Here is a 228,793-nt window from a genome sequence, read left to right as displayed (position 1 = left end):
TTACCTAATGATGCCCTTGAAATTTAGTTTTAAGCCCATATGATCACATTTGACTGCCTTCTGAAAGTACCATCTTATCTTACTATTGGCTGTGAGATTTCTTAATACTTTGTTGTCCATTGAAATATGTGTCTATAGCTGTGGAGATTTGAACTTAGCCCTAGTTGTTGCCGGATAAGAAAAAAATTAGGATCCGTATAAAGTGATGGTTTGTTTCAAGATAAAATTTTGTTCATACTAATTTCTCTTTAGATGTTTAGTTCGAAAAAGATGGTTAAGTGTAGTATAAAAAATATTGGATAAAATAGTGTTTGATTATGATAGTCGGGATAAGAAATGCAAATAATCAAATTAACTTTATTGTCATTTTTCTAGTCTAATATAAATAGATATTATGATTAATATAACTTTATTGTACTATCATATTACGATTATTATAAATTTCTGTCCAAAAACTAGAGTTACTTTATTGGATAGTTTGTTTTTTAGTCACATTTCCCTCGGATAAAATAGCAACTGGTGGGATTTCTTAATGCTTGTTATCCATAGAAATACGTGTTTATAGCTGTGGAGTTTTGAACTTAGTTTAATCATATGAGCAGCAGCTAATATTTGCAGTATAAATAATTAATATTATGTTGTATATAGTGCCTTCTTGGACAGATGTTAATTTGTTTATATAGTCGCACTGTAACACAAAGATTCCAATCTTTTTACTAGCCGTTAGGACAGTTACAATAGCCGTTAACTAAACCTTCCCCTCCTCTTCTCCATGTTCCAGAAGAAACCTTTTTAAAAAAAAGTTAGCTCTTTTATATAATATAGCCATTGAGACCTCCCTATCTCCCTCATCGCTTACCTTTTCTTCATCCAAACACCATCCCTTGCATCAACCATGACGGTTGAAACCCAATCCAACGAAACCCAAATGGCGAACTCCCCCGCGGAGCCGGCTGAGGTCGTCAAGGATGTCGCGGCCGTCGACGTGGTCGAGTCGAAGAATGCAGAGCAGAGCACACCGGAAGAGCAAGAGGAGAAAGTTATGGTGACCAAGGAAGAGGTCATCACTCTAGGCTCCATAATGGAGAAGAACTCCTCCTTCAAGGAGGAGAGCAACTTCCTCACCGACCTTAAAGAGCACGAGAAGAAGGCCTTAATGGAGCTGAGGTCAAAGGTGGAAGACGCCATCCTCAATAACAAGTTCTTCAAGAAGGAGGAGGAAGAGGAGAACAAAGAAAAGGAGAAGGAGACCACCCAAGTCATTGATAAAGATATCAACTTGTGGGGAGTCCCCCTTCTTCCAAGCAAGTGCCCCGAGAGGAACAATGTAATCCTTTTAAAGTTCCTCAGGGCCCGGGAATTCAAAGTTAAAGATGCATACAAGATGCTCGAGAAAACGCTCGAGTGGAGGAAGGAGTCAAAAATTGATTCGATCCTCGAGGAGAAGTCACTCGGGGAGGGGTTTGAAGCGGTGTGCTACATGGATGGCGTCGACCGCGAAGGGCGGCCGGTGTGTTACAATGTGCATGGTGTGTTTCAAGATGATAAGATGTACGAGAAGGCATTCGGAACTGAGGAGAAGAGAGATCAATTTTTGAGGTGGAGAGTTCAGTTCATGGAGAAGGGGATTCAGGAGCTGGAATTTAAGCCTGGTAGCCCTGCTTCGCTTGTTCAGGTTATTGATCTGAAGAACTCGCCAGGGCTTTCAAGGAAGGAGCTCAGAGTTGCAATGAAGCAGGCCGTGGAGGTACTTCAGAATAACTATCCAGAGTTCGTGACAAAGAATGTGAGTATTGTTCAAACAAGACATTAATTTTATCTTACAGTGCAAAACTTGAATTATTTTTCTCTTCATGGCGAATATTTTCATATAACATCATGAAAGTATATCTACTCGTTAGTTGAAATGAGGAAAATGATCATTATGTTTTGTTTTATGAAGAGCATAGTTTTTCTTTTTTTGCAACTAGTCTTTGTAAGATGATTTCTGAGAGAAGATAATTAGCCTTCTGCTGATGAGCTCATAAGTGATAAAGAAAGATCTCTATCCTGGGAAACATTAATCACTATCTATTTTGAGTTTTGATCTTTGTACATAATTAGGCGTCTTAGTTGCTACTTAAGTCATACGTCCATTATTTCTTATGTTGTAGTTAATCTTATCTTTCTCTATGCAACACTAGCATAGATTGTCTATATACTAAAGTTTTGCTAATCCCTAAATTCTAATTACAGATCTTCATCAACGTTCCCTTCTGGTACTACGCGTTCAGTGCTCTTATTTCACCTTTCTTAACCCAAAGAACCAGGAGCAAGTTTGTCTTTGCTCACCCTTGGAAGGTCCCAGAAACTCTTCTCAAGTAAGTGATTTACCTCATCCTACAATCTATGAATTCCATGATAGAAAATTAAGGTCAGCTTAACAATGTAGTTCTTCTGTTCACAGATATATTCCTGCAGAAAACATCCCTGTTTCCTATGGTGGTCTGAAACGTGAGGGCGACATCGAGTTCTCTGGAGAAGATGGTGGTGTTTCAGAACTAACAATTAAATCTGGATCAATTGAAAATGTCGAAATTCCTGTACCGCAGGTATAAAGCACGTAACGATGTTGAATTAGTTTTGTCGGAACAAAAGTCTAGCATGGTTTTGATTTGTAGGTTTTTTTTACTATCATTTACACAGGTTGCAACTATGGTTGTTTGGGATTTGACTGTGTTTGGCTGGGAGGTCAATTACAAAGAAGAATTTGTTCCTTCTGATGAAGGATCATATACAATTGTCATTCAGAAAGAAAGAAAAATGGGTCATCAGGAAGAAACAACTAGGAACTCTTTTAAGAATAAGGAGCCTGGAAAGGTGGTTCTGACAATTGAGAACAACACATACAAGAAGAAGAAAGTCTTGTTCAGATACAAGACAAAACATTGTTGATAATTTTGGATGGACTTTACCTTTTTCAAAGGCCCTTATATCGTGTGTTAATATTTGCCTCATTTTTTGGACAGGGTTGGCGTCTTTCTTGTGGATTACTTTCATTTATATTGTGAATGGCTTTTTTCTATATATGTAAATTAGAATTGGTGTTTTCTTTCATATGTATCTCTGATGCTTTTAGTGAAGAATTATTAGTTCACAGGGTTTGGAGTGTGTCACCAGATGTGAAGCTATGTGCTTTTTATCCATTCCTTATATCATCAACATTTATCCATATGACTATACTCATCTATTGAGTTTCACTGTTGGATGTGCCATGACCATGTTCTACAATACTAGTTTGGAATAGCCTGTAGTCCATGATGCTCAAAACTTGTATTGTTAGGATGGATGAATGTGATCGCCGGCACGTCTCAAATGTTGTTGATGACTAAGATTTGTTAAGTGGCCTGATAGAAAACGGTCCTTCTCAAAGAAGCATTCCCTAATGACCTCAACCCACCTCCTCCAGGCGTCTCCTCTCCCAGTTGGTCGTCCTCTTGAGATAGTAGGAAGCCATAACCTCCTTCTCCTCGCGTGGTTTCGGAACTACCCGACTTTCGTGATCTAAGCATTCCATTTGCATTGGAGTCAAGTGGTGCTTGGGATTGGGAAGGAACTGGACCCTCGATCCAACCACTGATGGCCACCTTGACTATGTGAAGTGGCAGAAACCATCGACGGAGATGACATCAACCTGCTCTAGTGTTGCCTTAAGATCCTCACAGGATATGATGTCCTAGAACTCAGTGAGGTCGCAGAGCCACATGCAATCGGAGTCCAAGATATCTCTGGCACCATGAAGGACCCAATAATCCTGTTGATCGCCCTCTCATTCCAGTAGTCGATGGGGAGGTCAACTAGATATCCAAATACAGAAGCGAAGGAAACCTAGAAGCACCCAAGAGATGCTCTAAGGTTGATGATGAACTTGCTTCACTCACATGCAACGATTAGTGCTGCCTCCACATATCCGGGAAGCAAGCGAAGAAGAGAATAATGCTCATCCTCCTTGCTTGGAGCATTCAGTTAGGGGGTGTAAACGAGCCGAGCTCTCAAGCCTTTGATGTTTAGGTTCGGGTCTGCTTAATTTGAGTAGAGCTTGAGCTGAGCCAGACTGAGCCCGAGTAAAACCCAAGCCGAGCCAAACCGAACTTGATAATAGAAAGAGGAGAAGGCAGGCGGTGGCGGAAACGAGGATGGCGGCTTGCTGAAGGAGGAGGTTGAAGGTATTGTGCAAAATACTCAAATGGGTGAGGGAAGCAGAAACAAAATCCTTCACCCTCAAACAAATCTAAATAAAATAACAATAATTTGGGGCAAACCAAATATTAGCAAAACTAATATCAATATCAATGTGAGAACTCCAAATACAAGATGCTAGTTGTAGAGAACTTCAAATACCTAAGGTAATCACAAACATAAACACTAAATATATGCAAACCATGAAGAGAAAAGAGGAAGAGACACGATTTATGTGGTTCGGCGATATGCTTACGTCCATGAGCGGAGCAATCTTTAATCCACTATGCAAATCTTTAAATACAAAGAATTTACAACTCTAATCTCTCTCTAAACAATAGTGGCTCTTCTCTACAAACTTTTCTTTTTTATAAAATGCCCACTCAAAACCCTAAAACCCAACATTTCTATTTATAGGGCCGGTTCAGATTGAGTTTTTCTGTGTCGCATTCGAACACCCTCGGGGGCGCGTTCGAACGCGCCCAGTGCAAATGCAGACTGGCGTTCGAACACCAAAACCCCGTTCGAACGCCTGTAGAAACAGCTGTTCTCAGGTTGGCTCGCGTTCGAACGCGGCTGGGGCCGTTCGAACGCCTGCATCACAAACTGCTCTTTGTCTGGAGCTCGCGTTTAAACGCCCCTAGGGCCCGTTCGAACGTGCGACACAAAAATGCTGCTACTTGCTGAATTTTTTTGTTGAAACTGAATTTAAACCAATTATTGACAGAAGGAAGAGAGGATGCGGTAGCTTGTCGATGAAGGAGGAGGAGAAGGCGGCGGTAAATTGTCAATGGAGGAGAACGAACCCGACGGAGGAGGCCGGAGAAGGAGGAGGAGTTCGACGAAGGAGGTCAACGGAGGAGGAGGTGGCGATGGTTTGTCGATGGAGGAGAAGACGGCGGCAGCTTGTCGACGGAGAAGGCGGCGACAGCTTGTCGATGGAGGAGAAGAAGGCGGCAACGACGGCTTACCGATGGAGGAGGAGGAGGCCAACGGAGGAGCCGATCGACAAAGGAGGAAGAGGACGATCGGTCACCGCTCACCATTCACCTAGAGAAAGAAGAACCAATTGGTTTTTTTAACCGTTGGTTACTTGGTTATTTGAAGAGAATAATAGACTAATTGATGTAAGAGGGTTAAGTGCATCTATCAATTAATGCTTGATAAAATGGTAGGAGATAAGGCTAATTAGTCTCTCTTTGATCATTTCAATAGGAATAGTCTTACATATGTCGTCAGTAAATAGATAGGTAGCGAATAAACACTTGGATTTTAGTTCATTTTTGCTGAAATTTGCTTCCACTTATGCATGTCTGGTCAAAAATCTAACCACCAGCACTGCATCAATTCAATGCATTAAATTATAATACCTTATCTGTATTGAAGGTTAAGTATAGAGGGGGTGACTTGGTCCGAGCGTGTTGCAGAATACGCGCCACCAACGCATTAATTCTGTAGATCTAATGCTCCTGAGATGATTCGCCAAAACGAATACACAAAGCAATCAAATTAAAGAGAGCAGGGTTAGAGTTATCAGACGTGCACGGTTGATACACTGACGCAAGTTGTGTCTATACGAACGTTACTTTATATTCAACATTATCAAATCGGTTCAAAGATTTTATAAATTTTACTTCAATTCTGGACGTCTATGTATATATATGAGCAGTAATCTCTCCCAATAAATAAAAAAAATGGACTAAACACTGTAGGAGAAGTTGATCCAGTCGTTGCCGCATATATCCATGTGTACGATGCCATATGATCATTCATCCTAGAGTAAATATTTCCATGTTAAAAAAAAAAGTAAATATGAGAAAGGTTTATATGAAATATTAGATAGATTTTAATTAACATAACTGGCATAAGTTCTTAAATTGAATTGAGTTCTACTATTCGTATCTATGTATATTGGTTAAACAAGTAGGGAAACATTTTTATTAAGACGGATCATAAGAGGCCAACTTGGGTCATTTGCCTCATTGAACCATCAGAGAGGCAATCTCCTTTAAAAAAAGGACTTCTCTCCATGTGTCACCTGGGATTCAGAACCTTGAAGACCAAAATCTCCTCGTGCTCACCTATAACTATAATTAAACTCTCCCTCTTCCTCCTCCAAACACCGCAAAATTAATTCACAATGGCCTCCCCAATTCTACTACCTCTCTTCCTCTTCCCTTTACTCCTCCTCGTCTCTCTCTCCACCGCCGTCACCTTCACCGTCACCAATCAGTGCTCCTACACCGTCTGGGCCGCCGCCGTCCCGGGCGGCGGCCGCCAACTCAATCCGGGACAGTCCTGGGTCGTCAACGTGAACCCCGGCACGACTGGCGGCCGCATCTGGGCCCGCACCGGCTGTTCCTTCGACAGAAACGGCAACGGCCACTGCCAGACCGGAGACTGCGGCGGCAAGCTCGCCTGCACGGGCTACGGCGTGCCGCCCAACACCCTCGCCGAGTTCGCCCTCAAGCAGTTCAGCAACCTCGACTTCTTTGACATCTCCCTAGTCGATGGGTTCAACGTGCCGATGAACTTCCTCCCGACATCCGGGGGATGCAGCAAGGGGCCCCACTGCAGCGCCGACGTGACGTCACAGTGCCCCAGCCAGCTCAAAGCGCCCGGAGGGTGTAACAATCCTTGCACGGTTTTCATGACCGATGAGTACTGCTGCAACTCGGGAAGCTGTAGGCCCACCAACTACTCCAAGTTCTTCAAGAAACTTTGCCCGGAGGCTTATAGCTACCCCAAGGATGACCCAACGAGCACCTTCACTTGTCCGGCAGGGGCGAACTATGAAGTGGTCTTCTGCCCGCGCGGCGGAGTCACCCATGCATCTGCATAGTATGTTTTTAATAAGGTTGATGTAATCACGCAATTGAAGTCGCGACGACTTATCCATTTGAGTGATTACGTGTAATAAACTTGATGTATGAAATGGTATTATCCATGGTTACGACTCTAGACTCTATGGTGGATGAATCACTTCTGGGTTGGGTTTGGGTTTTGGATAAGGAATGTACATAGCTTTTTACATGCAACTGTGGCAGGTAAAAGATAGATCTATAAAACTAAATCACACACACACACACACACACACACACACACACACACATATATATATAATATTACAATTGTCTGGTTAATGAATAATGAATAAGGTTTATTCCATTGAATTTAATATATAGATAAGCAGAGAGGAATTAGAAATCACACGCGAAGACTACCCAAATGCTGATGCTGGACAACTTTTTTTTCTTTTTTCTGAAGAGTGGACTTTGACCGGTTACAGATAGCCGCCTAGCCGTATGTATGCTTTATAATAAAATTAATTGCAAACTTGACAATTGGAGTGTATGATTGCATTTCTTGCTTCATTGTAATTATAATGCTTGATGCGGATTATAAAAGAGTGTTCAAACAAAAAATTAAAACAATACCTTTATCCGGTAGAGCTCGAATCCAAGAGGTTTGTAGCTTAATCGCACAAACAACATAAAACAAACAAATCGGTTAGACACTTAGATCAGAATATCTAACCCCGTTTAGATATAAACACATTAAGAGAGGCGGCCTCCATGAATGCTACAGTGCGGTGCTTGAAAGAAATATGCTTGCGTGGGTGTTTGGACTTCTTCCCCTTCTTGTATGTGTGCGGTCTACTATTTTCGTCATCTAAGAAATCTTCCACCTCAAAGAAACTTCTGGGGAACTTAGGATCTGAAACGAGGGGAGGGAGAGAAGAGTGCATGACGCAAGGGGGAGGGGAGGAGGTGAAGAATCCAGATCCGACTAACTTATATTAAACAGTATACGAATCCGGATATGAATTCAGAACAAAAAGAAAGTTTGCACTCGTAACGAATCTAGTTTAGATCGAGTAGTGGGTGAGACCGTAGTTAATAATCCAACCCATTCTCACTCCTATCTGAAGAACATGCGGAACTTTCAAGGAAGGAATTCAGGATTGTAATTAAGCACGTGAAAGAAGTAATATAGAACGACAAGACCTTGTTCGGAATCATCTCAGTGGCGGCATATAATACGTAGATCTTAAGAAGAAAAAGAGACAATTCATGAAAGTTATAATATTTGGAACTTTTTTAAGAGATGTAGGGTCTAGAGAATGGAAGTGGCTATTTCCTAATCATCTAGCTGCTGAGCCATGACTCGTTGATAAGTTGGAACTTTCTATGTCCAGAAAGTAATCAAGACTAAGGATTGAAAAATATGGCAATCTTTCTCCATCCTTGAAAGTTTCCAAGGCGTGAAGAGAAAAATAGAACAAGGTCTTCATGCGTGCATCTATCAACTCGGTAGGAGATAAGGCTACTTAGTCAGTCTCTCATCATTTCAACAGAAATAGTCTATATATATAGATAGATAGCGAATAAACTTAATTATCTTTACGAGAATATACATGGATTCAAGGTAGCTTTTAGATTGAATTGAATTATACTATTTTAGATCGGTTAAACAACAAAGAAAAATATTTCCATTAAAACAGGTCATAATAGGCCAACTTCGATCATAGCACATTTTCATTCTAGACAGCAATTTACTCTCCCTTTTTTTCTTTTTCTTTTTGCTGAAGTTTTCGATTGAGGCAATGTCCCAACATGATAATGTAATAAATGCTAATAAATAATTATTACATAATTTTATTACCATTATAGAGTTTGTTTAAATAATAATATATAAGTATATTGAATAAATAAAGAGAAATGTGGTTGAAAGTAATTAAAATATCTCATTCAGGCTTCTTTTTTTCTTTATCTCGAATCCCATGAATACATTACTCAATGTTCTACGATGTCAAAGTAGTTGAAAAAGTGGAGAACTTCTGCGTATCTTCGAGATGGTGGCATGGCCATGAGTTGCTTGTCACCAATGACTATTGATTTCTATACCTGACCACCAACACAGGAAAAGAATACTTTTGATTCCATTCATACGTGGACCATCATCAGCTAAAATCTTTGATTTTTATCGTGGAATTTGTACAGGCGTATATACCTAATGGTCATCCCCTTTCGACCCTAACAAATTAGAATTTAAAGCTATGTTTGGTTGAAACTAGCAGCTAAAAGTTGTTTTAAATAGCTTTTAAGTTAATTCTAGAAAAATTGAGTGTTTAACTATGAACTAAGCTGGACAGTTCTTTTTCTCAATTTACTATAAGAAATAGAGATGAGGTACAAATTGTTGAGTACCATGAGTAAATAATCTCATATTTAAAAAAGAAAAGATATGGAAGTAGGAATAGGTTATATTGGAATATTATGTTATAATAGTTTAAGCTTCTAAATTGAATTGAGTTATATGATCTATGGTAACTCTCTGCTATAAGAGTTTGGCAGAAGCAATCGATCATTACCCTACCCAACTTATATCAAAAAAGAATAAACAGACATACTCTCTACATTAGGATCAATTTCAGGACCATACACGTACTGTTTCTAAACAGAAATCTGTAAAGAAAAAAAATATCTAAGAGCATCTCCGAGCTATGCTCTATATTTATTAAAATATAAATAATACAATATATTTATTTATTTATTCTATTTTAAATTATTTAATAGTAAATATATGGTTAAACTATTGAGATCTTTAAAATAAAACTAATATCCAATAGTTTCAAAAGTAATTTTAAATTACTAATTTTTTAATTAAATGCATCGAAATTATATTACACGATAAATTTTGAAATACACTTATTGAACATTTACGGCAAAACTATGGGAATGAAGAAATATAATTTTTATTTGATGTATTTAATGTTTGATATATTTTATGTCCGATATATTTCATATTTGATATATTCTATATTTGATGTATTTCATATCTGATGTACTTTATATTTGATGTATTTTAGTATTTACATTAGAAAATAATTTTGAGTCTGGATAATTTTAAGACACATCGATTTTAAATAATAAGAAAATATTTATTTTATAAATAATAAAAAGATTTAAATTTAAATTAATTTATAAATAATTTAATATTAGACTCGTTTTAAATGTCTCTATAAGACATTTCCAATGGTACTATTTTTATTAAAACTCTATTAGTAAAACTAATTATATATTTAGTTTAACTAATTAAATTATTTAATAAAGAATATATATGAAATTAAAATTATTAGATTAAATATTTATAGAACAAAATAAGAATTTTTAAAAAGTCTAAAAATAAATAAAGACGGGCTCCAAATTTAGAGCCCCACTATAACTAGCTGTGGAGCCCCCTTGGAGTCCGTCGGTCTTAAAATTTAGAGTTTTGAAACCCAGTTGTCGATAGACTCCATCCGTAAGCAACATAAAGAATTATTTTTATGATCTAAAATCTCGTAGATTACAGCAGGCTAGTCTGTCTTTCTTAATAATTTAGTTAGACAAGTAGGGACCCTACCATGGAAAACATATCACAATAGGCCAACCTTCAATTATAATGCACTCGGTGACTCAACGCAATTGCTCGTAACAAAATTAAACGACTCGGATTTGGTAGAATAAATCTCGAAACTTAAACGACTGGTAGCTTTGTTGTAGGATTACATATACTAGTCGATCGATCCCAAAATTTTTCTCCGCTTCCCACATCTTTTTCCACACTGATATTGACCAAAACCTCCTCCTCCTATCCCTCCATACGCACTTATAAATAGACCTCCAATTCTTCTCCTTCCTTCAAACACCACAAGATCAATTCACAATGGCCTCCCAAATTCTTCTACCTCTCTTCCTCTTCCCTTTATTCCTCCTCGTCTCTCTCTCCACCGCCGCCACCTTCACCGTCATCAACCAGTGCTCCTACACCGTCTGGGCCGCCGCCGTCCCTGGCGGTGGTCGCCAGCTCAACTCGGGCGAGACCTGGGTCCTCAACGTCAACGCCGGCACGACCGGCGGCCGCATCTGGGCCCGAACCGGATGCTCCTTCGACGGAAACGGCAACGGCCAATGTCAGACGGGCGACTGCGGCGGCAAGCTAGCCTGCACCGCCTACGGCGTGCCGCCCAACACCCTCGCGGAGTTCGGCCTCAACCAGTTCGATAACCTCGACTTCTTCGACATCTCCCAAGTCGACGGGTTCAACGTGCCGATGAACTTCCTCCCGACCTCCGGGAGCTGCAGCAAGGGGCCCCACTGCAGCGCCGACGTGACGTCACAGTGCCCCAGCGCTCTCAAAGCACCCGGGGGGTGCAACAACCCTTGCACGGTTTTCAAGACAGATGAGTACTGCTGCAACTCGGGAACCTGTGGCCCCACCGAGTACTCCAAGTTCTTCAAGAACCTTTGCCCGGAGGCTTACAGCTACCCGAAGGATGACCCAACGAGCACCTTCACTTGCCCGGGGGGTACGAACTATCAAGTGGTCTTCTGCCCGTAATAAGCTGGATAAAGATTGGATTATCTTAATAATAAACTTGCTTTCGAATAAGGTGGACGTAATCATGCAATTAGACATATAATCAGTACTTTATTAATTCATTGGGTGATTACGTGTAATAAATTGATAAAATTGATGCTTGAAATAATAGTATTAATTATTCGTGGTTATAACTGTGGACTCTATGATCGATGGATGAATGGATGGATGGATGGGTTACTTCTGGATTCTACTTTTGGATTTAAGGAAGGTAAGATAAGGAATTATTTGTGTTCGGCTGTGGTCCAGTAGAATAAGAATAAATTTATTTACTATGTATACATAGCGAGGGTTATACTGCTTTAATATTTAAACATTGTTCATCTTAAAACTAGTTTACTATACTTATTATTGTCTCTCCTCTTTTTTCATCTAATATTTTAAATTTACTACCAAATTTTAATTACAATTTTATTTTTAAAAATATATTATTTTTAATCAACTATCATTCAATCATTCTCTCTCACCCATTCACTCTCCTCTCATCTTATCTTCTCATCTCATCCATCCACTCTAAAATATCTCTTAAATTTATTACCCTTTCGTGTCACATGCGTTAAATATAATTATTATATCATCATACTGGTTTATATCCCAACACAGTATTAGTTTAAACTGACTTAAGCTGGCTTATTTATATTTAAAAAATAAATACGATTTAGGAAACATCAGATATGTTTTCTTTCGTTTCTACAACTAGCTTAGTTTTGACGTAGGACAGTTCATTGGCGAAGCCCATCATATTAGGGGATATGTTTCTTGCACTTGTTTTAACCTTTCCATCTTCTCCTTCTCATCGATCTACGTAGTTTTCCGTGCATTTATGCGGTGTGTAAAAAGATATCTTGTTATTAATCAACCAATAAAACGTGCAGGCAGTTTGTTAGATAAGCACGCATGGAAAGAAAGAAAACATTGAATAAGTTTCCATCGAAGTTAATGGCGGAATTCAATACCATATATATATATATATAGACTAGAAGTCAATCTGTCTTTTTTAATTTGAGTATGCTTGCAATGTGGTCATTCTTTCAAGTGGTTGTTTGGTTATAGGTAGAGAGTGCTACGTATTTCCGATACTAGTAGTGTATTTCTTTTGTTTATTTTTTGAGAGATTATAGATGGAAATTAGTACATCTTTTGCTGAAATTTGTCAAGATATTAGCCAATTGATGAGTTCATAGGCCAAGATTCAGCTCTTCAAATTATGCACGTTGTTGGCTAGTACTTCTAATATCAAATAAGGGGTCGCCATCCGCGGTAGTCTTTGGATTAAACTTGGAATATTAATTTTATATACTTTGAAGCTAGACCCTAGTGGTCATGGATTTTGTTGACCATACCTAACAGGGCCACTAGAAGCTGCTGATGAACCTTGACCAATTGCAGCCATTATATATATTCACGCAAGAAATAAAAGGACTCGTAACAAACTTGACAACTGATCGAAATGTGTGATTGCAGCTACTCGTCTCTTGCTTTATTGTAATTATAATATATATATATATATATATATTTATTTATTTATTTATTTATTTATTCTCGCCGAGTTTGCCCCGGGGATCTCTCCGTCATCTCCCTCCTCGACGGATTCAACGTACCGATGAACCTCCTCCCGGACCCCGGGAACTGCAATACCTCCGGCGGGGGTCCACTACGCTGGCACTGAGCTTAAGAAGTACGAGTCACCCTTGCATGCATTAAGATAGCGCAATTACCTCCCTCGAAATAATTAAAGATTGTTTTAGATTTGTATGAATTAAGCTAGCTTAACATATAGTATGTTTGGAATAAGATTGATGTAATCAAACTCATGAACTTAAGCATTTGAGCGATTACTTCTAATAAAAGATATTACCATGCACCTCCAAATAAGGCATGAGTTCTGGACGTAGTGGCTGTAAGATTAACCAGATCCGGAACTGAAAAGATGATCCATGAAGAGTCAGTAGGCTTTCGAAAGATCTAAACCTTTTACATTCCTCTGCAGTCAATGTATATGAATGTTACGATGAAAATATGGTGATAATACTAAACAAAGAATGTTATAAATATGATTTTGATTTCTTGTTTCATTTTGATTCTCTACTAGTGGCATAAGCTAATATGAAAAGGGTTCTATAGATCTCTTTATCGTTTTAAATTGATGACACCAAGTTAAGGATAGGTTTCACTGAGGAATCCAAATGTTAGGAGAAAATTTAAGTTATATATAAAAAGACTATAAATTGAGACTAATTTGATCTTGATAGAATACAACCAAAGAAAGGTTTCTTTTTTCCTAAATATAATTACTTCTCAAGACTCGTGATATTCTCCTTAACCTGATGCGATATATTATCATGTTGTGTAAAACCTTCCTAATGGGTGAAGGAAGCGGAAGCAAGTCCTTCACCCCCAAATAGCTCAAATGGGAATAGTGAAAGAAACACAATGCAAAGCTTTCAAATACTCCAATAAGGATGTTAATGGTGTTAGAAAAGCCCTAAGCAAGTTCTAATCACGGATTAACACCCTAATATATGCAAGCACCAACAAAACCAAGTAATGGAGACAATAGAGAGAGAGAGATAAGATTTACGTGGTTCAGCGATGTACCTACGTCCACGGGCGGAGCAATCTTCCTTTACTATGCAAATCCCTCACTTACAAAGAGTTTAGCAACTCTAATCACTCTCAATACAATGGTGGCTCAACCCTCATTAATGTTCTTCCAACCCCTAACCCTAGAAAACCCATTTTAGTATTTATAGTCAGGTTCAGAAATGGGGGTTTTCAGAGTCGCGTTCGAACGCCCTCGGGGCGCGTTTGAACGCACCCAATGTTAATACAGCAAAACTCAAGGGGCGTTCGAACGCGGGAGGGGCCCGTTCGAACGCCTGCAGAAACAGCTGCTCTCGGGTTGGCTTGCGTTCGAACGCGGCTAGGGCCGTTCGAACGCTTGCAGAAAGTCTGCTCTCGGGTTGGCTCGCGTTCAAACACGGCTGGGGCCGTTCGAACGCCTGCTTCACAGACTGCTCTCTGTCTGAGCCCGCGTTCGAACGCCCTCAGGGCGCGTTCGAACGCCCGGCACAAAAATGCTGAACATGCTGAATTTTTGCTGAAAACTGAATTTGAGCCAATTTTTAACAATTCTCCACCTTGGCGAAGAACTCAAACTTCAGCAAATCACTCTCCACCATTCCAAAGTGACTTAATCTTCCAAAAAATGCTCCGCCTGCAAATTTGCGTCCTAAGACGCCAAACCAAACTTGGTCAATAGTGAGTGACATTAATCAAATCCAAACAATGTTGGAATTTGATCTTGGTCACTACTTTTGTCAACATATCAGCCGGATTATCAGCAGTTCCAATCTTGCAAAGTGAAATATCATTTTCTTCCAAAATTTCTCTCACAAAGTGGAAACGAACATCAATATGCTTTGTCCTTGTGTGATGAACTTGATTTTTGGCCAAGCAAATTGCACTTTGGCTATCACAATGTACCTCCACCTTCTCTTGATATACACCCAAGTCATCCGTCAGACCAAGCAACCAAATAGCCTCCTTCACTGCCTCTGTCACTGCCATATACTCAGTCTCTGTGATAGATAGAGCAACAGTCGACTGTAAGGTAGACCTCCAACTCACTGGCCCTCTAGCAAGTGTGAAAACATATCCCGTAGTGGATCTACGCTTATCCAAATCACCTGCATAGTCCGAATCCACATATCCAGTAAGCTGTAGATCAAGTCTATCATATTTTACAAATTTTAGTCCAACACCCACTGTACCACGAATATATCTCAGAATCCATTTCACAGCCTGCCAATGCCCTTTTCCTGGAGCATGCATATATCTACTAACAATGCTAATAGCTTGTGAAATATCTAGCCTAGTGCACACCATAGCATACATTAAGCTTCCAACAGCACTTGCATATGGTACCTTGGACATAGACTCTCTCTCGGCATCCGAACTGGGTGACATAGCTGCACTGAGCCTAAAATGAGGTGCCAACGGTGTACTCACTGATTTTGTGTTGCTATCAACTCCAAACCGCTGCAATACCTTCTTCAAATACTGCTCCTGAGTTAAGCATATTGTCCCCAATTTTCTATCTCTCCTAATCTCCATGCCAAGTATTTTCCTTGCTTCTCCTAGATCCTTCATTTCAAACTCCTTATTCAACTGGAGCTTCAATTTATCAATCTCCACCTTGCTCTTAGATGCTATCAACATATCATCAACATATAAGAGCAAATAGATAAAGGATCCATCTTGAAGCTTCCTAAAGTACACGCAATGATCATAGTGGCTTCGCTTGTACTTGTGCCTTCGTATAAACTGATCAAATCGTTTATACCACTGCCTAGAAGACTGCTTCAAGCCATACAAGGATTTCTTCAATTTGCAAACCAAGTCTTCTTTTCCACTGATTTTGAACCCTTCCGGCTGTGTCATATAGATGTCCTCCTCCAAATCACCATGCAAGAAAGCGGTCTTCACATCCATCTGGGCTAGCTCAAGATCAAATTGAGCTACCAAGGCTAGCAAAATTCGAATAGAGGAGTGTTTCACCACCGGGGAAAACACTTCATTATAGTCAATCCCCTCCTTTTGAGCATATCCTTTTGCCACCAATCTAGCCTTGAATCTAACTCCGTCTTTTGATTGAGGATCATCCTTCTTGGCATATATCCATTTGCACCCAATGGCCTTCTTCCCCTTAGGGAGCTCCACCAAATCCCAAGTTTTATTTTTCTCAAGGGCCTTCATTTCATCATCCATCGCCCCTTTCCAATTTGCTCTTTCGGTGTTTTTCATAGTTTCTTTGAAGGAAGCGGGAAAGTCTTCATCAATTACCGGAAGAGCATAGGCCAACATATCAGAGTAGCGTGCCGGTTTTCTGACTTCTCTTCTTGGCCTTCTAACTGCTATGGAATCTTGATCATCAGTTTCTGGCTCCACACTGTCATCCTCTTGCAAATTAGAATCTTCCTCTTCATTTGCCCCTTCTGAAGATGTGTCTTGTGTTAGACTTGAATCCGCCTCAAACTCCACCTGCCGTGGAACATCTTCAGCACTGTCATCAGCTGAGCTATCTTCTGCTTGACTTTGCTTCAACATGGATGATTCATCAAATGTAATATCCCTGCTGATTACCAGTTTCCTCAATTCTGGCCTCCAAACCCGGAATCCTTTCACTCCAGTGCTAAAGCCCAAGAAGATGCCCTTCTTGGCTCTAAGATCCAACTTGCTTTCCCTGACATGATAGTATGCAGGACAACCAAAAATGTGTAAGGAATTATAATCTAAAACGGGTTTGCCAGACCATACCTCTAATGGGCTCTTCCCATTGTTTACAGATGAAGGTAGCCGGTTGATGAGATGACATGCATAGTTGACTGCCTCAGCCCAAAACTCCTTGCCCAATCCAGCATTGGACAACATACACTGAACCTTCTCCAATAAGGTCCGGTTTAGACGCTTCGCCACGCCATTTTGCTGTGGTGTCTCTCTAACGGTGAAATGTCTTTCAATCCCTTCTTCTTTGCATAACCTCATGAACGGATCTGAAGTGTACTCTCCACCGTTATTTGATCTGAGCTTCTTGATTTTCTTGCCAGTCTGATTCTCTATCATCTTCTTCCAATTCTGAAAAATTTCAAGCACTTGGTTCTTATGGTGCATGGTGTACACCCAAGACCTTCTAGAATAGTCATCAACAAAGGTGACAAACCAGTGCTTTCCGCCCAATGAGGCCTTCCAGGTAGGCCCCCAAACATCTGTGTGAATGTAATCCAAGATCCCCTTGGTCCGGTGTACCGCAGTAGCAAATTTAACTCTAGTTTGTTTGCCTAAAACACAGTGTTTGCAAAATTCCAACTTGAGTCTCTTTACACCCTTTAGCAAACCACGACTTGATAGACTTTGCAAAGCTTTATGTCCTGGGTGCCCCAACCTCATGTGCCATAATCTAGAAGAGTCAGCCTCACTAACAGTGTTACTTGAGGCGGCCGCTACTCTTCCCAAATCAGTGGAGCCTTGTAAGAAGTACAAATTGCTTCTTCTTACGCCCTTTATCACCACTAGTGCTCCCAAAGTCACCTTCAATGCTCCACCCTTCAAAGTAACGGTGAAGCCCTTTGATTCCAAAACCCCAAGAGAGATGAGGTTCTTCTTCAAATCCGGTATGTACCGAACTTTTGTTAGCTCTTTGACTGATCCATCGTGGAGCTTCAAGCGAATGGTGCCAATGCCTTCAGCTCTACAAGGGCTATCATTGCCCATAAACACAACTCCACCTGAGATCTTCTCAAAAGTGGAGAACCAACTCCTGTTTGGACACATATGGTATGTGCAACCGGAGTCCAAGATCCACTCATCCGTGCTACATGCAAGAGCCGAGCCTACCAAGGCGCTTTCCGAGTCCTCATCATCTGACTGTGCCACATTTGCCTTTTGGGGTTTCTTGTCTTTGTTCTTCAAAATAGAACAATCCTTCTTCCAATGCCCTTTATTGCGGCAATAGGAACATTGGTCTTTAGCAATTGACTTCCTATCTGAGGAAGCACCCCTTGACTTTGAGAAAGATTTGCCTCTCTTCCCAAATTTTCTATTTTCAGATCTACCCCTCACCATCAATGCATCTGAAGATGACTCGTGAGTAGCTTGCTTGTCCAATTTCCGGTATTCATTGTTAATCAATGCATTTGCAACATCTTCATAATGGATTGAATCCTTTCCATACAGTAGAGTAGTAGTGAGGTGGTCATAAGTGTCCGGCAAAGAATTCAACAATACCAATGCCTTGTCCTCATCTGAAATTTCAACATCCAAGTTTTGCAAGTCCGCCAGCAACTTGTTGAAGGCATTCAAATGCTCCGCCATCGGCGTTCCCATCTTGTATTGAAATCTGAAAAACTTCTTCTTCAAGTAGAGCCGGTTCTCAATGCTCTTGGTCATGTATTTGTCCTCCAGTTTCTTCCACAAGCCTTTTGCCAAATTTTCCCTCATCACAAAATACTTTTGGTCCTTTGCTAGACAAAGCCGAATGGAACTACAAGCTTGCCGGTTCATTTTCTCCCAATCCTTTTCGGAGATGTCTTCGGGCTTCTCCTCCAAGGTGATGTCTAATTCTTGTTGGAACAACACATCCATAACTTCACATTGCCACATTCCAAAATTGTTGGTGCCATCAAACTTCTCAACTTCAAACTTTGCATTTGAGATAAGTTTGCCCGATCTTGATGATTCCCCCATTTTGCTAAAATTTCTTCAAATCCTCACTATTCCCAACTTCAATAGCCTAGATTTGAAACCAATGGCTCTGATACCAATTTGTTGTGCAAAACCTTTCTAATGGGTGAAGGAAGCGGAAGCAAGTCCTTCACCCCAAATAGCTCAAATGGGAATAGTGGAAGAAACACAATGCAAAGCTTTCAAATACTCCAATAAGGATGTTAATGGTGTTAGAAAAGCCCTAAGTAAGTTCTAATCATGGATTAACACCCTAATATATGCAAGCACCAACAAAGCCAAGTAATGGAGACAATAGAGAGAGAGAGATAAGATTTACGTGGTTCAGCGATGTGCCTACGTCCACGGGCGGAGCAATCTTCCTTTACTATGCAAATCCCTCACTTACAAAGAGTTTAGCAACTCTAATCACTCTCAATACAATGGTGGCTCAACCCTCATTAATGTTCTTCCAACCCCTAACCCTAGAAAACCCACTTTAGTATTTATAGTCAGGTTCAGAAATGTTAATACAGCAAAACTCAAGGGGCGTTCGAACGCGGGAGTGGCCCGTTTGAACGCCTGCAGAAACAGCTGTTCTCGGGTTGGCTTGCGTTCGAACGCGGCTGGGGCCGTTCGAACGCCTGGTTCACAGACTGCTCTCTATCTGAGCCCGCGTTCGAACGCCCTCAGGGCGCGTTCGAACGCCCGGCACAGAAATGCTGAACATCCTGAATTTTTGTTGAAAACTGAATTTGAGCCAATTTTTAACATATCATAGCTATACTACTATACGATATCAAATCAGTCATAGATATAATAGTATTTTACGATATCAAATCAGTCATAGCTATAATACTACTCTACGATATCAAATCAGTTAGAAGATTTTTGAAATTTTACTTCAACTCATGTATGATCTCCCAGTAAAGATTAATGAACTGGTGGTAGCGGTAGGAGGAGTTTTTTCTTGCATTGCGTCGATGTGGTGGCATGCATGACTATGACTTGTTTGTCACCAATGAGTTTTGATTTCTGGAAATCGTTGGATGAAGCGTGGAATTCCTACACTTTAGCATAGCTAATGGTCATGGCTTTTTCTACCCTATTGGATTTCATTCCTGTATATATTCACGTGGAAAATGTCATACTCATCCATCCTAGGCGATTAATCTTTCTTTTCTTCTGTTTTATTTTAATTATAATAAGTAGAGATAAAATATAGATAGTTGAGTATCACATAGTGACTAAATAATCTCATATTGATAAGAAATTAATTAAAGTAAAGAATTGTTTACATATTGTTGAGTTCTACGGTTGATTTACAGTAACTCTGTACCATTGGGATCAATTTCATTGGCTACTGTTTCTAAAGAGATACATCAACCTCTCTAAGAATAAATAAGTGGAGATATATGTGACAATTTTTGACCTCATACGATAAATTCGACACATATCCGAACTCAAATATTTTAAATGGATTTGAATTTGGATTTGAATTTAAGACGATTGTTTGGATGGAGATAATAGGATGGAAGAGGAGAGAGTCAGGGGCGAAAATAATTGTCTCTTTTTTATTGAATATTTAGGAAAGAGAGGGAGAGAAAAATATAGCCTCTAATGATCATTTTTTTTCTTTTCAAAAGTGGAGAGAAAGGGAGAGAAAGAAAGAGAAAAAGAAAAGAAAAAATATATATAAACTCTTTTATATTTTAATATTCTAAATATGTGTCTATTCTGTTATACTATTAATTTAAATCTTACAGCTTCTATTAACAAAATTAAAAGAGAATAATTAAATATTAAATATTATAGTTTATTCCTGGATATTAAAGCTTGTAGATAATATAACTCTTATATGTTACCTTTACTTTTATTTATTTTTATCAAAACTTTACCATTAGATCTTACTTCTTGCCGTGATTATAATTAATTAAATATTAGATGAAGACTACAATAATAAACATATTATTTTTTCTCCTTTTCTCTCCTTATATTAAACATAGTAACTTTTTTTATCTCTCAGTTACATCTAAACAAAATGAGAGAAAATTATTTAATCTTTCATTTCTCTTCTCTTCTCATCTTATGCTGCTCTTAAAAACAAAACAAAAAACTATTTATGCTGGACGTGAGATAAAACGACGCATAACTAATAGTATATACGATTATATCTACTAGTCAATCCAAGTCGTACTCCAATTATTTTCTCCGCCTCCCACGGTCCCACCCCCTTTTCCGGCGTCAGTCTAGACCAAAACATCCTACATGTACACCTAGAAATACCTCCCATCCTCCAATTAAACGCCACAAAATTAACTCAATCACAATGGTCATGATCTCCCCAACTCTTCTACCTCTCTTCCTCTTCCCTTTACTCCTCCTCATTTCTTTCTCCACCGCTGCCACCTTCACCGTCATCAACCAGTGCTCCTACACCGTCTGGGCCGCCGCCGTCCCTGGAGGTGGTCGCCAGCTCAACTCGGGCGAGACCTGGGATGTCAACGTCAACGCCGGCACGACCGGAGGCCGCATCTGGGCCCGAACCGGATGCTCCTTCGACGGAAACGGCAACGGCCAATGTCAGACCGGCGACTGCGGCGGCAAGCTCGCCTGCACCGCCTACGGCGTGCCGCCCAACACCCTCGCTGAGTTCGGCCTCAACCAGTTCAACAACCTCGACTTCTTCGACATCTCCCAAGTCGACGGGTTCAACGTGCCGATGAACTTCCTCCCGACCTCCGGGGGCTGCAGCAAGGGGCCCCACTGCAGCGCCGACGTGACGTCGCAGTGCCCCAGCGAGCTCAAAGCACCCGGGGGGTGCAACAACCCTTGCACGGTTTTCAAGACAGATGAATACTGCTGCAACTCGGGAAGCTGTGGGCCCACCAACTACTCCATGTTCTTCAAGAATCTTTGCCCGGAGGCTTACAGCTACCCCAAGGACGACGCCACGAGCACCTTCACTTGCCCGGGGGGGACGAACTATCAAGTGGTCTTCTGCCCGTAATAACCTGGATAAAGATTGGATTATATTAATAATATACTTGCTTTCGAATAAGGTGGACGTAATCATGCAATTAGACATATCATCAGTACTTTATTAATTCGTTGGTGATTACGTGTAATAAATTGATAAAATTGATGCTTGAAATAATAGTATTAAGTATTCGTAGTTATAACTGTGGACTCTATGATCCATGGATGGATGAATGGATGGATGGATGGATGGGTTACTTCTGGATTTTACTTTTGAATTTAAGGAAGGTAAGATAAGGAATTATTTGTGTTTGGTTGTGGAATAAGAATAAATTTATTTAGTATATATATATAGCCAGGGTTATAATGGCTTATTTACATATCAATTTAACTTAACTAGTTTAGTAATACTTATTAGTATCTTTCTCCTCCTTTTTCATCTAATATTTTAAATTTACGAACAAATATAATTATTCTTTGAAATATATTATTCTAATTAATTATCATTTTAAATATTCTCTCTCTTTTCTCTCCTCTCTGCTCTTCTCATTGATCCGCTCTAAAGAGTATCTTTATTATTTGCTTATCATTACAATTATTCTTTCTCTCTTCTCTTATCTTCTCACCTCATTCATCCGCTCTAAAAAATATTTTAATTATTTACTAAAATATCTCTTAAATTTCTTACTCTCATGTCATATTAAGTCTAGTTATTATAGTCGCATACTTGTTTATATCCAACAAAATATTAGCTCAAACTAATTTAAGCTAGCTTATATAAATTCAAAAAAGAAATACGATTTAGGAAACATTACATGATGTTTCGTATCTAAAACCAATTTAATTTTGACATAGGACCCTTCATTGATGAAGCCCATCATGCCACGGGATATGTTTCTTCCACATGTTTTAACCTTTCCATCTTCTCCATCTGATCGATCTACGTAGTTTTCCGGGCAATTATGTCGCGAACTACCCTACGAAGCCGGTTGAGGTCAAGGATGTCGCGGCCGTCGACGTGGTCGAATCGAAGAATGCAGAGCAGAGCATACCAGAAGAGCAAGAGGAGAAAGTTAAGGCGTCCAAGGAAAAGATCACCACTGTAGGCTCCATAACGGAGAAGGAACTCCTCCTTCAAGGAGGAGAGTAACTTCCTGTCCGACCTTAAAGAGCACGAGAAGAAGGCCTTAATGGAGCTGAGGTCAAAGGTCAAAGACGCCGTCCTCAATAACAGGAGGAGAACAAAGAAAAGGAGAATGTGGTCTATTTTTAAATTTCCTCAGGGCCCGGGAATTCATAGTTAAGGTTGCATACAAGATGCTCGAGAGAACGCTCGACTGGTTGGAGTAGTCGAAAGTTGATTCGACCCTCGAGGAGAAGAGATCACACGGTGTGTTACAATGCGTATGGTGTGTTTCACGATGATAAGACGTACAAGAAGTCCTTCGGAAGATATCAATTCTTGAGGTGGACATTTCAACTGGTGCCGAAGGGGACTCAGAAGCTAGAATTTAAGCCTTCTAGTTCTGCTTCGCATGTTCAGGATGACGTCGTTGAATTGGGCAACATTAATTATACTTTATTTTGGATGGAAAGATTGTACTGAGTAAAATTTAAAATTACCTTATTTTTTTGCCCAAATTATTTCATTTAGGCCTCGAAAATCATAATTTTACTATTCTAAGAAAGTTTAATCTTAATAACTTCGAGTAGAGATTTCAGATTTAGATTATTCTTTTATATTATGGATCTCTAGGATGAGCTTTTTTTTTTCTTATAGTTATTAATTTGGGTTCAGTAAAGATTGAATAAAATTATTGGAGTTTCGTTTCCTATTGTCCTTTGAGGTTTTTTTTTTTTTTGAATCAATAAGACTTTGATGTCCTAATTCTTAATATTTCATTAGAAAATCAATAAAATTGGTGAAGGTGTTTTCGCTCCGGCATCAAACACCCCTAGGATGTATATATATATAACACATAGCTATCGACAGTACCTTTATCAGGTACAGCCTGAGTCTAGGGGTTCGCAGCTTAATCTCACAAACAATATAGTTCATATACTTAGATCACACCACCTAACCCCGTTGGAAACAAACCTTCAGATATGAACACATCAAGCAAGGAGGCCTCCATGAATGCTATAGTTCAAGAAATATGCTTGTGTTGGTTTTTGGATTTCTTCTCCTTCTTGTATGTGTATGGTCTACTGTTTTTATCCTCCAAGAAATCTTCCACCGCAAAGAAACTTCTGGGGAACTTAGGATCTGAAACAAATGGAAGAGAGATGCAGTGATGCAAGGGGAGGGGAGGAGGTGAAGACGCGAAGGGAGCGAGATGGTAAAGAGGGAAGTTGGAGGAGGTAATTAGGTTTAATTATTTATATATAAGCAGGTTAACAGATATCCAATATTTGAATTTTCTTAATCCGACTAATTTGTATTAAACTGTATGTGAATCCAAACATGAATATAGAACGGAATGAAAATCTGCACTCGTATCAAATCTAATTGAGATCGAATCATGGGTCGAGCCATACTTAAAAATTCAACCCATTTTCAACCCTATCCGAAGAAACACGTCGAGATCATCTATGTGGCATATAATAAGTAGATCTTAAGGGGAAAAAGAAGACAGATCATGAAAGTTCTAATTTTTGGATCTTTTATTAGAGATATAGGGTATAGAGCCCACAGAAGACCCATCCTAATCATCTGGCTGTGGAGCCATGACTTTTTGATAACGTAAGAACCTTCTATGTCCAGAAAGGAATGACTAAGGATTGAAAAACATGGCAATCTTTGTCCATCCTTACAAGTTTCCAAGGTGTGAAGAGAAAAATCGAACAAGATTTTTACGCGTGCATCTGTCAACATGATAGGAGATAAGGCTAATTAGTCTGTCTTTGATCATTTCAATAGAAATAGTCTACATATATATAGTTGTATATTTAGTAGGTAAATAGATAGATAGCGAATAAACTTAATTTGTATGAGAATATATGTGGATTCAGGTCATCTTTAGATTGAATTGAATCCTACTATTTAGATTGGTTAAACAACTAAGAAAATATCTTCAATGAAACGGGTCATAATAGCCAAATTCGATCATAGCACGTTTTCTTTTCAGATAGTAATCAACTTCTTTTTGGTTTTTTTGTTGTTGTTGCTGAGGTTTTCGATTGAGGCAATGTCCCAATGGTGATGTACCAACTGAATATAATTATAATGCTAATAAATAATTATTACATAACAATTTTTTTTGTAAATAATATATATAATAAAATAATAAAAATATGATTAAAAATAATTAAATATTTCGTTTCCGCTCTTCTTCTTCTTCTTCTTCTTCTTCCTTCCCGAAACCTTGGATAAGTTACTCAATGTTCTATAATATCATGCCAAACTAGTTGAATTTTGTTGTTACACAATGTTCTTCGACGTCAAATTAGTTGAATTTTGTTGTTACTCAATGTTCTACGATGTCAAATAAGTTGAATTTTGTTTTTAGAAATTTTACTTCAGAGCTAGCTGCCAATTTAAAAGAACTGATGGTAGACAGCTAAGCAGAGAACTTCTCATTTCTCAAGAAGAAAAAACACGGAAAAAGAATAGAGAACTGAAGAACTTCTCCGTTGCTTCGAGGTGGTGGCATGACCATGACCATGACCATGACTTGTTTGTCTCCAATGGCTCTTGATTTCTATACCTGACCAGCATCGTAGGAATTATAATTTATAAATACGAATATAATTTTACCATTATCCTATATACATTCGCATCCGATCCGTATTCACCCTCAATGACTTTTGATTCCATTCGTATGTGACCACCATCAGCCGAAATCTGTGGATTTTAGCGAGGAATTTGTACAAGCGTATATAGCTAATGGCCGTCGCCTTTCGACCCTATAAGTGCCAACACCGCAAAATTAATTCACAATGGCCTCCCCAATTCTTCTACCTCTCTTCCTCTTCCCTTTACTCCTCCTCGTCTCTCTCTCCACAGCCGCCAACTTCACCGTCACCAACCAGTGCTCCTACACCGTCTGGGCCGCCGCCGTCCCTGGCGGTGGTCGCCAGCTCAACTCGGGCGAGTCCTGGGTCCTCAACGTCAAGGCCGGCACGACCGGAGGCCGCATCTGGGCCCGCACTGGCTGCTCCTTCAACGGAAACGGCACTGGCCAATGTCAGACCGGGGACTGCGGCGGCAAGCTCGCCTGCACCACCTACGGCATGCCGCCCAACACCCTCGCCGAGTACGCCCTCAACCAGTTCGACAACCAAGACTTCTTCGACATCTCCCTAGTCGACGGGTTCAACGTGCCGATGAACTTCCTCCCGACCTCCGGGGGATGCAGCAGCAAGGGGGTCCACTGCAGCCCCGGCGTGACGTCGCAGTGCCCCAGCGCGCTCAAAGCACCCGGGGGGTGCAACAACCCTTGCACGGTTTTCAAGACAGATGAATACTGCTGCAACTCGGGAAGCTGTGGGCCCACCAACTACTCCAAGTTCTTCAAGAATCTTTGCCCGGAGGCTTACAGCTACCCCGAGGACGACGCCACGAGCACCTTCACTTGCCCGGGGGGGACGAACTATCAAGTGGTCTTCTGCCCGTAATAACCTGGATAAAGTTTGGATTATATTAATAATATACATGCTTTCGAATAAGGTGGACGTAATCATGCAATTAGACATATATATCGTGAGTACTTTATTCATTGGGTGATTACGTGTAATAAATTGATAAACTTGATGCTTGAAATAACAGTATTTTTATTATTCGTGTTTATAACTGTGGACTCTGTCTTCCAATGGATGGATACTTTTGGATTCAAGGAAGGTAAGATAAGGAATTATTTGTGTTTGGCTTTGGAATAACAATAAATTTATTTAGTATATATATATATATATAGCGAGGGTTATACTAGTTTAGTATTTAAAGATCAGTTTATCTTAAAACTAGTTTAGTAATACTTATTATTGTCTCTCTTCTCCTTTTCCAACTAATATTTTAAATTTACCAATAAAATGTAATTACCATTTTATTATTTAAAATATATTATTTCAATTATTATTTCTATACTTTCTCTTCATCCCTAAAATGTATTTTAGTTATTTATTAAAATATCTAATAAATTTATTACTCTTTTATATCATATTAAGTATAATTATTATAGTATTATACTGGTTTATATCCTAACCCAGTATTAGTTTAAACTGATTTAGGCTGACTTATTTAAATTTTAAAATATAATACGATTTAGGAAACATTACATGATGTTTTGTTTCGTTTCTAAAACCACTTAAAGTTTTGACAAAGGGCTTTGTCAAAAACTTAAGATCCCTATCTCCCGCGACACCTATCATTCCTTCATCCAAAGACCATCCTTTGCATCAACATGACAGTTGAAGTTCATTCCAACTGTCACCCAAATGGTGCACTGCTCTATGGAGCCTGCTGAGGTTAAGGATGTCGTGGCCGTCGACGTGGTGGAGTCGAAGAATGCAGAGCAGAGCACACCGGAAGAGCGAGAAGAAAAAGTTAAGGTGACCAAGGAAGAGATCATCACTGTAGGATCCTCACCGACCTCAAAGACCACACTGTTGTGCTGAATAGGGCAGCTAAGGGAATCCCCAATCAAGCACAAACAAATCCTAATAGAATAATAAAGGATAAATGCAATCCAAATAGGAAAAATAATAAATATGATTCAAATAGTAGAGAAATCTGAAAGATTAATCTAATCACGAATAAGTAACTCTAAATACAAGTAATCACAGAGAAAAGAAAGAGAGATGTAAGATTTTATGTGATTCGACGATGTGCTTACGTCTATTAACGGTGCAAATCTCTAATTCACTATTTGAATCCAAGTACAAAGAATTATCATAACTTTAAACACTCAAGAGTACGATGATAGGTTTTTTTTTCTTCTCTCAAATATTTTCAATGGTTATTTAATTCGTAAAACTCCAATTAGGTATTTATAAGGAATGACTTGAAGGAGAAGAAAATCGCGTGCCGTTCGAACGGATGAATGGCGTTTGAACACCCATGCACAGCTAGTAACTCGTTCCACAGGCCGTTCAAAAGGGTGGACAGTGTTCGGATGATCGTGTTAGAAGTTTTGTTTATATATATTAAAAGGTTTGAGTTGACCCAGTCTGTTACTTAAATGGTTTAAAACGGGTCACCAATATAAACCCAAACATAACTTGATTATTAATTGGGTTAGACAGGTTGACCCATTTACTAAACACAAATTCAATTAGATTAAATAAAACCCTGATTAAGAGCTGAGTTATCGTGTCGAGTTAATATTTACCATCTCTATTACATTTGCTAGGCTAAAACATTACGTACGCAATCTAGGGAGATAAATACACAATGCTAGTGAGATAAATATGGAACGCTTGAAAATTAGTTTATTAATATTTGTCTTTTTTTTCATTTAATTCTACATATTTATTGCTTATAACAAAACTAAATTTTAAATATTATTATATTTTATAAAATTTATTTTACATGGATCATATATTTTTTAATTTGCAAAATGAGATTATTTATAATATTAAAATATTCACACTTTCATATTTTTATTTTAGCTTTAAAATGAGATTATTAATAATATTATATTAAAATTTCCCAAATTTCTTTAAATATATTATTTTAATGGTATATATATATATTATAAAATTCTTAATAATATAGTATTTAATTAATATAATACTTAATTACTTGATTATTAAAATAATTTTTATATGTATTAAGTACCATCAAAAATATACTATTAATAAACTAATATCTATTAAGAAACGGACTGATCTGATCTGCAAGGGTTCTGAACTCAATAAAGCTCATAACTTTCGAAAAGATCTATGAACAATCTAATTGACGGATTTTACTGAATTTTGGATATATAGTCGCTTTTGGAAAGAGCTCTAACGAATCCAAGATCACAGAATTTGGACAATTAGATTCAAGATATCGACCAAACAGTGGCTGAAGGTTAATTTGGACGATTAAATGCTAGATTTACTCCTTAGTGTGAAGGGGGAGAAATTATGATAAGAAGTTTAGGAGATAGGAGAGAGAAGTAATGAGTTATAATAAGATTTTTGCAAGAGATAAGAAATGAGTATAAATGATAATACATTTTAAGAGAAATTATAGTCAAATCAAGGGTAAATCAGTAATTGGATTACTGCGTGGTATAAAATACAATTTTGATAAATAGTCTTTATATAGTTATTTTAATATTTATTGATATTCTAAAATAAGCGGTTATATTTAAGAATAATTTTTATTATTATTCTGAAGTGAAAGAAGGTACATATCACGAAGATATCATTTTTGGATCTTTTATTAGAGATCTAAGGTTTAGACAATGGAAGTGTATGGCTATTTCCAATTGAAGATCCTACATGTAGCTGTTGAGCCATGACTTTTTTTACAACCTAAGAACTTTCTATGTCCAGAAATTAATGGTTAGGATTGAAAAACAAGGCAATCTTTCTCCATCGTTACAAATTTCCACAGCAGATTCGATAGATGATGTAAGAGCGGATCCGTCATGCTCTCATCACGCATCTATCAACATGGTAGGAGATAAGGCTAATTTGTCTCTGATCACTTCAATAGAAATAGTCACACACACACACACACACACACACAGATGGAGATAAGGCGAATATACGTGGATTTATGGTAAATTTTAGATTGAATTGAATTTACTATTTAGATTGGTTAAACAACTAAGAAAATATTTTCATTAAAATAGGTCGTAGAGGCCAACTTCGATCTAGCACATTTTATTTTTTGACGGTAATCAACTTCTTCTTCTTTCTCTCGTGCTGTTATAGATATTTTTGTTTGAGGCAATATCTCTACGTGCAATATAATTGTAATGCTAATAAATTATTATTACATAACGAAACTTAATTTATTATTATTATAGAGTTTATTTAGTTTACAAATTTATTTATAAACAATAATATATAAAGTGCATTGAATCAATTAAGAGAAATGTGGTTGAAACCCTTTATCCCGAAACCTTTGAATTTTGTGTTGTGGAGAACTTGGGGTTAATTAGAGGTGGTGTGGAATGACCTTGACTAGTTTGTCAGTTGTCACCAATGACTCTTGATATCTATACCTGACAACCATCATAGGAATTATAATTTATAGATACTTTTACTATTATCCTATATGCATTCGAATCCGATCCGTTTTCACCGTCAAATGACTGTTGATTACATTCGTATGCAACCACCATGAGCCGAAATCCGTGCATAATATAGCAAGCTAGCCTGCCTTAATAATTTAGTTAGACAAGTGCATGGGCCCTATCATTGGAAAACGTACCACAATAGGCCAAACTTCAAATTGCAATGCACTCGGGGACTAAGAAAATTCCTCCATGCACACTTATAAATAGACCCCCAATTCTTCCCCTTCCTTCGAACACTACAAGATTAATTAATTCACAATGGCCTCCCAAATTCTTCTACCTCTCTTCCTCTTCCCTTTACTCCTCCTCGTCTCTCTCTCCACCGCCGCCACTTTCACCGTCATCAACCAGTGCTCCTACACCGTCTGGGCCGCCGCCGTCCCTGGCGGTGGTCGCCAGCTCAACTCGGGCGAGACCTGGGATGTCAACGTCAACGCCGGCACGACCGGCGCCCGCATCTGGGCCCGAACCGGCTGCTCCTTCGACGGAAACGGCAACGGCCAATGTCAGACCGGCGACTGCGGCGGCAAGCTCGCCTGCACCGCCTACGGCGTGCCGCCCAACACCCTCGCCGAGTTCTCCCTCAACCAGTTCAACAACCTCGACTTCTTCGACATATCCCAAGTCGACGGGTTCAACGTGCCGATGAACTTCCTCCCGACCTCCGGGAGCTGCAGCAAGGGGCCCCACTGCAGCGCCGACGTGACGTCACAGTGCCCCAGCCAGCTCAAAGCTCCCGGGGGGTGCAACAACCCTTGCACGGTTTTCAAGACAAATGAGTACTGCTGCAACTCGGGAAGCTGTGGGCCCACCAACTACTCGATGTTCTTCAAGAATCTTTGCCCGGAGGCTTACAGCTACCCCAAGGACGACACGAGCCTCTTCACTTGCCCGGCGGGGACGAACTATCAAGTGGTCTTCTGCCCGTAATAAGCTGGATAAAGATTGGATAATATTAATTATATACTTGCTTTCGAATAAGGTGGACGTAATCATGCAATTAGACATATAATCAGTACTTTATTAATCCATTGGGTGATTACGTGTAATAAATTGATAAACTTGATGCTTGAAATATAGTATTAATTATTCGTGGTTATAACTGTGGACTCTATGATCGATGGATGAACGGATGGGATGGATGGGCTACTTCTGGATTTTACTTTTGGATTTAAGGAAGGTAAGATAAGGAATTATTTGTGTTTGGCTGTGGAATAAGAATAAATTTATTTAGTATATATACATAGCGACGGTTATATTGGTTTAATATTTAAACATTGTTCATCTTAAAACTAGTTTAGTAGTACTCATTGTCTCTCCTCTTTTTTCATCTAATATTTTAGATTTACTAACAAAACCTAATTATTATTTTATTCTTAAAAATATATTACTTCAATCATTTTCACTCTCCCTTCTCTCTTCTTCTGTTCTCATCTAATTCCTCCCTCAAATGAGTATTTTAATTATTTACTAAAAGATCTCATAACTTTATTACTTTTTTTTTGACATATTGAGTATAATTATTATAGTTTTATATCCCAACACAGTATTAGCTTAAATGGATTTAAGCTAACTTATTTAAATTTTAAAAATAAAAAAGTTTTACCGATCACACTCTATATTTTACATATTTTATAAAATCACGTATCGTCTTTAAAAATTTTATAATGTGACTCATTATTTTTTTTCTATAATTATCATTTAATACCCAACGTTATTTTGAGGGACTAACGTCGTCCAAGTTACTAAAATAACCCAATTATTTTTTTTTCATTTTTAATATCCATCCACTATCTTTCTCATCTACTTCTTCCACCATCATTGTCACCGCCAACTAGGGATGAAAACGGGTCGAATGAACTCCGAACCGACCCAACTCGGATCAGATTTGAATAAAAAAAATTTATTCGATTTGGAGAGGGATTCGAATACGGATAGAATTTTTGAAAAAAATTCAGATACGGATATCGGATATCCTTTTACCCGCATATTTTTCTAAATAATTTATCGTTTTTCTTTGCTTATTTAAATAGTAAATATTAATACTGTTACTAATAATATGTTATATATTATTTATAGAGATGAATATCTATAATTTTATATATTTGACATACAAAAAAATTATTTGTTAAAAACTCTTAATAATTTTGTATTAATTATATCTAAATAAAATATTATAATTATTTTAAATTCAATCAATATCCATTTAAGATCATTATTTATCCGAAAATAATCCGTATCTGTTTAGTTAGGATATGGTTTTAAATTTTGATATCCGTCTAATATCCGTATCGGAACTAAAAATACGAATTCGGATATGAGTTGACTACTATCCGATCCGTTTTCACCCCTACCGCCAACATATTTCCTCGTCCTCCTCCCTCCTCTTGGGAAGAGAAAAAGATAATGAAGAAGACGGATAATTTAGATATTTATAAATTATTTTATATATTATAATAGAATAGTTTTTTTTAGTACCGTCTAACTAATTGTGTTAAATGAGAATTATAAAAAAAAAAGAGTGATCGAGTTATACAATTCTTAAAAATTAAATCATAAAATAGATAAATAAAGGATGTGATTTAAAAGTCATAAAAAATAAATACTGTTTACTAAACATTACATATGTTTCGTTTCTACAACCACTTTAATTTGAACAAAGGACCTTCATTGACGAAGCCCATTTTGCACATCTATTAACCTTTCCATCTTCTCCGTCTCATCGATTACATAATTTTTGCTGCAATTATGTGGCTCTCGTTCCAGAGAGTTCGTTAAATAAGCACGCATTAGAAAGAAGAAATTACGGTTAATTTACAGAAAAAGTCTTTTAGTTTTTTAATTAACAGAAATAGGTCATTTTATTATGAAATTGTAATTTTAAGTTTTTTTTATTGATTTAGCCCTAACAAATCACAAAAAAATTATTGTGTACTAAAAAAATATCATGCATCATATATATGCATCGTCTGTATAAAATATATGTCCTAATTTTATCAATATGCATATCAAGAGTTTTTTTAAAAAAATCAAGTATCGCTCATGCAAAAGGAACACTATAATTTTTTCCTAAAAAAATGACACGCATTACATATGTAATTTATACGTATCATCTATGCAAAAAATATATATTATAATTTTAAACGACGTGCGCATCGAGATTTTAAAAAAAAAGCCACACATTACTATGTAATTTATATGCATTGTTTATAAAATTAAAAACGTTTTAATTCTTAACAATGTGCGCATTAAGATTAAACGGTTTGATTGGATTAAAGAAAAAATAAATTAGTTTAAATCAGTAAAAAACATATCTAAATTTATAAGTTCATAAAAAGAAAAGGTTTATTTTTGCAAATTGAAAAGCTAAAGTGCGTTTTTCCTGCAAATCGCCCAAGAAAAGGGCTACCTACTCATGTGTGAAAGCCATCATTGCACCTATTTTTTTTTAAAAAAAAATACAGGAAAAATTCCTGTTATGTTATGGAGAATAAGTCGAAAAGTGCAAAATTTCAATACTAAGTCGGTTTGACTACTGTGTTGCATCATTGTTTATATAGGAAAGTTTGTTTAAGAAGATTTGTTCATGTTATCTATGCTCATCTTGCATATGCGTATCGTTATGATCAATCAAGATTAATTTAATTTTGAGTGATGCATTAGAATTGATTATAATATGCTTTTGATGACTTGATTGATCTGTGTATGATTTATTTCATTTTATTGTCATATTCTATGTCTTGAATGTATTTTGAATTTCTAGAAGTGCATCTCCAAAGTCTATTGATCTTGATTGATTTCGTGTAGTTTCAAGTTTTGATCATGTTAAAGTTAATATCTTGATGTTTTTTGTGCGATTGAACGTGATAACTTGCATTTTTAAGTGGAAGATGGATTTCACTTAGGGTCTTTATGGTTTCTAGAATTTTTGGATTTTTTTTGTATTCTTTGGCCATATGTTGAATCTTGCGACTTTTTTCCTTCTCTAGAATGCCTAAAAAAGCTACAGTTACCAAGAAACCAAGGTCGCCTTCTTCACCTACCTCGACTCTGTGTTGACGATTCTTCATCGTCAGTTTCCTCCGAGTTCCTAGTCTTTGGCATTTGTGTCAAAAAGGGGGAGAGTGTCTTAGTGTCTAGGTGTCTAGGTGTGTAGTGGGAGTATGTGCATAGGGGGAGTTTATGAGAGTCTTAAGTACTTTTGAACTTTGCTTGAAGTAACTGTGAACTTTGTCTGCTTAAGTACTTTTGAATTTATGCTACATTGATAACTTATGTTTAGATTGTTTATTCATTTCAAGTTATTTTCACTTGATCTTGGATTGGTATATGTTTATTTGCAGGGCTTGATGTGCAAAATATTCTAGACTTGTTGATTGCTCAATTTGAAGTCTTTGTAATATCTTGTAACCTAGGTGTTTTTGTCACAAATTGCCAAAGGGGGAGATTGTTAGGTTTTTATTTGTTGGCAATTATGTACAAAATATTCTAAGTGTATTTTTTACATGTATATGAGCTTTACACAAGTCTAGAATATCTCTGGTCTAAAGAATTGCAAGGTTATTGGAGAAAAGCCACTGCGTTCACACAGACAGAGAGTTGCGTTCACAAACGAGTTCGAACGCGAAATCTGCGTTCACACAGACAGAGAGCCGCGTTCACAAACGCGTTCGAACACGGGCACTGCGTTTACACAGACAGAGAGCCGTGTTCACAAACGCATTCGAACGCAACCTGAAGAATTCAAGCTGTCGCGTTCGAACGCACTCGAGCCCGTTCGAACGCACCAACAAAGTTTAAAAATATTGGACTTTCATGAGTACGGATAAGATTCAGATTTGGCTCTATCTTGAAGATCATGAGTACGGATAAGATTCGGATTTGGCTCTATCTTGAAGAACATGAGTACGGATAAGACTCGGAGTTGGCTCTATCTTGAAGATCATGAGTACGGATAAGACTCGGATTTGGCTCTATCTTGAATATCATATATAAGGATTATGAAACCCTAACTCTAGGGTGGTGGAAAAAAAACATTATTGAGGGTGACTTCTTGAAGCTACATCGGTTCTTCTACCAACAAGGTTCCACTCATCTACAAGAATTTAATCTTTCGTCTTAAGGGTGATCTAGACGAAAGATCAATCTCGAGGGCTACTGAGATTGGACTTCAATCACAAGAAGCAGTGAATCGTGGGTTCTAGCGATCAAGACTGAGAGAAACAAAGTCGTTTGGATCGACGGGGTGTTTTGTGAGTCAGTCTTGTAACTGCTACTATTATAGTGATTGGTTTTGATTCGAGTTTGGATCCGTGGTTTTTTTTCCCGTTTTGGGTTTTTCCACGTTAAAATCTTGGCGTTCATCTCTACTTTCGTTTTTAATATTTCTTTCGACTTCTACTTAAGCGAACGAGAAATATCATTGCCTAGAGGTTAGATACATACGTGTGTCTAGGGATTTATTTTTTTTTAGTATTACTAATTTCTTTAGTCCCTGGTTCACTTCATATGCCAAAAGTCTTTATTTTAAAATATAATCTCTTACGTCAGAATTACAACTACACAATCAAAATAATAATATTATAAAATATAAATACTACTTATTAAAATTACATCTTATATCACACACTAACTTAATTATTTATTTACTCTTAATTTGACTACAACTTCTCTTAAATATCTTATTATAATTTATTACTCATCTCTTATCCATTTCAAAATTTTTATCATAATACTCAGCATAAATGTTAATAATTTAATATTTTAGAAAAATAATTTTAAAAAGTATTATTATTATTAAATATTATTTTAATAAATATTGATTTTATAAAATTCTTAATAATATAGTATTTAATTGATATGATATTTTTTTAGAAATTATTTTTTATATGTACTAATTACATCAAAAATATAATATTAATAAAGTAATATTTTATCAAATTAAATATTTATTCATAGATAAAATAATATATTTACTATTTAAACTATATATTAACCTAATTAAATCTTTCTTTCTTTAAACAATAAAATAACAAATTTGAAAATAAATTAATATAATATTATTAATACGTACAATTATTATGTAAAAAATATTATTTCAACTATAAAATATGTAGAATTAAATGTTAAAAAAAAAGGCAAATATTAATAAACTGATATTCTATATAATTAAAATATATTTAAATTATACAACAAATTTAATTAAGGATTGTGTATCTACTTTTCAAACATTAAATACGTAACTTTCAAGCATTGCATATCTATATTCATAAAATTGTATTATATATTTATCATCCTAGCATTGTATTATATATCTATCTTCCTATATTACATATGTGATCTCTTTGCCTTGTAATAATATATTAATTTATTTACTACTTATTCCATCAATATACTTTCAATCAAATCGAATGGTACGTTAATAATTTCTTTTTCTTTACCTTCATATTACATCACATCAAATATAATTATTATACTTTTATTCTAAATACAAATAAAAATAAAATTAGTTCTTCGTAAGATAAATTCATCATTTTGATAATAACAATTCATATTTGTCATTACTATTTCAACTCTATTTGAATAAGGCCCACCACCCGCGGTATTCATTGGATAAAGCTTAGAATATTAGTTTTGTATACTTAGAGGCTAGACCCAAAATGGTCGTAGCATTTCTTTTTACCAGACCCAAAAAGGCTACTCTAGAAGCTGAGGATGAACTTTGACCAGCTGCAGCCATTATATATATTCACCAAGAAACAAATTAAATAAGAAATAAAAGGTCTCATAACATACTTGACAATTGATCGAATTGTGTGATCGCAGCTACTAGTCTATCCCGTTTCTTGCTTTATTATAATTATAATATATATTTTCTCGCCGAGTCTGCCCTGAGGATTTCTCCGACGTCTCCCTCGTCGATGGATTCAACGTGCCGATGAACCTCCTCCCGGACACCGGGAACCGCAATACCTCCGGCGGGGATCCACTGCGCTAGCACTGAGCTAAGTAGTACGAGTCATCCTTGCATGCGTTAAGCTGGTGCACTACCTCCCTCGAAATAATTGAAGATTGTTTTAGATTTGTATGGTGACTCGATCCTTTAGCTATCTTAACATATAGTATGTTTGGAATAAGATTGATGTAATCAAACTCATGAACTTTAAGCCATTTGAGTGATTACTTCTAATAAAAGATATGATCACCTCCAAATAAGATATGGGTTGTGGACGTAGTGGTTGTAAGTTTAATAAGATTCTGGAACTGAAACGATGATCCATGAAGAGCCAGTACGCTTTCGAAAAGAGATCGATCGAAACCTTTTACATTTCCCCGGTACTCCATATATATGAATGTTACAATGGAAATATGGTGATAATGCTAAACATAGAATTCTAAAAATATGATTTTGGTTTCTTATTTGATTCTCTATTAGTGGCATAAGCTAATATTGAAAGAGTTTTGTGGATCTCTTTATCGTTATATATTGATTACACCAAGTTAAGGATAGGTTTCACTGAGGAATCCGAATGTTAGAGAAAATTTCAGTTACATAAGTTGAGACTAATTTGAACTTAATAGAAAACAACCACAGAAAATATTTTTTTATACTAACTAGTATAACTTCTCAAGACCCATGATACTCTACGATATCAATTCAGTTAGAAGATTTTTTAAATTGTACTTCAACTCTGTGCACACATGCCTGATCTCCCAGTAAAGATGAATGAAGTGGTGGTAGCAGTAGGAGAAGTTTATTGAAGTTTGGCTCAATCAAGTGTTATTAGCTTGCTATGCTAGATGCATTCAAACGGGCTCAGGAGGCATTTGAACTTGAAGACCCATGAGGATTTGCACTTAATAAGAGTTTGAATGCCCTTCAGTGTTTCGGATTTGAATTCTGTGGGTGTTCGAACGTTCTTCCGCATTCTGAATTTGAATTCGGGCCTACAAACGGGCCTAAGAATGTTCAAATGCCCTGTATGATTTTTCTGTTTAAGTTAACCCTATAAATACTGAAGTTAAGATTTTAGATCTTTTATACTTAAAAGAAAATTTAAAAGAGCTAGCCACCATTATATTGAGGGAGATTAAAATTAAAAAACTCTTTGTAACGGAGATTCGCATAGTAAAAAAAGATTACTCCGCTCATGGATATAAGCACATCTCTCTCTATTGTCTCTATTGCTTCTATTCTTGAGATTACTTATATTAAAGTGCCTAACATATGATTAAGAGTTATTTATTATTTATTTTTTTACTATTAGTATCATATTAGAGTTTTCTTCAACTTGATTGATTTTTGTTATTACTATTCCATTAGCTATATGTAGGGTGAAAATTTTGCTTCCGTTTCTATCACTCATTTGACATTTAGCACATCGCAGACATATCTTGAGATGGTGGCATGCATGACCATGACTTGTTTGTCACCAATGAGTTCTGATTTCTACGCATGACACCATCGTTTGGAAATCTTTGGATGAAGTGTGGAATTCCTACACTTTAGCATTACTAATGGTCATGGCTTTTTCTACCCTAATAAGTATAAGTTAGGCGTCAAGGCCACTAGAAGTTGTGTGGCCATTGTGGACCTTTTTCACTCAGCGTGTCATCCCCATCTATACCTCATCCATCCTAGGTGATTAATCTTTCTTTTCTTCTGTTTCCTCCTTTTTATATAATTATAATAAGAGGAGATAAAGTATCACATGTGACTAAATAATCTGATATTGATTAAGAAATTAATGAAAGTAAAGAAACGTCTACATAGAATATTACGTTCTCATATATTATCTTAGGCCTGTAGATTGTCGAGTTCTAGGGTTTACAGTAACTCTCTACCATTAAGATCAATTTCAGGGGTTATACTGTTTCTATAGAGAAATATCAACCTCTCTAAGAATAAGTGGAGATAGAAGTGATAAGTTTTGTCTTCATACGATAAATCGAGACGTATCCAAACTTGAAGACTTTAATTATTTTCTCGGCCTCCCACTCCCTTTTTCCGCGCTCAGTTCAGACCAAACCGTCCTACATGTATGATATATGATATATGAACACCTATAAATACCTCTCCTCCTTCCATTAGACGCCACAAAATTAACTCGATCACAATGGTCATGATCTCCCCAACTCTTCTACCTCTCTTCCTCTTCCCTTTACTCCTCCTCATCTCTCTCTCTACCGCTGCCACCTTCACCGTCATCAACCAGTGCTCCTACACCGTCTGGGCCGCCGCCGTCCCGGGCGGCGGCCGCCAGCTCAATGCGGGCCAGTCCTGGGTCCTCAACGTGAACGCCGGCACAACCGGCGGCCGCATCTGGGCCCGTACCGGCTGCTCCTTCGACGGAAACGGCAACGGCAAATGTCAGACCGGCGACTGCGGCGGCAAGCTCGCCTGCACCGCCTATGGTGTGCCGCCCAACACCCTCGCCGAGTACGCCCTCAACCAGTACGGCAAACAAGACTTCTTCGACATCTCCCTAGTCGACGGGTTCAACGTGCCGATGAACTTCCTCCCGACCTCCGGGGGATGCAGCAAGGGGCCCCACTGCAGCGCCGACGTGACGTCACAGTGCCCCAGCCAGCTCAAAGCTCCCGGGGGTTGCAACAATCCTTGCACGGTTTTCAAGACAAACGAGTACTGCTGCAATTCGGGAAGCTGCGGGGCCACCGACTACTCCAAGTTCTTCAAGAAACTTTGCCCGCAGGCTTATAGCTACCCCAAGGACGATGCCACGAGCATCTTCACTTGCCCGGAGGGGACGAACTATCAAGTGGTCTTCTGCCCGCACTGAGATGATCATGAAGTAGTACGCCGTAACTCATCACCGATGCATGCATTGAGCGGAATAAAGGTTGGCTAGCTTATATAATATATATATATATATATATATATATATATAGTACGTTTGGAATAAGGCCGACGTAATCATGAAATCAAACTCGTTAATACTTGTTCATTTGGTGATTACGTACGTGTAATAAGCTTGATGCATGAAAGGTATTATATAAATATATCCTTGTTTATTACAACTCTAGACTCTATGGTGGATAAATCTGGAATATTTGGGTTTGATACAAGGGACGCACGTAGTTTCCCATGCAGCTGTAGCATGCATGTAAAAGATAAGTGAAAGATCCATAAAATTAAATCTCATACATATGAGGCTAAACTCCAATAATTCCCATCTCTATAGTTATACTGGTCGATGAATCAACCGACAAACGCAGTTAATTTGTGAACACTAATTGCGCTTGGAAAGCAAAATAGTGAACAGGGGTTCCATGCATCAAATGAAGCCAATGAGTGAAATCAATAAACATATATACCGACTCATTTTTTATTCTTTTTTCTTAGGCGTATACCAACTCTAAACTCTCTTTTGATCATCTCTAATGGAGACTTGAGTAGTCATATGATAATAGTCTGTACACAGATAGATATATAGGGAGTGAAATGTCTTCTATATATTGAGTAGGCCATTGTTTCAAAGTATGTTTTCCTGCGTTTATTTGTGAAAAGCTATACATGGTAATTAGTCAAACTTTACCTAAATTGCGTCCAATTTATTACCGGCCGGTCCAAATACATTAAATTAATTAACATGGGTTTTTTTAATCATTTGAACAAAATTTCATCGGGCATTAGAGCATCTCCAACCGAGCTCCAAAACTCTAAATTTGAAACTCGGTAGAGCTCCAACCGGACTTCAAATGGGGCTCCAAATTTGGAGCCAGCTATAGTGGAGCTCTAAATTTGGAGCTCATCTAAAAATTTGGAGCCCAGCTCTAATACTATTTAATCTTTTTAAATGCCAATTTTACCTTATAAAAGTTTAATCCAAAAATTTTAATTCTGTCTGTATCATTTATTAATTAAACTGAATATATAATTAATTTTTAACAAAAATAGTACTATTGGAAAGATTTATTGAGATCCTTAAATGAGTCTAATATTAAATTTTTTTATTTTTTTTATTTTTTTTATTTTTATTTTTATTTTGTGTAATATAATTTTGATGTGTTTAATTAAAAAATTAGTAATTTAAAACTATTTCTAAAACTATTGAATATTAATCTTATTATAAAGATATTGATGAGAGTTTTCTAACCATATATTTTTTATTAAAAAATAATAATACTAAGAAGACTTATTAAATAATTTAGTATAAATATATATATATTAAATAATAAATATTGAGCCTTGGCTCTATATTTGGAGCCTCCCTACCTTAGAGATGCTCTTATCGGCTCGCAAAAATGAACCGATGGTAGAACTTTTGGCATTACATTGAGGTGACACAATGACTATGCAATATGCATGACTAACATCAAAGCAATCAACGGCCCAACTCGGGCGAGCAAACCCTGGCGCGACCATGGGCCGTATTTGGGCCACTACCAGCTAGGTAAGCTACTCATTCGATAGTAATGGCATTGGCCACTGCCTGACCGGCGACTGCAATGGCAAGCTTGCCTGCACTGCACTACCTATGGAGACCAGTTTGCCCTAGACTAATGCAATGTTCTCATTTCTTCCACATCTCCCTCATTGGCAGATTCAACGTGCCGATGAACTTCCTACCAGACTCCGGGAATTGACAAATGAGTAACGCTGCAACTTAGGAAATGAGTGTACCCAAGTTTAAATTCCGACGACACTGGTTTAACTAGAACACTATTAAGTATACACTTTTCTCTCCCAGAAAAAAATAAAACAGGGAGGCGGTGGCCCTATCAATTACGCTAACTTCTTAATAAAGAATCTTCGCCCTCAGGCATATAGCTACACTAAGGATGGCCCATTTGCACCTTCATTTGCCCCACTGCGACTTTCAAGTATCAAGTGGTCTTCTGCCCCGAGTTTGATGTGAAGTGGTGCATACAACAAGTCAATCAGGCTTGGATTCTTTCACTATTATATACTATGTACATGTGGAATAAGGTTGATGTAATCATGCAAACTGATGACCTTATTAGTTTGAGTAATTACTAATAATAAAAGTGATGCATGAAATAATATTACTGTAGATTCTACAGTGGATGGGTTATTGTTAGGATCCAATGCACCCTTAGCTTTTTTTTTTTATCACATGTTGTACAATCGAACGTCAATCGATCGTCAGAAGCAATAAAATGACGCGTAAAGATAAAGTGATTCATGCAACTAAATCACCTCGTCCTTATCTGTAAATTAACCACACCAAGAAGCAAAATGAATTGAGTTGGATGTTATGACCCATCATCGGCAACAAGAACATAAGCTCATGTAGTTGCTATTTGTTACTCCTTTCTACTTCTTATTCTTAATTCCACATGAGTAAACATCAAAATAAGAACCTTTGAATAGAGGAAAATCCAAAGAAACAGAGCCCAAGTTTGACCTGCAAGAACCCGACCATTAGATTAGGATGGAGTTGATTACAGAAGGCATCAGCCTCCAATTAAAATTTTGACGATTGACACAGCTAGAGATGCTCAAGATTTGAAGCACCAGTTTATGATCCATAGGAAGAATTGGATCATGAGATCCTGAAGATGACAACCAGCAAAACCCTAGGGAAAATCTGCGAGGCAGTAAATATAGCAGGAAAAGAAAAGGTTAAGGACAAAAGGAAAAAAGAGCTGAAACTGAAAACTTTTTACCACTATGAAGATTAGTATAGCTGTAAATCCAAATGAATTTTGCCTACACTCAGGGAACGAGATAACCGGGACTAACCTCAATGAGTAACAATCTTCTTACATTACCGTACAGGAAGACATCAAGTGCTTTTCCCTGATGTTTTTGATGGGGGCAATGTCCCAAATATGATGTCCCAAAATGACGATGTTATCCCAAAACCTTTGTTTTGAATTCTAAAGTGATGGTTCAGATGATACTTCTGAGGTACATAAAACATTAAGTTGTCAGAAGCATATATAAAATGCACGAGTCAATGATGCTAATAGGAATTTGTACCTTAAGATTTTTAGCTGGGTCATTTGATGGTTGTCCATGGTGCAGGTAGTAATGAGTGCAGTCATACATTACATAGCCCAATAGGCCACCTCCAAATAAGGCGGGAGTTGTGGAAGGAGTGGATAGAAGTCTAACCAGATTCCAGAACTGAAATGATGATCCATGAAGAGTCAGTAGGCTTTTGAAAAATCAAAACCCTTAAGATTTCCAATCATCCAAAAGAAAAGATAAAACCTGTTACTTTTCAGAAAAGGATTTATGTAGTACAGTAGCTTCTCATTCTAAATTCTAATAAGTAAAAGTTGTAGATCAGGAAGAACATTCAACATTGTATAAAACTAGTGCTCATCTTATTTAAGAAGATTTACTACCAAACATATTATATTCATTTCATGACAAGTAACAATGACAACTTAATTTTGATTCATAACAACTGTAAAATGAAGCTTACCGGCATACACAAAATGGCTGTGGCTGTTGGAGGAAAAACAAGACGGAGTCCATCCATCGGATGCTTGTGATGGCATCCATGAAGAAGATAATGTGTTGTGTTTGCCCTGCCAAATGATATTTGAAATCTTCTGAGTTAAATCTATTAGTTGAACTTTCCTGGCTCGAAAGAAATCAATTTCATGGGATCAATTGAAGATTGAGAGCAAAATTAACTTACCAATAACTTTCAGTTTTAATGTGGAAAAGAAAGCGATGCAAAGTATACTCAATCAATGTCCAAATAGATATTCCAGACAGAACCATTAGAGCTACTTCAGGAAGTGTATGGCCCATCTGGATTGACATAATCAAGCACCAACACACAAATGGCAACCATATGACTGGTATCGCCCACCATTTAGTACGTGTTAACATCTGACATTCAAAATGAAATGAATTAGGAATTTATTATTCCTACTCTATGTTGAGCGGTCTATGTTGATAACCCAGGCAGAGTAACATTACCTCCAATAAGTCATTTGCAAAAAAACGTGGACTTTCCTTGCTAACAATAGGCTGGTGAACCCATTCCTGGTAATGCTTTCCAAGATGGCCAACCTAGATGGTTTCACAAAATGGAAATTTAACAGATCAGTTAAGCAGCTTAAATTGATGGAAAGAAACAGTCTTACACAAAAATTTCAGTACTAAAATAAGTCTTTGACGCATCAATATATCATAGTCCAAAATAATTATTTAATCATTGCAATATGAATTAAATGACACAAAAAAGTAAATCATATTTAAGAAAAGGCAAGAGATCAAGTATCCCAAATTAACAGGAAATAGGATCTAGCAGAAATTTCCAGCCTTCCAGGTGTACATCTCCAACTAAGCTCTGTGCATGACATTATGGCAAAGCAAATGAGTGCACAGACCTAAAAGCTTAATTTCGCCCTCCCAAATATAATAACTTAAACAGAAAAAGTGCAAGAACAAAAGCTTATAATTTCTCCTGCTGAAATATGCAATGCTGGTTTCATGTCTAAACTTCAATACCACATGGTATCTACAGGTAGAATATTACCAAAGGAAAATTAATTTTACCTGAAAGACTAGAGGCTTATTCAAATCCACACTGAATTCCTGAACAACCATCTTTGCACTCTTCAAGCTGCTGGAAATAGGCAAAAAGAAAAAATCGTCATGCTATGCACAAGCAACACAAATATTCAAATGCAATAGTTTCACCAGAAAAAGAACCAAAATAGACAAGTAAAAAAATATGAAATAATTATTATTATAAATTACACTAGCTTCTAGATCATGCTTCCTCTCTAAAATTTCCTTGTTCTTATGTTATTATATCATGTCCTTCCACAAACAAATAAGAGACACTTAATGCTGATAACATGCAGTCAATAGCTTAAACTTTTCGATGGCATCATCAATTGCAACAGTCAATTACAATATGAATACACTTCCGAATAAGCATCTAGTGACATTAGAGAGGCACCATCCAAGAACAAAGAATCAATACAATCACCAAAATCTAACAGAAAATAATCTGTAGGGGTTCGCCTAGAGGATTGTAGACCAGAAAGAGACTATCTATAGATTTCAAGGTAAAGTAAAGAGTTATACGCTACTTTCCCCCCATCCATTTCATAAACCAAAATGGCACAAGATGGTACGGCTCTAGACCAACAAAATTCACTCGCTAATTCACATGGTCAATGATATATTAATCCTGCAACCCTGAAGAGCTCAGCAAATAACGAAGAGAAACCAAAAGCAATCCATTTCTCTACAGCAAATAAAACCTCCGGTAACTTCAATATCCAAACTTTCCGTAGGAAGCAACCAATGCAGCCATCAAAACCCATCTCGATTTCAAATCAATAAACCAAATCCGCAAACAGAACTGGATCTTGAACCAAATGCAGAAAGAAAAGGTATTGTAAAAATCCAACGATCCGGAAGTCGCGGTGCAACGAGAGAGCAAAACAAAGGCGAATCCCAACGCACCTGAGCAATGCCGCTGCTATCTCAGAAGAAAAAGCCACGGGTACCGATCCTTCTCCTCCGGAGCAAAGCGACCTCGAAGGAGAGGAGAAGGAAAAGGAGGAGGAGAGGGAAGGGAAGGAGTTATATTTCGGTAGTATTCCTATATCTTTCCGCCAATTTCTCTCGCTCTCATGGTCCAACCAGGGGGATCATTTTCCGGAATCGAATCCCCGCCGTGGAATCTCGAAGGGAATGTCCGGGTGACAGCGAAGTTATCGAATTGCCCACTAACGCCGTTACGATTAACGCTGTCATAGTAAGGAAACTTTGCACATTACACCCTGCAATTCAAGTAAGTAAATTTACGATTCTAAACCCTCTACTTTTATTATATATAAGTTTCAGGCCAATATTTCATACTAAGAAAACAGCTTAGCGAGATTAGACTAAACACCATTTGAATAGATGTCATAAAGAAGAAGGATATATTATCACTTTTGCTTAGTAACTTCATTAATGTATTTGCTAATGACATCGCGGTTGGATAATAAATAAAGGGACACTTATTTAATTGGGATATTATTAAGTTTTTATTTTTTTTTTAGCAACGACAACTATAGTCTAAGAATTAAAAATAGAAAAACCTTCTTCTCCATGTTCCTCAGGAGACTGCTTGTTTAAGATATCTTATATATATATATATTATAGAGGATAATAAGTTATTACAGATCAATTGGTACAAGTAAATTGATTGGGACTTTGGACAATTCGTTTATAATTCTCATGAATGTATTGGCATGACTTAGATTTAGGGTTCAAGTATTCAGAAATCCAACGGTCCAAAAGAAAGAAATAGAAGTACAAGAGGGACATAATTAAGAGACAAACCAAATGTAAACTAATGGCATCTCTCATGTGGTAGCTACTGATCACGCTACAAAGAGTCAGATTGATAAATGATAAGAAAATCGTACCTACTAGCTATTATTATTTACAAAAAAACTAAGTTCAAATAAGAGCATCCAATGGAAAGTCCAATCCATTCAGAGAGTGGCATGTTTCACATGTTAGACAAATAGGTACACCAAGTTTGAGATTTATTTTCACAAGGTTAATGAGGGAGATGTGGAAGATGATGCATGGCAAGCTATTTGAGATTGCATGTTGTAGTGAGAAGAGCTAAATACATTCTGGTAAGCAGAAGACCTCATTTTATCTGAACCAGTTACAGATAATTGCATAAAATTGCAACATATTCAAGTCAAGAGAGAACCACACTTTTCTTTTTTTTGCACGTAAGAAATTGCACACGAGTGCTGATTTGAGACTATAATATCTTCAAGTTGAGAAAAATCTTTATAAGAGAGGAAGCAGAGGCCAAGGAGATTCAAGTCTTCAACAAGAATACCATATCATCCTTGGTAGTAAAATCAAGGAAACTTGTATACAGAAAAAGGAAGCATTTATATCATCCTTCTTGGAAAAAAAATAAAAGAGAGGTCAGCTCATGAGATACATACTAATACAAAAGAGGCCCTTGTAAAAGAAGGGGGGGCATGCTACATTAACAATATTGAGTTCATAATACAGATGTCTCAGGCTTAATCTTAAATTAACTGGAGTATGCAATTACGCATGCATCATATAAAGTAACTACTGAGTCTAGATCAGAGTATCTGGAACCTTGTTCTTGTCACCAGGCTATCTCAATCATCTAATCTGAAGGAACCTTTTGGTATCGAGCATTTCCAATCGCCTCACCTTATACATCTTGTACAATCAAAGACTTCAACTCAAGTACACTAACTCATGGTTATGGAAGAATATGAATCATGACCATATACCCTAAATTCTTCCAAAGTGAAATACCAGATATCTTCCTGTTACAACTAATTACGCTAGTGTATGATTTGTGCTTACTGCTCTGGTGGATGGCACGATAAGTCATAAGAACAAATCATAAACATGGACTTTAAATGCATAGTGAAATTTATCCACTTAAAAGTTATCATTGCATAACAGGGAATTTTCTATGTAAAAACACCTTGAATTTGAACAGTTATTTATCATATATCTTGGTCAGAAAGTCTCAAGATGTAATAACATTCAGTAATATGTCCACGGAACAACATTATTAATACGTGAATCATCATCAGTTTGAGGTTTGAATGCGCGCTAACCAGGACCAAAGACAAACAGAAATGCATCATAAAAGATGTCAAAAGTACACTTGAATTATATTAAGAAGTAGTTGGTTCTAATTTGTCAACGGAACTGTTCATATGGGGATTGATGGGGATCAACTAGCAGCTTTTGATCCTAAATATTCGAACTTTAACTCGATTGACATTGTTGGAATAAAAAGGACAATTATAAAAGGTAGATTCTCAATGTTGTAGGAAGTTCAGAATCAACTGATACGAAGTTAGGGGAGATCAAGATTACACCTAGAAGTCGTAAGAAAAATAGTCTAACGTACTTTACCAATGCAGTTTATAAGCATATATTCCAGCAGTGGCCTATAATCTGTGGTTTATATGCCATTTGTCTTAGATCATAAGAAGACACTATAAAGACAGATAAAGTGTATAAAAATTTCCACTAGATGCAAAGATAAGAAGAAACAATATTAGTAAATTTGCTTTCACCTTTTCTTTACAAAACCTTATACATCTTCGTGGCTTGAATCACCGTCCAGGTTTGGGAACACATCAGAGCTGATGATCCAAAGGAAAAGAAAAAGAAAAGCCTCCATGACATGCAAGACTCAAAAAGCTTCAGGCAATCTATGACACCTCAAAGAGCCGAATTGAATCTCTTCATATTCCATTTCTTCCATGCAGTTTCAACCGGTTTCACAGTTATACAACTTAACATGGTAAGAGCAAGTGCCATTGCCTTCCCTCCCATGAGCCCTACAAGTATCACAACAAAGAAAAGTAACAGCCGAGATGCTCCTGTTGTGATCTCAGCTTCATGAGCATTTTCTCGATTCAATTCCACTTCCTGTTCCTCTATGTTTATCGCCACCTTGGTGGAGGCATCCAAGCTTAGCGTACCTCCATCACCACCATCTTGTACATCATCTTCTTCTCCCGTAAATGCTTCAATCTCCTCCTCTCCTTCAGCCACGGAATTACTTGAATGTAAAGAAGCCTGCTTCCCATCCTTCCCTTTTCTACTTCTGTGAAACTTCTTCGAGAAAATTTTTCTCAAAAAGTTCTTCGTCTTTGAATTATTCACATTAACCCCATCAAGGTTCCGCCTTTCCATCAGACCCTCCATCCCCTGATCAGAATCCATCGATTCTTTGACGCATTTCGCCAAACATATCGAATTCATACCGTCCGATCCCACCGAATCAACCCGGATCTCCATACCAACTTCCCTGATAGGAGAAACCCATCCCCTCCCATCTAAATTCAATACTCCAATCACTGGATTGAAGTTCCTTGTCGCTTCGGGGCACAGCTTCAGGAATCGAAGCAACGAAAGCTTCACCGAGTCGAGCAGCAAAAGGGCGAAGGCTGATAACGTGATCCCAACCACCAGCTTCTTCCTGTCAATCGCCAAGAGGACCAACGCGAAGACCTTTGCAAGCAAAATAAACTCAAATTTCAACCTAAAGTTATCTCCTTTATCCTTTTTGTCGCTAAAATTGGGAACTATAAAGCCACCATTAGCGCCGTCGCCCTCGGAAGCCGCAACGAGAGCATCCCCACCGACCGACGGAGATCGCACGGGCGCGGCGGGGCCGCCATCAGGAATCGCAGGGGAAGAAGCGGACTTCTTCTTGGTTCGGGAAGGCTTCTTGAGGCGGGCACGATTCTTGACGACGATGTCGGCGAGGGAGGTGGGGAAGCCGGTCTGAACGACGAGCGAACCAGCGCCGTCGGACCGGAGTCCAGAGACGAACCGGGTCAGTCCGGCGCCGGATCCAGCCGTCGCCTTCTTCCACGGGGTCGGCATGGTGCTGGGCCGGAGACCATAGAAAGGGATACGACCACGAAGGAAGGGAGTTAGCGTCGCTTTATTAGGGGGAGAGGCCAAACAACGCAAGGGCACTTTCGTAAATTTCTAGTTAACAGGACCGAGACCGAAGGGTCTTTCTGCAACTGGACAACTTACTTCTACTTATTCTCGTGCCAAATAAAAATGAGGTGGCAACTTTGCAAATATACTAAAACCTAGGCAGTCATATATAAAAAGCCCACGATAGTGAAGAGACCGCGAACTAAGTTCTATCGTCAATCATGTCACATAAGTTGAATCGTTGAATTAAATCGTCAAACTATTAAATAACTTTTTTTATAATAATTATTTTAAATTAGAGTTAATTTTAGAATCTCTTTGATCATAGGAAATGATACCTAAATGGACGGTGCTGATCTACTTTGATTTTTCAACTGTAGGGGTTCCGCCAAGTCTGACTGGATTTGAGCAATTGGGTTGAGTTTTGACTTGAGGATGGCATCGAATCCTCTCACGTGTAGTCTAAGTGTACGGTTTTAGAAGGAAGAGTTGTTTTTTATATGCAAGTGGATAGAATATTTATTCATGCAATATAATTTGAGTATATAGTAATAGAATTGCTTCGTGCTCAGTAGTTGGTTACAATCAGATTAAGTTTTTCCTTTTTCCCCAAAGAGAAGTAGATAATTATTAATCAGTGTGAAAAATATATTCGCAATATGATATTCTTTTTTTAAGTATTTAATTGATTAAGTTTTATAAATTAAAGTTGAAGGAGGCCCTTTAGATTTTTGGCTCAATCATTCCTTTATTATAATAATATTATGTAGTATTATAACTATATAATAGATACATATAACACACTATATAATTTACTCTATTAATAATTACCATTTTCTCTATTATATTATACTGTTGCATCTGCCACAAAAAACATTTTAGTAATCAACATCATTGTTGTAAAGTATGGCATGGAAGGGCCAATTAGCACAAGCAAATGATAGCATTGGCTAGCATAATTAACTTTTCCTGGTGCACTTAATTAGAAGAAAGTAGCTGTCTCTAATCAAAATGATTGCTTGTGGGAAAGAAATATAAAGGCAATGCCAATTCCTCATGCGATTGATATGCCCCTTAGCATGCGGAACACACTTATGTTACCTTTTCTTCTTCTTCTTTTTCCCAGTGCCTATTATCCCATCAAACTTGATTTCTTTTGCACTCCATGCCTTTGGATGCTAACTATTGAGGAGAAACTTGGAGCTAATATTTTTGACCCAATGAGTCTATTGTTTGTCTCTCTTCATTAAGAGACAAAAGATAGTCATGCGTGTGGGCCCTAATAGGATGCAGATTTGAGCAAAACCCACTTGCCAACTATTCCAGGAGGCTTATTTCTAGACCTGTTGTTTTACTTCTTTTACTTGCTTAAAAGAAATAAAAACCTATTCGGACCGAGTTATGGTTGTATATATAATAAGTGCTGTTGTATGTTTTAAAATATTATAATTAGCACTGATAGGTTTAAAAAACCTCATTGATTATCTATGAAGAATATTATAATTATTGTATTATTTTTAAAATTTTCAGTGGCAAAGATAATATTAAAAAAAAGACAGAAAAATTTAACGCCGTTGCCGGGGATCGAACCCGGGTCACCCGCGTGACAGGCGGGAATACTCACCACTATACTACAACGACTTGTTGCTATATGCAAATAAAACAAATATAACATTAAAATATTTCTTTCTTTTTTTTTTTTTTCTTCTTATGGGCTTTATAAAAAGGTGATACGTAGATGCGCATGAAATGAATGTAGGAGAGAGAATATTTATTAGAAGTAATGGGGGCATTAGGGAAAATATTGGCATTGTTGAAAGTGAAAGATTAGACATCTCGATGCTAATATTAAATACCTCATCATGCACAAAGGCAACACAAATACGCAGATGATTGGATAAGCTTGAGGTGTTGGGACCCGACATTGCGTGAATGCTTTGACCAGTCAAAAATCAAAATGAGAAAAGTTGTCTAAAATCCTCCTAGTTTTTGACTAAATTATATATATATATATATATTATATATATGAGTCTAGTACGCTGCATTTTGAAATCGCTCTCCTAGTAAGATATAATCAGCAATTTATAAATATTTTAAAATTACTTAAAAATTTTGTCAATTTTGAAATAAAAAATTGTATAAATCACTGAACCAGAAAATATTTTTATATGAAAAAAATATTCCCTAAACTTAGGTAATTTTTTGAATAGTTTTAAAATTTTTGAAATTTTTATATAAGCCCTTAACCCAGTTAGACACTTTGATAATTAAGGCAGTATGGCTTTCAACCCTAATCAATTCTAGAGGAGTCAAAATAACCGACTCGCTCTTGTTCCACTTGGCTTGGCTTGGCTTGAGCTAAGCCGAACTTAAATAAATTTATGGGGTTTGCTTAGGCTCGACTCAATAAGCTTAGCTCAAAATATTATTTATTGATATAATATATATTATATCTAAATATATCTATAACTTTGATCCAAAGATAACCACGACTTAAAAATAGGTTAGTTTTAGACTCGGGCTCGGCTTGAGTATAATATGCTCAATTCAAGCTCAGGCTTAGCTTAGACTCGATTTGACTTTGGCTCAAGCAGCCTTGAACTAGAGCTGGCTAACTCTAATTAACTCTTTTATACCTCTAATCAATAGGAATAACTATAAGAAGGCATCGTAGTAGGCTCAAGCCTTAATTTGTTAAGGAGAAACTTCGACCACACCGACCGAATTTATTATCTTGATGTGGCCCTTTTGAGAATGTGGTTAGAAATCCACAATAGAGTCCTAGAAGGACTAAAGAATATTTCACTAGTTATGATAAAAATTTAACTTGATAGCAATCAGGCGAGAGATATTCATACAAGTGTCGATCATAAAGTCTTCCAAATTTTCTCTACGGAAATGGGTTTGGTGAGATCATCATCGAAGAGGATCTCAAGTGACGATAAGAGAAATAGGTAGATATAATATTTGATAGTTTTTAAATAATTTTTTAAAATTTATATAAGGGTATAATAGTTTATTTTAATAGATTTAAGTTATATATTAATTATGATTAGTTTGATTTAATAGATGGAATGGTATTTTGAAACACCGCAGAATAATTTCGGCGACTATTACGATATGAATAATAATATGTTATAGTTTAGGGGTCAAAATGAAATTAACCTAAAATAATTCTCGCCACTAGATCGGGGAATCTTCTTCCTCCTTTTGGTGTAGGCTCACACCACTCCCATCTGCTTCCTCTTCACTTCTCTTTCCTTCTCCTCTCCTCTCCCAGCAGGCCAGCATAAAGGATTTGAATGTGAGCTCGCCCTCCGAACTGTTTTCGGTTCAATTGGCGCTTCCGATCTCGACGCTCGCATGGCTTTTCTCCGATCCTACGTAAGTTTTCTTTAATTCCACGACGCTTGACCAAATTGTGGCCGGCGATCCTTGTACTGTTATACATTTAAGATCTCTTGTGGCCAGATCTACGAACACCATTTGGTTGCGTCTCTTTAAATCTCAGGATCTTATTGCATGTTGGTCGTTTTCTTAGGGTTGTGAATTCTCCTATTATTTATTCTGTTTCCAGTGGATTAAGTTCTTATTTTGGCCTCATATTTGTGCAAAGAATTTTGAGGTGCTTCAGGATGTAGCTAACACAGTAGGATTAGATTATCCTACTATGTATGATGAGTGTGATTAATAAATTACTAATATACATGCTATCTTGTATATATTTGTCGATTTTTCTTGGAAATTATAAATAAAGTCAAAGGTAGTTGAGCGCGCATATTATTAAGTTCTAGATGACAATGCCATCAAAATAGGTTCTTGACTTTGTCACGTAAGTTCTAAGATTTCGATTTACACGTTCCCTATTATTTAGTAGGTATATTAACTGGCTGGGTATTGGTCATGCATATCCAGAGCTGTTGTCAATTGTCATTCCAACAAGACAGAGTACTTTATATCAAAAAGGGGTAATATGGCAGCCATTGCATCAAGATTTTCAGAGTAATGTAGGAATAAAATCTCTGAAAGCCTTATTAACTTTTTTAACTGAGACATTGCACAATCACCTATTACTTTGAAGCTGGATCATTAAATTGTGCATTATATTGCCTTACTGCTTAGAGAGAAGAGAAATGCTAAGTTTTTCAGAATGTTGGATTTGTTCTTACTCTCTTAAAGAAAATTCATTTGTCCCAGCAGTCTCTTATTGTTTAAAAATTAGCTCTTGAAACTGTCTCTACTGATAGTTGCCTGTATCTTCTCTTCCTCCTTTCATGGAACTGTTTCTACGAATAATTGTCACTTGTCCTCTCGCCCTTTGGTACAGATATTAGGGTTATCCATACTAAAGTATGGGAAATTGTTTCTCATGGAGCTCCTTACGTTCAATGAAGTTCCTCCAGTTTTCATTATTTTAGAACCTACTGGTTAACATAAAAGCAAGTAGAAGGTCACCATCGTACACAGAATAACTGGTCTGAGGTCTCTATTTTGCTTATTCTTAAACATGTTGATCATATGTCTTTGAACGGGATGAATTCAAGAAAATTTTACACGTTTTCTAAAGTCCTCCCAGAAAAAAATTAGAAATGCTTGTGCATGTATATTTAGTCATTTACATGTTGCCCATGCCTCAGATACTCATGTCTGCATCTGTGTAACAATCATTCTAGAATTTTGGTGTTATCTTTAATGAACCTAGTGCTCCTATGAAGATAAGATATTTATTTCTTCGAGTTACTTTATCACTAGTGTTTATATCAAATATGTTTGTATTGGAACTGAAGGGTTAGTGAATCAGGTGCCTTTTGGCCCATTTCTTACTTTTTTTATTTCTAGATGGATTAGGGAACAGGGACCCTAGTGCTTGCTTCAGAAAGGAGCTCAGCTATTTACCTTTCTTGCATGGCAACCAAGAATTCTCTAAAACAAAGAATCTGCTGGGTGCTGTCTCATTTTTTTTTATCGATGTCTTTTGTTGCACGCAACATGAATTTTATGAATGAGCTTTGTAGTCTTGAGATGAACGTAACACCTGAAAAGCGCTCACCAATCTAGTTTATTGAGTAAAATCTCAAGATTTTGATAGTCAAATGTCTCTACAACAGATGTATCTTTATACGCTGCTGGAGCTTTTTTTTGGGGGGGGGGGGGGGGGGAATTGATGACATTTTCTCAGCATTGTTTTTCAACTTGACTTTTTCAATATGGCTCCTATTGAATAGCGTAACTACTTTGTACTTATTGGTTGTCTTTTATGACCTTGTCAATTTATATCTTAGATTGGATGATGCAACTTATAAGTTCTTAGAAACTCATGTAATGGATATATGATTGTCTCTTAAATGGAATCAGATTTGCTACATATCTCGACCTCTGGCATCTTATGGTGGTCCAGTCATATCATTCCATGAGAAAATATTTCTCATTGCGAAATCACTTTATCTGTTAATTTCCATAAGAGCAATCTTTCAGAATGTTAATGGTTTTCCCTTTCTTTCAGTCAACTGCATCCTCAGGGATGGGTGTTGCTGAGGATTGTAAAGAAATATTCTTGGAACTTCAGAGGAAGAAGACACACCGTTATGTAATTTTCAAAATTGATGAAAAGCGAAAGCAGGTTATTGTGGAGAAGACTGGTGGTGCGGCTGAGAGCTATGATGATTTTATGACTTCTCTCCCTGAGAATGATTGCCGATATGCCATCTATGATTTTGATTTTGTTACTGAGGAGAACTGTCAGAAAAGCAAGATTTTTTTCATTGCCTGGTGAGTTTCGTTGGTATCTTTCTCTTTAACAAGTTGTGTCATTGTACCTGCAGAGTTTGGCCAGGCTAATTTTGATGACATATTTAAACCTTAGTATATGCTATCAGTCAGCAAGCTTTTCCCTGAGACCCTATGGCCAGTTGGGATAGGCCGCAGGACATGAAAAACTTTCCGTCAGACTCTTGGCTTTCGTTATTGAGGAAGACCTGCTTTTAGCACTCCTTTTTTGTTTTGATCCGTACTGTCAGACCTTGCTCCAGTGCATTAGAAAAGCAGTCCAAACTTATCATTTGTAAGATGATAACCCTTTCTTGGAGTCCTTTTCAGGCAGTGCTCTTGTATTTCCTTGCAACGACCTAGCAAATTTATGATTTCTGCTTTGAAATGCTTTTTACTGTTGTCTTTCTCCTTTTCTTTAGTACATAATATTTTACATTTTCACTGCATATGTCGAATATGTTATGCATCAGGTCACCTTCTGTCTCACGTATCCGAGCTAAGATGTTGTATGCTACTTCCAAGGATCGATTCAGGCGAGAACTGGATGGTGTTCACTATGAGATTCAGGCAACCGACCCCTCAGAGCTGGACCTTGAGGTTCTCAGAGACCGTGCACACTAAATTCGGTTTTCCAAAGGGGCGCACAATCTACCTTGGGACTGAACTTATCAGTGGTGCCCTCTACAAAATAGTGGTCATGAAAAGACCATCAGATCTTAATAGCTATATGCAACTTGGTTATGCTGCTTGAATATATTGATAAAGTGCTGTTGGAAGTTGTCATATACACTTGGTTATGCTGCTTGAGTATATATATATATATATATATATATATGTAAGGTTCTGCTTGGATGCAGCACTATGACAATCGATTAACTTACTACTATTGTGTTGTGGTTACTCCTTTGCTACATTGTGCATATTCTGAATTGCAGCACTGGTAATAGATGTTAAACCTATGATAATGGGAGTTTTACATCTCCAGGAAAGGTTGTTCATTCTCTTAATCAACCCACTTCTGTTTGTTCTCCAGGAAACACTGTAAATCTTTTAGTTATCGACATAAATTTTGGCACTTGATCAAGGGCTTGCAACCAGGAGATCGCCGGTAAATGCATTGTCAATAATAAAGATGCAGTTTGTGAGGATTGGAATCTCCACAGGATTTATTATGAACATGCAGAAATGCTTCATCTTTTAAACGCAAATATGTTATTCATGTGGGGAATAAGTAGATGATCACATTCTTTATGTCTTATTGTGAGCTTTGCATTCAACTGCTCAAATGTCTTAGCATGCAAACGGTTTGTTTCGTTCGTCAAACAGGAATTTAAAATTGGAGCTTATCCAGCTCTCCTTCACAAAGTACTCCTACTTTGAATTGACTTGGGAAAAACACACCAACTCTTTGTACCCTGCATTTCGCTGTTATCCTTGTCAACACGTTTAGCCTTCCGGATTTCATCAAATAAAAGAATAGTTTAATTACATCTAGACTTCTAAATTATACCACATTTTTATTTCTAAATTATTAGCATATTTTCAGCAACTATCTAATATCAAGAAAAACTCCAGCATTGTTAGGTTGACCAAATTTTCATCCACGCAGTGTGCTATTAGAACACGAAGTCAATTAGTCATGCCGCATATACTCTTTTCATCTCTATCCATGTATGAAGTCGAATATATCTGCATTTGACTATCTTACATTTGGGTTAAGTCTAATAAATATTAATGGTGAGACAGTGATCTTAATCCGTCGTTATAATCATTTATTCAAATTGGAAGAGAAGCGCCTCACTTTATAATTCCTGGCCCACGCTACTTAATTGATCTTTGAGGTTTAAATGCCATGCATGCATTCGTTGAAATTTCTCTTTCATCCACAGCTAGTGTTAAGACTGCCCAGAAATATAATTAAAGAGCACAGCAATATTTGTCTAATAATATTTCAGTAATCCCCATTTTAGGACTAATTAAGGTGGTTCAAGTTAAGCTTGCGAGCATTTTCTCCTCTCTAAAACTTAGCTCGGTTCGGATTCATCTTAACTTAACTTGGATTTGATTCAAACCCGACTCGAAAATAAACTTGATGAGGCTGGATAGCTAAGCTGATTTTGAAATTAGCACAATTCTAGCTCATTTAGAACTAGACATAATGCTCAATTTAAGTTATGTATTTAATATATTATATACTAAATATAGTTTGGGATCATTCGATTTTTAATATTTAACGCAAATATATTAATAAAATCTATCTCGTAGTTCTATCTTCCTAATATTTACAAAGTCATCCATTTTAAACTAATTAGGAAATTAGATGTCTACCTTTGTGGAATTCGTACACCCAATTATGCCTGAATCTAACATCTTAATATCTCGGACATAAATTGGTGTACAAACTGCATATTTTCTACATATTTTTTTATTATTATAAAATATAAATAATATACATTAAAGATACGCCCACGAGACCAATCTTATTATCACTAAGAATATTTTGCTTGGATAATTTCTTCTGTGGCTTTTGCAATTTAATTGTATTTAGTTTTTTAATTTATAATAACAAATTTTAATGTGTATTGTAAATATAAATATAATAAAAAAAATATGCAACGATTATAAAAAATATATGCACATAATTGTATATGCTAAATTAAAAAATTAAATACAGTTTAATTACAAAAGGCCCCCAGGTTCGACTCTAATAATTATATGACTCTAATAATTATAGATAAAGGTGTTAACTATTATAATAATCCAAAACAAATACTCCACCTCTTTTATATTTTTGCTAAATATAGTTTTTGGGGAGTTTTTTTTTATCAAACTAGTCCTCTTTTATATATTTTATTTAGCTAAATAGATTTCACTTCAAACTTAATACCAAAATGGGTACGAGACGTTATAGCCCTAGGTTAACGTTTTACCTTTTTAAGTAAAAATACTAAAAAAAATATTTTATAAAATACCAACCCTTCAGCGTTTTATATTTAAAAAACACTACAGAGTTGAGTATTTTATTTTAAAAAAATAATATAAATTATAAAATAATTTTGTGTCTTCGCGATAATATATTTTATGACGAAAATAGACAACGGAGCACAAAATTATATCATTATAAAAAATAATATTTTCATTATATTTTTAATAATAAAATACTTAATTTTTCAGCAATCATATGTATCATTATTTTATAGTAAATCGTGAAAATATTTAATATTTTTTAAACAACAAATGTTGATTAGATCAGCGTTTTACTGTTTGCCTGGTATTTTATTTAGTGCTGCAGTGAAACAGAACACTTTTAATATTAAGCATGGGTCATTAATCATTTGCGTAAAGAAAAATAAATAATAATAATAAATAATAGGTATAGTTTGGTCAAAAACTAAAGTGACACCAAGTGATCCAAACTTCGTACCAAATATATATACAATAAATGGGTTTGAATGATTTAAAAAGAGACGTGTAAGGGTGGGGGCTTGGAGTGAAGACAAGCTTTGCATTAATGGGGGAGTTGTTAGGATGTTGAAACTAGGGAGGAGTGGAAGTCCCACTTGACTGGGTCTCAATTTAATGCCTCACTAGGTGTTCATGGAATTATGGAATTATGTACAAGATTAGTGCTAGGCATGATGCACGCTGTGACGTAATATCTTGCATGGTACGACTAAGAATCTAAGAATATATTTTATTAAACATAATTCAATCTTAATAATAAAATAAAATTATATTTTACCCCCTTCTAACTAATAAGAAACCGTTAATTATTTTTTTTACTGCGAAAAAAGTTGTAGAGGATTAGATATTAGTACAATAAAGATACGGAAAATATACTCTTTTACATCGGGAATTTGACCGAATTATTTTAAATGTATTGAAAATTTTATATAATACCTTATAATTTTATTTCTAATGAGTATTTTCTTTTAAATTGGACTTTTGGCGTACCTAAATAAAATAGAAAAAGTAACAATTTTAATTTGAATATAATTGTAACTTGATGGGAGAAGAAGGTGTATATCACGAGAGAATTATAGGGGCCGACGACGGAGGCGACAAGAGACAGGGGTTTTAACTCCGCCAAATTCAGCAACGAGGGCTTTTTCTATCTGGCGGTGTAGCTGGGAGAAGACGCTATTCTTACAGATTTCGTTAAACGAAAGGTAAAGTTAGACTGAGGTAAAGTCAATTTAGACACAATCATAAAATAATGAAATATATTTTTTTCTCAATAATAATATAATATATTAAAGATAGTAGGTTGTAATAAAGCTATATTTATCTACTAAAACGTGGATATAGTATCATATTAAGTCAATCACTTTGCTTATGGATCTAATTTATGAGTTCAATTCCTCGTAGTCTTTTATGTTGACATTCATTAATTTTTCAATCTAATACTATATGCGTACGGTTTAAACTCATTGTGATCCATTTTTTAAAAATATTGACTCGCTCCTCTAAGGACTCATAATTTATTAAAATAAATATTCAAAATATCACAATATCTATCTTTACAAAAGCATAGAGAATGTTATATTTTTGATAATATAAAGATTAAAATATACATAAATGCCCCCCTTTGGTTATAAATACCTCTCCTATGTACGAACCAATATTCACCTCGGAGATTACTGCAGTATTTTAGAGAGAAGGATTAAAGAAAAAGAAGAAGATTAGAAGATGGATTAGAAATTTGTATAGAGAAAGGGAAGGTAGGTGAGACCACTATTTAAGATTTGCATTTATGATGGATGTTTTGCTTAGCTTTGGGGAAAGATAGAAACACCGAGAGTGACAATTTAATGCACAAAGAGAAACTAGACTTTAATTAAGTCAACATAAATTAGGTGTAGGTGTATTAAAATCCAACTTGGAACTTATTGCCTTTGGACTTTTGATCTTACATACATACATACATATATATATCATGTACGTGTACTCATAAATAGTTCATAATGTTGGCCCATGCATTATCCTCTACATTTTATAACTCTATTTTACTTTTATGATATCATAAATGCAAATTGGACCAAAGAGCTTTCACAGTGATGCACACGAACTCGATCCAATTAATACTAGTCGCCCAACTGCTGCTTACTTATAATATTATCTTCTTCTCCCACTAGTTTTATGAAGAAAATAAAGTTATTAAATTAATTTTATTTTAGATAATAAATGCTATTCAAATTGTTATGCATATAAAGTCCAATTGTAATTCTAATATTTAGTTTATATCATATTAAAGATAGTTATTACGTTACTATTTTAGATTACAGTTAATCATTAAAGCCTACAATCTCATAATATATTATGAAATAAATACTATAACAATTTAGCAAAGAAGGTACTTAGCGTCAAAATATCCCCGTAGTACTATGATGTCTGCCTTTAGAGTATATTTGACATCACCAACGTCTTGAGATTGCTTAGTTTACTCCCACTTACGCATGTCCAGACTCTATCGAACATAAATAATTTAATCACATATTAATGACTGAAGAGAGGAGGAGATGAATAATCCAACTTGATCTCTAATTAAACACTTTATTTTCCCCCCTTCAACTTCGTCTTAAATGAGGAGATGGTGGATGCAGCTATCTATACGAGAGTAATGGAGGAAGATAACTAGGCAATGGTTAGGGGGGTAATTAAGAGTCCATAATTGCCGTGATTAAAGTTGTCTCGTCAATGGAGTTGCACTAATTATTAATTATCCCACCACCACTCGTTAATTAATCAGTCCTCTTTCACATTTCTTCAAGTGGACCAAAAATATCAAATGGTGTGCATTAATTTCACACGCTCAAAGGAGTTATGGAGACAATTATAATATTGGAATATTTAAATTCAAAGTCTAAATTTCTTTTTTAATTTCATAGATTTAGGTAGAATTAAGGTTAGGTAGTTATTTCAAACCTAGCAACTATATATATATATATATATATGATGACAAGAAGTATAACCAAAGAATTTGTAATGAAGCATTAATTGGTGGCTCGATTAGTCAACACAAAGAAACATTCTATATGGATACTTTCACTCTAGGTTTCGAACTAAGAAGGTGAGAATTACGAGGGACTTGTTAAAAGGCACGATATATAATATTATTATTATAATAAACTCGTTTTTTATAATTAATTAATCATACATAAGTAATTTAAAACAAAGTTTAGAAAAAACATATATATATATATATATATATATATATATATATATAGTGGGTGTATTATAGAAAATATAAATATTGGAATAGATGACTATGACTTTTTAATTTCACATGAACATCTCGTTTATGAGATAGTGATTTCACTTGACAAGAATTGGTAACAAGTAACCCTTAACGATTAGAACGAAATCGTTTAACCATTCAACTAACTCATATATATATTTAATGTTATTCTATCGAAAATTGCTGACTCAGCATTGTTTCTTTTATACGACACGTCGACATCCATGAGAAAATAAGTTTTTAAGGAATAATTACATCTAAATCTTTCTAAGCTATCATCTTTTAATTCTTTTTAAAAATAAGGGTAATTTATTTAGTCTTTATCTTATTTCTTATTATGAGCATATCAGATATAAAATTAACTGCAAATTAACCCAATAAAATTACTAATTTACTGAAGCCCCCCTCCCCCGGAGATGATCGATCCGTTGTGGAGTTCCGGGGACCACCAAATCCAGAGGACGTAGGGCGACCGCAGAAACGTACCAGATGCTGTGCACCAGCGTTATATGTAACACTCACAGGAGTAAGGGTCAAGTTGGGGAGGGTGGGGTCCCCTTCATCCCCCGCCCCACCCCCACCCCCCAACCAAAGAAAATAATAATAATAATAATAATAATAATAATAATAATAAAGGGAAAAGAGAGAGGAGCATTTAATGCTGTCCTTGGCCGTCTCCTCCCAATCCCTTTCCCTCTCCTTCTCCCCCTCCTAACGGATTCCAATTCAATCATTTAATACGCTTTGTCTCGTGCCATCGAAATCTTTTACTCCCATCTTTATCAACTCCACCCTCCATTAATTAACTCGTAGCTACAAAACCCATCTTGCCACTTGACACATCTTATTTATATATATCTCTACTTCTCTTCTCCTTTTCCAAACCCACCTACTACTCTTTTCTTTTAGATTGCCATTGCCTTACTCTTTCTTTCTTCGTTGTTTATGACCACAGAAGTGGTGAGTTTTATGGCACGAATTATGAGTGGGTATATAGAGGAAGGGGAAGAAGGGGAAGAAGGGAAAGGGGAGAGGAGAGATCTCGTGACCCGAGACCTCCTCGGGGGATGCACGGTCTTGGATACTAAACACTTGGATCTCGAGTTGGGCGTCTCCTCGTCGGGCTTGGAGAAGAGACGTAATTTAATGGTAAATTCTCTTCTCTTCTCTTGTGTTTTCTCCTTAAAACCTTCTCAAATCTCCCCATTACCACTCAAGTTTAAGAACGGAAATGGGTTTCAAACTTTTTTAGGTGGTGTCGAATTGTTTTTGATAAAATATATGAGTAAATACTCTTTTTTTTTTTTTTTTAATAATAATATTTCGAAGACGAGTATATATAATATATTATGCACTGCTCTCTTGCGTGCTTTGCTCCACAGTCCGGTAAGATGTACCTCCAGAAGCACGACCTTAACCCGTCTCCTGCGTCCGAGGCCGCTCATCTACCCCAACACTGCCCAATCTCAAAGCCCACGTGTCCGTCGGCGCCTGCGCCCTCGTACTACCAGAGCGTGTGCACCATCGAGAAGGTCAAGTCCGCGCTGGCGCGGGTGGAGCGCGAATCGCAAAGCAAGCAGGCCGAGCGATCGGAGGGCTCCCTCTCCCCCTCCCCCTCCCCCTCCCCCTCGCCCTCCTCGTCGTCCGTCACGTGCTCGTCCACCAAGCGGCGTGGATCGCAAGACGGGGTGGAGATGGGGGACGCCTGCGATTCCTGCGGCAGCCTGATGGCCGCCGCGTGTCCCAGTTGCCTCCTCTACGTGCTGATACCGAAGGAGAACCCCCGCTGCCCGCGGTGTGACTCGCACGTGCCGACTCTGGTGCTGAAGAAGAAGAAGAAGAAGCAGCCTCGAATTGACCTAAATGCGACCAGAGATTTCTTTTGAGGAGATGGTGTGAATATAGAAAGTAATGGGCTTAATTCGATAAGACCCAATACTCACACAGTTTCATGATTATGATCATCATTTGTACACTAATTTAATTTGGTTTAAGTTATAGATGGCATCGCTTTTGGTGATGTTTTTGTTACTTTGTATTCAAAACAGTTCATGTAATTTATTATTGTTCTCATTTTTGTTGGATTTCACTTAATTAAGTTAGTTTAGATTAACCTCCATGATGTGTTGTGTGACTTACTTAGCTAATAAATTATTTATGAGTATTTTTACTTATATCACTTAGTGAAAGGATTTTCTTTTTCATATTTACAAGAGTGTTCTTGTTTAAAAAAGGTTTGAATTTCGGTGTTCTTTAAACTTTAAAATTTAAAGCTATGATTATTGATTTTCTTGAGGATGACATTATTGTGGTGTTCTTTGTACAAATTCTCTTGATAGTGAATTTCGTTTCATGCCCCGTGATTTTTTCCTTTAAGAACGGTTTTACACATAAATCTTGTGTTTTAGCTTTCTGTGATGCTGTTAATTACATATCTATCTTAATTAACATCATTGTTTAGCTTTTATTGTTATAGATCTCTTGAGTGGGAAAGAAAGCTCCTTTCCAATAATTTTACACTCCACACGACTCTTTCCAGAATTTTAATTTTAGTAAAATGATTACTCTTTTTTTCATGTATTACTATATATTGATAAAATATATGAGTAAAATAGTTGGTAAATATCAAAACGAAGGTCTTTAAAAAAAATAATTAGAATACTAAATATAAAAACTAACTATAGATCGTTTAATAATTTAAAGATTTGAAAGTAGTTGATGAGCTAACAAAAATAGGTCCTAGATTTAACTCCAATTTTTGGGGCTTTCATCTATTCATGTTCACTCGATGGGGTTAATGTACAGTATTAAGAATTGTCATCATGTAAACAGATGGCATGTGGTCCATCAGGCCACCTGCATGCAGTCTATATATTATCACGGATGCTACTGTAACCAACGTAATATACGTGTGATGGCCTCATTCATGCGACAATAATGTCATACATCATACATGCATGGCTTAAACCATTCATATCCAAAGGACACCTGCCATCTAGATTCTATCTCACTCCATCCTCCTAAACACTGAAGAAAATCTAAACTTTAAGATTTTTATATGACCTTTTAGTGTGTGGGAAATTGATAGAAATGGAGCCAGATTGAGTTTGATCGAGTTGTGTCGGTAAAAATAAATTTAATTTAGAAAAAAAATAAAGTTTTTTGTCGTGGGGCATTCAAACGCAATGGACCGTGTTTGAACACACTATGCGAACGCCTGTAGGCGTTCACAAATACAGAGAACGGAAAATTCACGTTCGAACGGTCTCAAACGCGTCCGAACGTACCACAGCGAAAACACTTTATTTTTAGAGTTTTATTTGTATTGTTTGAGTCCAAGGGATAGCCTCTAAGTATTAGAGTGCACACTAGTTAAGTTATATTATAAAATTATAATTTCTTCTCTCTCTATCTCTCCTTCTTCTTGCCCTAATTTCTCATCGTCCCCTAACCTTCATTGATTAGATTTTTTTTCTTGTCTGTCGAGGCCCTACTTCTTCTATGAGCAACCTCTTCTTCCTTTTCATCCTATTCCCATTTCTCATCGCAATTATCCCCATCCACATATCTTCTCCTCTCATTCCATCACTATCAAGATCTCCCTTCAATCCAAATAGCGAACTCATATCCGTATCGGTCTGCAGAATTACTCTCTTTTTCAACTTGTTTTGGATAGAATAATCGTTGTTTTCGCACAGTAAAGAAGATTTAATAGCTTATGTGTTCTTCTTCTCCTTCAACGATTGTCATATGATGTAGTACTGACAGTAGACATGAAAGACGTACATTTTGATCAGAAACAAATCAGATTGGATTTCGCCAAAGTTTGCACAGCATGGTATTATTCACTCCTGTGATCAATAGTCTAGACATTGTCTGCTCTTATTCAGACAAAGATTAGCCTGCAACTAAAAGTCATTCGGGTTTTGGTTGTCGAAAATTGGACATGGCTACTTAATATTGTAACTGATATCCTTATCTGTTACTCATAGATTGCCCATCTATCGATCGATTTGGCAACTAGATAATGAAAACAGACAGTTGGACAAAGCTGTATGTAGTTTCTTGGATCATGTCAGAGAAGTCCCTTGTAATTGCTCTGAAATAAGTTGAGAGGAAATCAATCTCAAAACCCTGCAAGATGGCTGATGAATTAATTAGATGTCACCATTCCATTTCTACTGATAGATTTCAATAGCAGAATCATTACAGTTTGTCAAATCTTTGATCACATAAATAAAGGTTTCTACTTCTTCTTTTTTTCCTTTTCATCATCCTTTTCAGAAATTCTGAAAAATAACTGAACAAAAAAAACAAGTGCAAATCCTGGAAAAATTCACTTGCCAAGTAAAAGATCGACAAATTGGATGCCAAAATAAGCCAGTATACAACATCCAAAGACTAAGGTACATACTCTATTGTAACCATGAACATAGTTAGTTCCCAAGCATAGGAGCAAGACTTAATAGTACAAAATAGCAGAGATTGTTACTAATACAAACCTCTCCAAACGGCGAAAAAAATCTCTCTCCCCATCTCGCTCTCGTATCATCTTCCATGCCTCCAATGCTAGCTTGGTCAGCTTAGTACATCAAGATAGGCAGTAAGAGGAGTAGGGAACATCACATATCTACACTTGGTCCTTGTTATCATATGAACAACCACGCGGAAATGTTCAACAGTACATGGAATCCTCAAGATCCCTTGCTGATCATATCCAAACTCCAGCGCCGCCAGCTCCAAGAACACGAAGAAATACGGGTGTTGGAGCACCTTGGTGTGCACTAAAATCCTCTCAGTGTTCTTCCCCTTGCCAACAAGCATAGGAACGTGCCCTCGAGGAACGGAATGCTTCTTTCCCATCCTTACTTGATAATTCTATCTTCTAGATGGATGAAATTAAAGTCTGATGCTGTATTTATATTATATCTATATGTGTGACCTCCCTCATATAATAGCGCAAACGCAGATGAAGACGGATACACGCATTATTTGACAGCGAAAGATAAAGAAGAACAAAGAGAAGCAGTTTAACCAAAACAAGGGGTGGTTTAGCTTAAATAATATACGTGAGCAGCTATATTATTAGTCACAAAATTGCAAGATTCTAGCATAATTCTCTGAGCTATTGATCATATACTAATTATTCATTCATTTACTCTTCGAGAATAGAATTAGTGTTGCCAACCATGCTAATTCTATTATTATGTCAAGGGTTCGCGGAAGGGATATGCTTTTCGAGATCTCTTCCTTGCTATAGAAATATTAAGCTGGATGACATTGTTGATAAAGACCTATGTGTATTATATAACTATAAAAACTATCACAAATGCATCCAAATTTTCTTGCATTAGTTGATCTCGGAAGCATTACAATGGGCTTAAAACCAGCTTGAATGTCTTTTTTTATTGCATGTTATAGCTATCATATAAGCTAGCTCTTGAATTTCTTGCTGCTGTATCAACTGTAATTACCAACTCTTTCTCTGTTACTATCTGAACATATCTCCTCTAGTACAATTCAACTTTGTTTTCCATCCAACCATACTCGTACTACTCTAATCTACCACAGGGGGAGTATCTTATTAATCACTAGCTAGTTTGTTTGGACTGCAAGATAGATGCTTACATGGGCAATGATGGTGCTTAAGATTTTATACTGTCAAGTAGTATGGCATAAATTATTGTCGGCGCCTAGTTTCTTTTAGATCCAATTGTTAGCTTTTTTTTTTTGTATAATAGTAGATGATTATAATTCTACATCATGTCATTTTCCCAATTCTTTTCTAGAACATAATAATACCACATAATCTCCACAATTGGATGCAATGATTCCAACTTGATCATCACTGATTAAAAGTTGCTATTTTTCTGTCACTTTTGTTGTGATTTAATTGGTTGGCTTACTATCCCCTAACTATCTTATCTATAGATGATATGCTACAAACGGCTTATATTGTTTGTTGTTAGAGTTGCTTTTGAGTATGTGGAGATAAGAAGAAGACCGTTTATGGAATGATTTCCTTGTTCACTTGTATTAAAAATAGTGATGAGCTAATCAAAAGATATTAGATCATAGGAATAGTAATTTAACACTTGGCATCTATTACTTCCTAGAAACAAGGGTTATATAGGGAATTTATCCCCTAAACATAGAGATTATCTCAGACTTATCCATAATACATTGCTTGTTTTTATAATTCATTTTTTTTGTATTTTTAATTCCTACTTTTCTTGAGATATAGCTTATGTCTAAGGGTTTAATCTAGCTGAGCTTCAGATCCAGCTAAGCTTGAAAATTAATCTTCGAGCCTAAAACCAAAACATCAAACTTAGATTAATTTCTAACTTGAGATAAGCAGATTCAAGCTTATTTTTCAAGTCTGAATTAGGCTTGCATTGAATCTTAGATAGTCTAGAGTTTTAAATCAAACATATAACCACATTAAAATATTCTATATATTTATATATATTATTGGGTCGAATTTGATCGAGTCTATTTGTGCTTAGGCTTAATTTAAAATTAAATTCAAGCATGATCTAATAATAATAATAATAATAATAATAAACCCAATAACAGAAGTAGAATTAAAAAAAATTCTAAAGTTGCGTCTCCAACTTTGATGTCTCAGGTGAACCCAAATCTACCACCACGTCTATAAATGAGCTAATTAATTAATAGTTAGCCTATCTTTGTATACCAAGGGAAGTATTGGTAATTTCAAAATATGTAATTAATTCGATATTTTATTTAAAAAAATATTGTATTTTTATTTTCTCCCGTGGGCGTAAACAAATTGTCTCTATGTGCCCTTGTCTTTCTTTTAGATATCATATCACTAAGGTTTAATACTATTTTTTGTCATCAATTCTTATGGTTATCAGTATACATGGGATGCCTATTAATATGGGGTAAAGAACTAGGGGTGTATATGAGAGCCTGAGTGAGCATACTCTGGCTGCCTTAGCTCGAAATTAATTTTGGAGCTTAAAATATTATTTAGACTCTCTGTCGGACTAAGCTTAAGATAAGTCTATTTTCAAGCTAAGCTAAATCGAATCGAATCTGAGTTGTAGTCGAATCTAAACCTAAAATAAGCATATTTTCAAGCAATTCTAAATTACATCGGAGCCTAAGCGAAACCTATAGAACCCTATCGATATATTTATATATAAAGTCGAGCCAGATAAAATTGGGCTCGAAATTAATGTCAAGCCCAACATATTACTTTAGGTTCGGCTCAATAAGTCTTTTTTATGTTGCTTAAGCCGCTGTGTATTTTTTTTTTAAAGAAAATATGTAGATTGATTGTATTACAAACTAAACAATAATTAAAGTAGTTATCTAAACAAGCACTCAGGCATAATAATACAGAGGAGATAGAACAAATGTTCTAGAAGCAAGCTTCCTACTTGGCCAGCTGGCAGCACTACGTGAAGAATAACATGAGTCTTGACAAATTGAGTACTCTAGAAAGAGTAAACTAAGATAGGAATTCAGGCTCATGACGGAGTTCAATGACATTAACAAAAATCATTTGAAAATTCCTGAGAAACCATATCTAGAACTAAAAGCAAAGAAAAAGAAAGGGTGGCCGAATCTACCTAATACATCTTTCATACAACCTCGTAGGGCAATTAACCTTAGAAAAGGAAACAACCCTACAAATAACATCTAAATCTTGGATGACATGAAATGGTATTTCCCTTCCCTTTCATTATTCCACTGTGAACAATGATATGCCAAAAGATGTACATCCACCCATAGTCATTAAAAAAAGAGAGGAAAAGCTAAGGGATTACATGAAAGCTACTAAATTTAGCCTTAGATATAACACTGACCACCTGCCTGAAATGATCAGTGTCACAAGGGATTCGAAGAATACCTTCAGACCTGTGCCCTAACTCATCTGCAGCCATGTCAAGCAACACCGCCATGCATGGATCACTAAAGACCTTAACATGTATGAGGAATCTCTCCCTGGCCGTCGCATCTTTTCCGACGAGTATCGGCACGTAGCCTCTCGGGACATGGTCGCCGGAGGAGTTCATGATCAGTCTCTTGTAGTTGTAGGGCATGGCTTCCTTCCCCTTCTTACACATTACTCCCTTTCCTTTTGCATGGAATTAATAAAGGTGGCCATTCATATTGGAAGGTGTAATTTTTTTTATGGCTTTGTCTACATATATATCTATATATATAGCAAACGTAGGGCTTCATTTCTATGGATAGTCTTCGTAAGGAATAGGAATTGTGTGAATAAACTACTGGGAATTTTGGACCCCAAGAGTTACAATATACCTCCAGACTAGTAGGTGCTTGGATTACATGTAGGTTTCCAATGGTCTGGAAATAAAAATGTCTAGTATTTGAACAAGTTTTATAAGGATTATACGAAGAATCTCAAAAAGAAAAACAAGTTGTTAACTTATGATTCTGGGGCGAGAGGGAGAAATCTTCTTCCCCTTTCATTTTATTTTATTATTTTATTTCTTTCCTTTCCCATCATTAAAAAATCTTAGCTCCGTCTTAACCATCCAAAAGTGATTCAAACTAGGAGATTTAGACTTTTTGGGTGACGAGTATTAAGAAGATAGTTAACCAGGTTAAGAATGGAATTGATTAATTCATGACCAATTCATTGATGACCATGTCAAGCATTGGTTCTGACTTCAAATCTGAATACTTTTTTTTGTTTGTAGTGATTGGATCTTCAACCTCACAGGTTAGGGACATTGAGTCACAATCACATGAAGTAATACATTGCAGGTTACAACTGAGTAAAATCTTACAGCTATAGTCATTGGTAAAGACAAACAGTCTGTAAGTCTATCTTGCTACTGTCATAGTAATTTTCGTGATTGGTTTAATCCTGAATAAGTTTCGTGCTTTTTAACCTAACATGTAGGACTTGTTCTATGTAAAATTCATTGTATTTATGATTGTTTATTTTTTTTTTTTTTTTTACTATTATGCATTAATTTATTATTTTAGAGAAACATCAATCATCAAATTAAATTTTAATTCACACGCTAATTTATGTGCCAATTCTTCCATGATATCTATCTCATCAATTTATTTTATATTAAATTAAAATATTTTAAAATATTTTTTATTTTAATTTTAACTTTAAATCACATTAAAGATAATTATTACTTTTTTTTTTCTAAAATACTAGTGAACATAGGAATAATTATTATTAGAATAAATATCTTATATTAGTAATAATTAATAAGGATTGCTATTTATATTTCAACTATATTTCATATGCGAACGAGACCTGCAATTTTTGTTGTTCTTCTCCGCTAGAGCATAATACTAACAAGGCTCTTCAGTACCTAAATATTAAATAACGGACCAATAATCTATATATTAAAATATATTTAAAATTGTATCATTCAAAATTTCACAATTTTTCAGTAAGCTAATATATCTATCATTCACAGTCTGCTAAATTGATAACTGGAATCTCGATGCGAAGTTATGATAGAATTTCAAGGAGCAATTGGTCGCCAGAGAAAATTAATGTGCTGTATTATATTACAGTATTTTCTTTTTCCTGCATTAAAGGTTGCTACTGAGGACCTGTTATTGCCATCCATGACTCAGTCTTAAGCTAAATCCCTTTCAGTCAGAAAACTTTATTACTCCTTGAATGTTCGTAAGAAACTTTCAGGCTCTCTCAGCCGGAAAAATGGACAAAGAGATCGAATTCATTTATTGTTGTTCTAATCAGGCATCATATATCAACATTCAACAGTCATCGTCACTCACAGTTGCTGACGATTACTGTGTCTAATAATTTCTTTATCAGTAACAGTTACTAGTCCTCGTAAACGCATGAAGTGGGCCAGAATAAAGTTGCAGGCGGCTGGAAAATAATAAGATGATGAACTACCTCTATATGTCCATTGATTGCTATACTATAGAGTTCCTGAACAAGAACGCCACTCATAAAGTACTTCAAACGTTTGAGTGTAAGTTATAGGCTGGACAACGAGTGGCGTACGTAGACCGTAATGCGTCCTCGAAATAATTTCCTTGTTTTTATCCTAAAAACAGAAGACAGACAGATAGATTGATTGATAGATAAATAGATAGATGATATCTTATCGAGCTGAGAGTTTGACGTCTTACTGACGTTCATAGTTAGAATCACTCTAAATTGAGATCTCTCGTCTCAAATATCTCCTGGCTCTCCTAGAATCACAATACGTGGAAGGAAATTAATTTTATTCGATAAGAATAGCATTGCTCTTATAGGTTATCTACTATGAATGAAAAACAAGCTTTGAAAATAAAACGCATACTATAAATAAAAGTAAATTTCTGCAGCTATGGTGAAGATTCAAACGATGAAACTTGCAAATGAATATAATATACACATGTAAGAAAATTTCTGCAGCAATCCAAGTATTTTTCAATTGAGAGATGAACACAAAATTAACTAGGCTTAAAATCCTTATATTGAATAGTAGAGTTGTTTCTATCCTCCATGTGCAAAATTAAACTAATGTTTCTTTCTTTAATTAGATCTCTTCTTCGGCTTTAATTTCTTGTACTCATAATATCTTTAATCTTTAATAAACTTTAATTAGATTCGATCGAATCCCCTATCTTTTCTATGGGAAAATACTATTTCTAGTTGTATGTTAAGTGTATTAAAAGTTGACCATTTTAAACAGTGTTAGTGCCTTGACTCTAGTTGAAAGTTTTTTATAGGCGCCAACCCAAGCGCTATGCTAGGGCTCAATCACCATCTTCTCCCGTTCACATGAGGGGTTCTTCTTGTCGACCTTCTCCCCTCCTCTAGCTGGTGTGCTAGGGAGGGGAGAGGCTTTCTCCCGCAAGGTTTTCTCCCTCCGATCACTCTTTATGGCAGTTCTTGGCTCCTGCTATAGTTTCTTCGGCCCTTGCTCCATCTCCGACACCGCCCTAGTGCCGTGGTGGTCGCTCCCGCCTCTAGCTAGTCGAAACTCCAGACTGCAACCTAATCGGTCTCCCTCTCTCGATGTCGCCATCCCCTGCCTCGCCCTTTGCAAGGCCTCCTTTGCTCTAACTGTTGTCGGTGGTGGATTGGCCATGATAGTCGTTTGGTGGTTGTCTCACTGTCGTGCTAGGGTCCTACTAATGTGCTAGTCGTTGTCAAGTAAGATGCCATTAGGGGCCAAATCTAGTTTGATGCTTTAATCGAAGTTTGTTCAGATGGTTCAGCCAGTCTAAGTGTATGTTGGGTCTATTTTGGCCTGAGAAGAGTGATAGCACGTCGACCCTTTGTTGAGAAGCGCTCTGAGACCAAGTCTTTTGCAATGGTTTCTTCTTTGCAGGGCAATCTTGATAAGCCAAGAGGATAACTTGTTCTAGGGCCGATGTCATATCCCCTCCGTTTTATTTTCTGCATGAGTACTTATATGTTACATATTGAAAACTCTAGATTAATTGTTGATCAGTCTGTATTTCAGCCAACAGGGGGGCTTGTTACAGGATGTTATCCTATCTCCCCTTCTTATTGTATATATCATATTATAACTACTATTTGAAGCTTAATAAATTATCTGTTTACAAATATTTTTTAAAAAAAAGTTCTGAGTCTAATCATATCTCATACTATGCTTCATTTCTTTTGATTGCTAGCTACCTTGGGGAGTCCGCGGCACCCCTATTAAGATTTGGATCGAATTCTAATCCACAATCAAAGTGCGTTTATTTTGAGACTCTACACCCGTTTTGGACCATTTTGCCACAAAACAAGTCCTAAACCTTCAAGAATAACTACTCATCCTTGATTCAAATTAAATCTATATAACATTGGATGTTTGAGCTAGGCTACTTCTCAAATCAATTAGGCCCAATCAACCTTTCTATGAAAAGACCCAGCCCAAAACATTGAATGAGTGATATATATACATAGAGAGAGGGAGAGTGAGTGAGAAAGAATTTGGAACTCTATAGCTACTCAAGATTGTAACCCTATAGCTTGGACTGATCCACCGACATAGAATGCAAACTAAAAGTCTGAAGACATTTCTTAAAAAAAAGAGTGATAAAAAAAAGAGAGAAAGGTTACTCACTACAATCATTTATCCAAAGTTGCACTATTATTTTATAAATTGTTAGATTGGAATTAGGTGTGCATTGACTCTACAGGTCGATCCAAATTCATTGTCAAATGTACGTCAACACATCAATAACTCTGATGCTGTTTATGACACGCACTCAAATCTTACACCTCTCTACATATAATTTTTATTCAGGTCATTTTTTATTTGAATAATGCACTAGTATAGGTTATGATACTTGTAGATCACATTAATAATCAGCAAAAAAGATTATTCACATATGGAATTGCTTCTGCACCAAACAAACAAAAAAAAAAAAGGCAAGCCCCAGTTCATGTCAGGTCTCCTGATCAGTATAACATTTACTCACTATTTGTCAAGAATTTTACACACAAGAAAAGGATTGAAGAGTAAATGTGAGACAATGTAAAAGAAATGACACAATGAACAAAGATCCAAAGCCCAAAAGGTGGAAGTAGTGCTATCTAGACTTGGAGATCACATCTAGCATCCTCCTAAATTGCTGAGCATCACACAGCACTCTTAGCATCCCTTGTTGCCTATACCCAAACTCCTGAGCAGCCAACTCCAGCAAAGTAGCTATGCATGGGTCTTTTAATATCTTCACACGCACAAGAACTCTCTCCACCTCTCCGACCTCGCCGCCGACCATCATTGGAACGTAACCTTTCGGGATTTTCTCATCGACGCAGCCGCCTTCGCCGTCGATCAACCGGTCGTAGTAGTACGACGGCTCGATCTCCTTTCTTCTCCAACCCATTAGTGCTTAACTCTCTACAGTTAGGTTAAGGGATAGGATATGTTATATATGTGTGTGTGTATGTGTATGTGATCTCTTGATCACTTGGTGCTGTCTATATGAAGGAGAAGGTGAAGAAGAAGAGATTATATATATAGTCTCATGGATCGCACTAAGATATGATATCCTACTCATTTAAAAGGTTGGTATTAATTTGACTTTGCTGGTACCTTGTAGCTTCCGGCTTTCTCCGAAGAAGGTAACGGTCAAAATTTCCAAGCATGGGGCGATTGTTTCCAGTGTTCCGCGGAACGGGTTAACGATGGTTTATAGACTCGTTGCGTCCACTAAGAAGACGCATCAAGAAATTAGCACGAATTTTGAAGCGGTGATTTTTGTGGACCATCAGGATAATTTATTCCGGTCCACGGTCAACCGGACAAAAGAGGACGAAAGAATGAAGAAGATGGCCATGGGTGGATGGAGAAGTCTTCAGCACGTGTGGCTGATTACGTATGAATTCATGACCAATTGATCAATGAATATGTCAAGCAAATCTAGATGGAATTTAATTAATTTATTTATTTATTTGAAACTCAATTTTGTAAATATAAAAATATAAAAACCATCACCTCCTTGACTAATCACTATTATTAAAGTATGGAATAAGGTTCAAATAAGAATAATAATTTTTATTTTATTATTAACCATATGAAAATTACTGAAATATACTTTAATTTAATGTTAAGTAGATTGATGGAATAAATTAAGTACAGAACACTATATTTTATGTATGTAATGCTAGGACGTGGATGCTTAGTTATTTGTATTCTATAATAAAAAATTATATTTTAAAAATAGAAAAAAAGATAACTTCAAATCTATCCAAATCTACTAAAGTTCCCATGATTTGTGGATTCCAAATAGCGTGTTAATGCTCAAATAAGTTAAGAATTATATGGATTAAAAGATACCTTGGGGTGTAACCCTACCATTAGCAAATTAATTATTGAGGAATAAAACAATTTTTAAAAAAAATTATTTCTAAACTATTTTCTTGTGTCACTAAACGCAACTGTTACAAATCGACCTAATTCGATCAATAGTTAGTTCTTGGTATGTAAGGGGAGAAGTTGTTGTGGAAGAGGGGGGATAGATATTGGAAGAAGCCGATCAAAGACTTGAAAGGTGGAAGAAGGGAGGTAGGAGAAGGCGAAAATAGTTACAGACAAGAGAGAAGGAGATCATCCTCATACAATTTTAATTAGAGTTTTCTCAACATATAATCCTAGGGACTCATCAACTAAATTAAACAACTCTAACAAATCCTAATAAATCAACTAATCCAGTTTTCATTTTTTTGTAGATAGATTTTGAATCTGAAGAAGTTAAGAATATCAAAGTTGTAGATCTAGAGGTTGGCGACCTTATGGAACTGGTTTGATATTATTCGGATATCCGTAGAATATTCTTAGAATATTTTCTCAAAACTGTACAGAGTTGGATTTAGCTAATTAAATAAAATTCTAACCTGCTAGGACTTTAACTAAACCAAATAAAATAATTAGACTCAATCCATTGAGTCTAATCTCCCTTTGATGTGATCCGATCTAACCCGATTCACATCAGCAACCCTATGTGAGTATCGAGATTCTGTACAAATTCACCCGGTGTTGGTCGATTTCATCAGTTATATGTGTCTAAAGCTCGGATCATATTAACCTAAATTCTATAATTCATTTATATTATATTTCGTATGCAATTGAAGTCGATAGGTGATCATAATCAATGCATCCAACGATCAATTCAGATCACCCAGACTAATCCATCCTAAATCCACACTCCTCACATAACCTTGTGACAATAATCAAAATATCCTCAAAGATGCCTCCCCATCCATATCAAAAGAGAGGTCAAACTCCTAGAGGAAAATTTTATATAACCCTAATATTAATACTGACGTAGACTTGGTCATGCTTAAGGATTAATTCTACAGACGTATAACACTTGGGTCAGGCCAATGCTAATCAATGAGTGGTCCCTAACATGATTGATGACGAACGATGGATTGACTATCAAGTCAACACTTTGCTAAAGAATTTAGCTTTGGTGGGATATTGGCATTAAAAAGGACTGATACCAACCATAACTTTGACCACCTTAATTGGCTTCAATTTTGAATAAGATGATTTCAAACAAGAAAATTAGATCCTCTATGGCCATTAACTTTTTCAAAATTACCACTGTAGTATGTTTTTCATACAATATTCATATATTTAGACTGTCAAATTACCACTTTGACCACCTTATAATTTTCTTTTCTTGCAAAAGATAAAGATCCTTTTTCTATACTATGAAATAGAGGAATATTATATAGTTTTCAAATGATTTTAAGCAATTTATATAAGAGTATAATAATTTTTTTAACCTAAATTTAATTTTAATTATGATTAGTTAGATTTAATCGACAAACTAGGAGAAAAAAAAGAAAGGAGAGAGTATTGGGCGGGCCAAGCTAATGCAATTGGGCCCTCTATAAGTTTTACATTGCTTCCATTCATTTCTATTATGATTCTGTTAGTAAAAGATCATCCTAATTATATATATTTATACTTAATTAGGCTAATAGGTCTGTACTAATTAACTATCAGGTATCAAATTTCAGATGAATGCTGGTATATATTTTTTTTTTCAGTAGAGAGCTTATAGGCATAAATTTCATTCAATTTTATACATGGTATGATGCAATAATAAACATTACGACTTAGGAAAATAAGACATTAAGCAATAGTAATTTGATTAAGATCCATCCTTCAAGTCAAGCCAAAATGGTAGGCCAAGATTAGTAGAAAATCAACGACATTAGTTTGCAAGTTCTTCCAAACTAGATGACCTTTTTGGTATGCTTTGTATCATGTTGGACAAAAACAATTATCTCAGGTTTGACCAAAAGCCATGGTTTTTAGTTTTGGTTTTCTCTTCTATTTGAAAGAAGTTTGGTAGAGTTGTTCATTATCATGAGATTAACATCTACAACATGAAGTACAGAGTAGCTTGTTAATTGCGAGATTAATGATGATAATTATGAGCTTAATTGATCTAGGTTATCTTGTCAAATAGCGATAATTATTTATTTTCATCAAACTTTAGTAAGGCGTTTTAGAATACAAAATGAATGTTTGGCTACAATTTTTTAATAAGAGAAAATAAAGTAATTCCCTATTTTCCTCGGTCATTAATATTTTATCAATGTTGGATAGATACTGCTCATTTATTCAGTACCTAAAAGATCTTAAAATGCATCTAATATTAATGGCAAAATAGCTCTTCATGAATAGAAAGTTATATTTTATTCTCTCTTACTTATGCTTTTTTTTCTTATATATAATTTTTTATATTGAGCTAGTCTTGTATTTATGACCGCCGCTCTCACTAGTTATATTACCACAGTAATAATAAAAAGGCAAAGATAAAAAAAAAAAAAAAAAAAGGGGGAGATGTTGAGAGCAGAGATGGAGGCAATCACCCTGATAATTTTGCCTAACAAATATAATAAGATATTTAAGTAATTGATAAGTGGTCCGATGTATCTCGTCTCACTTTAATCATAAGCATAAATATCACCAATCATTTATATTGAAAGTACCATCAACTTAGATTGATGCAATGCAAACCATATACTTTTACTTTTAGAAATTTAGTGCATGGAAGCGTCACAATCCTTTTAACTTACTTTTAGAAATTTAGTGCATGGAAGCATCACGATCGTCAAAACTTTCTCTCTCTACTTTCTCATTGCCATTAAAGTTCATGAAATCGTCACAAAGCATTTGTTGGCACCGCTTTCCTAGTTATCATATTACTCTCTTAAACTGACCTTCACTATCACCTAATGTATGTACCACACTATTAATTTATGTCTTAGAAAAAAAGGAATTGCCCTTTACGTGGCACGCATTGCGATTGGGATTGGGAATTAATTTGTGGCGAAATGTCTCTTTTGAACAAGTATAAACACCATTTATATTTGAATTAAAACCGATCACTAATAACTGTAGTACGTAGTTATAAGATAGTCTTACAAATTATCGGTCAATCCCCATGACTATATATATAAAGCCTTTCTCGATTGAATCTAGTGATTGGTTCTTTGATCTTAATAACCTTTTAAGTTGATCGTTCCGTCTTAATGACTTTTGAGACGTAATCTTTTTAGATACGATATAGATATTGTGAGTTGGAGATCAATTTAGTAATTTCGTCTGAAGCTGTCAATGATTCTCTATAAATCTCTGGAAGGATAATCAAAATACAACATTGAGTTGGCATGAGCCATCATCTGTTGAATTTTACTGTAACTTGGTTTCTAGGAAAGAAGAAATGGTTAGCCCAACTCATGAAAGCAAAGTCAACTATGTAAGAGTAATTTAAATTTTTGATTATATGGACAACATATTACATGCTAAATGTATTAAGCAATCTCTAATTTTCTTATCTCAATCCAAATTTAAAACAAAAATATGTCTGGTTGCTAAATTAGCAGATTAGAAGCCAAAACCTTCGACTAAAAGTGTTGTTAATTCTATGTCAAGTTGCATGAAATCAAGCATGGCCAAAGGTGGGTCTATTTTTTTCTTTCCATGCCTACTCATCTCTCTTTTCCCAATGAGACAAGTAACTTAATCGACTAACAACCAAGAAGGCCAATCTCCAAATTAGAAGGTTCTAATTTTAAAGAATATCATTAAGTTATCTAGAATCCTTTTTTTTTTCATCACTCTCTCTCTCTCTCTAAAAGTAAAAAAAAAAGAAAAGAAAAGAGAGAGAGAGAGAGAAAAGTAAGATAACTAATTCTTATCTTATCTTCTTCTTTCCTCCATGCTCATCCTCTCAATCTCAAAGAACGCATTAGTCCTAAGTAGCGTCATGCATGCACTTTAAGTGCAATGTTCAAACCTCAAAAGGTTAATTGTTAATCCTTAGAGATAGAATAAAGTAGTCAATTATTTCCTTGGCCACTCGGTCACGTTCCTTCTCGCTCCATCTCTCTCACAATTTGATTTAGAGATCATTATAAACTTTAACCATTACCATTATATATACCTAAGTACTATACAAATAAAGGTGGTCTTTTTCAGCAAAGGCATCGTCGACTTTTCCTCGTCACCTCTCACAAACATTAGTCCCACCCATACGACCATATATATATAAAGAATGTACTAGAAGCAATGGGGCTATGACACGTGGATCGCACTTGTAAATAAAATACGTACACGCCACAAAAGCTCTGATCAAAGGAGAAAGAGACCGAACTGATACGCCCTGGATCCGGAACGTACGGCCATCAAACAATCCTTCTTTAGATCCTCTTCTAATATGATGAATTAATAAGAGCGACTAGCATTAGAGTGTAAGTATTAAATAACTAAAATATATGGTGTTAACTGCTTAAAGGTTATTTATCTGTGCAGAACCGACTGTTAAATTACTTAAATATAAGGTGTTAAACTGCAAAGTGAGAGCACTGCCTTGCTTTGGGCGAAAGCCACGAGTCACGAGAGAGAGAGAGAGAGAGACCACTGCAAGTTGCTCCACCTACAATAGTCATTTTTTGTTTAAAAATTAAAAAATAAAAAAAAGGTGGTGGTGGGACGCGCGTGGTTCCGGTCTATTACTCCGCGAGCCGTTTCACTTACCTAGATCTCCTCCACGTGGCAGTTAACCAGCTCGCCCGGAGGAGGAGGACGAGGACGGGTGGGGGGCGGGATTATACCATGCAGCGCAACGTACGGGGAGCGTCACGTGCGAGCACGGGCGCCCAGGCTCGTGCGGGCCGACGAGGCGTGGCGCGTGCGGTCGGTACCGGTTGGGATTCCACGTCACGGTCGGAGATCCGCCGTACGGCGACCTGACGTGGTCGTGGATCCCATAACGTTAGAATTACTGAAACGCCCTTCTCCCAACTGCCTTCCAGGAGGATATCAATCAAACATTTATATGGTTTTAGAAACATCAGTTAGGTTTTAGGTTGTTCTATCAACTTCTTTCTGCGTTAATATACGTTGAAGAATTGGTCAAGTCGCCGATAAACTTCATCCTTTTCGAAGGATAAGACATTATAATCATAAAATATTCCAGCGGCTTTATCTCGATCTCGTCGGATCATAATAAATTTTTTACCCTTAAAGTAACGGGCATTATGGTCATTTGCAGCAGGCGTGGGTAAGCTCGCAATCCGCGAATAGTGCAGAGGGCGAATAAAGTTATCGTACCGGAGGAGGGACAACCGCATCCTCCTCGTTTCCCTCTTCCCGCTTTTTGTCGGGATTACGCCGTGAAGTGGTAACGCCTCTAAGTGGTGGGTCCGGCTTCTGGAGTCACGGAAACCGTACCGAATTAAAATACGGAACACAGGAGGGACTATGGAGTGATGAACAACTGTCCCCCCCTATTCTCCTTTTTTTTATTATTATACCTTTCCACCCGGATAAAGTTGGCCTAATTCCTCCTTTATTCCCAGATCTACAAATTTTGCCAAATAAATAGAAAAAAAATATATAATAATATTTATTCAAAGTGAATTTCTGGGGATATACGCTATTTAAATTCTTTTTAGTAATGTTTTTCCCCTTGTACCTTAACCCCACTGAGTTAAATCGTGAAGTAGTGGATGCTATAGATATGATATTCTAGACAACCTACTTAGTGCCCCTATCTAATTAGAATAAGGAATTATTAAGTTCTAGAACACGATTTAATAATACAAGACGTGACCCAAACTACACGACCATTTCCATACCACTACAGTCTACGCGGTTGTCGTCCGGCCGAGGCACTACACGTCACCTCTAGTTAAATAAGGAGGAGCTCTACATCGACGCAAACGAACAAGATATGGTGCTAAGTTTGGGCCCCAAAGCCACGGGGGGGGCATGTACGGAATTAATTTGGGGGAGGGGTCGGAAGTTGAGATGGCTTCAGATGACGGCAAAAATGGCCACCAAACTCCACTGTTTGTTTTGTTTGTTGGTGCACATCGGGCTGGATTGGATCCGAATCACATGGCGTACTGGGGACGTTGTGAAGTGTGACAAAAGAGGGGAGAGAAGTGACTGGCCTTGCTGAATTATAATTGACGCTCTTCGTTGCGCCAGGTGTCGGAGCTCGGAGAGCTAGGCCAAATGTACCCAGATGCTTGTTTGGTTGCTTGGAAGACAGGGGTGCACCACCAACATAGTACTACTAACACCAACTGTACATCTTTTTTTAGGTTATCTCTGTAGCTCAATGGTATGTGCATATTTGAGATTAACACACTTTATGTGCATGCTTTAAAATGGTTCACAAATCTAAGTTAAATTGTACTCATGTCAGAGGATAATTAATTAATTTTCATACCAGGTAACGCTGGACAAAGGAGATGTTTACTTTTTAAATGTTATAATTTGGTATGAACCTTATAATGCGGGACTTGAGAGACCCTTGTTGTGGTATTTTTCCGATAACAAACCAAACTCACCTACAATAGACAAACAAACTTTATCTAACAAGACCTTTACACGTGGGTCATTGCCATTGGATAGACGTCCTGATGGATGTTCTATTTCGTCCAGCTAAACCATTATCTAACTATATAAATAAATAAATATATATATATATATATATATATATTTAAATCTCCATTTAAATTCGTACCTGCCATGTACTCCCACTTGTACCAGCCTCTCCACTTCCCTTTCCCTTTTCCTTTTCCTTTTCCTTTTCCACTTCCTCTTTCCCCCAAATTCTATAAATCCCTTCGCTACCCCCATCCAGTTCCCAACTATAAATACCCCCCTAAGACCTCCCAATAAATACCCACTACCACTCCTCTATTTTCCCCCCTCCCCTTCCCGGCCGTTCGATTCAAATGAGGCAGATGATCCGACGCCTCTCCCGCGTCGCCGACTCCTCCTCCCAGTACCAGCCGCTCCGCGCGCCGAAGGACCGGCGGCGGCGCGGCGAGGTGGCCCCGGAGGGCCATGTCCCCGTCTACGTTGGGGAGGAGATGGAGCGGTTCGTCGTCCGGGCCGAGCTATTGGGCCGGCCCGCCTTCGCCGAGCTGCTGCGCCAGTCAGCCCAGGAGTACGGCTACGAGCAGCGCGGCGTGCTCCGGATCCCGTGTCCCGTACCGGTCTTCCGCCGAGTTCTCGACTCCCTCGCCGACTCCGCCTTCGACGACGGTTAGGACTCGGCTTGTTCTCCTTTTCTTTTCCCCCTTTTATTTTGGGCCCTTTTTCCCCACTCGCGCGAGCAGACTTGTTGACTCGACTCGGTTTTGCCCCTGTCCGTGTTATATATTAAAAGAAGCACAGTGACTCGGTGGTTGGTCGAGCAAGGGTAATTTCGGGATTTTGACGTTTCACCCTCTATTTTTCTCTCCTTTTTTATTGTTTTTTGCTTTTTAATGGGCTGATGTAGAAAAATGCCGATTGCGCTGTGAAGTGGTAAAAATTGCTGGGTTTTACACTTACTCCTCGTTTTCGTGCTTATTATAACCCAAAGTTTTGAATATTCATAAATAACCCCCCCTCTAGGAATTCAGGGTGTTATTTGTAAACCCCTCTAAAATATTAAATGATCAAATGACGTAAACGCCCTTGACTCTTGTATTGGAACTCGGAAGAGAGCACTTATAGACAACTAACTGTTCATTCCCGTGATGGACGGCGTACGATCTCGACCGTCGATCCGGGGAGGAGTCCCACTAACGTTGAAATCTTGGTAACACGTGAGAGTTGTGTCGTAACTTATAACCGTCGTTAAAACGGGGATAGTCGTTCGGCCACCAGACTTTATTCGAAGAAGAGAGGAGAGAATAACGTTATTTATCCAGGTCCGATCCCAGCCGTTGGATAATTTGACGGGCGAGGAGTTTAAGGCACCGCATCCCGAGGCAATAAATGAGAGGGGTTGGGTTAGGTATTCGTTTAAGTCGTTGTCCGTTAACTCGAGAACAGGGAGTTAACGGACGGGTAGAACGTTATAAAAATAACGTCACGTCACGTCACGTCTGGGAATAATAAGTTTCGTCGTTTGACCGGTGGATAACTAGTCGTTATCTCTCACCAGAGGAAGCGAGGTTTTGACGTCTATTTATCCAACTTTTGGGATAAACTGCTGGGGTATATCACATGACATGGTGGTTGGAATTCTTATTCGCGTTTCCGTGTAACTTACTTATTCATATATTTGAATTTTAAACTTAAAAATTTAAACGACTATCGATTTTAATTTGTTTTAATCCCCTCCTATATGATAATATGACTCGCTTTTAATACCTGCCCATTATATCAAGGCCAGCCCAAAAAAATAAAGGGCCCAAAGGAGAGAAAAGATTAAAGGAAATATTATCAAATAAACTCTACATTATATTTATATTAAATTAAGGTAATTATGGATACAAAAATGAATTTAATACCCTTAAAGTAGGAGTACACGTCATAAGCTTTTCCATTGCAAAATAGGTAACCATCTCGATAAACAAGTCGACGTGTTAACAACGCAATGGTACAGGGAATGGTAACTGTTAGGTCTATAAGTATAATCCCATCCTTCTATATACTAAATTAAAATAAAGTCTAATCCCCTCATAAGAACCACACGAATGGCTCTCTATGTCTTCGAAAAGAGCGCGTGGGGCATCTTCTTTTAAGATTTCATTGTGTTCATCTTTGACCAGCCCTTGTCTCTACGCACATAACTGAGGATCTTTAAAGTAGGATCACATCGGTCTTAATTTGACATCTAAATATTTGACTTCCTATGTGGACTTATATAGGTAACGGCTTATAATTAATTCAACTATATCCTTGTTCGTGGAGCTTCTTACTAATGACTACCTTTATATTATTAATAAATAATGGTGCGCTGCACGAAAACATTAGATTTTGCGGCCAGTCCAAAGTGTGTTTAATTGACTCATACTACCGTGGTGAAGTGTTTTTTATTGACTTGGTAATACTGTAAACTTAATCAATCTACAGCAATAAATGAATTGGAAATCTTGAAAAAAGAATATATATATATATATATAATAATGCAAGAGAGGGTGATTGGAGAATTGAATATTGGAAAATTCGTCGAGCCCATTACCCAGGCACTATTCCGATGAACTGGGTATTGGCCTTTCCAGGTTGCAAACGGAATAATGCCAGAGTCTATCTTTTGGTTGCATGATCATGAATCGAGAATAGATTGCTTTTAGCTTGCACCCGTTGCTAAGTTCCTAACGTGTGTTCTTTTGTTTACATGATAGAATAATTTAGAGCATCGGACAACGGTTCATATTAGAACCGGGCAACCAAAGAAACTTTGGCTGATCTGGTCATTCCTCATATTTGAAACAAAACAATCCGACAACCTTCAATTCTCCAGATTCTTTACCGGTTGCTTCCAGCTTGGTCTAGTGACTTTAAGAATCCTTTCTCTCTTCTGTTCTAAGTTTCTTTTGATATCTCATATATGTCGTCGATTCTTTTCACTTTGCCAGAATCCTCGTTCCAATCTGTCTCCCTTCTTTTCCTACCTATAAAGCATCAGCCCTCCTTCCTTAGTTTTCCTCATTCCAATTTAGAAGTTTGTATAGACATGGGGTTAGTTGTAGTAATTTCCCTTCCTCTCATACTCTTTGCCATCTTGCTCGGTTTCGGATGTTACTTTCTCGGGAGGGCGAAGGGGAGGCAGGACTTGCGCACCGGCGTCGGCGTGCAAGCCTACAGTGCTCCGCAGCCCCCACCGGGCGTCGTCGACTGCTCAACTCCAACTCATGTGAAGAAGGAAGAAGCAGAGAATGTTTGAGAGCTTGAGAAGGAGACAGGGAAAACTTTCTTTTTATTTGTTCGAATGGAGGTCTATGTGAATTATGATGTTCCTTGGTTTCCTGGGTGATGTTTGTCGATTTCATTGTTTTGTTGGTAATGGTGGAGAATAGTGTCAACTTGAGGTTGAAAGTCGAGTAATCCATTTCGTTTTTTTTTTTTTTTGGAGAGAGAGAGAGAGAGAGAGAGAGAACTTAATTTGAATTAAAAGAAAAAACTCATACGAAGCACAATCCAATTGACGGGAATATATAATGTTGTTTGCTTGTTCCTTTTATAATTTATTCAGATGCGGAAAGCTAAAGAGAGTTTAAAGAGATATCCTGATAACTCGTCATCACTTTTAGACGACGAAAGAGTCGCCTAATGTTTACTTTGCATCTGTTGAAAAGAAAAGGAAAAGCAGATCACTTAATTTCCAACAGTAATTCCAGTAAGTAATCTTAAAAGCACAGGTAATCTTTCCTGAAAAAATAATAATAAAGCAGCTTTTGCCCGAGAGTCAAAAGAAGATGCCATCTAGAAACACTGAGCTTTTTCACGGGAGAATGTGAAGTACAGCGTTAGACTAAATAGCATCAACATCAAGCTACAAACCTGCAGCAATTAACTTCATCAGTCGGCTAACTACAAAAAAGTGGTTGTATCTTGCAGGTGTAATTAGATATCTTGCCCCTCAAATGCAAATATCCATTTCCTTGAGCTATATAACATGCCATTGTTGGTTGTATTTGAAATGAGATAGTTGGAGAAGCAACCTCTTCACTCCAATGGCGTCCTCCAATCACTGAGAAGTTTGGCAAACGAGCATTTGAGTATACACACCTTAATAGCAAAAAAGAAGCCAAGCCGACGTCTCTGTTTCAGGCATCTCTTCCATGCATCAACAGGATCACTCTGTTTTCCACATTGGTTGATCAAAGAAATTTGCAAAGATCAGATGTTGTTTTTAAAATGACAAGTAAAATAAGAATTGTTCATTTTCATCTACCACAACCTTCAAATGAATAGTCATAACAGATAGAAACCATTTCTTAGTTTCAGAAGTAGTTGGACATGGAGTCCAAATTCCATTTATGTCATCATACATGAAGGCACCCTGTTATAAGGAAATACACCAAAGAAAAGAACAAACACAAAAAGAAAACTTAATTTGACTACTTACATGTTTGCAATGAACACACAAGGATAACGACATCAACGAAGAGAAAATTTGCAAGATAAACAGTTAGGGCCTAGCAAGGTGACTAGAAAGGGAAGAAGGCGACACTTTGAAAGTACACAGTGAAAACAGTCTCATACTAGCATTAAAGATAATCGCAAAACCTAGAAGAAAACTGTCAATTTAAAAGTATACAGGCTCAAAGGAAAAACAAAATTGTAACTAATACAGTGGCACTTGCCACAAACAAACGATACACTCCCAAAAAATTCAGTTATAAACCTAGTTCACGATACAAATATAATGGTATGGAAAGGGGTCAAAAGTAATATACCTTGGTAAGGGCCGTTAATGGTTACTGAACTTTGAAACTAAGACTATAAGCAATGAGAGCCATTGAAATACTACATGCCGAACAAATTCATAATTATTTCACACCCCACAAGTAAGTGGGTTCTCTTCATCCTGCGGATTTTCAAGAGCAATCGCATGCTTTCTGAAAGAAGCTGCAGCTTCCTCCCTTTCCTCAAACATTCCCAGATTATTGTAGACCAGAGCCATTAGATAGAATGCTTCTGCAGCCATCTCATGGTACTAGAAACAGAATCTTCAGTTAGTGTTCAGAATGTGAGAACTATGGGTTTCCAAGATTAGAAATTACAATTTGATGGCGGTCATGGCAGTCAAAATGCAGTAGCATGAAAAATCACAACAGAGGTCAAGTGGCTTACTTCTAAAATTTGCAACTCTTCAGCAGCTTGACTCAGAGGATCCAGCACAACATAAGGATCTTCAGAAACTGAGTAAAAAAAAACGATCATTCTTCAGAACAAGTAATGATAAGAAATTCAGTAGATATGGCCAATCATAAATCATAAAACTACTCCAGTCTATCGGGGAAGCAAGATGCAAGAAGAGAATTTATTTAGCAAATTCCATTAAAGTATAAATATGTCTTGCAAATACACTTCCTAGAAATATTTGTGTCATGTAATGCTACTTCGGATGAACTAGGAAGATTAAACTACTTCCTTGAATAAACTAAAAACGGATAACAAACTTGTAACTTAACAAGACAGAAAAACATCAAAAATGGGAAAATTCATTTATTAAGTTCAGAATCTATTGAATAGGAAAGCAATGGTGAGAACCAAATAAGAAAGTGCTAAAGAGATGTACTTGAAAAGTTTGGATCAGATAAATAGCATTTTGCTACAACAATGTTGGCTCGGGCACGCAGCTCTAATCCACCATGACCAAGAATCATTGGAAGACTTCGATGTACGAGGCTTGAAGCTCTCTTTGCATGGTTTGATCCAAGAGAAAGCCATAATTCAGCAAGTGTCAGTGTGGCAGATGCTTCGAGTAGATCTAAGTTAAACGACTTGCAGAAAGATAGGCTTGCTAATGCATAAGGGAGCCCAAGAACAGCATTGCCTGATTTCTGACATAATAAAAAAAAGAACTAATATCACAACCACGTTTTTTTTTTTGCAAAGCAGCAATAATAGTGAGTAACCATATTTTACCTTGTGTATTTCAGCAAGTAATAGAAGAACAGTGGCATTCTCAATCTGCATGTTATACTTGTAGCAAGTGCAGAAAAGAGAATTAGCCACAGCTGCTGCCTGGACAAAAAGATTTCTTATGACTTCATAGTTATAGAGGATAAGAATTTAACAGGAAAAAAAAGATACAGTAGAGATCTCATTTCTATGCATTGCAAGTCCCTAGTAGTTGAGACTTTCACGAGTTTATACACCTTAAGAAGAAAAGTGTACTACCAAAAAGGAAAATGGTGAAGAAATGATATCAGAAAGTTTCACATCAGGAAAAAAAAACAATGAATAATGAAATCTAACATGCCATTTTGTCAAATTCTCCATAAAAACACTAAAGATCAACTTTCGAAATGAGTCATCCACTATCTACATATTCAGAAGTGATCCAGATAAGGGTTCATATTTAGCAATAGACAAGATTGTGATGATCCAAGTCATCATTATACAATTTGCAATTTTTCTTTGTTGAATTATAAGTTGGAAAATAGGACCTTCTAAAAAGTATTTGTAATCAACTGTAATTAAACTTCTCTATCTTGGGAGTCGAGACATCTAAACAAGCACAAATCATCAAAGATTCAAACCAAACAAAAAAAGATGAGTATTCCACAAGCACCAGTCAACTTTACTTAAGAAAAAGTAGTAGTCCTCACTCATCAGTCTTACACTCACTATAGATAACTAAGAAAGTCCTTCTCCAGGTCTGACAGTAAAAACAAACAATAGTAAAAGAGAACCATGTCTAAAGATGCTTTTGTGATCCTCATTGTAAATTCCCCCAAATATAAATAATGAAAGGGTGATATAATATGCGAAATAGCAGTTCAATGTGCAAATACTGTGCTTCATGTTCTAATAATTTTATCCATGGTTCGAAGTTTAGGTTGACCCCTAAAAAAATGAATATTTTAGGCAGAAATAGAATGGTTTTAGCCTATTGTGGTCCAAAATAAATGTCAAAATCAGAAATTTTGATAGTTTCGGCTTAACCAATGAGTTTCGACTTTAATTTCATTAAATTTCGGCCATTACTGTTCCGTCTTAGGTGAAACTTACCTAATGTTTTACATGCATTCTAAAACAGTGGTACAACTAAATGCTTTCTATTCTGCAAAGATATAGGTATGATATAGCAAACAGGTCATTAGATGCCAAAAAGATCAAATACAAAGAGGAGGTGTTCAAGTGCACAAGATATCAAATGCGTATTAGCAATGTTGGCGGTAAGCATTCTTCTTGGTTTTGTAGAAAATGGGTAAAAACAAACGGAATACTAGTATATGCTACTTGGAAGAAAACTTAGGAAACAAAAAGTAGTCAAACCTCACTAAACTGGTTGGATGCAAGTAGCGTGCGTGCATGCCGAAGACTAGCCTCAGTTTTTAGATCCATGTCAACCCCACTAACAGATGATGCCAGTGCCCCAAACTCATCACAAACTTGTCCAGCAATTTGCAAATGCCCTCTGGAATAGACATTTTGTGTAAAGCAGCAACAGAACGCTGATTTCTGCAGTTTCCAGTGAATAACCCAGAGCGAAAACATTAATAAACATACCTATGTAAAGCACGCTCATGAAGCAACTGCAGCCTAAGTAGCTGGATGCGCGATCTTGATACAGATTGGAACTTCTCTTCTGCCAGCTTCAGGGCAATGAAAGCTTCTGAAGGGGAAGTTGTATTGTTTAATATACACTTAAGGCTAAACAAATCTGAAAATTATTTAAACACAAAAGTAGAGCACCAAGTATTTCTAACATGTTCTTAACATGATAATGGCGCACAAGGATAGTGTGACATAATATAAATAAGTTACAAAGATTCTATATGGCTAAAAGGGAATTCCTTGTGGTAAGCTATAATATGAAAGCATGGCTGAAAGAAAAGGAGAATCAACTTATCAAAAGAAACAGACTTCAAGTACTTTGATGATAGCAGAACCAAATATACAACTGTACATAGGATGATGACTAACAAATGATTGTAAAAACTCATTTGTGTTACAAAATAGAAACAGTCATCATTGTCGATATTAAATGGACTTCTGATTTAACATATGCTAAAACTTAACACCAGATGTGCTTGTATTTAACAATTTAAGATGCATATATAACTATATAAGCATATTTGACCATTGATATAATACAGACATTAACTCTAGCTTTTTTTCTTTAATATCCCTGTATAACACTGCAATGTCAGTCTGGACAAACACAAAAGGTCTGTAATTGGGCCCAATTGACAGATGTCTACAGCCCTTCCTACTCCTATATATCGTTCTTGAATCTTGGACACCTCAGGATCCAGTCAGATTATATATCACTAACCACAGTTCAAAAACAAACTATTCTAGCAAAACAATACTAAAGAAAGTTCAGAAAAGGGACACAGTAAATAGTCATTTTTGCAAGCATAGGAGTCGATTTACTAACTGACCTGAATATCCTTTGAACACAGCTAATTGTTGAATAAGTTTGGCATATGCTAGCGATAACTCCGATGAACTGTTACATTAAAACAATGTCATGCGCATCCTAATTGTCCAAAGCATTCAGGTTATATGAGAATAAGCAGAAAAATAGAAATAGGAAGAGAGTAAAACTAAGCAAGAAAATCTGATGCATGATAGCGTCTTGATACCTTGCAGCATCTGCAAAGCACGTCACATAAACCAACGCGTTCATTCGAACCAATGGCGCACTGGGAAAATAAGAAAACTAAACCAAATGAAAAATTGTAAAAGTAAAGTCCCGAAGGCCCTATAAATACTGGTCCTTGAATGACAATAAGAATAAGAGGTTCTTGTGGACATGCACTAGATATATATAATGAGAAAGAATGATCCAGTAGAAAGTTCCAAACATGAGTGGAAGCAAAAGGAGTATAGAGATGCAACTGGATAAAACTACTGGAATGATGCAGATATCCCATTATGGAAAAAACACAGTTAGATCTGCACGTCATATCAGTATATTAAATGATTCACAGATATGGTCTTTATTATCATACTTCCATCATTTTCCTTGAGTTTGTTAGAAGATCTATAGTCCATACTTATGCCGAGGGATAAATGATAATCAATTAATAACTTGTACACCATGATTTCCATAATCAACCACTAAAGATACCCCTCCAAAATGTCCACATTCACAAATAAAGATTATTCACAATCCCTTAGCCACCCTATGAACTACCCTCCATAACCCCCACCACATTCTGGACTCCATTAGAGATCTACAACTCCACCTTTAAGCCCTCTAATCCAAAATCACCTCCACCTGGCTCTAACACCACCACCGGACCTAGCAATGGTCCGACTCTGGGAAGGGTGTGAATATCAAAATCATATTTAGAAGGTTACAAAATGAACCCATCTAGTTTACTGTAAATTTTGAAGTATCATATATGCATAGAAGTTTACTGTAAATTTGAATATCTATGTTCAAAACACTCATTATCACACAGCATCTCTAAAATCAACTAAGTACTTCTAAGTTTTAACCACTAGATAAGCCAGTCTGCATGGCTGTCAATTTTATTTACATTGATTTCATGGACCTCAAAAATAATGTGAAATTGAAACCCACCATCTTTGAATGCAAGGAGATGATGTCACCGACCAACTTCAGATTTACCAGAAAAAGACATAATAGTACAAATCCCCATGTTGATAATTTAATAGAACTTGGTGAATATTTAACATGTTTGTCAAACCATGAAATTATCACTTTAAGAAGGTTCAAAGAAGAAAACAGATGAATCTACCTTCCATAATGCTCCCAAGCAGTAGCTCTCAGCAAGTATGATGCACCAGTTAATTGCAAAACAGATCCAGGTACGGGACTTGGCTGTGCATGAAACTGAAACACATCAAAATCATTTATCAGAGAGTGTCTTGATTTCTGCGAGTTCTTAAGCCATGGACTAGTGGCATTTGCAAGATTCTTAAGCCATGAGGTGCTAAAAGCACCATTATCATTTGATAATGATAAGCCATCTGATCCGAATTCAGTTAGCACATTGGAACTTAGCCTCAGTTCCTGCAAGAGGACCATAGTCAAAATGGTAAATAGTTTGAAACTAGAGTCGTCCATCTTTGTCAGCAAGCATTACTGTATAAACCATGTACCTTGCAAACATCAACAGGACATGTTCTAAGCCTGGTGGAAGATTTAGGGCCAAAGGACAGTAATGGTCTTTTAACATGCTGAGAAGTCAAATATTCAAAAAGGAGGCATAGTCAAACCACAATGTAATAAATAAATAAATCACTCGAAAGTATATTCCCATATTATACCAATAAACACTACAACACTTAGTTTTTCAATCAGGCAGATTTCAGTATTCAACTTTAAAGTAGAAAACTTTAGAAAGTTTAACCATATTATCTTTTGGTAGTTGTGTCTCAAAATACAAGCTATAGATATAGTATCCTGAATTACAGGGTTCCAACGTCCAACTAATATATGTGCTCATAATGAGAAATTTTCACAAAACTCAAGATGAATTGTACTAGGGCTAGAGGATCCATTTGCATGTGCAAATCCTGCAAATGTTTGCTTAAATGGGGTTGTCCACAAAAACACTAAGAGATACAAAGAAGATAAGAATATTCTCAGAAAGCGATCTTGTCAGATATAGAGTTATGTACAAATGCAATATCGTAGCCAGTGATATTACAGTATGCCTCTTTTAACATGTTTTCATGTCTGCTCGATGATGTGATTGCTGATTATTGTACACTACATATATTTTAAAAGCAGGGGCATCAGGGCATCTAACACTAGCTGAACCATAACAGGTCAACTCGTATCATATGGTCTTAAAAACCTACTCACTGATACATTGGAAAGTCAGAAATCAGTAATAGACGAGATAAGTAAAATAGAAATATATCATTAAAAAGGCCATATCTTGTGAAAGTATAGAGAAAACAGCTTACGTAAGTTTACCTTAAGATCGAACTTTGCAAGAGCAAGATGATTGAAGGCCAACAAACTTATGAGCTTCAAGCTATCAGCTCTCCTAAGTGACCTTTTCAAGAGTACAAGTAATTGCTGCTGGGTAGACAATGGCGTACCTAGACCAGTACTAGTCCCAAATGAATATGGGGAACCAATTATCCCAACTGTGCTTGAAATGCCTATCTCTGATAAAAGATTGGAAATTGCTGCTAACGTATAGGCAAGACATGAGTCATCATTATTCTGCATAGTAAGATCAGCAATAATTATAATAATAGCTTATGAGAGGCCATAAAATGGATTTTTACATAAAGTATAACAATGTTCTAATTTGTCTAGTTATTTTCTTCCAAATCCAACTATGACACCAAAGTATGGTTTAATAGTTGTTTGTGAAAATATGATAACCCTAATTTTGTCATAGCAGACAAGGTTTACATATTGCCAACAAGTCTAAGATTTTTTTTTATACATTACCCGATAAATCAAACTGTAATTTCAAAACCAAATACACCAGGCATTGATAGATCACCTGTTGCGAAACACGTACAGCTTCAGTTAGAGCCTGGAGGACAGCAAAAGAAAAGAAATTATTAAGCCATATCATATATATGAACATTCTATAAAGAATAAAATAAAAGCTCAACACTAAATTACTTCTAAGGCTTTCTTAGAATGTCCAAAATGACAGTGCATGGTGCCTAAGCACAGTAAAGCAGTCTCGTATCTTCCAAGGAGAATATCAGAGGGAGGAGAAGATGAACGGCTAAAAAGCCCTTCCATCCCTGCACTACAAGAATTCAAGTAAAAATATAAGAAATAAGAAATATTCACTGGTTGGAAAGAGATTTCAGAAGTTTCACATTTTCAATTAAATGCATGGTGAGTCAAAATGTTTACTCACATATTGGCTGTGCTACTTTGCAAATCTCAAAGACAGAGAAAATTCACAAATAGAAATATATGCATTTATAACTGCAAGTTGGTCTAAGAAAAAAACAGTTACAAGCCATACCAAGGAGAAAGATAGTTGGCAGGTACTTCTCAAATTGTATTATGATTGCCTCTGTACGTATAACTGTTATGGCAAGACAAATCAACAATCTCTTATAAGTTATAACTATGTTAATAGTGATGAGTCCATCATATATTCACTGGTAAACCATGAATACAATTATTAGTAATCTCATCAAAATCCTCTGCTTGATCCATAAATAATCAGAATCAATCAGTTTAACGAGCAATACGATGAACTCTTTTCTAGTGTATGTGCCTTATCTAAGAATTCTCCTGAAGCAAGGAGTAAAAGTGTAAAACATGGTTGATTTCAATAAAAAGGAAATGCATCTTTTTCCTGTAGAATAAGTGAACTTTCTGTTCGCAGTAGGATGACGGAAGGTATGCAGGTTATGTTTAATCCTTCCATCGTCAGGGTTGGTTTCGATAAAAAGGAACTACATCACTTTCCTGTAGAGTAAGTGAAATTGATGTTCGCAATAGCACAAGGGAAGGTACACAGTTTATGTTTAATCCTTCACTTGGCTGATTAGTTGTCAATGTTGCCCTTCATCAAGTAGATTTAAAGTTTGCATTCTTGTTCAAGTAGTAAGTTCCCCTTAAAAGATCAGCTTCCAGATTATGTTAGTTTTACATATAGTGTCACCATGATTAATTGAATTTTAAAGCCTAACTTTTCTCCAGATGAGAAGACTTCTTAAGTCTCAACATTTATCCTCACCATCAAACACTATATGTGTCACTGATGAGAAAACTTGTCATGCTTGGCCATAGTCCATATGAGACTCCTTAGAAAACAAAGTAACTTTGGAAATTACATTTAAATCCCCAAAATATTTATCTACTCGAGTATTTGTTGAAGAGCATAATCACCAATGACTGACCTTAAATCAGCTCCACAAATCAATTGCGCTACTGCAGATGGGACTAAGATTTAGTATGAGGTAGCATTTTACAAAACCATGTCTTGCTAATAGTACAACTCTGATTGTTGTCGTTGAGCATTTTATATTACTATTTTAGTATCTTGCTGCTAGATATTACCATCTTTGATATTGCCTCAGGTCCTCAACATCATTATTAGTGCTCTAATAAATGTACTACCAAACTTAGTGGTTTTCTAGTAGAATGTTGTCAGTGAGTATAACACATGAATTGCAGGAACAGGATGCACAGGATTTGAGACATGGATAGCACGCAAGTAGTGGATCACGTAGTTTCCCATTTGTTCCTTTTATCTGGAAGGCTTGGCCTCATATTTTCCAGTGCATGAGCTCCAATAAATCAATCAATTAAAATAAAAGGAAAAAACTACCTCCAACTTTTTGTTGGACTTTGACAAGCGTACTCCTATTTTCAGATCTATGTAAAGCCATATTCTGGAGTCACGAAGCGTAATACTTAGCAAAGAGGTGCAATCATCATCATCCAGAGAGGACAGGAACAATAATGCAACTCTAACAGTCCTTTACAAGGATGAAGAGTAAACCAATCTTAGCAATCAACTTCATAAGTTGACCATCCTTACATGCTCATAGTACACAAGCTAATGCATGTTCAAAGCTTGAGAATGAACCTGTAATCGAAGTAGCAATGAAGACTGTCGGAAGCAGATATATAATCATCATGGTGAAGAGCATTCAAGTACTGCAAGTATTGGACCTGCCGGGGAAAAAAAGACTTGATTGAAGCTAACAAAAGATAAGTGAGGTGAAATTGATGTGTAAGATGTGAGAGAATAAGGAAGCGCCCTCTAATCAACTGTACAACTTACACGATGAAAGTCTGGAGCTATTTTCTGAAGCTGCATTAGAATTGCATTAAATGAATTCAAGGGAAATGAGTTGGCATCCCTGTGGAGAAAAACACATCGTTATAGGGCCAAGAACATGATCTCAGTAGCTAAGTGAACATGAAAGATAGTTACTTCTCAAGAAAATCAGCTTGCGCATTGAGGTATCCTTCTACTTGCCACCTCGATCGAAGGATTCCCAGATTATCTTCTGTGAAATTATTGTCTAGCAGGAAAAGAAAAACAACAAAATAATCACCATTTTGAAGTATCAAACCTGATAATGTACACAATTTTTCTCATACACAGACCCTTCTATGCCCTATTGTTTAATAATCTTTTACAACAGATGTACAGAAAACTAAAACCTACTTTTCTCATGAATTTTGGACCACTATTCCATAAGAAGAAAACACAAATGAAAATAGTAACGTCACCAGGAACAGTTACAGGTATAAAATTAACTAATTTATTTACTTAATAAGGAAACTCAGTTCAGCTATCAATTGTGACTTGGAAGATGATCATGATTACAATAAGCACTATATGTTTCAGCAATAGCATGCTTTAAAGGGTCGGGGCAAATGACAATTCAACATGTATATACAGGGTAAAAAAAAGGAAAGACCCAGGTAGCATTAATGCCAGACTATTGCATACTGGATCAAATACATTGCAAGTCAAAATCTCCAAGATAATAGTGATTACACTTCAACTATATAACAGGCAGGCAGGTCCTGTTTGGTCAATTGCTTATGAAATTTCCACTTATTTGTAAGACATAATAGTAATATGACATGTCAAGCATGAGAGGATGATGGAACACACGGTTATAATTTTTCTGCTTGGCAGCTTAACTATTCTTCATTGATAGATCAAAGTATTGGACTCGAACAGTTATTCTCAATTGGATAAAATATCAACAGAAAAGGAGGCAGCTTCTCTGAAGGCAGATTTTTCTTTACTGTCTCTCGGTAAATGATAGTGCTTATACTAAAGAGTTCAAAGTCATATCTCAGGGTGCAAATGACCACATTTGATGTTATAGTTTTGTGAACTTAATAAACAATCACTTTTGCACCTAAAATGACTATACCTTCATCAAAGTTACAAGCTGACTTAGGTGCATGAAGATGTAATGAAGAGCTTTCTCCAAGACGTGACTCTGATCCATACTCATGCCCATACTTGTCAAAAACATCTAGCAAGCCATGCATTTCTGATTCATTATTAAAATCATCATCTTCAGCCAACTCATAAGTAGAATCAGTTGAATTACAGTATGGCCCAAGATTAGTCAGAAGATGGCAAACACCCTACATGTAATCCCAAGAAACAAGATGTAAGACCCTGAATAATAAAATGTCCAAACAAGTAAATGCAGAGGCAAATAAAATGATTGAAGTACTCAACAGAGGAAAGAAAGTTCTAATCAATTTTACCTCAAATAGACTATAAGACAAGTTTTTAACTTTTAAAAGACTGTAGATAGTAGACAGGTGAAAATGGGTCATGTAATGTCTAAGCGCCAGGCGGGTGCCTAGGCAGGGGCTCAGAATTTACAATGGTTTAAAAATAAACATATAAAAGAAGTGATAGTTAGAGAAAAATTTTAAATTAGTGCCTACAACCTAACAAGAATTAATGCATTGCTGTTAAGCACAACACTACACCATTAAAATCCACATGTTTACCAACCTACAACAATTTTCAATTTTAAGTTCAACCTTCATATTAAACATCATACAAGATACTAAGGTGGTCGCTAGGCGGGACCTAAGGGTACGATGGCATCTTCCGTCCAAGGCAGGTGCCTAGGCAGTAAAGCAGAAGTTGTTTAAAACAATGCTATAAGATTTTGTGAACTAAATTGATGTGGCAAAGTTGCATGATTTGAACATTAAATGAGTGACACATGACTTATAACTGATCAGACTAACAAAGCTGTGGCCTAGTTATTGGTTCTCTTATTTGCAAGAGGTTTTCTGTTTAAAACTTCTGAAATTAGTTTGCAAGAATTCAACACAGGAAACAATTCATGGATACAGAACATTTCTCTCAAAAAGGTCAAAATCGATAACATGACATAAGAGCATGTGATTGGATAATCATCAAAGAGTATGAAATTAATTACTATTTTTCAAGCTTAGGTTGGCTGTCTCAAGCATTTGAATTCTTAATTAGCAAAATCATATGCAAATCTGAAGAAGAATAAAAAGATTGATCAGAGCATAGATAGGCCAACTGGTATAGCTACATTTTCATTTCTAAATCAACAAAGGCAGTGCCTCAGGATACCACTAATAAGAAGTAAGATATCTGAGTCATCTGCTAGCATGGAACAGCTGGGTTTGTCTAAAAACATTTATCAGATACTAATAGGTCAGTCATTAAAACACTTTTGGAGGTATGAGTAGTGGTTACTAGTTAGTTCTCTATCTAAATCCAATAGGTAGCCAATACTTTCTCCAGCCCTTATCAAATTTGAACTTCAGTTATCATGTAGGGCTTCAGTATTTACACTATAGAGGTCCAATAATTCAAGCTAGAAGATAGTTGGACTACTTTTTTCCAGATCCAAACCTAACAAATTGGGTGAGATGTTGATCTTTACTGGTTGGTCAAAGAGGCATTGCCACCTTAAAATCAAGCAAACAAATAAATAAATAACTTAAGCAGGTTTGAATTCATGGTATTAGGAAATGTGTAATCGATCACCTCAAATGTTAATAAATTAAAGGCTAGTATACAACAGCGCAGAAAAATGCCCAGGTGACTATTAGGATCCAGAAAAATTTGATCATCTTCCACATTTGCAACTTCAGGGGCTGCAAGCACAACTGATCGATATCACAGTCAGTTCTTTCAAATTCAAGGTTGGAGCAAAAAAAAATTTGATATCTATTCTGAGTGTGGGGAAGAGTGAGTATAATATGTACCTCGTAGTTTATCAAAGAAGTTGAACAAATCATCTGGTGAAGAAAGCGCCAAAAGGCTGCTTCTCAAATGCTCGCTGAGCCAATTTGTAACTAAGCCGCCAACAGCCTTCAACTGGTTTATAAGTTCTTCCAGAGGAGGTTCCAAAAAATCTTCACATGACTATGAAAGAAGCAAAAGCAAAATCTCACAAAGGGATTGAAGTAGCAATGCACCACCATGATGAATCTCAAAAACAAAAACAAAAGGCACAAAAATACAGCTTGATGGTTGCACAGAGCTAAGTATTTCCTATGTCTTTAGTGATGCTTAAATGTTTTTGTTGTAAGCTGAAACATACAAGAACGAATTATCAAGCAAGAACTCTATTAGACAACCAGTTCTCATACCAAACCAGTGGAAGCATAGAAAATCCTGTATGATTCTGGTATAATTAAAAATAAATAAACGTAATTCATGTATGTGCATAAGTAGTTACTTCTCAAATGACAAATGTTGGAGGATACATTGTTCTGCGAAGCAAATAGGAATGCCTAGGAAACAAGAATCCCAATAGCACGCATATAGCTGTCGTATCAAAACCAATAAAACCAAACAAAGTTCTCTGCTCCTCTCATACAAAGAAAACCACAAAAGTTCGAAACTGGAGCAAAATCGCCAAGAACCAGAAGCAAAAACAATGCCTGGGGGAAAAAATACTCGGATCTCTAAATAGAATTCAAGAGCCATGGCAAAAGTTTAATGCTAGGACATAAACCGAAGGTAAATGCCAGGAAATAAGAACTACACGCGCACTTATCTCTCGTATCAAACCAACAAAAGAGAGAGCAATAAAACAACAGCAATCGAGATCACCAAGAACCAGAACCGAAACAGCAGCACCAAGAGAAACTCGAAACCCCAAAGTAAATTATCAAATTGGGGGAGAGAGGGAAACGAATCAAACCCTGGTGAGGGAGAAGAGGAAGAGGCCGAGGCGGTTGTGCTGGGCGATGGACTGGAAGGGGAAAGGAACGGCCTGCTGAGCCGGCGGCGCAAAGACCTGGATGAGGTGGCAGACGGCGATCTTGTGCGGAGTGATGTCGAAGACGCCAACACCACCGCCGCCACCGTCCTTAGAGGTCGAGCCACCACCTCCTCCTCCTCCTCCTCCTCCCAGAGCCAAGCGGCTCATGGCGACGAGGGGATGGTGATCGATCGATCGATCGACCTGAGAGGGACTTCTTGGCTCTTGAAGGAGGAGGAGAGAGGAAGGAGAGGTCTTATAAATGGAGATGGAAGAGTGAGGGAAAAGGGCGCGCGTAGGGATTTCAACAGGAGAGGGTTTAAGAGAGAGAGAACACGGTGGAGAGTGGAGATGGGAGTGGCTGTGGGGCAGTGGACTGAACGCCTGCCGGTTTAATTTGTACGACGCGGTATTTGGACCGGTGCTTAACCGGTTTAATTTTATTGATCAACTAAACTAAAGGAAGCTAACTCGAGTTTATTGGGACCGGCGCTTAACCGGCTCGCCTGGCCTAATTCTCATCCCGAGCTCATTTAAAATTGGGACCGTGCTATCTTGTACCGACTCAGCCCAAGATCCAAGCTTTGGATTGAAATTAGTTTTGAGTCCAATCTAAATTATCAACTTGAATTGATTAGATTCATTTCTAGTCTATTTCTGGCTTAAGTTAAACGCTTATTTTGAGCTGCTTGATGAGTAGATTCATGTCTATTTTAATTTAAGCGTAATTTAAACTTGACTTATCGAGCTCAAGCTCAATTTAAAATTAATTAAGCTTGACTCATTTTAAATAGAGTTTGATCTTACCTTATAAGTTGAGCTTGAATTGGTTCGATTATTTTGACATCCCTCTATGACCTAAAGGAGGAGCTTAATCTTCTTATTTCTATGAGTCATTATTTTCTATGACCTAAAGGAGGAGCTTAATCTTCTTATTTCTATGAGTCATTATTTTTTATCCCAAGTTCATTCAATTGCTCTCCTCATCATCTACTTCTAGACATGATCATCGGGCGGGCCAAGCCAGATTCGGGCCAGGCTTTTCGGGCCAATCGGGCTTAAGCATTTGTTTACGGCCCGACCCACCAATCACTCGGGGCGGGCCAAGTTCGGGCCGGGCTAGAATAGTCTAGCCCGTTACCGCCCGTCGGCCCGTGAGAGATCGGGCTAGCCGGTCGGGCCGGGCCAGCCCGACCCACCAATCACTCGGTCCAACCCATATTTTAGCTATTTTTAGAATTTTTTTAACTATTAGTTCATTTAAAAAAAAATATTTATATTCCTCCATCTAAAATAAATTAAAATTTTTTAAAGGTGTGCTTAAAATAATGTAAAACGGTATAATACCAAAAAAATTTACTGTAGCAGTGGTAAATTACTGTAGCAGTGGTAAATTACTGTAGCAGAACGCAAAGTACTGTAGCAAATGGGCGGGCCACTGTAGCATAACGGGCAGGCCTAGTTGCAGACCAAATGGGCGGGCTTGCGGACCAAATGGGTGGGCTTTCGGGCCGGGTTGGGCGGGCAAAGGGCTGGCCCGTGCTGCCCATGGGTAGTTCGGGCTCGGACTGGGCCGGGCCTTAACCGGGTACGGGTCGGGTCGAGCTGGGCCATTTGATCATGTCTATCTACTTCTCCTTGCTTACACTTCGGTGTTCTTTATCACTCTTGTCGCCTCTCACCTCAGATATGTTTTTTCTATTATAAAGCATGACTCAAATGCTTTTCAGTTTTCAGTGCAAGCTAGACCTAAGCACAAAGTCGGGCTGATTTTCTCCACTAAACTTAAACTATCGAAGAAGTTTAATAGAGCAGCTAATAATGGAGGAGCAAAGTATGGTCAATCGGATTAGTAACAATAATGTGCAATGTGTAAAGAAATAAAGAAAAGGATAAAGTTGTTTGGCGGTCCGAGAGGAATGTCATTTATTAGGTGAAGTTTCTTTATTGTTTTTCTTTTAATAATAGTGGGATTATCTCAAAAGGACTTGTTAAGATTTGCTAAATGCAAATTTCTTTAAAGATCAGGCTTTCCTATAGCTAGCCTATAATAATTGGCTTTTGATTAGATATAACTTGAGGAGGAAAGGTTGATCAAGAGTAGTGATATGACTCGATTCATATTGGTTCTATTCGTGGCATTGAGTTCACTTGGATAAGCCTATTTATCTAGTTTAGTTTTATTAAAAGCAATAAAAATAATTTTGCCAAGACTGCGTTCGAACGGGAATATGAACGCCTGCATACGTTCGCAGAACACAAATTGTGCGTCTGAACGGAATCGGGCAGTTTGAACGCAGTCGTTCAAATGTCTACATACGTTCACATCAATAGAAAACTGAAATTTTGCGTTCGAATGCATCGCAACAAGAGTTATGGATTTGACCCTAGGGGATAGCCACGGATAATCGACCACCCCAACCACGGACAGGCCTTGACCCTAGGGGATAGCCACGAATGATAGGATGATGCCTCACACCAGCGGAAATCGGTGCTCGAAGGGCTTACGTTTCTATTGCGATGAGTACTTCACACCGGGCCACAAATGCTTTTATTGCTTCTAACAAAACTCAATTAGATAAATATGCTCATCCCAATGAATCTAATACCACGAGTTGAGCAAATATGGATCGAGTCTTAATTAGTGTATCATATAATTCTCATATGTAGCTATGTGAGGCAAATAGTTGATAGAAAATAGAAAGCTTAATTAGTGATTGATTTGGTCGGGTGTCTTATTTTGGTCTATTTAGTTGGAAAAGAGTAATAGAATTTTCAACAACTATTCTAAATTCTGTGAAATTTTATTTCACAAAGTAACAACCCTCCTCTTATGCAGGGTAGGGATCCAAGGTACTGAGACTAAAGAGCTTGTTGACTAATGCAAAAAGATGAGACGGAGGACCCTATCACTTTGGGTTGAATGTTTGGAGTTGCTAATGCTACCTTTTGTTATTAGTGCTTTAAACTCATATTTGCAATTTATGTAGGAAGTTGGATAAATGTTAATGGAACTGAGTTGATGATTGGTGGTTGACTAACTTTTTTCGCTCCAGTATAGGGGCTTTTTAGTTTTTGTGGTGATAGTTGGCTTAGTTTAGGTCTGTTGTGATAGCAAGGTTTGTTTGATATTGTTTGCGGATGGTGGTAGGACTCCTCATATTTTGTTAATCTGTTTACTTAGTTATTGTGGGAGTTCCCATGTTTTTTGGGTTATTGTATTTGGGATTAATGATTTGTTACGTTTCAAAGAAACGAACGCTACAACTTATTTGTAAAAAAGAAGTTGTAAATAAGCGTTTAAGAGCAACCCCTATTTTGTGATAAATAAGTTGAGCTTAGCTTGCCTAATCTAGCACAAGTTTAGCTCAAATGAGCTAAATTAGTTATTCACATGAAATGAAAAGGGCAAATACCTCAATGCCCCTATAAAAATAATATATAGATCCGACATCTGTTATATCTGATTTTATCCATCGGTATCGATTTTTCGGTACCGGTTCCAACCCGTGTAAAATGGATATATTGGTTATTTTAGCCCTTATCTCTTCGTATCTCCATCTCTACTGCTCACCTTTGAGCCCTCATCCATCTCCTCTCCATCTCCGTCGCTCACCTTTTAGCTCTCATCCATCTCCATCTCGGTCTCTTGGCACTCTACTCTTACCTTTTGCTGCTCAACCTTTGGCATCTTATTGCCTCGAACCTTTTTGATCGACATTCGATCTCTTCTCGGTTTCTCATTTTCTTCTCTTTTTAATCTCGATCCATGACTTTGATCATCAATTCAGTGATCTCTATCTCGGCTCCGACAAGGAAGCCGGTCTAGGTATCGCATGGGAATAGATGATTTTTCTTCTTCTTTTGATCAGTTTAAGGTTGCGAAAGCGGAAAGAGAGAAAGCGAAAGGAGGAGAAAAAGTGGAAAGAGATAAAAGCGGAAAGAAAAGAAAACCCATTTCGTAAAGAGATGATAAATATTAAAATTATAATTTAAGAATAATTAATTATCTATTGAATTAATTATACTTTTTTTTACATTCCTATTATACCATTAAGAATCTTAACTGTTGGATCTACGTTAGCGCTAATTGATAAATACTTACCCCTGGGGCACAGAAGAACCGCTCAATAAAAATGTAACAATGACGCCGTTAGGTGAATGTAATTACACATGTGAGAGATTGTTAAGTGCGAGGCTATAAGCTAACCCGTGTTAAAGCATAATTATATGATTAGCGTTGTCGCGTAGCATCTTAGGTTATCAACCTCTTTCGGTATGTTTAAGTCAAACTGAATTTTTAGTTACAAAAAGTTATATATATCTAAATTAGACTATGCTGTAAATAAATATCGCCTCCTCTATCCCGTAGAAAATTATACTCATCAAAGGCTCCTTAAAGTTGCGATTAAAAGTAACGCTAGCAACAATAATTAAGGCGTTGAGTACAGTGCTACAGACATGCACGAGCCAAATCAACATAAGAAAAAAATAGTGGCTTAGCTTATAATATTGTAACATAATCACATCTTAGACAAAATTAAAAAGCATTACTGTTGCTTATTAATTAATCACTTCTTCTATTGGCTGGCCCACGAGCCCGCATACGCAATCCAAAGTTTTCACCTTCTCGCGAATAACTTATCCACCAAGGCGAAGAAATTGCGGAAAGAGGAATAAATCGAACACGTTACCCAACTCTCCGTTATTCCGCTTCTAATTCGCCTTATCCCGTCGTATCTCTTATTCGTCCCTCTTATCGAGGGTTTCATCTCGTCGCAATCAAAGCCGTGAAGCTGGAAGGAAACGTAGAAATCTAGGGTTTTGAATAGGTGGAGAGGGGGGAAATGGATCCAGAGCAGACGTTCCTCCGGGTCCATGCCCGGCTCTCTGGGATGCTCTCCCAGCTCCTGACGCCGAGGATCCGGTTGGCTTTGGAGTACATGTACCTCGCCGTCGCTATCGCGCTCTTCTTCTTGCTCGTCGTCATGCACACCAATTTCGTGCAGCAGGTGAGGAGAGGGGAATTCTGCTATGTTTGTCGCTCGTATCGTTTCCTTGCTGTTAGATTCATTGGAGGGGGTTTGTTTTCTTGAGGAAAGGGACAAATTCTGGTTTAGATATGGTATATTGTCATAATTCGCAGCAAATTCAAGTAGAAAAGTCTGTTTTAAAAAAAAAAAAAAAATCTCGGTATGGTCATAGAGTTATTCAAATACCTGGAGGCTAACATGATCATAAAGTAGTTCTCTGGAAAATGAGATCTTTTTTCTTCCTGTTCTTTGATCAATATCTTCTCTATCTAAATTATTCAATGGGAGCCTTTTGTACGGAAGAGTGGACGAGTAGTTAGAAATTGATGATGTTAACGCCTGTACTATGTAAATGGTGTTCTCTAGTATGTTGGGTATCTGACGATAAGAAAGTCTGCAATTGAATTGCTGAACCTCATTGTAGTTGGCAAAGCATGGTAAGATGAAGGAAAATAATCAAATACAACATTAGAAGATGTGTTTTGCATCACTTCCTGTCGGAGATAGGCTATGAAAGCCACTTTCTAATCAAGAAATAGTAACTAGTGTGGTTGGTGTACTATTAGCAGTATGTCCAGTTACTCTCACTTAAAATGTCAACGAGCTAGTAAAGCGGAGAAACCCTTTTACCCCTAAAACAATGCAAAGACTGGGCGACTGGCCAACTTATCAATTTTTGTGAGACAATATATAAACAATGGATGGTAGCATATTTGTGGATCACGTGTACAATTCTTACCAGAACCATTTTGGTCATAATTTCATTTTGGTTAATTCTACATGGTCAATTATGTTCAACCTTATCTACTCATCTAATGAATTATGTTTTCCAACTGTGATCTGCTAAACTCAGCACGCCTAATCAGCTCGACGCTTTTGCATTCTCATATTCACTTGATATCTTCTAACTTGAAACAAGTGCATTGTTCCTTTGACATGTTCAGCCAGGCTGTTCAAGCGAGTTTTCGGGAATTGAATTTACTGAAGCTCAACTTGTCCAGATCAAGGTACACACTAATGGCCCCTCATCTTGTTAGCAATTCGTTTTGGAGTCAGATTCTTAGTAACATTTTTTACTTGTCAGACTATGATATTTGTGGGAAACTTGAAATGTACCTACGTAATCCTATTATTATGGCTAATAGATAGTCGTTCTCTTAATGTACTTACTATCATGTCTCTGCAAGAATAGTTATGTATATTTTTCATTAGTCTACCTCTATTTTGTAAGATCAAGTGCTCCATAGAAAAATGTTCTTCACCGTTCTAGTGTGTTGGCTGAAGTTATAGGTTGTTTGATGGTATTAATATTGTTTAAGGCTATTTCATGGTTATGTAGATTATCAGTGGTGGCCTATGGGATGCGGGTGCTGCTGACCGGAGCATGATTGGTTTCCAGGATAAGAAAAATTCAATCGGTAACTCTAAAACTGCAGAGGTGAACAGTGACGAGTTCACTATCTTGACAACAAAGTTTTGGTCAAACTGGATTGGCTCAGGTGCTAGAAGGGGTAAATTGATATATAGATCTTGGAAGGGTGATAAAGAATTTCTTGAACCTCAGCCAGAAAATACAGCTGATACAGCCATTATCAAGACTTCCCCAGGCGGAGCAAATATGAAAGCTAATGTAGAAGGTTCAGTACACCACCCTTTATCTGCAAAGGAGTCATTTAAAGCGGTAGTTTATCATTTCTTCAATAGGTGGAGCATGCGTATTATTTCATTCTGGAAGCATGCAAAGAAAGTCGTGGAGAATGCTGGGCAGTTAATGGTAAGAAGGCTGAACGATAAAACTTTTCTGAATGAGTGCAGATCCTGTCCAAATTCTGCCACTTTATTCTCATCTTCAATAAATTCTCTCACTTTATGTGAAGCTCTTTATATTGAGCTATGAACAAACTAAGTTATAGAAGCATGCCTGATGCCAGCTTCTTCAGGTGTAGGACTGCAAAACTAGCTGACCAATAAAAGCATTTGCAACCTTAAGGTCAATGAACTGCACCTGGAAAAAGATTGAGATATTGGAAGAACTGTATTTTCTAATCTATTAATGATTGATTTTAGACCACAAAAGTGCAATATAAAATAACCTCGTGAATACAAAGAGAGATGTCCTGGTACTCCAGAAAAGTTTATTCTGTACATGGAAGTCCTATTATCTCATGCTTATGCAACAAGGGCATAGTTGGTCTAAGGGTAAATTAACTGTTCTGGATATGGTTCCATGCAGCTGCTAGAGTGGGTGCATATGCTCTCTTTGGGAGTTAAGACATATTTCTAAAGGGTTGGGTAGTGTATGCTTGCTAGTTTTTCTTGCAAACCTGTTTATAGTATTACATGCATGTGCGTGCATCTGCAACTATGCATTGTTTTGTGCTAATATCTGGATTTCCATTTCATGAACATGACCATGAGCCTGGAACTATGAAATGGTAAAAAGTGTCCTAATGTATGAAAATTGACAAGCTAACAGGTTATTATCACTCCACTTTATTTTCCATTGTATTGTCTGCTGCTTTGTCAAAGCTGTTGCTAGTCATTTTTTTTTTCATGTAAAATCAGATGGGTATTTCACTTTTTCTCCTTTTCGAAGTGCATATATTGTCTCTTTGAAGATTCAAATATCTGTTGTTCTTATAAATTCTGTATTTATTTTTTTATATGAAATGACTTGGTTGCTGCTGGTTTACTTTGAACAGCAGAACAGTTCAACATGGAACAGATATCTTGATATGTCGACATGCCTACACATGCTTAGCATGGAACATCTTAACTCATTGATAGGTACAATTAATCACTAATTCATTGGTAATTACCTCTTCCCTAGAACATGTAGCTGGTTTCAAAAGATGCAAAGTGTTATAGAAATAGCTTCTGTCTTCCTGTCAATCATCTTTGTTCTTTCAATGATGAGCAGATAATCTGAAGCTAATTTACTTTACCATATTGGTTGTTGTCAGCCAATTTGTTTAACAGATTTATATGGTTTACTGATCGAGCTTCTTGTTTTTCTTTAATTCTAGTGTGCATTTTCTTTAACTTCTTCTTAGCATATGGTGTTTATTACAGTGCAATGGCTTGAGAAGAGAAGCAAAGCATTTGAACCAACATATCTGTACACTGTTGATAAGGTAATCTATCTACCCTGTTTACATTCTTTTAATCTGTATGCACCTTAGATATCAGTAAATTCTGTTAAGCTAGTGTGGAACCAGAGTAAATTGCATAACCTGATTGCTCCAATTTATCCGCCCAGACATCGACTAAAGTAGCTTGGGGTAGCTATTCTGGTCGAAGGTTGATGAAGGTAGTTACCACAAGACGTGCAATCTCATCTCGTTCTTAGAACTGTAATATATTAATATTCTGATACATTTTACCTTGTTCAAAATCTTATGGTTTGGAGAAAATTTCTCTTGTTTTATTACGATCAAATAAATAAGACGTTCATTTTATTCTACCCATCTGACATAGTTAAAACAAACAACATTTCTTTAATGTATGTCTTCTATTTATGATGAGCCTATAAACAATAGGATTTAACTGTAAATTAAATTTATGCAATCCACAGAATTCTTGAGTAATAGAAATATATTACTTTGTTATCGTATATATTCAGGCAACTCATACATGATAAATTAATAGGTGTACATTGTTTCATTTTGGTAATATCTTAAGTGGTTTTTGCTTAAAAATAATTATGATGTAAGATGACCTTTGTACTTAGTCATTTTCTTCCATTTCTATGAAAACAACTGAATTTTGACAAACTATCTGTATAATCATTTTGTAATTACTTTCAAGGAACAAATCCAGCAGCCAAACAGAACATAGCCTTATTTCTGCAATGTGGGGGTAGAAATATATGCCTATGCTATTAGAAAATCTGAGTATCCATACTAAAATTATGCTTCCAGATTGACCCTCCTGAATTTTCCATGCTAGTTTGTCTCTCTTATAGGAAAAGTATTTTCTAATCTGTGAGACAAGTAATAAAGGTTTATAGTGGTGCTTCTTGCATAGTTTCACCCATATTTATGTGGCTCTGCCTTATCCAAGTGTTCCCTTTAACAGCCTCATGATTGTTTCTTCCAGGGATATTTCTTGCTTTCTGAAGGAGCCAAATCTCGGCATGGTATCCGAACTATCAATATTACAATTTCTGCTCAAAATTCCTGCTTTGGAAACAGGTTCTTGTCAATTTCCTACCTGATGATTTAAATTAACAGATGTCTTTCCTGGGGAGTTTTGCATCCCACTACCTATTCATAGGTTTAACCATTTATGTCCTCATGCTTTGTGATTCATTATTTGCCTCTCCTTCTACACTGAATCTACAAATAATTGTTGCTTGTGCAATAAACTTTGACACCCTTGGTTTGACATTCTTTTTATTATCCTATTTTTAGATTGAGAATGATCTTGAAGCAAGAATTTTGTCGACGTTTCTGTCCTATGCCACAATAAGCATTGGCCTTTAGTATTAAGAACTTGGACAGCATAATATCAATCTTTTTTTGCTTTTCAGGTGGCAACAACTTCTGATAAACAGTATTGTTGGTTATGATACTATTCTTACAAATAGTTTACTGAGCTCTCCTGGTCAAGGTCCGCTTTTGTTCTTCATATTTCAATTGCTGTTGCTGTGGTGTTCATGCAGTGATTTACCGTTGAATTTGTTTAATGAATTTAAAAGTTTTCAGTTTCTGTTCCTGTCAAGTTGCTGTGTATACAAGTGTATGATTGCAGTGTAGCACAATCTTCAAAATATTCAAAATTATCTTATGTATAGGTGTATTTGGAGTAGGCTTATCCATGAAGTTACATAGTTTTTAGTGGGTGCTTTTAGGTGTACCTTTCTACAAATTTATTCATTTTCTTATGTGATGCATCATAGTTTGATGATATGATATGCTTACTCTATGCAGGTTATCTTTATAACTTTCAGACAAAGGACTTTTATGATCTCAGTTATGGACATGAACCAGTAGCAGGCCCCACAAGATTTGGAGGTTTGCCAATTAAGAATATTATCCTTTTAGTACATATGAGATCCCAAAATGCAGTTCTTCCCTGGTGCTTTAAGTTGCTCTTATTTATCTTATAAGTTATAGCTAGTCTTCAAATCAAGACAAACAAATCCTTGCACTGAGCTAGAAATGATTCTTTATTTGATCATATTTTATGAGTTCTTTGATTGTTATTACTATCATAATTTTGAGTATATATGGAACTCCTAATGATATTTTTTTTTCATCTTGCTTAGGATTAGAGGCTATTTTGTTTTAAAAATGAGAGATTCCTTGCATCATTATGTCTAATACACATCATTCCTTGGCTTATGCAGACTATTTTGTGACCAAATGCGGTGTGCTTATTATGTCACTCTTTGTTTTCTTCACAACCACCATGTCTGTTTCTTTTACCCTGAGAGAAACACAGTCTCGCATGCTTAAATTCACAGGTTTGTTTTTTGCTGTATGCTGAGGGTTAATGCAAGACAGCTTATAATTTCATATTGGTTTGGTTTACCATTTTGATGCATTATTTTTCTCTTAAACAATTTCAGTGCAGCTCCAACACCATGCACGCCATCAGCTTCCCACATTTCAATTGATTTTTGTGCATGTAATTGAATCTTTGGTTTTTGTACCGGTGAGGGAATATTCTTTTTTGAAATAAAAAAGATTTAGCGTGTCATTATGATTTCTACATGCAAAAACTTCTGCATATATGATTTCTGTTATTTGATTCATATTTTCCTTTTTTTGTGCCTTGCAGATTATGATAGGAATCCTGTTTTTCCTATTTGAGTTCTATGACGACCAGTTACTCGCATTTCTCGTTTTAACTCTTGTATGGTTGTGTGAGCTATTTACAATGATCAGGTACTTACATTCCTTCTTTTTTTGTTGACAGTGATAACCATGCCATCTTTCATGAATACTTGTGTTGGATTTGTGCAGATAGTGCTCTTCTTATATTCTGTTCTTAAAAGAAAAGTTTGATGGAATTCTTTGAGGAAATTGTATGTCCTTAAAATAGTGTAGCCACCACTAAAGAAGTATTGCAGCCATGTTGATGGTATCAAAATTTTAAGCTACCATCCTTTCAGTGTAGAGAAAAATTAGCTGACATGCAACTAATAAAGTCAAATCAGTGGTACCACTTAACCTCTTTGACATTAGAAGCAAAATTTTAGAATTTAGACTGACTGAATTTAGCTGAGTAAACTATAATTTACACTGGAAATAATCTTATTTTGCTGAGGTTGGTTTTGCAGTGTTCGGACATCGATATCAATGCAGTTCTTCCCTCGCTTCTTCCTACTGTATTTTCTGGTTTTCCACATCTACTTCTTTTCTTATTCTTATGGTATGTAATCTTTAGTTCTTTCATTGAAGCTTTCTGCTAATTCATGTTGTAAACCTGTTTTACTTCATCTTTGAGTTGCGTTGATAATACATGATATATATTTAAGGGTTAGAAATAATTCTACTTTCCTTTGCAACCTAAATAATATCTTTCCTAAACTTAACCAGGATTTTCATATCTGGCTTTCTCTGCAACTGCTGCATTCATGCAGCACTTGATTTTATATTTCTGGAACCGTTTTGAGGTAATTTTCTTTTCTCCAAATAAAATAGTATACAGTCATGTTGTATATTTGCTATATTTATTGGACTACCATATTCCAATCATTTTGGATCCAGTAATTCTTGGTGAACTGCCATCATTTCTTTTCACCATTTTGTGTTATGATCTCAAGGTTGAAAAGAATGACATAAGCCTAACTTGGGAATCAGAATTTTGGCTTCAATTTTATGGATAAAAGCCACCGAATCTTTTTGACTGATGATTTTTTAAGAAATAGGATTCATTTGAGACACTGTATGTGTCTATTATGATTTATGAATTTGCTCATGATGAGAATCTATACATTCCAAGAATTTGCTACTATTTTTGAGCCCTTTATCAGTCATTCTGGATCACTATCTTAGGTTCCAGCTCTTCAAAGGTTCATTAGGAGCCGAGGCCTGCTGCAGCAACAGACTGGTGTCCAGATCACATCGTCGACAATCTACACCTCTACCCTGCATATTGCAAGAGTAAATGTTAGGGACACTGTTGCAGCAAACAATGACCTCAGAACTGCACAGGAACTCCAAACAGGTTCTGATCATGCTAGAACTGGTCTCCTGGGGCCTGGTGAAACAACAAGAACAGAAGAGGTGGCAAGCTTGAACCCAGAAGACAACACACTTCAGTTTCCAGATCCAAGTCCTCAACAAGCAGGAAATGCTCCCGGTGGCTCCAGCTTACTCAATCCATTTGGTTCATTCTTGCTTTGGTTATTAGGAGGTGCTTCTTCGGAGGGGATAATCTCCTTTTTTTCAATGTTCAGAGATGTGCGAGATCAGGGTGAAGTTCCCACAGATTTTCCCCAGAATGTAAATGAACAAGTGACATAGACTAAATAAGCTCTCATATTCCAGAAATTTTGCTGCTTGAAAGTTGAAAGTGGAAAGGCAATGTCCAACGATGTAGCCCAATGAAGTAGCCACAGAGCCTAAAAACTGAAAAGCATTATGATCCTCATAGGGTGACAACAATTTTTTGCACCTTATACAGATGAAATTAAGTTGTATGTGTTATATGTCATATCTATCATCAATCCTTTATTTCCGTCTGTTCCTGTAATTTGCGTATATAAGTGATTTGTATTGTCTGTAATATATGTGATTAATTTGCACATATAAGTGTATAACAGCTCACTGAATAGTGATCATTTGCAAATCCATGGTTTATAGAAGACATCTCGAAAACCCAGAATCAAAATCTTGGTGGATTTCTTTCTTTTATACCTGCTTTTGTTTGTTGTCTTCTGGTAAAACCTGCAGAAGATGAGAGATTGTTCTGTTGTTAGAACTGTAAGCATGTTGTTAAGCTTGTACATGGCTGAGAATGGTTACTGAATCTAGTTTCCATTATCCCTCTGTTTTTTTTAAATAATATTTTATGTTATTTTATATGTAACTCATGCATCAATTATATTAGGCAGGAGCTTGGTGTGAATGGTAAACATATTTTATTGTGATAACAAGCTGTTAGAGATGCCTTTCTCAGCTGTCCAGTGCCATTGCAATTCTGTGATTGCCATGAAACAGTGAGCAAATGAGTTCAACACTCTTACTGTCATTAAATTTTACCCTTAAGACTATCTGAACAATGGAGATGCAAACCTGCAAACGACATTGCCCTATTCCTAATCAGGAGCCATAATTTCAACTTAGGCCATTAAAAGGGTTATTTAGGCACATATTAATTAAAACAATATGTCATATTTAATTGTTAGATAGAGGAGTTTAATGTAGAGCGACTCTCTTTTGAGGAAAGGAGTCCAAAAGAATAAGTAAAGTTTTTGCTAGATAAATAATCATTTCTTTATATCAAACATAGAGAGGTTTTATAAGAGGAGTATTTTTTATTTTCACTTTCTAACCGCTAAACACTCCCTAACAATGAAGAATTTGAGAATTGTATTTTCTTACACAAATTCTCATGTACAAAAGCTATCGTATTATACACAATACAATGGTGGTATAATAGTTTTGGTATTATTTTCTATATATACTATGATTGGAATTAGTTCGTCTATGTAGCTAGATAATCGAGACTCATTTTTATATAGAGATATATACGATGCATATATAGTTAATAACTAATGTTAGCATCACGTCATGTATCAATCCATGCTTCCAATTGTGTGCTTGTCATTTTCCTTGTCTTTCATAGTTGATTTGCCAGATAAACAAGCAGAAACTGTGAAAATTTATAGTAAACTCAATTATAGTAAGCAATTATAACATATTATTTTACTAAATCCGGAAGGATTTATTGAAAATAAGTAATTATTGTAATCAATAATAATATACTGTATATAGAAGTAAAAATGCAACTCTCTCTTTATAGAATGAAAAGAAAATCAAAAAATCTTACTTCCCACTCTACTTTATTTACTTAAATACTATAAAGTGGTGAACTTAGGGAAAATTGTCATTGTTTCGGCCATCAACCAAAACCCAGGCTAAAATGCGCTCATTAACTTCTTTAGCTTACTTTCTCCTTGGAAGAAGCTTGGATAAAACTATTCTAAGAGAGAGTAGGCGCCAAGTATCACTCGTTTGAAAATTTCTTTTTGGGGAAGGGAGAGGATACAATTTGAAATCGCTGTTGTGTGTTCCAACCAGCACAGCAACCAAAAGAGCGAAGGGAAAAGCCACCTCATTCGAGAGCAAACAAGATGCGCGAGAAAACCAAAGCAAGGTCCGCTCCCACCAATTCTACCCCAATTCAAACCCTCGATAACCAAAACCCCTTCGTCCTCGTTTCCTCACCTCGCGAGGGTTTCGATCTCGATCCGGAGATGAGCGCGGAGTTCCACCTCCCCGACGAGATCTTGGCGGTGATGCCGACGGATCCATACGAGCAGCTGGATCTGGCGAGGAAGATCACGTCCATGGCGATCGCGTCCAGGGTTTCGAAGCTGGAGCTCGAGGCCGGTAGATTGAAGCAGAAGCTCGCGGAGAGGGATCGTGTCGTTGTCGAGCTCCAGGAGAGGTTCTCGCAGCTCGATCGGAAGTACCAAGACGCAGATGCCAAGCTCCGGGTCGCGCTTGAGGATAACGTTAGGCCCGATTCACTGTAATTGAAGTATTTCTTTTCTTTGATATTATATATACTTTTCTGGTTTCTTTTTTTCTTTGGCGAAGATTAAGTTGACTAAGGAGCGGGATACGCTGGCTCTGACGTCGAAGAAATTAGCTCGGGATTTGACAAAGGCATGAGATTCTTATTTTTATATATCTTGATTTTTGGTTTGTTCAGCATTCTTGAATTGCAGAAAATGAAAATCTGAGGGGCTAATTGTTGAAGTTGTAAAATGGTATCAATCAATAATAAATAGTTCATCTGTATATGAATTGATGAAGCTCTACTCACCATATGTGAGTAGGCAGTCATGGTTTTCTGATCTTGCCAGCCTGAGAATTTCTTTATCGATTCACATATTTCATCATTGCTTAAAGTTTGATCCTCCTATGAAGTTAATGTTACCTCAAATATGGTTACAGAGGTCAGGATGCCCACCCACTGGGACATTAGGAACGCTTCCATGTTAACAGCTTACCGAAATCAATACAGCTTCTTTCCTGTGTTCATTTTAGCAGATTGTTATTCTTTCTCTGGACAACCTTAGATGCGGTTTTTTTCTTTTCTTTTCTTGTTGCAGTTGGAAACATTCAAGAGGCACTTGATGCAGTCGATTAACGATGATAATCCAGCTGTAAGTTTATTTAATCATTCTCACTACATAGTCTTCCCTCTTCTTCCCATACCATGGTTGCTACTGTAACTCTTAAATCATGTTAAAATCTAAGAGAAAGTGGTTTTTCTCTGTATCCATTTTTTTTTTCTGAACCTTTTCTTTCTCAGCAGCAACAGGAAACAATTGATATTAGGACCTGTGATCAGTCAGTAACGGAAGTATCTTCCTGGAAAGGTTTTTGTTTCTGAGAATACTCTCTTACATGTGTTCTTTGGCATTCAATAGCCTTATATTATACTGACTATTATCATATTTATGATGCAGAAAAAGGAGACTCCATTGGTAACTCTGTGCCAAATCTAGTCAGTGGATCTGCAGAAATAGGAAACAAAGCTCAAGAAGGAGGTATTAGTCCAACCTTGTATTTTCTTGTTCACTCTTTTTTTCTTTTTCAGTTTTAAAAGTTTGATATGTTTTAGTTGATCTGTTTGTTACAGCAATGAGGAATGCTGCACAGAAGTTTTCCATAGCTCCACGTGTCACCCCACGCATCACACCAAAAGCTACACCAAAAGTAATATCTACTGCTGGTTCTCCTAGAGGATTCTCCACTGCAGGATCACCTAAATTGACATCTGGTGCAACTTCACCAACAAAACCCCGGTATGAGGGGCAGTTTACAATGTCACCATGGTATCCATCGAGCAAGCAGTCGTCTGCAGCTAGCTCACCTCCTCGTGGGCGTCCTATTCCAGGTTCTGTCCATACAAATTCATTGCCTTTTAGCTGTAGTTGCTACCAAGTATGCACTTTCATAAATTCATCTTTTGGACGCATTTTACATGCTTGATATGAGGAAATGTACTAGTAGGTGTACTATATCTCATTATTGAATGATTTGTACTCGTTTTTGTCTTCATTGTGGTCTTCCTCAATATCTTATCTAATCATGAGTTATCTTTACTATCTAATATTTGTTCTCTACTTTTTTAATATTATTGTATACATTTAATAAGAAACTAATTATATTGAAAGTTAAAACAAATAATAATAAAATTGTTTAATTGAATCCTAACTTATTTATTTTTCACAGATGATTTGTTTACAAATGTCGGGCTTAAGCCGGTTGATTACCTTGCTAATTTTCAATAAGACTTTAGAATTTTATATTGATATTTGTAGAGAACTAAAACCTTGAATTATAAAAATATTATGTAGAAGTTTAAAATTTATAAGCATTCAAAATTTTAAATATTCATATATAAAAGTAAATTAATTAATTAAAAGCATATCTACTAGCAGTGTGTATATCTTTATGTAATTTGTTTCATCTAAAATTCATCATTTTCTACCACTTATAATTTTTACTCACATTTTTTTTGACCGATTCTTTTACTATTTTCATTGCTTTATATAAGAATCCTACATCAAACTTGTTATTACTATCTATAAGTTGTAAAATTTTGATAAGAGGCTCAAATACTGCAGTGATAATTGTAATATCATTCCAAAATATATTTTCAAGAGTTTTGTTCTTCAAAGTATCATTTAAAGTTTTATCTTTAGGTTTTATATTTTTATTTTTATAGACTATTACTATGATGTAAATATTTGCATAATATTATCTTTGTAGTGTGTTTTCTAATGCTAAAAAATGAGTGGCAAATTTATTGATACCGGGTCTAATGATCTTTTTATCATTGGTTATCAGTCTAAATAAATTAAGAATCCAACTATGGTTGTATATAAAATTTATTAACCTTCGACTTTTTTGTATGACCATGTTAATTTCAGGCTCTTTTGTAATATTCTCTAATATAAGATTAATACAATGTGTAGTATATGATGTTCAATATAATTGAGGTCTTTTTATCATAAGTAAATTTTTAGTAACTTTATAATTGACCTCATTATTAATAATTATTTGGATCCATCAACTGAGAAATATAATCTGCACTTTTGAGATGAGCAGTAGCATTCACAGACTTCAAAAGTATTATTTTTATGCCCGAGTACACTAAGAAATTAATTATATTTATTCTATTATATACTTCACCCATCACACATCAATTATAATTAAATTCATTTCACTATCGTTTAAATATTTCAACGTAATTGTAAAGCTCATCTATTTCTGAGTCAAGATATTTAGTAGGAGACGTAATATTATGTCCTACTGATTATATAGTATCTATTATAGTGTGATAATAATAATTATTAGTTATATTGAAAATAATATGGTTGTAGAAAAAAAAAAATTTAGAGATAGCTCTACCAATATGCTATATATTTTTAATTTTTTAAGAGCTGTCTTAAGAAAAATTTGTCTACGACTTCTTTTTTTTGAAGATATATATTTATTGATTCAATATTTTCATAGTCTGCTGTAACATTAGGAGTTCTATGGGTAGAATTGCTGTTCTCGAATTTTTTTTTCTTTCTGTATATGAATTGATCTGAATCTTTGAAAATTATCACTACAACTCAAGATCAGCCGAAATTGAAAACCATGGGTAAAATAGTTACATTGAATTCAAGTAAGGATAGTATTTAGTGCTTAAATATGTAGAACTTAACCGGTAAGAAAGGATGATATATGGAAATGCTAAGTAAAGGTTATGCAAAAACATGAACTATTTTTCTATCCAGTTAGATTATGTAACATAGACTACATGATGATCCTTAACATGAATCAGAAGGCAAAGTTCTGATACTATTAAGAAGTATTAGTGTATCCTTCACTTTTGTTTAAGTTAATTTTTGGTCTAACCTGTGAAATAAGTTAATAGCTAGAAGGTACCAATAAATCAAGAAAATATCTGCATAAGATTTTTTTTGGCCAAATAAAGAGGAATTATTGCCTTTCTGTTATGTTCTAGATGAACAAGTATATTTTGTCAAAAGTCAAGCCAAACCACGTGAAAGTTATTCCACCCAATAAACATTTTTGTAGGTTGCAAGGACACAAACTTCCTGTTTCATTACACATGAATGGAAATCCTTGGAGTGTCTTATTTCAGAGATAAAATCTTATACCATCTGGTCTTTATTATTTATATAATGGGCCATCGTGTATATTTGTTATTATTATTATTTTTTATTTTCTCATTTCAGGACTCACTCCCCGTATGGATGGAAAGGAATTCTTCCGTCAAGCCAGGTCTGTTAGTCCCTCTTGATGGGGATGCTAATCTATGCTATATAGTTGATAGACTGTTACTTTTCTTGTGATTGTCAGGAGCCGTCTCTCATACGAGCAGTTTGGAGCATTTCTAGCCAACATTAAAGAGCTCAATGCTCATAGGCAGTCACGTGAGGTTAGTTTTTGCATCTTAGCTAAGATATCACATAGATTTTAAAAATCTGATTATTTGCTGTTGAAAACCTTGAGTTAGAGCTAGACAATTCTTGTATGAGCTTCTACTTTCATGCAGGAAACCCTCAAGAAGGCTGAAGAGATTTTTGGTTCAGATAACAAGGATCTCTATTTATCTTTTCAGCGGTTACTTAATCGTAATCTGCCTTAGACTTCAAATAGGAAATTGTTTCCGGTAACACCTCTCTCTCTCTCTATATATATATCTATATAACACTTGCCTCTTGTGGTTTTTGCCTATAGTATTAACTTTCATTTATATCATTTTCCCTCTTGTTGTTTAGACTAATGTGAAATTGTTAACTTTTCCAACCAAAGTCGTTCGAAATAATATAAACAAAATTATCAGAGGGAGTTTTCTCATCATAAATAATATTAAAATGTTAGCATTGTCCACCTATTAAATTTACTCACTGTATCCTATTTTTCAAATTAAAAAAAATGAGTGTTTCAATATCTTCTATTTTTTCCAAGGATTTCAAATCTTAGTTATTATTTAATTGTCACAATATACTTTTTCTTAAATATATGATCATGGAATAAAAATTTCAATCACCTTGAAAATATGAGTAGTAGATCCATATATTCTCAAATAGTAAGATTATTAATATTATAAGGGTATTATGATAATTTATGCCTTTTTTTGTTAAGTTTGGATGAAACAGTTAAGAATTCATATTAATTTAAATCACAGGGGGCAAAGTGATATAAATAAAAGTTTAAAATGTAGTTTGATTTTAGGCATACATAGAGATAATTTGTAATTTACCCTATTTTTTGGTTGTATTTGTATTACCTGCCTATGCTTAATGACATAGACTTGAACTGAAAAGAAACATTGGCAGCAGGATCTTGCTTTTCTTGACCTTTTGCTTAATGCTGTAGCCCTGAGTTACAAGATATTTGAATTTGAAACCAATGTTTTTACCTATTGAAGCTACTGGTTTCCTAACAGCAGTTCAACTTTCAGGTCATGTCGAGAAAGTTTGGTGCAAAAACGTAGCCTTTTTTTTATCAACTACTGCAGTTATGCGAATATTTTGGCTCCACTGAAAGATCTGAACAGAAGTGCAGTCTGGTGGCAATATCTGGTTTTCGTGGCATTGCGGGGTTGCAGAGTTTAACGTGCAATTTCATTGAGCATCTCCAATCTTGATTATTATTCTCCAGCCAATTTTCGTACTCATTTAACTCAATGAGTGGCTATTCATCCAAATCATTCTGCAATTTTGGAACTTTTGACAATCGCTACAGTTCTCAAGTCTCAACTCTTTTCTGATAATAAATTTATCTCAGTGAAGTACTTCTCAAGAACTGAGCATCTCTGTCAAGGTTAATCAAAATCTACAAAGTTGTATTCCTGAAGCAATTATGTCCATTAAACCTAGAGCTGCTAATCTTATCCAAAAACAACGCCCATTTTTTTTCATATATTACACATTTACCATTCTTAGAATCTCAGGCATCTTTAAGCCTATAGAGTTTCTCTTAATGCATTTGGTGCAAAAACACTATGTTTTCTTCTCTTTTTTAAGTCATTTTGCAGTTGATTTATGTGTTACTGTGATTTACACGGTACCTGGGATGTTTTTTGACAAACAAATGACATGTTTGAGGAAAGCTCATGGTGTTCCTCTCTAATCTAGTAATGCAAGGGTTGATTTAAAAAAAACCAAATGGAAGGATGGGAATAAACTGCAATAAGCACAAGTATAGGGCTCAATTAATAAATAAATAAATTACAAAGTATAAAATCTTCCATTGTTTTCTTTAATTAAATCAAATAAAAAACAACGAGGCTACAAAATCTTCTCTGGGCTCACCATAGCCATGAGTTGTGAACAAAATCTCCCTTACTCACCCAACCGCCAATCCGTTCCCTCCACCTGTCCCTTTCCTCCCTCCCACCTTATCCCCCCACCCAAATTCCCTCCCCTCCCCTCCCACCTTATCCCCCTCCCTCCTCCTACAAACACTGCCAAACCAAAACCAAATCAGGAGTTCTTCTCAACTCACGGCAAAAGGGCAGAAGAGAAAGGAGTAGGAGTAGAAGGAAATCCATCGATGGCCAGCCTCAGCTCCATCCCCACCCTCTCCAAATCCCTCTCCCCCAAACCCCGCCTCCCCCACCTCTCCAAGCCCCGCCTCTCCATCTCCTGCTCCCAGAGCCCAGATTCCCAAGACCCTTCCCTCTCCTCCTCCCTCAAGACCTTCTCCGCCGCCCTCGCCCTCTCCTCCGTCCTTCTCTCCTCCGCCGCCGCCCCGCCCCCCGCCGCCGCCGACATCGCCGGCCTCACCCCATGCAAAGAGTCCAAGGCCTTCGCCAAGCGCGAGAAGCAATCCCTGAAGAAGCTCAGTGCCTCCCTCAAGAAGTACGCCCCCGACTCTGCCCCGGCGCTCGCCATCCAGGCCACGATGGAGAAGACAAAGCGGCGGTTCGAGAACTACGGCAAGTTCGGGCTCCTCTGCGGATCCGACGGCTTGCCGCACCTGATCGTGAGCGGCGATCAGAGGCACTGGGGTGAGTTCATCACGCCCGGGCTGCTGTTCCTGTACATCGCCGGGTGGATCGGGTGGGTCGGGAGGAGTTACCTGATCGCGATCCGGGATGAGAAGAAGCCCACGCAGAAGGAGATCATCATCGACGTGCCTCTTGCCACGAGGCTCCTCGGGAGGGGCTTCATCTGGCCCGTCGCCGCCTACAGAGAGCTCATCAACGGGGATCTCGTTGTTGACGATGCTGACGTAGCTGTCTGATCTCGCTTCGACACACAGGTAAAAACTTCAAACTAAAAAGTAAAATCGCCTTTTTTTTTTTTTTTGTGCGCATGAATACCTTTAAATCACCTTTTTAACATTCATAAGTTTAAAAAAAAAATCTATAGTAAACAGAATAAGAGTATTAACGGCTGGCTAATTAAATGTTCTCGTGCAAAGCCTAACGTGTTTCGTACACAAATAAGAAATTTTAGAAGGTTATAAATGCACAACATATAGTTTATATATGCTCTGTTCTTATGGTTTTGGGCAAAACAAATTTAAGAAAATGCTCAGTGTCCTTTGTAGATTGTGGTGGACCTAAGTCCTTGCTTAAAATCTGAAACGCTATCTATGAGGCACCATTTAAACCAAAATAATAATAACATGTAAATATAGGTTTGAAATATAAATGAGAGTGATGACTTGGTTTGGTCTTTTTTGCAGTTGGTTGATGATAGGGAGGGGTTAGGCTGGAGGAGCGAAAGGAGTACCGTCGAGAAACCTCTGTTGTATTTAAGATTCACGTCTGTACCTCTTACTACTTCTTTGTATTCGTAATTTCGTATATTTTGTGGAGCCAAATTGTTATATTTTCCGCCTCCCAAGTGTGTGTGTGTTGTTTTTTTCTTCACTAGTTTGCAAATCCAAACTGTGTGCCAAAATAACTTTTCAAATTTATTAGAGAAGAGAAATGAGTAGTTTACATTCACCTTTTTCATTTAGTTGGCAGATGAATTAAATCACTCACTACATATCCTTCTCCAAAATATTAAACATAGCGTATACATGTCGTCATTCATGTCATAACAACAGCCTTGCAAAATATAGAGTATAATCCAAAACACTTTTAAAACATACCATAATTTGTACCTAAATTAGCCTAATCAGAATCTTCCCCAAAACTTGAAGAGGAGTGAGAGAAGGCAATGCTGTCAAACTAGCCTAGCCTCGCCTCTCATCTAGCCTAACACGACCAAATTGGCGGATCATCTAAGCCACTCTGGTCGACCATCACGTCCAGCGCGAAGACCGGCTTGGCGTGGTCGTGGTCGGCTATCTTCGGCGACGACGAGGCGGTGCTGGTGCTGCCGGTGGAGCCGACGACGAGATGGGTGGGCCTTCTTAGGTGGTGATGGTGGGCCAAGTAGGCGGCCCGGCCCATTCTCAAGTGCACCATCTCGGCCTGGGCCAGGGCTAATTGGGCCTGGAGGGCTTCGATTTGCTGCTGGAGAGAGGAGATGGCACCCACGCAGCCGTATATGGGATCCCTCACACGTGCGTTCGCCTCGTACACCAGACTGCTCACTGCATCGCCCCGGTGCAGCACCGGTATCTCCTGTAATCATTGATCTCATCTAGTTAGAATAATACTTCTGTCACATTAAATATCAGTCATATCACCTTAAGAAGAATAAAATTTTATGCTCTTACTGTAATGGGAATGGACGATCATTTAGATGTCCACCCATTGAGTTTGTCTTCATTCTTACTCAATGCTTACACAATTAGATATAGTGAAAAACAAGAAGGGTAGCTCATGTTACCTACCATCAGTGGTAATTCAATCATGTGATCAAAAAATTAGCTAGGGAAATAATGCTAGTAAGTATATTATAATTAATGCTTAGTTTTTCTTCACCTCATGTGAGGGGCCATAATAAACCTTGATCATCTGTCACTTCTCATGTTTATTATAAGTCCCTATGGGTAGACAGATGACATTTTGAATTGACTTAACAAGTCATTTCACCTATTTGCTACCAATCATAAACCCATAAGCAACTTTATTCACTACTACCTCACTGCTCTAATTCCCTCCTCACCAAGACCTTGGAATTGCCTATTAAGTTAATTGGCAAGAGAGAGAGAGAGAGAAAGAGAGAGAGAGAGACCTGCAAGAGTTTGCTAACATTGCTTGCTCCAAAGACCTTGTGCACATTGGCAAACCTCTGTGGCTCATCTGCCGGGAAATAGGGTGCAAAGATGCAATCTTGGGCGCACCTCCTCCTCAAAAGCTTGCAAGCTGCACAGGGTGACACAGTCCCTTGCTTCCTCCCCACCTCCCTCATCTCTCTCAACCAAAAGCTTTTAACCCAATTCCGCCAAAATTGGGCGAAGTTAGGTAGTGAAGGGGAAGATCAATGAGAAAGGTTAGAGAGCTAAAAAATAAAAGAAAAGAAAAGAAGAGAAGAGAAAAATTATTAAAGAGAAAGGAGAGAGATTGAGTGAGAGGACTAGAAGGTTAAAAAAGGAGAGAAAGGTAGTTGAGGAGAGGGAGGGAAGAGGTGAGGAGGAGGGTAGTGGGTATTTGAAGAGTGTGGGGATGGTCCAAGAGGAGGAGGAGGAGGGAGGGAGGGAAGGAGGGCGGGCCCCATGAGGTGTGGATTTGGCTAGACAGGAACATCTTTGGTGACAAGATGGTGTGGAAGAAGCCCTTTTGTGTAAAATCTAATTCTCTCTCTGTAGCAATACTACCTCTACTCCTCCTATGTGTATGTGAGAGTACATACGTTGGATATGGCAGGGGGAAGGGGAAGAACTGGGTAGGGGAAGGGGAATGAGATTGGACTTGGGAAGGTATCTCCCTTCATGTTGCCTTGTCATCCACGTATCTTCCTTTCTTTTTCATATATATAATAATATATATAAAGAATTACTACCCCCAATAATTAATACCATTTTTAAAATATCACTCTGGTAGTTAGATTTAACTTAGTTATAATTATATATAGCTCAGATCTTAAAAAAAAAATACTAACTATTTACTCCTTACATAACTTGTCTAATATTGTACTCAATACTATACTACAATTGTTTGATATAATTTGTTAGAAATTAACTACAATGGCAACTCTGAAACTATAAAAATGGTTTAATTTAGTGACAATTTTAAAGAACGCAGTTATTCTATTAGGATGAAGGTTTAAGAAATTTTAACATTCGGTTTAAAAAACCGTGAGAGATGAACGTTCAGATTCGCAATGTCTCATAAAGAGTTGAATAGATAAGACAGAAGGCCCGATAATGATGATGGGTTAGACTAATGTTAACAAGTCTCACTTATCAAGCTTATCTAAACTAATTAGCATACTAACTCCACCTTAATTAAAATTAAAAAAATACCACCCTGCCGAAAGTTCTAACTCACTACTCCAACATATTATCTAAAAGAATAAAGAATAAAAAAAAAGCACGTAAAAAAAAGAAGAAGAAGAAGAAGGAGGAGGTAAAAAGATCTCGGGAGGCACGTTGTTATGATGCGTGAGGGTTGATGAGGAGTGAGGAGTGAGGAGTAGTAGGGTTTCAGGTAGGGGGATGGGAGGAGGTCAGTTAAGACACCTCCTTTAAACAGTTAAACCACTGTTCCAATCGTACACCCAAACATTAAAACTTTACGAAATCTGAGCCAGCAGCGATTAGGTTTTATATTATATATATATATATATATGATCGTGCTCCTCACATGCAATCAATCACACAAACACCTTCTCCCATTTACCATTACTACAATCCCATCCACTCACAATAAAGAAATAAATAATAATAAACATGAGTACGTACAGTGATCGATCGTTACTCTGTTTCCTCTGTCGTTTGCCCTAAATCATCCGCAGGAAGTATTAGTCTACGAAGCAAGCATACTGTGTCCTATATAAATGCTCCCATCTTGATTGAGTTACCTAATCTCAAAATAGTACAGTAGTCCGATACTGCCAAATTCGAATTCTTTTTGTTTGCATGTACGACCGGGATGACAATATTGCAAAGGCAAGCAAGCAAAAGGGGGTTTTTTTTTTAATTTTAATTTGAAGAGGGGTTGGTGTAGGGTGTATTGATTGCGGCCGTCGTTGTCGCATAACAAACGAGGGAGGAGGCAAAGAATCTGGGTGAGGATCATAGGGAGCCACCACAGCCGTCGGATTAGAATTCATATCCACATCACGTGCATGCCCACCGACCATTTGGGGAAAAGGGCCGCCACTAGATTGATGCCAATTAACGTTTCTCCTATATATTGTTGGAAAGTCTTTGTAACATCTAAACTAACTGCCATGATGTGTGTGGATTTACTACATCCAATCAAATCTTGGGTTGGTTTTAGTTGAATCAGTTGATTCCTCATGTATTCGACTGTGATAGAAGAATATAAAAAGAGATGTGGCTCCTTTTCCACCCTTCTCCAAGCCTAAGGTAGGTAAGTAAGTAAGTAAGTGTGTTCACTCTCTCCTCTCTCTCTCTCTCTCCCTGTATCCTTTTAGAGGAATTAATGCTTGTATTCTGAGGCCCAGTGTTCACCAGGTCATCTCCTGAGAAAGAAGTTACAAAGTATGGCTACTGTCTTTTGAAGGTTGGCCTATTGCAACTTATTATGTGGAAAGGCAATTGTGGCCTCACTGTGCTACAAGCTAAAGAAAAATTAGCTGAAAAGGATAGTTACTGTTGAGATGGAGGAATAAGTTGTGCAAGCCAATCTTAGAAGGAGGAATTGGCCTTTGATGTCCCTAGCTAGTATGTGATCATATGGACTCAATGCTAGATCCGGGGCCTTCTCAACCAATTCATTGTGTGGAGCTCTAATGATGAACTATGATGAGTTGTAGAGTATTATTAAGCTCAGGATAAGACAACGTTTGGAAAATTACTTAAAAGAATGCAACAATTTAGATGGGAATCAAGGTTTTCTTATGCAAGTGATCTACCTATTAGAAGTGTGTCCTTAATAAGCATACTACTTCGGCGGGCTAAATCACCTATTCATGGACATAGATTATATCTGAATTAACCTTTTAGAGTCTATATAAGGTTTATTTTTCAGAATCTTAAGTCAAAGTTATGTTTAGAGTTGTTTTAAAATTAGAGTTTTATATTTTGGTGTTGTCTTAGAATTTGGGTCTTGTCTTTTAGAGTTGTTTTAGATTAGGAGTTTGTTTTGGATTGGTAAATATGGAGAGAAACTATAAATATATAACAACTAATTGTATTTAGATAGGATACTTTTCCTATTCAATAAAGTTATCTTTTCACATGTTGTGGGAGCTTTGAAGTGAAATATCTTGGCTTAAAGAGATTCTAAATGTGAGTCCTGGGGAGATGACAAACTCTTGAGTTAGTGAGACATCATCTATTTATCTATCAATTATAAGTCTTGATAAAATATTAAATTCTTAGATTGGTGATACATCATACTTATATCCTATTTTATGTCGTCCTTAAAAAAATATTTAATTGACGATCCCCATTCCAAGCATGGCTCTTGGTTTATTAGTTAGTTTGGTTTTAGGTTTGAAGGAAGATCCAAACACCATGAAGATTAGATCACTGCACTGAGATTGAGCCTTTCTCACATCGAAATGGAGCACTGTTTCAATATTATCCTGTGGGAAATATGAAAGACACTCTGCAGAAAGAGTGTTCAGAGGCTCTTTATCATACCTAACCTAAGTGGTTTAATTGGGAGGTCAATTTATTCGAAAAAACTATGGCAATGCGTTATATGGAAATATATGGGTCATTCATATATTCATGGTATCAAGTTTTGGTGAATAACATTAAATTTGTAATCATGTTTACCGCTGAATATATACAATGGAATATTAAAGAACGAAATATTTGACCCCCAACTTTCGAGGAAGATTACCAATATATAAATATTATGCAAAGCTCCTATTTCGATCTTCTCTCCTTTTGGTCTTACTAGAGAGAGCAAAGTCAACCTGGAACTTCCTTCCTCAGGAGCTTGAGATTCTTTATGTTGTAACCCAATTAACTTAATACCTGATCTAGCTAGGGTTAGGGCAACATGTATAGGAGGCTTTACAGAGGGTCTAGGTAGCTGAGTGTTCTTAATTAGAATTAAGAAAACTAAAAGATGCTTAAAAGCTTGTCTCTAGTTAACTAGAGTTGAAAGGCGAGTGGAGTTAACTAACTAACTAATTACCACGATGGAAGCCATGCCATGAGTTAACTATTCTCAGAAAACTTCCAAATGGTTGCCGTTGTTTGATGCTTTACCAACTTTCACCCAAGGAGAGTTGGTCTTCTACTTTCGATCACACCCCTCTTCATGTGCCAAAGCTTGTCACCTTTTTCCTAGCAACAAGATATGGTTGTCTTTTCTCTCTCTCTCTCTCTCTCTCTCTCTCTCTCTCTCTCTCTGGGTTCATTGTTGATGTCTTAATAAATGATGGATTAGATAGACATAGGAAAGCAATGACTATGGACAGGTGAAGCATAGTCAAAGTTGTCGCAAACAAGAAGGACTAGTGGATCCATTCCACTGTTGATGATTTAACCACCCCATAGTGCTCATGAGTTCCTTGAGTTGTGTCCAAGAATCTTCTTTTGTAAAGTTAAAAAAAAAGAAAAGAAAGAAAGAAAGAAAAAGAAAATATTTGGTTTGGAGGGCCATCAGCCCATCAACCATCACAAAGGACGTACCCTTTTCTAATTTATTATTTATCTATTAGTGCATGAGGCTTAACAATGGAGATCCAATTCTCTTTCGGAAAGAGTAGTAGGCCCCTCTTTCTTCCATTCTTGCCCATGTACTTAATACTACTACCCACTCACACACACACACACACACACACACACACACACACATACACACACACACACGAGCAGCAGGAAGAAAAATAAAGAAGAAGCCCATGGCATGAATATGGAATGAAAATCATCCTTTTGCCAGGGCAAAGAGACATGGCTACAAGGAAAAGGAGGCATGGCATGGCACGCAACCTCATACGCATGCAATAGGGGGCTTGTCGTGCAAAACTAGGCATGCGGAGTTGATGGGATAGACATGGGTATGAGATGATGATATATGTAATGTAAATGTAATGCTCTTCAGTCTCCAAGCTAAGTATTAATTGTGGTGAGTGGAAAGTATTTGTTAGAGATTTACGTTAAGGATTTAAAGCCCCTTTTTCTCTAAAGAGGAGGCAAGCATGCTGCCATATAATCAAAGACACTTTCGATTTGCTCCCCATATTATGCAGTAACAAGTGTTGTTTTAATTTCTCCTTATCCTCATCCATCCCATTCATAAAGCTAGCTTTGAAGCCCCTTTTTTCAAGTCTAGTAATGGTGGATGATTCAATTATGGCATCTCCTGTGGAGGCCCATGCTTGCCAATTCCTGAGCCGACCTCATCCAGTCTCAAAGATCTACACAAAATGATAGCTAGCTCATAAAATTGTTAACTACTGTTAGAATATAAACGATAAAATAAAATAAAAATCTCTGTTCTCTAAATATATATCTTTAGATTTTGAGCAAAATGTCTTGAGATTGAGCTAATTTTTTATCCAAAGATCTACAGGATATATAGGGCCAAATTTAAATTAAGGCCTCCCTTGGAGAGGCCCAAGCATTCTTCCATGCTTAAACTTAAGCTTTTGTTAATTAGCTTGGAAAATTCTAGTTTTTAAATAGATTTATCCTAATAATTCAGGAATAAGAATCCATTTTATCTGTTCATTTGTATATATATATATATTCAGAGCTAATTAATATTCTTCTACATATATATATTACAATATATACATTCGTATTGTAATATACAGCGGATATGATACGATACGACATTAACATAAACATTACAAAAAAGGCTACAGTCTACATATAAAATAATAAATCTAACATAAAATATCATCTCTATACCACATACGAGACATGGGCATATCTTGAGAATATTAATACTGATATTTGATAAATTTAAGAAGTAATATTGCATTAAGATCGGTGACGAACGTGATCAAACTATAGTAGTTTATTTAAGATAGATGATAGATCCCATTAGAATATTAGGGGTCTATAAAACTAGCCCAAGACAACGTATTAGATAACGAAACGTAAACGTTAGTTAAAAACTAATAATATATATAATTATATTGTTTATAATTCAATCTATATATTAACTACCCTGTGATTAATAGTCTCGGATCTATATAATAATCATTTGATCAAACTTTTAAATAATATAATAAATAATGAGCTAAACATAACCATACAAGTTGACCGACAGGATCAGCTTAGGCTATGTACGTTTGTCATGGGCCAGAGTCCCAAATTAGACATCAGAGTCAGAGTCAAGTGGGAAGTCTTTTCAATCATTAAAAGAAAAAATATATATTTATATATATATCTTTTGCAAAGATCAATAAGAATACCTATCCAACATGCCAAATCTCTTCTTCTATATCATGACAAGCCTTTCCAACTACTTGATAATAGTGACAAGAACTCTATTTTTTACCACTAAATTGGCTAAGTTAACGGTATAAGTAAAAGTGTTTTATTTTCTTTTATTTGATATTCGTATAAAATCCATTAATGGAGTGGATTTTCAGTGCAATTTACTATTACGAAGGAAGAAAAACTATTGGACTCTTTTTGCAATTAATGAGAATACCCGGTTCGAACCACTAATTTTATCAAGCTTAGGGTGTTATATGCAAATGTACCTCGTCTAGATCGCCGTACATACACTATTATACCAAAAGAAACAAACCAGAGAGAGAGAGAGAGAGAGAGAGAGAGAGAGAGAGAGAGAGAGAAAGAAGAGCTCCGAAGCCGACATTAATGGCGAGTTCTTCGTCGCTTGGGTTTTTAAACCCTAGCTTGGTGAGAGCTATACTGGTGGCGATGGGCCTGGGCATTGCGGGGTACATAGTTGGGCCCCCACTCTACTGGCACGTCGCCGAAGCCCTCGGCCGCTCCTCCTCTTGCCCTCCTTGCTCCTGCGATTGCACATCGCAGGCAATTCTCGCCCTCCCCGAAGGTATGGTTTTAAGATCTGAGTTCGGATCTCTCTTTGCCCCGAGATCCGATTTGGTAAAAAAGATGGATCTTTGATATTCTCTTTTAGGGAGTTGAATTGACTCTAGATCTCCTCTTGTCTGTGTTTGCAGAGTTGAGGAATGTCTCACTTACAGGTCAGTGGCTTTAATTGCTATCATTTTTTCCCTACTTGTTTATATATTTTAAGGGTCGTTTGGAGTAGTTTGGCTTCAGATTCGTTGGACTAATGTTTGCTGTTAAGGTGTTCATGAAAAGAACGGCCAATTTCTTTGTCTTTCACTAAGAAATTGTTTTCCCCCATTTGTTGTGTTCGGTTTTGACTGTCAAAGAATGTCTTAATTTGATAGAAGGGTATCCTTTTATGATGATAATAAAGGCATTTGGTTGTACTGTTTAATGACTGCCTAATAATTACTCTCATGTGTTTGGAAATCCTGAGCTTAAACTTTACTTGACAAGTTGTTCGCTATTAGGAAATTTTGTTTGCACAACTGTTTGTAGATCTTGGAAACTATCGCTTGGTAATAGATCGCCAACCATAGAAGTGTTGTAGTTGTGACAAGCCACCGACGCTATTCTCTGGAAAATACCATGCCTTGACTAATTCTGGCAATTATCCATCATAACCACTAGTGTATGTCTAACAAAATTTTAATGCCTGAAAATCTGGTCAAATAATTTTAAAGCTACTTTTACAAAAGTTGGGATACTGCCTATTTGGCAGTCTTATACCTAAGGGTTCAAGTCTAGTTAACAATATGAGGCTGAAATAGACCCAAATAATTCAAACTTGTTTTCTTGCAGTAGGATCCTTATGTGATTAGTACCTCCATATTGGTCCCTCTAATGAACTTAATTTTGTCTTGCAAGCATTTGCTATTTTGTCGCTTTACTTACTTGAGAGTGCTGGAGCTCATTTTCTTGGCTACAGATTGCGTGAAACGTGATCCTGAAGTTAGTGAAGAAATGGATAAGACTTTTACAGACCTTCTAGCTGAAGAACTAAAGCTGAAAGAAGAAGAGGCAATGGAAGCTCAGCAACATGCTGATGTGACATTGCTCGAGGCAAAAAAATTAGCATCACAGTATCAAAAGGAAGCTGACAAGTGCAATTCAGGCATGGATACCTGCGAAGAAGCAAGGGAAAGAGCTGAAGCCGCATTGGTAGCACAAAAAAAATTGACCGCACTGTGGGAACTAAGGGCTCGGCAACGAGGATGGAAGATATCAACCGTTAAATCTCAATGAATGCTGTTTTTCAACGATCCGCTGCAAGGCATTCTTGATTCATTGAATGAAAAGCGGCCTTGTTTTACCGTGAAATCATGTTGAGTTCCCATACAATCATTCCTCAAAGAGGATGGGAATGGAGAAAGAGCTAGTTAGTTATCAGTGGCAAAGCTGGTTCTACATTTTCTGCAATGGTATTATCCTATGTAAAAGTAGCAGGGTCCTAGGTTCGGAATTCAAGCTTGCTTGTCCATAATTTGTTTCCCTCTGAATTTGTAGCTTACGAATTTTATCTCTTGGTTTGTAATGTATTTAAGTGGGTAACCATCGAACTGAAAGAATGAATTGATTTATGATCAATTGTCTTAGATGGACACTAATAAGTTCAGGTGCTAAACTTTCATGTCTGGCATTATGGTAAGCAGTTTGATGTTTATTGTATATCATTCTGGTTTTGTGACAAGCATATGGGTGTTAAAAGAGGCTAGTGAATTTTATTGACCTACAGAATTAACATGCCCCAAAACCTTCAGATTTCTCTAATCTGATCTAAGATGTGATATGAATTCTGTTCAGAATGCTTACAAAGGTTACCAGGGGACAAAATTGTCTGCCTGACTCCTTTTCTTTGTTTTGCAACAAGAAACAAGTGCTAAAGCCTTCGAGCTTGGTGAGTGGTTGCTGCACCACCCTAGTGTTTACTTTTTCATAAATCAATTAGTTTTCTTTACCTTTCCGTGTCGTGAACTCTAGTAGAGTTAGTAGCACTTTCCCAATGACCAATAAGGTCATGAGTTTGACTTTAATCTTAAATAATATTGTGGAGAAATTATTCGGTGGTTTGATTCGATTTTGTTGATGACTCATTAGTGTAGTTAGCTTAGAAGAACAGTTTGGCAGCACAGTGACTTAAAGCAGGTTTCAGCGGCATTTGGTTCGGAGCTGTAGAAGGGTTGACGCTTTGTCTAACTAATATCTAGCATTCGAGCTTATGAATGACAAAAAAAAAAAATCTTTGCAAGAAGTTTAACAACTAAAAGGGACGTAGAAAATCATTTTGTGTTCTTAAGTATAATTAAAAACTACTGATTGTCTAGATTCTCTTATAAGGCCTGTTTATCTGTAGAATAAAGCTAATTAAAAAAATTCTAACTTTTAATATTAAAATAAGAGAGCTACTACCCGAATAAGCTATTATATTATTTAGTCGAATAATAGTACATTTAATGTGATATAAAATTAATATTAAAGTAGCGAAGAATAATAAATTTGTATTGAGAATTTATTATATTTTAAACTAAATAATAAAATTTTGGGGAAAAATAATACTTTTAGATTCTTATTAAATTGATTTTAAAGGTTGCATGGAATAAAATAAGAAAGTTAAATTATTATTTAGTTTTTTTAGAAAAAAGAGATTTTATAGATTAACTTTTGTATTTATACAAAATGGAAACCCTCGTCCCAGATACAACCACAATCGTAGTTCTATCTCAATTAGCAAGCCAATCCGTCGCTTGATTTGCCTCTCTAAACACATGGGTAATTTAACAATTTTAAAAAATTGCTAATTAAAAAATTGATGTGGTTGGTTAAGCCGCCAATCTATCAAGTAGGTTTTGAGATCCCTTTTAAACAGTTAACGAGGATAAGAGAATCAAATTCCACGAGAATGTTCTAGGCATCCTTTTCTTTTAAGAAAAAAAGTATTTTTTGGACCACAATAGCCTCAGCAATCAAGAATAACTTGTACCAACCACGTTGAGCATCTGCACAAAGAGGAGCACAATTAGACTGTCGAACCATGAAGTCCACCCCCTTCGACTTCATCCCGGCTTAAAAAACAAAAGTTCAATTACTTAGTTACTATACAGAAATAAGGAAAGGCAAGCAAACGAGAGCTTAGACTTGATTTATATGGAATTAAATTTCAAGAATACTCCTTACCGATTTTTCTTTTTTCTACACTTTAGTTAGTTGCTGTCATCTATAATAACTTTTCTGGATGGCGAATTGAGAGTATAAGTTCCCGAACTGAAAAGCAACTTATGCGAAAAAATTATCTTCGGGACTCAAAAATTTTCAAATTTCAACATAAATCATTTTCAGTTCATTTCAGCAACCATATTTTAAAAATCACTGTTTGGCTCAACGATTCTTCTGAAATAGTATAAATTTGTGTTGAAAACCAAATTTCCATGCAAGTCATTTTCAAGTCCCACGATTTACATTTAGAAGTTATTGCCCAACTCATCGAGTTTTACTGATTTGGATCATGGCAAAATCCATCTTAATTATTATTATTTAAGTTTTGAATTGTACTACTCGCTTAAACAAACAAACAAAACAAAAGAAAGTTTGGGAGTGCTAGTTTGATTAAAAGACAAAACTCTGATTTGGCTGTGAAAGCTACAAATACAGCTTTAGATTGGGACTTGAACTAAATCCCATCAAGTAAAAACAATCAATATACTACTTACATGCCACTTTGGTCAAAGCAAGGCTACAAATGGTGCGAGTATAACAATGGCAAAAAGAATATATAAATCACGCTCTTGCCATGCGAGCAAACTTCGAAGGCCCTACCAGTGCTCTTGCATATGCTATTGGTAACGAGACAAGCTTCTTCGCCTTCCCTACGTAAGCCCGCTTAGTGAAGTTGTTATAATCATTTGCTTCGATAGCATCTAAGATCTGTCGATAGAGCACTAGTGACGCTAAAACCTGTAATACATATATACATATATATATTCCAGAAAATGGTCAGAGACAGAACTTAAGAAGGCAAATCAAATAGCTAGGTAGGAATTTCTTTTATCCTAAATGGAAGAAGTGCATAGAACTGAAGTAAAATAAACACCATGCATACCGGCCATCTGCTAGCTGAATCTAGCTCAGGAATACCCTTCTCAGCCTCGTCAAAGAACATCCTTGCGCGCTTAATCTGGCCCTTCATAAAATGTCTCCATTTATCAGTCACTTTTCCTCTGAAGATGTCGTTCTCCGTTAGACCTGCTTGCGCCAATTCATCTTGTGGAAGGTATATTCTTCCCCTCCTCGCGCTGAAGAAAAAAAAAGACAAATTAAACACTGGAGTGCATGAGCACCAAGATCAGCGAAACGATAATATTGTTGGTTTATAACTAAAAGATGATGTTAGAGTTACCAAGATAAAAGAAAGGTTTTTGGCTATTTTTATGTAATGAAGCTTCTATTCCTGCATGGAGTGGAACTTACTCTTCTCCGACATCTCTGAGTATGTTGGTTAGCTGATTAGCAATCCCAAGTGCCAAAGCTGCATTATAAACACTTTGTATTGAGGCCTTTGAATCTGGTGCAATGCCCATCACTGGAACACTCATTAGCCCCACTGTACCAGCAACATAATAGCAGTAGAGGTAGAGCTCGTCGAAGCTTTTGTACCTTGATTTCTTCAGGTCTAGCCTCATTCCTTCAATCATATCCTTGAAGGGCTGTAAGAAAACACCTTAACATATGAGCTTCCCAGAGCTGCAAAATGACACAATTATGTACAGAGTGGTGTGCTTGTGTCAAATTTAAGGATTTTTACTGCTACATACTAAAGATTTTACCTGAATATCTACAGGATATTTCGAAACGGTGTCTGATAGAGCTGCATCATACATATCATATGGACGGCCTTCAAATAGATCATCCAATCTTTTCTCCCATCTTTCCAGAGCAGTTGGTGTTATGTGCGAGGCATTAGGCCCGTCGACAAGTTCATCAGTTCTCCTGCACCATACTAAAGTATAGAATGGAGAGATGTCACGACACTACACTTATCATCCTGGAAGTGATTACTGTCATATGATTAAATGATAAGTCATGCATGCTTTTCATGTGTTCTGGCACATGGACATAGAATTCCAATTAGAATAAGAATATTAACAATTGCACTAATTCATTAGTTCTTTGTCCTTTTCATCTTTTTGTGTTTAGGGTGGGGGGTGATTCGACTTTCTCACCCAGATATCACAGAAAGTCAAAAGAAACTTAGAAAAGCTTGCTCCATAGTAATTTTCCTCTTTTCTTGTACCACTTTATGTGAGATTCAGATAAAAACAGAAGTAAAAACAGAACGTCCTAAGAATATTCCTTATGAATGAACAGTATTCCTTTTTAAAATTAAAATAGGATGACTTTCTTGGCAACTACATCAAAAGGAGAAGACCTATCATAATAATGCTAAAATAGAGGCAGCGGTTAATATGATACAAGACAAACTCCAGATGTTAGTATATTTAGGTGTAACCTAATGCCATATTTCCACGAAGGGATAAAGATCCAGTAATTGGTTTGTGTCTAGAAAATAAATTGCCATATGATACCTAACATAATACATCCAAATTGTTTCAGAATATTAGCATGAACAAGAAAGAATTGTACCATAGATTGCCCAAACAGCTTTTCGCCTCTCTGGAGTCATCAGCAATGTTCCTGAAAATCATCATAAACAATCAAGTAAATAAGTAACTCTGTACAAATCTCAAGTAAAGGTAGCATATAGTAACTCTGTACCAAATCAAATCACAAAAGTTGAACATAATCAGATCTTTAATCTGAAGGACAAGAAACAAATTGAAGATTACTTACCCAAATAGAAAGTCTTGGCGTACTCGGCGCACACCTCTCCACACCTAGCATACGCCTCGTTCAGTAGATCCCAATATATGGGAGCCGAGTCATCCACCACCGCTGACGCCTTCCTCGTTCTCATCTCCCCGACGAGCGCCGCCTGCTTGAGAACCACATCATAGACCACCTCCGACGACGACCTCGCCGGAACGGCGACCAAGCTTGAGGACACCGAGAGCCTATTTGGGGAAACGGACCAGCAACTCCATTCTCCACCGTTTCTCCCCCAACTCCTTTTCCTCCTTCCACAAACTTGGTGAAGGAGGCAGCTCCGAGTAGTCTCCGTGGGTGAAGCCACCCCAAGAACAGAGCCAGACATCTTGGTCTAGTACTCTACTCGGTATAGTTTGCACTCTTTTTTCGACGGAATGGGATCGAAGGAAGGAGAGCCAATTAAGGAGAGAAGGTGAGGAGATGGTGGGAAGTAGAAAGTAGGGAGCTTGGTGTGGTTCCTCTGGGCTTCTGGACAGATCTCCTCTGGTAACGCCGCTGTTGTTCTTTTTAAACCCTTTTCTAGCCGTTGGTTTGGTGCCGACGTGGACATGGCCTAGCCTTTCGAAGTCAGCCTTAAAGCGATAGGTTATTAATCTACGGATTGTGTGCAGCACCAACCGCAGGAATTTCTTGCAATCCAACTCAATTGGCTGCCAACTACTGGCTGTCAAATAATTCCAAGTTACGTAGAGAAGATTGCCCACTAACGGACAACCTTGACAAAGGATTAACCACGATGTCCGCGGATCTGCTACAGCTCTAGCTGTACGAAAGAGTTGTTGTTTTCATAACCAAGGAGCTTGTTCCATGTATCTTTGTTGTAGCAACTTCTTACATGCTGTTTTTTGGATTAGCAAAGGATGGTGGAAGACTCACTATATTACAAGGACTTAAGACCAGACTAATGTTTAGTTACAAGTCTTGGAATCCTTGCTTCTGAAGATTCTCTGAGAGGTCTCATGATTAGGTTGATCAACAATGCAATTAATAACTCAATATATCTCTTAATTAGGTGGGGACATCTCTACATGAATTCTTAAGTGTACGTGGCATGTGCAGTTCATGGCCCATGACATCCATAACATGCTTTTGTTGGTCAGTTCTTACACATTCAGATGAGCAATTTATGGCCCATGGCATCCATAAACATGCTTTTCTTGGTCAGATCTCACACATTCAGATCAGCACGCACATTGGTCTCTCTCTTTATGTGTATGAGAAGATGGCAGAATGCCATGTGAGATTTTGTCCCTCAGGCATTAATTATCCAACCTTTACCGGCTTAAGCTTTTGGATTAGACCAACCCTTTTACGAAATGAAATATAGCGTATGATGCTACTGTAGAAAATCTATTAGGTATCAGCTTTAATATTTAGGAAAGGACTTTAACCTATCACTTCTCTGCCATGCATGATTTGATAGGACTTGACTGCCAGGGTACAGCAGTCAATCTCAAGTTTTAACTAAGATTAATGGAGTTTTCCAACCAACCAGTAACCTGGGCCAGAGAGAGTCCACGCCATGGTTGTCAAGAAGAAAGTTTGGCTGAAAGGGAAACACATCAGCTCGGTTGCTGTCCGCAAAGTGTGGTACCAGTATCCATGGGAGAAGATGCTCAGTTATGGTGGTGCTTTGTCCTTGTCCCAGGTCTCCAAACAATCGTTTCCATTGGTGTCTATGTCATTAGCTCCCTTCTTGCTCTTTTGGAAAAGTTGTGTGCTTTTCTCTTTCCTTTCTTGCAAGTTTACTTCTACTACTACTGCCTCATTAATTTACTTGCAATCGTAATTGCCGGCCATTTTTGTTTTCTTGTTTTCATTTTTCTATTTCAAAAGAATCACGAGTCTTGGGTTAATCGTAGCCTAGGCAATAAGTATTAACCCTTCTCAATATATAATTTAGATAATTAGATTAACTCTTTCATGCTCATATCATATAGCATTCCAGTGTACGTTCTGGAAATTAGCAATAATGCTTGGATACCACAAAAAGTGAACAATACTAATCTTTGTATTGAGAACAACAAGCTGCCACATCATCAAGTTTATAGAAAAACTACAAAAGAAATATATATATATATATATAAATGTACTAATCGAACAACGAGTTTTCTGGAGTTTATTTTTTTTTGCAAGACCCAGTCATTATTCTCTGGAAAGCTCTGTTGGATCTTTTTTTAGTCTTTTCTGATGTTTCTTTTTTCCTGGAAAGCTCTTTGGAGGGGAGAGACCCAATTCTTGTGGCAGATGGAGGTGCAACTTGGTGTGTGCATACAACCACCACCACTAAGTATGGATGCATGCAAGGATTGCTGTGTTAGTGGCTAAGACTTGAGCGGAGAAAGTGGAGATGCAAGTTGAGACAGTACTGCAAACGTCTGTGGGTCGAGATCTTTTCTGTTTGTCTTCGGTTAATTTCTTGGCTTCTTGTTTCATGTGAAGCTCTAGTTTGTGTGAACCTCTCGTTGATCATTTTTATATTACAGAAGAATTATCATCACAAGACAGATGAGAGGCTGGAATAGAAGATGGCGAGGAATGAGATGGTTCGCACAAAATTTACAACTACTGCCACCTCTGTTGCATTGTTTTAACCGATAGTTAAATCTAGGATCTTTGGAAGTTACAAAGCTGGGATTATATTTTTGGGTTTTTTTTTCAGCAGTTCATAGGTTTATAGACATTTTGACCCTCGTATGCAGGGCAATAGATAGAACTAGAGGAAGGCATATAAGCAATTTTATGTACTGGAGAAATATATAACTACAAAAGAATATATACCCTATATTTTTATTCTTTTTCACATGACAAAGTATATAACTAGGAAGAGTCGAAAGCATGTTAGCCAGAAAATGTCACACCAACTATGAATCTAATAGAGTTATGAGAATATATATGTATATGATACTGAGAAAATATAAGGTATATATTATAATTATGAAGATTTTCCTTCTATCCATCTGACAGACAGATTGCGATCATTTGTATAAAAAAAAATCTTTAGTTTTAAAAATAGTAAAAATAGATCCTTATACATATCTCTTATATAAATTAAATACATTTTATTATAAAAGTATATACATTTAGTATAAAAAAATGAATACATTTAGTTTTAAGAACTCAATTTTACGATTACTGAAACTCAAAAGAGTTATTTTTTCCTGCAAATAACCCGTCAGATAGATTTATAGAACCTGAATCTGGTGACAATTGGGCAAGGTGAAAGAAACAAACATAAAATAAAATAAACTCATAGTGCAACAATACTGTTCACATTGTAAATTTTGAAGAAATGATAAAACGATAATTCATTAGTACACTCGTCGAAAAGATAAGAGATACTGTCTCTGTTAGTTGTTCCAGGGAATCATACCTCAGTTCCTTAAAAATAGGATGACATTTTATAATTTAGACAGGCCATGCTGTAGTACAAATAATTTAGTGACAAAAATATTAACCACAGATTTATCCGTGATTAGGACGATATTTTGTTGCGTAACTTTGAGATTGTCAGATCTGCCCCACCAAATCCATCCATGACAGCCTTAGCAGAAGGGAACTCAGCTCTAGCTGTGAGGCTGAATGAATAAGAATGAACAGATGGCAAGTCGATTAGTTTACAAAACTCCAGTCACAACTAAATGACTAATTAGTAATTACATAACACACTGAGAAGTGTGACAATTTAAAGTTGAGTCTACATAAGTACTAACTGCAGCTTGACAAGCAAAGAATATAAATCAATTTTAAAAAAAACTACTAAAAGACTAATTAGTAATTACATAACACACTGAGAAGTGTGACAATTTAAACTTGAATCTACATAAGTACTAACTGCAGCTTGACAAGCAAAGAATATAAATCAATTTAAAAAAAAAACTAATACAGCTTATAGAACAAGCACGATTTATTGTAATTGAAATTTAAAGACTTTCTTGAATCATGTTGAGTGATTAATGAGATAATAACCTAGAGAGATCTTGTAGAATAGGCTATCTTGAATATGTGAACAAGAAATCATAGGCCAACACAAATCAGGAGCAAGATGATCAATTCTAGATCAAATTCGTATTAGGTCAGGTTCAAACTCCTAGATAGGACCAAAGTTCACCAAAGTTCACCAGAATTCACCAAGGGCCCAAAGATAATTCCCAACTTATAAATATCAAAGTCCACTGTAATTTAATTCGATCTGATCTTCTTAAATTTGGTATCTTACATACTTCAAGTGGAAATAACCTTCTTTAACTTAATTTTAGCCTATAATTCTCCAAATTTAGCTTAATTTACTTCAAGTGCAACCCTTGAATTGACTTTGACCCTCCTATATTACAATCGGTTGCAAGCTTATTAGAGAGGAAATTAATTATTTTTATAATTATTAATACAACAAAATAAGCCAGAATAAATTATGAAGGCAAATGTTCAACAGATCATGAATTTCATATATATGAAAGGAAAGGTTTAACTTTCACAATATCATGGAATATGAACACCAACAAGTTCATTACCTGTTCCGCAGAACCACGCAAGGCATGCCTATGTGTTCAGCCCCAAGAACACCAAATTGGTTTCCTGCAATGAGCACACAATTTTGCACAGGCAACCCTGCATATTCAGCCCCTGCTCGGAGTGTTGCCACAATCATTTCAAAGCTGCAAAATGAACCAATGAGTATTGCACTGACAGTGCAAACTTTATGTTGGACACTGTGAATCATGTCAAGGGTAGAGAAGACCAATTGCAACCACAAGATCATTACAGATGACAATTGAAAGTTTGCTCCTAAGATTCATCCATCTTTCACATAAATTTACTGCATTGATTCAAATTTGGATGGAGCTGATGCAAGAGCTGCCCCAAACCTGACAAATTCTCTTTATCAGAGTTCCCCTAGCAACAGAAATCCACGCCTTTTGGGCGAAACATCTGCTTCTGAAATTTTAAGATGAATGTATGCAATTTGATGCCCTAAATATCTATGTATAATTTCCTATTTAAAAGTATGTCACTTTATTCCCTTCGCACAGAACACATGTGGTACACATGGGTACATGTAAATGCAGTCTTTAACATTATCTCTTGTTCCTAATGGAAGTATATATTTTGCAGTCATGCATCAAGAGATCACCAGTTGGATCATTATGGACAAGGAGATGACTGCTGAAGCTACAAATCACTGATTTATAACTCGACATAGTGGTATTGCATGGGAAGGAATTCAGACTCAAACTCAACAGCACACCTAGTAGCACAACCTGGTGGTATTCTCTGATGCCAATAAAAAGGAATGGCGAAAACACATCCTATATAAATTTCTTGGTAAAACTCCAAGCTCATATTACAGAAGAAGAATACTGTTATGGTTCCAAATGATTTAAGGTTGAGCACATGGAGTATGATTTAAGTAAACTAGGTAATAAGAGAAGCTCATTAAAAGTAGCACAACCTCGTGGTGACTACATGAAGGTGATCACTTCGATTACCTCAATTAATTGTTTAGCGAGCAAAATACAAAGAAAATAGAAGCTCATTAAAAGTGAAGAAGCATGCATTATCCAAGACTGTATATCAATGATGGAATTCTGTCAGTCAGATAGCACCATAAGCTTCTGATGCAAAGTAAATCATCTATATGCAAGTGCTGTTAAATAGACTATATAATAAAGAACAAATGGTATCTGACCTACCAACAATACTTGCATAGTGGGCCTACAAGTGCAAAACCATGTTGGAAAGGTATTTCTCGAAATCATACTAATGAAAAGAAAGGGGTCGTTTTTTCTTAAGATGTATAAAAGCAAGATAGCTTGAGCTCGGATTGTAATATTTATTTAGCACAAGAAAGTTCAGATACGCAAGCAAGAAGGAAATGCAAAGACCTTCCAGACTGGCTGGCGTTGATATCAACACTTAGTTTTAGAATCGAAGCAACCTCTTCTGCAATCCTTTGCTTCTCCAGAGAAGCTGTCATTATGTATCAATTACAGTATTTCTTAAATCATAGCAGAAAACAAATGTTAACTGTTGAGTATGGAGACAGAGCTACAGTGAAGATCAAGCTTAAAATATCACCTGCTTTCCGAGCTTCTCTAACAAGTTGCTCATCCAAACTGGAGGACACTCCTTTACCTAGTGCAAGTTGTCCGTAGAAACTTCCTTCAACCTCCTCCTTCCCAATTACTTTTGTTTTCAATGTTCGATCATATCCAAGCTTTTCAATGAGAGACCTACATGGTTAAACAAAAGGCAAATGAAGAATTTTTAAATATCTAATGCAAGGTAAGGCAAATGAACTTCGGAGCTATCTTAGGAATTGGGGAATTATTATGTCTTCTTCACATAAGAGTGGTCAGGCATAAAAGGAATAATACTTCCAACTTTTACCGTATTCCATGTTTAACAGAGATCTCATTTTTTTATTGCAGTTATATCAAAATTAATGCTTCAATAACATGCTAATTGCTTGCATACAAAATCGATCCAAACTTAAGTCTTCCACACCAGAATACTCACTTTCCATCTCAAACAACCATTCTGGAATATCATTTAGCATAAATTAAATATGCAGTTGAATCAGTTCTGCCTGATATATGTCCAGAAAGGACGTTTCATACACAGTAATGGGGACAAATAGGGCATTTTGAACTTGGTACCTGCACCAGTATCCATAATTCCCTATGCTAATCAGCAATTATGCACACAATAAACTACCTGCAACTCTTTAGAACACAACTTAGGCATCAAACTGTCATAAAATTTCCTAGCAACCAGAAATACGGATTATGCAGCATGCTGCCCATTAACCAAGCAATTTATCTTGGTACCTTTGCAAGTATCAACAATTGATTACCAAGACGACAACACAATGTCCCTACAGAATAGATAATATAACAAGGATCTTATAACTTCTTCACGGCCAGAACATGCTAGGCAGTATAGCACTCACTATCCTAGACAATAGTTTCACAAACATCTCACATTAAAAAGAAGCATCAAGATTGTAATTTTTTTGACATATCATTTAGTACATTCCAATATTCCATACAAAAAAAGTTCAGAAAAACAGAAAGAAGAGTGCAGGACACCCACATAAAATTATTCTCTAGTTGCTAGTAAAGTACAAGAAGGGTAGAGCTTAAAATTTAGCAAGATAGAAATGATACTCTACAGGACTAACCTAGTACACAGCATATGGTTTATTAATTAGAAAATAATGACCAAAGAAGGTAAGATATCTACCAGCTGATTATATATAGAGGTAGTAGCAGAAGCAAGGTAGCATTAAGCAAATTCAACTATAGAGTTGTTTTTTTCATGAGTTTAAAACAATTAACTGTTATCAGACGAATATTTCTAGTCACCTATGAGTAAATGACCATTTATTATCAGAAAGAAAAAATATGTCTCTAGGTACTTCATACTAAAAGTTGATGGTGGTGTTACACAGACCTGGACATCTTCTCTCCATTTCTGCCATAAGTTGTCAGCATGACTACTGGTATACCTTCATTAAGTGCATCATCAATAAATCTAACATTTCAGAAATAGTAAACACAAGTTAGAAAATTAAATTAGAGTCAAAGAAACTATGCTGAGAAAGAAAGAAGAGAAGTAAGATAAATAAATAAGATTGTATGCAGAGAAACACACTGAACACGTGGAGACAATAAGACAGTCAAATTTCCCAATTAGTGTTAGGCGGTGATCCCCTTAAAGATAAAGGTGAAACAACAATTGGCTGCTAGTCAAATGCCTATATAGATATGAACAAGAAATTATTTACTTACAATATGAGGAAGGAATAACTGTGAGATGAAAATGAAAATGTAGAAATATGTATTAGTCAAAACTTTGAGGACTTGAATGCCTCATCCTCAGAATTGTGTATTAACATTGCATGATTGGTATGGCAGACCACCAAATCACTTAATTACTGGTCACTAGCCATTTTATCTATTGCAGAGCATGTTTAACTGCCTGGATTGCGAATTGGCTCTCTGTTTTTGTAGTCATTGGATTAGAGGCCATACTCTAAGATACTTATTCAAACCTTCTACCATTTCAAGTAAAGAAATAAAAGTGTGAACCTAAACTAACATCTTCATTGCTACACCTATATGACTGTAGGAATATGTGACACAAAGATTTTGTGAAAGAGTATATATACATCTGCATTTCTCCCTGCTATTAGCTCCCTGAAGGAGGACACTTGGGACTGATCTATTCAGTAGGGTTAGCATAATATTATCTAAAGTGATGCTTTGGATAACATAAGTACACATGAATAACCAGGACTTACTTTTCAACCCCAGGTCGTAAAGGTAGGTTGCTGGTTGTGACGAACTCTTCCAAAGCTTTCCTCTGCAACAAAAAAAAAAAAAAAAAAAAAAGTAAAGTAAAGAAAAGAAGAAAACTATTATGCCAATATTAAAGCTTAAAGTAGAGTGACAATCTCACAAGAGTTAAGAGAGTGACAATGCAAGAAACTATTAACTTCATTTGTCGAGAAATTATAAAAAAAAAAGGGATTTTTTACAGAATTGCCATAAAAAACTTTCAAAATATCACAATAACCACTACATTATTCAAAATATTATAATTACCACCGAAATTATTGAACCCTTTCAAAATACCACCCCTTTAGTTAAACATTTAAAACTTAAAACTGAACTTAGATTAACAAAAGACTATTTTGCCCTTGTATGATTACTTAAATGGTAATAAAACTATATAATGATACTAATATCATAGTAGAAGATAAGAATATTTTTTGTAAGACAAAAGGCAGCGATAAATATTTTATGGTTTAAACTTCAAGAAAGAGGGTCTTTTGGTCATTTACAAATATCTGTTCACTTAACAACTATTTATTAGGAACATTCTATGAATATTCCATCAAAGAATAGCATTTACGGAAGAGTTAAAGATTTTAATGTCAATTATGATATTTTAAAGAATATGGTGGTGATTATGATATTTTAAAAGTTTTTGATGGCAATTATGTTAAAAGCCCACAAACAAAATAACCAAAGAAACAGCTTGGAACATTAGAGTGCAAAAGCAAACTTCAAAAATATCAATGGTGAAATCTTAAGCAGCATATGAGCAATGAATGTTTAAGGCATTTCATAATCACAAATACATTATCTCTTTTAAAATGCCCTCTCATGATGCAATAGGACAGATGTAGAGCACTATTAATCTGAATTTTTACTCAACGAAATTCACTTGATAAAAAAAATGTAGGTGTAAGCGGTGCCCATTTAAAGAGCTTAATGAGAAGATACAACTGAGATCACAAAGAAGATTAGGATTCAAATTTTAAGATCTCAGTATCTTAAAGAACAACTTATGTACACATAAAAATCATTTCTATCCCTCTTGAGGGAATCTTATCTAGCCATATCTCCAACTTCATTAAACTTATCATGATAGCAAAGTTAGTTAAATAGGGCCATATAAATAGTTGGATGAATGGAACTAATCAGCAAATATTCAGTAATAAATAACCTTCTCCTGCAGTACACTTTTCATAAACGTTTCTTTCTCATTAGTAGGCAAGGAGGTAGGCCAGCCAATCTGCAAAAACAGAAAAATGAAGAAAGTGACAAATTAGTAGAGAGAGAGAGAGAGAGAGAGAGAGAGAGAGAGGATTCAACACAAAAGGCATGCAAATTTATGATGGAAAGACAACTATACCCTGTTAAAGAATAAGATCAGCATCCTTTCTTCATCTCCACCAGCTTTCCTGAAATATTTTGGATGCCTCAGAAATATGAAAGGTTATATATGTTATCAAGAAAGGACATGATGGAGACTCATATTTTTGTACCATTAACATAAGAAAATTCAAAAGAGAAGAACTAGTAAAAAGCAAGAAGTAAAAGGCACAATAGTTAACAAAGAGCTTTCTAGTATAGTAAAATGGAGTAGAACTGTAGAAGAGACAGCAACACTGAAAAAATCTCCAAAACTAACTGCTGAATTTATTAGTAAAAAAATGAAAGACACTTAGCTCACCTCATCAAGTCTGCATATATTGGTTCTGTCCAATTGGCACAATCCAATCCAAGTTTTTGAAATGCTGACAACATCATAAGAGATAAGCAGATATTAGTTAATATGTGAGGATATCATAATATCATACTTTTGGAGGTGCAAAATAATGAGAATTATGTGAATTAATGACTTCAAGTAGATAAGACTTCAAGTGGATAATCTTTTGTTTCAAATATAAAGATATCACTGGATTGCCTAACACAAGGTGAATGAATAAGGACGAACAAAAGTCAGCAAGAAGGGGAGATAACCTATGAAGAAAAAGAATGCCTTATTACATTGCCGCACCTACATTGAAAGCTTGCCGATTGCCGAAACGATGTATGTCCGCAATAACCCTGAAGAAATTGAAGCATATACAGTAAATTTATAGGTAAATTATAAAGTAGTCTCAAGACATGAAACTATGAGCTATAATTGTTTTCACATTGGTCGATAAGACATTCCAGAAGAAAAATTGCAAGCAACATAAATAATACATCAGAAACTAAAAGCGCTTAAATTATTTTCTCTGAAGTATTTTTAACTTCACCTTCCCGTTGCATTAACCAACTAACATTTGTCTAACTTTCCTTACCATAATCTTCAACAGCCTTAAAAGTTCAAAGTCCACAAATGAAAAGAGATGTGATCATACATTACTTCATGTCATATACTTTTCACCAATGTGGTCTTTAACTTTCCAATATAAGCGCAATTAAAAGAGATAGACGAAAAGCATTGGCTTCATCCGATGAAACACTTCTATACATTATAATCGCTAAAGCAGAACAACCGAGAAAAAAAAAAGAAAAAAAAGAAAAAGAAAAAAAAAAACAAGCAAACAAACAAACAAACAAACAAACAAACAAACAGACAAAAAAAAGAAGAAGGGAAATTTGAATTCATATCGACCTATCAGAGCTTATCAACAGATTTATTATCCGCAACTTTATCTTCTCTGATTCTACCTTCAACCTAATGATAAATACATAATACCCTACCAGGAATCCAGATTAATCCGATAACTTCCTACAAAATGAATCCAAATAACAACAATTACTCTCTTCTCTTTTTCTCGACAGATCAACAACCCAATGTTACAAGATAACAATTGCATCAATAAAAGCCATGAACAATAGAACTAACGAAACTAGTAGAATCTAACCCCTCGACTTCGAAAAGAAGCGCGAGATCTTTCGACGGACCGGAATCCTGCGAATCGCCCGAAGAGCACTGACGCGGAGGTAAAAACCGAGGTGATCTGTTCGTATTCTTGGGGGTGCTCGAATACGAAGGATGAAAGGAAACGGTGACGGAGGAGGAGAGGGGAGTAGGGGAAACGTTTCTTGCGATCTCGGGCTTGACGGCGGCGGCGGGAAAGGAAAACGAGGGGGGTAGGAGAAGACACCGAGCAGCAGCGGCGGCGGTGGCGGTGGCTTCCATGGCAGCGCGTGGAGAAGCAACGCCGTGCCCCCCTTAGTCGGATAGGATCGTCTGAAATTAATATGGGAGAGATTAGCGGCGACGTGACGCTAACGTCCTTCCTTGATAGATAAAATAACTAGCCTAGTAGCCTGCTTGGGTTTATCTCAAAATAGGGATAAAACGAAGATTTATCTCCGAATAAAGATAAAGGTCATTTTTATCCTAACTTTTCTTTTTCCGGATATTTGATGAAAAAAATTGGAATAAGTGTTGATAAAAATATGGAACAAAACTTGTGTTTAGTCATGATAATTAAGATAAGAGATAAACATAATTAAACAGGTCTTATTACACTTCTCTACTTTAATACAAATAGCTTTTTATTTAAATTTTACTTCAATAAGTTTGAGACTCCTTCCAACACTAACATTTTGTAAACCATAACTAATAGTTTATAGGAAGATAATGATCAGTGACAAGTAGTGCTACACCCACTCTAATATACTGAGTCACTTATATCTCATTTCAAGCTTAGATTATAAATATCTGTGATCAATATATCAGCTTATTTTCTTTATCTCCTTTGTCGTGGCCGCTTTCTTATTTTGCTATGCCTCCACAACTAGTACTTTTCAAACCAGAAAAATCATGTTTGGGCTTTCCAATCTAAAGCCTAGCCCAAAATGCCTTTGGGGGTTCGCCTAGCCCTAAAGTGAACATAATTTTTGATTTCAAAAGGGACAGATTACAATAGAAGTCAATAGATGGGTTGAGCCATCTTATTAGAGCAAACTTAGCTAGACTATGAACAGCTAGGTTTTTATTTGTACTAGTGTAACAAACCCTTAAGAAAGAAATATTAGTATCCACAAGAGACATTCCGCAATAAGAGGCGCTAAAGTCCAATAAGAGTTTTCAGGAGATGGATTGTTGATGGCCATAATCAGAGATTGGTCGTCACTAAAGATCCAGATTTTCCTCCCCTTTGCCAACTTGCAAGCTTCTTTAATAATTGAGAGGAGAGCGATAGTTTCCCCATATAAAGTATTCCAACGCTGGTTGAGATAGATAGCTTTCACAACTTATGGGTTTAGGGTGTTCTGCTAGGATAAAGCCCACTCCACCAGTGTTTGAGCTACCTCATGAGGCGTATCTTACATAATGTCATTCTAGAATAAGGTAGTCAAGGAAAGAGGTATAGCTAATAGCAGGTGACGTCGATGAGACTTCAAGAAATGGGTCATATTGAATTTCTCAAAAGATGTGTTCCCCATGCGAAGCACATGTAATGTAAGGGACAAGGCTTTTCATCCTTAAAAGAAAATTTTGTTTCTACACCTCCAAATAAACCTAAGAACCACAAAGTTGTAGGAGAACAGAACCTTATTTAGGATATTCTTGTGTAGAAGAATTAATCGTTCATCCAACCTAAGGGAGTTAGACTCCAGTTTTAGGCCGAACTTGCTTTGGAATCAGATGACTCTGACAAAAGTACAATGAAGGAGGACATGATTAGCCATTTCTATCTCTTGAGACAGAACATGCAGAATGACTCTACAGAGCTTGATCTTTTACAGAGCGCAGAATGACTCATTATTCATCACTTAATAAGAGAGAATATTAGTCCTTTGTTTGTTTCCTCTGTATATATAGCCCCAAATCTATCTTTTATCTCCATGGTTTAGTAAATGATATTTACACCCTTTGTTTGGAGAAAGTTTTTTCTTTTTCTTTTTGCTGACAAAGCTTTGTCAGACTTCTCACACTGGCTACCTAACGCATTTCTATCTTTTCCTCTCTTTTAGTGTCCAAGGCTTTGTTTGGTTTAAAGTTAAATCCTGAACTTGATTAGTTAATTTTATTTTTTAGTCTTAATGTTTTTTAAGAGTAAATTTAATTAGATATAAAAAGGATAAAATTATGTTTGATTTCTTAACCAAGTTAGGGGTCACTGAACCAGTTCAGAAGAAGTTTATAAACTTTTGCTTTAGGCTCGAGCTATTATTATAGAGATTTTTGTGTTGTTTTTGACTTTTATGTGCCCCGTTAGCTTGTTATTTATATGAGAATGGCCGGGGTGATAGGTTTATAATAGGTGTAATGCCTACTTTCCTTTCTTTAAATGTATCACTTAAGCTTTGTAATATTTTAAATCTGAATAAAACATTGGCCTCTGAGCATTGCTCTAAAATAAAAGAAATTATAAATATAAGGTGTAAAAAGTAATAAACTCTCAAGACATGATGCTTTCCCTTTGGGATTTGTGTATAGTATATTTTGATCTCAACTCAAAATTCCTGATCCCCTCCAAAGTCCATACCTTGTCGTGGCAAATAGTGTGGACACGTGGGAAATCTCCTAGTGTGGCACGAGGAACTCGCGTTGATATTAATAACCCAGTTGACTGGTCTCGTACAAACTTGCATGTTAAGAGAGAGAGAGAGAGAGAGAGACAGCATGGATTTTCAAGTCAATATTTCCGAGTTAGAGAACGTAAGAGATTCATCTTATGACCCAAATCGATCCTTTTACTAATATTTCAACATAGCACATATAGGGAAAGATATTAGTTAGTAAGTATATGATGAGATGCTGCCGTGTAAATATGATATATGATGGTAGAAATATAATAAAGAATTAAAGGCCACATCTATATGGTATCAATCTAAATTAATTGTCAAGTCTATTGACTAACATAACTAGCCATTGTACTGTGTCTAGCTACCAAATTCTCATACTTCTGTGATCGTTATGTTTACTTTTGGCTACCAACCATCACGTTTTCTTGCTCTTATCCAAAATGACTCCTTTTTTAGTTTTGAACTTGTTATATATTCTTCTTGAATAACTTTATGTTCTGAATTAAGAACTATGATAAAACATAAATAAAACATTTACATTGACTAGAGTCTTCGTAAAATATTATGCACTATTATTTAAATTTGCAAAAGATTTCTTCAACCCAAGGTAATGTGATCAAACTTATAGTTTTCTTGATAAGAATAATAATTAAAAAAATATATAATCTTATTAGAGAATCAAGGATTTAGAATTTATGATGGTAAAAAGTAATACAAATACTACTTATATGAAGAATTCAGTGCATGAGTTAAGGATGGAGGCTAATAAGAATAAGAACAATGTAGATCTCCCAACAGATAAGGAAAGATAGTAGATAAGAAAATATTGTTTCAGATTACTTCAGATTTGTCAGAGAAAGATTAAGGAAAGATTCTTAATATCTCTTTATAGATACAATGAACTATTTTACCCTTTCCTTGAAAAGAAAAAAAGAAGTAAAGTTGATAATAAAATGATCATTAATTCGATGTTCGTAACATATATGTTGTGAGAGATTTTTTTACAGATTACCGAGTCAAAGTATATCAAACAAAATAGAATAATCGCATGTACAAATTCGGAAGTAGGAGTTCAAAATTTAACAGAGTGTTAAATGCAAATTTTTCTATGACAATCGTCGAAACAAAGACCACCAAACCAGTGATAGGATTCGACAAAGCTATGCCGTCCTATCTGATAATATTAAAAAAAAAAACTCAGGAGAATATAACACCCCTTTACGAATAAAGAAATCTTGGAGTTTTATCATCACAGTTTAGTATTCAAGACCAACCATTTTATTATTCAAGACCAACCAAGTAGTTGGCTCCTTTGACCCAAAAAAATAAACAAAATGCCACGTCAAAGCATTCTATATTCTCGTCCAGAGAAACAATGACGCGAGTAGTCTTACATGGAAAATCCATGCACGTGGTCTACGCATCTTATCTTCTCAGCTGTGTTCTAATTTCTAAATCAACTGATAATGAGGTCAATACTGAATCAGATAGAGACGTACATTAATTGCTCGATGAGTCTACCAAACTTGAATGGTGTTCTTATGCTTGTTCTTTTTAGAGTTTAGAGAACTCAACGTCCACACCACGCGAATCCTGACCTTGTTCACATTTAATTGAACGAGGACATTTTTATTATAGTCAAACCGAAGTTGATCTGAAATATTTTATTACAAACTCAAGCCAATACTCCCACGTACGTGATCATTTTACCACTGTGCAGATAATTCGATTTTTATTGGAACAACTACTATCTCAATTTGCTGCATCTCAGTACTTATTTACAGACAGGAATTAGCTAGGAAAGAAGATGTTTTCAGTTAAGAACCTAGCTAGCCTTCAGATCATATTACAGCAGGAGTTTCCTGCAGTAGGTTAATTAATTTACTTGGCAGCTTTTGTTTGGCTAGCTGCAAATCCAACCATTAGTGGATGATGCTTACTACTTCCGAAAAGTAATCCTGCAGTCTGGGGTGGAGACAATCAGCTGGCATAAGCTACACCGGTATCCATCATGAACTCCATTATCCTATCAAGCTCATCCCAGTTGCCATCTTTGAAGAACTCAATGTTCATGGCTGGATTACTCCCAACATTTTGAGGCAACGTAGCTGAGGGAGTTTGGGGTATAGAGTTCCAGTACTGGACTGGAAATGTTTGGCACCTGTCATCAAAATAGATCAAGCTGCGTTGATGATCATTTCCGGCATCGGATTCCAAACTGCTCGTCTTAGGGCTCGAGACTCTGCTACCTTGAACTGGTTGCACATACTTCCTTTTTGACAGGTTCCTCTTAAAGATTCGACATACCGTCCAGATTTCCTACGTGACCGTCATTAACAAAGAGAAGCTTTTTTAATAAATTAATCACACAGAAAAAATAAAAAGAGAAGATCTTTTATTGATGAACTACTAGTACTCACTGCTTCTTGCATGCTAGGGCTATTGCTCTCGTCTTTGAGACCCGAGGGAAGGCGGAATTCGTGCATCATCCAGTCAGTCTTAGAACCCTTTCCTGCACTCCCTCTGTAATAGACCAAGGACTTCTTTAGGCCAACACAGTCACCAGTATCAGATGAGTAGATCGGCCGATCGATACCGGTTGCCTTCCAAAACCCGGATCCGGTAACCCGGTTAGGCCTGATACTATTCTTATACTTCCTTCCCCTCAGACAAAAGAAGTATAATTCCTTCTCTCCTGTAACCGTGCTAGCTTCTGCATGCATCGCAAGGTAGAAATCAATAATAATAATAATAATAATAAATCCATTACTTCTTTGGCATCCTTCAAGGCAAGCAATGGTGTATAGATGTCAACTTACTTGAGAGATCCCATGGATCATACTTGTAGATATCTAATTGTTTGATGATCTCCATGTTAATCCTCTTCTTCTCCACCTTTCGCCGGAGATAGAACGCGACGAGCTCTTCGTCGGTGGGATGAAATCGAAACCCGGGAAGCATGAAGTCCTCTTCTTCTATCATTAATAATTCTTCTCCTCTTGCACCAGTCTGAGTACTTCTCATGTCTTCTTCCATCTTTTTTGTTCTAGTACTAAGTTGATGCTCTGCTTAGGATGCAGCATGTATATATACTTGTAGCAGTAGCAAATAACTCAGGTAAAATAATTTTGGCCCTGGTCTAAGTCATGGGTTACGTTTGAAATTTTCAAACATCTCACTGTTATATATCCATGTAGGATGATGACTTCTTCCAATTTCCAGCCTTAAGAGTGGAGTTAGTAATGACATCCTAATAGCACGCTTAGGTCACGTGAATTGGAACTTTCTAAATATGGTAATGGTTATCAAAAATTTGGGCTAAAAGTCAAAGCATATCAAGTTGTTGTGACCTTTTGATTGGGGAAGAGTCGAAGAGAGCACGGCACCCGTCTGATCTCTCTCATCATAAAAGTACAAAAGTCAAACGGACTTGGAGACAATTTTAGATGGATTTTATTTTATTAAAATAAAACTCATTGATTTCATTTTGCAATAATAATCTTATTGTTTAGAACGAAGTAGGAATAATTCTGGCCACCAAATAAATTCAAGATTTTCAGGAATAAACGCATGCCCATTGGCTACAGTGTGCTGCATCAGTCAATATATATATATAAAAGAATGTAACTTAACAAGGGAGTATTGGGATTAATTTAGAGAAAAATAATTTAAGTGGAAAAGTTATAATCATCTTTAACCATCATCCAGCAAGTGGCTCTCTTGATGTAAAATGTGAGGGCTATTAAATTGGGAATTGATAATGTTCTAAACTAAATGACAGAGATACTCTTCAGTATATGCTAAATAGTAGTAGTAAATAATATTTTTTTTTAAATAATATTATTTTTTATTAGAACTGTGGACTTAACGAACTTCATAAACCCACATTATACTGTATTTAATACATACTTCCCTGTATTGTCGATGAGAAAAGAAAAGTTGATATTTGCAAGTTTTTCCACATTATGCGGGTATGTAGGGTTATAGCTTTACACTCGAGTATGTAGGGTAATATCTCGCACTACAGATATATGGGAAAACGCAGAGTTTGTGCGGCGTTATAACTCTACACTATGCGGGTATTTTAGATTATAACCTCACGTTCGGATATGTAGGGTAATATCCCGTACAATGCGGGTATGTGTGGTAATACCCATTGCTCGGGTATATAGGAAGATGTAGAATTTGTGCAGGGTTATAGCTTAATACTTAGGTATGTGGAGTAATACCTTGCACTGTGCAAATACACAGAGTTGTCTTTAAAGAGAATAGAGTGAGCAGAAAGAGAGTATAGTAACTGTAGTTGATATGACCGATAATTATATGATGTCATTTCGAAGAGTAAAACTGTTAACTTATGTTATTAATAAATTAATTTTTTAAAAGTTATATATAATAAGATGAAAAAGAATGTTGAATTAGTATATTAGAATAATGTAAATTGTTGCTTAGTTACTATGCTTATTCTAGAATAAGTTATTCATATTCCATTTGCGACCTTGTTTGCTATGAGTTTAGAAACCCCCTTTGAACTGGTTTAATAATTAAACATCTTTTTATTTTTGTTATATCTAAATAAGATTACTCTTCAAAAAATTAAGACTAAGAATTAAGATTAACTAATTTGAGTTCGAGCTTAGTTTCAAACATCTTTCTAGCTTTTTTATATCTAATCAAATTTATTTACTTTTAAAAAAAAATTAAGATTAAAATATAAAACTAACTAATCAAATTCTCAGTCTAAAACCAAACAGTTCAGAAACGAGGCAAAAATAAAAAGAGGCAGTGGGTTGGACTTTTCTTATGCTATAATAGTCATTTGGTTTACTGGAAATTTCCTGTGACATTCATTTTTTTGGCAAATTATAACAAGTACTTGATAGCTTAATATATGTCTGCTCGAAAAGAAAAGAAGACTTATCCCTCACTCTGGTCAAACAAAGGAGGTGTTATATGTAAGAGATGAAGTAGAAACTTTTCATAGAAAACTTTCAGCATTTCTGAATCACTAGTTGCGGCCTTTTGGAGAAGTTGATAGATAAAGAAAAAGAAGATAGAACAGTCCTACTTTACTTCATGTAATGTGGAATTAGACTTTTCCGAGTTTAAAAGTATACCATTCGACGACTACAACTCTACAGAAATACCACATATTTGAGAAAGATATAAGATTTATAATCACAGACTCAATATATATATACATGGTTATTTTTTTCAAACTAGGACTGTTTCAAATTTATTGGACAATATAGATCAGAAATAGATAGAATTGCTTTCGATGAAAGCAATTTGCTATTGAAATCAACAATCGTTCACTCGGCTATTTTTTAGGTGTTGTTATTAGTTATTATTAGGTTATAATTATACATTAAAATTATTATTGTTAGCAATAATGATCTAGTTCAAATAGCGAAAGTGACATTCAAATTGTTATTGTCTGTGAACATGACATATTTGAGAAAGAATATTCATAAGGATTACAATCACTAACTTAATATATATGAAGTTTCATTTTCAAACTAGGACTGTTTCAAATTTATTGGACAACATAGGTTAGAAATATGTCAAAATCACTTTCAGTGAATATAATTTAATATTAAAATCAATAATTAATTCTTTACTCAACTACTTTTTAGCTGTTGTTATCTGTGTGTGTGTATATATATATATATATATGTATGGGAAAATATATTTCACTCTGACCAAAATCCAAAGTTTAAACATTTTTTTGTAATCAAAATTATTTGTAAAAGAATTTTCAGTCAAAATTTTAAACTTTGGACTCTTTTGCGTATTATATCATTTCTCTTTATAATTTTTGCAATGTCTAAAAGGTAAGGGTGAGAAAGAGATGAAAGCATAAGACATAATATTTTCAACCCCCCAAAAGAAAACTTTTATGATTAGTTGATGTAAAACAAAATGAGTATGCTGATCTTTTATATTAAGATCAACCTCTGTCGATCAATTGCATATAAGTTAGGACGATAAGAAAGTTAAATGGTACAAATGAAGGAAGGTACTTCGAATTTGAGAGAGAGATAGAGAGAGATGGCATTGCCAAAGCTACAAACTTAATCAAATTACACTTGGTTTAATTTAAGGTTGCCGGTCCTGAGAGCAAAGACATGCATGCATCGACCTTGTGTTTTGCCTCGGTGCTGGGGGTCTAATATGAGCAGGTCTGAGTTCACGGAAGTTTAATGCAGAAACATCCAAACACGATTTTGTTTTTTTAAGCTAGGAATGTCTGTAGACTGTATTCAGTTAGAGAGCTTTGTTATATATTTTGTCCAAACAAGAGCCTGTCCAGATCACTATCTCACAATGTTGGATGGTGCAACGGGCTAATTGGAGCGCATACAAGTTGTTTGAATGACTAGTGAAACCTATGTTAATGGAGGGGGATAGCAAGATGTCCACTGCCTACTTTCACTGAGAAGGTGATAGAAAGAATAGCTAGTTGGCTATTGTTGAACAGCCACTTGTTGACATCCTCCCGAGCCTTTGAGAGGAACTTGATTCCATCAAGAATGCCCAGAGCATACTAGGGCATGCAATTAGGAAGAAAGTCTGGCCAATTTTTGCCTTGGCTTTTTTGGCTGAACACGAACAACACCGCACCGCCCCTGATTTCACCATCCTATGCAGCGCCCGTCCAGCAAATAAGAGCAGAATCTGATGGGCATGTGTAGTGCAGTTTGTCGAGAGAGCTCAGTTGCTGAGAATTGTCCTTTTTTATGCATGTCGGTGTATCGTTAATACAAGCTTTTGCCATTACCACCACGAGGTCCATTTGATCACCTTTGAAGACCTTTCAGTAGTAAGCTTTCCACACTTCACTAACCAACTATAGTAGAGTTGGTAGGTATCTTTCTCATGACCAAGGAGGTCACGGATTCAACTTTAACTTCAACCTCAAATAATATTGTCGAGAAATTATTTAGTGGTTGATGGTTTGGTGGCTTGGCTCGATTCGGTTGATAGCTTGATGGTGCAATTATATTGGAAGAACAGCTTGACAACATAACGGCTTGGAGCAAGTCTCGACAACGTTTAGTTCAGAGTAATTGCTCAGCGACGCATATGGTTTCAAACCTAGACTGGCAGTTAAAAGCTCGGTAGGGCCTAAGTGCCTTTGAATCTAGGAAGGGTTAGCCCTTTGTTCAGTCCATATCTAGCTTTTGAGCTCATGAATGATAAAAAAAAGCTTTCCACACTTTCCAAAGGATCCTAAAGCATATCGTCATATCAGATTTAGATGAAAGGCCATCCATCCTAAATCAGTGGCTACAAAACCACACGACTCTGACAAAGCTGCATTCTAAGAAGAGGTGCTCAAGGGTTTCAGTCTCGCTAGAACAGAACGGGCATTCCTTCGCGAGACCCACTAGTCTTTTCCTTAGGATGCTTCTTAGGGGAAGTGCACTATCTAAACATTCCGTAGAGAGATTTTGACCTTAGGAGCAATGAGCGTGTTCTTCCAAATGTTGGTCAAAAGGTAGTTGGAGGAGTTGCCCTCCCATAGGTTGCACGAGACTGATATGTATGCTGATTTTTAGGAGAAGACCCCTGTTTTGCCCAAGGTCCAAACTAAAGGAAAGATGGACTTGATCAGTGACTCATTCCAAGTGTTTTGCTAAGATGAGATCCTTTACGAGGGAGACGTTTGAAGGTAAGTTAACCGGTCTAGTAAGCATAGGAGGACATTCTCAATTGTTGTGGTCATGCCATTGTCGATCACCACCCTGCTTGTTAGCAAAGAAGTCTTTCAGGCTCGACATTGCACCCTAGGTCCGAGTGCCTTTGGTCTTAGCTGCAGCTTGCTAGAAAGAGCTAGTAGAGAATTTGGCTTTCAAAACCGATACCCAGTTAGAGCATGGTTAACCAGTCTCCATATGAGTTTAAGAATTAGGGCTTCATTTATGAATTTGGGGTGCTTGATGTTAAGGCCACCTAGGAGGATTGGTTTGCAAAGGATCATCTCGCTGTAGAGTTGCATTTTATGTTCGTCGTCCTTTGCTCCCCACCAGAAGTTACTCAAGATAGAGGTGATGGTATTGAGCATTGGTGGGGAAGGAGAGACGTTGCCATGAACTAGATGGGGATAGAGCTGCATGCTGCCTTAATCTCTAAGCAACCCGCTTGCGATAAGAATTTTCCTTTCCACGGGAATTAAAATTTCGACGGTTTCCTCTCGGAAGTGAGAAGGGGATTGCCCAGATAGAGGTTGCCTTCGTCGAGATTCTTTGCATGGAGGACGGATCTAACAACATTGACGTTGGCCGGCACTACGAGTTTACTAAAGTGAATAGTAGATATATTAAGGTTAATCTCTTGCCTTGAAATCGTGCAGTATGCCTTTAGAAAAGTAGCTATGCTGTCGACCTCCTTTGTAGTAGCTAAACCAAAAATTAGGAGGTCATCCGCGAAGAGGAGGTGTGTGAAGGCTGGGCTTCCTCTTGCCGGTTAATACCTTGTAGGTTTCAACCAAGAGCTGCGCTTTTGAAGAGCTAGGCTAGGATGTTGGCGTCGAGAATGAAGAGGTAGGGAGAGAAGGCACAACCCTATATGAGACCCCTAGTAGGCTTGAAGAAGCCGTTAGCTTTTTTTTAACCTCGACAATAAGGTAAAAGGTGGTGATACCTTCCTTTGTCCGTTGCAAAAAAGCTTGAGGGAAACCACGAAGGCAAAGAGCATCAAGGACGAAAGGCCACTCCATCCCATTGAAGGCCTCAAAGAAATCTACTTTCAGAAGAATGTAATCTTTGAGGCTTTTGGAGGTCTTGAGATAAAGGATGATTTGCTTTGCTATAATTTGGTGGTCCATGATATTTCTACCTGGCAAAAAAGCACTTTATTCTTGTACTATAATGCTCGGGATGAGGGGTTTCATTCTTACTTCCAGGAGCTTTGAGATGATCTTGTAGTAGGTATTACGTAAGCTGATGGTCTATAGTCATTCTCACTGTTAGGGGTAGCACACTTGGGGATTAGAACAATGGAGGTTTTGTTTGCACCAGTATCCATGACTTTGGAGGAGAAGAACTTTTGCATGGACAAACATAAGTCCTATTTCATATCAGTCGAAAAGAATTGGTAGAAATTTGCAGTCAGATTGTCCGAATCTGGAGCTTTGTCAGGGTGCAAGCTCTTGGCTACACTATGACTTTCCTCTTCATTAGAGATGAAGTAGAGGGCATCAGTCGTATCGACAGGTATCTGTGCGATCTCCTACACGATCTCATGGTGGAGAGCCAAAGTTGGAGGGGGCTCGGACGACCTTAAGACAATTTTGAAGTGGGACACAAATGCAGCTATGAATGGAAGAACTTATTATTTTTGTCGCCCTAGCGAAACAAATTGATTCTGGATTGTTGCTTCCAGTCAATGGTCGCATGCATCTTTTTCTCTCTTTTTTTTAAAAAAAATTTAATTTAATTTTGTTTTTTTTTTGTTTGGTTTTGCAAGTCTGTGTGTAAAGGGTCTTCTAGTGGTCTAGTCCTAGCGACTAATTTCACTCCATGTGAGTTTGCATTCTTGCCTTAGCTAGCTCTGCTTGTAGAGCACCGTCTTCTAAGATTTTTGCCACTTTGATCTATCGTGATGTCACAGTTGGCCAAGTGAGATGCTTATTTTAGGGTTACCGCCATACTCCTCTTTTTTCCTATAGTGCTCGGGTCTTATACTTGACATATTTCCTCATTATTAGTCTGTTTCTCATCCAAATTTAAGCCTTGTGCCAAGGGTTGTGAGTTGTGACCCTATTTCTTTTTTTTTTCTTTTTTTATATATCAAGTCGTAATCAATAATTTTAAGCTAATCATATTATCGTTTTACAGACTTTTATGAAAAAAAAAAAATTTATTGTTCCGGTCAAAATAATCTTCCTCCACATTGGAACGATTTGCTTTTCAAAGCTATGCTTTTAGATCTTTAATAATTATAAACGCATGTGTTAGTTAAAAGAGACGCTCATATATATATATATATATATATATATATATATATATATATATATATATAAAGGTGAAGGTTTTCACTAATCCAAACATTCAAGTCTCTTCACCCAATTGCAAGTTTTCCAACATGCTGACAAATATTTTGACAAAAGCCACCACTAAGTTGATGGCGTTATTGCACTAATAACACTGCTTATCTATTGTCGTTCTAAATCATAAAACTTTCCTTTTCGGGAGATACAGCTGACGTGGGGGAGTTGGTCTTGTTTTATTCGACCATTTTGTGGGTTGCTGGGTCTATATCGATGGCCTTAATTGAATTAATTCTTTATCTCTCCCTCCACTTGTTTGATTTTTTTTTTTTCATCTTGTATTAGATTAATTAGTCTTCTAATTAAAACTCAGTCAAAGCAACTTTTCCAAGAGGTTCCAGAAAGATTACTTTGTCTTACTAACTAATATATAGTTTATGGTTTGGTTTGGTTTGTTTGAATGGGATAATTGGTTGTTATATTTGATTGCTTCTTTGTGAATGGAATACATACTGAATATATTATCTTGGGATAAATTACAGTTTATTCTCTTACTATTTGACCCGATCTTAACTTACTTAATCAGCCATTAATAAGGATATTAAATTACTAAATTACTTTATTACAAATACAGTATGACTTGAGAATGGTAGAGTAGTCCGGTCAAATTTAGCAATTTACTTGTAGCGTAGAATATTGACTTCATGAAAGTCTAGTTATTTTTACTTTGTTTGCATCACAGGATGGTTTACTTAAATTTATTACATTCTTTAGAATATCAAAATTATGACTTTTTGAGAATTTATTTATGGTTAAACTTTTAATAGAATATTCCGAACGGATTATTATTAAAGTTAATAAGTACATATAAATAACAACACACCATCCTTTTCTTATATTTAGAGTGTAAAATATTTATCACATTATGGTATTGGATATAATATTATAATCTAAATTGCTTCTTAATCATGATTGATATGATTTTAAAAGCGCAATGATTTCAGTGAGAATTAAAAATATTTTTAAAAAATACAGTGCCCATTATGATATTTGAAAGGTTTCAAATGGTAATTATACAAAAATTATAAATTTAAAACACAAGGGTAAAATAATTTTCCCTATTCATTTTATTAGTATAGCATTAAGCAAGTAAATTCTTGGTAAGCATTACTAGTTGATCCTTGTGTTTGAACTCTGACTGTCAAAAGGAGGAGAAAACAAAAATCTTTTAAAAGTTCTGATTTGTCTTGACTGATGTGCTCAATTTCCTGGAAGTGTGTATCAGTGTATACCTTTCTTAATCTCATGCATCTTTAAAAATGTGCTCAATCTAGAGATGCCCAATTCCACATTAAAGGAACACTTTATATAAGTCACACCCTATGTTATATTAATGTTAGAGATTTGAACTCTTGCCATTTTTATTTTTTATTTTCTTGTGCTTCTGCTTATTTTCGAGGAAGGAGCGGACGAAATTTAAAAAAGAAAATTTAGATTATAACTCAAAGCATAACCTAATTATGCGAAGATATATAAGAAATAAATAAGTCTTTGATGAGGTCTAACCTTCTAGTCCTTCCATATCACAATCAATAGGATCAAGAAAGTCTTTAAGAGAGAGAGGTCACCCTCTGCATTCATTTGACTATTACTCTCTCATTTTGTTCAGCAAAAGAAGACAGCAGTTTTGTCTGAAGTTATATTTCTAGTCCTTCCATATCACAATCAATAGGATCAAGAGAATTTTTTTACTCCAGAATTAACCTCAAATGCAAGAGCGAGTAAAACAAGGATAATTAAATGTACAGTGGACTAATGAGATGGTCCTCTGGCTTCATGTTGATTTTTCTTATAGGACATTGATTTCAACTTTGTCCATCCTATTAGAACAATCAGACCATTGTATGGGTTATATGGATAGGTGCATTCAACAATGAGCCAATATTGCATTAATTAATCGGTCATCGGTTGTTGTTTTCGATAAGATTATTCGTCAGTAGGTTGATATTTTCTACCTAGTGATTAGAGTGAATTTTTTTTCTTTCTTTCTTTTTCTTGACTAAACTTTCATCTGACCACGCTCGAATAAATATTTTGGTGGATGATATAAGAACTGCTACTTGATTTCCGAGAATCTCTTTTATGTAAATTTGAAGATACATCTTGAAATTTATGTTGCTATGAAAATTACATCCTTACTTTCTTGAGGTAAAGGTCTCAATGAAGAAAATTGGCCCAATCTGCCAGTAAAGTACCAAAGCAACGAGAAAATAACTAGTCTTATCTCAAAAGAAGAACATTAATTGGAAGGAAAGCAAACTAGAAAAGGGAAGTGCAGAAAAGGATGTGAATTGAAGTCAGGGATTGTGAGTGAAATGATGTGAAAGATTAAGCACTCTCTTTTACTTCAGCTAATCTTACTATTAACTAGTTCTTTCTCTAATTAGATGAACATTATAGTAGGGTGTTGTGAAGTATGGGCTTGGGCCAGACATGGAGTTGGCCAATAGAGCAAAAATTAGTATGAATAAATTAGAAAGGGGGTTGGTTTTACAAGTAGACCATGTATTTATTTCTTTTAGAGAAATTGATCAAAAATAACATGAGCTTTGTTTTTGTTGTCATATTTATAATTCGACTCCTGTCTTAAAGGTTTATCTCTTAAAAATAATCTTAGTTCAACTTAACCGATAGAATTAAAAATATTTGATTAATTTCAAAAATAAAAAACTTAAATATTTAAATTTCTCTGTCATTTTATACTAAAACCAGTAGCACAGGAAGAATAGAGGGCATGATAAGTTATTCAAGGGCCTTTTTTAATTTATTTTTATTGAAGAAGACTACTCCTTAAATTTATTATCAAATATGATCTAATTTACTGGTAGCCATAATAAAAACACTGAATTAATCAGTATTTATCTCTAAATAAAAACGCTTAATCAGTTCAGCGTTTTTGTCTGATTTTAAAATACTGAACTGATCAGCGTTTTATATATATATAAATTCCTTTTAACTTACCTTTCAGCAGTAAATTACTTAGCAATAAAAATACTAAAATGATTAGTATTTTTAAAATACTAATTAGTTTAGTATTTTTGTTAGGCTCCAGGGAATTAGACTTATTTGATAATAAGTTGAAGAGATTATTTATTTTGATTAAGAAAAAAAAATAAGAAAGAGTTGGAGTTTGGCCAAAAAAACTCCACTTATTCACGGCTAAGCGTGATATGCTTCAATAAATAAGTCGGTCCAATCCAATGACTTTGATCGTACCTAATAACATAAACGGCCGTCTCGACCGACCAGCCGGAGGTCGATTTCTAATTCGCTCTTCGTCCTCCAACAAAATTCTCCAAAAACCCCATGCAAACCCACAACGTCCCAAAACTCCTGAAGCCTTTCGTCTTCCTCAAACCTTTCTCCACTCTACTACGGCCCAACCAAAACCCTAGACCTAGAACTCTCCCCCTCCTTGAATCCCTCTCCCAACCGCACGCGGCCACCAACCCCTTCCCCCTCCTCGCCTACGCCATCACCTCCGGCCACCTCCACGACCCCTTCGCCGCGAGCCGCGTCGTCCAGTTCCTCCTCAGCACTGGACACCTTCAGTGCGCCACCTCCCTCTTCTCCTCCTTGGCGCAGCCCGATGCCTACACGTGGAACGCCATGGTCGCCTTCCACGCCGACCGCCGCATGCCTGACTCCGCCGTCGCCTTCTACTTCCGCATGCGGGCGTCCGCGTCGCCGCCCAGTGTGTACACGTTCGCCCTCGTCGTCAAAGCCTGCGTCTTGGGCGGTGGCGTCCGAGGAGAAGAAGTCCACGGCCAAGTAATCAAATGTGGGGCGGAGGAATTCCTCGTCGTCAAGAACTCGCTTTTGAGCATGTACTCCATCTTGGGTCTTTTGGAGGATGCCCGTTCGCTGTTTGATAAAAGTTCGAACTTGGATACTATCTCTTGGAACACTTTGATATCCGCGTATGGGAAAAATGGAGATCTGGGTACGGCAAGGGAACTGTTTGATGAAATGCCCGAGAGAAATTTGGTTTCTTGGAGTGCCATGATTGACGGGTATGTGAAAAATGGGGATTTCGTGAAAGCATTGCGGCTTTTTGGTGAGATGCAAGGGGAGAGACTTAGGCCGGATGTGGTGACTCTGGTGAGCATCCTCAAGGCATGCGCACAGCTGGGCGCACTCGATCAAGGAAAGTGGGTTCATCTTTACGTTCGTAGGAATGGCATCGGAAGGGAAGGCAATGTGGTCCTCGAGACGGCTCTTGTTGATATGTACTGTAAATGTGGTTGTATACATGAGGCTCTAGAAGTATTTGATGGCGTCAGCAGTGAGGATGTTGTCTTGTGGAATGCGATGATAGGTGGGCTCGCTATGCATGGACATGGGGAGCGCGCACTAGAGCTCTTTCAGAGGATGCAGGAGAAGGGGTTAGTGCCAAACGAGGCGACTTTTGTCGGAGTCTTGTGTGCTTGTAGTCATGCCGGTCGGGTTGATGACGGTAAGGAGATATTTGAGTCGATGAAGGGCTACGGTGTTACGCCTCAAAGAGAGCACTATGGATGTTTGGCAGATCTTTTGGGCCGGGCGGGACAGGTGGAGGAGGCGGAGGAACTGTTGCTTGACATGCCAATGGAGCCTCATGCAGCACAATGGGGTGCATTGATGTCGGCCTGCCGTACATACAACAAGATTGAGGTGGGAGAGCGCGTAGGGAAGCGTCTCATTGCATTGGAACCTGACGATGGAGGGCGATACGTTTTGTTAGCTAACCTGTATGCGGCTAATGGTAGATGGGAGGATGTGAGGGATGTAAGAAGGGCAATGGAGGAGAAAGGGGTTAGCAAGGAGACTGGTTGCAGTTACATAGAGTGGAATGGAACTGTCTATGAGTTCATTGTGGGGGACAAGAGTCATCCTCAGAGCAGAGAGATCTATGCACTGTTGGGTGAGATAGAGAAGAAGTTGGAGGGAATTGGGTATATCAAGGACACATCTCAGGTGTTAGTAGATATGGATAATGAGGAAGAGAAGGGTAATGTGCTATCCTACCACAGTGAGAAGCTTGCAATGGCTTTTGGGATCATCAACATAAGCCATGAGCTGCCAATTAGGATTGTGAAGAACCTTAGGGTGTGTAGAGACTGCCACACCCATGCCAAGCTAGTCTCAAAGGTCTATGGCAGAGAAATCATTGTAAGAGATCGACACCGTTTTCATAAGTTCAGAGAAGGGTTATGCTCCTGCAATGACTACTGGTGAAGGTGGTCTCACTTTTCTCATTCAGATTTAGTGAATTATTTATGTTGATTGTATTTGTAGAATTATTTATAGGCAAGAATAATGACTTGCTAAGTCTTGCTTCTTTATTATAGTTGCTGTTCTTTGTTCATAAATCCATTGTCGTCTAGTCCGGTTAGGATACCTGGCTTTCACCCAGGCGACCCGGGTTCAAATCCCGGCAATGGAAAGTCTATTTTTTCTTTTGTACTTTTTCATCACATTTGATGTGGTTCGGATGTACTGTTTAAATTTAAAACAGCATCACCATAAATAAAGTCGACCTACGAGCTGCAGCAATGAGATTGAAATTGTGAGTTTTTCTATTTTATTTTCTACTGCTTGATTGAGAAAAATGATAAATAAAATTTAGTACTTCAAAACAATGATAAAATGATGTATTTATAATTATATTCCTTCAAAGTTCTTTATTCGTAAGCATATTTATGTATATATCTTTTAAAAGTTAAAGGTTTTGCACGGATATAGTTCATATTACATTATATTATCCTTAGTAGTTAAAATAGATAACACAAAAAAAAAACTGAAAAAATGTGTAAAAACAATAATAAAGGTATTTTTATCAATTTTCAATTAAATTGATAAAATATGAGTGGTTAGTTAATCTGACGTAAACTTAGAAAAAGATTTAGAAATGTATCCATATAAACACCTAGTTTTTTAAGAAAATAAATGTGAATATAATTTAGAGGTTTAGACATATTATTGTTGTAATAAGCATGGTTAGTGAGGTTCTTTTTTATATTGCTGAACTTAAATTTATTTAAAGTTTATATTTATAAATTTGGATTTATTTAATTTTTAAGTGGATTTCACTCACTGAGCTATAATTAGCTCATGGAATCCCTTTTTTATTATTCTGGTCAACGTGGCAACCGAGCGAGATACACCAAGACTCTACCTCCACTTAGGATTTTTTTTTTTTAATCTTTCAGCTCTGTTAGTATTTATATTTTAAACTATCTACTAATTTAGTTTAATTGGAAACACATTAATAATAATATTAGTCATTTTTTCACTTATTGTTAGATTATATTTATTGAAATAAGATATTCATATTAAATTTAAATTGTTATCATTGTGGTCTTAGAAAAATTATTTTTAAGATTTTATGTATCTCGAATATAGTGAGGTATATGATCGGTCATAATTCTAATTTTAAATCTTACATATGACTAGAGATTTTAATTAGGAAATGTACCTTCTTGGGGAAGTGAATTTGGCAAAATTAGAAAAGTCTGCAAATCATTTTCTGCAACAAAATAATAAAATGTGAGATATTTTTTAAAAACTACTCGCTTAACTTGCTCACTCTTTAGCAACCAAACAACAATGATTAGCAACTACCCTCCAACTTATTTTTCTTTCTTAGAATATACTTTCCCAAAACTAAAACCATATGCAAGTCGATGAAGATTTTTTTTTTAATACTTAAATAACTTCACAAGACTAACTTGAGCTGCTAAACTTACTGTGCATCAGAAAGCAAAAGAGTCATCACCTAGAAGTCGCTCAATCACCACAAACCAAGTCTATAATATGTTTTTATTCAGCTGTATAGTTTAATACAATGAATACAAACAGGCATCAGTAGCACTAGGTACTAGTACTTTGCCAAATGACCTCTCAAGACTATTTCACAGCAGGACTCAACTTTCAAATGTCTTTCGAATACTCAAAATTTTCATCAGCAATTGAATCAACCTCTAATCATCTTACTGTGTAACAGTAGAAGACTTCTATTTACAATTCTGTCTCCAACATTAACAAATCTCAACGCCACTTCTCACAGAACATCATGCTGGGAAGAACCTCCATGTGGATAGTCACTAACCGGTGGACTTACAACAGGAATATCCAAGCTGCCTCCCTCTGCTTCAGGGGAGATTTCTCTCACATCAGCTATCCTTGCATCTGATAGCCGCATATCACCCCACTCAGTGTCACCAATTGAACGGATATCGACTCCATCACCTGCTGACGGAACTACGCTATCCCCAGAAACTGGAACCAATCTTGTATCACTTAAGCAAGCTTTATCAACATCATCCTTCAAGTCCACATGCTTTGTTAGTGGAGTGCCATAAGCATGAGAACATGACTCTGGTCTCTCTTCACAGACCTCTTTATTGCTGCTTTCTTGTCTGTTGATGAAATGTATTTATTTCAGACTTCATTCGCCAAATTTAAACTCTTGACAAGAAACAGTAGAACAGTTCGATGAATTCATTTTATGCCAGCAATAAACATCGATGTTTTAGTATAGGATCTAGGGTTTTAGAGAAATTTTATGCCATTTCATGAGGTTGTAAAACAAGAATTTCAACATGGCTAAATAGTGTACTCAATAAACATGCAACTTATTGCTCAGGATCAGATTTTTAGAATCAGAAAGTGTAAATGGCTAAATTGTTAATCATTTTCAGAGATTTAATCTAAGTTTAACATATACATTTCAAACAGTGAGGATGGAACTTGGCAACTCCCTTCTTTGAAAAATAAATCACATAAAAATAAATAAACAAATAAACCATATAGCTGACATGCTGTCTCTGTGGCCATTTCTTGAATAAACAAATAAAAATAAATAAACAAATAAAACAACTCATGTTTCTTAGTGAGGTGTCTGGGTCTTATGCATGTGAAGTGTATGCTTCTAATTACTGGACCTGTTTCATTCCAACTCCAATAGTTACCTACAAATTTACTACAGATGTCAATTTTTTTTTTAAAGGTTATTTGGCCATGTTCTGGGTTAGTCGAAACCTAGTTACCAACATATCCTGCCCATGAAAATATATAAAGGATTAGATGGCTCATGAACCAAACCTCTGAACTTGTGATTGGAACATGTTGACAAGAGCTAGGAGTTCTTCTTTCCCCTTTTCCGCAGCTTGTACATTTTCAATAGCTTCCTTTATCCGGGCCTCAGAAACTGATTCTGAAACTCTAGCCTTTTCTTCTGCTCGGATGACAGCTCCTTCCAGTACTACTGCACGTTCTCTAGCTTTTGCAAGCTCAGAACGCCATAGTTGTGCCTCTTGAAAGGCAGAGTCTCTCTGCTTCAGTAGTAGCTCTTTCTCTTTACTAAGGACTATCACTTTTTCTTCAGACTCTTGGAACTGTCAAACCAACATAAAATACATTAGCACTGAGTTTATCTCCAGCACCGAGATTTCATTGAAGGGCATCATTTGATGGAGCTGACTGAAAGCTAGCATACATATTATATGCATAAAAATAAAGCTTAAACTTCCATTGTCAGAAATCATCTAATCTTAGAATCATTTAACTTCATGTCCAGCAAGGTTCCCTATTTCTATAAATGCTGCACAGTCAAGTAACTGAAAAAAGCCTTGCGAGTGCAAATTCCTGGCTGACAGCTGGTTCTTTCTTTTCTATGACAAATCTAGACAGAACTATATTGATCTTGGCTAATGCTAACTAGAAAGATAGTTATATTCATCTTGGTTATTGCTATCTAATAGTCATGGGTTTCTCAATGATGATATACTAAGCCATTTGTCATTATAGTCAGTATTAACACCTTTAAAAGGTAGTGACCAAATGCAAAGAGAACGCCACTCGACATAAAGTTGTAAGTTGCATAGTTCCAGGTCACAAAATTAGGGGCTTCCCAGAGCAAAAAAAGTTTTTGGCATGTCAAATATTAAACTTAGAAATGGTGAAAGGAATCATTAGCATTTATTGTCATTATCCTATCATACTATTGTCTAATGCAATCCATACAAGAAGGTAAAGGCCAAGGTGAGGAAAGAAAACCAAAACCACAATGCCATTATTAGGTGACATACAGGCTTATTAATTGTCAAATGACAGCAATAAGTGTTATGATATTATCACATCATTGATGTAGACTAATGAAAGAAGTTAGGTATTCAACATAAGTAGAAGTGCAACTAAATATCATCTAAGCAGTAAAAGTAATTTATCACCTTAAGCAAGGCTGACTCCATTTCTTTCTCAACATTATTTTTTAGGTACTCGATTTTGGCATATAGAAGTCTTCTCTCTTCATCCATCAAATGAGCTGCCGAAGCAGCAGCTTGTGCAGCCTCAGCAGTTTCCGTTAGTTTATCTACTATTTCTCTTATGGTGGAATCGCGAGCACGAAGATCCTTGGCTAAGTGACTTAGCTCTTCATCTTTGACTCGAAGAGTCTCCTGTGAAATGTAAATTGAAACATCCTGTCATATCAATTGATACTCAAATATAAAATGTCTTCCTAATTAATCTTTCCTATCACCACAATACTGGAAGGTGGTTAAATTTATATCAAAATAATAACCAACTTAAAAAGTACAAAAAAACTACATGAAATCTTAAGGCTTAAGGAGATCTAGAGAATTGCCTCAAGACAAAAGTACAAGAACACTGAAGAAATAACTGAAGCTGTAGTTAGGTAATTAGCATCCATCTCCTCTTTCAATACGATATATAAAGTTGGTGTAATTATGATTTCTCAACTTTTTTCTCCATGACCAAGTGATTACCTGATTTATTGGATGAAGGAACAATCTCAACATTCACAATTTTATTATTCCTTGTTAGTTTATTATAAATGCCATCTATTGCTGATAGTGGTGGCGTTCATGTGACAACTAGTCCTTTTTCTCTCTCTGCCTTTCCCGCATGTACGTCTTAAGAATATCAAAATAATACTTTTCTCTACTCTTATAGAGCTTTTTTCCAATTCATGTTGGATAAACTGGTGTTTATGTATATCATTTCGCACTGAATTTCCAAACTATGAAGTCAACTGGTAAAGTATGAATTGTAATATGTAATTAGATGATAATAACAACCTTATCTAAATGACATAATGACACTTGTAAATGAAGAAGTTTCTAAGGACTATGGTTTAGAACATAATTTTCAATGTAAGGCATCTAATTGATGAGTAAATATACTTTAGAAAGAGTATAACAGTTAGTCGAAATTTATGCAAACAAGATGATCAGCACAGAAGAGTTATAAGATCAATAACAAACTAATGAGTACCTTCATTATTGTTAGATCATCTAGTTGACCTTCATTTGCCTTACTCGTCACCAATCCTAAAGCTGCTTTCATAGAAATCTTCATTGCTGTTTCTATTTCTTTGGAAGCCTCCATTGCGGTTGCATTAGCAGCTGCAACAACAGTAGCAACTGTTCCTAATTTCGCAGAACCATTACCAGACAAAGAATTCACTGCCTCTTTATGAGCTCGTAGTACCAACTGAGTAGCACTGATGGTCAAACAAGAGACAATTTTATCAGAAACTTACCAAGAATTCTAGTTATAATTCAGTAAAAATAATCACTTAATCTAAGTGGAAATTAGAAACTTTGTTGCATGCAGAGCCAACTATTGATATCCTGGAAGGCTGGAACTAACACTTATTCAATAAAGAAAAAGGAAAGTAAGGAAAATTAAAGAGAAAATGCCAACATAAAGCATCAATTATTAATATGTGCAAAGTCAAAGTCATAGATCAACAGGCTTACTGTAAAGTGGATACCCAAGATCTTGCAGCACCAGGAGTTTCTGCACAAAGGAAGTACTCCTTTTTCTGAGGAGTTCCAATATCTGATAGTTCAGTCAAGAAACAACAGAATCTAAAAATAACCTAAAACCTAAAAAAGTAAAAAAAAAACTTGAAAGAAAAGAACTGCAGCAAAATACAAAGCATATAGATACACAAACAGCAGCCATCATACTTTGGCAGTCCACTGTAACAAACAAAATAAGAATAATTCAGAACACCTCCAGAACCAGAATGTTTCCTAGGAAATGATGACAAATTAAGGAGTATGGAGATAACTATCTTACTGGAAGTTCAATGGGGACAAGGTAATTGTGCTAGTTGAATCAAATATGATCATTCCCTTGATAACTGTCTCATTTCTCCGAGTCCTATTACAATTAAAAAATATTAATCTTATACTATAAGGTGGACCTTTTATTTATATATATAAAAAAGAGCCAAACGACATACTTGTATTCCATTTTTCCATTTGTTGGATCTAAGATCACCCATCGCTCGTTCCATTTCCGCAACTGGTTAAAAAAAAAGTAAGAAATTATTAGACAAAGTCCCTAGTGCCTATAAAATGCACTAATAACAAAAATATGAGCACCAATCAAAAGCAAAAGATTTGCAGGATCTTCAATGGGTTGTCTCCTGTATTTAATTCTACATGACAGTTATAAACAAGCATCGGATCCAATTAAGCTACTATATGATGTGAATTTTCACAATTCTTCAATGTGGATCCTTGTTAGCGGTACATTATGTCCAACGCCTCCATCTACTAAACTTCAGCGGTACTTATGCTCATTATTCGGTCTAATTCTCAAACGATATTAAGAAACAACTATACATGGTAGTGTTCAAAAGCAATTCATCGTGACAGTTAAAACACATCAAACCTGTACCCAGAAGGGGGAAAAAAAAAAGCAATCTTTAGTTTTAATTCTACGTGCTTACTGCCATATAGTTGATGATAAATGACAACTACCACTCTAAAACTCCAATAATGAGAAAAAAGAAACATGGATTCAAAAAGCCTAGATGCACAGCAGAATCAAACACAATCGATTATTCTTATATCGAGATTTAAGAACAAAAAATAAAATTCTAACAAAGAAGCACAAAATTCCCATAAAAACTAGGGGTTTCGATGGCACACCGTTTCAGATCGCTTTAGAAGAGGGCCCTGCAGCAGATATCTCCCCGATCCCGACGTAAGCTGCCTCTTGATCTTCTCCAAGCTACTCTCCGTATCGCCGACACTCTAAATCACCAAAAGAGAACAGAACACAAAATGGCATCTTTTTTGGTTCAATCTGGATCAAATTGGACAAGAAAAACCCTAAATGCCGACAAGAGACTAAGGAATCGGGAGGGATAACCTACCGCGGGGCTTCCATTGGAGGTCATCGGGGTGAGGGCCGAGAAATTATATCAAGCAGAAAAGGAGAATTAGGGTTTTGGGGGATAATTTTGATGCACAAATAAGAAAGGAAGGAGACGAAAATGAATTGAACAAATAAGCTGCTTGGTGTTGCGTTTCGATGTCAATGAAGTTTTCGTTCATGTGGTGTGGTCGTTTAGTAGTCTATTGTACTTAGCCTAACCGGCACTTTCCAATAATTAAACCAGACGTATTAATTTTCATTTCACACCCTACCTTTGGTGATATTATTATGATCTAATCTATTTACACGTACGACCTTCACAAAATCCAAATACTCGCATTTCAGTCCGGAAGGGAGATGAGGTCACGTGTCAAAATAAAAAGGCTAAATTAAATATTGTTCCCCTTTAGGCTTTAGCTATGCCTAAAATCAAACCGTTCAATTTAGTTTATATCATTTTGCTCTACCTAGTTTACAAGGAGGATGGCACGTGCCGCGGCACTTGCACATACATGGCCGTGTCACATACATGGCATGTGCCGCGGCACTTGTCGACTGTACCATAAAAGAAGAAGAAGAAAAAAATAAGATACTCATCTTCGTTGTCGTCACTCGTCGATCGTCGTTGCCCGAGCGCGTCGGGTTCCCTAGCCGTGAGAGAAGATGAGATCGGTGACAATAACAGGTAGCTCGACGACGAGTGACGAAACTATTAGGAGTGCGGCACCCCTCGTGCCATGTGCCAGTACGCCACCGGCACGGTCATCCAAGGTTTGTAGTAATATGAAACTGTTAATTTTTTATATTCAAACTAACCAAAAATTATAAAAATATTTTTTATACTATTATCATATATTTAAAAAGAGACATATTGATAGTAAGATATTAGCTAAAATTTGAGACTTGTTATCTTAAATTTGAGAAGATTTGTAGCTTAAAAATAAATTTTGTTTTAAGATTTGAAGAATATAATAGAATTAAATGAACGGAGAAGGAATTTAATATCTTAATGTTTATTATGTGAGAATATTCCCTCTAGTAATTTTTTAAAATCCTTTAAATTGAATTTGTCAAAAGAGCAATTTTCTATATAGTAATTTGAACAAATTAACGTTTGGGTTAATTAAAAGTAAATTTTATCTGCGAGAGGAGTGAAAATTTGAAAAATATAGGTCTTAATGTATAAATAGTAAAATATCCAGCAATTTGTGCATATGGTGCAATTCAAAATATACACTCATAATATTTAGAAAAAGTTGCATATAACACTCTACTTTTTAACAAAATTATGATTTATATTTTATATTTTTATTATTTATAAATCGATCTTTATAATTTAGCCATATGTGTAGAAACACCGTAAGTTAGATTTAAACTAACACCGTGAAAATATTATATTAAGTAAAAATATTTTATTCTTGAAATAACTAAAATGTCCTTATTAGTACTTAGTTGAGGGTATTTTTATAGTTTTTTTAGTATAGTTAACTTAACTCAGAATTTTAGTTAAGTTTAACTAGCTGTAAGATATTTTTTACACATATTTACTAAATTATAGAGCTTAATTTTTTTAAATAGTAAAAATGGAGGGTGCAAACTATAATCTTGTTAATTAATAAAGTAGGAAACTAATTGCTCTTTTTGTTTTCTCTCTCATCACTCTTTAATTAATAAAGTAAGAGAATAATTTAAAAAATCCAAAATTTGATAAATTAACTCCGAAATTTGTAAAGTAACTACAAAATCTGCCAATTAACTATGTACTTGATATGAAAATTATACACTAAAATAAAATTTTGTCTATTTTTTTGGCTACTCGTAACATCAATATTCTCTCTCTTTTTTTTTAAAAAAAAAAGATAGTTGATTATAATATTTACTTTTTTTAACTCGAAAAAAAAATCTCATATACACTTGAAAAATTATGTTAGATTAAAAATAGTACTTATACCTATTAAAAAGTTATTAGTGATTATGAGATGTCTCTAATAATTTTTAATGATGACACGAGGAAAGAGGCCGGAGAGAAAAGAGAGATATTACCCTATTCAAATTTTTATAGACATTTCATAATAATTAATGCTTTTCAAATAGTTATGAGCACTAATTTTAATTTAACATAATCTTTTAAGTGTACATGAGATCTTTTTCTAATTAAAAGAGCTAAAAGAATCAAATGCTGTAATCAACCTTTCAAAGATAGATAATATTGGTGTTGTGAGTAGCTAAAAGAAAGTGACAAATATTCATTTTACTGTATGATTGCATATTAGGTACATAGTTAATTTATAAATTTTATAATTAATTTATAAATTTTGCGATAGTATATAAAGTTTGAAGTTGTTTTTATTAGTCTTTTACTTTATTAGTTAAAAAATCATTAAAGAAATTTGTATAGAAAAAAAGAAGAAAAATTAAGAGATAGAAGAAGAAGAAGAGGAGGAAAAACTAAACAATGAGAAGAAGAAGAAAACGAGTATAAAGGCACTTCCTTTGCTTATAGTGTTCTATCAGTGTTTATATGAGTTATTAAATAACAGAAGGGCAAACTTAAAAGAAAAAAAAATGGGCATCAGTGATAAAATCGAAAATCTACTGTGTTTTCTGGTACAAATTTCTGGTGATTAATATCGTCAATTTTTCTTTTCTTTAAAATAAATGTAAAATTGTTGGCCACCTAATATTTTTAATAGCAAACTAATAAAAAGAATATTTTAAAAAAGTTTACATAGCTAAGTGGATCAATATATTTATATAAAAAAAAAGGTAATAGTTTAATATGTCTAGACGTAATTATCCCCATAAGAGATGCATGCTTGACAAATGCATGTGATCCCATGTGATCCAATATCTATTTTCGGTTTCTATGCAGTTCTATTGCTGAGACAAAAATACTAAGATCAAGGTTTTCTGACCAAATGTCCTACTTCTGTTTGGAAACTTAGTTGCAAGAACTTCATGTTTTCTAATGCTTAGAATTTTCATCTCTCGGCTCCAAATGTATTTATTGAGAGTTATTTTAAAAGATAACTATTAGGTCACCACTGTAAAATCTAGTGATATTCGTATGATTTGAGAATATTAGTTTTGCAGTGATTTAGGTCTTGTTTGCTTTTAAGTTTAGGAACTCATTCTGAATCGAAAAATATATTTTTATTAATTTAATAATTTTTTTTTAAAAAATTAAGATTTAAAAAATATTGAATCAAAGAAGGTCTTATATATGGAGGAGGGTATCTAGGACTAGATATGGCTTATAAATTTTTAGAAAATAGGAAAAAAAAAAAGAGCTAGTAGTTATTGATCTGTTGATACTTTATTGATTGGTCTTGTTGAAGATGTCAGCTGCAGTAGATCTTTTCTCTGACTAGTCTTTTCCTGCAATGTAGTGCTAATTTTCCTACACCCAATGATGCACAAATGACCTACATGATGACCTCCCTTGCTCTATCCATGGGCATCTCTATATATTCTCCATGTAGCTCATCTCCTCACATTTGGTGGTGTGGCACCAATAAGTAGGTTGGAGACTTTAGAGAAAAGCTTTCAAGTTTTGAAGGTCCAAGTGAGGCCCACATCATATCAAAAGCTCATAAAAAGAGGGGGAAGAAAGGGAAAAGGAAAAGCTAAAAGTTTTCTCTCACCACCCCCCTTGTTCTTTTCTTCAGCTTTGGTATTTTATGTGCATGGTTTCCATTGGCCCACAGAGACAAACATGGACATGTACGCTTCCTATTTCATATCTTTCTGATCCTAGTTGTGGAGCTCTCAGTAAACTTGAACAGCGCCAGCAAACAACCATCAACATCAAGCAAGCCTCCTGGAAGAGTGGAGAAGTTCAAAAAAAGGAAGCAAGAGAAGTTCATATACTCAGAGCACCTGGGATTGAATCCTAGTGAGAAAATGGACAGGAATGTGTTGTTTGTGGTAGGAAGGGAGGAAGAGAAGAGCAGAGAGTATAGAAAAGGGAACTGGAGTCTTAATGAGACAATGGTTTTAATTGAAGCAAAGAAGATGGACAGCGAGAGGAGGATGAAGAGGGTAAACGAGAGTGAAAGCAAAATAGTTGGAGGTAGTAGTATTAGTAGTAGTAGTAGCAGTAATAAACCACCAGAGATGAGGTGGAAATGGGTGGAAGACTATTGCTGGAGAAATGGGTGTAATAGGAGTCAAAACCAGTGCAATGATAGGTGGGATAACCTCATGAGGGACTACAAGAAGGTGAGAGCTTATGAGTTGAGAGTAGAAGATCATGGGCCATCTTACTGGAAGCTTGAGAGGCATGAGAGGAAGGAGAGGAACCTACCATCCAATCTCTTGCCTGAGATATATGTCGCTTTAACAGAGGTGGTAGATAAGAGAGAAGGGGTGGAAGGAACAAGCGGTGATCTCTCTAACCTGGCAGGATCCGTAGCAGAGGAGAGGCAAATGGGAAGAAGCGTCTCTGCTTCAAGGCCACCTCCTCTTCCTCATCCTACTCCAAAATCTACAGCATTGGCCCAAGTAGGTATATCTCTCTCTCTCCCTCTCCCTTTCTCTCTCTCTCTCTCTCCCTCTCTCTCTCTATATATACATTTATCTAAGTTGTGATATAATTCTCATTCATACACTTGGTGGGTCTCAAGAGGTCGATGTCCTCGGGTTTGTTTTATATTCTGCAGCTTCCATTAGAAAAGTAAGTCTTAACCTTTCTTTTCGCTTTGTTTTCTTGTAACCAAGTTGGCTGATGATGGCTTACTGTTTAGAATAGTTCTCTGTTGACCGAAACTTTTTATTTCTAAAGCTACTCCTTTTTATGAGGCATCTCTCTTACACACACACACACACATCCTTCAACTTGCTCAATAGATTGATCCATTTTGCTTTTGTTGGAGATGTGTGATAGCTCAGATTCTGATGACAATGACCATTGCAAGTCCCCTGAGAGGAAGAGGAGGAGAGGAGAAGAAGGATGCAGCAGAAGTAAAGAGACACGCGGCTTGAGGTCTTCCATCTCCAAATGTGCTTCCATCTTAGCCGAAGCAATCCAAGAGGGCGAGACGAAGGAGGAGAACAGACACAGAGATCTGCTGAGCATAGAGGAGAGAAAGGCCAAGCTTGAGGAGTCAAAGTCAGATATCAGTATGCAGTCCATGGCCGGTCTTGCCACTGCCATCAACAAGCTTGCCAGCTCAATCCTTGGTTTGGCTTCTGACAAGGGCCCTGCACCTCCAAAGTAATTAAAGCAAGATGGGCTAAAAACTTACAACTTATTTTTTCAGAGCTTTGCCTGAGAGGGGGTGTGTGGGCCAAAACACTCACTCCAGATGCATGGCCATTCTAGTTTCTTCTTGCTTTGAAGACATGGAAGCCTTTATTTTTTCTTTTCATCTACCAAATTGTCACTTCCAATGATTAATCTTGCTGGGCTTCCAGGAATCTCTCTCCTACAGCTCTCAGGTCATGATTTCTTTAGAAAAGCTAAACCTAAGAATATGCTCTGAAGGTTGGCACTTGGGACATGCCACTGTGTCACTGGTTAGCTAAGTGTTCTATGAAATTGAGGGTCTTGTTTTGCTCCAAGTTACATGTATTAAATTTTTCTGGCTCTGTACGCTGGCCGAACTTATATATTAGTGACAACGATTAGTCTCTTAAGTTGGCCTAATTAATAGTTATTAAATAATGTGCAAGATTTGTAGGAATATCTATTTGTGCTGTGTCAAGAGATGATCTGTTCTGTTGCATGTGTACAAAAGAGTACTTGAAAGGCACCGAGGCAGAAGGGGGCAGTCTCAAGGAGTGGTCAAAGGAATCTCTTCGTCAAAATTACAGTCTTGCCAGTGATTCTGTGGATTTGGTAAAGATGGTAGACTGCTGCCATAGACTATGGCATTGTCATGATGTGTAGTAATAGCCTTTCTCTCCTTCTCCACTTTGTTTTTTTCTGCTGAAAAAGGTACCAGGATGGATTTCTTTTTTCTTCTTCTTTTTTCTCTTTTCAAGGGGAAACCTTAATTGAGGAACTTTGTTAATGAGATTTATAAACTATCATAAGCCTGGTATTTCATACAGAAAGAAAGAAAGAGATAAAAGCATAATAAGAAAATGTGTTGTATTTAAAGCCCAAACGGCACAAAAAAAGATTACAAGTCTAGGATGCACAACCCTGCAAAACACTAAGAGAAAGCTACAGTGAGAATAATCGATGCAAACTCTTCGTTACCAATAGCCCACCAGTAGAAGGAGAAAATAAAAACCTCCAACTGCTTCTCTCTTCTCCTAGAGTCGTCTCTTCATGGTCGAGAACCAATGCTCAAGCTACAATCTAGAGAGAAAAAAAGAGAGCAAAGACGAAAGGGGAGGAAAATGTCCAACCCTTCTCTTTTTCTTATCCCAAATAGCTAGTGAAAAAGAGAGGAGGAAGAATCTCTTGGGAGAAAGAAATGGTTGACAGGAACAAAACCCTATTAGAATTAGAGTTGGCACATCGAATATATACAATATTCTGCTTGAGTTGTAGCTAGAGTTAAATTTGTACATAATAAGCTAGTAAAGGACTATCTTAACTAAATTCTATATACGTAATGTTGAGGTAGCTAGTATGTTGGGTTACATTGTCATAATAGATATATACACTTTGTATTTTTAGTTACGTAAGACACAGAATTTTTCTCATATACTGAAATTCTATAAAATCTTAGCTGACATATTAAATCGTATAATCTAGATTTTAAACTATGTGCATTACCAAGTTAATACTCTGAACTAAACGGGCATTGAAACATCACTCTAAATCACAGTGTTGTCGAACTGTTTCTCTAAGTTATTATATCGTCGAATTATTAATCAAATCATAAAATAATTTTCTCTATAATATGTTCTTAAAATTAGAATCTATTTTGTTCAGTTTGGTATATATATATATATATAAGGAGAGAAGTCATCATTGGTCTTTGGTGTAACCTTTAAGAACAGTTGGAGCAGTTGCACCACTTAACAGACCCACCAATTATTGTTTCTTTCACCAGTATCCCATGCATGGCGTTGATTTTTAATTATCCAGTTTGGAGATTTATAATGTCGGTGTCTTAGACTGTTTGATCACAGACGGTTCTTCATTAATTTTTTTTCTCCTCGTGCCATTGAGTTTGATGCATCATTTAATTTATTGCATTAAAGAATCACTATTCCATCTATTTTTATCTATATATTATATCTTTATCGTAATTATTTGGATCCTAATGAAAATTCTAAATCTACAGGATTTACCTAAAGTGCATTGTTAAGGCTTAGAGATTCGGATATATAAAAAAAGATACCCACAAGAATATAAAAACAGCGTGTGATCGAACCTAAGTCCATTTGCTTTGTTTATAGTACAACAGTTTAAATCTTACAATCATCCAGAGATACGGTCATGCGCAAGACACGGTAGGACGGAGAGTACTTGGTATCGGGGGAAGAGACTCCGGAGAATGCCTCGAGATCTTCAAAACTCCATTATTTCTTTCCAAGTCCTTCCCTCTTTTTTCTTTTAAAAAAGAAAAGAAAAAGAGAATAAATAGTTTGTTGCTGCTCCTTTCTCGGAATATGACCTTAATCTATATAATATATAATATATTGTTCAATATAAATTGCTGCAAAAAAGTTTGTATTTAAGCTTAACTTAAAAATAGTTTTAAGTCTAAGCTAAAATTTAGACTTAAATTAAGTTGGAATTGAATTCAGTTTGAATCAAACTTAATCTAACTAATTAAGCTTAACACGTTACAGAAACGAGCCAAACTTGAATAATTTTTAGGGCCGACCTCGCCGTGTTGGCCAAGCTCCTTTTCTTCCTTCCACGCCCGACTTGGTAGACCAGCGGTTTCCAATCGACCAGCTCCGCTGACGGCCACGTGTCATCCTTCGCTCTCAAGTTTAACGAAAATAAATAGAACTCTATTCCAGTGCTCTCAATTGGCTAGTTTCGGTAACCAGTTCTCATATATCCAACGGCTTGCGATACCAATTAATTCAGTGAACCCCGCAATGAACGGTCCACGATACTTCCTTTGAGGAACAGAAGAGAGTTCCGCAGGATTAGTAGAACGGAGTTCCCTATATATGTGTATATATATACACATATGTTAAAATTATTTATTTTAGAAAGTCTCTTTTACTCCGCAACACCGTCCCGAAGGTTAGAAACTAAAAATATTCCCTTCTGGTTCCTGCGCTTTGGGGATCGAATCCATGACGACTGCTGGAAACACGATCAGAAACGCTAAATTGGTAACTTCTTTCTCTTCGTTAATCTCGGAGATTTTTAATGAAATTTTCGCGTCGTCTGTGTTGCGTCGATCGGAAAAATTGATGTTTTTCTAATTGGAATCTCATTTTCTCGCGTGATCGAGAATTGGATATTCAACGATCGTGTTGATTTCGAGTATTTTTCTCATAGATGGTTCCTTCTAGGCCTAATTCAGCTGATTTCTTGGTAGTTAGAAGGGAATAGTTGTATGATATCCCTGCTTAATTTTATCTCCTGTACTAATTATTGTTGTCTAAAGTTAAAATAAACAAATAAAAACTAAGTATCTGTGGAGGGTTTAATTATTGTCTATTCTGGTTGTATGTTGATGTCGGTTCAATTGCTCTGTTCTCCTTTATACCTGTATAATTTGTTGGTTTATCCTTGTGAAGCATAATTTTTCTTTTGTTTACTTATTGTTTCTTAAATTAGGTTCTTCTTGGAGATGTGGGAGCTGGAAAGTCTAGTCTGGTTTTGCGATTTGTGAAAGGCCAGTTTGTTGAATTCCAGGTTGGCTCTAGATTAGAACTTTAGGAAGTGCAGTAATTTTCTTCTATTTTATTTTGTTCCGCTACATTTGATTCTTATATTTTTTCTTGATTTGGGTTGCAGGAGTCTACCATAGGTGCTGCGTTCTTCTCGCAGACATTGGCAGTTAATGATGAAACAGTTAAGTTTGAGATCTGGGATACTGCAGGACAGGAGAGATATCATAGCTTGGCCCCCATGTACTACAGAGGAGCTGCAGCTGCCATTATTGTGTTTGACATAACCAATGCGGTTAGTGAAAAATCAAAATAGTTGCTCTATGAATGATATAAATCTACTCATTCTTGGATTTTGTTTTATGTGACATGCTTAAATTCTACCTGGTTGGAGAAGGTTCTCCTTGAAATAAGTACATTATCATAAATAAGAGGCCAAGCTGATGCAATTTCTGTATTTCAGCTTGAGAAGGACTTTTGCACTTCCTACTATTTAGCATACACAGTTGTATGTTTTCATACAACAAGAAAGGCGATGATATATGTTGCCACAATGTAATAAATTTGTAAACATTACTTTTAACCATTTCATAAAATATTTGATTAAGTAGGGTTTGTTTGGCATGTTTATCATAATGCCCATATTTACTTAGGTTTCCGTAAGTTTCCTATTCTATTTTACTTTTAATTTTGCTGAAAGAAGAAGACATAATTGACAATTATGCGATGAGATGGGTTATGAATATGGAATGAGAGTGGCTGAGTTGTGTCACCTCAAAAGATCTGGATATGAAAAATTTTAAATTTATAAAAGTTTTGGAATCTGGAGTAAGAGTTACTGCTGAAGGCAAAAGGATCAGAAAACATATCTCAGCTCCATCTGTAATTCTGAAATAAACAGGAAAGAAATATAGATTGTAAGTTAAAAGATCACCAACTAGAACGATGAGACAAAGCTTATTATAAAAAAATACAGAACTTCTTCAATTTCACTAGATGTCTGAGAAAATGTTGCTAGATATCTAAAAAAGAACCAGCATACTAGAGTATGTCTGCTTACAATGAAACATGAGTACCAAGTAGTAATCATGGAGGTACCAAGTAGCCGATTAAACATAACTGGTATCAAGATATTCTGGAGGGTGTGATTTGAGAGTCTGATCACCACAGTTGATGTTGGCAGATCGTAGGAGACGTTTAGAGTGATGTTTCATTTCTCACACTGGTTTAAAGAACTATTTTCTAGTTGCAATTCTATGGGGTTGGCTACACATGTATCAGTTAGTTTTGCTGCAGAATATTGAATGCTTGTGTGGGAAGGATTAAATATGCATGGCCTATCATTGTGCTTAGTTTTCTAGTTTCCTTCTATCTTGCCATTTACTAGTCGCTATACTCTCTCTTGGGAGATGTTCTAATATGAAGGATGTATACCTTTGTGACTTATCATTGAACATTTGGGTTCTTGATGTCATTTGCAGTTAGCTGGAGATCATGTACAAATTTATGATTTTTTTTTAAAGTTGAAAAAAGAGTTGGTTCAGTTGATGATTTGGTGCTAGTGAAGAGCATCGAATAGATACTAATGTGAAGTGTTAATGATGATGAATTAATTAGTTCTTTTTATTCTGAATTGAACTGTTCTAGATTTTGTAATGTATTCATTTCCAATCTAGAATATTTTTGGTTCTCTCTTGGAAGTCTCATAGCTTTCCTATTGCAGTCCTCATTCACACGTGCAAAGAAATGGGTTCAAGAACTTCAATCTCAAGGTAGTACATTCTTTTTTGTTTAGATATATCCTTTTTAAAAAAGAAAATAGGATTTCCCTTTATTCCCAGATGCAAGCCTTATATTTTCTAAACATATACTCATATTTACTGACCATGTTCCTAGCAAATTGTTGTACTCCTTGGATGCAGGATCAACCAGAATCAATATATTGTATTCTTTCTAAATATATCCTGAATACTTTAGAGTGAAGGTGATATTTAATTTAAGGGCATGCCAATGATAACATTGTTGAAGTATTATATATCATATCAATTAGACTTTGCTATTTATTTTGAATGAAGTGAGCGTTCTTTTATGAAAATGTGGAACTTAAATGACTGGCATAGTGGGCACTTACTTCTACATGTTATTGTTTGGATATAGACCATTGATAATTAGTTTAGAGGACCTCTATATGTGTGTATCTACTATCATTCTGAAATCAATTTTCTTACGTATGTTTCGATGGTTTTGTTTCGAATGCTATACGATTTTTTATGAACAAATTGAAGATGTTTCAGTACTATAGTCATGTATAGAAATGGTACATGTAAAACCTCAGTTATTGTTGTCTCCCTATTGTGGTACTTTTGAGAAGATATCTGCGTATCTATACAACGCCTATATATAATTGACCGCATTGGGCTGTTACTTATTGTTCTTTTTTTCTTTTCTTTCTTGTTTTATGTCTTCACTGGTTTGGTTGCTGGGGATCTATTTTTGTGTGATTATTTACGTGCATTTATTTTGTTATTTTTTATGCATGCCTCTGAGTTTGGGGTGTTTTTGTTGATCTTATTGAAAATCAATTTAGCCATCATTTAGTGCAGCATAAAGTTCGAAAAGCCATAGCATTTGAATGCCATAATTGTTGCTTTCTGTCAATATGAAAACAACATAAGTGCTGTATATTGCTTATGGATTTGTAAAGTTTTTGCTATGTATACTAGTGTAACTTAATTCTGCTTAATGTATACTGCGGTTTTAGGTAATCCAAGTACAATAATGGCTCTGGCGGGGAACAAAGCCGACTTGATAGAAGCCAGACAAGTGTCTGCAGAGGTAATTATTTATATTAAGAATTTAAGGTCTTCTGTTCTACATCTGCAACTTAGGGTATCCACTTTTATGTCCTTGCTGAGAAGTTTATTCACTGAGACATGACTAGTGAAATAAAATCAAAAGCTAATGAAAATATACTCAATTTTCTATTAGCTATTTGTGATACTACCTAATAGGCTAATGCAATGTAGATCGCTCTCGTCTGATTTTCCAGTGAGCAGTAACTGAGAAAGTGTAAGCAATCCTGCTTGTGCCATTATCTTCTTTTTTTCTCATTTTTTAGTTAGTAATTACTGCTAATCCAAGTGGATATATTCATCAGACAGATTACTAGAATTAAACGTACTTAAACAGATAGGTGCATTATTCCTTGAGAAAAAGATTTATGCCGACAATGCTGTACCCTAATTACTTTTCAATCTTTGTGGTTTCAGGAAGCCCAAACATATGCCCAGGAGAATGGTCTTTTCTTCATGGAAACTTCTGCAAAGACAGCAATCAATGTTAATGACATTTTCTATGAAATTGGTAAGACCTTTTTATTGATGTGATCAATAAAAGAAGCATGAATTGAACTGGTAGGATATAAGACTGCTGATGTACAACGGGTCATATAAATTGGCTCACTCAAGTTCCAGCATTACTCTTGCATGTCCAGTATATTATACTGCTGTTTCTTCATGCAATATACATAGGATGTCAAAACGATTGCTAGATATTTTCAAGCAGTATCATCCAAATTATCTCTGGAATTAACATTTTATTGTTTTCACTTTTCAGCAAAGAGGTTGCTGCAAGGAAGACCAGATCAGAACCCTCAAGGAATGGTCCTCACGCAGAGGCCGGCTGAGAGAATAGTCAACTCTTCTTCTTGCTGCTCATAGTGTGTACTGCTGACTGATCGCAATTGTTATTAAGCGAGTGCCTAAGAGGACTATACGTAGCAAAACTATCACCCTGTTTGAGATGTGACTATTTACTTTCGTGGTGTTAGAATTCTATCATCATAAATGTGAATATTAGAATATTATCGGCAAAACAATTGCTCCGTTTGAATGTATCTTGGTGGCTAGGGTCACATGCTTGAGATATGCACTAAATTTAACTGTCAAAGTTGCTTATCCTCCTTCCCCATCTGACCAGATTCAGAGGCTATGCAACTATATAGAGTAGTCAAACAGGGAATTAGCTTTTTTTTTTCCCACAAAGAGATGAAAGACAATCTTGCTGATATTTGACTTATAGATTCTATGAACCCAATGGTTCTGCAATGACATTGACACTTAGAGGCAACTCCTGCATTTTGTTGTCTGTGTGAATTATTAACTAGAGTTTTGACAATATTAAACTAAGTGTTTGGTTAGTGTATAAGCCTTAAACGTGAACAAGAGATATATGCATATCTTGATATAAAAAGGGGTGTGATAACTTTGGTTAAAAATAGGCTGTAACTTCATCATATTTTCTCACCATGCATAACCTAAAGCTATGCACCTTGATCATATTTATGCATATTTCTGGAACGAGAGTAATGTTTGAGACTTATTTTCAAATAAGAGGAAGTTAACTTCCCTACTCCGGTTCCTCCATGGTTTACTCTGCGCAGGAAAAAACTGCTAATTTGATTGTCCATGTAGAGTGAACGACATCCATTTGCAGTCTGATAAAAGGACTTTTACAAGTTTATTGTGAAAGTGTAACCAGGAAGTTTTATAGGAGTAAGTTAATTATCCTCAAAAAGTCTGGAAAGGGATGGGCTAGCTGATTAAAATTAGTGTTACAAGCATGGCAACAATAGTTGGCTGCTTTTAGAACAATTCCTGATGGGTTATTAAGCACATTACATCACCATCTACAAACCTTTCAAGTGTACTTCCAAACCACCAGTCCCCATCAAATGAGGATATTAATCCATCCAAATCCAAAGAAAGAAAAGAAAAGGAAGTAAAGGTGCAATTTACATTACAGAAAGTTTTAATATCCTTCTGAGCTTAAAACTACATCACATGCTTTGTTTTACCTATTGCTTCTTGTTCTTTTATACCTCAACTCCTAATGGAGACCATAGAATGTGGCAGAGGAGGCACAGTCCATAAGTTGGAAGCCAATCCTTTCCTTCGCTAGATCATAAACCACCTCCACATTCTGCTGCTGAAAGCTCCCAAAAATCCCTGCAGGCCCATAGTCTTCATCATCCATGCATTGGAACAATAAGCACTTCACCACCATAGAGTTCTTTGGAGCACTCATTGGATAGAAGCAGTTCTCCTTAGGCAATGTAAGCTTCACATTATTGAGAAAATAAAATGTCATGATAGGGATATCATCTGAACATGAGTCATTGGAGCATAGAATCTTGTAACAGAGATCGAATCCGGTTCGCTCCTCGTACTCTTTCGATCTCTCATATGTAATCTTTGAGCTCAAAGATGAGAGCAGGAGTGAGAATAATGGCTCAGGGAGATGAGTATATGTTGTCCCAGTGTCAATTAGCATCCCTCCATTCCCTTCTGGATCAAATCCCCTCAAGATAGTAGGAGCCTCAATAGTAGTATCATTACCAACATCAATGGCTTCTAGGCCAATGTAATAGTAATTTGGGTACATAGGACTATTCATCATAGGTGTGAATTGAAAGCTTTCCTTTGAGGAGATTGCAAGGTCACCTACAACAAGAGGACTAGTAACACCCGGATTGTTGGCAAACTTAAACCCCAAGAAACAATGAGAGAATCCCTTGTTAAGAAAACCAAGTTGAGAGGTAAGAGAAAGTGATCCTTTTCCAAACCCTGCAATGCCAATTGGCTCTCTAAATGTAGAACCAACACAACCAAAACAGAAGCTTGGTACTTCTGTTGAGACTTTTGGGTCAACCCCATGAACTCTAAGTGTGTCCCTTGAGAGGGTACCAATGACTACTCCACCTGCACCATAAGTGTAGGAGAAGGAAGGGCATGGCCTTGGACAATTACCCCTCACAAGGGTACTAATTGAGCATCCAGCGACCGCGCACGGATCGTAGGGGTTGTCGGAGCTATGGACATCAGTGCACAAGGGGTTGGTGCAGAGAACTCTGGTACATGAAGAGGATTGATAAGGTGAGAAGGTGTCAACTAGCTTATTATAGTTTCTATACTCATCGCATTCCATGCAATCAAAGCTAATGTTACCACAAGGGACCCAGGTTAGGTCACTGCCAGTATCCATGTATACTTGTAGGATTTTTGGGGGTGTGCCTAAGTTTAAGGAGAACAAGTATCCATCTCTGTATCCTCTTAAAGGTTCTATCATGTCTATGGCATTAGGTAGTTCTGAGCCTTCTAGTGTCTTGGATGATGGATGAAGAGATCTAGAATGGGTTAGGCTCAAGACAAGAGAGCTGTGATTCATATGTTTTGCATAAGAATTGGTGCCTATATTAAGGAGGAGGAGGAGGAGGGGGAGAAAGATTGAAATTGGAGTGAGAATGAAAGGTGGCATCTTCTCTTCTGTGATGGAGTGAGGACAAGGGGAAGAGTGTTTGTTTATAAGCAAACAGAGGCCAGAATTAATCGAATATCATTATAGAATTAAGGAAAACTGGGATTTATTCTGTCTGATCAAAGACCCATTTCAAACTCAGAAAGAATTGGTACTGGGTATTGAATGGGTGGTAACTGCACTGCCAACTAAAAAGATTTGCTCATGCATGGCTAATGGAGAGCTTTTTAAGACAAGCTAGGAGAATAAGAACTGCGCCAGAAGAAGAACAGGTTCTCTTCGACACAGCACATAGAATTAATAAAGCAAAGTTATAAGATTCCCCACAAAAAAAGGAGTGGTTTTCTAAGCTACTTTTTGTCCTTTATAATCGTTGTGGGATATGAGGTTTTCTTTTTTCTTTTTTTTTTGTTTACATGCGCATGCGTGGAGTTTTCTTTCTTCTGTCGTCCATAACAACAGATGAGAAAGAAAGCTACAAAGGGGGGCTTGTCCTACAGTCGCTTGTTTTGAGGGAAAGGGTCATGGAATGGAGCATGCAGATGAAGTAGGCATCGTCACATTCTTCACATACAAACATACAACTTTGAGACGGTGGAAGGGATATGAACTAGTGAAGAGACAAATGGAGATAAGGATTCCACGCCTAAAGGAGTGATTTCTTTTTTTAATGGTAGACAAAGCACTCGCAAACTTATGATGGAGTTTTTACAATTTAATTACATTTTCTTTTTTTTATTATTATTTACAACAATGAATGAACGACCCCTTGATAAGGGGGAGACATATCATATGTGGACTAGTACACTAACATGTACCTTATACGTAAAAACCGCTCTATTATAATAGACCACAACTTTTATGTCTAGAAAATTAAGATTAAAAGAATGAAAGGTAGGAAGGTATGCATACAAGTATATCACTTCACCGCTTGATCAGTATAATTCTTTAAGGTTTCTGAAATTATTTGATGCATATTTAAAATGAGATTCAAACTAAAAGAACGGTTTCTGAAGTAGGAAGGTATATAAATATTACTTTGCTTTGGAGAATGAACATAAAGTATAGGCTACCATACTTGATCAGCCATATCCAGAGGATGCACAGTACAACAGAAATTTCAATAGGGATAAATTATAGTTGCATTAATATACAGCAACTAACTGAAAAGGGATAATCTCCTCTAATCTAGTGCCTTTTCTAGTTAACTACATTTTTTTCCTATTCACTTTCATCACCTAATATATCGACGACTTGTACATAAGAACGTAGAATGGTTATGCCAAAATACAGATGATTGTAGAATTCCCACAATGTTGACATCATCGGGGTCTTCACTGCCGCTTCGCCAATGTTTTCTTCAGTCCTTTTACAATCTTTCCAAACCACATCATATTCATGACAAACAGTGTGGTTGGGGTGAGAACCGTTAGTAGATAACCAAAGGTATGCAATTGCAGGATCTGTCATAATGTGAATGTGTTAAAATATAATGGTAACAAGGAGTTACACACAAAGTCATTGCTAATAAGTGACGGTAGAAAGCAGTACCTGATCATAGTGCAAGTAGATGTGATAAAACAAGTAGATGAACAAAAATATTCTTGCTGCCTGCAAAGAGTGCCTTTCATTAAACAAGCTCCAAAATATACTGCACAGATTATGTAAAAAAAAAAAATAATGCTCATGGAGATCAGGAAGTTGTGCCCATATGCATATATACAACAACAACAAAAAAAAATGCAAAAATAAAATAAAAGAATGCACAGAAAATAAAAGAACTTTATAAATAATGATAACCATTCATGGCAGAAGAGCCAAAAATGTGCAAAAGTAAGATACTTTAGCAATTGGGGAATATGTAGAAATGCACTGGAGATCCATTATATCATCTTTGATACTGCATATTCATTAAAAAATGGAATGTTTTGAATCAACCAAGAGTAGCGCACATAGACACCTTACAATCTGCTATCCTATGCCCAACAAAGACAACTTGGTTAAGACATTGGTCTCCATGCAAAGCATAAAGACGGCGTAGAACCTAAAAAGGATAACTGAAGTTGTTCAATTTCAAATTGAACTTTTGCCCCCAAAACAAAAGGAATAAAAATAAAGTAAATTCGACAGATAAGTTCAACTCCACTCAACACCAATGGGGAATTGAAGTTTGTAACCTCATTCTTCAATGGGAGCTGCACAAAGTCACAAACTCTCCAGGCACATACTTCTGGACTTTCTGGCCAGTGGTAGGGTCCAATATGACCAAATGCTTGTTGGAAGCTGCTGATCAATTGTGCAGCATACACTATGCTACTATTGGCACTAGACCAAATCAACATATACTATATAAAATCTGCTATTTTTCATCCACGAATTTCTTTTTTAATATGTTGATGTATAGCGATCCAAAATGGCATTGCCAGTATTTGAATTTATCTGGTACTGTCTTACTTAAGGCATGATTGTAAATCCCCATTCCACAAGACTAGTAAAACACAACCCTTGCACTTACCAACCATGCGAAGAACATTGCAACACCATTAACCAGATAGGCTCTGGATCTCTTCATTCCTGCAGTGTCAAGAAACCTTGAACAAAGAACTCAAATGTCAATACGCAAGAATAAATACACTTGTGAGATATCTTATATAGTGTGCTCCGGTAATTTCCACAAATCTACCATCTCAAATTGACTCCTGGGGTGGTTGATTCCGAGATGAGAACCATATATGTGTATAACTGCACTTCCCCCGACAACATTGCATAAGCTACAGAAATTAGAGAAAGCATGTGATGGAGAACCTGAAAAGATAACATCATGAAAAAGTTAGTGATGGTTTTGATTTTTGAAACACAAGACCTAAATGATTAAGATGAAAATGGATGAACTATGAAATCTTATCAGATGATTTCTTCATGCTTATTTGTAGATGTGAAAATGGTTACTAACATATTCCATTCCACCGAGGGAAGGATAGAGCCAAAGTATCATAGCAAGGTCTGTGATGAAGTAACCAACGGAAACCTGTCAAATATGGGATTGCCATCATAATATTAACATAAAAAACAGATCGCAGTAGCTAGAGTACAGATCTAGGCTAAATTGAGTAATAGCAAAGTAAAAGGCAGTTGTTACCCCTAATGCAAATGTAGACAGGTTTGAGCTTCGGAATACAACTAGTCCCTCAAGTTGATCAGAAAAAAGATCTGACAATAGAAGCAGGTACAATGACATAACTGTGATAAAAATGGCATGGGCAGTAGACATACCCCTACAAAAGATCCAAATACTTATCAATAAAGTTCAAAAGAAAAGAGCATAGGAGGAAATAAAACATCTGATGTAAAGCTCACCGGTTATTCCACTCAATGCGTTGCATCTTTGTCATAGAAGCATAGCCCTTGAAGTACAATGGGCTGACTAGCTGTGTCGTGTCATATGCCTAAGCAAGAAAAGGCAGACCCTTGTCAAAACAAATGAGACGATTAAAAGAGCTATCACGTATAGTATGGGACCATGACAAATGAGAAAAAGATCAACTGCATAACACTTAACAAATGTTTTACATGACACAATTTGCACCTTCATAAGCAAAAATGAAAAGATAATTGAATATGCATGCAGTGGGGTTAGGCCTTGTTTGCTTGATGCAAGTGAAATGGATGAACTTCAATTCACTCAAAAGCTACAAGTTTTGGGCTGTTGGAAGCTCTAGTGCATCCAGAAAGTCTCCATCATGGAAGGCATAATAATCATTTCTCTCTCTTGTATGAAAGCATATGTATCCTGTAGAGCTCCCTAGCTTTTACAACAATAGTTTCATGACAATCCCTTATAAAGCCTACCAGGTTACCCCTCATAAAGTTATATTGAAATGCTTTCTGCTTGATATTTATATGCACTCCTCTTAACTCAGAAGATCCTTACCAGATAAAATCTACCAAAGACAACAGGATGCATATTTCTTTCCAATTACATGTAGCTCTCAGAATGTTTTCTTAATCCAAATAAGTTGATAAGTTTTAAGCAAATCTTTTGAACATCACTGTCACCTCAAGTTATTCGTTGATAGCCATCTCAACTGATTAATAGCCTATTTAAAATTTCTCAGTAATTGGATAATGCACAATTCTTCCACAGATGGTCAAGTTTCTTTCCTCTGCGGTGAGTGGCTCATTGCCAGCAGATCATCTTGCACATCTTCACTTGGTATCTAATAAGCCTACTGGACAGCTTTTCAATTTAATACATATTATAAGAATAAATTACATTTCTCTTGCCATAGATGCCTAGTTTAGAACATTGATAAAGAAAGCACATACAGTAACTTTCCAAAGAACTTTAGATATCAATGACTAAATCAAAATTGACATATCAGGTACAACAAAATTATTAGGCACTTGCTGGTCCAAAATAGAAATTTCTGAACTCTCTGCATGTCCCAGAAAGAACAATCAGAAAAGCCGCCTCCTATAGTAATTACACGATGTCATCAAGGAAATTGACATTTTGAATAGTACTTACATAATAAATTTTTAGAAGAGATGTTATATGCTGCTGTGTGGGTAAGTTTCTCGATACTTCTTATCCAAGGTCATTATCGCAGATTCATGTTCGATAGCAATTGTTTCCATTATTCATTGACTAAATATAATACAAACAGTACTTCAAAAACAGAAAGGTTCTTTTAAATGTAAAAAGAATATGTTATGATTTGTTTATCAACTATACTATAGCATCACATTGTGCTCCACTCTGATAAATAGTCATCTTCACAGACAATTTTGACTAGCAATCTTGATGTCATGCTGACACACTCAAATTTACCAAATAAAAAATAAAAGGCAAATGAAAATACCATCTTGCACATTAAAACGCCAGAAAGCACGGAGGTATATGGGACAAATGGATCTGCTAGCAAGTAGTCCTTGACCAATGCCTCTGCTTGGTACTTGTAGGATTTAATTGCCATCTCTGAAGTCATAGAGACCTGCTGTAAGATATATCTTGATCCAATAATCTAATCAGTTGAGATAAATAAGCCAAACATCACAAACGCTTACTTGAAATCCAAAAGGACTAAATATTGTTCATCAAGATACTCAATGCAAAATTTAATGCATATATCCAGCAGTCCAAAACAAATGTAAGATAATAAATCAGAGGCTATTATACAATAGCCTCTTTTGCCTCCTCAAATATATGATTACATGTATCAGCACACTCCTTGATACATAAATTAACTCACATAAATTTTCACAAGGCAAAACTTATCTATAGAGTTCCACTTATCCTTAAAATTTCCAACATCGTAACTAAGAAGGTTTGTTCTAGACATATTGCACACCCCAAATTGATTTTCTCAGTATAATACTCCATAAGTAAACTAATCTATCAAGTTGAAAATCATGCTTTACTATGATGATTGCAATGGCAAAGAGAAACCGGCTTCTTAGGTAGAAAGAAAACAAGAAAAGCCAAATCTATTTTTGGACTGCATACCGTGGCTCACTGCATCAAAATGGCAGTTGTACATTCGAAGGGATCTTGTATTTACATTTTAAGATGCCAATTCTGTAAGGAGTCTCCTTAAACCTCATTCCTGATCTTCCTATTTGCCTTGTTGTTGTAGTAAGTACTGCTCATAAACATATTTGCATGTCTAGATTCTACACCTCTATCCTTTCCTACTTCACACAATATTGAGTAGTCAAGCTCAAGCAGAGTATGGATAAGAGTTCAAGCTTGTCTTTTATCTTAATTGAATCAGCTTATCTTTTGACCTGTATCTACTAAGAGTATTTGCTTATTTTTAAACTTAAGTCTTGTTTACTTTGCCATTGCTGGATAAAGTTGAAGCACATTCTGACACTTAACTTGAAAGGGCATATAATGTGTACAAAGTCCTCTCTCCATTGGTGAAAGAGGTGGAGGGGATCACTTTATGCATAAGCACAAAAGTTTGGATTTAATCCAATCATCTGCGTGTAGAATCAAAGGTTGACAATATAGGGGAAAAGAAGTCCCCTACAGAAGGAAAAAATGATTAAATTGAATCAACAGTTCATTTCTCCTGTGTACTTTATTTTGAACACCAAGTGTGTTTCAAAACTGACAGTTCTCCACTATGAGAGCACTTGACAAATTTTTCGAGAACTTGATTCACTTATAATGATGTGTAAGAGCTCTCTTCCAGATCATTGTATAAAAACAGGAGTTTGTGTACATCACTTTACCTCTCAATGTAAAAACCTCCAAGTTGATCAGACTCTAAAAGAAAATGGCAAAAGTTAAGACAAGAAATGACACAACAAGATAAAATTTGAACCTCTTTATGTGGAGTAGGACTTCGTTATTTATCTTAGCTAACAAACCACTATATACACAAGCATAATAGAGGAAAGAAAGAGAGGAAGTGCAGAAGATGGGGCAAAGGCAATTATAGGAGAATAGAAAGGCACAAAAGAATAATAGATCTCAAGCCTTGAAGTCATTGTTTTCAAGTACTCCTCCCACATAATAGGGCAGCTACAGAGAAGAGTAAAAAGTTGAGAAGGCTCCATGAAAAGATTGAACAAAATTTATGGCTAGCTATTGACATGACATCAATCGGTCAGATATATGTCCCAAGTTTCTAATGAAAGAAAATGCAAGTAATGTACTTCTCTATAAGCTGTAATATCACTGCTAGGCAAGATTGCAAGAAATCATATCTATACAGCAATACTTATCGTTATCTTGATCAAGCAACTAAGAAATAACTACATTTAAATCATTAACATGTAAAGATCAAGATAATCAAAGGAAAAGAATTCTTTAAAAATCACCCACATGGTAATTCACCCATGCACCACAATTCTAATAGAGACAAAGTTCCTTTACGATAATTTTATGAAGTGAAAAAATTTATCCATTTCTTTAAATTTGCTAAGTGCTAAACCAGTAAACCCAACACAGCCTAATATATTTCCTCCTCTCCTCTCCTTTCCCATTACTTACATGTCTTTAGCAGAAATTTGTCTCAAGTTACCCAACCAAGAATCCAGAGCAACGCTTAAGACAGCCCCCCTGTTATAAGATCGCATATGTTGAGACGTAATAATGGTCAAGCCACACTCAGCTGCCTGAACTTCAAAATATACTACATACCAAGAAGCATACGCAGACATGTCTTAAGCGTTGCTCTGGATTCTTGGTTTAAGAATATCAAAATTTGTACTTCTACAACTTCAAAGTTGAATCCCATGTACTGTAAGATACACAATTCTCAAGTAATACAGTGCACAAACCAAATAAATTGCACATGAGAAAAAGTTGAAGTTTGGGAAGTTACCAAAGATCAAGTAATCGAAATATCAATAAACCTACTCTGACACGGAAAAAGGAAACCCCAACACAGCCGCATAAAGAAAAATAACCCAGTACATAAAAATGCACAATAATTGGCATTGCAAAGGCAGGCAGGCAGAGCAACTAAGTACAACTCCTTTAATAATAGAAGTTGCAATAAAGAAGAACTGCCATAATCAAGAACAAGAAAATGAGATTTACCTGAAATGTTACGTACTCCACCGACAACTTCGCACTTCCCGACGAAGATACCACTCACCTAGACGACCAAGTCTAGGACCAATCCAAGAAAAAACGAACACGAATCAGTGCATTGTGAATAAGCAAAGAACATATACAATCAAAACCCGCATGCCCCAATATCAAAACAAGATAAAAGAGAAAAATTTATCCCCAAGAAAACACCAAAATCCATCAAAACCCGAGGAAACGGGACCGAGGAAAGAATCCCAAAACGCTAAACAAGGAAAGGACTAAGACCCATCACGGAACTCGCCCAATTTGATCTAACCACCGCCTATCCACCGCAAGGAACACCGAACCAAAGAGCAAGAGAGTGATCGAGCGGGGGAAGGAAGGAAAGAATAAGGGGAAGAGCGCTGCGTGATACCTCGGATTGCGCCTACGGGATTACGGATTGGGAGGGAGCGTTCGGTGGGAATAGAGTTGGCTTGGAGAGGAAGGGATTGAAACGGACGCTACGCATCGGCCAACAAAAGAATCAAGGGAAGAAGAAGAAGAAGAAGAGGAGGAGGAGGAGGAGGAGGAGGGACACGAGAGATAACAACAAAACCCCATATGTTCCTATTATTTCTTCTACATACCAAGAATTCATAAAGGCGAATAGGCGAACGCCATACCCATTAATAGGAGAGGCGTCCATTTAATAAAGTAGTTATGATATTCCTCTAGAGTTTTCTCTCTTCTTTTTTTTTTTTCTATTTTATAAATAAATAAATAAATAAATAAATAAATAAATAAATATATATATATATATATATATATATATATATATATATATATATATATATATATATATATATATCTAGAATGTACTATTTGCAACACACCCCCTGACTATTTCTAATTTACGAAAAACAAAAAATTCTCCTTATTTGACTTCTTCTGGGGCAAAAATTTCAAATGCCCTCGTTATGCATATTAATATCATGGGCTTGTGACATTTGTATTGGAATCATAACTTCAAATGCGACGAATAAATAGTACACCGAGGATCCGGTGACTCATATCGACATTTATTTGACACCTTCGATTATATATGTTCAATTTTTATTTTATTTTTAGGTGCAATTAAATTTATAGGTTATACTTATACGTGATTAATAATGTTAGCATCCGTGAGTTAGCTCGGTTGAAGACGAGGGATGGTCATTATCAATGAATCTTAGTTGCGTGGTAAACATGGTGGCAATTTAAAAGAAAAAATAAAAGGTTGAGTTTTTGACCAAATTACCTCAAACTTTCTTTTTTTCTAATACTAAAATAGATCACCTATGAACTTAATTATATATATAAGTTAACAACATAAAATACTAATTTTATTACTGATTTATTTAAAGATATTTTAATAAAGTTAGCTAAGTTTATTTTAATTTTTATTTTTTTATTATATATAAAATATTGATCAGATCAATGTTTTTGGAGTGATCTATTTAGGTAAAATAAGTTAGGAACCTACGGTTTGGTCAAACACTCAACAAAGGCAAGCCATTTTGTCATCTTATTAACTATTTTTAAGGAAAAAAAAATGGCTTCTTAAGCCATTTGTGTTTATATTGATTCTGTCTTATTTTATCTTTAATTTTTAATAATCGTAGAGAGCTATTAATCATATTCTAACTAATTAGTTTCATTTGCAACTAATTCTTGTTTAGATTTGCATCGAAGAAGTTATGGATTTAAAATTTTAAACTACCATTTTAAAATCTCCTTCTTTAGATCCTAAATGGACAGGAAGTCTCATGCAATTGAATTCTCCTTCTTTAAATCCATTAAATATACTATCTATTACGGATTTATTGGTTAAAAATATGATAACATTATTGACGTAGTAATATAATATTCTTTTTTTTTTATTTATTATCTGGTCTTGGCCAAAATTGGATTCGTCTACTTGCTTACGATATGTTGTCTAAGTGGACCCCATAATATTTATTGAATTTATTTTCTTATTATTATTCTTAAAGGCCAAGGTGTTATTTAATAATCTATACTGAAAACAATTAATTATTTATTCTGTAAAGGCGAGTTGCCTATCACCTGTCAGCCTTATCAGCAGTTGACACCGCTATAATAGTATCCAATAAAAAATTATCAAAAACACCTCATTTCTGCCTTTATTTTCATTTAAATCCTTCCAAATATTTCTCTTTATCATTAGACTCTATACTTTGCTTTTAATATCTCAAAAAGATTATGCCTTTAGTTTTCTTAATAAATATAGAACAGTCTTAATACCCTTAAAGTACATTTTAAGTGCAAGATAAAAATAAAAGAGAAATTAAGTATTTTAATTTTTGGCTTAAAAACCTAATGGATAATTCTCTATTCGCTTGGCTGTTGTTGGAGTAAAGTTAACTCCAAGTGATTTTAAAGCATTAAATGTAAAATATAGAGATTAAATAGTAAATATTCATATAAAGAATGTATATATATATATATATATATATATATCACTTTGAGCTTATGCTTTATATATATGTGTGTGTATAAATACATAGTATTAAGTCTCTAACTTAGATCTTAAACTTAATCTCGCACTAATTGAAACAATTTAAACTCCGTTTTCATGGGGAATTGTTATCTGCGAGCTCAATAAAAAAAATTTAGAGATTTTGATGCAACGACCAATAATAAGTAGGATCTAGGTTAAGATGTTGCTAAAACTAGAGGAATGCAAGGAGCAATAATCCCTTCTTATAAGCTAAAGTTAAGCAATAGATGAAGGTAAGAAAGAGGAGTTATAGCTTATAACTTCCCCTTGTGCAACGAATGCTATATAGGTATTATTGGTTGAGGAATTAAATATATACGGTCAAGTTCAATGTATATATATATATATATGTGTGTGTGTCTGTTTGCATGTATTTTTTTTTATAGAAATGCCACTTGGGAGTGTCTTGTTATGTCAAAATTAATACTTTTGCTTGAAAGGTTCTCAGAGATCGTCTATCTACTTCCCCAGTTCTCTTGCTCATTCATTGTACCATATTTATGGCTTATTTTTTTTTTGGAAGAGCCGCAATGAGCTTGCTTTTCGACTTCAGCCTCTTCTTTCTTTTACTGTTTCTTTGCCTCTACTAGGGATTTCTTCATCTTTTGTTTTCCTACTTAGGACCCTCAAGTGTCACCTTTTTCGTTCTCGCCCATCGGAGATCCCTAGGATACCCCTACGCTCCGCTTCTTTCTTAAAGTTTAGAGTGTAAAATATTAGATTAAAAGAATTGGACTATGGAATCATATAACATTAGATAGTTTTCAAAATCTACTTTTGCTCAAAACCCTCCCTAATTCCTACTAACCCGATGATAGAAAAAGGATAAGTAAAAATTGGAGCTAGAGGGGATTCTTTCGAGTTACAGTTCCTCATCTAACTAACCTCTCAAGTGCATCGTGAGGGCTGCTTATAAATCCATTCAAGCAATTCATACAAGAACAAAATAGTATTTTCTTAATTTAATTTAGTTTTATTTGCGATTAGTTAGGTTCATCTAACGAAATGATAGTTTTGATAGAGCTTATGCAAGGACAATTATGATAGTTTAAAAAAATATAGTGACAATTATAATGTTCTAATTCTTTTTTACCAAAATTAGGTAAAAGCTCTCTCTCTCTATTTATAGTTCTTGTAAAATAAATACAAATAACTATCACATCATTTACAACTTGTACGGCAACCACAAGCTCAAGATTTTACATTAGTCAAACCTCGTGTGGGTCAGTTGGATATGTATCAAGATCATGCATGCACGTCTGAAGCCTCTTATCACATTTTGCTCAAATCTTACTGATCTTATATTTTTTTTTCGAACATGATTAAAATTATTAAAAATATGTGATAAATAAACTAGTGCACGCACATATGTCTAGACTAATTCGTATACTTAGATTGCGCCGAACCTACTTGCAAAGAGGAATAACACTTAGGTTGAAGTTTTAAGTTTCATAGCATCCATTGGGTACCAACCAGTTGTTGTGAAGTTTTAATGGTTAGGTTGTAAATTAACATGAGTTATTCCTTCTCAAAGTATCGACTTGTCTTTAATCATCTTAAATGAGCCCCAACATCAGTTAATGCATGGGCATGTGCGAATGATGTAAAACGTCCACAATGTAGTCTCTATTATTATAAATGATGTGCCCATGACTCATGAGCTCTCCCATGGTCCAATTAAGGAAAAGGACATCTTAAGGACCAGAAACTTTCGAGTTAAAAAGACTAATTGCTTCCAAGTGGAAGGTATCTGACATGCATCTATTTTGGATCACAAAGATTATTCTCTCGTACTTTGAATAAAAATTTCGAGGATAAAATATTTCATGTTCAATCTACAAAATAGTATCATATAATTTGAGCGATGAATTATTTCATGAGTCTTTTAATAATGTGAGAACATATTGAGCATAAGCTTCGATTTCTATGAACTAATTTGACTTCAAAATTTACCAGCTAATTTGTAACTGATCAGAATTTCCTTGAAACTATGTACTCTGCTTCTCAAATGTGCTCTTTAATCTATGTAAACCTACTGCAACTTTCAGAATACCCGTAGATAGATAATTCTATAAGATCCAAATTATACAATCTTAATATATATGAGATTAAAGGGGAAATATGGTCTAAACCCTTTAGAAGCTCTTGCATTTAACACAAACACACGCCCAATGAAAGGAAAAAAGCACATGTATAAAGATAAAAGAGAATACAAGAGCTTAAAGTCCAACAAAAACATATCAATTCCTCTATTAACTAAGGGCAAACACATCTCAAAATCTTCTTCATTACAAATAATTATTAAGAAAAATCTACGTACCACAGACCTAGACGTTGCATAGACATGATCAAATGGCCCAATCTATCCGTGCTCAGCCTAGTTTGGACTGGGCTAAACTCGGCCTGAGCCTAAACTACCAATGGTGGCACGGGTCAACTCTTTGCCCGAAAGCCTATCTGTTCAATACTCTATAATGTTTAAAAAAAATTTAACATATAATTTTTTTCTAAAAACAGAGGGGAACTTAAATATTTAAAAAAAAAAAGTTGATGGTCAAAAAAATTCTAAACAATGATAGTTTTGATGTTAGGGAAAAGAGGTAAAATCTTTTGCGAAAGCTCATCCCCTCTTTCTAAACAATTATTTAAGTTTAGCCAATGGACGATAGTAGAGGGAGAAGGAGAAACAGAGAAGAGGGGAGCAACCTAACGCAATAGGTGCACAAACCCAGCAGACCGACCCCCACTGAAATAAATCACCTCCGGAAAAAGAATATAGAAGAATCAAAATCAAAATTTAACCCAAGTTATTGTCTTATCTCAAGCATAGAACATCCCATTCTCAACTCTCTCATGCAACTGGGGAAGCACGGCATGATCAAAAGAAGTTAGCCGGCGAGTCGACAAGCCCTCAAAATATAGCCTCCCTCTATAAGCCACGAGGTCCGCATAGTACACTGGTGGGACTAACGACACCGGCTTGGTGCACCTAGCAAATGTGAAGCAAAGGTCATAAATTAGCTTCTGCATCTCGTCTGAAGTGAATCCATGCTCATCATGCAACACATAGTAGTGCGTCGGCTTGCTCGCTCCGAGGCTTCCAAAATGGCTACAGAGGTAGAAATTGAATGCCAGTGGGTCAACAATCCCAGTGTCCACTACTGTCCCTGGTGGAACGTTGCCAATGCCATTCTTGCTCCTGCGTTGCCCTGACACTGAGACATCTTTTAGGAAAGGGAATAGACGTGTGTGGTGGCGTTTTTGGGCAACCACCACTGTAATGGTTGGCGAGTATTGATCTGTTTCTATGGAAGACTTGAGGTCTTTGAGCTCCTTGTTTAGCACCATGTCGAATTGCCCGTCGCTGACGCCGTCGCGGAAGTAGACGATCTTCTCCGGCCGTACTCCGTTGATCCCGGCGTACCTTTCGACTAGCTCTTTGCACATTTCGCCAAGCTCGAGTATCTGTTGGGTTTTATAAATTCGAACGTAACATTAAGTCGAAGTTATTTTTTAAAATCTACCTAGAATTGGTTCCAGACATATAAAGTTGTGTTACCTGCTCGACGCGGTGTTTCTGGCACCGGACCCTGGAGATATACTTGTGGGGCTGCGGGTAGTTGACAGTCGCCACAACCGCCGCGATCGACGGGCTGGTCGTGTTCCGACACGGCGGATGGTTCACGTCGGCGCCGATGAGCATGAAGGGGCGGTCGGACATGCGAGGGAGAGGATCGTATAGCTCCACGTTGGTACCACCAAGCTTGGCATTGATCTTTAGAGCAAGATTGCCGAGATACTTATCCTTTTTGGCCCTGTCGTTTGCCTGGTAGCTAATGCAGCATTGCGTCATGATCCCCAGCTCAGTCTCGCATATGAGCTTTAGACTCTTGTAACCAGGATGGCGACCTGCCATGGCGCAGATGAGCAGCTGAATTGGATGCCCGTTTGGTGTTTGCTTTGCCTTCTTTAGCTCTCCATAGAGCCGTCTATAGCTGGAGAGTGCAGCCATACTGGATTCTTGTACAAAGGCAGGTTCCTTGTTGATTTGGATACCGTGGTGACGCAACCGTTCGACGAGGTTCTCAGTGAAAAAAGAGGTGTCAAGTCTTCGCTGGCTTGAGTTGGATGGCTTTGCACTGAAGTCTAGAATAGCCCAGTGTTCCAATTTCTGGCCTTCTAGTAGCTTGTTCTTCATCAGGTTCCATTGGCAGTCTCCATCTTGGCTTCTAAATTTGTAGAACTTGCCTCTTAGATTCTTCAGCCTTAGATTTGGGCACTCCAGGACTCGGCCTGTCACCTGAGTCATGTCACTGGTGATCCCTATCTTGAACTTTTTAGCCAGCTCTCCCCTGTTTTCTTACAAAGTTTATATACTAGACATTGAAATTAGAAGAGGGCAAAAGGTTTGACATAGAGGATAGATACCTGCAAGGCCCATCTTTTGCATGAACCATTTCAATGATCATCTTTTTCCTTCTCATCGGATGAACAGAAGCTACCTGCCTCAGTGCCCTCTCTTCCTCCCATCTTAGCCTATCTCTTGGGTACCTCTGCCCTTCTACCAATTCGCAGAACTCCATAGGCACAAAATTCATCTGGTTCTTGCTCAAGTCCAAGCAAGGCAGCCTCCTGAACTTGATCTCAATCAGATACCTGTTCTTGTAGTAATCCACAAGATTCACCTCCTTGTCCAAGCGATCATCTCTGAACACAATCTTCTCCGTAACCAAACTTGTCAGGCCAAGAGCTGTGAACTTCTCTTTGCTTCTTCGATGTGTTACGGTCACCTGTAGTCCATTTAAAGCTTCCTTTACAGCTGATCTCTCACTCTCTGTTAGTTGAGTCATTTCGTCGAACGGGAGACCCAAGCGTTCGTTGAGGAATTGGAGCACCGGGCCGGGATTGAGGAACGGCGTGATCGAGTAGTTGACGCGAAGTTCCGGACCAGTCTCAGTGCTCGCAAGTGTTTGTTGCAAGCCAAGCAGAGCTGTGATGCCTCTTCCAAGCTCGAAAGCTCGATTCGTAGAGTATATATTTCTCCTGCATGCAATCTTTTGCTTTCGCGAGTCCTCTCTTACAATGACGTTTAGGCCTTGTAAGAGTTCTCCTGGTATAGATCGGTCTCTAAGGTGGCTAAGCTCTATCTTCTTCTTGAACTCAATCCCGACGACAAATTTTCGGCCGCGTAGGTCTACTTCGAATTCGCCGGTCGGCAGTCGCACGGCGCCGAAGAGATTGCTTTCGCCATCGTAGGCAATTGACGATGGCGGAAACTTCTTCTGGTGGGTCCTGAACAGCTCATTCTTGATTGATAACTTCTCGAATCTTGAAACCTCGTAAATCTTCTCGGTTTTCGCAAGTGTCCTGGGCTTGATATGGATGAGGTAGTGAAGAATCACGGCTTTCTCGTTGTACGTAATGAGGAAATGATTGACGGAGAGATCTAAAGTTCTAGCGCACGACGACCCTCCTCGGTCCGGCCGCCGCATCGGTAATAGTGCCCCGCCGCCATCTTCTAGTCCTAATAGCACGACACACAATATAACAAGGAATTTATCAGTACGTTGAAATGATCATAACATTTCTATGATTGATGCGAAATTTATAACACTCTTACTATCCATGGCAGCGAATGATGTAAGGTATGAAAGAATCAGAGAGGTGAAAGATTCATGTATTGGTATATAAAGTGAAATTATTGTCCTCCTTTATTACTGCTTAAGATAATTCTAATGATAGGCTGGAAGAACAAAGATTTAAATATGACAAAAAAGACGGGATATATCAATGTTCTACATTAGAACATTCATAGAAAAAGCCGGAAATAAGCCTCTAAAACAAACATATCTAACAGAAGACTCTTCAAATATATAGCTTTGTTTCCTATGATGGTATTTGGATTCTAGTTGCTGGTGATGTTGCATGTTGTAGGTCTATTCTAAATTTATAATTGGATATCTTTTGTCTCTTTCTAGAGTTAAGAAAATAAAAATATATGATAGCTATAAATAATTGGTGATGATGAATCTTTCTCTCCATATTCTATTTCTGTGACTTGAGCATTAAGTGTGATGGACAAAGGAGAAGGAAAATTTTTAATCATACATATGGGTTAGTCTATTTTATGTTATGTCACCACTAATATTTTTTTAAATCAGCATTAGCAGTACGTTCTTCTAGTGTTGAAAGTGAAGTTCGTTAAGCAAAAACTAGATTACTAGTCTCTGTCCACTTAAATTTTTAGAGTAGTTGGTGATTAAATATAGTATTTGAGTACGATATTCTTACTAAAAGTATATTATTGGTGTCATAGAAGTCTATTCAATAAGGATTAATGCAAAGGTTTTGCATGATAATTGAATGATGGGTTGATCATAGAGTGATTTTTTTCTTTTTTATTGCTTAAAGAGAGGTCAGTACTTTAACATGCATACATCCCAACTCAAGCTTCACCACCACTAGTAGCATCTCTACCTGCCTTTGTTCATTAAATGCTCATATGAAAGGCATTTCTATCTTTCACTGGCACATTATGATAAAGAAAGCATTATGAAAAAGAGAGGAAAAGTAAAGGCATCTCTTCAACTTCTCCTCTCTTTTTTTCCCATCAAACAATCTCTTCAGTTTCTTAGAATGGTGTAGCCTTAGTGCTCCTCATAGACTATCACTTGGTCTAAATGAATAATGATCTGATAGCATCATTCTCCAATTCCCTCAAAAGAGAACCTTTTTTATCACTCGCATTGTAAAGAACTACTAAACATTTATGTTGTATTTGCTTGGTCTAGTGAAAGATAACAGAACATCACTAAGATGGGTGGAGCCTATACTTCCACTTAGATAGGAGTTACATGGTTAGATTAAGCATGAGAAATGGAGGTAGACGCAGAGGAAAGAGAAGTTTATCCAGTAGTGCTGCACATATATAATCCTGAGCACTTTGAGAGAAGCTTATTCACAGTTCATCATATGAATACTTTGCAAGAAGCTTATGGAGCAGCATGCAAATATTTTCTTACAAGTAGGGACCAAGAAATTCGAAGGATTGGAGAAATATTGGAACTGCCTTTTTATTTTGGAGAACAAATAGGGTGTCAACTGGAGAAGTTATGAAATAATAACCAAGACTTTTGCTCAACTTTTTTGCTCACTTACAACTATAATAAAGAGCAAGCAGCATGTCCTATACTTTTGGCAGCTCCACTTTCACTTCTACGACCAACAAGAAGTATAGATAATATACTGTGACTGCACAAACCACCGGGATGCAACTAATGAGAAGTCCATATTAATTTGCAATGAGAAAATGTAAGCAGCTTATGGTTTAATATGCAACAGTGCAACTTATCAAAATTACTCTTGATAAGTGACAACTATATATACATGTCGAGTGAGTCTATGCCAAGTAAACCTTGAAAGCTGAAAACTATCTAGAATCCAAGATTTACAGGAAAAAAGGAACCACATTAAAATTGCTCGACGGAACATCCGTATCTGCTCTTAGAGGAATGAATACTCATCTAGAGGACAGGTAATACATTTTGCACTGGAGCATTAGCAACTAGTGAAGAATAAACACCAATCTTCTAACAGTTGAACAACATTTATCATCCCCAAGAATAGGAACTTCCGAAACATAAATTTATACTCACTAGGGATACATGTAATATATAAGACATTGACACATGTATTAAAGCAAACCATGTGTATGAAGGAACATATTTAGCACATCATTTTGTAAGCCATGTTGAGAAAAGAGTCAGCAACTTATTAAACAAGAATCGATATGCACGATGTTGACGTATGTTTTCATTGGATGAAATCTTCATTGTAACTATCACTAATCACCGAGACAAATCTCTCGAGCCAAGGAAGCTGGTGGAGGTCCTTCATGGTATCAATGTATGAGTCCGAACAGCGGGGTGGTGACTGACAAGGATGGTCACTCAAGCTGAATCCTCCAGTGAGGAACCTCTGTATCAGAGCCAACTGTGCTCTTTCTTGCTCAGAGTAACCTTCTGGCATGGTATCAAAAGAATCCCATGTCCACATTTCTGATTCTTGACTTGGGTACGTTACTGACGGTTCAACATTATTATCATTCCAAAATGCACATTGACAAGTCTGAAGTCCATTCCTGTATTCCGAACCACAGGAGTAGCAGAACTCATGCCTACACCTGTCAAAAGGGAAAAGAAATGTGATGTTATACTTTAGTACATTTTGGAAATAATGATAATAACAATATGTTAAAAAAAACAGGCACAAATTTCAGCCTGTATCCTTTCCAAACAGGAATACAGCTTTATCCTCAATGTCATCATTGTCGCATGTTGTTTCCAAAAATTGCATAGCAGAATAGATAGCGATTTATAAAATTATGGACTAAGCTTTAAACATACAATGGAAAATGAAAGCGAGCAACAACAATTAGGAAAATAATATCTGCATTCTGCACTGGAGTCCTAGCCAAGTGCTAAATTCTCTTATGAGCTCGATAATCATTCTTGTTTTCCTTAAATTTGAACGTCAGTCAAGTCTTTTCAGAATTATTCGAAACACTTGTACCCCATTGTTATTCTACATTTCAATGCACATCATATAGATCATCGTACTACATTCTAAATTTCTAACAAAATGCTTGTGCCCCTAATGCACAGACTGTACCAAGTCTATAAACCCATATTGATTCATGAACATACATTGAATACATTGAACCAGAGCAACTGATTTTTAGCTACCAGTTCACACATGGTCCTGAAAAGGTTTCTCTTAGAGCTGCTCTCTATATATACATACACACACACATTCAAACCCATAGATATATTCTATATATCTCTGCGTAGATAATGAAAAAATCACTTCATATACATAAATACAAACATATAGACAAGAAGGACTAATAAAAGAATGCCCAAATATAAGCCTAAGTTTCCACGTTATACTAGCTTGCATGTAAATTCATCACAAGGTACATACTAACTAATGAACATATAAATGTTCTGTGATGGGATCACAGGATTACTCTATATAGAACATAACACAGTATAGGACCACGGTCAAGCATTTTTCTGTGCTTACAATAAGTTAATCGCCAGCCTTGTACTTAACAAATCTTGTCATAAAGCAAAATGAAAGATTGGAAACAACCAGTGGAACAGTTACTGTCGCGTCCTCTTGCAAAGTGCCACCTTCTATAGTGGATGGAACTGCTACTGCCATGCAGGATGAACACCAGCAGCTGGCGCTGTGGCACTTGCTGGTGGCAGTAAGGCAGCAATACAGACAGACACTGCTTCCACTTAGACAAGGCAGATGTGCCTGTCGTCACCAAAGCTAGGAATTCTCTAATCTTCATTTAGTGCCAAAATTGAAATTGCCAAAACATTTTGCTTTTAATTTTTGGAACCTAAATTGAAATAGAAACCTATATTTCAAACGTTGATAAGATCCAATACAAGACGAGAATATAAGTTCAGCAGATACGTCAGCTTGTAATTACCAACCTTATGAATATTCTTCCTAGAATAGACAGAAATAAATAGACTTTCATTGTTTTGATTTATCTTTCCCAGTAGTGACAGTTATGTCTAGCCATGTGACCCATGGTGGCACGAGTCACAGGAACAAACCTCTCAATAATGGGATAGGCGTGTGTATGTCTTCCCTTCTCCTGACCCAGAATTGGTGGGAGCCTCATGCAAGAGGAAACACTCTTATATAGAAAGATCACTGAAGATGCTAACAACTTACCATTAAAATCTACAAGTCCAGGGATGGTTATCTTTAAAGACAAAAAAGTAGACCAACAGAATGAATGCTGGTAGGAATGGCAGATTTCCAACATGAAAGAACACATGAAAAAGAAAAGATTCTTGGTCTTATGCCAAATAATTAGTTTCTTATCAACGGGCACTATATAGCAAGAATATGATCCAAAATTGTATTGTTTTAACATAAAGGCATAGCTAGAATACCAGCAGGTCATGTGGTAGCACCCTTGTGTGAGCTCAATCATTCGCCTGCACTGCTGGCAACGTCTCCACCTATTATTTTGAGCCAAGAGATGCAAAGACATATCCCCTGCATCCCTCTCCTCTTCTGGAAGGCTTTGATACTCATCACATGTCATCATCGTATGCCATGGCACACCACAGCTAATACAGATATCTCTGCGACACTCTGGGCACTCAACACAATTGACATCAGAGAGACTTGATGAGCTTGCTCTAGAGGACAGGTGCTGACTTGCATTTAGTAACATCGAGCAATTTGGAAAGGGACAATATAATGTTTCCATGCTGTGAAGACCCACTTCCCTGGAGGCTCTCTCTAACAACTCATAGCTAGTGACTGGAAGAAAGGACTTGCACTCACTAGTTGAAATGTTGTATTTACACCTTACCTGGGGGCACCTTATAGGAACATGTGAGGCCTGTATTTTTCCTTCCACATAAGTGATCAAGCAACCAGAGCAAAACCTATGGGAACAATCTATCTGTATCATTTGTGAACTTTGATTCTCCTCACAACAAATAGGGCAGACACTAACTGATCCATTCCCGTCAGAAGAAAGGTCCTTGATGCCAATTGCTTCTTGGGCCAACCATGATGGTCTCTCAAGTTCAAAGCTAGGAACCAGCATTAGATCAAAGTCTTCTAATTTTTCAGCAAGTTCTAGAATTCTGTGTGCTAAAGCTACCAAAAGTTGGTCTTCAAGAATCTCTGTTTCTGCAATCTGTGGATTAAATAAGGGAATCATTCAACCAAACTTCAAAGGCACAAGACATTTAAAATAGTTAGAAGTTAACCAACTAACTGACTGGCCATTCCACCACAGAAGCTAATAATGAACAGAATATTCTTCCCAGAAGCTAAAACAAGGAGTGAATTAATAGAATATTACCAAGTGCAAAAATATAAACATGTTGGCGGTCATAATAAACAAGATTGTACAATAGCAAAAAACTACAATCTGCAGAAAAAGGATTACTGAAAGAGTGCTTAAAGAGACAAAACAATGAACTCCAATTAACGATCAATCAGGACTACATTCACCAGCGCATTCAAAAAAGGATCAAACTCACTCTGGTAAATGTTAGATGCAAAATTCAATATTATAACAAATGGTAGACCTATAATACTAATTTTTATGATTTCTATTGCCAAGTTTAAGTAATAAACTGCTTGCCTGAAAATATAGTTTCTCTGAACTTGTGAATGCATAGACCTTCCGAATTCCATTTTGCAAGGCTACCAACAGCCCATCCATCAAAGCTAAATGCTCAGCCACTAATTCCTCTACATAAAAATCCAACTTTTTCTGCACTTGAAGTGCAGGAACTCCATGAGACCTTTCCATAACCACTCCAATTCCGGAAATTTTAGGACCCTTTGCCTCAGAGACAGATACACCTTTGAAAAACATTCGCAGCGAGAATTCATCGAGATCCTCTTTCGAACCTTCAACTAAAGATTCTTCTGTATCTTTCCACTCCTCATCTTCTGCGCAACAGCTTCGAAATTCCTCTTCTATATCAGGATTATCAAAGATCCCATCTTCGTAATCGCCCAAACTCTCCATTAACAACCGAATTTGATTTCACTGCCTTTTGGAGCCCAGAGTGATCTCTCAGCCAATAAATGTGGCAACAATCTGTCTAGAGATATAATTTAAGGAGACCCAGGAGAGGAGCAACACCAAGTCATCAAACTATATTATTAAAGCATTGAACAAGTACGCGAAGAAAGGTTCAATCTTTAACTTCCAGGAAATTCCAACTGCTGTATATAACAATTAGAATATCAAATTCACTTCAATCTTCCACCTCACAATCCGAAAAGAACCCTTTTACATAGAAGTCGAATCCTCCAGCTACCAACTGAACCATCAACTCAAACAGCCCTATTAACACCCATCACTAGTTAACAGGCTAAACAAATTTTGCTCCCAAATTGGTATCTTCCTCTCCAACCCGCCGAATCAAAATCCAGTGGAAACCCAACAAAAAAACCCAAAAAGGGAAAAGAGAAGTCCCATTCCTCAAATACAAACACCCACTAGCTTCTTTTGCCCCCCAAATGGCCGTAAAAGATCCCAAATACCCCTCTAACAAACTCCATCGCCATTCCCCCCTCCGCTCCCAAATCTCCAAGTCTAAGGAGGAAGAGAGATAGAGAGCGGGACAGGGGCAAAGAACCCACCTTTACTTCTTTGGAAGAGAGGAAGCCTCCTAAGAATTTATTCCCAGAAGAGATAAAAAAGAAAGAAAGAGAAAAGTAGACTTGAAAGGCGTAGAGGATGGCGTTAAAGCCATAGCTTAATTATTCCTTCTCAGGCGTGGAAATCCTAGTTTAAAGCGGGTGCTGTTAACGCGAGTGGGGCCCATCCCCTCGCCGCCCCCATATCCACCGTCTCTCCAGTGCACCTACAAACAGATCAGACGGTGGGATTCGCTGGTTCGTACGCCTAAATCGCACCCACCCTCTCTTATTCAATAAGTGGGAGTTTACATATAGCTCCCTACCTTTAACCGAATTCGCAGTCAAATCCGCATTTTTTTCACTTCTTACAATTACCATCTATTATATAACTTTTTTATGAAATAATTAAGTATCAAAGGTTTTTTTTAAAATTTAATAATATTCCGCAAAAGTGTAGTTGAATCGGAAACCGTGACGCCTGGGAGGTGGGGAGGTGAGAATACCACCTCGGTTGTGGCGCTCAGCAATTAGTTCCACGTGGCTCGGGCGTTGAATAGTGGGTGAGCGTAAAAAGAGAAAGGGAAGTGAGTGGTGACAAAGAAGAGGTCAAAACGGAGGCCCACGTCTTCTGGTCACCGCAGCCATGTGAGTATGTGATTCGCCCACCTCGCTCGTCTCACAGACTCCCATGTACTTAATAATTGGATGTGAGATGCGGTTCGCTCACCGGGCGTGGAAAGTAATGGTGTTTAGTGATTCCTTTTTAGTTTAGTTAGGTTTGATTAGTTGGGGAGAAAAAAAAGGTTTAAAAGAGCTTATAATATCTATAAGTGATGGAGTTTTAATCATTAATCTTAGCCTGTCCATCTATTATTCCGCACCAAGAAGCTTTACTTTTTTGAAGATCAAAAGGTATATTATATATATATATAGAGAGAGAGAGAGAGAGAGAGAGAGAGAGAGAGAGAGAGGTGTGGAGAAGTGGAGATTTGATATATTGTAGCAACTTAGTTCGAGAGTACAATATCTTAGTAGAAAGTTTTAATAATTAGATTATAGGAGCAGCATATGGGGGGTCATGCCATCTCGGAGAAAATGGAATTTGAGGTGCATGTATGGCCTTGCACAGATATAGATATGGTCACTGTTATTTGATCTATAAGTCCAGGATCCGCCGTAATTAATGCAAATGCACGCACCAAAGTTTAGTTTGCATATTAATTATGAAGTGCAACTTGAACAACAAGTAGACCAACAAACACTCAATTCTTATTCAAGTTACGGATTCATATAATACATACAATAGAAAGTACATGTACATCAGTCTCAATACATTCAAGTCGACAGATACATGGAATAGCATGCATGCATGCACTCGGCCTACGAACCCATCTTGATAATACAATGAGAGCATGCATGCAAATATATATATATATACTATATCCTATGCCCATTTCGCCATGATTGACATACCACCAGCACCCAAGAGGACAGCACCGAATGCCAGAAACTGAAGCTTGATGCTTCCCTGCAACTTGGCCCCCATGAAGTCGGTGGCCAAGAGATCCACCAACGCCGTGTAGTTGAGAAGCCCCGCCGACGCGGCGTTGAGCACGCCGACGACGATCAGCGCGGTAGGGCTGTTGTCGCTGTAAACGTTGGATAACGCTATTCCGAGTGCAATCCCGAATGGGGTCGTGGTGGCGAAGAAGAAGGCGAGGATGGATTTCATTTTTGCACCATATTCTGCCTGCGGTACATTAATTCATGGATAACACGATGAGAGATAAGCTGGTGTAATGATCTTGTCTAATAGGATAAACACCATGTTACTTTTACCAACTAGTAACTACTCAATCTAATAAAGCTTTAGCTACTAAAAAACGATTAGTTTGTTCTTTTAATATTATGGCAGAAGGAAGTTGGTGTGGATTTACCTGCAAGATACAACCACCAAGGCCCATTCCTTCAAAGAGTTGGTGGAAACAAAGGGCAGCTACAAGGGGTCTGATAGTGCAAGGATTCCGAGAAGCACCCATGGATAGGCCTATCACCACTGAGTGAACTACTATTCCCATTTCCAAAACCTGCATATATATATATATATATGAAGAAAAAGTTAGCTTGTCAATCGAGTAAAACTGGTAAAATTTTCACTTCAACGTTGGGAATAAAGAACTAATGGTGATGACAGCTCAGGATTTTAGTAAGGGGACATAATTTAAATATTTACATTAGTGTCGACCAATAAGGAACAGTGGCGTGGGTTGGCCAGCTCCCTCGTGTACTGTTGCATCATTCTAAATTATATATATTTTTGGATGACGAATTAATTTACTCTACTTATTTGTATAATCCAAGATTTAAATGATTCCTGGCTTCTAAGTCAAGTTAGATGAGTTAATTCCGAGGAATGTGCTTGTACTTTTCTCGCTTATGAATTTTTATACAATAAGGATAACTGCCCAAATCTTGCGTTTGCCATCGAGAATCTAGCTAGCTTAGCTTTGTTTAATTTGAAATTCTTGTTAGGTTAGCGGTCATTGTAATGAATATATTTGTAGTACTTCAATCATGGTTGGTTAGATAGTCCAATCTAAATTAGAAGATGTGAACGTTATGTTTTGTCTCGTTTGCAAAAATATTATTGTGCCTAAATGTCCACGACTGCCGAACAGCTTTAAGTCACAGCGTTATACTTATTTGCAACTAGTTGCTTGTGATTAATGATTAATCCCATTAGGCTAATGGCTCTTATGAAATTAGTATGGTCTTTCTAAGGTTATTCGTGGGCCCTGATTAACTCAGGCATAAAGCCCATGGCTTTAGCCCAGTCCACGGGTATCAGGTTGAGTCTTTTAAGTGATGGTTTCAATTCCTCAGACATTGAGTTGATATTTGAGAGAGTTTTTTACTTGATTAGCTTCTTTGTCTAACATATAATCTATGAGTAACAACTCCTTTTCTTTTCTTTTTTTTCTTGTTAGCTTCAACTAATAAATTGAAATACGGTAAACAAAAAGTTGGCTCTGATCTAAACCAAATTAAGATCTTCATTTTTAATTATTTTTTCTTCTGGAAAGATGGAGATCTCATCCAAATGAGGCGTGAACTCCAGTTTACAACCATGTGCTTCACACAATCACATGAACAGCAAACTTCCTAGTTTCCAGCAACTAAATTATATATATACACTATTAACTTCCTTCTTTTCAGCATGCAAAACTTAAAAGTTATAAATAGATATATAATTATACGGCCAAAAATGTTGGTGTGATCATGTTGAGCTTTTAGTAAAATCCAAACTCCTAATTAATTTACGACCATTAATATGAGAGATTAAAATGTTAAACTACTTGTTGTTAAGCTAACCTGTGCGATTACTCGGTTCCGCCTCAACGCCGACTTTGCCCCGCCGGCATCATCCTTATCGAACTGCGTCGGTCCGCAGTGGCCATGGCCATGGCCATGCATGGCGGGCATCGACATCTCTTGCATGGGGCTCTCGTGGTCGACGACCGCCGCGCTAGCGCTGGCGTCGGCGCCCTTATACTTCCTATTGAAGAAGGTAAGCATCAAGGAGTCGATCAGTAGGGTGAACACGGCGGCGAGCATGGCGATGAAGGTCGTGAAGGGGAATTTGCCCCACGGGTTCTCTGGTAAGCACGGGGAAGTGAGGTTATCGAAGGAGTCCGGGAGCACGTGCATGTAGCCGGTGGCGAGGATGACGCCGGAGGCGAAGGCCTTGACGATGACGAAGAGGTTGCGATCAGGGCGGAGGGCGGGGACTGAGCGAGAGAAGAGAGGGAGGCAGACACCGACCATGCTGGCGACGAGGATGGTCGGGATGGCGATGAGGTTGAGACGGAGGGACTCCGATTTGCTGTGGCATTCGCTGCGCAATCCCTTGCCGCATTTCGAGGGAGGCGAGGCATCGGATTGCGCCAAGACTAAAGAAGAAGAGCAGAGCCAGAGCAAGAGCAAGAGAAAGAGGAGAAAAGTCAACGCTTGAGAGCTGGTGGAAGCCATACCTACCTCTAACTCAAGCTCAGGCTTTTAGTTCGTCTGTTGCTCCTTTGACTTGCACTTAGATTAGTGATACGATTTGTACTAGAATTTATAGACGGGATGACTCCACGCCGCGCTCTCCAAAAGTTTGGAACTAGTCAACGGGGCATGTAACCGAGGGTACTGTTGTAAATTAACATCCGGCGCGAGCCATCACGCGAACAGCACATGCCAGATCGCAACGTACTCGTGTCCATACGTATATTTCCTTTAACTAAAGAATTATATAAGATTGGGATTAATTGGTTCCATAAGAACAGGAACATAAAACTTTAAAAAATTTTGGATTAATTGCATGGTTTTGTAACACTGATCAGGTCCCTAGAATTTACTCCACATCGGTTGATAATTAAAAAATTATATATATACCAGTCCAATATTGCAACACATTTCCTTGTGTTGGGGGATAAGAATGAAATGAGAATATTATAAAGCTTGGTGTCAATCCAAAGATACGTTATTAATGGAAGTCAAAGATAAGCCCTAGAGACCATTAAACAACAAACCACAAGGGAATCTTCGACTTATCTCCAGGAGTATGAAGAATTTAAAAAAGGCCGTACAATCTCGCCTTTGATGGCTACCTTATTTGTTGGAGCGTTCTTACAAGTAAGCACATATGCTTTTTATTCTTAGTTTCTCAATGTGTATCAAGCTATATAAACTATAGTTCTACAGCTAATCCAATCTCAGATATCAAATTAGCTAGTTATGTTGCTTTGTTTGGACTGTTCTCCTTTTGACTTTTGAAGGTAGGTACCTACATTCAAACTCCAGTGATCCAGATTAATCCATTCGTAATAAGGATAACAATTCTGGACTCGTTGGCTAGAATTTGACACATAATTAATCTGAACCTGCCTTCCGTTTCTCATTACGCCATTTTGAACTAATATATATATATATATATATAGATATTATCAACTAGTCGAGTTCTGATGCAACGCCACGGTAATCATTAAATGCAATTAAGTCTATCTCTATGCGAAGTAGTTGAGTGTCACCCAGAAGGATTTAGTCACGGATTGAAAATATAATAAAAAGTAAGATAGTTCATATAGATTATTAGGCATCTATGATCTATCTAAGCTTGGAGGTCTGACTTAGATTTTTAAATTAAGGCTAACCTCCTTTTCACTTAGACTAAAATATTTTTATCTTTTTAATAGAAATAAAATAGAATTAATATTTTTTTTTATTCCTCTATCTTAGTTTTAAATATTAACTCACATGATTTGTATATATCACCAATAGTTCCACGTGGTAGAGGTGGTCAAAGACTCGAACCTCTCGTCTCACAGGCTGCCGTGCACTTAATAATTGGGTGTGAGATGCGGTTAGCTCACCGGGAGTGGAAACGACATCATTATGTACTACTTTATGCTGTTTGGTTCTACTTTAGTTTAGTTCGATTAGCTGAGAAAATAATTAAGAAATAATTAGAATATTTATGAGTGATGGGGTTTTAACTTTTAACAAAATAAATAAATAAATAAAATAATTATCCTGTTTATATATATATATATATAATATATTATGCACCAAGAATCATATTTGGAGAAAAAGATTAGTATCCACGACTTACAGGGTTCCTTTTTTTTATTTTTTTTATTTTTATTTTTATTTTTTATGAAGGTCAAAAGGTATAGGTGGGGTAGTGGAGAATTTGAGTACAATATCCACTAAGGCTGGCTTTGTACACTATTCATGAGTGGGAATGGAATATTTTTGTAGACTACTTGGTGGACAAATCCAAATAGTTAAATATTTAATTTAACAGCTTATAGAATGCTGCCAGATGTTGCGGGAACTATTTTATATAGCCTGCGCTGCAGATGATCACGAGGTCAGGCCATCTCTAAGACGATGGAATTTGAGGTCCACGAAAGGCCACGCACTCCACCCCCCCCCCTCCGGGCGGGTTACAATAATCCCCCGCCGTACTACTTAGATAGTTCTCCAGCTATTTTCTTTTAAATAATAACGGATATATATATATAAATTAAACTAGATGTGACATAAATTAAAAATTATAAATATATTTTGTTACTATGTACTTATACCTAAGATCATTCAACTACTTTGTATTTAAAAAAGTCTCAGATGAGTTACTATACTTATTATTAAAATAAAAATATTAATTTCCTTAGAACTGTTAAAATAATCAAAATATGTCATCATGCTTGTTTAGGCAAAATACATGGTTAATTAGATATTGTCGTCAAATAACTAAAATAGCAGTGATACTCATTTATACTTGATAGGAAAACTAACGGTCTTAAACTGGTTTCAGATTATTTTTCTAAATATTTTATATGAGAGTAAATAACTTTAGGCATAAATAAAGAATAATAAAATATATTTAATCTAAATTAAAATAATTGTCTACTAAATGACTAAAATACGCTAAATAATGAATTAACAAGAAGAAGGAGAAGAGGAAGAGAGGAGAGAGAGAGAGAGAAAGTGATTAAAGCGATATGTCTTTCGAGGTATAAAAGTTATCGGTAATTTATACTAGAAAAAGTTTGTTCTTATTCCAAAGTAAATAAATGGCTAAATTATAAGTCCAATATCCGCTATAATAAATTTACATGCAAGCATCAAATGATTTGGTTTGCCAACCCTAACATTAATTACAATTTATCAAGTAATTAATTGTTCCTAATATTAATTCCTATTTATCAAGAAATTAATTATTTTTTAGGGGAAATAAAATTTGCTTCTACCACCTAAACCAGCTTAGTCATTGATTGTGTTCAAAATTGAAAGAACACCACAAATACCAGTCCTTTTCTAGGTCAGTTTATTTTAGGAAAGAGCCAAAATTAGTATATTGATTTTTGTTTTGCTTTGTGCAAATAGGATGACTTAATCATAATTAAAAGTAAGCAAGCAAGTCGTAATCAAAGACAAAAAATTTACGTGAAAACCCCTCTAATGTGAGGGAAAAATCATCGATCCTAAATTCACCCCCAACCTTCCGCCGTAATAAATAATAATAGACTTGCAAAACTTTTCTCTAGGTAAAACTAGATGGTAGACAAATATTTAAGTTTATAATCATAGAGAAACAACCAACAAGATTGACTAATGTTTCATAAAATAATGAGAACAAGCTTATCAAATATGATGAGTTTGACAAGTTCGTTTCCCTCTTGAGAATGACTCGATCAAGATCCTCATCTTCTTCCTTGAGATAGTCCACAAGTTTTTAAAATCATTCTCTTCCTCTTTGAAAAGCTATCTTCTTTTCTTGTTCTCTAATTTCACTTCATAAATAAAACCGTCGCCCTCTTTTCTATTTTTCTTTTTCTTTTCTTTTGTCTTCTTGTTTTTCATTTAAGTGGGTGAGTCCATCCTCACATGAGGTAGGAAGCCCAAATCTAAATGTTTACATATTACTCGGTACAACTTGAGCAAAAAGTGAACCAACCAATTCTTATGCATCCATATAATATAATGGAAAGAACGCATCAATTTTATTTTGTGCAATCTTCCTCTTATACATGACTTCTAATTTTACTTTTATCTCTTAAACTATCACTCTTTTCTATAATAATCCTCTGAATTTTTTTCGGTACATAATAACCTCCATAATGGAAGGAGTCAAGTGAAGTATTTATGATAACTTAGTTGTTCAGGAGAGTTATTATGTACCCAAAAAAATTTTTTTTATAGAAAATGATGATAGTTTCGAGGGTAAAAATAAAATTATCCCTTAATAATAATAATTCGGATATTCATGAGGTTATTGTAAAAAGTGAGGTATTTCTGATAGTTCAGCTGTTCACAGGATCATTATATACCAAAAAAATGTTCAGGAAGTCATTATAAAAAATGATGATAGTTCATGGGGCGATATAAAAATTATCCCTTAATAATAATAAGTTTATAAAGTTCTATAGGTAAAACTAGAGGATCACAACTAACACAAGAAAACCAATAAATTATAAGAGAATTAGAACAATTTCATCAAAGATAATATGTTTGATAAGATTTTAATCTCTTTTGAGAATGGCTTGAATAAAATTTTCACCTCCTTCGATCCCAAAAACTTTACAAGAAGACCCTCTCTTTTGTTTCAAAAGTTCTCTACTCTTTTTCTCTAATTTAGCATCTTGATCATTGATCATGAAGGGCCAAGCTCTCTTTTTTATTTTTATTTTTATTTTTATTTTTTGCTTTTGCTTTCTTTTTTCACTTTTAAGTGGATGGGTCAACTCTCACATGAGGAGGAGGAAAGCCCAAACCCAACTGTTTTGTATATTCTGAGGTAGAACAACACTCGATTCTTATTCAAGCTACGGATTCACATGATATAATGGAAAGCACGCATCAATCTTATTCACCATCTTAGCCCAACGGATTACATCAATCTCAATACAATCGAGTTGATAGGTACACATAAAATAACATGCACCACAGCACACAAGAAAAGCACGCAGGCAAATATATCTATCCACTATCTTCTATGCCCATATTGCCATGACTGACATACCGCCAGCGCCCAAGAACACGGCAGCGAATGCCAGAAACTGAAGCTTGATGCTTCCCTGCAACTTGGCCCCCATGAAGTCGGCGGCCAAGAGATCCACCAACGCCGTGTAGTTGAGAAGCCCCGCCGACGTGGCGTTCAGCACGCCGACGACGATCAGCGCGGTAGGGCTGTTGTCGCTGTAAACGTTGGATAACGCTAATCCGAGTGCAATGCCGAATGGGGTCGTGGTGGCGAAGAAGAAGGCGAGGATGGATTTCATTTTTGCACCATATTCTGCCTGCGGTACATTAATTCATGGATAGCACGATGAGAGATAAGCTGGTGTAATGATCTTGTCTAATAGGATAAATACCATGTTACTTTTACTAACTACCCAATCTAATAAAGCTTAATTAAGCAACTAAAAAAACGATATATTTGATCTTTTAGCAAAAGGAATTTGGTGAAGATTTACCTGCAAGATACAACCACCAAGGCCCATTCCTTCAAAGAGTTGGTGGAAACAAAGAGCAGCTACAAGGGGTCTGATAGTGCAAGGATTCTGGGAAGCACCCAGGGATAGGCCTATCACCACAGAGTGAACTACTATTCCCATTTCCAAAACCTGCATTAAAAAAAGAAAAAGAAAAAAGAAAAAAGAAAAAAGAAAGCTTGTAAATTGATCAAAATTTGTAAATTTTCACTTCAATGTTTCGTATAAAGAATTAATGGTGATGACATCTTAGAAATTTAGTAAGGGCCTAAGGGGATAAGGATTACATCAATAATCCATGAGGGAGCACTGGATCATATATATATATATATATATATATATATATATATATATATATATATTGGTAAGGAATTAAATAACTCTACTTGTTGTATAACCCAAGATTTAATACTTCCTGGCTTCTAACTCAAGTTACTTTCGGGCAATTGTGCAAGTTTTTGAATCTCTTTATATACAAGAATAACTTTCCAAATCTTGTGTTTGCTATCAACAATCTAGCTTAACTTGTTTAATTGAAAATACATGTTAAGTTAGGAGTTACTTGTTATGACTATATTCGTCCAATATTTAATGCTTCAATCATGGTTGATTAGATAATCCCATCTAAAATAGAAGATCTGAACGTCACATATTTACCATGACTCCTTTACAAAATTGACAAATATTGTGCCTAAACGCCCACAACTACCAAACATCTTAGTCCATGGGCTAATAGAATTTTTAGCCGGGCTTGAGTCAGGCCTACAGCCCAAGGCTTTAGTCCAGTCTATCTTATGGGTTTCATAATCGTCGCATGAATGAAACTATATACCAAAGATTTATAAATTAACGAATAGTTTGAGCTCATTTCTTAGGTCTAATCAATACATCGGGGCAGCCTAGCTTCTTTGTCTAATATGCGATTATGGTAACTTAATTAAGATCTCTTTTAATTAATTATTTTCCTCTGCAAAGAAGAGATCTCATCATCCAAATGCAGCGTGAATCCAAGATATTCATGCATGTACAAGTATCTATATGTAGATCTACTGTCGATCCATTACCATGTGTTTCACGTAATCACATGAACACCAAATTCCTTAGCACACTTCCAGCAATATCGGTGTGCAACTACAACTAAACTATGCTGTCAACTTCCTTCGTTGATGCATTCAACCTTAAAACTTAGTTTATATACCACCCTATTTATTGGTGTTATCACGCTGAGCTTTACTATAAGTTAAACTTCTAATTAATCTACAACTAATAAGAGATTAAAATTTTAAACTATTTGTCGCTGATGCGATAGTGATCAAATGATTTATGGCCTTATGGGACTCATGTTGTTATACAAGTGTTCTAAGGTTTAACTGAGACGATCTTATACGAATATTTAAATTTTGAATTACTTGTTATTAAGCTAACCTGCGCGACAACTCGGTTCCGCTTCAACGCCGACTTTGCCGCGTCAGCATCATCTTTATCGAACTGCACCGGCCCGCAGTGGCCATGGCCATGCATGGCGGGCACCGACACCGTTTGCATGGGGCTCTCGTAGTCGACGACCGCCACATCGGCGCTGCCGCTCTTCTTCGTCCTATTGAAGAAGGTAAGCATCGAGGAGTCGATCATTAGGGTGAACAAGGCGGCGAGCATGGCGATGAAGGTCGTGAAGGGGAATTTGCCCCACGGGTTCTCCGGTAAGCACGGGGAGGTGAGGTCGTCGAAAGCGTCGGGGAGCACGTGCATGTAGCCAGTGGCGAGGATGACGCCGGAGGCGAAGGCTTTGACGAGGACGAAGAGGTTGCGGTCGGGGCGGAGGGCGGGGACGGAACGGGAGAAGAGTGGCAGGCCGATGCCGATCATGCTCGCGACGAGGATGGTCGGGATAGCGATGAGTTTGAGGCGAAGAGCTTCAGGTTTGTTGTGGCATTCCCCGGTGTGACCCCTCTCGCATTCCGAGGCCTCGGATTGCGCGGAGACTAAAGAAGAGGAGCAGAACGAGAGGAGGAGGAGGAGGATGAGAGTCAACGCCTGAGAGGTGGTGGAAGCCATAGCTCTAGCTAGCCAGCAGCTCTTGAGTTTCTTTTTTTCTTCTCTTTTTTGTTACGTTGACTTGTACTTACTGGTACGTTCTGCAGTTGGATTTATAGCGTGGGATTCAAATGATAAGCGGCATGAATCCACGCTGCCCGTTACAAAGATTTCGGCGTAAGTGTCGTAAAGATGCACGTAAACTAATGCGTCGCGGTCCAAATGTGGCATGTAACCGGGGGTATTGTTGGAAAATAGATCTGGCACGAGCCATCGCGCGAAGAGCACGGGCTACGTGGCGCCGGTCTCGTGCCGTATGGTCCACGTGCCGCGCGTACTAGCGCCGTACCTACTGTGTCTTTCGTTCATTAAGGCTAATGGAGGGCGTGAGTACGGCGGACAACAGGTGGATTAATCTTTGGTAAATACTTAAAACATTTACGATTGACTAATAGAACTGTCATAATATTTTATCGAACTCGACCTCAGCTCGGTATATATATGTTTAACCGAGCGTTAAAAAGAAAAAAACAAAATCTCCCTTTTATTAAACTAGCCGAACGTGAATCGAATTCGGCTCACTAAAAAAAAAAAAATTAAGGGTTAAATGCATTTTAACTTTCTATGCTTAAACCTAAAATCATTTTGCCCCTCTGTATATTACAACTCCTTATAAAATCGTTAGTTTTTTTTTTATTAAATTTAACTAAATAATATTAAAATAAGTAAAATATTTTTATCATGTTTGTTAGAGAAAATATGCAGATTTTGATATAGTGCAGTAAATTACTAAAATAACTATGATATTTAGTTCAATTTAGTAAAAGAATTAACTGTCTCACTTTAGTCATAAGTGTAAGGATGGATTTAAAAATTTTAAATACAGAAAGTCGAGTAATTTTGGGTACAATTATATAGAGTAAAATGTATTTAACAAACTCATACCTTTCTCTTGAGTTTGTTGGAGGCTTAGTCACAGCTCGAACTTAGTACGGTTTAGCTTGAGTTTGCCTAAGCTCGAACTAGTCTAATCATAAAAACTAGGTTATTTATTAAATGAGGCAGCTCTTAATCTTGGGTCATTTGCATTCCCTACATTGAGATTAATAATCTAATTTGCTATATATTAAATGGTTTTATTTCATTTTCCTGCTTTTTTGTATATAGAAAAATAGGGCGTCCCATAGAAGTTACAAGGAAAGAAATGACACGGTACTTTTGGAAATATAATAAATTTCTCAGTTAAAGCCAAATATGTTTGATATGCTGTGAAAAACTTGTTATGGTGAGAGCTCGTTTATCGAAAATCATGTTGTTGTTATTTTTCCTTCAAAATTTGCCACCAAATTAAACAGAGAAGCATATCCCAACCACTTATATAGTATGCCCTGAAGGATTGCGCCAATCACACCATAAAGATTTAAAATAGGGAGGCAGAGGTCTGTTCATAACTTGAAGAGAAGAGAAGAGAAGAGAAGAGAACAGAAGAAGAATAGGTATGCTAAAATCACAATTGAGAAAGATTTGATTGATAGTCTCATCTCCACAATCACCAGAAGACACATCTTTGTGCGCCATAGAATCCTTTGTGGGAAGCTTAGAGTTAACTCTAAAGATCTTAGCCTTTAATGGAATTAGAAGCTTCCACATTGGAGAGGAGAAAAGAAGACCACCAAATCTTAAGAAAGAGAAAAGAAGTCCATCACCAGAAGACTTGCTCATCATGAGTACCTTTTCTTCTCCAACGAAATGAACCAGTGATGAAATCGACATTGCTGAAGCAACTAAGCATTCACCATTATCATAATTCTAATGGAAAAAAAAGAATGCATGTAGATATAAAGTAGCCAAGGGCAAATCGCCAATCTATCTATTTCGCTAGAAGTCAATCTGTTTTTCATTTTCTAAAGATTAAGTGATATGTTCCAAGTGCAAAAGGATGAGCCACCGAAAGAACTCCATGCAAATAATGATAACAATTATAATTGTTAGGTTCAAAGGGACTAGAGTCCTCCTGTAATAAAAGCACAGAACAAGATCTTTTCAGGGAGCAGAATGAGTTGAATTGAGAAGTTTCCAACACTATTTTCCAATCAAAGCATTATTATGATCTCGAATATTAAGAATACCAAGTCCATTTCTTCTGTTTTATATATAGTGCCCCAAAGAAAGCCATTCTCAGAGCATCAAGTTCATTGAGAATTCTTGAAGGAATTTTGAAAACAGAGATAAAATACTGTGAAAGAGCTGAAGGAACCGGATTTAACCAGGATCAATCTCCCTCCTATTGATAGATTTTTCATTGTCCATCCTGCTACTCGGAATTTCAATCTATTAATAATTGTTGACCAAATCAGAGACTAGAAGTTATACCGCACGATTAATTTACAGATGGAAAACACCAGTTAATCATCCTTCCACAGTTCTACTAATATTTATTTGCGGACACAACTGGATAGTTGTTAAAGTACTCTAAAGTAAATCATATCTCCGTATCCTTTAGTTGCTCTTGGATTACCTTCTGTAGTAGTCAAGATAAAGATTGATTGTTATCAGCAGGTAGGTTTTTCTTTCTTTTTTTGATTCAAAACGTAAGCCTTTTCGGGTTTATTCACCTCCCTGCCCAAAGGAATCGACTACATCAATCTCAAGACATTCAAGCCACAGCACCTTGGGTTATGATGCAATAATATGCACTACAAAAGAATTACATGATACATATAAAACAATGAGAGCTCGCAACATCTACTATATATATATATATATATATATTATATTCTAAGCCCATATCGCCATGACCGACATGCCACCGGCGCCCAAGAGCACAGCGGCGAATGCCAGAAACTGAAGCTTGAAGCTTCCCTGCAACTTGGCCCCCATGAAGTCGGCGGCCAAGAGATCCACCAACGCCGTGTAGTTGAGAAGCCCCGCCGACGCCGCGTTCAGCACGCCGACGACGATGAGGGCCGTCGGGCTGTTGTCGCTGTACACGCGGGACAACGCCATTCCGAGTGCAATCCCGAAAGGGGTCGTAGTGGAGAAGAAGAAGACGAGGATGGATTTCATTTTTGCACCATATTCTGCCTGCACATATTAATTCATAATTAAGCTGATGTTAACAGTTTTGGCAATTTAAAGTTTAACTTATCCATTTGCACTCTAAACTTAAGTATTTAACCCCTGTGGTCTAAATCAAATTGCAGTCTGAAAGTTAAAGCTAATATTAAAGAGTTGGTTGATATAGATATACCAGCAAGATACAACCACCAAGGCCCATTCCTTCAAAGAGTTGGTGGAAACAAAGGGCAGCTATAAGAGGTCTAACAGTGCAAGGATTCTGAGAAGCACCCAATGATAGACCTATCACCACAGAGTGAACTACTATTCCTGTCTCCAAAACCTGCATAAAAATTAAACATAAAGTTAAATATCTGGCTTGTAGATGAAACAAACCTTGTATAGATTTCCCACTTCAGTATTAAGAACTAATAAAGAATCAATCAGTGTTCTCCATTAGGAAACACTGGCTCTTGGGTTGGTTAGCTCCCTCATGTACCAGCGTATCATTCTAAGTCAAACATTTGGTATGAAATTAATTAATTAATTAATTAATTATTCTCCTTGTTTCTATCGTCCAAGATTTAATGCTTTTTCTGGCCTCCAGGTCAAGTTAGGCACGTTACTTCTAAGGAACGTTACATATTTGAGTGAATCATTTGCAAATTGGTAATTAATTATATTATTGTGCCTAAATTTCCATGACTAATTAATAAACAATTAAATGACAGGGTGTATATGGCTTAATTCTTTCCAACTAGTTGCTTAAAATTAATCTCGTTTTGACTAATTTTTAGCACCACAATCATATATAAAGCTTGAACACTAAATCCTAAATTCACATCGTAATTAATGATTCCCGTACATGTGCTAATGCGTTTAAAATAAAAATTAATCACTTCCCCCGTGGCAGGAAAAGGATCTTAACGTAAATTATCGTGCTCCCTAGATCACCCAATCTGAATTTGTTGACTCTATCTGCAGATCTAATGAATTAGCCACTCTTTCTTTTCTCTGGTAATTAACTTCACCTAGCTAATAAGAAAAGCACGGTAAACAAGTAGTTGACTCTGACCCAAGACCAAAGTAAGAGCATTACAACTATTTCTTGAAATATTATTATTATTATTTCCTCCTCTCCGAAGAAGGAAATTAATCTCATTAATTACTCATACGTAATTGACCATCTATTGCCATGTGTTTTCAAATAATCACATGAACCAAAACCAATATCCAAAATTCCGACAAATTAATTAAGTCGTGTCTCCCACTTCCTGTAGCACTACAACTAAACCATACATATATATATATATATATATATGCAAATATATGTGCATGTAAATTTACTATAAGATCTATGAACAATTAATGCTTAAAACTCTCAGTCATCTCCATCCATTCTTACCATATCATATGTTAGCTTCATTCGAATTCGTGTCTCCCACTTCGTAGCGCACATTCTGCAGCAATATTAATTGCCGTACGGATTGAACTAAATTATGATAGTATTTTTGTTTCTTGAGAGTTGAGGCAGTCAAACCTTAAAAATCCCTACCAGCTACCACATTTGTCGATGTGATCATGCTGAACTACTATCATTAAATCTCGTAATTTATAGCCACTGGGATATTAACTTTTAAACCACTTGTCATAAAGCTAACCTGCGCGATTACGCGGTGCCGACACAACGCCGTCTTCCTCGCATCATCGCCGTCGTCCTTGTCGAACTGCGGCGGGCCGCGCTCCGAGGCCGCATCATGCGTTGGGCTCTCGTGGTGGATGACGGCGGCGGCGCCGATCTTGTTTTTCCTACTGAAGAAGCTAAGCATCAAGGAGTCGACCATTAGGGTGCACACGGCGGCGAGCATCGCGACAAAGGTCGTGAAGGGGAATTTGCCCCACGGGTTGTCTCGTAAGCACGGGGAGGTGAGGTCTTTGAAGGAGTCGGGGAGCACGTGCATGTAGCCGGTGGCGAGGATGACGCCGGAGGCGAAGGCTTTGACGAGGACGAAGAGGTTGCGGTCGGGGTGGAGGGCAGGGACGGAGCGGGAGAAGAGTGGGAGGCAGACGCCGGCCATGCTGGCGGCGAGGATGGTCGGGATGGCGATGATTTTGAGACGAAGGGCTTTAGGTTTGCTGTGGCATTCGCCGGTGAAGCCCTTGTCGCATTCCGAGGCATTGAATTGCGCGGAGACTAAAGAAGAGGAGCAGAACAGGAGGAGGAGGAGGAGGGTCAACGCCTGAGAGGTGGTGAAAGTCATAGCGATTATTTCTTTTGACTCGCACTTTAGAGTGGTAACTGCGAAGAGTTTGCGGTTGGATGGATTTATAGGGTGGTATTGGTATTGGAAGGGTAGGATGGATGACTTCGTTTCCATTCTTTTTTTCGAGGAGGGGTGGAATTGTCGAAAAGGGGCTCGTCTGAATTATTCCTCCACGTACTGAAGCGTTAAAACGTGGCATGTAAGAGGGGTATTTCTGGAAAATTGGATCTGGCGCGAGCCCGACACGAGAACGCCATCGGCCAGGTGGCGCCGTACGCGTGGCGTACGGATATTTCCTCCATGAACTCTGATGGAAGGCGTGACTTGGATTACAGGGTGGATTAGTCGTGGATTATATAATTATGACGTGGATTGATGACTGTTATCTGTAAATTTGGTCTTTACCTAAGACCATCCGTCCATTAACCAACACCTAAGAAATTATATGCTTAGTTAATAATCTTGGATATAATTACCAACTTGACCCTCTTATTTCTTAACAATATTGCATGATATCTTACCCTCAGGGGCCTAAATTAATCACACGACAATCACCTGATTTTAGCATATCAATATTTATCATTTAGCCTCTGTAATTTTTTTAAAATGCCTCAAAAAACACCCACCATGTTTGACCATATTCTGCTGTGGGCCGGGCTAAGGTTAGTTAATTTGTGACACTATGGTGAGTGGTTCAATAGGGGGATTAATAGAGATGATAAAAGTGGAAAGAATAATAGAGATAATAATAATAATAATAATATGAGTTAGATTTGTGATTTAGAAATAAAAAATAAGGAGAAGATGGTCAACCCCCAAAGAAGAAAGGGGATCGATGGATGAGGAGGGAGGAGCTAGCCGACGGCTAGGATTTGAGGGAGAGAGCAAAAGATGGCCAACCATACTAAAGTAGGGAAATTGATAGTCGAGAAGAAAATGGATAGCGTCAACTTAACGACATCAGTCTTAGACCAACAAAGAAAATTAGGAGGGATAAGAAGGAGGCTAAAAATAGAAGGTAAAAAATACCAATAGTCTTCGATAATTTTAACTGGATATCTACTTTCCACGTATTTAGAGACTAACTAAAACTGAAAATAATTCAAAATTACCATACTACAATATAACCTAAGTATCAGGGCATCTAAAAGTCATTGGACAGGTTGCACTCACGGGTTCGCACATTCGAATGCCATTAGATAGTATTCGAACGTCGCTTGATAAAGGCTGCTCTCGGAATATTGCTGGCCTTGGCCAGACGTTTGAATACTTCGACGTTCAGCTGTCCTGGAGTTCAAATGTCTCAACGAAGGCTATCTTCTTTCCATCACTTAAACGTCGTTAGTCGGGTGTTCATCACACAAGCCCAAAACTAAAAGTTATCTAAAATAAATAATAAATAACTAATCTAAATAAGCAAGTTCGATCCAGCAAATCCAATATCCCCCATGTGGTGACCCGCAATTAAGTCCGATCACATCATATCCTCGATAATTTTAGCTTTTAAATAATTACTTATTGTAAACTTGAGTTATTTGAAACTACTCATTCGAAAAGAATACCTGTTTGAAATTCACTATAATTCTGGGGAAGAATGACCGGAACATGCATGTTGTATTTGATCTAAGGAGGCTTCACGGTCAGTCGACAGGGACATTTATTTGAATAGAACTCCAGTTTTGACGAAGGTTCTTGACATACATAAATAACAACCATAAGGAAATATTGGATGTTATTTTAAGACGTAAAAGAATAAACAAAGGTTTGTGGAATATAATATATCTTGATAGCTAGCATTCCATCAATTTGAAGCATTCTTTTCTTCTCTTTTATCCTTTTTTTGTGTGTGGGTGAGCCAGCTTATAGAGCCTACAAAGTCTTGGAAGTTGGCTTTCAGTACGAGATTAATAATAATATATATTATATTTTTAATATGCTTCATGTACATTATATATGAACAAATGAAAAATAAAAGATTATAAAATTTGGTCTGGATAAGAGAAAATATGAATTAAATTAGACTAAAGATGATATTTCAATATTAAACCTCTATAAATTTAAAAACTTAAGACTTTTGCATTAACTAATTATTTAACTATTCTTCTAATGCTCTATTCTGACTTTCCTATTTGTTCATGGGAATCGAAACGAAAGTAACCCAAATATAATAAATGTTTAACTACGAGTAATTATCTCTCAAATAAGTATCAAACTAACTAATTATGTTGCTTTGATTTGACTGTCTTCCTTTTATGTTTGAAATATGGTAAATACCTCAAAACCTCGTTCTAATTCTTAGTGTTAATCCTACATATAGTGTAGAAAGTCAATGAGAATTGATAGGCATATATAAACATTTTGCTTTCCAAGAAACATCTCTTTTCTCCATTTGAATGCAAATGATAACCATTAAATAAGAGACTATATTCAAACTAGATTTAAATCTATCTTATTCAACGCAAAATGATAAGAGACTATCTCAAACATCTCTCTTTAATCAATATAGATGATTTCTTTTTTTGGTCCCATGATATACTTAAAAGCCGAATACGTTTCTTTTTTTGAAAGATAGGATTCAGATCTAATATTTTATTCTAAAATCAATAGAGAATTTAACGTAAATAATCTCTTTCTGTGTTCAAACTAATATCTAAAAAGAACAATATTACGTTAGGTGTTCTCTCTAACTAGTTTAGGAGACAATAAATACAAAATCTCCTTTGTACCTTATACCTTTATGTCCATTAATGAAAAGAAGTACGTACCTTAGAATGAGAACTTTGTATGTTATCTATGTATTTCGATTCAATATAGCGAGGTGAAATGGAAGATACGTCACGCTATTATCACTTGTTTTCTTGCGTGTTGTTCTAAAAAATAATGATTCACATCTGCCAGAAATATATATTCCCTGAGTTTATATACTATAAATATATAAGAATAAAAATGTTTTAAAAAATGTAAAGCCTCTTGTTCTTTTTTAAAAAAAATAGTTATCAGACTGATCACTTCGTTGACTTTATTAACCAATTACAACTTTGATATAAGAAGAGAGGGAACATAGGTAAGAACTCTAAGAATAAGCCTCCTACTCGTCTGCATTACAGTGAACTACAATTATAGCAATGGAGAAAAGGAGATAAA

General features: G+C 36.6%; 31 protein-coding genes and 2 non-coding genes across 51 annotated transcripts; 18 read left to right on the top strand and 15 right to left on the bottom strand.

The window, feature by feature from the left end:
• The first annotated feature begins 745 nt into the window (after window positions 1-745).
• Window positions 746-3,171, top strand: LOC140763399 (patellin-4-like). Its single transcript, XM_073101574.1, has 4 exons — window positions 746-1,786; window positions 2,236-2,360; window positions 2,447-2,591; window positions 2,686-3,171. Exons 1-4 carry the CDS (start codon window positions 896-898, stop codon window positions 2,932-2,934), a joined length of 1,410 nt encoding a protein of 469 aa, XP_072957675.1. The 5' UTR covers window positions 746-895; the 3' UTR covers window positions 2,935-3,171.
• Window positions 3,172-6,221: 3,050 nt separating this feature from the next.
• Window positions 6,222-7,171, top strand: LOC140763059 (protein P21-like). The gene has a single exon (XM_073101091.1). The coding sequence runs from the start codon at window positions 6,359-6,361 to the stop codon at window positions 7,058-7,060; it is 702 nt and encodes a 233-aa protein (XP_072957192.1). The 5' UTR covers window positions 6,222-6,358; the 3' UTR covers window positions 7,061-7,171.
• A 3,728-nt stretch (window positions 7,172-10,899) lies between these two features.
• On the top strand, window positions 10,900-11,777 carry LOC140763937 (protein P21-like). Its single transcript, XM_073102322.1, has one exon. It carries the CDS (start codon window positions 10,930-10,932, stop codon window positions 11,602-11,604), a length of 675 nt encoding a protein of 224 aa, XP_072958423.1. The 5' UTR covers window positions 10,900-10,929; the 3' UTR covers window positions 11,605-11,777.
• Window positions 11,778-21,156: 9,379 nt separating this feature from the next.
• LOC140764071 (protein P21-like) lies at window positions 21,157-22,113 on the top strand. Its single transcript, XM_073102531.1, has one exon. The coding sequence runs from the start codon at window positions 21,194-21,196 to the stop codon at window positions 21,872-21,874; it is 681 nt and encodes a 226-aa protein (XP_072958632.1). The 5' UTR covers window positions 21,157-21,193; the 3' UTR covers window positions 21,875-22,113.
• Window positions 22,114-25,739: 3,626 nt separating this feature from the next.
• Window positions 25,740-26,640, top strand: LOC140763193 (protein P21-like). Its single transcript, XM_073101276.1, has one exon. It carries the CDS (start codon window positions 25,783-25,785, stop codon window positions 26,458-26,460), a length of 678 nt encoding a protein of 225 aa, XP_072957377.1. The 5' UTR covers window positions 25,740-25,782; the 3' UTR covers window positions 26,461-26,640.
• Window positions 26,641-30,326: 3,686 nt separating this feature from the next.
• LOC140763263 (protein P21-like) lies at window positions 30,327-31,224 on the top strand. The gene has a single exon (XM_073101371.1). The coding sequence runs from the start codon at window positions 30,333-30,335 to the stop codon at window positions 31,002-31,004; it is 672 nt and encodes a 223-aa protein (XP_072957472.1). The 5' UTR covers window positions 30,327-30,332; the 3' UTR covers window positions 31,005-31,224.
• A 7,948-nt stretch (window positions 31,225-39,172) lies between these two features.
• On the top strand, window positions 39,173-40,107 carry LOC140763062 (protein P21-like). Its single transcript, XM_073101097.1, has one exon. It carries the CDS (start codon window positions 39,191-39,193, stop codon window positions 39,872-39,874), a length of 684 nt encoding a protein of 227 aa, XP_072957198.1. The 5' UTR covers window positions 39,173-39,190; the 3' UTR covers window positions 39,875-40,107.
• A 2,220-nt stretch (window positions 40,108-42,327) lies between these two features.
• Window positions 42,328-49,515, bottom strand: LOC140763732 (dihydroceramide fatty acyl 2-hydroxylase FAH1-like). Of its 7 annotated transcripts, XM_073102056.1 has the most exons (10): window positions 48,129-48,271; window positions 45,502-45,821; window positions 44,581-44,650; window positions 43,999-44,091; window positions 43,712-43,908; window positions 43,493-43,598; window positions 43,042-43,188; window positions 42,802-42,964; window positions 42,574-42,646; window positions 42,328-42,463 (listed from the first exon to the last, which is right to left on the bottom strand). In XM_073102056.1, the coding sequence occupies exons 3-8, from the start codon at window positions 44,629-44,631 to the stop codon at window positions 42,845-42,847; spliced, it is 714 nt and encodes a 237-aa protein (XP_072958157.1). In that variant the 5' UTR covers window positions 44,632-44,650; window positions 45,502-45,821; window positions 48,129-48,271; the 3' UTR covers window positions 42,328-42,463; window positions 42,574-42,646; window positions 42,802-42,844. The 7 variants fall into 7 exon arrangements, with proteins under 7 accessions (XP_072958157.1, XP_072958155.1, XP_072958158.1 ...); XM_073102054.1 differs by having other exon boundaries at window positions 42,328-42,646; XM_073102057.1 differs by having other exon boundaries at window positions 42,328-42,646; window positions 44,581-44,647.
• A 1,566-nt stretch (window positions 49,516-51,081) lies between these two features.
• On the bottom strand, window positions 51,082-51,153 carry TRNAD-GUC (transfer RNA aspartic acid (anticodon GUC)). Its single transcript has one exon. It is a non-coding gene; the product is annotated as a tRNA-Asp (tRNA).
• A 1,554-nt stretch (window positions 51,154-52,707) lies between these two features.
• LOC140763986 (actin-depolymerizing factor 11) lies at window positions 52,708-56,265 on the top strand. Its single transcript, XM_073102387.1, has 3 exons — window positions 52,708-52,896; window positions 55,016-55,281; window positions 55,752-56,265. Exons 1-3 carry the CDS (start codon window positions 52,876-52,878, stop codon window positions 55,900-55,902), a joined length of 438 nt encoding a protein of 145 aa, XP_072958488.1. The 5' UTR covers window positions 52,708-52,875; the 3' UTR covers window positions 55,903-56,265.
• A 6,021-nt stretch (window positions 56,266-62,286) lies between these two features.
• LOC140763151 (uncharacterized) lies at window positions 62,287-63,594 on the top strand. The gene is made up of 2 exons (XM_073101215.1): window positions 62,287-62,668; window positions 62,902-63,594. Exons 1-2 carry the CDS (start codon window positions 62,465-62,467, stop codon window positions 63,403-63,405), a joined length of 708 nt encoding a protein of 235 aa, XP_072957316.1. The 5' UTR covers window positions 62,287-62,464; the 3' UTR covers window positions 63,406-63,594.
• An 18,653-nt stretch (window positions 63,595-82,247) lies between these two features.
• LOC140762152 (auxin-responsive protein SAUR71-like) lies at window positions 82,248-82,565 on the top strand. Its single transcript, XM_073099776.1, has one exon. The coding sequence runs from the start codon at window positions 82,248-82,250 to the stop codon at window positions 82,563-82,565; it is 318 nt and encodes a 105-aa protein (XP_072955877.1).
• Window positions 82,566-85,503: 2,938 nt separating this feature from the next.
• LOC140763368 (anaphase-promoting complex subunit 5) lies at window positions 85,504-99,995 on the bottom strand. Of its 4 annotated transcripts, XM_073101531.1 has the most exons (22): window positions 99,577-99,995; window positions 98,633-98,792; window positions 98,412-98,533; window positions 96,790-97,009; window positions 95,829-95,919; window positions 95,676-95,754; window positions 95,478-95,563; window positions 93,542-93,674; window positions 93,417-93,449; window positions 92,873-93,127; window positions 92,050-92,127; window positions 91,686-91,960; window positions 90,561-90,620; window positions 90,357-90,424; window positions 89,479-89,584; window positions 89,245-89,386; window positions 87,889-87,987; window positions 87,539-87,803; window positions 87,091-87,158; window positions 86,694-86,953; window positions 85,956-86,094; window positions 85,511-85,794 (listed from the first exon to the last, which is right to left on the bottom strand). In XM_073101531.1, exons 1-20 carry the CDS (start codon window positions 99,802-99,804, stop codon window positions 86,792-86,794), a joined length of 2,730 nt encoding a protein of 909 aa, XP_072957632.1. In that variant the 5' UTR covers window positions 99,805-99,995; the 3' UTR covers window positions 85,511-85,794; window positions 85,956-86,094; window positions 86,694-86,791. The 4 variants fall into 4 exon arrangements, with proteins under 4 accessions (XP_072957631.1, XP_072957632.1, XP_072957633.1 ...); XM_073101530.1 differs by having other exon boundaries at window positions 85,504-86,094; window positions 86,195-86,953; XM_073101532.1 differs by having other exon boundaries at window positions 85,511-86,094; window positions 98,412-98,521.
• Window positions 99,996-104,320: 4,325 nt separating this feature from the next.
• Window positions 104,321-112,487, top strand: LOC140762005 (membralin-like protein At1g60995). Of its 3 annotated transcripts, none has more exons than XM_073099596.1 (15): window positions 104,321-104,648; window positions 105,614-105,676; window positions 106,009-106,443; window positions 107,375-107,456; window positions 107,742-107,803; window positions 107,929-107,979; window positions 108,768-108,862; window positions 109,201-109,280; window positions 109,601-109,684; window positions 110,020-110,136; window positions 110,242-110,327; window positions 110,454-110,560; window positions 110,956-111,047; window positions 111,215-111,291; window positions 111,674-112,487. In XM_073099596.1, the coding sequence occupies exons 1-15, from the start codon at window positions 104,484-104,486 to the stop codon at window positions 112,142-112,144; spliced, it is 2,067 nt and encodes a 688-aa protein (XP_072955697.1). In that variant the 5' UTR covers window positions 104,321-104,483; the 3' UTR covers window positions 112,145-112,487. The 3 variants fall into 3 exon arrangements, with proteins under 3 accessions (XP_072955697.1, XP_072955696.1, XP_072955698.1); XM_073099595.1 differs by having other exon boundaries at window positions 104,322-104,648; window positions 107,372-107,456; XM_073099597.1 differs by lacking the exon at window positions 107,929-107,979 and having other exon boundaries at window positions 104,323-104,648; window positions 107,372-107,456.
• A 1,434-nt stretch (window positions 112,488-113,921) lies between these two features.
• LOC140762007 (uncharacterized protein At4g15545-like) lies at window positions 113,922-119,740 on the top strand. 3 transcript variants are annotated; one of them, XM_073099598.1, is made up of 10 exons: window positions 113,922-114,360; window positions 114,446-114,514; window positions 114,964-115,017; window positions 115,167-115,233; window positions 115,324-115,404; window positions 115,479-115,754; window positions 118,114-118,159; window positions 118,238-118,316; window positions 118,434-118,550; window positions 119,346-119,740. In XM_073099598.1, exons 1-9 carry the CDS (start codon window positions 113,977-113,979, stop codon window positions 118,524-118,526), a joined length of 1,149 nt encoding a protein of 382 aa, XP_072955699.1. In that variant the 5' UTR covers window positions 113,922-113,976; the 3' UTR covers window positions 118,527-118,550; window positions 119,346-119,740. The 3 variants fall into 3 exon arrangements, with proteins under 3 accessions (XP_072955699.1, XP_072955700.1, XP_072955701.1); XM_073099599.1 differs by having other exon boundaries at window positions 113,923-114,360; window positions 115,170-115,233; XM_073099600.1 differs by having other exon boundaries at window positions 113,924-114,360; window positions 115,497-115,754.
• A 595-nt stretch (window positions 119,741-120,335) lies between these two features.
• LOC140763033 (photosystem I reaction center subunit III, chloroplastic) lies at window positions 120,336-121,725 on the top strand. The gene is made up of 2 exons (XM_073101063.1): window positions 120,336-121,150; window positions 121,580-121,725. Exon 1 carries the CDS (start codon window positions 120,440-120,442, stop codon window positions 121,130-121,132), a length of 693 nt encoding a protein of 230 aa, XP_072957164.1. The 5' UTR covers window positions 120,336-120,439; the 3' UTR covers window positions 121,133-121,150; window positions 121,580-121,725.
• On the bottom strand, window positions 121,718-123,442 carry LOC140763034 (LOB domain-containing protein 4). The gene is made up of 2 exons (XM_073101065.1): window positions 123,028-123,442; window positions 121,718-122,471 (listed from the first exon to the last, which is right to left on the bottom strand). Exons 1-2 carry the CDS (start codon window positions 123,202-123,204, stop codon window positions 122,100-122,102), a joined length of 549 nt encoding a protein of 182 aa, XP_072957166.1. The 5' UTR covers window positions 123,205-123,442; the 3' UTR covers window positions 121,718-122,099.
• A 6,232-nt stretch (window positions 123,443-129,674) lies between these two features.
• On the top strand, window positions 129,675-131,550 carry LOC140762842 (uncharacterized). Its single transcript, XM_073100808.1, has 3 exons — window positions 129,675-129,917; window positions 130,048-130,071; window positions 130,869-131,550. The coding sequence occupies exons 1-3, from the start codon at window positions 129,719-129,721 to the stop codon at window positions 131,183-131,185; spliced, it is 540 nt and encodes a 179-aa protein (XP_072956909.1). The 5' UTR covers window positions 129,675-129,718; the 3' UTR covers window positions 131,186-131,550.
• Window positions 131,551-133,443: 1,893 nt separating this feature from the next.
• On the bottom strand, window positions 133,444-136,306 carry LOC140761902 (phytoene synthase 2, chloroplastic-like). Its single transcript, XM_073099430.1, has 6 exons — window positions 135,785-136,306; window positions 135,578-135,628; window positions 134,761-134,933; window positions 134,405-134,640; window positions 134,037-134,229; window positions 133,444-133,891 (listed from the first exon to the last, which is right to left on the bottom strand). Exons 1-6 carry the CDS (start codon window positions 136,143-136,145, stop codon window positions 133,715-133,717), a joined length of 1,191 nt encoding a protein of 396 aa, XP_072955531.1. The 5' UTR covers window positions 136,146-136,306; the 3' UTR covers window positions 133,444-133,714.
• A 2,735-nt stretch (window positions 136,307-139,041) lies between these two features.
• Window positions 139,042-147,432, bottom strand: LOC140763144 (CBBY-like protein). Of its 2 annotated transcripts, none has more exons than XM_073101207.1 (11): window positions 147,030-147,432; window positions 146,171-146,220; window positions 145,844-145,907; window positions 145,523-145,571; window positions 145,334-145,402; window positions 144,123-144,184; window positions 143,273-143,353; window positions 141,896-142,050; window positions 141,703-141,787; window positions 140,332-140,475; window positions 139,042-139,398 (listed from the first exon to the last, which is right to left on the bottom strand). In XM_073101207.1, the coding sequence occupies exons 1-11, from the start codon at window positions 147,305-147,307 to the stop codon at window positions 139,296-139,298; spliced, it is 1,140 nt and encodes a 379-aa protein (XP_072957308.1). In that variant the 5' UTR covers window positions 147,308-147,432; the 3' UTR covers window positions 139,042-139,295. The 2 variants fall into 2 exon arrangements, with proteins under 2 accessions (XP_072957308.1, XP_072957309.1); XM_073101208.1 differs by having other exon boundaries at window positions 146,134-146,220; window positions 147,030-147,128.
• Window positions 147,433-151,257: 3,825 nt separating this feature from the next.
• Window positions 151,258-152,703, bottom strand: LOC140763319 (transcription factor JUNGBRUNNEN 1-like). Its single transcript, XM_073101448.1, has 3 exons — window positions 152,469-152,703; window positions 152,070-152,362; window positions 151,258-151,968 (listed from the first exon to the last, which is right to left on the bottom strand). The coding sequence occupies exons 1-3, from the start codon at window positions 152,683-152,685 to the stop codon at window positions 151,630-151,632; spliced, it is 849 nt and encodes a 282-aa protein (XP_072957549.1). The 5' UTR covers window positions 152,686-152,703; the 3' UTR covers window positions 151,258-151,629.
• Window positions 152,704-162,934: 10,231 nt separating this feature from the next.
• LOC140763211 (putative pentatricopeptide repeat-containing protein At5g40405) lies at window positions 162,935-165,229 on the top strand. Its single transcript, XM_073101295.1, has one exon. The coding sequence runs from the start codon at window positions 163,010-163,012 to the stop codon at window positions 164,918-164,920; it is 1,911 nt and encodes a 636-aa protein (XP_072957396.1). The 5' UTR covers window positions 162,935-163,009; the 3' UTR covers window positions 164,921-165,229.
• TRNAE-UUC (transfer RNA glutamic acid (anticodon UUC)) lies at window positions 165,055-165,128 on the top strand. Its single transcript has one exon. It is a non-coding gene; the product is annotated as a tRNA-Glu (tRNA).
• Window positions 165,230-166,475: 1,246 nt separating the features above from the next.
• LOC140763658 (uncharacterized) lies at window positions 166,476-172,071 on the bottom strand. The gene is made up of 10 exons (XM_073101943.1): window positions 171,882-172,071; window positions 171,655-171,759; window positions 170,961-171,022; window positions 170,795-170,878; window positions 170,663-170,694; window positions 170,470-170,551; window positions 169,982-170,210; window positions 168,916-169,143; window positions 167,789-168,081; window positions 166,476-167,103 (listed from the first exon to the last, which is right to left on the bottom strand). Exons 1-10 carry the CDS (start codon window positions 171,903-171,905, stop codon window positions 166,746-166,748), a joined length of 1,497 nt encoding a protein of 498 aa, XP_072958044.1. The 5' UTR covers window positions 171,906-172,071; the 3' UTR covers window positions 166,476-166,745.
• A 3,256-nt stretch (window positions 172,072-175,327) lies between these two features.
• Window positions 175,328-177,509, top strand: LOC140763514 (uncharacterized). Of its 2 annotated transcripts, none has more exons than XM_073101735.1 (2): window positions 175,328-176,386; window positions 176,758-177,509. In XM_073101735.1, exons 1-2 carry the CDS (start codon window positions 175,787-175,789, stop codon window positions 177,100-177,102), a joined length of 945 nt encoding a protein of 314 aa, XP_072957836.1. In that variant the 5' UTR covers window positions 175,328-175,786; the 3' UTR covers window positions 177,103-177,509. The 2 variants fall into 2 exon arrangements, with proteins under 2 accessions (XP_072957836.1, XP_072957838.1); XM_073101737.1 differs by having other exon boundaries at window positions 175,328-176,390; window positions 176,774-177,509.
• A 2,501-nt stretch (window positions 177,510-180,010) lies between these two features.
• Window positions 180,011-184,576, top strand: LOC140762346 (ras-related protein Rab5A). Its single transcript, XM_073100085.1, has 7 exons — window positions 180,011-180,139; window positions 180,591-180,668; window positions 180,771-180,938; window positions 182,367-182,415; window positions 183,405-183,478; window positions 183,913-184,006; window positions 184,259-184,576. The coding sequence occupies exons 1-7, from the start codon at window positions 180,101-180,103 to the stop codon at window positions 184,360-184,362; spliced, it is 606 nt and encodes a 201-aa protein (XP_072956186.1). The 5' UTR covers window positions 180,011-180,100; the 3' UTR covers window positions 184,363-184,576.
• Window positions 184,577-185,261: 685 nt separating this feature from the next.
• LOC140763500 (probable aspartyl protease At4g16563) lies at window positions 185,262-187,208 on the bottom strand. The gene has a single exon (XM_073101715.1). The coding sequence runs from the start codon at window positions 186,956-186,958 to the stop codon at window positions 185,531-185,533; it is 1,428 nt and encodes a 475-aa protein (XP_072957816.1). The 5' UTR covers window positions 186,959-187,208; the 3' UTR covers window positions 185,262-185,530.
• Window positions 187,209-187,974: 766 nt separating this feature from the next.
• On the bottom strand, window positions 187,975-195,115 carry LOC140762344 (uncharacterized). Of its 4 annotated transcripts, none has more exons than XM_073100083.1 (10): window positions 194,923-195,115; window positions 194,514-194,585; window positions 191,821-191,952; window positions 190,316-190,404; window positions 190,098-190,233; window positions 189,912-189,986; window positions 189,642-189,763; window positions 189,474-189,549; window positions 188,510-188,569; window positions 187,975-188,421 (listed from the first exon to the last, which is right to left on the bottom strand). In XM_073100083.1, exons 3-10 carry the CDS (start codon window positions 191,944-191,946, stop codon window positions 188,293-188,295), a joined length of 813 nt encoding a protein of 270 aa, XP_072956184.1. In that variant the 5' UTR covers window positions 191,947-191,952; window positions 194,514-194,585; window positions 194,923-195,115; the 3' UTR covers window positions 187,975-188,292. The 4 variants fall into 4 exon arrangements, with proteins under 4 accessions (XP_072956184.1, XP_072956185.1, XP_072956182.1 ...); XM_073100084.1 differs by having other exon boundaries at window positions 191,821-191,936; XM_073100081.1 differs by having other exon boundaries at window positions 191,821-191,955; window positions 194,923-195,114.
• Window positions 195,116-199,743: 4,628 nt separating this feature from the next.
• On the bottom strand, window positions 199,744-202,542 carry LOC140763595 (protein argonaute 2-like). Its single transcript, XM_073101862.1, has 3 exons — window positions 201,475-202,542; window positions 200,606-201,398; window positions 199,744-200,511 (listed from the first exon to the last, which is right to left on the bottom strand). The coding sequence occupies exons 1-3, from the start codon at window positions 202,536-202,538 to the stop codon at window positions 199,867-199,869; spliced, it is 2,502 nt and encodes an 833-aa protein (XP_072957963.1). The 5' UTR covers window positions 202,539-202,542; the 3' UTR covers window positions 199,744-199,866.
• Window positions 202,543-204,447: 1,905 nt separating this feature from the next.
• Window positions 204,448-209,363, bottom strand: LOC140762854 (E3 ubiquitin-protein ligase RSL1). The gene is made up of 3 exons (XM_073100824.1): window positions 208,241-209,363; window positions 207,027-207,787; window positions 204,448-205,228 (listed from the first exon to the last, which is right to left on the bottom strand). Exons 1-3 carry the CDS (start codon window positions 208,631-208,633, stop codon window positions 204,859-204,861), a joined length of 1,524 nt encoding a protein of 507 aa, XP_072956925.1. The 5' UTR covers window positions 208,634-209,363; the 3' UTR covers window positions 204,448-204,858.
• A 1,137-nt stretch (window positions 209,364-210,500) lies between these two features.
• Window positions 210,501-213,321, bottom strand: LOC140763260 (fe(2+) transport protein 1-like). Its single transcript, XM_073101367.1, has 3 exons — window positions 212,626-213,321; window positions 211,191-211,340; window positions 210,501-211,003 (listed from the first exon to the last, which is right to left on the bottom strand). Exons 1-3 carry the CDS (start codon window positions 213,280-213,282, stop codon window positions 210,698-210,700), a joined length of 1,113 nt encoding a protein of 370 aa, XP_072957468.1. The 5' UTR covers window positions 213,283-213,321; the 3' UTR covers window positions 210,501-210,697.
• Window positions 213,322-217,643: 4,322 nt separating this feature from the next.
• Window positions 217,644-220,408, bottom strand: LOC140763301 (fe(2+) transport protein 1-like). Its single transcript, XM_073101426.1, has 3 exons — window positions 219,720-220,408; window positions 218,277-218,426; window positions 217,644-218,099 (listed from the first exon to the last, which is right to left on the bottom strand). Exons 1-3 carry the CDS (start codon window positions 220,347-220,349, stop codon window positions 217,794-217,796), a joined length of 1,086 nt encoding a protein of 361 aa, XP_072957527.1. The 5' UTR covers window positions 220,350-220,408; the 3' UTR covers window positions 217,644-217,793.
• Window positions 220,409-222,925: 2,517 nt separating this feature from the next.
• On the bottom strand, window positions 222,926-225,669 carry LOC140763296 (fe(2+) transport protein 2-like). Its single transcript, XM_073101422.1, has 3 exons — window positions 225,047-225,669; window positions 223,579-223,728; window positions 222,926-223,412 (listed from the first exon to the last, which is right to left on the bottom strand). Exons 1-3 carry the CDS (start codon window positions 225,644-225,646, stop codon window positions 223,107-223,109), a joined length of 1,056 nt encoding a protein of 351 aa, XP_072957523.1. The 5' UTR covers window positions 225,647-225,669; the 3' UTR covers window positions 222,926-223,106.
• Between the last annotated feature and the right edge of the window lie 3,124 nt (window positions 225,670-228,793).

This window comes from Typha angustifolia, chromosome 7 (genome assembly GCF_048772165.1).
Source record: "Typha angustifolia cultivar Huaian chromosome 7, ASM4877216v1, whole genome shotgun sequence".
In the NCBI taxonomy this organism is placed as follows: Eukaryota; Viridiplantae; Streptophyta; class Magnoliopsida; order Poales; family Typhaceae; genus Typha; species Typha angustifolia.
Note: the sequence above shows the minus strand (reverse complement) of the source record. Positions and strands in the feature narration are given on the sequence as shown.

Excerpts from the sequence above, each read along its gene's own strand:
- LOC140763263 (XM_073101371.1), top strand. The coding sequence starts at position 30,333 with ATGGCCTCCCAAATTCTTCTACCTCTCTTCCTCTTCCCTTTACTCCTC.
- LOC140764071 (XM_073102531.1), top strand. The coding sequence starts at position 21,194 with ATGGTCATGATCTCCCCAACTCTTCTACCTCTCTTCCTCTTCCCTTTA.
- LOC140763260 (XM_073101367.1), bottom strand. The coding sequence starts at position 213,282 with ATGGCTTCCACCAGCTCTCAAGCGTTGACTTTTCTCCTCTTTCTCTTG. Across the intron at positions 211,341-212,625 it reads GGAACCGAGTAATCGCACAG|GTTTTGGAAATGGGAATAGT; the intron begins GTTAGCTTAACA and ends ATATATATGCAG. Across the intron at positions 211,004-211,190 it reads TTGGTGGTTGTATCTTGCAG|GCAGAATATGGTGCAAAAAT; the intron begins GTAAATCCACAC and ends AATGTACCGCAG.
- LOC140763514 (XM_073101735.1), top strand. The coding sequence starts at position 175,787 with ATGGACAGGAATGTGTTGTTTGTGGTAGGAAGGGAGGAAGAGAAGAGC. Across the intron at positions 176,387-176,757 it reads AATCTACAGCATTGGCCCAA|ATGTGTGATAGCTCAGATTC; the intron begins GTAGGTATATCT and ends CTTTTGTTGGAG.
- LOC140763500 (XM_073101715.1), bottom strand. The coding sequence starts at position 186,958 with ATGCCACCTTTCATTCTCACTCCAATTTCAATCTTTCTCCCCCTCCTC.
- LOC140763144 (XM_073101207.1), bottom strand. The coding sequence starts at position 147,307 with ATGGAAGCCACCGCCACCGCCGCCGCTGCTGCTCGGTGTCTTCTCCTA. Across the intron at positions 144,185-145,333 it reads AAAGTGTACTGCAGGAGAAG|AGGAAAGCTTTGGAAGAGTT; the intron begins GTTATTTATTAC and ends TTTTTGTTGCAG. Across the intron at positions 140,476-141,702 it reads AACGCCAGCCAGTCTGGAAG|CTTTGAAATGATTGTGGCAA; the intron begins GTCTTTGCATTT and ends TTCATTTTGCAG.
- LOC140763301 (XM_073101426.1), bottom strand. The coding sequence starts at position 220,349 with ATGGCTTCCACCACCTCTCAGGCGTTGACTCTCATCCTCCTCCTCCTC. Across the intron at positions 218,427-219,719 it reads GGAACCGAGTTGTCGCGCAG|GTTTTGGAAATGGGAATAGT; the intron begins GTTAGCTTAATA and ends TTTTTAATGCAG. Across the intron at positions 218,100-218,276 it reads TTGGTGGTTGTATCTTGCAG|GCAGAATATGGTGCAAAAAT; the intron begins GTAAATCTTCAC and ends AATGTACCGCAG.
- LOC140761902 (XM_073099430.1), bottom strand. The coding sequence starts at position 136,145 with ATGTCTGGCTCTGTTCTTGGGGTGGCTTCACCCACGGAGACTACTCGG. Across the intron at positions 135,629-135,784 it reads CGCCAAGACTTTCTATTTGG|GAACATTGCTGATGACTCCA; the intron begins GTAAGTAATCTT and ends GATGATTTTCAG. Across the intron at positions 134,230-134,404 it reads CTCAGAGATGTCGGAGAAGA|CGCGAGGAGGGGAAGAATAT; the intron begins GTAAGTTCCACT and ends TTTTTTCTTCAG.
- LOC140763658 (XM_073101943.1), bottom strand. The coding sequence starts at position 171,905 with ATGACCTCCAATGGAAGCCCCGCG. Across the intron at positions 171,760-171,881 it reads CCTCCAATGGAAGCCCCGCG|AGTGTCGGCGATACGGAGAG; the intron begins GTAGGTTATCCC and ends TTGGTGATTTAG. Across the intron at positions 167,104-167,788 it reads TTCCAATCACAAGTTCAGAG|ACAAGAAAGCAGCAATAAAG; the intron begins GTTTGGTTCATG and ends TTTCATCAACAG.
- LOC140762007 (XM_073099598.1), top strand. The coding sequence starts at position 113,977 with ATGCGCGAGAAAACCAAAGCAAGGTCCGCTCCCACCAATTCTACCCCA. Across the intron at positions 115,234-115,323 it reads GGAAGTATCTTCCTGGAAAG|AAAAAGGAGACTCCATTGGT; the intron begins GTTTTTGTTTCT and ends TTTATGATGCAG. Across the intron at positions 115,755-118,113 it reads TCGTGGGCGTCCTATTCCAG|GACTCACTCCCCGTATGGAT; the intron begins GTTCTGTCCATA and ends TTCTCATTTCAG.
- LOC140763319 (XM_073101448.1), bottom strand. The coding sequence starts at position 152,685 with ATGGAAGAAGACATGAGAAGTACTCAGACTGGTGCAAGAGGAGAAGAA. Across the intron at positions 152,363-152,468 it reads TGATCCATGGGATCTCTCAA|AAGCTAGCACGGTTACAGGA; the intron begins GTAAGTTGACAT and ends CGATGCATGCAG. Across the intron at positions 151,969-152,069 it reads GCCCTAGCATGCAAGAAGCA|GAAATCTGGACGGTATGTCG; the intron begins GTGAGTACTAGT and ends ACGGTCACGTAG.
- LOC140763732 (XM_073102052.1), bottom strand. The coding sequence starts at position 49,449 with ATGCCGACCCCGTGGAAGAAGGCGACGGCTGGATCCGGCGCCGGACTG.
- LOC140763296 (XM_073101422.1), bottom strand. The coding sequence starts at position 225,646 with ATGACTTTCACCACCTCTCAGGCGTTGACCCTCCTCCTCCTCCTCCTG. Across the intron at positions 223,729-225,046 it reads GGCACCGCGTAATCGCGCAG|GTTTTGGAGACAGGAATAGT; the intron begins GTTAGCTTTATG and ends ATTTTTATGCAG. Across the intron at positions 223,413-223,578 it reads TTGGTGGTTGTATCTTGCTG|GCAGAATATGGTGCAAAAAT; the intron begins GTATATCTATAT and ends TAATATGTGCAG.
- LOC140763211 (XM_073101295.1), top strand. The coding sequence starts at position 163,010 with ATGCAAACCCACAACGTCCCAAAACTCCTGAAGCCTTTCGTCTTCCTC.
- LOC140763937 (XM_073102322.1), top strand. The coding sequence starts at position 10,930 with ATGGCCTCCCAAATTCTTCTACCTCTCTTCCTCTTCCCTTTATTCCTC.
- LOC140763059 (XM_073101091.1), top strand. The coding sequence starts at position 6,359 with ATGGCCTCCCCAATTCTACTACCTCTCTTCCTCTTCCCTTTACTCCTC.
- LOC140763193 (XM_073101276.1), top strand. The coding sequence starts at position 25,783 with ATGGCCTCCCCAATTCTTCTACCTCTCTTCCTCTTCCCTTTACTCCTC.
- LOC140762842 (XM_073100808.1), top strand. The coding sequence starts at position 129,719 with ATGGCGAGTTCTTCGTCGCTTGGGTTTTTAAACCCTAGCTTGGTGAGA. Across the intron at positions 129,918-130,047 it reads AATTCTCGCCCTCCCCGAAG|AGTTGAGGAATGTCTCACTT; the intron begins GTATGGTTTTAA and ends CTGTGTTTGCAG. Across the intron at positions 130,072-130,868 it reads GAGGAATGTCTCACTTACAG|ATTGCGTGAAACGTGATCCT; the intron begins GTCAGTGGCTTT and ends TCTTGGCTACAG.
- LOC140763986 (XM_073102387.1), top strand. The coding sequence starts at position 52,876 with ATGGCTTTTCTCCGATCCTAC. Across the intron at positions 52,897-55,015 it reads TGGCTTTTCTCCGATCCTAC|TCAACTGCATCCTCAGGGAT; the intron begins GTAAGTTTTCTT and ends CCTTTCTTTCAG. Across the intron at positions 55,282-55,751 it reads AAGATTTTTTTCATTGCCTG|GTCACCTTCTGTCTCACGTA; the intron begins GTGAGTTTCGTT and ends GTTATGCATCAG.
- LOC140763062 (XM_073101097.1), top strand. The coding sequence starts at position 39,191 with ATGGTCATGATCTCCCCAACTCTTCTACCTCTCTTCCTCTTCCCTTTA.
- LOC140762346 (XM_073100085.1), top strand. The coding sequence starts at position 180,101 with ATGACGACTGCTGGAAACACGATCAGAAACGCTAAATTG. Across the intron at positions 180,140-180,590 it reads CGATCAGAAACGCTAAATTG|GTTCTTCTTGGAGATGTGGG; the intron begins GTAACTTCTTTC and ends TTCTTAAATTAG. Across the intron at positions 180,939-182,366 it reads TGTTTGACATAACCAATGCG|TCCTCATTCACACGTGCAAA; the intron begins GTTAGTGAAAAA and ends TTCCTATTGCAG.
- LOC140763033 (XM_073101063.1), top strand. The coding sequence starts at position 120,440 with ATGGCCAGCCTCAGCTCCATCCCCACCCTCTCCAAATCCCTCTCCCCC.
- LOC140762152 (XM_073099776.1), top strand. The coding sequence starts at position 82,248 with ATGAGGCAGATGATCCGACGCCTCTCCCGCGTCGCCGACTCCTCCTCC.
- LOC140762005 (XM_073099595.1), top strand. The coding sequence starts at position 104,484 with ATGGATCCAGAGCAGACGTTCCTCCGGGTCCATGCCCGGCTCTCTGGG. Across the intron at positions 106,444-107,371 it reads AGAATGCTGGGCAGTTAATG|CAGAACAGTTCAACATGGAA; the intron begins GTAAGAAGGCTG and ends TACTTTGAACAG. Across the intron at positions 107,804-107,928 it reads ATCTGTACACTGTTGATAAG|ACATCGACTAAAGTAGCTTG; the intron begins GTAATCTATCTA and ends TTATCCGCCCAG.
- LOC140762344 (XM_073100083.1), bottom strand. The coding sequence starts at position 191,946 with ATGACTTCAGAGATGGCAATTAAATCCTACAAGTACCAAGCAGAGGCA. Across the intron at positions 190,405-191,820 it reads GCGTTTTAATGTGCAAGATG|GCATATGACACGACACAGCT; the intron begins GTATTTTCATTT and ends TTTCTTGCTTAG. Across the intron at positions 189,550-189,641 it reads CCAGGAGTCAATTTGAGATG|GTTTCTTGACACTGCAGGAA; the intron begins GTAGATTTGTGG and ends TCTTTGTTCAAG.
- LOC140763034 (XM_073101065.1), bottom strand. The coding sequence starts at position 123,204 with ATGAGGGAGGTGGGGAGGAAGCAAGGGACTGTGTCACCCTGTGCAGCT. Across the intron at positions 122,472-123,027 it reads ATGTTAGCAAACTCTTGCAG|GAGATACCGGTGCTGCACCG; the intron begins GTCTCTCTCTCT and ends CAATGATTACAG.
- LOC140763151 (XM_073101215.1), top strand. The coding sequence starts at position 62,465 with ATGACCACAGAAGTGGTGAGTTTTATGGCACGAATTATGAGTGGGTAT. Across the intron at positions 62,669-62,901 it reads AGAAGAGACGTAATTTAATG|TCCGGTAAGATGTACCTCCA; the intron begins GTAAATTCTCTT and ends TTTGCTCCACAG.
- LOC140763595 (XM_073101862.1), bottom strand. The coding sequence starts at position 202,538 with ATGCGGCGGCCGGACCGAGGAGGGTCGTCGTGCGCTAGAACTTTAGAT. Across the intron at positions 201,399-201,474 it reads GCAAAAGATGGGCCTTGCAG|GGGAGAGCTGGCTAAAAAGT; the intron begins GTATCTATCCTC and ends GTAAGAAAACAG. Across the intron at positions 200,512-200,605 it reads AGAAACACCGCGTCGAGCAG|ATACTCGAGCTTGGCGAAAT; the intron begins GTAACACAACTT and ends AAAACCCAACAG.
- LOC140762854 (XM_073100824.1), bottom strand. The coding sequence starts at position 208,633 with ATGGAGAGTTTGGGCGATTACGAAGATGGGATCTTTGATAATCCTGAT. Across the intron at positions 207,788-208,240 it reads CAGAGAAACTATATTTTCAG|ATTGCAGAAACAGAGATTCT; the intron begins GCAAGCAGTTTA and ends TTTAATCCACAG. Across the intron at positions 205,229-207,026 it reads TGCTACCACATGACCTGCTG|GTGTAGGCATGAGTTCTGCT; the intron begins GTATTCTAGCTA and ends CCCTTTTGACAG.
- LOC140763368 (XM_073101530.1), bottom strand. The coding sequence starts at position 99,804 with ATGAGCCGCTTGGCTCTGGGAGGAGGAGGAGGAGGAGGAGGTGGTGGC. Across the intron at positions 87,159-87,538 it reads ATCTGATCCAAACTTTTCAA|TTTCTGAAGATCCTTATGTT; the intron begins GTACATCTCTTT and ends TTTTTTACTCAG. Across the intron at positions 86,954-87,090 it reads AAGAGTTGCAAATTTTAGAA|TACCATGAGATGGCTGCAGA; the intron begins GTAAGCCACTTG and ends TTCTGTTTCTAG.
- LOC140763399 (XM_073101574.1), top strand. The coding sequence starts at position 896 with ATGACGGTTGAAACCCAATCCAACGAAACCCAAATGGCGAACTCCCCC. Across the intron at positions 1,787-2,235 it reads CAGAGTTCGTGACAAAGAAT|ATCTTCATCAACGTTCCCTT; the intron begins GTGAGTATTGTT and ends TTCTAATTACAG. Across the intron at positions 2,592-2,685 it reads TCGAAATTCCTGTACCGCAG|GTTGCAACTATGGTTGTTTG; the intron begins GTATAAAGCACG and ends TCATTTACACAG.